General features: G+C 44.0%; 5 protein-coding genes across 10 annotated transcripts; 3 read left to right on the top strand and 2 right to left on the bottom strand.

The window, feature by feature from the left end:
• Nucleotides 1-30,968: 30,968 nt before the first annotated feature.
• Nucleotides 30,969-42,847, bottom strand: LOC117399336 (3-ketoacyl-CoA thiolase B, peroxisomal-like). Its single transcript, XM_059023382.1, has 12 exons — nt 42,453-42,847; nt 40,607-40,700; nt 40,307-40,364; nt 39,350-39,429; nt 37,807-37,849; nt 37,259-37,357; nt 36,583-36,663; nt 35,928-36,118; nt 33,585-33,764; nt 32,468-32,523; nt 31,694-31,839; nt 30,969-31,226 (listed from the first exon to the last, which is right to left on the bottom strand). The coding sequence occupies exons 1-12, from the start codon at nt 42,624-42,626 to the stop codon at nt 31,133-31,135; spliced, it is 1,296 nt and encodes a 431-aa protein (XP_058879365.1). The 5' UTR covers nt 42,627-42,847; the 3' UTR covers nt 30,969-31,132.
• Nucleotides 42,848-45,942: 3,095 nt separating this feature from the next.
• On the bottom strand, nt 45,943-97,505 carry LOC117400396 (mitogen-activated protein kinase kinase kinase 3-like). 5 transcript variants are annotated; one of them, XM_034000294.3, is made up of 17 exons: nt 97,028-97,505; nt 76,309-76,391; nt 72,653-72,762; nt 68,862-68,902; nt 66,717-66,816; nt 66,336-66,449; nt 64,590-64,707; nt 63,935-64,068; nt 61,273-61,334; nt 60,776-60,831; nt 58,204-58,278; nt 57,198-57,374; nt 55,838-55,986; nt 54,653-54,784; nt 53,879-54,008; nt 51,576-51,753; nt 45,943-50,545 (listed from the first exon to the last, which is right to left on the bottom strand). In XM_034000294.3, the coding sequence occupies exons 2-17, from the start codon at nt 76,325-76,327 to the stop codon at nt 50,317-50,319; spliced, it is 1,824 nt and encodes a 607-aa protein (XP_033856185.1). In that variant the 5' UTR covers nt 76,328-76,391; nt 97,028-97,505; the 3' UTR covers nt 45,943-50,316. The 5 variants fall into 5 exon arrangements, with proteins under 5 accessions (XP_033856185.1, XP_033856184.1, XP_058879364.1 ...); XM_034000293.3 differs by having other exon boundaries at nt 60,764-60,831; nt 68,862-68,899; XM_059023381.1 differs by having other exon boundaries at nt 60,764-60,831; nt 72,615-72,762; nt 97,028-97,504.
• Nucleotides 97,506-110,187: 12,682 nt separating this feature from the next.
• LOC117399595 (myeloid differentiation primary response protein MyD88-like) lies at nt 110,188-120,759 on the top strand. The gene is made up of 5 exons (XM_033998880.3): nt 110,188-111,092; nt 112,909-113,034; nt 116,804-116,984; nt 117,948-118,039; nt 120,043-120,759. The coding sequence occupies exons 1-5, from the start codon at nt 110,777-110,779 to the stop codon at nt 120,195-120,197; spliced, it is 870 nt and encodes a 289-aa protein (XP_033854771.3). The 5' UTR covers nt 110,188-110,776; the 3' UTR covers nt 120,198-120,759.
• An 11,616-nt stretch (nt 120,760-132,375) lies between these two features.
• On the top strand, nt 132,376-213,680 carry LOC117400393 (serine/threonine-protein kinase OSR1-like). Of its 2 annotated transcripts, none has more exons than XM_059023378.1 (18): nt 132,376-132,624; nt 150,033-150,145; nt 167,877-167,985; nt 174,283-174,424; nt 184,153-184,208; nt 188,285-188,394; nt 188,824-188,925; nt 190,515-190,648; nt 190,968-191,016; nt 193,499-193,564; nt 195,085-195,207; nt 207,736-207,771; nt 207,964-208,131; nt 210,286-210,362; nt 210,995-211,047; nt 211,217-211,285; nt 212,045-212,195; nt 212,839-213,680. In XM_059023378.1, exons 1-17 carry the CDS (start codon nt 132,555-132,557, stop codon nt 212,152-212,154), a joined length of 1,587 nt encoding a protein of 528 aa, XP_058879361.1. In that variant the 5' UTR covers nt 132,376-132,554; the 3' UTR covers nt 212,155-212,195; nt 212,839-213,680. The 2 variants fall into 2 exon arrangements, with proteins under 2 accessions (XP_058879361.1, XP_034769352.1); XM_034913461.2 differs by having other exon boundaries at nt 132,377-132,624; nt 212,045-212,109.
• Nucleotides 213,681-221,844: 8,164 nt separating this feature from the next.
• LOC117399901 (solute carrier family 22 member 13-like) lies at nt 221,845-240,973 on the top strand. Its single transcript, XM_059023377.1, has 10 exons — nt 221,845-222,434; nt 224,319-224,422; nt 226,847-227,001; nt 227,374-227,542; nt 227,953-228,073; nt 228,167-228,261; nt 235,637-235,851; nt 237,743-237,851; nt 238,094-238,303; nt 240,585-240,973. The coding sequence occupies exons 1-10, from the start codon at nt 222,060-222,062 to the stop codon at nt 240,673-240,675; spliced, it is 1,644 nt and encodes a 547-aa protein (XP_058879360.1). The 5' UTR covers nt 221,845-222,059; the 3' UTR covers nt 240,676-240,973.
• The last annotated feature ends 11,399 nt before the right edge of the window (nt 240,974-252,372 follow it).

The following is a 252,372-nucleotide window of genomic DNA, read 5'->3' as shown; positions in this document are numbered from 1 at the left end:
TACAGAAAAATGCATTTGGTTGACCTAGTTTAAAACTGGTTTTAAAGGTTTTCATTAAGCAGTGTGTACTGCAGCTACCCTAGCCTTACGCACTCTAACTGATCAACACTAATAAACACACTCACACTAATAAACACACTGTCACTAATAAACACACTCACACTAATAAACACACTGTCACTAATAAACACACTGTCACTAATAAACACACTCACACTAATAAACACACTGTCACTAATAAACACACTCGCACTAATAAACACACTGTCACTAATAAACACACTCACACTAATAAACACACTGTCACTAATAAACACACTCGCACTAATAAACACACTGTCACTAATAAACACACTCGCACTAATAAACACACTGTCACTAATAAACACACTGTCACTAATAAACACACTGTCACTAATAAACACACTCACACTAATAAACACACTGTCACTAATAAACACACTCACACTAATAAACACACTGTCACTAATAAACACACTGTCACTAATAAACACACTCACACTAATAAACACACTCGCACTAATAAACACACTGTCACTAATAAACACACTGTCACTAATAAACACACTGTCACTAATAAACACACACACTAATAAACACACTGTCACTAATAAACACACTCGCACTAATAAACACACTGTCACTAATAAACACACTGTCACTAATAAACACACTCACACTAGTCGGCGCGGGGAAGAAAGTAGGAGGAATTAGCATCTAAAATAAATGAATGACACACAGGACTGGAACTGACGACAGACTGAATCACACGTGCAGGACTGGAACCGACGACAGACTGAATCAGACACCCAGGACTGGAACTGATAACAGACTGAATCACACATGCAGGACTGGAACCGGCAACAGACTGAATCACACGTGCAGGACTGGAACCAACGACAGACTGAATCACATGCGCAGGACTGGAACTGATGACAGACTGAATGACACGTGCAGGACTGGAACCGGCAACAGGCTGAATCACACGTGCAGGACTGGAACCGACGACAGATTGAATCACATGCGCAGGACTGGAACCGACGACAGACTGAATCAGACACCCAGGACTGGAACTGATGACAGACTGAATCACACGTGCAGGACTGGAACTGATAACAGACTGAATCACACATGCAGGACTGGAACCGGCAACAGGCTGAATCACACGTGCAGGAATGGAACCGACGACAGACTGAATCACACGTGCAGGACTGGAACCAACGACAGACTGAATCACATGCGCAGGACTGGAACTGATGACAGACTGAATGACACGTGCAGGACTGGAACCGGCAACAGACTGAATCACACATGCAGAACTGGAACCGACGACAAACTGAATCACACGTGCAGAACTGGAACCGACGACAAACTGAATCACACGTGCAGGACTGGAACTGCAGACAGACTGAATCACATGCGCAGGACTGGAACTGATGACAGACTGAATGACACGTGCAGGACTGGAACCGGCAACAGACTGAATCACATGTGCAGGACTGGAACCGACGACAGATTGAATCACACGTGCAGGACTGGAACTGCAGACAGACTGAATCACATGCGCAGGACTGGAACCGACGACAGACTGAATCACACACGCAGGACTGGAACCGGAGACAGACTGAATCACACATGCAGGACTGGAACCGACGAAAGACTGAATCACACACGCAGGACTGGAAACGGTGACAGATTGAATCACACACGCAGGACTGGAACCGGCAACAGACTGAATCACACGTGCAGGACTGGAACCGACGACAGATTGAATCACACGTGCAGGACTGGAACTGCAGACAGACTGAATGACACGTGCAGGACTGGAACCGACGACAGATTGAATCACACGTGCAGGACTGGAACTGCAGACAGACTGAATCACACACGCAGGACTGGAACTGCAGACAGACTGAATCACATGCGCAGGACTGGAACCGACGACAGACTGAATCAGACACGCAGGACTGGAACCAACGACAGACTGAATCACACACGCAGGACTGGAACCAACGACAAACTGAATCACACGCGCAGGACTGGAACCGACGACATATTGAATCACACGTGCAGGACTGGAACCGGCTACAGACTGAATCACACAAGCAGGACTGGAACTGCAGACAGACTGAATCAGACACGCAAGACTGGAACCAACGACAGACTGAATCAGACACGCAGGACTGGAACCAACGACAAACTGAATCACACGCGCAGGACTGGAACCAACGACAGACTGAATCAGACACGCAGGACTGGAACCAACTACAGACTGAATCACACGCGCAGGACTGGAACCGACGACATACTGAATCACACACGCAAGACTGGAACCAACTACAGACTGAATCAGACACCCAGGACCGGAACCGACAACAGACTGAATCACACGCGCAGGACTGGAACCGACGATAGACTGAATCACACGCGAAGGACTGGAACTGGCGACAGACTGAATCACACGCGCAGGACTGGAACCGACGACAGACTGAATCACACGCGCAGAACTGGAACCGACGACAGATTGAATCACATGCGCAGGACTGGAACTGATGGCAGACTGAATGACACGTGCAGGACTGGAACCGGCAACAGACTGAATCACACGTGCAGGACTGGAACCGACGACAGATTGAATCACACGTGCAGGACTGGAACTGCAGACAGACTGAATCACACGCGCAGGACTGGAACTGCAGACAGACTGAATCACATGCGGAGGACTGGAACCGACGACAGACTGAATCACACGTGCAGGACTGGAACCAACGACAGATTGAATCACACACGCAGGACTGGAACCGACGACAGATTGAATCACACACGCAGGACTGGAACCGACGACAGACTGAATCAAACGTGCAGGACTGGAACCAACAACAGACTGAATCACACGTGCAGGACTGGAACTGCAGACAGACTGAATCACACGCGCAGGACTGGAACCGACGACAGATTGAATCACACACGCAGGACTGGAACCGACGACAGACTGAATCAAACGTGCAGGACTGGAACCAACAACAGACTGAATCACATGTGCAGGACTGGAACTGATGACAGACTGAATCACACACGCAGGACTGGAACCGACAACAGACTGAATCACACGTGCAGGACTGGAACCGACGACAGACTGAATCACACGTGCAGGACTGGAACCGACGACAGATTGAATCACACACGTGCAGGACTGGAACCGACGACAGACTGAATCACATGTGCAGGACTGGAACTGATGACAGACTGAATCACACACGCAGGACTGGAACCGACAACAGACTGAATCACACACGCAGGACTGGAACCGACGACAGACTGAATCACACGTGCAGGACTGGAACCGTCACCAGACTGAATCACACGCGCAGAACTGGAACTGATGACAGATTGAATCACAGAAGCAGGACTGGAACCGACAACAGACTAAATCACATGTGCAGGACTGGAACCGACAACAGACTGAATCACACACGCAGGACTGGAACCGACGACAGACTGAATCACACACGCAGGACTGGAACCGACGACAGACTGAATCACACACGCAGGACTGGAACCATCGACAAACTGAATCACACGCGCAGGACTGGAACCAACGACAAACTGAATCACACGCGCAGGACTGGAACCAACGACAAACTGAATCACACGCGCAGGACTGGAACCGACGACATATTGAATCACACGTGCAGGACTGGAACCGACGACAGACTGAATCACACGCGCAGGACTGGAACCAACGACAAACTGAATCACACGCGCAGGACTGGAACCAACGACAAACTGAATCACACACGCAGGACTGGAACCAACGACAAACTGAATCACACGCGCAGGACTGGAACCAACGACAAACTGAATCACACGCGCAGGACTGGAACCGACGACATATTGAATCACACGTGCAGGACTGGAACCGGCTACATACTGAATCACACAAGCAGGACTGGAACTGCAGACAGACTGAATCAGACACGCAGGACTGGAACCAACGACAGACTGAATCAGACACGCAGGACTGGAACCAACGACAGACTGAATCACACACGCAGGACTGGAACCAACGACAAACTGAATCACACGCGCAGGACTGGAACCAACGACAAACTGAATCACACGCGCAGGACTGGAACCAACGACAAACTGAATCACACACGCAGGACTGGAACCAACGACAAACTGAATCACACGCGCAGGACTGGAACCAACGACAAACTGAATCACACGCGCAGGACTGGAACCGACGACATATTGAATCACACGTGCAGGACTGGAACCGGCTACATACTGAATCACACAAGCAGGACTGGAACTGCAGACAGACTGAATCAGACACGCAGGACTGGAACCAACGACAGACTGAATCAGACACGCAGGACTGGAACCAACGACAGACTGAATCACACGCGCAGGACTGGAACCAACGACAAACTGAATCACACGCGCAGGACTGGAACCGACGACATACTGAATCACACACGCAAGACTGGAACCAACTACAGACTGAATCAGACACCCAGGACCGGAACCGACAACAGACTGAATCAAACAAGCAGGACTGGAACCGACGATAGACTGAATCACACGCGCAGGACTGGAACCGACGATAGACTGAATCACACGCGCAGGACTGGAACCGACGACAGACTGAATCACATGCGCAAGACTGGAACCAACGACAGACTGAATCACACAAGCAGGACTGGAATCGACGACAGACTGAATCAGACACGCAGGACTGGAACCAACGACAGACTGAATCAGAAACGCAGGACTGGAAGCAACGACAGACTGAATCACACGCGCAGGACTGGAACCAACGACAAACTGAATCACACGCGCAGGACTGGAACCGACGACATACTGAATCAGACACGCAAGACTGGAACCAACTACAGACTGAATCAGACACCCAGGACTGGAACCGACAACAGACTGAATCACACGCGAAGGACTGGAACCGACGATAGACTGAATCACACGCGCAGGACTGGAACTGGCGACAGACTGAATCACACGCGCAGGACTGGAACCGACGACAGACTGAATCACACGTGCAGGACTGGAACCAACGACAGACTGAATCACACGTGCAGGACTGGAACTGCAGACAGACTGAATCACACACGCAGGACTGGAACTGCAGACAGACTGAATCACACGCGCAGGACTGGAACCAACAACAGACTGAATCACACACGCAGGACTGGAACCGGCGACAGACTGAATCACACGTGCAGGTCTGGAACTGCAGACAGACTGAATCACACGCGCAGGACTGGAACCAACAACAGACTGAATCACACGCGCAGGACTGGAACTGCAGACAGACTGAATCACATGCGCAGGACTGGAACCGACGACAGACTGAATCACACATGCAGGACTGGAACCGACGACAGACTGAATCACACGTGCAGGACTGGAACTGCAGACAGACTGAATCACATGCGCAGGACTGGAACTGCAGACAGACTGAATCACACACGCAGGACTGGAACCGGCGACAGACTAAATCACACGCGCAGGACTGGAACCAACAACAGACCATCGCTCTATTTAAATACTGTCCTAGCGGACCTGGTTGTAGACAGGCAGACATATCATTATAAACAAAGTAATAGATTTATGCAAATCAAGCATAAAACAGGCCAATACACACACACACACAAAACAACCAATGTCAACTATTTACAAACAGGTTTTTTATCTTAGTTTTTCATCTGATTTGTTGGTTAAATTGTTGCTCCTCGAATCCTTTGTAATTCGTTTTCTCTGCAGAACCAGTTGCCCAACAAAAGAAAGTTTGTTCACTACTATGTTATTGAAAGCTGGCACACCTTTGTTAAAGGAGCATGTCTTTGAAAACGAACAGCCGGGTTCTTTTTCATCAGCATTGTTTTATAATAAATCTTCCAGATTTAAGAATTGCATCATACTGTATTTCTAAAAGAATGCAACTTTTTACATTATATACGGTATAAAATATATGTGTACTGGTACAGGTATATTAAATAACTAAATACATTTCTACAGATTTCTTAGGATCTTTCAGCCAATCGGAGCTCCAGTTCACTTAAATTTTTGTTCTGTAACCTCATGCAGTAAAAATATATAAATGCCATGACATTGAGAACCTGCATAAAGAATTGCCCAGGAGTAATTTTTGCAGGCAACGTGTAGTTTTGATCACTGGAATGAAAATCTGTGGAAGTCTGATGGAATTTCACGTATGAGCAGCTAATACATTAAAGGTAAAAGCATACAGTCCACAGGCAATTGAGTTTGTAAATCCCAATTTAAAAACCCTGTGATTCTTGTGATGTTTAAAATGTTTTTGTACATGCAGACATGCACCTTGTTGATAACCAGTAGGGTTTTACTCACGTCTACAAAGTGGGATCCTATTTAATGATAACCTGCTGACGTAAGATCAAACATATCTTAAGCTATAGGTCAACAATGCGATTTTTATAATTGGTATAAACAAAATACTGGTGGCGCCTTGCTAAAAGATAAAAAGTGCTTTGTGCCTGCCAGACATGTAAAATATAACATAATCAAGTTTGTTAAACCCAATTACAAATTTAAAAAGATAGTTATTTTAGATAAAAACTCCCAACAACAAAAATACAGATACTCTTTGGAAGACTCTAATCCTATCCCTAACCTCAACCCCAAACCTAACCCCAACCCTAATCCTATCCCTAACCTCAACCCCAACCCTAACCCCAACCCTAACCCCAACCCCAACCCCAACACTAACCCTCCTTTACCTTCACAGACTGAGCCCTTGCACACTACACTATCATCCGCATTGTGAATGTGTTTCATTTGAATTTCATATACCGAGCCCCCCACCAATAATCATAACAATAATAATAATGATAATAATAACAATGCAATGAAAAAGCATTTGTAATTCATTAAGGATGTTTTTACAGTATCACATAAATAAATAAAAGTTATTTTATTCATACTTTGCTAATACTGGTTGCACTTATAATTTATTTTTATTTTTATTTTATTATTGCGATTTGTTATTGATATTAATTGTATATCCATGTTCTCTAACCCTAGCAGTAGTTCTAATTGTTTAGTTTTTGCTTGCTTGTTGTTTACCAGTATGCATATTTATACTCTCGACACTATGGTAACAGTATACAAAGATGGCCGACTAAGAATTCACTTAACAAGTTTGTAAACTTGCAAAACGTTTAAATTAACGTCTATGTGAGTTTTTGTTTATTTACTGTGTTCTAGTGTGGTATTTACAGAAGCAAATGCATGAGTTAGTCGTGGTTTGATCTGTATTTTTCAGTGTGTGCTGTGTTTTTGTTGTCTGAGTTAATCAATGTACTGTGGTTTTAGTTTTGTTGTGAAGAATTGGCGTCATGCAGCGCGGGTCGTGAGTACGCAGTTCAGTGGCTGCGGAGCCATCGATGTACAGACACAGACCAGCTTCAGAGAAAACGCAGGTGTGCTGATTCACTGTTAGCCTTTTATTAAAACACGTTATACACTACAAAGGAATTGGAATTAGAATTTTAAAAAGAAACTGTAATTGAAAAACAGGTACTGAGGCCAAGCATGATTGCACAACACCAGTGTCTGCCTCTGTTAATAATAATAATAATAATAATAATAATAATAATAATAATAATAATAATAATAATAATGCAATACATTCAAAATCCTAAAAGGTATAGACAATGTCGACCCAAGGGACTTTTTTGACCTGAAAATAGAAACAAGGACCAGGGGTCACAAATGGAGATTAGATAAAGGGGCATTCAGAACAGAAAATAGGAGGCACTTTTTTACACAGAGAATTGTGAGGGTCTGGAACCAACTCCCCAGTAATGTTGTTGAAGCTGACACCCTGGGATCCTTCAAGAAGCTGCTTGATGAGATTCTGGGATCAATAAGCTACTAACAACCAAACGAGCAAGATGGACTGAATGGCCTCCTCTCGTTTGTAAACTTTCTTATGTTCTTGTGTAGATAATCTTTCGAAGACTTTAAACTCTGTCTCAGTGCAAACAACCATAATGGTAATGAAAACAAACTAGTCACAACTCACAGATGAAACACATATTTTGTTTCAAAGTGGAAGCCCTCGCCACAACGCTGAATTTCATCTTGCATAAGAAACATGAACAGCTGATTCCTTTCATTTCACAGCTGGACTTCCTGATTCATATTAACATTGTGTTCTAGATGCAGTCTTGGGGTATTATCACATTACCACATTATGGGATTGTGAATGAAAGAATCTTGAAAAACCTGTTTTGGTCATAAATCAAATGAGCGATACAGCTGAATGCTATTGTTGCATTATCTGTACATTTATCAGTTCACATGGTAATGCTTTGTCTTTTAATGTACAATAAAAAATACACAGTTTGTATGATACTGTATATATTAAAGGAAGTAAAGTACAGGGGTGGAAATAAGACTAATTGCATAGCAGTTTGATCCATTCCTGGTTTTAGTATGACTTTAATAAGACATACCTGAGCTTCTTACCATACACTGTGGCTAATGAAGCTCATAGTAAAACCAGGAATGAGTGAAACTGCTATGCAATAGGAGTCTTATTTCCATACCTGAACTGTATATTACCATACAATATTGCCTTTATCAAATATGCTAACCTAGAGAACGCACCAACACTAATTATTTAATCTAATAAGGATTGTATAGAACAACACTGGGGTGCTTTTGAAAATGTGGTCAAACTGGCCTCACACTAACAGTAAGCGAGTACATACATGAAGTTTTCTATACAGCGATTGTGACATGTTTCATGTTCTACTTTAAAATAATCCTGAGTTATTGATCCACCCAGTTGTTTGCAAGCATGTTTGGACTTGGTGAAAAACTACATCTGTAGCAACTTCTTAGTCAATCCATGTCTAATTTTTATTTTGTAATTTTTTGTGAAGAAAATAGTCATGTGATCAGAACTATTCTATTTTAAGCATGTTTTTCCTTTTGTTCTGACTCCCTGCTCCTTGTGCTAAGTTTGAAATCATGATTTAAAATACTGTACCACATGTTAACAGTTTGTGTATGTTTTAGCATGTTTGTCTTTAGTTTAACAAGCAAAGGGGATGTATCCTGTCCAGTGAGTACTCTGATCTTTGACACATGCAGTATAGGTCTGAAAAGATCAACAGAAACAAGCCCTAAAACAATCCTCAAACTCTCTTGCTAGGACATCTCTCACTTATTTGCCAGCATCTTCAAGGATCTGTACACCACTGATATTATAGGAAAGTACACTGTAGCCAACCTTGAGAAATCATGCAGGAGAGGCAATAGCTACCGTGACAAATACGTGGGGGAGCTTCAAAAGGTGTCTGTTTAGAGGGCTGGAGCTGGAACAGACTGCCCATCATGTAAGGACCCGTCCTGGGGGCTGCCTCATGGTTTTATTATTGCCCTCTCTTTTATTTTCATTATTTGCAATAAGAATAAAGTGGTTCAGGCTCTGGCTAGGTGTGATATCTTGACAAGTGAAACTTTAGTTCTTACTTGCAAGACTTTGGGCAGCAGTGTGGAGTAGTGGTTAGGGCTCTGGACTCTTGACCAGAGGGTTGTGGGTTCAATCCCCAGTAGGGGACACTGCTGTTGTACCCTTGAGCAAGGTACTTTACCTAGATTGCTCCAGTAAAACTGTATAAATGGGTAATTGTATGTGAAATAATGTATAATGTGATATCTTGTAACAATTGTAAGTTGCCCTGGATAAGGGCGTCTGCTAAGAAATAAATAATAATTTGTGATTACTACCTGGACCTTTTTTTTTTTTTATTTAAATAGGCTCAACAATAATGGTGCTCAACAAGCAAGCTGATGCCAGATCAGTACAGCTCAGCGCTGTACTCTATTAGACATTACAAATACTCATCTTAGTGTTTGTATATTTTAGAACGGCTGCCTGGTTTATCATTATCTGTTATACGATCCCCAATCAGGTTCTTTCGGAATACAGCAGGAGGATTGCAGAAGCTGGCATGCTGGAGCAACACATCATCCAGGCCTGAGCTCGAACCACAGCTCTGGAGGAGAGAGCTCTGAACAGGGCCATCGAGGAGGTGGGAGACGTCTACCACAGGCTGGGCCTGCCTCCCGGTACAGTATAACAGTCAGGACTGTCCTCAGCCTGGGTGAAGGGGCACAGCTCTGGAGGAGAGAGCTCTGAACAGGGCCATCGAGGAGGTGGGAGACGTCTACCACAGGCTGGGCCTGCCTCCCGGTACAGTATAACAGTCAGGACTGTCCTCAGCCTGGGTGAAGGGGCACAGCTCTGGAGGAGAGAGCTCTGAACAGGGCCATCGAGGAGGTGGGAGACGTCTACCACAGGCTGGGCCTGCCTCCCGGTACAGTATAACAGTCAGGACTGTCCTCAGCCTGGGTGAAGGGGCACAGCTCTGGAGGAGAGAGCTCTGAACAGGGCCATCGAGGAGGTGGGAGACGTCTACCACAGGCTGGGCCTGCCTCCCGGTACAGTATAACAGTCAGGACTGTCCTCAGCCTGGGTGAAGGGGCACAGCTCTGGAGGAGAGAGCTCTGAACAGGGCCATCGAGGAGGTGGGAGACGTCTACCACAGGCTGGGCCTGCCTCCCGGTACAGTATAACAGTCAGGACTGTCCTCAGCATGGGTGAAGGGGCACAGCTCTGACTTTCACAATATAAGCCTCTTGTCTCTGGAGGCCTGTTTTTAAAATGTGGCTCAGCAAAGTGAGTTTGATAGTATTGATAGTTCCACAGCTGGACACACGGAGCGTACCGTCACCATACAGAACCGGTTTAAGAAGTCTGATCAATGATTTCTCTTTACCTTAATAAGGCATCCCAATCCATGGTGCTGCCAGAACTACTGCGCTTTGATTAAAAGCCAGTATCAGCAGATCAGATGAAAATAGTCTCCTTTACTGTTGTCCCCGTAACAAGTATGCCATCAAAAAGGTGCCTTTCTTTTGTTTTTCAAATAGATAACATAGAGTGGAGGCAGATTTTGTACTGCTGGCCTTTCTGAAGGACAGTTCAATTTTGGTAGCGTGGTACATAAAAAGATTATTATTTCTAGAACAGTGTGCTGCTTTTTATTCTATTAGAGCAAGCAAGAGTAACTGTGTAACGACTTCTACTTGGATAGGTTGATCAATATATGGAGGCAGACCTCCTTGTCAGAAATGGGGAGTGGATCTCAATTGAGCCCATTGGAATCAAAATCATTATTGACAAAGGACAAGATTAATTAAACGTGTCCTGTGTATCTTTCCAATTGCAGTTGAATGGCCCTTCCGGTGGTGCGTGGATAATAAACTCCTGCAAAAACACAACTTGATCTGCCCAGAGGACTATTTTAAAGAGCAGCCACTGCTGACGACAGCTCCCAGAGGTAACTGGCTCACCTTTGACTGTTACTTATACCTTGAGGAAAAGCACAACCAGGAAAGAACTCTACATAATTCCATAATTAGCGCTAATCGCTGACATTCAGGAGTACAGATGATATATAACACTAACCCTACCATTCTTACTGTCATTGCATATCTTTAATCAGTTTAATATTCATTGCCAGTGCCTTGAAAAAGTATTTGCACCTGTCTGATTTTCTTCATTTTTGCACATTTTTCACATTGTATTTGGTCAGATTTTTTTGTGGGTTGTAGTAGTATATAGAGAGAGTCTGAGAGAAAAAATGACACCAAAGTTTGGTGCTTCTTTCATTGGTGTGCAAGGTAATCAAACATGCAATCTTCAGGTGTGAAAAAGTTATTGCCCCCCCCCCCCCCCCCCCAGTTAACTCAACCCAATTAAAGGGATAATTAGGGTCAGCTGTTTGAGTACTTTGGTTAACAGGCCCTTACCATCAGAGTGAAGTTGTCAGCATACAAGTTCTAGAGGCACATCATGCCACGAAATTCCTGAAGACCTCCGGAAAAAAGCCATTTCTAAGGCTCTGGGGCTCCACTGAACCACAGTCACAGCCATATTGTCCAAATGGAGAATGTTTGGGACAGTAGTGAATCTTCCCAGGAGTGGCCGTCCTGCCAAAATCTCTCCAAGAGCAAGGCGTAAAATCATCCAGGAAGTCACAAAGAACCCTAGAACAACATCCAGGGATCTGCAGGCCTCTCTCGCCTCGGCTAAGGTCAGTGTTCATGACTCCACCATCAGAAAGACACTGGGCAAAAATGGGATTCATGGCAGAGGAGCAAGGCGGAAACCATTGCTCACTAAGAAGAACATGAATGCTCGTCTCAAGTTTGCCAAAAAGAACCTGGATGATCCTCAAGAGTTCTGGAACAATGTTCTATGGACAGATGAGTCAAAAGTGGAACTTTTTGGCCGACATGGGCCCCGTTATGTCTGGCGAAAACCAAACACTGCATTCCACAGTAAGAACCTCACACCAACGGTCAAGCATGGTGGTGGTAGTGTCATGGTTTGGGGATTCTTTGCTGCATCAGGACCTGGACGCCTTGCCATCATTGAAGGATCCATGAATTCTGCTCTGTATCAGAGAATTCTACAGGAGAATGTCTGGCCATCCGTCCGTGAGCTGAAGCTGAAGCGCAGCTGGGTCATGCAGCAAGACAATGATCCGAAACACAAAAGCAAGACTACATCAGAATGGTTCAAGAACAAGAAATTTAAAGTTTTGGAATGGCCTAGTCAAAGTCCAGACCTAAACCCCATTGAAATGTTGTTGCAGGACCTGAAACGAGCAGTTCATGCTCGAAAACACACAAATGTCACTGAGTTGAAGCAGTTCTGCATGGAGGAGTGGGCCAAAATTCCTATACAGCGCTGTGAGAGACTAATCAATAACTACAGGAAGCGTTTGGTTGCAGTTATTGCTGCTAAAGGTGGCGTAACCAGTTATTGAGTCTAAGGGGGTGATTACTTTTTCACACAGGGGCATTGGGTGTTGCATAACTTTCTTTAATAAATAAATGAAATATGTATCAAATTTTTGTGTTATTTGTTCACTCAGGGTCCCTTTTATCTAATATTAGGTTTTGGTTGAAGATTTGATAACATTCATTGACAAAAATATGCAAAAATGCAGAAAATCAGACGGGGCAAATTCTTTTTCACGGCACTGTAAGTTAGGTTACCTGCTTTTCAGGTCTGATTGGTTGATCTATTGAAGACTTTTTTTAATGATAAATCTAAATATTGCAGCACTAAAATGCATAAATATGCTCTATCTTTGTCCATGTTGTTTCTATGTATTTAGCAGCATTAAATCACACATAAGTTGTCTAGAACAGCCCAGGCCTGCAGATGTTGGACCATACTTGAACACCCTGGAGTGTGTTATTGTGCTTCTAAAAAATGTTCTTGGTGATATTAATACCCACATTTTAAAAATTATAAATGGTTCACTTTCGTTCGGTATAGTTCCCTCAGCACTTAAGATAGCTGTGGTAAAGCCTATGCTTAAGAAACACATTTTGGACCCTAAAGTCCTCAATAACTGTAGGCTAATCTCCAACCTGCCATTCTTAGATAAGGTTCTAGAGAGAGTTGTTGCAATTCAATTACAAACATTTCTAACTCTTAATGGTATATTCAAGAAGTTTCAGTCTGGTTTTCGTGCTGCACACAGCACCGAGATGGCCCATGTCAGAGTTGTGAATGATCTGCTGATAGTTTCTGACTCAGGCTTTCCATCAGTATTAATTCTTCTAGATCTAAGTGCTGCCTTTGATACTGTAGATCATTCCATCCTACTGAATCATCTTGAAAGCACAGTAGAACTGTCTGGCCTTGTCCTATCGTGGTTCTAATCTTATCTTTCTGATATGTTTCAGTTCGTCTCTATTGGGGAGGTAAAATTGGCATTGTCGGAAGTTGTCTGTGGTGTTCCATAAGGCTCCATTCTAAGTCTCTTGCTATTTTCATTATATATGCCTCTGCTAGGTGACATTATCCGCAGACACAGAGTGAACTTCCATTGCTATGCTGATGATACCCAGTGATATTTGTCCCTAAAGCCAAGAATTTCTAGTGGGATCACAGAACCAACTAAAAGGAAATGTGGGATTACATGAGCTTGACCCTTGCAGTCTCTCATCAAAACTTAAACTAGAAATTAAGAGTCTGGGGGTCATCTTTGATCCTGTTCTATCATTTGATACTCATATTAGGGAAGTTACTAAAGTATCTTTTTACCATTTGAGAAATATAGCCAAACGTAGACCAGTTGCTTCTGTATCTGATGCCGGGATACATATGGTATCCCGCTTGCAGCTTGTTCAGAATACTTCTGCTAGAATTCTGAGGAAAACCAGGAAAAGTGAACATATTACTCCTATTTTGGCCTCTTTACACTGACTCCCTGTGCAGTATAGAATTGATTTTAAGATTTTGCTGTTAATTTACAAGGCCCTGAATGGATTAGCACCTAGTTATTTGCAGGAGTTACTGACCCTGTATCTTCCAAACCGCACTCTGAGATCACAGGATGCGGGGCTGCTGGTTATTCCTAGGGTGAACAAAAGCAACACGGGGGGTAGGGCTTTTTCTTGTAGAGCTCTTAAATTATGGAATGCTCTGCCTTTGTTTGTCAGGGAAGCTGGGACCGTTACAGTTTTCAAGTCAAGACTTAAAATGTACTTTTATAAAATGGCTTTCTTAGTGGGTTTTAATGTAATTTTAAAATGTCTGCTTTTGTATTATTATGTGTACACTGTTATTTAAATGGTCTGACTGTGGCAGTTGTATGTGTGACATGCTATGTACTGTACAGTGCTTTGTGATACTTTTGTATAAAAAACTCATTATAGAATGTAGAACTGCACTGGAACACCCTGGAGTGTGTTACTGTGCTTATAGAATGTAGAACTGCACTGGAACACCCTGGGGTGTATTACTGTGCTCATAGAATGTAGAACTGCACTGGAACACCCTGGAGTGTGTTACTGTGCTTATAGAATGTAGAACTGCACTGGAACACCCTGGGGTGTGTTACTGTGCTCATAGAATGTAGAACTGCACTGGAACACCCTGGGGTGTGTTACTGTGCTTATAGAATGTAGAACTGCACTGGAACACCCTGGAGTGTGTTACTGTGCTTATAGAATGTAGAACTGCACTGGAACACCCTGGGGTGTATTACTGTGCTCATAGAATGTAGAACTGCACTGGAACACCCTGGAGTGTGTTACTGTGCTTATAGAATGTAGAACTGCACTGGAACACCCTGGGGTGTGTTACTGTGCTCATAGAATGTAGAACTGCACTGGAACACCCTGGGGTGTGTTACTGTGCTTATAGAATGTAGAACTGCACTGGAACACCCTGGGGTGTGTTACTGTGCTCATAGAATGTAGAACTGCACTGGAACACCCTGGGGTGTGTTACTGTGCTCATATAATGTAGAACTGCACCCACTCCAAAATATATTGATAGTGAAGTGAATCAGGCAAAGAGGTTCCAAAAGTTGGCCAGTGAGATTGTTCCCTTTGTATTATAATATCACATAGACTTCCATGTTTCCAAAACAGGTGCTCAGCATACATGTATTTAAACTACTGTATTGTTTGTATCTAGTTTTCTAAACTAAAACACTTCTGAGAATCCAGGCCCTAGTGTCATCAGAGTGACGGAATTGCATGAAACTTTGCATTTGTTACATTGTTCCTATTAAAAGAAAAAAAGCAACTTTTCTCATGTTCTTTATTTAGGGAAATCAGCTGCAGGCTTTACCAACTTAACCTTGAGTTTCCAAAGGCACGTCTGCACTGTGCTTCCACCCCCTGAAGAAAGTGCAGAGAGATTGCTGGAGGGGTCAGACCTTTCTGTAACTCTGCCTCCATCTCCTGAACACATCGAGAGGACAAAGAAATCATCAAGCCAAGTAAGAGCAGTAGGATCCTCAACCAATGGGCTTGGACAAACTGCTATTGCAGTTCAAACACTATTTGTTAAAAATACTGTATGCAATTCAGTTTGTGCTTGTGTAAGTATAGTTCTAAATAGGTCATCAAATGATGATATGTTCCTTTTGTTGTGAGGTTATGGATGTGTTTAAAACTTCCATGTGCTTTCTCAGATTAAAGAAAGCGCCATGGATATCGGAGCCCAGTTATTACAGAACTCTGCACTGCGGCTGTGTTATCCAGCAGTCATCAAGTCTGTTACAGTTAACACTGGTCTTGCCTTGGGTTGAGGTTTGCTAAAAGTGACCCTGTGTACCTTTTCAGAAACAGAGTGTGGCCAAAAAGTCTTCGTGGAAGGATGAGATGAGTGAAAGTGACCGAGTTCAGGAGCGAGCAGACCTCGCTAACCTTGACAAGCACCACAACTTTATAAAGAACCCCCGCTTCCTACCTCCGCACATCCAGCGCAGTGGGAAATCCCTGATCGTCCCCCCAAGAAGGCTGGAGAGGATGGTGGCTGGCAGGAGAGTGGTGGTGGAGGAAAGGTCAGTGGCAAGCCACCTTCACTGTAACAAGTGCTGTTAGGTAGCCTGCAGGTCTGCAGATATTACAGGGTTACCAGCTGTTAGGTAGCCTGCAGGTCTGCAGATATTACAGGGTTACCAGCTGTTAGGTAGCCTGCAGGTCTGCAGATATTACAGGGTTACCAGCTGTTAGGTAGCCTGCAGGTCTGCAGATATTACAGGGTTACCAGCTGTTAGGTTGCTTGCAGGTCTGCAGATATTACAGGGTTACCAGCTGTTAGGTAGCCTGCAGGTCTGCAGATATTACAGGGTTACCAGCTGTTAGGTAGCCTGCAGGTCTGCAGATATTACAGGGTTACCAGCTGTTAGAATCAGCCTGAAGGAAGTTCCATTTAACACAGTATGATTTTTCAACATTTGACATTACATTAGTGGAACAACCTTTGCAGTACAAAAAACCCGAGTAAATCTAGATGTATATGTGGTTGCTATTACTGTGAATCTGAGCAGATATATTTCCACTGAACCAAACACAGTTTTATTTGTAAAACAAATCTAAGACATCATAGTCAGTCTTCCCCCAATCTGCTTCCAATAAAGACATTGGAACAGTGCAGCCTTCAAAGCTGACACTACATTTATTTTCTACAACTGCTGCATTCATACAGCCTCTTATTTGAGCAAACTATTGAGTCGGACAAATTTATGAGGTAGGGTTATAGTGAAGGCTCATTATTAATTCTTTCAGTCCTGGCTGGACTCCATTTTAGCACAGTATGTTACGTTAACACATTCCATTGGAACCGCACAGAACTCCTAGTTCCCATTCTGAGCTATGAAAAAATAATGTTGTCCTGTTCTCATCTATACTCAATAAAGGAGTTTATTCTTCAGCTCGACTAAAATAATTAAAGACTGCAAGGGTTAAACTGAAAGGAGAAATGTGGGACAGAGTAAAGTGATATGATACGTTAAATCACGATATCAGTCGGTATAAACTGTAGCCTTAGAAAGATTTACTCTGGTATTCAATAGTAAAAGAATAGCAAAGTATAATAAAGCAAGTAAATGAAGTACATTGTAACTATGCAAGATAGCATTGGAATAATGTTTACACATGTATTTACTATGTAACTACTATGTAAATACAAAGTAATCAGAGACACTTAATGTAAAGAAATAGTCAATTACAATACAATACTCTGTATCCTCAGTCTCTGTTCTCGACCAGTGTGGAACTGCGAAATCTGACCTCCAGCAGCCGCCCCCTCCGGGTCATCCCCTCCTCCACATGGGGGTATGGGCATTCTGCCTGTTAAATCTGCTCATGGATAGTTTGGTGGTTGTATATTCTGTATTATAGAATGTGCAAAGGAAGGCTAAACGATGAAAGAGAGACTTTTACTTTAAGTGCCCCTCCAGTAGGTTTACTACTGTCCATTCATTAACAGAAATGTTCTCAACATAGGAGAGTGACACAGTAAATGATCTCCACATGCATGTATAAAAGCATGGCATGCACTCACATCTGCTCCCCCCTGTCGGGCGATTTATAAACATTGAGTAATCAGGTAACTGGGATGCTAGCCTGCCCTCTTTAAACAGCACTTTGATCCTTTTCTAAAGCTGTAATATGTTTCAGAAATGTAGTACAGGAAGATTAGGCTTGGTACACATAATATCATTACGCTGGTGCTTGCTGATTGATATACTGCATAACAATCACCTTGTACATGTTTGAAAATCCTGAAAGCCAAGTTGGGACTTCATGCAAATAGCAAGCAAGATAAGAACCAATCTGAATGTGATGAAACCTGATTCTTTACCACTATCTGGAGCTATCAAGATGTCAGTGCGAATGTCACACTTGCATTTTTACATACTGGGCAGTAGTGTGCACAGTAGTGTGGCATTTATTGAGCTTTGAACACAAAAAAAGTATTACATTTACTCCAAAATATAGTTATTATTTTTTGTGAACTCACCTTACATTAAACTAATTCAAAACTAAAAGCACAGCTATGTCTGAAGGTGTCTTTAATGCTAATATTTAGTCTGGTCTTGGCATCTTTTTGGCATTGTGTCTGTGTACTTTCTCACAATCTCTAGACTAATTTGGTTCAATTTTTCTTGGAAGTTGTGATGAGGTTTGATTGGGATGTGTGTGAGGTGTTGTAATAGATTTGCACGTACCCACTTGTGATGAGATTTGGGTGGGACGCGTGAATGCCACGCCAGGTTGATCGCAGGGTCTCACTGCCAGTAGAACTTCACGCCTGTGAAAAAACAATACTGTGACTGTTCCAACACAACCACATTGTGAGGATGCCTGACACCCAGCGGTGAGGTCCTAAATCTGAGGGTCCCGGATCGCAACGGAAATATAGATTTTTCTTAAAGGAGAATTATTCTAGCAATTCTCATTTTAGTTCTATACCGAATTTCTAGTAAGACATATATAATATGTAATGCATTTATCTAATTTCTACATGTATTTTCACAAAGTGTCTTTGTCCATCTTGTCAGAATGCTTTTCTTTATTTATGTGTCGATACGCTGTTGCATCTTTGTCAGCATTGTTAGCTTCTTAAAGAAGTAGTCTGTAAGAAGTTCTTACTGCTCTTCTCATTGTATCAAGAGGACTGCTGACTGAAGCAGACAGTTGTGCGGGAGATGGGAGTCATGTGACTTAGCTTGCATTCCGGTGTGTTCCGGGTCGGCTACATCACTGCTGCCACTTTGACAGACTGAAAGTGTGAATCCTGTAGACTTGAATCAGCGATTACTGTAGATAAGAACATTAGTGGTGCGTGCGTGTGTGCAGAAGAGCGGCTTTACAACACTTGTATTATTCTGTGCGCTGCTATAAACCAAAGTGTCTTCTTCTAGGGAAGTTTCCAGGAGAAGGTGGCCTTGTTGCCCCTGGAATGAGCTGCCTGTACACAATCCGGTTTGCCCCTGACTCCCAGGCGGACTACACTACAAGGACTTCAGTTTAGTAGAGACACAGGCCCCTTACGAACTGCTGGTGCCCACTGAAGCCAGGTACCCTCCTCCTATATTAACACGTGAGTTTTGTACAATTTCTACATTGTGCAGTTCAGGACAGCCTCCACAAATCGTGGGAGAAATGTGCTGATTCGTCTTGCCTGGTCATTGGATGAGGGAATGGATTCGGAAATTGCTTTGAAAAACACCACTCTATCACATTCAGAGATTTTGTTGTCCATTATGTTATTAACTGTAATATTTTCCTTCCCAACCCAGTCCCCAGTGTGTTAGACTGTGGCTATTGCCTGGTCAGCGGTGTGAAGGTTGTGGAGTTTCTCTGCAGGAGTGAAGGGCTCATTGCTGGGAGGTTCTGCATCATGCCAAAGAACATGTGGCCAGCTACCCCTATCCTCTGCTGATTTTACACCACTTCTAGGAGCTACCAAAGTGCAGCATTCGCTGATCTCAAAGTGTGACTGTGAGCATCAGGTACCAGCATCAGCATTTGCTGATCTCAAGGTGTGACTCTGAGCATCAGGTACCAGCATCAGCATTCGCTGATCTCAAGGTGACGAGGAGCATCAGGTACCAGCATCAGCATTCGCTGATCTCAAGGTGTGACTCAAAGCATCAGGTACCAGCATCAGCATTCGCTGATCTCAAGGTGTGACTCTGAGCATCAGGTACCAGCATCAGCATTCGCTGATCTCAAGGTGTGACTCAAAGCATCAGGTACCAGCATCAGCATTCGCTGATCTCAAGGTGTGACTCAAAGCATCAGGTACCAGCATCAGCATTTGCTGATCTCAAGGTGTGACTCAAAGCATCAGGTACCAGCATCAGCATTCGCTGATCTCAAGGTGTGACTCAAAGCATCAGGTACCAGCATCAGCATTCGCTGATCTCAAGGTGTGACTCTGAGCATCAGGTACCAGCATCATCATTCGCTGATCTCAAGGTGTGACTCGGAGCATCAGGTACCAGCATCAGCATTCGCTGATCTCAAAGTGTGACTCTGAGCATCAGGTACCAGCATCAGCATTCGCTGATCTCAAGGTGTGACTAGGAGCATCAGGTACCAGCATCAGCATTCGCTGATCTCAAAGTGTGACTCTGAGCATCAGGTACCAGCATCAGCATTCGCTGATCTCAAGGTATGACTCGGAGCATCAGGTATCAGCATCTCCTGTAAATATAAAGGCTCAAAACCATGAAGGGCCTTATAAGTAGTAAGCAGCATTTTCAAACCAATCCTGAATGTAACAGGAAGCCAGTGCAGTGGTTTGAGAGCCGCAGTACGGCGTGTGCAAGGCAGCACTCTGGCTGCAGCATTTTGAACCAGTTTGAGCTGACCTAATATAGAATCAGAAAGGCCAGCAAACAAAGCATTACAGTAATCTAATCAAGACATAACCTATCATAGCATCACTGGTTATATCACTGAGTTGTCTGGTTTATTTTTTTGTCTTGGCAGCCTGTGGCCTCAGCTGGTTTTATTGAGCAGCTTCCCTATAATCAGACCGAATGTGTTTGAACTACACCCAGGCCAGGCTACAGTTATTGAGGTTTGTTTGTGCTTCTGTGGTTGTCTCCTTGTGTGTAATACACAGTACAGTGCAGCCGTGCTGCATGTGACTGCAGTAAATAATAGAACCCTATCTAACATGAAATGTAGAGCTCTTCATACACCCTCCATGCTCTATTCACGTGTGTGTATTGTGACCAAGCTGGCCATACCTTTGGGTTTGTGCCCCGTTAAAAACGAGACCCAGAGATAAAAAATTTCAAGTGCTTCTGCGCACTTTTATTCACAACACAAAACAAACAAACAAAAACCCTGCTCTCATTGAGCTCTCACTACACACATGCAGGTCCCTGTCTAACATGCAGGACAGCTGAGCTGTTTACACCAAAACAAAACACTTTAATACAACTGTTTGTAAAACCAAACGTAGGTTTTAAACAGGCCTTCACGACTTTCCATTGGGCTCTTCACTCAACAGCAACAGCCTCAAGCAGACTGACAGCTTCCCTTTTATACCTTGCACCTGGCTCGAATTTACAATAACTACCAGGTGCAGGTGATAATTAATAATTAAACAAAACAATAAATAATTAAATTAAACAAAAGTAATTACCTTGGCAGGGAGGCTTTAATTCTGTCCCTGCCATAAAACAAAACACTTTTATATTGCAGCCCCCCCGTCCTGCTGCATCCGTTCCAGTGTGTATTTGTCTTTTAGGTCTTGTTTCTCTCATCCTCATCTGATGTCTTTACGCAAACAATCACCATTGTATGTGACAACTGCCAAGTCAAAGATATTGCAGTCACAGGCAAAGTATGTTTGTTTTTAACAAATTGAATATCCCTCATTGTAGTCTGTGCAGAACCGGTAGGGCTTATATGAAAGCTTATTGTGAAAAAATCCAAGATCTGAACTCTATTTACAGAGGGGTCTTAAAATAATAATGAAAGTGAAATACAGTACAACCATCAACGATTACGTTTGTGCCATTCCTAATCAGCAAACTGTGATCTGGGCATTGATCTCTATGTGTGTTTCTGGCTTCATTCTTGATAGCATGTTAATCTGTTAACTAATAAACAGTGCATACCAATCATATGTTAGTTCCCAACCAGACCCACGCTGCTTCTGAGAGTTTTATTGCCTTTTCTTTTTTAAAAAATGGGGGTGAAATACAATTCCTATCGTTTTTTTAATGGGTAGATTGCTGTCTGTGCAATTATTATGACAGCCCCACAACAGTAGGGCAGTGTAAGTATATATATATATATATATATATATATATATATATATATATATATATATATATATACACTGTATGTTACTGTTACTGCCGCTAATGAGAAATTATAATAATTAAATTATTTTTCTGTGCGAGTATTCACCCCCTTGAGTCAATATTTGGCAGAGGTACCTTTGGCAGCAATTACAGCTATGAGTCTATTTGGATAAGTCTCTACCAGCTTTGCACATCTGGACACTGCAATTTTTGCCCATTCTTCTTTGCAAAATTGCTCAAGTTCCGTCAAGTTGATGGGGACCTTTGGTGAACAGCAATTTTCAACTCTTTCCACATATTCTCAATTGGATTGAGGTCCGGGCTTTAACTGCGCCGCTCCAGACATTGACCTTTTTGTTTTTAAGCCACTCCAGTGTGGCTTTGGCTGTATGTTTGGGGTCATTGTCCTGCTGGAAGATGAATCTTCTCCCAAGTCTCAGGTCTCTTGCAGACTTCAGCAGGTTTTCCTCCAGGATTTCTCTGTACTTTGCTGCATCCATTTTGCCCTCTATCTTCACAAACTTTCCAGGCCCTGACGCAGAGAAGCATCCCCATAGCATGATGCTGCCACCACCATGCTTCACGGTAGGGATGGTGTTCTCAGGATGATGTGCAGTGTTAGGCTTGCACCAAACATAGCGCTTAGCGTTGAGGCCAAAAAGCTCTATTTTGGTCTCATCAGACCATAGAATCTTCTTCCACTTGCTCTCAGAGTCTCCCACATCCTTTCTGGGAAACTCTAGCCGAGATCTGATGTGAGTTATTTCAACAATGGCATTCTTTTTGCCACTTTCCCATAAGGACCAGTTTTGTGAAGCACACGGGCTATTGTTGCCATATGTACAGTGTCTCCCACCTCAGCCGTGGAAGACTGTAACTCCTTTAGAATTGCCATAGGCCTCTTGGTAGCCCCCTGACTAGTGCCATTCTCGCCTGGATACCCAGTTTTTGAGGATGGCCTGTTTTAGACAGATTCACAGTTGTGCCATATTCTCTCCATTTCTTAATAATGGACTTTGCTGTGCTCCGGGGGATATTCAATGCCTTGGAAATGTTCTTATATCCTACCCCTGATTGGTGCTTTTGAAGAACCTTATGCCGGATTTGCTTTGAATGTTCCTTCGTCTTCATGATGTAGTTTTTGTTAGGAAATGTACTAACCAACTGTGGGACCTCCCAGAGACAGGTGTGTTTAACCTGAAATCATGTGAAACACCTTAATTGCACACAGGTGGACTCCATTCAACTAATTATGTGACTTCTAAAGACAATTGGTTGCACCAGAGCTTATTTAGGTGTGTCATAGCAAAGGGGGCGAATACTTATGCAATTAATTATTTTCTGTTTTATATTTGTAATTAATTTAGAACAATTTGTCGATTTTATTTTTCACTTTGACATTATGGACTTTTTTTGTGTTGATCAGTGGCAAAAACTCCTAATTAAATCCATTTTCATTCCATGTTGTAACACAATAAAATGTGGAAAAGTCCAAGGGGGGTGAATACTTTTGAGAGCCACTGTATAATCTCAAATTGTGTTATTGATAACAAATATTCTTAACAATGTTATTTAACAAAATTAGAAGTACACATAGGATTACCAAACGCAATCATTTTGATGTGTTTTTTTTATTTTTTATAAAAAATACAGTAAACGCAGGTAGATAGTACTGTCACCGCAGATGTAACGTCAGACAAAATACACAGACTGATTCTGAACTGCACACTCATAACAGACTGATTCTGAACTGCACACTCATAACAGACTGATTCTGAACTGCACACTCATAACAGACTGATTCTGAACTGCACACTCATAACAGACTGATTCTGAACTGCACACTCATAACAGACTGATTCTAAACTGCACACTCATAACAGACTGATTCTGAACTGCACACTCATAACAGACTGATTCTGAACTGCACACTCATAACAGACTGATTCTGAACTGCACACTCATAACAGACTGATTCTGAACTGCACACTCATAACAGACTGATTATGAACTGCACACTCATAACAGACTGATTCTAAACTGCACACTCATAACAGACTGATTCTGAACTGCACACTCATAACAGACTGATTCTAAACTGCACACTCATAACAGACTGATTCTGAACTGCACACTCATAACAGACTGATTCTGAACTGCATACTCATAACAGACTGATTCTAAACTGCACTGCTCATATGGGGTATTCTAATACATGTGCACACTGCTGAACTACAGAAGCAATGGGGTGTTCTAATACACGTGCACACTGCTGAACTACAGAAGCAATGGGGTGTTCTAATACATGTGCACACTGCTGAACTACAGAAGCAATGGGGTGTTCTAATACATGCGCACACTGCTGAACTACAGAAGCAATGGGGTGTTCTAATACATGTGCACACTGCTGAACTACAGAAGCAATGGGGTGTTCTAATACATGTGCACACTGCTGAACTACAGAAGCAATGGGGTGTTCTAATACATGTGCACACTGCTGAACTACAGAAGCAATGGGGTGTTCTAATACATGTGCACACTGCTGAACTACAGAAGCAATGGGGTGTTCTAATACATGTGCACACTGCTGAACTACAGAAGCAATGTAACATGTGGTGATTCTCACATGACTGCAGGGCAGAGCCTGGGGCAGTTTAGACACACACTTTATTGGATTATTTAATTCACCAGGATCTGATAAATGAACGAGATCAATACATTAGTTCATTTTTCATATCCTTACCTATTTGATCTTTAGGAATAGCAATATATTTAGTGAGTTAGATATCTGAGTGGGTTTAGAAATGGGTTTAGAAATGTTATGACATTATTTTCTTACCGTGGAAAACGGAGCAGGATGGCAAGAAACAGACTGGTGAGAATGTGACACCCATTAAAACTTACCACCTCTCAGTGTTGCACGCAATACCGGTTTGTAGTTAAAAGGTTGCATATTTCTTTCTCAGTCACCTAGCTGTTCAGGCTGACATCCAGAAGCCCCGGGTGTGCCTGCAAACCTGTGAGCTGGTGTTCAAAGAGATGTACATGGGCGTGCCAGTGTGGGGCACGGTGAATCTGCTGAACCAGACCATGCTGCCAGCCAAGTACTCCTGGGGAGAGGTGAAGCTCTGCAATCATAGAGGGTGCAGCCTTTTCTATTGCATGTGCCGCTGATGGTGTAAAAGATCATCATTGAGGTCACACCATTGCTATTTTTATAGTTCAAACTGGTTTTAATACCAAGTTTCATGACAAAACTAAAAGATATAAGAAAAAAGGGGAAGTGTAGCATACATCAGGGATGGGAATAAGACTCCTATTGCATAGCAGTTTCACCTATTCCAAGTTTTACTACAGGCTTGATAAGCCTCAATGTGTTTAGGTAACAAGCTCAGGGGCGTCTTATTAAACTCATTGCAAAACCAGGAATAGGAATAGATCAAACTGCTATGCAGTGGGAGTCTTCCATCCCTGCACAGAAGTAGGAATGTGGAGCCACCTCCACTGCATCCCCGTCGCAGGACATCCCCAACAGGGTAGAATTAAGATTCCTTTTTTCTGAAATAGATAAAAACACTCTTTTTAGGTTTGTGTGTGTCCTGTAAGAAAGCTATTAAAACTAAACCTGGTACAGCGCCCCGTCCTGTACATGACCTGTGATCACAGCATGCTTACAACACTGACTCCCGTCCTGTACATGAAATGTGATCACAGCATGCTTACAACACTGACTCCCGTCCTGTACATGACATGTGATCACAGCATGCTTACAACACTGACACCCGTCCTGTACATGACATGTGATCACAGCATGCTTACAACACTGACTCCCGTCCTGTACATGACATGTGATCACAGCATGCTTACAGCACTGACACCAGTCCTGTACATGACATGTGATCACAGCATGCTTACAACACTGACTCCCGTCCTGTACATGACATGTGATCACAGCATGCTTACAGCACTGACACCAGTCCTGTACATGACATGTGATCACAGCATGCTTACAACACTGACTCCCGTCCTGTACATGACATGTGATCACAGCATGCTTACAGCACTGACACCAGTCCTGTACATGACATGTGATCACAGCATGCTTACAACACTGACTCCCGTCCTGTACATGACATGTGATCACAGCATGCTTACAACACTGACTCCCGTCCTGTACATGACATGTGATCACAGCATGCTTACAACACTGACTCCCGTCCTGTACATGACATGTGATCACAGCATGCTTACAGCACTGACACCAGTCCTGTACATGACATGTGATCACAGCATGCTTACAACACTGACTCCCGTCCTGTACATGACATGTGATCACAGCATGCTTACAACACTGACACCCGTCCTGTACATGACATGTGATCACAGCATGCTTACAACACTGACTCCCGTCCTGTACATGACATGTGATCACAGCATGCTTACAACACTGACACCCGTCCTGTACATGACATGTGATCACAGCATGCTTACAACACTGACTCCCGTCCTGTACATGACATGTGATCACAGCATGCTTACAACACTGACACCCGTCCTGTACATTACATGTGATCACAGCATGCTTACAACACTGACACCCGTCCTGTACATGACATGTGATCACAGCATGCTTACAACACTGACTCCCGTCCTGTACATGACATGTGATCACAGCATGCTTACAACACTGACACCCGTCCTGTACATGACATGTGATCACAGCATGCTTACAACACTGACTCCCGTCCTGTACATGACATGTGATCACAGCATGCTTACAACACTGACTCCTGTCCTGTACATGACATGTGATCACAGCATGCTTACAGCACTGACACCAGTCCTGTACATTACATGTGATCACAGCATGCTTACAACACTGACACCCGTCCTGTACATGACATGTGATCACAGCATGCTTACAACACTGACACCCGTCCTGTACATGACATGTGATCACAGCATGCTTACAACACTGACACCCGTCCTGTACATGACATGTGATCACAGCATGCTTACAACACTGACACCCGTCCTGTACATGACATGTGATCACAGCATGCTTAGAACACTGACACGCCTGCCTTTCTTCTGCAGAATGAACTGACAGACACTGCTCTCTTGTGTTCAGTGACCAGCATGGAGATTTTTGCAAAAGCCAGCGGTCTCCACGTCACGTTCTCTGTACCATGTGACAGGTAACATTTGATTTGGATGTAGTGTGTATGATCAGAATTATCTTTCTGTACAGTATTTGTGTACACTGTCCTATCCACTTCAGATTTCAGTTCCATTCTCTAGCCCTAGTGTAACCTCCTGGGACAGAGTTCTGTAAATTCCATCGCATATTTAGATTTCCTATATACTTGTGTTTCATTGGCTTGAGGTCTCTTCTTGTAATTCTAAGAATGCACCTCTTCATTTTCCACGCATTACAAGGCTGTTCCCTGAAACAGTAATCTTTTCACTGTCTTTTAAAGGCCAGTCCACAACAGGTTTAAACAGGTCAAATGGAGTACTTAGGCACTCCAATTAAATAATACAGTACCTAGCTTTAACAAAGACATGGACTGGAAGAGACTGGCATAGTGTTTGTCAAGCCTAATAATTTTAAAGATATGGAGGAGTTATGGGTGAATAGATTAATAGAATTTTCTTTTTGCAGTTAGATTTTTTAATAAGGTTTTGATGTGTAATCTACATTAAAGTTATAATGCAAGTCCACTGATCCGATAAATAGTAAACAACAATTGTGCAAAGCAAGGCTTGCTCCTAAAGTATATATCTTTGCCAGTTGTATTGTACAGTACTGGTATATGGTACAGTGCAGTACATTGTGTGTAAAAACCTCTACTTTTACACAGCCCTGAACAGGAGTGGCAGGATCCTTCTAAACTGCTGTTAGATTTTGGAGCACAGCTGCTAACCAGCAAGGTGAAACGGCAGCTGATAATCACGAACCACACAGCGATCCCCGCCCCATTCTCAGTGGAGGCAGAGTATTTCTGAGGGCGCCTCCCCTCCCCTGCGGCAGACTCAGCCAGGAGCTCCCGCGCTGCACTCCGGTAAGATACTTGTACTGTAACTAGATAAGCCAGCCCACTGCCTCTCTGCTTGCAACACATTTATATCACTACCACTGTCAGAGCACAAGCCCTCGTCCTCTTTTATCAAAGCTGTTTACTCTGGGGTACAATCAGTAATGTTCCAACACCTGTAAGAAACCATTTAGGTGGACTTCATAAACCCTGCAGTGACCCTTCTGGGTGCTTTCTTAGTACTGTTGTAAGCAAGCACCTTTTATTTTGCTCTCCCAAAATAATGGAAAGCTTTTGGTAAATCTATGCCTGTGCAAAGCCCACTGCATTTCAACAAAGCAAGGCTCTACCACAAGTACCGGTCTGTTTCTATTGGTCTGTAATTGCAGTCCAGACCCGATTGTATGTTCAGAGTTTCATGTTTAGCAGACAGTGTTGGAGAACACTCAGATAAGCATGTACTGATCGTGTGTGCTACAATGAGTATTGATTATCTTCTCTGAACACTCAGATAAGCATGTACTGATCGTGTGAGCTACAATGAGTATTGATTATCTTCTCTGAACACTCAGATAAGCATGTACTGATCGTGTGAGCTACAATGAGTATTGATCATCTTCTCTGAACACTCATAAGAACATAAGAACATAAAGTTTACAAACGAGAGGAGGCCATTCAGCCCATCTTGCTCGTTTGGTTGTTAGTAGATTAATCCCAGAATCTCATCAAGCAGCGTCTTGAAGGATCCCAGGGTGTCAGCTTCAACAACATTACTGGGGAGTTGGTTCCAGACCCTCACAATTCTCTGTGTAAAAAAGTGCCTCATGTTTTCTGTTCTGAATGCCCCTTTATCTAATCTCCATTTGTGATCCCTGGTCCTTGTTTCTTTTTTCAGACCCTCACAATTCTCTGTGTAAAAAAGTGCCTCCTATTTTCTGTTCTGAATGCCCCTTTATCTAATCTCCATTTGTGACCCCTGGTCCTTGTTTCTTTTTTCAGGTCAAAGAAGTCCCCTGGGTCAACACTGTCTATACCTTTTAGGATTTTGAATGTTTGAATCAGATCGCCGCGTAGTCTTCTTTGTTGAAGACTGAATAGATTCAATTCTTTTAGTCTGTCTGCATACGACATGCCTTTTAAACCTGGTTAATTCTGGTTGCTCTTCTTTGCACTCTTTCTAGAGCAGCAATATCCTTTTTGTAACAAGGTGACCAGAACTGAACACAATATTCTAGATGAGGTCTTACTATTGCATTGTAAAGTTTTAACATTACTTCCCTTGATTTAAATTAAACACTTTTCACAATATATCCGAGCATCTTGTTGGTCTTTTTTATAGCTTCCCCACATTGTGTAGGTGAAGACATTTCTGAGTTAACATAAACGCCTAAGTCTTTTTCATAGATTCCTTCTTCAATTTCAGTATCTTCCATATGATATTTATAATGCACATTTTTATTGCCTGCATGCAGTACCTTACACTTTTCTGTATTAAATGTAATTTGCCATGTGTCTGCCCAGTTCTGAATGCTGTCTAGATCATTTTGAATGACCTTTGCTGCTGCAACAGTGTTTGCCACTCCTCCTATTTTTGTGTCGTCTGCAAATTTAACAAGTTTGCTTACTATACCAGAATCTAAATCATTAATGTAGATTAGGAATAGCAGAGGACCTAATACTGATCCCTGTGGTACACCACTGGTTACCTCGCTCCATTTTGAGGTTTCTCCTCTAATCAGTACTTTCTGTTTTCTACCTGTTAACCACTCCTTAATCCATGTGCATGCATTTCCTTGAATCCCTACTGCGTTCAGTTTGAGGATTAATCTTTTATGCGGAACTTTGTCAAAAGCTTTCTGGAAATCTAAATAGACCATGTCGTATGCTTTGCAATTATCCATTGTCAATGTTGCATCCTCAAAAAAAGTCAAGCAGGTTAGTTAGACACGATCTCCCTTTCCTAAAACCATGCTGACTGTCTCCCAGGATATTGTTACCATATAGGTAATTTTCCATTTTGGATCTTCTTATAGTTTCCATAAGTTTACATATAATAGAAGTCAGGCTTATTGGTCTGTAGTTACCTGGTTCGGTTTTGTCTCCCTTTTTGTGGATCGGTATTATGTTTGCTATTTTCCAGTCTGTCGGTACAACCCCTGTGTCAAGAGACTGTTGCATGATCTTGGTTAGCGGTTTGTAAATAACTTCTTTCATTTCTTTGAGTACTATTGGGAGGATCTCATCCAGCCCAGGGGATTTGTTTATTTTAAGAGCTCCTAGTCCCTCTAACACTTCTGTCTCTGTTATGCTAAAGTTATTTAAAATTACATAGGAACAGGTGGACATGTGGGGCATGTGTCCTCCTTTGTAATATAATGCTACAGAGAGGAATTCACCGCAGTTCAATTTCAATGGGACCCTAATTAATAACCACACCCCTGTGAATACCTGATTGAAGGTGCTATTTTAGTGACAGCTACAGTAGGTGCAATTCATTCTTCTCTCTGTCTGTTACTGTTACAATTGAAGAGTTTTTTAATTGAACATTTATACTTTACAATTCAGTTCTGTGACTTCTTTCTGATGAGTGATTCAAATATCCATTAAACTTTATTTGTACTTTATACATGGTGTTATTATTGTTTGCAGTTGCAAATGAAATTCAGTTGGCAGTAACTAAACAATCGCAACATCTCAAATTTATTATTCATTAGTACAGATATTGTTACAAAGGACAAACAATAACAATTCAATCAATTATACCAACCAACACCCGCTTCAAATCTCCATTGCTACAAAGTGCTATTGGTCCCGTTAGTTAGAAAGTGTTTGCACTCTGAACTATACTTTCTGAAGATTTGATTGGCCTGGGTATTCAAAGACTGCAGCGGCCCCCATTCCAGTTCCGATACACATGGACACAACACCATAGGCTCTGAAAAGAAAGACAAGTTACTTGTTTTTTCTGTGTTTCATTTTACTGCCTTCAATGAACTGAATCTCATCTGTCATGCAAGTATTGAGGAACAGAGAAAGAGAAGCAGCATTGCAGGAGGGAGAAAGATATGGCTACACTTCATGCATACGAGAGGAATTCTCCTTCTCCTAGCGAGTGCTCTTAAGTAAAAAAGTTCAAATGCATTCCACAGGTGATTTCTGATGCGTGAATTTAAAAAATCGAAACAAGAAGGATTTAAAAAAAATAAATAAATAAAACATTGCTGCGATATAAACAACTCCAGGATCCATCAAAGTTAAAGCAACACATTTCTCGTAAATACTGTTCTGTAGCATTTCAGATCAAGTTGTCAAAGTATAAATGATTGGAAAGGCGTTGCATTAACCTGCCCTGTATGTGCTCCTGTGATCGGAGTGCCTGTAATAGTACTCTTTTCACCTCACCTTCTGCCCCTGCGTTTGAGCTCATTGAGCAGCGTGACCACCTGTCGAGCCCCAGTGCAGCCCAGGGGGTGCCCCAGGGCAATGGCCCCTCCGCTGGGGTTCAGCTTGTCCAGAGGGATCCCCAGCTTCTCCACACAATACAGGGCCTGCAGCAGAGAATAGAGCTAGCGCCCTGCTATATCCCCTGCAGTCACTGCGTGTATCACTGTACCATCTTACATTTCATATTGATACATCTTTATTATTATTATTATTATTTATTTCTTAGCAGACGCCCTTATCCAGGGTGACTTACAATCGTAAGCGAATACATTTCAAGTGTTACAATACAAGTAATACAATAAGAGCAAGAAATACAATAACTTTTGTTCAAGTGTGACAAACCACAATTCAATAATACAGCAGATAATGCATCTCTTGTTTTTTTGGCAGGGCAACTTCTCAAACTCCATAGAGTTCACACAAACTGTTTTCAGATTTCTAAAAAATTTGAATTAGCGACAACCCCACAGAACGTCCTGTGAAACCTCCTGGTGTCGACTGGACTGACGCCGGGTAAAGAAATCCTGGAGCATGGTTCTGTGCAAGGCCTGAATGATCCTTCGCTTCTACTTTATTACCTGCTTGGAATGATGTGTTGTACATGTGGAGTATCAGTAAGGGGGAGCTGCTCGTCAGGGATTGCTCAAAGGCACTATAGAAGTTCCTGTCCTTTCCTGACTTCCAACACTTTAATGAGTGGGGTATGATGAATTTGTAAAGAACTGCACTCACCTGACTGGCAAAAGCCTCATTAATTTCAAATACATCAATATCATCCACTGTTAGACCTGAGGGAAACGGAGAGCTTTATGATTAACCAATCAAGAGTGCGCCAACCATATTTACTATCATCATAAGACAGCATGGCCTTGTCCAATAATACAGCCAAGTGAATATATGTACTGGAGAGATGCCCAGTGTGCATTGAGATGTATTGTAGAGATGACCAGTGTGCAATGAGATGTACTGGAGAGATGCCCAGTGTGCATTGAGATGTATTGTAGAGATGACCAGTGTGCACTGAGATGTATTTGAGAGATGACCAGTGTGCACTGAGATGTATTGGAGAGATGCCCAGTGTGCACTGAGATGTATTGTAGAGATGCCCAGTGTGCACTGAGATGTATTGGAGAGATGCCCAGTGTGCATTGAGATGTATTGTAGAGATGACCAGTGTGCACTGAGATGTATTGGAGAGATGCCCAGTGTGCACTGAGATGTATTGGAGAGATGCCCAGTGTGCACTGAGATGTATTGGAGAGATGCCCAGTGTGCACTGATATGTATTGTAGAGATGACCAGTGTGCACTGAGATGTATTGTAGAGATGCCCAGTGTGCACTGAGATGTATTGGAGAGATGCCCAGTGTGCATTGAGATGTATTGTAGAGATGACCAGTGTGCACTGATATGTATTGTAGAGATGACCAGTGTGCACTGAGATGTATTGTAGAGATGCCCAGTGTGCACTGAGATGTATTGGAGAGATGCCCAGTGTGCACTGATATGTATTGTAGAGATGACCAGTGTGCACTGAGATGTATTGTAGAGATGCCCAGTGTGCACTGAGATGTACTGGAGAGATGCCCAGTGTGCACTGAGATGTATTGTAGAGATGACCAGTGTGCACTGATATGTATTGTAGAGATGACCAGTGTGCACTGATATGTATTGGAGAGATGCCCAGTGTGCATTGAGATGTATTGCAGAGATGCTCTCCCTCCTGCATTTTATTGACTCTTATTTTGAGGGAGTTCTAAGAAGCTGTTTGAATTCCAACCCTGCCTCCTCCCCCCAGGGATCCTGAAGTCATTCTGCTCTGGATTCTGTGAAAGCTTGGCTGGACTCACCTGCTTGCTGCAGTGCGATGGGGATGGCGTAGGCTGGCCCGATTCCCATGACATCGGGGGGCACCCCCACAACAGCGCTGGCTCTCAGCACCCCCAGCACCGGCAGACCCAGCTGCTGAGCCGCGGAGCGCCTGGCCACCAGCACAGCCGCCGCGCCATCGCTCACCTGGCTGGCATTACCTGGAGGCAGAGACACAACACTACATAGCAGCATGCTCACACTGCACCCCTGTACCTGCAGTCTAGTCTGTGTAGTACATTGTGCTGTATGGACAGGAGCATGCCCACGCTGCACCCCTGTACCTGCAGTCTAGTCTGCGTAGTACATTGTGCTGTATGGACAGGAGCATGCCCACGCTGCACCCCTGTACCTGCAGTCTGGTCTGTGTAGTACATTGTGCTGTATGGACAGGAGCATGCCCACGCTGCACCCCTGTACCTGCAGTCTGGTCTGTGTAGTACATTGTGCTGTATGGACAGGAGCATGCCCACGCTGCATCCACGTACCTGCAGTCTGGTCTGTGTAGTACATTGTGCTGTATGGACAGGAGCATGCCCACGCTGCACCCCTGTACCTGCAGTCTAGTCTGTGTAGTACATTGTGCTATATGGACAGGAGCATGCCCACGCTGCACCCCTGTACCTGCAGTCTAGTCTGTGTAGTACATTGTGCTGTATGGACAGGAGCATGCCCACGCTGCATCCACGTACCTGCAGTCTAGTCTGTGTAGTACATTGTGCTGTATGGACAGGAGCATGCCCACCCTGCACCCCTGTACCTGCAGTCTAGTCTGTGTAGTACATTGTGCTGTATGGACAGGAGCATGCCCACGCTGCATCCACGTACCTGCAGTCTAGTCTGTGTAGTACATTGTGCTGTATGGACAGGAGCATGCCCACGCTGCACCCCTGTACCTGCAGTCTAGTCTGTGTAGTACATTGTGCTGTATGGACAGGAGCATGCCCACGCTGCACCCCTGTACCTGCAGTCTAGTCTGTGTAGTACATTGTGCTGTATGGACAGGAGCATGCCCACGCTGCATCCACGTACCTGCAGTCTAGTCTGTGTAGTACATTGTGCTGTATGGACAGGAGCATGCCCACGCTGCATCCACGTACCTGCAGTCTAGTCTGTGTAGTACATTGTGCTGTATGGACAGGAGCATGCCCACGCTGCACCCCTGTACCTGCAGTCTGGTCTGTGTAGTACATTGTGCTGTATGGACAGGAGCATGCCCACGCTGCACCCCTGTACCTGCAGTCTGGTCTGTGTAGTACATTGTGCTGTATGGACAGGAGCATGCCCACGCTGCACCCCTGTACCTGCAGTCTGGTCTGTGTAGTACATTGTGCTGTATGGACAGGAGCATGCCCACGCTGCACCCCTGTACCTGCAGTCTGGTCTGTGTAGTGCATTGTGCTGTATGGACAGGAGCATGCCCACGCTGCACCCCTGTACCTGCAGTCTAGTCTGTGTAGTACATTGTGCTGTATGGACAGGAGCATGCCCACGCTGCACCCCTGTACCTGCAGTCTGGTCTGTGTAGTACATTGTGCTGTATGGACAGGAGCATACCCACGCTGCACCCCTGTACCTGCAGTCTGGTCTGTGTAGTACATTGTGCTGTATGGACAGGAGCATGCCCACGCTGCACCCCTGTACCTGCAGTCTGGTCTGTGTAGTACATTGTGCTGTATGGACAGGAGCATACCCACGCTGCATCCACGTACCTGCAGTCTGGTCTGTGTAGTACATTGTGCTGTATGGACAGGAGCATGCCCACGCTGCACCCCTGTACCTGCAGTCTAGTCTGTGTAGTACATTGTGCTGTATGGACAGGAGCATACCCACGCTGCATCCACGTACCTGCAGTCTAGTCTGTGTAGTACATTGTGCTCTATGGACAGGAGCATGCCCACGCTGCACCCCTGTACCTGCAGTCTAGTCTGTGTAGTACATTGTGCTATATGGACAGGAGCATGCCCACGCTGCACCCCTGTACCTGCAGTCTAGTCTGTGTAGTACATTGTGCTATATGGACAGGAGCATGCCCACGCTGCATCCACGTACCTGCAGTCTAGTCTGTGTAGTACATTGTGCTGTATGGACAGGAGCATGCCCACGCTGCACCCCTGTACCTGCAGTCTGGTCTGTGTAGTACATTGTGCTGTATGGACAGGAGCATGCCCACGCTGCACCCCTGTACCTGCAGTCTGGTCTGTGTAGTACATTGTGCTGTATGGACAGGAGCATGCTCACACTGCACCCCTGTACCTGCAGTCTAGTCTGTGTAGTACATTGTGCTATATGGACAGGAGCATACCCACGCTGCATCCACGTACCTGCAGTCGTGCTGCCGTTCTCCTTGAAGGCAGGTCTGAGTTTGGCCAGTCCTTCAAGCGTTGTTCCTGCCCTGATCCCATCGTCCTGCGTCACTGTTATCCTCGTCTCGTTCCCTTCGCTGTCCACAAACTTGGTGCTCACCGGAACGATCTCCTGCGCGAACAGACCCAGCTTCTGAGCTTTCTCTGCTCTGCAACGCAGGGGTGGACAGAAGAAAATAAAGAACGCTTCCATTTTCTATATAAGGAGCAATCACATACCCAACTTAGTGGGATTTGTAGAGACATATTTGCCAGTCGTTCCGAGGAGAGTGCAGAGAAATATCATTACTTTCCCCGATATACATATTTTGCTACCACTAGGTGGCACTTCATCAAAATAGCATTTATAACACAGTATCGCAAGTTCATTGTCTCTGCAAGTATTTAAAAAAAAAAAAAACACAATCAACTGATTACTTTTTCATTTAAAAAAATGTTTGGTAAGCCATCCATGCAGACTTTAAGTAAAAATATTCTTTAAATAAGCTGTGAATTAGTGTTTAGCCACAGACTACATTCACTGGGTTTCAATACGGTGATTACTGAATTATGGTTTTCACTCAAAAGGCATCGACAGGGAGCACATTTCATAGCATTATAGATAATTGATTACTTCTGTTGAGAAGACACAGCGAAGGCATCCTGTTTCTGCCTGGAAACGCCAAACCTCTCTGCCACGTTCTCCGATGTGATTCTACAAGAGAAGAAAGTTTCAGCCCGAGATAGTAAACCTTTCTTTATTGAATTTGGCAGAGGCCTTTATCCAAACCTTGTAGCTTGAAGAGTGACACTGTTTAACCCAGGCAGATGTGACAGAGCAGCCCTCTGAAAGAATACCATCAAACAAAAGCAAAAGGCTAGCAGCTGTAATTTCTTTGGTACAAATTAATTTACTGTTGCGACTGCGTGTCTGTGCGAGTGTGTGTCGTGTGTGCGTCTCTCAGCGCGTCTGTGCGAGTGTGTCGTGTGTGCGACTCTCAGCGCGTCTGTGCGAGTGTGTGTCGTGTGTGTGTGTGTGTGTGTGTGTGTGTGTGTGAGACAAACCAGTAAGTCCATTACCCTTTATAATTGAGAGAGTAGTATTATACATTGGGAAAGCTCTCAAAGCCCTTTCCAGCTACATTGCAAACATGACCTCAGTAAGACATCCTGACCCTAATAAAACACCCCAACGGTGTGCCTCTCAGTGTGCCTCTCAGCGTGCTCATGTGTCCACCACACCAGGGGGCGTGCGGTCAACACAGCTTCGACTACTGCAGGTACCTCGTGCTGCATTAGGAAACTCTTACCCCATAGGAATGAGACAGTCCCGGGCCTTCTCGTTATCCATGAGTCTGGAGCTCACATCACCAGGGTTCCCCGGGGAACGCAGGGACATGCTCTCCACCCTGCAATTCACAACACGCTGCTATTAACGTGTGTAAAACTGTGCTCCCTGTCGGAGCTCATGGGAGTCACAGACACACAAACAGTATTATTATTATTACTACTGTATTATGATGATTATTAGCACATTCATTAAAACCTGTAATTGCAATCCTAATGGCTCACACAGACCAAAAAGGTTTGTGCTTTTACCCACAAAAATCCATACTGAAAACTGCTTCCCTCTGATGCCTAGAGCTCAGAACCGCATTCAAGTACGGAAATCTCCCTCTTAAATACAGCGCACAAAATGTACTCAAATAAAATCAAGGAATCACTGGAGTTAATAAAGAGAATAATTCAAAATAAAAATAAGGGAAAAAAAGTGACCCAGAACAGGGAGTAATGCCCTCAACTTCAGGCTGTCTGACAGTATATCATTGTTTTATAACAAAAATAGCTATTAACTTACCCACAGGCTAGGCCAATGTCATAAGAACCATTTCTGATGCTACCTGAAATTATAAAACACATTCTACTGGCAAATATACATACAGTACACCTACGAACATTAAATAATGTGCACAGACACATATACATACGGTACACATACAAACAGTTGAAATACTGTGCACAAAGACATATACAAATAAATGCTTTATGATGGTTTGCTGCTTTTTCATTAAATCTGTTTAAAAAAAAAAAAAATCTTTTAATAGTTGTATATATTTTGGACCAACAATTCCCATTTCTATAGCGCCTTTCATCACAAGGACCCCAAAGCGCTTCACAGCCACACAAGAACAATTCAACCATTACATTCCAAACAGGCCAATACAGAATTTGACAGAACAGAAATTAAAAAAGAGATACATAATCTGGTTTTAAAAAAGTTAGTTGAGCACAGCAATACTGACCTGCAGCCCTGAAGAGTACATTCTGTTCACAGTGTATATCGATGCACAGCAATACTGACCTGCAGCCCTGAAGAGTACATTCTGTTCACAGTGTATATCGATGCACAGCAATACTGACCTGCAACACTGAACAGAGCCTGCAGCCCTGAAGAGCACATTCTGTTCACAGTGTATATCTATGCACAGCAATACTGACCTGAAACATTGAACAGAGCCTGCAGCCCTGAAGAGTACATTCTGTTCACAGTGTATATCGATGCACAGCAATACTGACCTGAAACATTGAACAGAGCCTGCAGCCCTGAAGAGCACATTCTGTTCACAGTGTATATCTATGCACAGCAATACTGACCTGCAGCCCTGAAGAGCACATTCTGTTCACAGTGTATATCGATGCACAGCAATACTGACCTGCAACCCTGAAGAGCACATTCTGTTCACAGTGTATATCGATGCACAGCAATACTGACCTGCAGCCCTGAAGAGCACATTCTGTTCACAGTGTATATCGATGCACAGCAATACTGACCTGCAACATTGAACAGAGCCTGCAGCCCTGAAGAGCACATTCTGTTCACAGTGTATATCGATGCACAGCAATACTGACCTGCAGCCCTGAAGAGCACATTCTGTTCACAGTGTATATCGATGCACAGCAATACTGACCTGCAGCCCTGAAGAGCACATTCTGTTCACAGTGTATATCGATGCACAGCAATACTGAGCTGCAACACTGAACAGAGCCTGCAGCCCTGAAGAGCACATTCTGTTCACAGTGTATATCGATGCACAGCAATACTGACCTGCAGCCCTGAAGAGCACATTCTGTTCACAGTGTATATCGATGCACAACAATACTGAGCTGCAACACTGAAGAGCACATTCTGTTCACAGTGTATATCGATGCACAGCAATACTGACCTGCAGCCCTGAAGAGCACATTCTGTTCACAGTGTATATCGATGCACAGCAATACTGACCTGCAGCCCTGAAGAGCACATTCTGTTCACAGTGTATATCGATGCACAGCAATACTGACCTGCAGCCCTGAAGAGCACATTCTGTTCACAGTGTATATCGATGCACAGCAATACTGACCTGCAACATTGAACAGAGCCTGCAGCCCTGAAGAGCACATTCTGTTCACAGTGTATATCGGCACAGACTCGGGGATCCCACTGCAAGGCACATAAACTGCTGTTAACAAGGGACTGGCAGCCCAGTCTGCTTGTATGTTTGCTTCTACAGTGGGCTAGCTCATCAACTATCACCCTAAAGTCCCTTTCACACGGGCACGCCTACCCGGATCCGGAGCCAGGTCATGGCTAACCGGGTCACAGTCCTGCGTTGTGTGAAACCACGCACCTCAGGATGTGGGTTGACACGCTTTGACCCGGGTTGAGCTAGACGAAATGCTTGAACATTTATGTTTAGCCATATTTTTGTTGATTGAGACACACCATGAGCCAGATTGCAGCAGGGATGTGGAAACATTTGCTCTAATCAACATTTGGGCCGACGGTTCAATCCAGAGAAGCTTGGAAGGAAGCATCAGTAACAAGCTGCTTCCAGGGCACTGATACGCGCATTGTGTACTTGCGTCTGTCACCCAGGTGAACCCTGCTTTATCAAAAGCAGTGTGAAATCACGTATCCGACCTCCATGACACCGGGTCCTGCCCGGGTAGGTTCTAATCCGGGTAGATCATGCCAGTGTGAAAGGGGCTTAAGATTGTTATCAGTATCCCAACCACACATGATGGGGAAAATAAACTAAGCACATGAAACAAGACCTTTTATCACATGTGTTCACCAAGCAAAGGAATACTGTACATGAACCCCACCATGACAAAGAGTGAAATATTATGAATTGTAGGGTTAGTTATACACCCTGGTTTTGCGGTTAGTTTAGTAAGACACACCTGAGCTTGTTACCTATGCACTGTGGCTAATCAAGCCTGTATTAAAGGCTGGAATGGGCGACACTGCTCTGCAATAGGAGTCTAATTGCCATCTCTGCCTCAGTGTCACATTAATACACTGCAAAACAATTTACCTTAAAAACTGAGCCACTCGCACCATGAGGGCCCCAGCTCCAGGCTGCAGCACATTTCCTTCAGAAGCAAGACAAACAGATTAAAGACCCTTCAGCTAATGAAGCAGACAAGACGACTTCCCCTGAAACCCTGGAACCCTGTTCAAAGGAGAGCCAGCATTCTGGTTTGCAGCCAGTCACCCAATGAAAGGGAATGCTTTTGATTGATTGGACTGATTGTAGCTAGAACTATGTGGCTCGTCTTTTTGAATTAGAATTATTATTGCTACACTCCTGGTTTGTTTAAATGGGTTTCATTACCCACACAGATGTCTCCCAGTCTGGCTGGACTCAGGTTGACGTCGTTCAGGACAGCGGTCATCACAGCGCTCAGTAGCTCATCAGGTGTGGTGTCCTGAACACAACAGAGTGAAGTCAGTACCAGGGTCAATTCCAACTCCTTTTAAAATCCATTCCCATTCCCTTTAAATCAATTCCAGAATATCACTCATCAAAACTGCAATCAGCACTATTCTGTTTCAATGAGCTTTTCACACTGGCAACAAATTACTTACACTGAAGTCGCTGTTAGTCAGTTAAGCTGGCTTCAAAGGAAAGCAGTTGAACAATTATGATGTCTCTAAAATATCAATTCCAGTTCCAAGTCCTTCAAAGGAACTGGAATTGCAATTGGAATTGGAATTGATTTTAAAAAGGAATTGGGATTGATTTTAAAAATGAATGGGGAATTGAAAAACAGGATGGATCCCACCCTGCTTAAAGCACTCTTGTCAGAGTGGCTGAAATCTGTTAAGAGCCAAGGTTCAGGGCCCTTGTGCGCTTGGAGTTCATGGGGAATGGGTACAAGCTGCAGCCGGGGCCAGCACATTCCTACCCGGACAGGGCACCTTCATTAAAACACAATGACACAGGGCACATACCAGTCAAATACTCTAACTGACCCCCATAATTATCAAAAAGAATTACTCTTGAATCACCTATGGTTTTTTGTACTGTAATATAAAATAAATAAATAAATAAATTACATACATACATTTTAAAAACCTATATTAGCAGTTATTCAGCTTAAACACACACACACACACAGGACTACAGGGAGCAGCGATACTTTGGGGAAGCAGGTTTTAAGACGGCCTGGCTTGTTGTAGTGCCCCATCTAGACACTCCAGTCTTAGCATTTTTGTTAACTGAAAAAGTAATTATATAATTATATATATATATATATAAATTCAACGCTTCTCACAATATATCCGAGCATCTTGTTGGCCTTTTTTATAGCTTCCCCACATTGTCTAATATGAAGACATTTCTGAGTCAACATAAACTCCAAGGTCTTTTTCATAGATTCCTTCTTCAATTTCAGTATCTCCCATATGATATTTATAATGCACATTTTTATTGTCTTGGTCATTTACACAGTTCTGAGTTAATAGACTGCCCGTGTCAGAGGAATCAGAAGGACAAGTCATGAAACTAAAGAAATATAAAAATATTAACAAATAATAATAATAATAATAATAATAATAATAATAATAATTCAAGAAACCTCTCCTGTTTACCATGCCCATGTGCACTGCTTGCAGGGTGCAGTGTATCGCTGTTAACACGACAGCCCAGGGAACACGAAGCTATACTGTCTGGCTTGGCACACCAGGGAAGACTTGGGGCTTGATACAGCAAGGTTCCCTCAAACGAGGTCTCCCGGTGTCCTGGAACCAGGTTTCAAGCGCCTGGTCCTCAGGAAGTCGCTTCGTGTTCCCTTAGCATTCCAGTCTAGTTTGGAAGATGTGACCGAGTACCAGCGTAAGGAGTAACTTTATGGGGGTCGTTTTACTGCACAAATTCATTAACATAAATACATTACATTTCTCTCGTCGTATATAGGGACGCCTAGTCCACCACAAAACCACAAAGAGGAAATTCAACGAAAGTAAACAGACTGTGCCACAATACACCTGCAGTGTTACGGTCGGCTTGCCACCTCCCCGGTACAGTAACCGGGACCTCCGAATGACTAGTAGTGTGCCTACATTGCAGTAATTGTATCCTGCTTTACCAAACGTGCTCAATGTATGGCAGTGGCATTAGTGAAAACAGAGACAGGTGCAGCCCTATACCGCAGTTAGACACGCGTAACGATATGTACCTTAAATGCTCCTCTTTTCGCTTTCCCAATCGCGGTCCTCAGTCCGTGCACCACGACAATATCATCCGGACTCGCTCGGGGGAAAGACTTGCATTCAGCCCTCTGCACTGAATTCGGTCTGGCCGCTGCTGGACATTGAGTCAGGTGTCCAAAAACGATCTTAGCCCGGTGCATTCTACTATTTATATTAACCTATAGTAATTTACTGAAGACTGAATATACAGATCGGGGAAAAGGGGGTTAGAATTCTCTTTCAATAAAACACAGGCGTGCTCTGTTTGCGCTGTTTACTTTGCTTGAACTTGGGGTTGATGAACTTTGTTACAAATTGTGCCCCAGGTTTGTAGTCTTGCGTGGAACAGCTGATACGCTAATGGATACGGAAAGCACAAACAGACAATTTTGCTCAGTAGACTATTTGACTTGTCAGTTGTAAATGCTGTATTGTTTCGCAAGCGCCCTCTAGAGGAGACAAATATTATAACAGCTCAGTTCACATGACCTAGCACTGTTGTCATGTGGAAATTCAAATGATATTAAAATTACGCTAAATTGACAAGTGGAACTAGCAGTACTACTGTTGACCTTTTAGAACAGGTCAAATGCCGGTTGAGATACACGTACATGTTGGTTATTGTGCTAGCAATACGGCATTTATAACAACTCTATTACATTTCTGTTATAGCCTAGCATAATAAAAAGTCGAGTGTTGTAAAAATGTAAGTTGACTGCTGTAACTTGTTTGAATTACTGGTCTCTTTTTTGCCGTTGATTTTATAATGTTGCCTCTTGCTGCTGCCTTCTCCTGCCAGGATCCCCTTGTAAATGAGATGTATATCTCAAGGGTTTCATCCCATTCCTGGTTATATAAATACATTTTTAAAACAGTCACCAGAGTTTTCATTTCTCCAAACGAAACAAAGAAAATGTGTAAAAATATGGACAAGCGTGAAATAAAGCAGACAGAAACTGCAGACTGTGATAAACTCAAGCACCTGTTCCACAGTGTACGAGTTCACTAGATATATGTAGATGTGTGTGTGACACACATGCAGAGACTGCAGACTGTGATAAACTCAAGCACCTGTTCCACAGTGTACGAGTTCACTAGATATATGTAGATGTGAGTGTGACACACATGCAGAGACTGCAGATTGTGATAAACTCAAGCACCTGTTCCACAGTGTACGAGTTCACTAGATATATGTAGATGTGTGTGTGACACACATGCAGAGACTGCAGATTGTGATAAACTCAAGCACCTGTTCCACAGTGTACGAGTTCACTAGATATATGTAGATGTGTGTGTGACACACATGCAGAGACTGCAGACTGTGATAAACTCAAGCACCTGTTCCAGTGTACGAGTTCACTAGATATATGTAGATGTGAGTGTGACACACATGCAGAGACTGCAGACTGTGATAAACTCAAGCACCTGTTCCACAGTGTACGAGTTCACTAGATATATGTAGATGTGAGTGTGACACACATGCAGAGACTGCAGATTGTGATAAACTCAAGCACCTGTTCCACAGTGTACGAGTTCACTAGATATATGTAGATGTGTGTGTGACACACATGCAGAGACTGCAGATTGTGATAAACTCAAGCACCTGTTCCAGTGTACGAGTTCACTAGATATATGTAGATGTGAGTGTGACACACTGACAGAAGCCGGGCAGACAGACACTCTTATCCCTGGATTCTGATACTATCAATAAGCTTTGCTATCGTGATTCTCTGGATGTACTGTGTGTAAAAATGTAAGTTTGGCATATTAATAAACATGCAAATTCAGAGTCTAACCATGGGGCGACAGGGGACTGCACAAATACCTTGGTTAACTGTTACAGCGGGTTTCAGAACCAACACATCTCCTTCTAAAACTAGAGATATAAAACAAATTCAGAAGCACAAAACTGAATATTGGGTACTAGTATTAGAAAATGATTGACACTTTAATACATACATATATTTGTTATGACAAGTTTATTAACCTAGAACAATACTAGCCTCTTGGTGAAGGACAGCACTAGCAACAGCAAGACCCTGGAAAGCAAGGGAACAGCCTCGTATGGGTTATTCAGGGCTCTGGATCCCACTGGACTGTCACAAGGGAACAGCCTCGTATGGGTTATTCAGGGCTCTGGATCCCACTGGACTGTCACAAGGGAACGGCCTCGTATGAGTTATTCAGGGCTCTGGATCCCACTGGACTGTCACAAGGGAACAGCCTCGTATGGGTTATTCAGGGCTCTGGATCCCACTGGACTGTCACAAGGGAACGGCCTCGTATGGGTTATTCAGGGCTCTGGATCCCACTGGACTGTCACAAGGGAACGGCCTCGTATGGGTTATTCAGGGCTCTGGATCCCACTGGACTGTCACAAGGGAACGGCCTCGTATGGGTTATTCAGGGCTCTGGATCCCACTGGACTGTCACAAGGGAACGGCCTCGTATGGGTTATTCAGGGCTCTGGATCCCACTGGACTGTCACAAGGGAACGGCCTCGTATGGGTTATTCAGGGCTCTGGATCCCACTGGACTGTCACAAGGGAACGGCCTCGTATGGGTTATTCAGGGCTCTGGATCCCACTGGACTGTCACAAGGGAACGGCCTCGTATGGGTTATTCAGGGCTCTGGATCCCACTGGACTGTCACAAGGGAACGGCCTCGTATGGGTTATTCAGGGCTCTGGATCCCACTGGACTGTCACAAGGGAACGGCATTGTATGGGTTATTCAGGGCTCTGGATCCCACTGGACTGTCACAAGGGAACGGCCTCATATGGGTTATTCAGGGCTCTGGATCCCACTGGACTGTCACAAGGGAACGGCATTGTATGGGTTATTCAGGGCTCTGGATCCCACTGGACTGTCACAAGGGAACGGCCTCATATGGGTTATTCAGGGCTCTGGATCCCACTGGACTGTCACAAGGGAACGGCCTCGTATGGGTTATTCAGGGCTGGCCCTGCCCCTCCTGGTCTTTGTTCCAGCCCTGTTCTAAATGTTTTGACTGAACCAGTCACACCTCCATCCAGACCCTGAAGTAGTGAATGATCTCATTGTATCTGTGAAACCTGGAGTGGAACAGCCCTTCAGGACCGGGATGGACACCCCTGGTCTAGAACAATTCCATGAATATCAAGCTTTATTTATTTTATCAAACATCCTATAGAAGGGGTACACTCAAACACGGCCATTTTTACATTCACTGCTCACCCTTCTGTAAGGAGACATCTGTGTGTTTATGAGGACATCTTTTATAAAAGAGAGCTTCAAAATGGAATGCAGGGTTAATAAAATACAATCTGGGATGTACAGTATTTGCACAAATCATTTCAAATTTATATATATATATATATATATATATATATATATATATATATATATATATATTGTAATATAGCGGGTTGTGAGAGATGACAGGGAGGGGGTTAAAACCTCCCTGCAAAGAAAAAAAGAAAAAACATGTGAAAATGCACCTTTTTGTTTGATTTGTGTTGCTTTATTGTTTCATTTAATTTTCTAATTGATTTGTTAATTGCTTTATTGTTTAGTTCAATTGTTTTATTATTAATGATCATCCGCACCTGGGCGTTATTGCGGGGTTTAAAAGGAGAGCAGGCAGTCTGCTCGAGGCTGCTGAGTAGAAGGAGGCAGAAGAGGTGCTCTGTCTCCGAGTAGCCAGAGAGAAAAAAGTAAGTGCGGTGTCAAACCTGTGTGTTGAAGTTTGTGGTTTTGGGAAGGACGGGAAAACAGCGTAGCTGTCCCGCGTTAGTCAGGGTGTTCCTGAGAGTTGAGTTAGTGCTCCAAGAGGAGTTAGGTGTTTTGTGTATTTGTTTTATTTTGTGTTTATTAAAAATTAGCGCAAACGCGCAAGAAAATCAATTTCCGTGTCCTGGGTCGTAATTTTAAAGGGGCATGAACCCGTGTGAGGTGCAATCGTGTTACAATATATATATACACACACACAATACAATAAAATTGTCCTGGATTAATCATACAAGGCATATGCAAGTCCCTACCAGCCTCCTTCATAACATGCAGGCCTCACTGTACAGTTCAGTACAGCAAACAATCTACTTCTTGAGCAACTCTTGTCATCACCGCTTGAATGGAAGTCCTCCTTCTTTCTTTCTCTGATAGCATTATAATATCACTGTGTTTACTATTTCTCCTCACATGGAAGCACCAAAGGCTATATAGCATTATTGCAATTCAAATTAAATCGTGCAATTGAAATTGTAAATGTACAAACTTAGAACATGAGACTGCAGAGCACTTTCCCCTCAGGGTCACAATAACAGATTTGATTTGAAAGCACTCCGGAGTCCTTTGGCATGGTTTCCATGGACACACCATGATGTTTACTTTGATATAATGATTAAACAGAAAACATGAACAAACAGACAGCAGTAAATGAGTCCTTGTTATCTGTTAACCTGAGGGAACACAATGCCAGTTTGAGGAGAGGTGGACCTGTTCACACTTGCCATTGAGATGGTCCACGTTCAGGTTGCTTCTGTCACACAATACACGAGCTGCAGTGCATTCATGATCACGCTTAACTTGTCACAATTACCTTTTCTTCCTGTTATTTAGTAACTAAGCGATAAATATAAAATCTGCAGGATTGTGGATCTCAATAATGATCAATAATGCTGGCAACTTGGCATATTCAGCTACCACTGTTTATTTTGCATGCAACGATATACACAGCTACAGAAGTGTGCGTCTTTACATTAAAATGACAATCATTTCTTTAGCTGCTGTCTTTTACACACACATACAAGGCTGTTCTCATCCAAAAATATTAAGATCGTTGATGCACCGTGTGAGGATGAGACCCGCACTGTAATATTTCAATGGCTGTTACTGTGATTATTATTATTGCTGGCGACAGAGCCGTGGTTTATTATGTATTGTGCATGTTGTTGAGCAAAGTGTATTTGATATATGACAGTGTATTTCTGTATTTAGATAAGGAGGCTTCCCTCAATGAAGTGGTAATGTTTAGGGACTAGAGAATAATGACAATAATAACGAGTAAACAATAGAATAGTTTAACAATCATGTTTGTAAACAAAGAGACATGTGTCATGTATTTAATGCCGAGTCTTTCCTCAGGAGGGAGCAGTCGTACTAGTATTATCTGGTCAGTTGTGAGCTTGTCTTGTGAATGTCAGTCAATGATAGTCATTCGCAGTCTATGAAGTATCCGCTATGAAAATAAATATTTACACGTCAACACAAGCAAGTTGCTTGTTCCTGCTTTCTAAATACCTCCCTGGTCTTGAGAGAATAATGTGATTGTGGTTGGGGGTAAGCTCGGTCCGTCACCCTGTTACACACCATATCAAAGTCAAAATTGTCAATGTTTTTTTTTTTTTTTTTTTTTTTTTTTAATATATAAATTTGCTACTGTGCTGCATTAAAGCCCTGTAGCGTGAACTGGGGCTAGGTTTCAGGTCACTGCGCAGCACACCAGGGGAGGCTTGGGGTTTGATACAGCAAAGCTGCCTCAAACTAGGTCTGCCGGTTTGAAGCAGCTGTTTCTGAAGTGGCGGCTTTGTGTTTCCTCAGCTTTACAGTTCCAGTAATCCATTTGAACCCTTTTATAAATACGGTGCTTCCCCCACTTCATTCACACCAGCTCAGAAGATAAGCAAAGACTATGACCATCAGGTTGGGCAGCATTTCAATAGAATATATTTTTTACATTTGTTAAAATTGGATGATTTTTTTTATTCATAAAATATAAACAAATATACACAGACATCAGGCTGCAATAACTACATATAAACTCAAATACTGTTGTATTGCCAAGCCGTCATATATTCCACACTAAGCCTTCCTATTTCTCTGAGCAGTGAACATGCATTCATAACACTGCATGCCGCACTGCGAGACACCCTCCCCAGTCCTTTTAAGAGGCGCTGGGACTTTTCCAGAGACAGGGAAATACTCACAGCCGTTCTGTTCCTATTTTTCCATTTGTTGATAAGGTTATGCTATTTAAAAGTGCACTGCTCGGATGCACATTCCTGCAGGAAACACTTGTTACAGCAAACATGTATTGCATTTCCTTTAAAACAAAAATAAAAAATAACTGCCTGGTTTGATAACGAAGGTTCTACTGGATTTCAAAAGCTATAACCTCTAACTTCTGAAAGACTGCAGCACTGCGGCTGGGCTCATGGTGCAGCATGATTAACTGTCTGAATCACAAAGGAATCAGAAGCTCCAGATCAATAGTTAGCTTGAATCCAGGGCTGGAGTGTACACGGCCCACCCTACATAACATGAGGTACATAACATGAGGAACAGAAAACCTTTATGAAGCACACTGTGAACATGAAACTCAACATCCGAACACAACACAGGTGTGTATATGGTCATAGAAATCTATACAAAAATACTTCTATTTATTTCTTGTATTTAAAAATAGGTTTTATTTTAACATTTTATTTTTTATTATAACAATTATAAGTCACAATCAGGAAGGTTTTATTCTCTCTCGGTATTAACAGACACTGATGACCAAGGTGACACAAGGTGACCAGGACTAAAGCCTGTGCATGCTTGGATTGCACAGGGGATTCAAATTTCTCAAAGCATTTCTGCTTGGAGGATCTTTGTTGTTTTTTAAATGATGCTAAGTTTAAAACACTGATGTTTTACTTTTACAGAATACACTGCTGGAAGATCCATATTAAACCAGCTGATGTTTGCATCGTTTGCAACTTTTGATTGCTAATAATAATAATAATAATAATAATAATAATAATAATAATAAAATAAAAATAATAGTATGCTTGTTGTTCTAACAGATTCAGGGCCACTGGAGCCTTTGGCATTTCATTATTTAATTTCCATAACTGGCCACGAGGCTTAGCTGAACATATCCTATCATCCATCCTGCCACGTCTACCGAGAGGCGTTCATCTGGACAAAGAGGAAAAACATCCTGCAGGACACTTCAAGTGCAATTGAGAATGCTTTGAGACAAAGAAGGCTTTAGACCTCCTTCAGCATTCCCTTACCCATACAGTACAGTACAGGAGGAAAACCTGCCCTCTGCTGGGATTCCAGGGCAGTGCATGCAGCCGCTGCGTTGTGTGCGCTGCAGTGCCTCTGCTGGGATTCCAGGGCAGTGCATGCAGCCGCTGCGTTGTGTGCGCTGCAGTGCCTCTGCTGGGATTCCAGGGCAGTGCGTGAAGCAGCTGCGTTGTGTGCGCTGCAGTGCCTCTGCTGGGATTCCAGGGCAGTGCGTGAAGCCGCTGCGTTGTGTGCGCTGCAGTGCCTCTGCTGGGATTCCAGGGCAGTGCGTGAAGCAGCTGCGTTGTGTGCGCTGCAGTGCCTCTGCTGGGATTCCAGGGCAGTGCGTGAAGCCGCTGCGTTGTGTGCGCTGCAGTGCCTCTGCTGGGATTCCAGGGCAGTGCGCGCAGCCGCTGCGTTGTGTGCGCTGCAGTGCCTCTGCTGGGATTCCAGGGCAGTGCGTGAAGCCGCTGCGTTGTGTGCGCTGCAGTGCCTCTGCTGGGATTCCAGGGCAGTGCGCGAAGCAGCTGCGTTGTGTGCAGCTGGTAAGATTCTGCACAAGAGGCTTTCCATCTACGAGTAGGAGAATAAATGCAGCCCCTTAGCACGCTTGCTTAGAGCACTACCCGGTAATCAAAATACACAAGATACAATATGAGGAGGGGCTGTTTACTTTTCGTATGTCCATTTTTTACCCCTCTTTGGGTTGCCCCAGCAAAAACAAAAACGGCAGGGAAAACAAAAAAACTACAAGAAGCCATTTCGGAAAGAGCCCACGCGGTTTGCTTGCTTGCTTGATCCCTCCCTCCTTGGCTGCTAGAGGCTGCTCTGGAAGAAGCTGTGCCCCAGGAGCTCCTCTGCAGTGGGCCGCCGCTTCTCCTCCACAAAGATCCGCATGAGGAAGTCCCTGCAGGAGTCGGACACGCCATCCGGCAGCCTGGGCTTGGTCGGCTGGGTGGCGATTTTGAAGATGGCAGCCATGGCTTCGTACTCCGCCCAGGGGGGCTTCTCCGTCAGCATCTCCACCACTGTGCAGCCCACGCTCCTGAAACACATGGAGAGCAACATGAAAAACAGCTCTCTGCAGTGAAATTATCTATCTATCTATCTATCTATATATAAAAACACACGTACACACTGTGCAGCCCACACTCCTGAAACACACAGAGAGCAACATGAAAAACAGCTCTGCAGTGAAATTATCTATCTATCTATCTATCTATATATAAAAACACACGTACACACTGTGCAGCCCACACTCCTGAAACACACAGAGAGCAACATGAAAAACAGCTCTCTGCAGTGAAATTATCTATCTATCTATCTATCTATCTATCTATCTATCTATCTATCTATCTACAGTGCCTTGCAAAAGTATTCAGACCCCTGACCAATTCTCTCATATTACTGAATTACAAATGGTGCATTGAAATTTCGTTCTGTTTGATATTTTATTTTAAAACACTGAAACTCAAAATCAATTATTGTAAGGTGACATTGGTTTTATGTTGGGAAATATTTTTAAGAAAAATAAAAAAAGTACCAAAAGACGGAGCACAAGGAGGTTAAGTGACTTGCTCAGGGTCACACAATGAGTCAGTGGCTGAGGTGGGACTTGAACCGAGGACCTCCTGGTTACAAGCCCTTTTCTTTAACCACTGGACTGCAAGTTGGGCCCATGTTTGAAAAGCGTGAAGCGCACCTCCACCTGTATCCCGATTCTGACTCGCTTACCAAATCTGAAGCTGCACTTTGTTGATCCTGTTTTTTTTTTATTGTTAATCCCCACTGTCCCACACGTCACTTGCCATTTTAGAAAATGTCATGCAAATTCTGGCAATGCAGTGAATCAGTGCAAGGCAAAACATGTTATGATAATTATTTCTAATATTTATCAACTAGGTATTTTTGGAGAACACTGATGTGGCTTTTTGTCTTCAAATTCATGTGCAGTAATGTATTTTTCTTCTTGCGCACGGACAGACAAACCAAACTCGCATTAAAAACACAAAGGCTGCTTGTTAAACGGGTACATGCCATGCAGTTCCTATTCAATCTGCACTGAGCCTCCTTACCAGATGTCTGCTTTCCTGCCATATCCTTCTCCACTGATCACCTCGGGGCTCATCCAGTACGGAGTGCCGGTCACAGACTTCATCCCACTGCCTGACATGCAGATGGTCTGGATGCGCTTGCTGGCGCCAAAATCACCCAGCTTCACATTGCCCGAGGAGTCTCTCAAAATGTTGGCTCCTTTTTTGAGGACAAAACAGAAAACAAAGTCAATATCACCTGTTGTATATTCAAAATAAAAGAAAGAAAGAAAGAAAGAAAGAAAGAAAGAAGGAAAGGTGGTCAACAATGAACAGCATCTGAATGAAAGCATTTTGAAGAAGCAACACCCTTTTACTTTTTCCTTTCAATTTCCGACCTAGAAACACACACACACACATACTGTATGAATGCCCTTAATTGGTGTGCTGGCAAAATACAAAAGCCCTGTCTGATGCGTAGAGACAATTGTGTGATCTCCAATTCAATTATTCATACAGATGCAAAAGGTCATCAGACTGGAATGTGAACCCTTCTCCTCTGCGGTGGCTCTGCATATAAAACAGCTCTAGCTGTACGATTCTTATTGAGCTTGACTGATCCAAGCTCCCGTCTCCACCCCACCACACTATTTGTTTTTCCCTAGACAAGTTCTATTTCAGCTCTTTGGTTATTTGATGAGTAATTCGTCCCAACCACACCCCTGGGGAAAAAAAAACGAAACCTTATGCCACCAAAAATATAGAATCGGAATATTATATTTAATCTGTGCAAGTCAATGGGAAGGTAAACATTATTAAAGGACCTGGTGCTGGACTGCACTACCCCTATTCTTTTGTACAGATGTATAATGAAGAGATTCACATAAAGCCGAGGGGACACTAGAAGGAAATGTGTTGCTTCTACAATACTTTCATGGAACATCCTGCTACTTCATTCTACAACTTCTAGAAACTGGAGAATTGTGAAGTGTTTTGTTTTGAAACTTATCCCGAATGATCACTGGTGTATGCTGTAGACTGGTGTCCCCTCGGCTTTATGCAAAGATTGTTGTACATCTGGTTCACGCTTAATCAGCAGCATGTAGACATCAAAGAGCAGAATAAATAAGCAAGGTATCAACATGTTTATGTGGACTAGAGGAGAAGCATTGGCAGGAGGTTCTAAGCAATTCCCAAATCACCAGAGAAGGAAAGAATATCAAATTCCATCTTCATACTATGATGGAAACAGTTCCACGTCTTTGGGAGAGGATACATGTTCGAACTCTTGGAACAGCCACATTAACAGAGTCCTGAGAGCGTCAGTTATAACCAATGCTACAACACTGGAGCCTATGCAACACTGGTATCTGTCCCCACTCCACATCCACATCAGCACGAGGAGGCCTTTTCAGAAGTCATTTATGTTTCAGCAGTTAACCCCTTAAGGTACACAAGTAATTGAGAGGTTATTCAAAGGGGTTCTTCTTAAAACACATTTGAGAATGACTCAAGTATCTTGAGGAGGAAACTGACCATTTGGAATGACCAGGTCCAACCTGTCAGTAAAGTGTAAACCCTGTTCTGTGCACCTCATTGCAAAAATAAGAAAAAGTTTGCATTATTTTATTTGCGGGATAGATAAAATGTAGCTTAACCCTTTGCGGTCCTATGTCGGACCTGGTCCGACATTGCAATTATTCCTATCCGGTCCAATGTTGGACCCTGTCCGACATCATCAAAAAGACGCAAAAAACGGGTTTCTAGTCGTTTTTTCTCCGGAAAAAGCTGAGAAAACCATTCAATGGCCGAGTGGGAGCGACAGGAGCCGAGACAAGCCGAAAAAAATAAAATAAAAATAAAAGGGGCGTATCTCATGAACAGTCATACTTGCCCCTGGCATCTGATAATGGAGGCCATAAGGAAACAAGCTGGCTGTGACTGCATCAGCGCTCAGAGAATATCACAGACATTTGCAGAGCTTTTTTTGTTATAGTAATAAAATAATGACTTGGATCACATTATTGAGGCGTTTGGTGATAAAACGAGTGATCAGGAGATGATTGATCGGTATGTACGACTATTATTATTATTATTATTTATTTTTTAGCATATGTGAAAGCTATAGCAAACAAAAGGGTGGGGCGGGGCTGGAGATGCCTAGTGAGTGCTTTGTTGATATGCAGGGCCTTTTAAACCCGTTTGACTGTGGAAAAAAAATACTTTTAAACAGCGCATCTAAAATCAACTGCGCGTGTGAAAATTAATTGGACCTGACACGACTGCAAAGGGTTAAAAGGTTGAATGGAGTGCAGTATTTATTGCCCTGACCCTGCTCAAGTTACCTTTGATGTCTCGATGCACAATCATGTTGCTGTGGAGGTAGAAGACTCCCTGCAGGATCTGCCTGGTGTACCTCCTCGTCACATTCTCAGTGAGAGCGCCATAGGCTTTCAACTGGTCCTTTATCGAGCCCTGTCAAACACAGACACATTCTCAGTGAGAGCACCATAGGCTTTCAACTGGTCCTTTATCGAGCCCTGTCAAACACAGACACATTCTCAGTGAGAGTGCCATAGGCTTTCAACTAGTCCTTTATCAAACACAGAGACACAACCTCTCACTTTCAACTGCTCCTTTATTAAACAGACACAACATCTCACTTTCAACTGCTCCTTTATCAAACACAGACACAGTCACCTCTCACTTTCAACTGCTCCTTTATCAAACACAAACACAACCTCTCACTTTCAACTGCTCCTTTATCAAACACAGTCACCTCTCACTTTTAACTGCTCCAGTGTGTTCATTCATTTACCAGAAGCAAACTAAACCGGCTGCCAGGTTCCTAATGCAGCGTAACAGGGAGTGCGTCAATAAGGTAAACATTTGCTGTATTTCATTTTAAGTGATTCATATTTACACCATTCTTTCAGAAATGGGAATTTTCACAGGGAACTGCATGTTACACAATGGGTAAACTTCACAGGGGTCATGAAATCAGTGATAACCGTGAAATAAAGACAGCCCCAATGATGAGAGCAGCAGCAGACTGAGATGAAACCGGCTGGAGCTGGACACAGACAGCTGGTGGAAGGTACCATGATCCTACCACTCACCCCTGGCATGAACTCCACAAAGATGGAGAGCTTCTTCTCCTCAGGGTCCCGCAAGCATCCGTAGTACTGCACGATCCTTTCATGGTGAAGGTTCTTCAGCAGCTGAATCTCGCACTCCAAGGAGTTCACCTCCTGAGGAAGAGAGGGCACATGATCAGGGCTGGAATGTTTCTGTGACGATGGTACAATCTACCCGTAAAATCGGCTTGAGCGGAAAGCGTAGCGGCACTAAAGAAAGCAATACCTCGTTTCCATGAGCACGGAGTGAACGCCAGTCCGCGCTGATCCGGGTTCTCTCAACTTCCTCCTGAACCCCCACTGATAAATCTACCCGTCGAGTGAAAAGACTCTGTTTCTAAGCAATGCAAGTTTTCAACAGATGCTGGCGGTTCTTTCCCATATATACAAGAATGTTAAAGCATGGAGAAACCTGCTCACCCCGGATGTGGATTAAATGTTTTATGCCCACTCGTCACTTGATTGGTCAGTGTTGTGACGTACACACCCACTCGTCACTTGATTGGTCAGTGTTGTGACGTACACACCCACTCGTCACTTGATTGGTCAGTGTTGTGACGTACTTCCACCCATCCCCGCATTGGGAAAGGGTCAGAAAAAACATTAAGTCACAGCTGTATTTGAACTTGTACTGTGATCTACTGTTGTGAATCTCTTGTTTTTAAATATATACATACTAAATAGTTCCTATGATTGTTGGTATCAGCTTCTCAAGCTTCCCAAAAGCAAATTCAAAATAAGACTAAAGCAGCAATAGATAAACCACTGCAGCTCCAGCCAAACGTTTTGCATCACCTACAATTTCAGGATTGAGACGTCATTTAAAAAAAAAAACAACTATATGAACAGCATTTAGATATTATAATTTACATCATTTAAACAAACTACAAAATGATACTGAAAAAGTCTACCAGAAGCCATAATAGTAGTACAGCGTTTGATTTCGAAATGTCACATTTTTTAATTTGTCAGTTTTTCGTTAAAGTATATGGAAAACTACACAGCAGTACGTAATTTAACATGTCAACGTAAACATCAATCGGCAGGTTTCATTCCACTTTAAGAAGCAAAACGTGTTAATTCTATACGGTGATGCTAAATTTTGGCCGTAACTTGCACACAGTGTCCTCCAGGTGTCCTCAGTGAACACCCGGGCCTGCTGCTCACCTTGCTGGTTTCGTGACTCTCAGGGTCAAAGGGCACCTGTTTCACTGCCAGCTCCCTTCCCGTGTCGGCGTCGTAGCAGAGGTACACCTCCCCGAACGCCCCGCGTCCCAGCAGCTTCCCTAACCTCCAGTTCACGGGCGCCTGAGGGGCTGCACAGAGGAGACAGCAGTGAGGGGGGGTGGGGAGTGGGCTTCACAAGAACTACGTCCTTGATCCTTGGGTACAACACACTCAGGAACACTGCCAACTGAGCTTTAAATGATTACGTCGGGTTATCTGACTGCAAAGGAGTGTACAGAAGTGCAGTGGTGAGTCAGTGGGAAGCCCCGCGATGGTGGTATTGCAGATGTGCCATCTGAAACAGCTGCCTGTTCAGCAGAATCCGAGAGTGACATTTAACAAAGCGAGTCAAAGCCCAGGGTTGTAGAGCCAGACAAAGAGTCGTGGATGTGACCTCCACCCCTGTGAACTGCAATGATCTCCTTCTCAAGACATTCAAAACAAAGAGCCGTGTATTCAGGGTTACACTCGACCCTACACTCAATGCAGGCTCCCCTGAGTAATAACATTGACATGACCTTTGCATGAAGGGGAACCTTCCTGGAAATTCCTGCAAGATTACTTTTCTTAATAAATCTATTCTTCATGTTGTTTAGATATCATTTTCTGTTTCAGACATTATATACATGATGTGACTTTTTAAAACTGAGAAGTTTAAAAAACCTTGTGGCCAGGGTCCCTGAATAGCTCGCATGGTGAAAGCACTGCTGTGCGGCGTGCAGGTGAGTCATACAACCAGAGATCGCAAGTTCGAATCCTGGTTACGCGAGGCAGCCGGTCCTCGCTGGGGATTCCGTGGGGGTGCCGCGCTGGCTTTGGCCCTCCCAGGGTTGGGGAGGAGGGATCCGGCTTTCTTCTCTATACCGCTCTGCAGCGACCCCTACAGGCCAGGCGCTTAGTGAGCTTGGGGGAGGAGATTTGCTGGGCTGGTCTTTGTCCTCCAGAGCCCGGTAGTCTGCAGACATTCGCTCTCGAGTTCCTGGGTGTAAAAAGACACCGATTGGGCCGTGGGATCGGAAGACACCCACTGAGCCTCGGGCCCCTGAGCTGTGTGGGGAAGCGCCGCGGTGAAGGAGAATAATAATAATAATAATAATAATAATAATAATAATAATAATAATAATAATTGGAGTTTCTAAATTAAAACAAAACAACAAATAAAATCCCTTGTGGTCTCAACAGAGCTCTCAGAATCATGTCTAACCTTGCAGTACATCTGGTACAGCAGAGTGGAACTGTAAACCTGTCCTGGCCCTAGTGGATGTAAGAATCCAGCTTCAGTAAGGCTCTGCAGACTCACACTTGCAGGGCACAGTCAGGGCGCCGGTCTCCTCTGGGTCCCAGCGCATGTTTCTGAGGTCACTGTACTGGATGCTGGGGGACGTGCTGTCCCCGTTGTAACTGTGTGTCCTGTTGGAGGGGACGAGCTGGAAGAGGTTCTCCTGAGGCATGAAGCTGCGTGGGAATGTCCTTCTCCCTGGGGAGGAGAAACCAGGGAGAGACTCAATGGACACGTTACCAAATCCCATTCCCAGAAATGATAGCTCAGTTCTGAAAGCACCTGAGTCAAGAGATTCCGCTTTTAGAAGTGGCTGAAAAGGGAGGTTTTACAGTGTTGCTCTTCTGTGTTAACCATAAACAAACAGTGTAGCTGCCTTGTATAGGACTCTGGGTGATAGGATTCCTTGTGTGCTAGACAGACTCACCGTCGCTGTAGTCCTTACGATGATAGGAGAGGTGGAACTGTCTTGTGAAGGTTGTATAGGACTGTTCAACTGTGATTCACTGTGTGCTAGATAGACTCACCGTTGCTGTAGTCCTTACGATGATAGGAGAGGTGGAACTGTCTTGTGAAGGTTGTATAGGACTGTTCAACTGTGATTCACTGTGTGCTAGATAGACTCACCGTCGCTGTAGTCCTTACGATGATGGGAGAGGTGGAACTGTCTTGTGAAGGTTGTATAGGACTGTTCAACTGTGATTCACTGTGTGCTAGATAGACTCACCGTCGCTGTAGTCCTTACGATGATGGGAGAGGTGGAACTGTCTTGTGAAGGTTGTATAGGACTGTTCAACTGTGATTCACTGTGTGCTAGATAGACTCACCGTCGCTGTAGTCCTTACGATGATGGGAGAGGTGGAACTGTCTTGTGAAGGTTGTATAGGACTGTTCAACTGTGATTCACTGTGTGCTAGATAGACTCACCGTCGCTGTAGTCCTTACGATGATGGGAGAGGTGGAACTGTCTTGTGAAGGTTGTATAGGACTGTTCAACTGTGATTCACTGTGTGCTAGATAGACTCACCGTCGCTGTAGTCCTTACGATGATGGGAGAGGTGGAACTGTCTTGGAAAGGTCCCGCCTTTGCCATATCGACAGCCTGGAAACAGATGAGAAGTGAGTCAAAGCACATCTCTAACAAGCAGGTCAGTGATGATAACGAGAAGCAGAGTCAAAGCACATCTCTAACAAGCAGGTCAGTGATGATAACGAGAAGCAGAGTCAAAGCACATCTCTAACAAGCAGGTCAGTGATGATAACGAGAAGCAGAGTCAAAGCACATCTATAACAAGCAGGTCAGTGATGGTAACAACAGAGCTATGAGTAGCATGAAAACGTAAATCATGACCTACACTTCCCATATGCACAGACACTCTCAGGAACTTGTGTTAACCCCTTCAGGCACACAAGGGATTGTGCCATTGATCAAATGGTTTCTTCTTAAAATACATTTGAGAGTGACTCAGGTATCACGAGGAGGAAATGTGACAGTTTGGACGACCAGATCCAACCTGTCAGTACATTTTAAACCCTGTTTCGTGCATCTCAGTGCAAAAATAAGAAAATTAGCAGAATTCTTTTTGGGACACAGATGTCTGTTGTATCTTAAAGGATACAGAATATACAAAAAAAGTGTGCACTAAGCCTGTTTAGACCACTATGTTAACATGCATGTATGTTTGCTCTTCGTCTACAACTATGGACAAAAGTGTTGCATCACCCTATAGAATTAACTCATTTTGCTTCATAAAGTCGAATGAACCCTGCTGAATAATGTTACTTTAACATATTGAATTACACACTGCTTTGTACTTTCCCATGTACTTAACAAAAAAATAATGTATAATGTGATATCTTGTAACAATTGTAAGTCGCCCTGGATAAGGGCGTCTGCTAAGAAATAAATAATAATAATAATAATAATAATACTATTATGGCTTCCGGTAGACTTTTGCGATACCATTTTGGAGTTTCTAAGATCTAAATTATGTTCATATGGTTTTGTTTTTTTTAATTATGTCTCAATCCTAAAATCTTCCCATCGCTGTCCAGCCTTTACTGTAAAGAAGCCAGCAGGATGACGCAAGCGGCAGCATGAATGGTCAGGGGGCCCGCTGAGACTGGAAGCAGCTGCTCTGTACGACGGGAGGCCTCATTCTGATGAAGTCGTTTCCAAGGGAGATTGAGTTATTTACTTTTATTTAGAAGAAAATTGAAATAAACCCTAGAATTTTCATGAAGTGTAGAGAGAAAGCTGTTAACATCTGCTGTCCTGGGGAGAACTCAAACAAGCATCACCTCTCTGAAACAGAACAGGGAATGCGGTTTTGTTTGAATTAGTGATAATTATCATCCATTCATTGAAAATGGAAAATCTGAAAACAAATCAAATCGTAAAGAAAAAAAATCAGATCAAAACTGTACAGAATACAGTGCTTTGTTGTTCTAAAATCAAAGCGAAATAAAACACTTCAATGAATAAAGTGTGTGCAATAGAGCAGAGTGCACATGTATCCGAACACCTCAAGACATGTCACTGATCTCCTTTATACACCTGCCCGCATGAAAACCTCAGGGTGAGAAGTTACATTTCCTAAAACTTCTACAAAGTCTCATTATTTTACCATTTGTGGCTATGTATTTTTTTTCTCTTACTATTTTAAATGAATTGCATGTGTGGCCTATTAAATTCATCAATTAAATTAAACAGTCACTAATTTGCCTATTTTGACAATTTTCCAATTTTCATTTCCACTGGTTTGATTTCATATGCACAACAACAGAAGCAATGGGGTGTTCTAATACATGCGCACACTGCTGAACTACAGAAGCAATGGGGTGTTCTAATACATGTGCACACTGCTGAACTACAGAAGCAATGGGGTGTTCTAATACATGCGCACACTGCTGAACTACAGAAGCAATGGGGTGTTCTAATACATGTGCACACTGCTGAACTACAGAAGCAATGGGGTGTTCTAATACATGTGCACACTGCTGAACTACAGAAGCAATGGGGTGTTCTAATACATGCGCACACTGCTGAACTACAGAAGCAATGGGGTGTTCTAATACATGCGCACACTGCTGAACTACAGAAACAACGGGGTGTTCTAATACATGCGCACACTGCTGAACTACAGAAGCAATGGGGTGTTCTAATACATGCGCACACTGCTGAACTACAGAAGCAATGGGGTGTTCTAATACATGCGCACACTGCTGAACTACAGAAGCAATGGGGTGTTCTAATACATGCGCACACTGCTGAACTACAGAAGCAATGGGGTGTTCTAATACATGTGCACACTGCTGAACTACAGAAGCAATGGGGTGTTCTAATACATGAGCACACTGCTGAACTACAGAAACAACGGGGTGTTCTAATACATGTGCTCACTGCTGAACTACAGAAACAACGGGGTGTTCTAAGAGTACTGTATATGTTAAAGTGCTTCATTTATTTATATAATTTTTTAAAAACTACATTTTTGTTTTATTACACATGTAATAATCCCACAGTATGAATCTATCCGCTGCCTTTGTACACCACACTACCACATGGCACACTAAGAATACCCCACCTGTGTACTCACGGCTCTGATTCACACAGTTCCAGTCCCTGTTGGTCTCAGATTGTGAGAATGGAGGGCTGCAGTGAGAAGGCACACAGTCAGTGACACACACAATTAATGCTCACAGATTGTCCAGTATAGAGACAGCACTGTTTCACTCATATTCATTCACTTTCAGGTCTGGTCTGTTGGCTCAGCTTTATTGCACCCCACAGTGTTTCTTAAATCGCTTTATTCACTGAAACTTAAAGACGGGCTTTCAAATGCATTTGTAGAGACTGTTTGGAAATACAAACACACTCCAAACCCTACAAAACGAATAAGGAATATTGTGTAAATAATCTCTACAGGTTTTTAAAGTCTAATCATAAAATATCAAGTAACAGTATATAGGGGCATGCATAAAAACAAATAGAAATGTATATGCTCTTGTTTTTGCTGATATTATCCAGGTAGGAAACATATTTTGTGGAATGAACACAGCCAAGGCTCTAGTAAGCTGTGCTGCAGAGGCTCACCTGTCCAGGGAATGGCAGCTATCTGAGAGGGAGTTGTCAGCCCTGCCAAAGGGATCCAGTATCTGTTGTGGGAATGAAACACAGGGAGCCATGAGCCCCTTACCGAGAAAGAGCCACAGGGAGCCATGAGCCCCTCACCGAGAATGAGCCACAGGGAGCCATGAGCCCCTCACTGAGAATGAGCCACAGGGAGCCATGAGCCACTCACCGAGAATGAGCCACAGGGAGCCATGAGCCACTCACCGAGAATGAGCCACAGGGAGCCATGAGCCACTCGCCGAGAATGAGCCATCTCACCGAGAATGAGCCACAGGGAGCCATGAGCCACTCACCGAGAATGAACCACAGGGAGCCATGAGCCACTCGCCGAGAATGAGCCACAGGGAGCCATGAGCCCCTCACCGAGAATGAGCCACAGGGAGCCATGAGCCACTCACCGAGAATGAGCCACAGGGAGCCATGAGCCACTCACCGAGAATGAGCCACAGGGAGCCATGAGCCACTCACCGAGAATGAGCCACAGGCAGCCATGAGCCACTCACCGAGAATGAGCCACAGGGAGCCATGAGCCACTCACCGAGAATGAGCCACAGGGAGCCATGAGCCACTCACCGAGAATGAACCACAGGGAGCCATGAGCCACTCACCGAGAATGAGCCACAGGGAGCCATGAGCCCCTCACCGAGAATGAGCCACAGGGAGCCATGAGCCCCTCACCGAGAATGAGCCACCTCACCGAGAATGAGCCACAGGGAGCCATGAGCCCCTCACCGAGAATGAGCCACAGGGAGCCATGAGCCACTCACCGAGAATGAGCCACAGGGAGCCATGAGCCACTCACCGAGAATGAGCCACAGGGAGCCATGAGCCACTCACCGAGAATGAGCCACAGGGAGCCATGAGCCCCTCACCGAGAATGAGCCACAGGGAGCCATGAGCCCCTCACCGAGAATGAGCCACAGGGAGCCATGAGCCACTCACCGAGAATGAGCCACAGGGAGCCATGAGCCACTCACCGAGAATGAGCCACAGGGAGCCATGAGCCACTCACCGAGAATGAGCCACAGGCAGCCATGAGCCACTCACCGAGAATGAGCCACAGGGAGCCATGAGCCACTCACCGAGAATGAGCCACAGGGAGCCATGAGCCACTCACCGAGAATGAACCACAGGGAGCCATGAGCCACTCACCGAGAATGAGCCACAGGGAGCCATGAGCCCCTCACCGAGAATGAGCCACAGGGAGCCATGAGCCACTCACCGAGAATGAGCCACAGGGAGCCATGAGCCCCTCACCGAGAATGAGCCACAGGGAGCCATGAGCCCCTCACCGAGAATGAGCCACAGGGAGCCATGAGCCACTCACCGAGAATGAGCCACAGGGAGCCATGAGCCACTCACCGAGAATGAGCCACAGGGAGCCATGAGCCACTCACCGAGAATGAGCCACAGGGAGCCATGAGCCCCTCACTGAGAATGGCAGTGTTTCCCTGGAGCAGATAGCTGTACATGCCCTTTCATTACGTCCTTCCATTTATTTTACCCAGCAGGTCCGGGTCACTTCCTGTTCTTCAATTCCATTTCCTTTTTTAAAATCCATTCCCATTCCCTTTTAATCAACCCCCACACTGATCAACATTGCAATGAGCAGCATTCTGTTACAATGAGCTTCTGACAGTGGCAACACCTTCCTGAAATTGAGGTCACTGTTAGTCAGTTAAACTGGCTCCAATGAAAGCATGTGAACAATCATGACAATTATTAATGTCTCTAAAATCTCAATTCCAATTCCAGAAAAGGAATTGACCCCAACCCTGACTGATGCAAATCATTCTATTAATCTACAATATCCCTCACTGTCTCCAACTGCCTTTTCAATTCATTTAGTTAGGAATTTATTAGGAATTTAGTAATTCCTAATACCCAATGACTTCGGTTTCCTCCTTTCAGAAAGTCACACAAGTCTAGTACAGAACTGGTGACATCACATCGCAGCCCAATAAAAAAATTGATTTAAAAAAGGAATCTTTTGGGCTCCCGAGTGGCGCATCCAGTAAAAGCACTCGCGTAGAGTGCTGGATGCGCTCTATAGTCTGGACGTCGCTGGTTCGAGTCCAGGCTATCCCTTTACCGACCGAAGACGGCAGCTCCCAGGGGGCAGTGCTCAATTGGCCGAGCGCCGCCCAGGGGGAGAGAGGGTTCGGTCGGCCAGGGTGTCCTCGGCTCACCACTCACCAGCAACCCCTGTGGTCTGGCTGGGTGCCTGCGGGGTTGCCGGTAAGCTGCCCAGAGCTGCGTTGTCCTCCAACGCTGTAGCTCTGGGTGGCTGCATGGTGAGTCTGCAGTGTGTAAAAAAGCGGGCTGCTGACGGCACACGCTTCAAAGGACAGCTGTGTTCGTCGTCACCCCTCCTGAGTCAACGCAGGGGTGGTAGCGGTGAGCTGAGCTCAAAAAAAATAAAATAATAATAATAATAATAATAATAATAATAATAATAACAACAATTGGACACTACTAAATTGGGGAGAAAATAACAAAAAAAAAAAACAACTAATTGGCGACTACTAAATTAAAAAAAAAAAGGAATCTTTTAAATCTATTTTTTTTAATAGCAGTGCTGGTGCTCAGTTACTCTGAGCTGTGGTGCGAGTAGTTTTCTTACGTTCTGGTCCAGGGTCTCGGGAATAAACTCGCCCTCGCTGTGGATGCTGGTGTAGGACCCCTGCCGTGCAATCTGCTGCTGCTCCTCCGGGACACTGCCGGGAGGAGGGGAACTGCGACCTGTGTGCAGAGAACCTGAGCGGCACAGAGCAGAGAGAAGATCAGGAAAGTGCTGAGACCAACTAACACAGAGAGAGAGGGGATCAGGAGAGTGCTGAGACCAACTAACACAGAGAGAGAGGGGATCAGGAGAGTGCTGAGACCAACTAACACAGAGAGAGAGGGGATCAGGAGAGTGCTGAGACCAACTAACACAGAGAGAAGGGATCAGGAGAGTGCTGAGACCAATTAACACAGAGAGAGAGGGGATCAGGAGAGTGCTGAGACCAACTAACACAGAGAGAGAGGGGATCAGGAGAGTGCTGAGACCAACTAACACAGAGAGAGAGGGGATCAGGAGAGTGCCGAGACCAACTAACACAGAGAGAAGGGATCAGGAGAGTGCTGAGACCAATTAACACAGAGAGAGAGGGGATCAGGAAAGTGCAGAGAGCAACTAACACAGAGAGAAGGGATCAGGAGAGTGCCGAGACTGGAGAGAAAAGCAGGGTAATAATAATGGGTCACTGTAAATGTGCCTGGCAGGCCTCCCTCACCTGTGGAGTGTTTGCGGATCCTCTCAGTGCTTTTAAACGGGGAGCCCTTCAGGTCTCCCATGGACTTAGACATCCTCATTTCAGGTGGTTTATCAGCTCGGCTGTTTACCTGTAAATACTAAAGCACAGGGAAGACACACAGGATTGAAACAAGAGCCATGCACAGCACAGAAACAGAGTTGAGACATTACAGGTAACAGCAGATTTTGTTTTGTTTGTTTCTGTTTTGTTTCAATTCTCATTCAAACAATAACATCACTGCAAGTGTTCTTTGTGCGTCAAAGCGCATCACTGGACTTTGTTGTTTTCACCTGTGTTCATCACACACCTGTTTCTACTGCCTCCGATTAAGGATTGCTATGGATTCATCTTCCCTGCCGGTGTGAGCGGCAGCGTGTGTGGCGATCGTGTAAGGACATCGGGAAAGGACACTGGCTGATCTGGGGCTGCTCTGGGATGTTTCGGTGTTGTTATGCATTGTGTTATTTTATTAGTTAATTAGTTGTGTACTTTAAATATTTATAATTTTTAATTTGCTTTTACATGTCTGCTACGTCTTTCCATCTGCCATGTCTCTCCCTATCTGTTTTTTTTTCTATTTTCTTTTTCAATTTAAGAATGTAATTTATATATTGTTATATTTTGTTTCACTTCTGTAAGTCACTTTGGAAACAATAATAATAATAATAATAATAATAATAATAATAATAATAATAATAATAATAATAATAATAATAATGTCAGTTATAGACTCTGTACAGTATACAGCTATGGCTAAAAGTATTGCATCAAACCTCAATATCCCAGTGTACAGCAGCTATTGGACTAAAACCATAAAATACTTCATTTTTATACTTGGAACCCTAAACTGCTCCTGCAGTGCCACTGTCTCCAGCAGTCTCTGTGTGTCATGCAGTATGCTGTACATATTAGTCCTGTTAGTGTGGAGGAGGGGGAAGAGCAGGACTGCAGGACTGTGGGTTTGTGGTGCACTGACTCACAAACAAGAAGGTCCTGGGGAACCAAGAATACCATGGTTTAAAGACAGCATTACCAAGAAGTATCTAACTGGATTATTTCTGAGAAAATACTGTAGAATCTTACAAGGAATTATTAGTTGTGGAGCCCAGCTGAGTCATATCTTACAGCAGTTTCGTATGTATTCACAGCTATTGTCTTTTGAGACAGCACAGTGGAAATAAGGGTAGGGTAAGTGTTTTTCTGGTTGAACTGCTGTGCATCATTGGTTACTTTCCTGTTCCCTTCCGAAACTAAAAGAAAACAGCTCAACTAAGAGAGTGTAAGGGATGCCCTGCAGACAGCTATACCAGGACTCCCAGTGTCTGTAGCAGTCAGTGCTGACACAGCTGTGGAGGGCCCCTCCCTGCAGGCAGCTACACTAGGACTCCCTGTGTCTGTAGCAGTCAATGCTGACGCTCAGCTGTGGAGAGCCCCTCCCTGCAGGCAGCTATACCAGGACTCCCAGTGTCTGTAGCAGTCAATGCTGACGCTCAGCTGTGGAGAGCCCCTCCCTGCAGGCAGCTATACCAGGACTCCCAGTGTCTGTAGCAGTTAGTGCTGGTGCTCAGCTGTGGAGAGCCCCTCCCTGCAGGCAGCTATACCAGGACTCCCAGTGTCTGTAGCAGTTAGTGCTGATGCTCAGCTGTGGAGACCCCTCCCTGCAGGCAGCTATACCAGGACTCTCAGTGTCTGTAGCAGTCAGTGGTTGTTGTCTGGAGGACTCACATGGTTGTTTTTGGGAGTCTTGACTAACACCCTCAGACTCTTCATGGACGGGTGGAGGTCCAAGTACAGCACGGCTTTCTCCAAATCCTCCTGGCAGCGCAAGGGAACGAGGAGCTGGAACACATGCACAAGAGGAGGATTCAGCAAGCAGAGACCAGTACAAAAAACAAAGGGATACATTTTAATAGCTGGCTTTGTTTGTTTTTGTAAAGGATATCCTAATTTAATGTTACAAAATAATAATAATAAGATATTAGAGTAAGAGCCAGTAACCTCCCCTCCATGTCACTCCTATCACAGTCTGCCCCATTGCATCAGGGTGGACCCCAGGACAGAACCCTGCAGTTTCTCTCATGCGTAGCTCAGAATCTCAAACGCTACCTCATTGTTCGGGTAATACAAGTCCATCTGCTCTCCAAAGGCATCAGTCACCTTCTTAAGTAACTCTTTGAATTTCAGTGGCCTTCGAAACTGAATGATCCTGGGGAGAAAACAACAACAAACTATAAAAGTGAAAACACATGTTCAGATAATCAGATCATATGTAATGTTGTAATGTTTTTGCAAAGGGTCGAGATTTGAGTTGTGATACAATACGGCCAATAGAATAATGATGATTTCTCCCAGAATCAGACACACAGTAAGAGCAGGGTATTTACAGTAAGAGCAGGGTAGCAGGGTATTTACAGAAAGAGCAGGGTATTTGCAGGAAGAGCAGGGTATTTGCAGGAAGAGCAGGGCAGCAGGGTATTTACAGTAAGAGCAGGATATTTACAGGAAGAGCAAGGTAGCAGGGTATTTACAGAAAGAGCAGGGTATTTATAGTAAGAGCAGGGTATTTACAGGAAGAGCAGGGTAGCAGGGTATTTACAGTAAGGGCAGGGTATTTACAGTAAGAGCAGGGTATTTACAGGAAGAGCAGGGTATTTACAGTAAGGGCAGGGTAGCAGGGTATTTACAGTAAGAGCAGGGTAGCAGGGTATTTACAGTAAGGGCAGGGTATTTACAGGAAGAGCAGGGTATTTACAGGAAGGGCAGGGTATTTACAGCAAAAGCAGGGTAGCAATTTACAGTAAGAGCAGGGTATTTACAGTAAGAGCAGGGTAGCAGGGTATTTACAGTAAGGGCAGGGTATTTACAGTAAGGGCAGGGTATTTACAGTAAGAGCAGGGTATTTACAGTAAGAGCAGGGTATTAGCAGGGTAATTACAGTAAGGGCAGGGTATTTACAGTAAGGGCAGGGTACAGTAAGAGCAGGGTATTTACAGTAAGAGCAGGGTATTTACAGTAAGAGCAGGGTATTTACAGTAAGGGCAGCAGGGTATTTACAGGAAGAGCAGGGTATTTACAGGAAGAGGGGGGATTCTGTGTAGGTCCTGTGCAGGACAAGGGCAATGCTGTGGACACTGGGCTTTTTAAAACAGGTCCCTGGAGATAACATGAGACAATTTCATGAAAGTAAACTAATATTAGGTGTATTCGTTTGGTGCATATAAAACCCCAGGGGTCTGTTCTAATGGTCTAAAGAGTTGAAACAGTGTCATTTGAAAGTGTCAGTGTGCCTATATTTATAATGACATGTAACTTTGCTCCATTCACTTTCACCTGATTTGTATTGTTTTCAGTTAATAAGGTGGATCAATGAATCCCCCTGGTGGATATCTGATTGAAATGTGATTAGTAATATTGGATTTGGTTGAGATTCATTTATTTTGCACAGGAAAGGGGAAAAAAAGTCCCCACCTCTGCACAGATTTTTGGCACACGTGTGCTGTGGGATTTTAAAGGATGTTTTCAAATGCTAGGAGTTTCCTTCCTCACCCAGCCTGACTGCAATAATGAGGTGGCTCTCTTTTTAAAATGCCAGCGATATCATCTGAGGTTTAGTAAAGTGAACCAATGTAGCCTTGCACATGAATCAGATTGCCTGATGACAAATCACAGATCCATATCATGATATACAGCGAAATCCAGTTTGATTTTAAAAACCTGAATGCACTAAAACAAAAACCCTAAATGAAACTCCATAACTCTGTATCTGAGAATGTCTTCTCCTCTGAATAGGTATAAAAATGTACTGAAAAATAATATTGAAAACTGGTCATTTTAAACAGACCGAATACAATTACTTTGCTTTATCATTTTTACTATGTAAATCAGAAGATTTGAGAACAGTCTTAGTAATATTTGTTAGTTATTTTCCTAATATTAGTAAGAACATCAATACATTCTCACACTCAGAGATGCCAGCTGAGCCCAAGCTGCTCCAGCTTCAGGAAGGACCAACTTGTGACTAGAAAGGGGGGGCAGGTTTGGCAGAAAAGAGCAGGCGATATACTTTTGGCACTAAGTGGTTTTCTTCCCTGTTTTATCTTCTTTTTTTATGACAAACAATAACTCAGCTTAGTGCTCCCTTATCTGACACTTTAAACAAGGAAATCCTCCCCTGATTGACCAGCTGAAACTGAAGTGTACAGCCCTCAATGCCCAGCTCCCATCATGCAGAGCTAATGTCATGTGGCTCACCTTTTCTCCCCCTCGTGCTCCAGTTTGATTCGGACATCCTGCTGAAAAGGGAGATTGAAGCGTACATGCTGAGTAATGCTGCCATGGCTGGTGTGATTACTGTGTCTATGAAATATTGAAAACTAAAAGGAGGCTGTACAGTTCATAAAACATTAACAAAAAAACAAACAACAAAAAAATGGATTTCCAGGAAGCAGTTTGTGGACCTTACACTTCCACAGGAGGTGTTAAATCATGAAGGGGCACATCATAGCTGACGTTTGAGTCTTTCGTTTGGGGAGGCTATTCCACACTTTCCCCCCTGCATTTATTGAACCCAACGATGTACACACACACACTGTATATATATATATATATATATATATATATATATATATATATAAGACTTGAACCTGTTCTGCAGACCTACAGTACCAACACCAATTTGGAACACCATGTCCATCACTTCACACCAATTAAAATCAATTATTAATACTGTCTATTAAGCTTCTAAACAACAGCTTCGTACTTATAATCAAGGGGCATTCAACGTACTTCATAAGGTATATTTGAAAAAAAAAAAAAAAATAACTGCACTCTTACTGTAAACTTTTGAATATCTATATGGGGCTCAGATCAGTGGAAAGAATGGACGTTAAACCAGCCAAGCATTGTCTCCTCGAATGACACTGGACCTTGGTGATACTGCAACAGGACCGTCACAGCCTTGTTTACCCGTGCATCCGAAAACTGTCTTTGGTAAGCAAAACCATTCATTTTCATCAGAATATTAAAATATGTTTTCATATTTAGAGTACAGTAAGCAGGCAGATGCGGTTTTCTGCTTTCCTTGCAGACACTTTTTCAGAAGTTCAGAAGACCCCGCTTTCACTGAAAATGAAGTGAAGGACTGGAAAAATCTAAAGAAAAAACTTCAGAAACATTCATAACCTGGCACCACAAACAGTGTTCTGAAAGGTGGCATTTCTTCAAACAGTGGAAGGAAGTATGCTGCCCTAGCGGTCTGACGGTTGCGAGTAGGAAAACGAGAAATATGTTTGTTAGACCTGCTTTGCACGCTTATGGGGAAAAAAAAAAAAAAAAAATCGATCTTATTCTCTCACAAATATTTCTTGTGAAGGTTTGGGCAAGTTATTTTAGGGAGGCTTAGCCTCCCCAAGCCTCTTTTATATGCCGCCTATGGGGCACACATTCACTGTATAAATAAACCACCTGATTTATCAAATATCCTCAGTAATATCAACAGGTTAGAATGCACACACACATTTGGAATGACTTTCAACAGACTTTCTTCTTGAGGTGATTCACAAACACACATAGCATGCAAACAACCCCATACATGAATAAATACATATATACTGTACTGCACAATAACATACAGCAGTGTGCGCATGTATTAGAACACCCCATTGCTTCTGTAGTTCAGCAGTGTGCACATGTATTAGAACACCCCATTGCTTCTGTAGTTCAGCAGTGTGCGCATGTATTAGAACACCCCATTGCTTCTGTAGTTCAGCAGTGTGCGCATGTATTAGAACACCCCATTGCTTCTGTAGTTCAGCAGTGTGCACATGTATTAGAACACCCCATTGCTTCTGTAGTTCAGCAGTGTGCACATGTATTAGAACACCCCATTGCTTCTGTAGTTCAGCAGTGTGCACATGTATTAGAACACCCCATTGCTTCTGTAGTTTTGATTTGTTGTGCATATGAAATCAAACCACTGGAACTGAAAATCTTGGAAAATTGTCAAACTAGGCAAATTAGTGATTGTTTAATTTAACTGATGAATTTAATAGGCCATGCATGCAATTCATTTAAAATAGTAAGAGAAAAAGAATACATAGCCACCAATGGTAAAATAATGAGACTTTTTAGAAGTTGTTTAAGATGCCTAATTAAAGCACAAAGTGGTCTAGCATTTTCACACATCAGTACCTACTGTTTCTGTATCATGGATTACTGAGCAAAAGTGTAAATTCTCACCCCCAGAGGTTTTCATGCAGGTGGTATATAAAGGATATAAAGGATAATCCTCAGGTGTTCTAATAAATATGCACACTCCTGCATGCCTGTAGCACTGCACACAGACAATCCCACACCAACACACACACACACTGTACATTCATGCAGACGTGACTTGAGCACTTCATAGCCACACATATTCATCTTTCAACTGAAGCGCACCTAACTGCATTTCCTCTGAATGCCCTGGTAAACCGAGGCATTCGAGAAATTCCCCTCACAATTAGCATTCCATTGTATCCTACAGGGTACAATAAATGGACTGGAGAAATATTTGTACCGTAGCCTAATGATGGGAGTATTTAGGCAGCAGCTGACAGAGAGACCTTGAACTTGAGGCGGGTCCTTCACACTCGTCCAATCAAATACCTTCATATGTCACATGACTGGTGCTATAACAATTCTGTCTGCACTTAGACTCAGAAATGTCAAATATATTGGACACTGGGCAGCAAAGGGTTAATAAAAATAAGACCAAACCCAACCACTGAATATTTAACACATCACGCTGAAACTGTAATTCATGCAGCAGTCACTGATCGTGCCCATAAGCCTAAAAAACCAAGAGCCTCGGCTCAGAACAGAAAACGCATCAGCATTTATTAAAACTCAATTCTGTTCTGTTAAGTGCTCAGGAATGTCAGGAGGCAGTGAACAAGGAAACAAAGCAACCTAAAGAAACGAAAGAAAGTAGCAGCCCAGCTCCTCCAGAGTCAAAGACATGGCTTCCCACACACAGCCCCAATCTATCAGGTGTGAGTCACAACCAGCCCAGCCCTAAAGCGGTCTGCTCTGACAGCTCCACACACCCTGCCCGTTCTTTACAAACAGGTAACAATACAATTTGAGTTACACCCCAGCTATGCATAGCATGTCTGTTAAGACTATAAATAACTAAAATAAATTGCCATTTGGATAAGCGTTTTTACTCTAAATTGTGACATGCATGCGGACGTGGGAATTTCACACATTCGCGGTACGCAAGACAGGCATGTTTCTGTTTCTTATTACGAATATCTGCTCTGGGCATGAGCTGGTCTTCACGCAGCAGACAGGTTAGGCTGGGTTTGGCTCTGTAATTATCAATGCGTTTGTTGATTTACTGTTCTTACAATAATGTGCTGCTTGCTCTGCAGTCTGCAGGAGATGCAGCAGTTGAAAGGAGGAATGAATATTGCAGAGCACCATGTAAGGGAACTTGTGCAAACAACACGCAGGTGAGGCTGAGCAGATACAATCAGGGGCTTTGTCATCCTTACAACAGAACAGACATCAGAGCTCAGAAAGCGGGGAGGTTAGAGAGGCGGTAGGAATGAGCTGCTGATTTCCAGTCAGGGCCACTCCACGTTACAGCACCACCCACAATGCTCAGCGGGTCTCACGGGAGGGGTCTCATCTTGGTTCAATTCTCATTGTTTTTCCTATATATATATTAAATTTCCATGGCTATGTTCAGGGATGGAAAGAAGACTCCCACTGCATAGCAGTTTGATGCATTCCTGATTTTACTATCAGTTTAATAAGACACACCTGAGCTTGTTATCTATACACACCGTGGCTTATCAAGCTTGTCGTAAAACCTGGAATGGGTGAAACTGTTATATTTCCATTCCTGATGTTGATTATAAATTTCAGATGGGGTGGTTTTAGCTGTACCAACCAACGTACCAACATCCCAATCTCAGCTCACCTGCTTGACGGATAGGTAGGTATTCAATCTCAGCTCACCTGCTTGATGGGTAGGTAGGTATTCAATCTCAGCTCACCTGCTTGATGGGTAGGTAGGTATTTCTTTGTTTACTGCCATCCAGCAGTCCCCCAAAGCGGCCCAGGGCAGCCAGATCTTTCATAATGGAATTGAGCGCTGCATCATCGTCTGTAAACAGAATCGAGGTCACAGGAGGTCAGACTCAGCTCTGCAATCACTGCTTCACAGTTTACTGAGGGAAGCAACAATATCACCTTCAATACTGTGATAATAAGCTACACTATGAGATTCAAAGGCAAGGTGACAGGTCTGGAATGTGAATTATGGGACAGTTCTGTGCTGAAACAGTCATTGTACATGGCCTGAAGACACTGTGGCAACGGACACGTCAGCATTCCATTTCATCTACGGCATGAAGTTAAAGTGGTTACATCAAACAAAATACTTTCCTGAATCTTAACACTTTTATTGCAGTTGAAGAAGCAACACATGATTTTGCAAACATGTATTTTCATTTTGAAACAGCTGGCACTACACAACTGAGTAAACCTTTTGAGCCAATGTGCGCAAGTTATTCACATCATTGCCAAGGAGATTCCACACCAGAGTATGCCGGCCGGTTGGAAGCAGTGTGATCACATGACTGTTATAAAGTGCTGCACCTCAGGACTTCATTAGTAACACAATGTTCTGCAGTCACTGTAGCTTCAGGCAGAGGGACGTGAGTTTTGACGTGGTAAAATAATCCCCATCCAGGGCCCTTCTGTCTTCCTAATGCAAGCACTTTTACAATCCATAGCTCAACTCATAATGTCATTTGCAACCAAACATCTGACCGTGATCATCAGATAAGAAATACACTTAGCAGTAGGCTGTGAGTCAGACAAGCAAGACTCAAGAGCTAGCTTTTATTTTCAGCATATTTGTCATATATGGTCTGTATGGTTCATCCACTTCAAATCCATAGCTTTACAATACAGAGTATATGTAAAGACTGAAGCAGCACAGATGCAAATTCTAGTTTAGCACACAGCACAGACGAGGGACTGGATTCTACAGATTGCAGAACTAAAGCAGCGCTACCCTTATTATTTCCTGGTGTGTGTGCTTCACATGCATCACATTGGAAGGTTACATGACTGGGAAGAGGGTTTATTTGCATGTCTTGTAAGAATCTGGCAGCACACTGTACATGACATGATCACTCTGTTGAGCTGATCCACAGCAGCAATGTGTTTCTTTGTACTCAGTCCCTGTAGGACTGTTATCATGAACAGAGATTAGGAGAGAGAGGGAGGAGGAGCAGGAAATGTATCATATACACACTACAGTTCACCTCTCATTGAAATACAGGCGATCTCATCTTCACTATCCTCGGCTCTATTGGCATTGCAATTAACTCTTTGGCTACAAGAGACATACCTTTAGTATGACTAGGGATTTCTTAAAGGGAAATTGTTTCACACCCGTACCAAGGTGCTCCTAAGAAGCGAACACATGGTATTCTTAATTTGCATTCCAAGGGCCTAGAAATACAATAATGTGCTTAAGAACAAGTGGGGGACCCACTGGTAATAAAACCCATACAAACATGATCCTGCAATCTATACTGATAATAAAACCCATACAAACATGATCATGCAATCTATACTGATAATAAAACCCATACAAACATGATCCTGCAATCTATACTGATAATAAAACCCATACAAACATGATCCTGCAATCTATACTGATAATAAAACTCATACAAACATGATCCTGCAATCTATACTGATAATAAAACCCATACAAACATGACCATGCAATCTATACTGATAATAAAACCCATACAAACATGATCCTGCAATCTATACTGATAATAAAACCCATACAAACATGATCCTGCAATCTATACTGATAATAAAACCCATACAAACATGATCCTGCAATCTATACTGATAATAAAACCCATACAAACATGATCCTGAAATCTATACTGATAATAAAACCCATACAAACATGATCCTGCAATCTATACTGATAATAAAACTCATACAAACATGATCCTGCAATCTATACTGATAATAAAACTCATACAAACATGATCCTGCAATCTATACTGATAATAAAACCCATACAAACATGATCCTGCAATCTATACTGATAATAAAACCCATACAAACATGATCCTGCAATCTATACTGATAATAAAACTCATACAAACATGATCCTGCAATCTATACTGATAATAAAACCCATACAAACATGATCCTGAAATCTCTCTGTACTGGTAACAAAACTCACACAAATATGATCACCTTTTTATTATTTTATTTAAAGCTTTAAATCACTTTTATCATCCAAAGCATACATCTACTTAGCTTCTGCATTTCAACTCAAAGCAGCGTGATGTCACGCAAAGCGATAGTATGTTTCAGTAAAGATGTGCAAGGTGTCTGCCAAATAAATAAATACATAATACTAAATAAATACATAATAATAAATAAATACATAATAAATAAATAAATAAATAAATAAATAAATAAATAAATGTGATTTACATTCTTTTTACATTTTAGAATGCTACCAACAGAGAGAGGCATAGCATTAGTTTCCAAACTTTGAAAATACTACATGCCCCCCCATAAAAAAAGGGTTTGTCTTTCTGCTGTGGCGGAGTTTCTTGAGTGTGGCAGCCTGGTTCTCCACAAACCCTGCCTGGCAGCGAGCCTGCTGTCCTGGATACAAAACAAACACAAGAGGCCCTGCGTGGGAGAAACGTGGAGCCGCTGTGACACGCCATTGTTGAATAAAGACATTACATCATACTGCTGCCACATCAGGAATAACAAACCTCAAATCATTCTACAACAATTCATTTAGAAGACTAAACGAAAAGAAGAGTTTTTATTATTAATTCAGTCTGAGTTTCTATCCAGGGTTTTATCGGAAACCAGCACAACTGCATTTTGTTTTGACAAGTTCTTTCTTTCATTCCCTTGGATTTAAAAAAGGAATTGGAATTGAAAAAGAGGAATGGCCCAGCCCTGCTAACAACTTCGAACAGATCCTCAGAGAGATATAATGGGCCACTACATCAAAAGCAGCCTGTACAGTACTACAGTTACACACAGTACTTGGTAATTGGTATTAAAGTATCCTCTCCAGCGCTACTGTAATTGGTATGAAAGTATCCTCTCCAGCGCTACTGTAACTGGTATGAAAGTATCCTCTCCAGCTCTACTGTAACTGGTATGAAAGTATCCTCTCCAGCTCTACTGTAACTGGTATGAAAGTATCCTCTCCAGCGCTACTGTAACTGGTATGAAAGTATCCTCCCCAGCTCTACTGTAACTGGTATGAAAGTATCCTCTCCAGCGCTACTGTAATTGGTATGAAAGTATCCTCTCCAGCTCTACTGTAATTGGTATGAAAGTATCCTCTCCAGCGCTACTGTAACTGGTATGAAAGTATCCTCCCCATCTCTACTGTAATTGGTATGAAAGTATCCTCTCCAGCGCTACTGTAACTGGTATGAAAGTATCCTCTCCAGCTCTACTGTAATTGGTATGAAAGTATCCTCTCCAGTGCTACTGTAACTGGTATGAAAGTATCCTCTCCAGCGCTACTGTAATTGGTATGAAAGTATGCGCTCCCTCTATAGAATCAGTATCCCGACAGCCAGGCCAAGCACAGAGAAACCAGAAAGGTAAGAGGAAATCTGTGTCTTACCCATATTTACGGTCATCATCAGGACCTGTAGCCTCCTTACTTTACAACAGCCAGCGCTTCTCTCCTTCGATTACTTGTTCACCCTGGGAAAGAAAGCAAATGTTTGCTCTTTTACTGTGGTATTTACTTAAGACAACAAGAATGCTGCAAGACATTCATTCATAACTCTACAACACTCAATGGTGTTATACTCACAGACACTTAAACAGAAATTATATGACTGACAGTTTCACGCATTTATGTGTCACCATTAAACCAAGACTAGTGGTCCCCTTGAGTGTCACTATGATCTACATTCACTGAACGTGGAACCAGGACTTACACCCAGGGGGTGTAACGATTCATCACAAATCGATGGGAAACTTTCTTTACATGACGTATCATATCATAATAAAGGGAACTATCGTTTGTATCGGGATAAAAGCCCAAAAGCACAACAACAGACCTCACTACAGTTCTAAAGCTGAATACTCATTGAACTAACACAATAGTCAAGTGTAAAATGAGTGTTTGATTTTATTATGCATCACACAAGTAACTAATCTGGACATCACGTGCATTGTGGTATATCATATCGCGACCTGCGTATCATATCGTCACAAGAGTATATTGTTAGACCCAAATGTCCTTGCAAATATTAATTACATTTGGAATCATGGTTTTAAAGGTATAGCATTAACTCTTTGCTGTCCAGTGTCCAATATATTTGACATTGAGAAAATAGGCATTAAATAGGTATGGGAACATACCCAGGGTAGTAAAGGGTTAATTTACCCAACCAATCAAATGCCAGCGCTTGAATGCAGAAAGGAGCTTGTGAAGAACGTCCATACCAAGATCAAGTTGGATAAGCGGTTCTGCAGTGTTACTTAAAAGTGTGACAGAAGTACATACAGCTCCTGCTGTATATTCACATAAGAACATAAGAAAGTTTACAAACAAGAGGAGTCCATTTGGCCCATCTTGCTCGTTTGGTTGTTTGTAGCTTATTGATCCCAGAATCTCATCAAGCAGCTGCTTGAAGGATCCCAGGGTGTCAGCTTCAACAACATTACTGGGGAGTTGGTTCCAGACCCTCACAATTCTCTGTGTAAAAAAGTGCCTCCTATTTTCTGTTCTGAATGCCCCTTTATCTAATCTCCATTTGTGACCCCTGGTCCTTGTTTCTTTTTTCAGGTCAAAAAAGTCCCCTGGGTTGACATTGTCAATACCTTTTAGAATTTGGAATGCTTGAATCAGAATCAGCCGCATGGTCTTCTTGGTTCAAGACTGAACAGATTAAAATTCTTTAAGCCTGTCTGCATATGACATGCCTTTTAAACCAGGAATAATTCTGGTCGCTCTTCTTTGCACTCTTTCTACAGCAGCAAAATCCTTTTTGTAGTGAGGTGACCAGAACTGAACACAATATTGTAGATGAGGTCTTACTAATGCATTGTACAGTTTTAACATTACTTCCCTTGATTTAAATTCAACACTTTTCACTATATATACAAGCATCTTGTTGGCCTTTTTTATAGCTTCCCCACATTGTCTAGATGAAGACATTTCTGAGTCAACATAAATGCCTAGTTCTTTTTCAAAGATTCCTTCTTCAATTTCATATGGTATTTATAATGCACATTGCTATTGCCTGCGTGCAGTACCTTACACTTTTTTCTACCAAATGTCATTTGCCATGTGTCTGCCCAAGGGATGACTGTCACAAACAGTTCCTGCTGTATATTCCCATGCTCTGGGATGATTGTCACAAACAGCTCCTGCTGTATATTCACATGCTCTGGGATGATTGTCACAAACAGTTCCTGCTGTATATTCACATGCTCTGGGATGATTGTCACAAACAGCTCCTGCTGTATATTCACATGCTCTGGGATGACTGTCACAAACAGCTCCTGCTGTATATTCACATGCTCTGGGATGATTGTCACAAACAGCTCCTGCTGTATATTCACATGCTCTGGGATGATTGTCACAAACAGCTCCTGCTGTATATTCACATGCTCTGGGATGACTGTCACAAACAGCTCCTGCTGTATATTCACATGCTCTGGGATGATTGTCACAAACAGCTCCTGCTGTATATTCACATGCTCTGGGATGATTGTCACAAACAGCTCCTGCTGTATATTCACATGCTCTGGGATGACTGTCACAAACAGCTCCTGCTGTATATTCACATGCTTTGGGATGATTGTCACAAACAGCTCCTGCTGTATATTCACATGCTCTGGGATGATTGTCACAAACAGCTCCTGCTGTATATTCACATGCTCTGGGATGATTGTCACAAACAGCTCCTGCTGTATATTCACATGCTCTGGGATGATTGTCACAAACAGTTCCTGCTGTATATTCACATGCTCTGGGATGATTGTCACAAACAGTTCCTGCTGTATATTCACATGCTCTGGGATGACTGTCACAAACAGCTCCTGCTGTATATTCACATGCTCTGGGATGATTGTCACAAACAGTTCCTGCTGTATATTCACATGCTCTGGGATGACTCTCAATGTGGAACATCCACACCTGCTAGATTTGGAAAAGGGCTTCGGCAATCGGCTTTCCCCAATGGTGAAATATATCAGGTCTGTGGGTTTCTGCAACCTATAGTCAAGAGGAAAAAATGTCTCCACATGCAGCCACAAAGACCCGCAGAGTGTTTCCAGAGCTTGAGCCAAAAGCCTTGTTATTCTTAACAACAACTATTAAAATAGCAGCTGGAAGAATGAGGCACGACATTGATTTTCCACTGCTTAGAGAATGGTTGGCACTGTTACCACTAGGGTCATTGCAACAAAACGTCAGTATCTCCTTCATGCCAATAATACAAAACAGACCCAAAAACGAAAGCCATTCCCTTCATTCCAGAAGCGTGCGGATAGCAGTTCTTTGATAGAGCTGCAATGGGGGCATATGTTTGAACACACTGTACATGTACACATAGGAGTAGTGAACTGATAAAGTCGTCCTCTGTACACACAATTAAAAATGGAAGCTTGCAAAAAATACTATATTACAGTAGATCTTGTGCTAAAGAATGTCAAAACAAGCTTTACGTATGGGCAATAGAGTGGCAGAAGCCAAAACATCCAAGCTCTCTATTTATGAATAGGTTCACCCACCTATGAAGTTGACTTTGGCCAAAAAGTCAAAATGAATGATTCTCCCAGCAATCAAAGTGAATGACTGTCCAGCATTCAAAGTGAATGACTCTCCCAGCATTCAAAGTGAATGACTCTCCCAGACAAAGACAATGACTCTCAAGCAATCAAGTGACCCCAAAACCTCCCCTCCCTTGTACAAGACACTTGTACCCTTTCCACTATGTAACACAATTTTTGTTCCTGGGTAGTAAGTGTTATTTCCTAATTGCTTATGCCTCAAAAGTATAGAAAATGGCTATTATTCCTCACAAACTTTGCTTTTGTGACCAGGACAGTGATATTTTGAAATTTACCTATTTCCAATGAGAAAACGGGCGAATTTGTGTCTTTTCGTTCACATAAAGTCAGAAAAAAACAACATATGAATCCAAATTGACATGTATTTATACTAAAGTAATACAACAATGACTACAAAAGATTTAGAAGTGGGTAGTTTTTCGAGATTTACGATTATACTGTAAATCACTTTCACGAATCAGCCCCCAAATGTAGTCTCCCATCATGTTCTCGTTATACTGTCCTTGGTAGCGGCGTTCAAAGTCCAGTATATCCTGGTGGAAGCGCTCACTTTGCTCCTCCGAGTATGCTCCCATGTTCTCCTTGAATTTATCAAGATGAGCATCAAGGATATGGACTTTGAGGGACATCCTACAGCCCATTGTGCCGTAGTTCTTCACTAGAGTCTCAACCAGCTCCACATAGTTTTCGGCCTTGTGATTGCCCAGGAAGCCCCGAACCACTGCAACAAAGCTGTTCCAAGCCGCTTTCTCCTTACTAGTGAGCTTCTTGGGGAATTCATTGCACTCCAGGATCTTCTTTATCTGTGGTCCGACGAAGACACCGGCTTTGACCTTTGCCTCAGACAGCTTAGGGAAGAAGTCTTGAAAGTACTTGAAGGCTGCCGACTCCTTATCTAGAGCTCTGACAAATTGTTTCATAAGGCCCAATTTGATGTGCAGTGGTGGCATCAGCACCTTCTGGGGGTCCACCAGTGGCTCCCACTTGACGTTGTTCCTCCCCACAGAGAACTCGGTCCGCTGTGGCCAGTCCCGCCTTTGGTAGTGCGCCTTGGTGTCCCTGCTGTCCCAAAGGCAAAGATAGCAGGGAAACTTGGTAAAACCGCCTTGGAGACCCATCAGGAATGCCACCATTTTGAAGTCTCCTATGACCTTGATGCCATCTCAGAAAAATGCAGATATGTATCCATTTAGGCAGCTGGAACTAAACTGAACTGGTGGGCTTAAGGCCCCTGTATTTATACTACTATTTATATTACTGGAAAGTTCTAGAAGTTACTCCAAGTTTACTCAGCACTGAATCTATCTGGAATGTTCTGGAAAATAGGTAAATTTCAAAATATCACTGTCCTGGTCAAAAGCAAAGTTTGTGGGGAATAATAGCCATTTTCTATACTTTTGAGGCATAAGCAATTAGAAAATAACACTTACTACCCAGGAACCAACAAAAAAAAAAAAAATTGTTACACGGTGTTGGCAGGTGTATGCGGCAGAGATATATGGCTTCATTTCTTTGAGGGTTCCCCACTGAAGATGGAGATGAGAATGCAAACATGGCTGCCTGGCTAACAAGGTTTAAGCTGTTTGCAGATATCAAGCTGTGACAAAGAGAGAAAGAATTTGAGCTGTAAATCTCCATCCTGACCAGAAAGGGTGCTGTGTAAGGTTGGTGGTATGCTTTCCCCTAGACGGGCTGCCCGGATGGTCAGCAGAAACCGGAAGTCAGCCATCTTGAGGAAAGTGTGTAGCTGCAAGGGCTCTAAACACCTCCACTGTGATCCGCTGCGGGTCAGGCAGCGATTGGATAAACCATGCTGCCAGGCTGACTGCAGGGAGGAGTTGGGTGGGGTTCAGGCAGCGATTGGATAAAGCATGCTGCCAGGCTGACTGCAGGGAGGAGTTGGGTGGGGTTCAGGCAGCGATTGGATAAACCATGGTGCCAGGCTGACTGCAGGGAGGAGTTGGGTGGGGTTCAGGCAGCGATTAGATAAACCATGGTGCTGGGCTGATTGCAAGGAGGAGTTGGGTGGTACAAAGGGGACGCAGCTATGCGAGTACAGCCCCTTATACTGAACATGAAATAACCGCACTTAAAAGACATGGACCTCTTCTTCTTCTTATTATTATTATTTATTTCTTAGCAGACGCCCTTATCCAGGGCGACTTACAATTGTTACAAGATATCACATCATACATTATTTCACATTATACAGATATCACATTATTTTTACATACAATTACCCATTTATACAGTTGGGTTTTTACTGGAGCAATCTAGGTAAAGTACCTTGCTCAAGGGTACAACAGCAGTGTCCCCCACTGGGGATTGAATCCACAACCCTCTGGTCCAGAGTCCAGAGCCCTAACCACTACTCCACACTGCTGCCCTTATCTGCAAGTTCCTGGTGCAGAAGCCTGTGTTAGCCTAGAAATTAGACCATTTAGCAAAACTGTGACCTAATTTAATAAACTTAAAAATGTGCTCACAGTCAAAAGTTTCCTATCAGTTAAAAGTAACTCGAGCCAAAAAGCAGCTCGAGCCAAAAAGCAGGGCCCTTTGAATTGGACTTCTTATCTGTAAGTTGCCAGGAACTGCTAGGAAAGGGATTTTAGTCAAGGTCAAGTTCACCGAGAAGTCTAGCTACTTTAAATCAAGAGACAAGTTGCTGTTTATTGTAAGCTAAAGAGAATGAAATATATTTTAGACCGAGGCCAGACTAATTGATAAGAACAGGTGCTTTAAATCAGGGGTCCTTGTCTTTATAAACTCTTATCTTAAACAAGCAATGAGACATTTGTAGTACAGTAAAATACATTGTTCCTTTCAGAAATTCTCTCACATATATAGGGATTAGAAAAATAAGGAAGAGTGAGATCATATAATATTAATTTTAAAAGGAGTAACCAGAGAAGTATAAAATATATTAATTTTAGCGATAAGGGCCATCTAAAAAGCCAGATTTTATAAGTTTAATTAAGCCTTATGACGCATGAAGCAGGGAAAAATGTAGGGATGAATCTGCAGTTTAGCATCGGTTGAAAGTTTGCTAACACAGACTTGGAGAGCAGTCTTGTGAGTCTGACTGACTGAGGCGTTGAAACTTAGAAACCTCAACTTATTCTGGGGTAAGCATAACTTTTTGCTTTTGTGTCTCTTGTGTACAAGTGTGCAACCAGGTATAAGGATTTTATATTATGTTTAGTTATAGACAGCTGGCATATTGGCTGCTTTAGGAATCAGCTGTGGGTGTTTTAGGCTAAAGTACTTATTTGTAACCATTTTGCTATATAATTGTGTCAAAGTGGTTAACAGTGTGCAGGTGCAGGAATGCAGCAGTGATCAATGAACAGACAGACAACGGTAATCCAGGTGCAATGATATTTATTTCTATAATGACAAACAGCAGTAAACAATAACAATGAGAAACAGGCAATACAGCGGCGTGTATGTATTGTTTTAATCCAAGGGTTGGTCCCGAAAGAATAGTCCCGTTCCTAAACACCCACAAGTAACACAAAACACAAACAGAAGTCCACAGTGAATGCTAAAGTGCTCGTGGTGCAAATACAGTTATTCGTGAAACAAAGTGCAGTGTAGTCTGGGTTTGTGCTGGCCTCTGACGACCACTCCGGATCGTGTTAGTCATCTAAATAACAACAAACAGTATATTTAAGAATGACAAAACAAACAAAACACACAAGAATAACACAAGTCTTTCCTTCCAGTTCAGCTTAACCATAACAAGGAACAGATCACTTTGTTACACCCCCGTTTGTACCGTCAATCATGACCCCTTGGTTAACTAGTGCAACCGCTCCTCCAATCTGCGGCTTCCAAGTCGTTTCCCTTCCGGGTCGATGATTTAGTGTATTGTAGCTCCGCCCCTTTTTAGATGACCGCCTTCCTTCTAACCCTGGGAATGAATTGTCTGACCCTCCAGTCCAGGGCACTCTGTTCCCTTTACACAGCACCCTCATAGGTCGGAAGAGAGATTTATCACCAAGAATCATTCCGTCTCCGTCACAATAATATTGATGCTGTTAGTTTGTGAAGACACCGGATCACCCAGACTGTCTATCAGCTAGGATCTGACGTGACCTGTAGCCACTCAATCCATTATTAACCATTTAATAAACAAAAGGAATACATATACATATACATATACATACAAATACAGTATATATACAGTATACACACACACACACACACACACACACACACACAGCGGTGGAATTGGGCCGGAACGCACCTGAACGCCGCGGTAGGAGTGACAATCAGACCCGGACGGCGTTCTAGAAATAATCGTAGACATGCGCTGTGCACAATTATAGTTTTAACCCGTGTTTTTACTGTCATTCTCAATCAAAAAATCAAATCCGTTGCAAATGTGTACATATAGATTCGTCGGGTACCTTTCCGCTTAGTAAAGACGTTCTAAGAAAATAGTCCTGAACATTTTTTAAATAAAAAACAAGGATGACACACATATAAAGGAGGAAAACAATTAGTTTTTAATTAGTAAATTGATTATGTTTTATTACCTTTTTACGGTTTTAAACCCCTGTTTATAATCTGGACATTGCCTGAGAAATGAACGCAGCAATTACTGAAGAGTCTGTGTACGATGGAGTCTGAAAACTGCTTGTTACTGGAGCGTCATTTGAGCGGACAGGGAGTGGATTGGCTGGTACAGCAGTGACAGGAACAAGATTCACTACTTGATTGGTTGGTTTTTAGTCTTGTTTGGAGGATCCCGCCGAGGATAGTATTGTAGACCAATTGTGTTTTTGCTGAGCATTTGCTGTCAAATAGATGCAAATTGAACTTTCAATACGATGCCCAGTTACATTACAGATATGATTTCTCTTGTCTCCAGACCAGCGTCAGTTTCAAATTCAGTATCAAAATACTTTTCAGCTTACCAATTCTTAAAAACACATACTGACCATTTGGTTTGTTGTCTTGTTCTTAGTTCATTTCTTTGCAGTTCTAAGTTTTCAAGCTCATTCTCTGATATGTTTATGTGCCTTTCTTTCTGTATTATTACTTGTAGTACTAGGGTTTTGTAGCAGGTTTTCAACAGCAGTAGCTGGATCGGGTGTTGTAGGCGAGGATGGGAAACGTACCCACTCCGGTATTGATACGTGCACAAGTAAGTGAGTTGGCTGAACTGTCAGTGAAACTCCAGGAAGACTCCATCACGCTCCCTGAGGCTCATACACTGGTGTGTCACAAGATCAAAGTTTTTGAAGCACTGGGCAGTGGAAGAGAAGCAGAATTCACAAGATTTGCTACAGAAGCAGTAAAAAAAATTGGAATTTCAGGGTGTTGCTCTTCACAAAGGAAGAAAAGCAGATGTGGAAATCAATTTTCTAAAATTGGCAATCTCACTGAAGAGCAGACCAATGACAACATCCTCATCTCATGTTTCATCAGTCACTTGGATGCGTTTCTGAATATGAGGAGCTGCTTGAAGCTTGCAAGACTGTATACCCCCAATACTGGCCAGATGACCTTGACATTCTGTACAGTGAAAGTGAGGTGATCTCACTAGGCAGGACATTTCATCTGCCAGAAAAACAGATTGTTGGAGGATTCAGAGGGTACAAGGGTAATGGAGGAAAGATGGTCCCAGCAGACATGGTAGGACTCTTCAAACACTAGAGACTGTAGCAGCTAAGTGTGAGAGAGGCTTCATCTCAATGGATAAGTCTCACACCAATTAGGAACTCTCTTAGTATCCCAAGAGTGAGTCATCTTCTCTTCCTGAATCATAATGGTCCACCATTAACTCAGTTTCAGGCACCGAGTTCTGTCAGAGCTTGGTTGTTACAGCGAACAAGGAGTGCAGAACACAAAGCATGCAGGAGAGGGAGCAGAAAGAGGAGCTTCACACCAAGGGTGTCTAACACACACTGCCTGGCACTTACATTTGTTTTAATTATTCATTTGTATGATTTAAATGTTAAAAAGAACAACTTGGGATTCAAGTCACACCTTCATACGAGACTGTAATCTGAAAATGGTATTTTAGACTGCCTTGTTTAACAAGGGAAAAATGTTAAGCATTTCGATCAGCTGTATTTGTATAAAGAAAACTGATTTTTTTCTATATTAAAAGTAGAAATTTAAAAATTATTATTTTACATTTTTCTTAATTGACATATTTACTACATTGCCTTTAAATTTTTCATTGCTTTGTATTAAAGGGACGTTATAAAAAAGTGCCTCTGAATCTTGGAGAGAGACAAATGATCCTGAATTTTGATTTTTTATTTTGAGCATGTGGTAGAGCGGCCGGGTGTCTATGACGTTCAAGAGGCAGAAAGGAGACTCAGGACTGAAGAGCTGCCAAGCTTATTTTTCTTAAATCAAAACTATAAACAGAAACACAGCTCATGAAGCCAAAATAAAAAAGGTTAAACAAAACAAGTCGTGAACACAAAATGAAACAGAAACCCCCTCACCCAAGTCTTGCACTATCACAGTGAGTTTTGAAATAAAAATACAAGAACTGTAGCAGCAAACCTCTCTGTTCCCAGCTCCCCGACAGTCTCCCCAATGGAGCGCTGGGCTCTCTTTTTATAGGATGTGACACTTCCCAATTATAACACCAATTAGTCCTCTATTGCTCTGCCACAATAATATTATATATATATATATATATAATATACTTTAATTCGTTAAACACTGAACAAACCAAGTCTGTGAGATTATTCTTGATTGATTATTGGTTGTCTGGATATGTTAATATCTGTAAGCCAGTAAACGAACTATCCACTTACAGGAGTTTAAAACACCTTTATGTCCCTCCTAAACATCTCCCCTTATGGGTTTCTGAGTATATTAAAAAAGCAGTCAAAGTGAATGACTCTCCCAGCATTCAAAGTGAATGACTCTCCCAGCATTCAAAGTGAATGACTCTCCCAGCAGACAAAGTGAATGACTCTCCCAGCAGTCAAAGTGAATGACTCTCCCAGCAGTCAAAGTGAATGACTCTCCCAGCAGTCAAAGTGAATGACTCTCCCAGCATTCAAAGTGAATGACTCTCCCAGCATTCAAAGTGAATGACTCTCCCAGCATTCAAAGTGAATGAATCTCCCAGCAGTCAAAGTGAATGACTCTCCCAGCATTCAAAGTGAATGACTCTCCCAGCATTCAAAGTGAATGACTCTCCCAGCAGTCAAAGTGAATGACTCTCCCAGCATTCAAAGTGAATGACTCTCCCAGCATTCAAAGTGAATGACTCTCCCAGCAGTCAAAGTGAATGACTCTCCCAGCAGACAAAGTGAATGACTCTCCCAGCATTCAAAGTGAATGAATCTCCCAGCAGTCAAAGTGAATGACTCTCCCAGCATTCAAAGTGAATGACTCTCCCAGCAGTCAAAGTGAATGACTCTCCCAGCATTCAAAGTGAATGACTCTCCCAGCATTCAAAGTGAATGACTCTCCCAGCAGTCAAAGTGAATGACTCTCCCAGCATTCAAAGTGAATGACTCTCCCAGCAGACAAAGTGAATGACTCTCCCAGCATTCAAAGTGAATGACTCTCCCAGCATTCAAAGTGAATGACTCTCCCAGCAGTCAAAGTGAATGACTCTCCCAGCAGACAAAGTGAATGACTCTCCCAGCAGTCAAAGTGAATGACTCTCCCAGCATTCAAAGTGAATGACTCTCCCAGCATTCAAAGTGAATGACTCTCCCAGCAGTCAAAGTGAATGACTCTCCCAGCAGTCAAAGTGAATGACTCTCCCAGCAGTCAAAGTGAATGACTCTCCCAGCAGTCAAAGTGAATGACTCTCCCAGCAGTCAAAGTGAATGACTCTCCCAGCAGTCAAAGTGAATGACTCTCCCAGCATTCAAAGTGAATGACTCTCCCAGCAGTCAAAGTGAATGACTCTCCCGTGACATCCCTGTGCCAAGCAATAATAACTTCACAGATCAGCCCTATTCTCTTCAAAGATTGTATTATTGCAGATGCCACTCTCTGAGAGACTCCAGACATTAACTACAGCCAAGAAAGCAATGCTGGAATTCCCCCACAGTTTCTGAGAACACAATGATGTCATCCTGGTCTCTGTGAAGCAACCCAACCCCCCAGCATGCCTTGCCCAGCCAGGACTTCAAGCTGCATTAGAAGTGCGGTTTTCAGTGACTTGCACACAAGGTATGTGTACTGCACATGTGTACATGTCTCCCTCCAAGTCCAGTATAAACACATTCCACTGCCCACAGTAATCATGCATGAACTGACATCCACGGCCTGTTAAACTGGATTCAAGAACACATGCAGATGTACAGGGATGGAAACAAGACTCTCATTGCATAGCAGTTTGCTCTATTCCTGCTTTTACTAAGTTTAATAAGAGCTTGTTACCTATGCTCTGTGGCTAATCCAGCTTCTATTTCAACCTGGAATGGGTGAATCTGCTATGCAACAGGAGTCCTAGTTCCTTCCCTGGTACGAGAAGCTCCTTCAGGAAATGCTTTCACTGTGTAAAGTTGAAAAGTGCTATTTCTTAATCCATAGCACCTGCAAAGAACCTGCCTATGTTTTAAAAGCATGCAGACTTTACTGTACATCAGACTATGAAGTGGAAGTAATGCAGAGTATTGGTAGGGTTGCTTGTGTGTTTTTAACAGTATTCATTTCCACCATAGAACAGATTTCAGTACAACCACAGCCCTCCATATCTAACCCTGTAAACTTATCTGTTTAGTTTATGAACATATAGAAAATCAATAAACTATAAACCACCATTAAGCAGCTGACAGTCTGTATCGGTAAGCTCAGTGTTTTTGTGTACTGGTCCTCTTGAATACTAAATGGGATTCCAGTTCATTATGAACCCTAGACTGGCTGTAGAGGTAAACAGAAGGGATTTTTCTTAACATGCTTACATGCCAGCAAAGGAATACAGTACACTCCTGTTAAGTCTACAATAATAAATATTACAAAAAGCTTTCTTACTGATTACTGAGTACAAGCTGGGAGAGTATCAGAAACATGAACAGAGACTAGACGAGGTATATTTAGTATGGCACAGATTGCGATGAGTAATCAGTGCTCCCAACACTTACTGTAACGGGATTTCCCAAAGGAAAACGACAGGGAGGTACCAGAACTCTGCACAGTAACTATCTCCTGAAAGCACACTGACTACACGTGATGCTATTCATTTTCTTATCAAGACCTTGATACAGTACTTGTGTACGCTGCACAGGAATTTCACTTGCACTAAGGAGCAGCCGGAAAATCAGCTCATTTTAGGTGGTGCAGATTTTTCAGACAATGCCAGCTAAAACTGTTCTGTTTCATGTAAAACACACATGCTTGTAAGACTAAAGAAAAGCTGACAAGGACTAATACTGTAAACCGTGACATGAGCTTGACAACTATCTGTCAGACCTAAAATTGAGATGAAAACGAATTTCTACTTGAGATTCGAGGCAAAACTTAGCATTTAAGAGAGATACCTGGAGACTGCAGAAACCTTCCATTCCAAATATATGTATCTCACAAGAACGTCTATAAAAAAAAAAACAGGAAAAGGAGACAGTGATGATGAAGCTAGTACTAATAAGAGGTATGCAAATTAATTTAACCCTTTGTTCGGACTTCCTATTGTGTATGTTTGCAATGACTTCAGCCATAGTAATAAATAATAAGACATGCAAATATGTTTCTGAAACTCAAGTAGAGTACATTAATAAACAGTGGAGAATACAAACGAGAGGTGATTATTCTTTGAGGGCATAGGTAACCCAATAACAGATAAGCCAGCAGGGAGTGTGGACTGTACACCCACAGCAGCTGTAACAGTAGTGCGTTACAAGGTCTGTGCTTAGGCATGCATGGCATTCCTCAGGTACATTACAAGCACTGATTGCCTGGGATTCAGTCCCAGTGTTTGAGTGCCTGTCCAAGGTACACCAGCTGATCACAAGCACAGCAACAAAGACACGCAACGGAATGCAACAGATTGGATTAGGCATTGGTGCAAATCCACCTTGCAGTGCATCACTGTGGTGGAGCCAGCTTCTTTAATACCTACGCTCTATACACAGCAGCGCATCACTGTGGTGGAGCTAGCTTCTTTAATACCTGCACTCTGCACACAGCAGCGCATCACTGTGGTGGAGCCAGCTTCTTTAATACCTGCACTCTGCACACAGCAGCGCATCACTGTGGTGGAGCCAGCTTCTTTAATACCTGCACTCTGCACACAACAGCACATCACTGTGGTGGAGCCAGCTTCTGTAATACCTGCACTCTGTACACAGCAGCGCATCACTGTGGTGGAGCCAGCTTCTTTAATACCTGCACTCTGTACACAGCAGCGCATCACTGTGGTGGAGCCAGCTTCTTTAATACCTGCACTCTGTACACAGCAGCGCATCACTGTGGTGGAGCCAGCTTCTTTAATACCTGCACTCTGTACACAGCAGCGCATCACTGTGGTGGAGCCAGCTTCTTTAATACCTGCACTCTGCACACAGCAGCGCATCACTGTGGTGGAGCTAGCTTCTTTAATACCTGCACTCTGCACACAGCAGCGCATCACTGTAGTGGAGCCAGCTTCTTTAATACCTGCACTCTGTACACAGCAGCGCATCACTGTGGTGGAGCCAGCTTCTTTAATACCTGCACTCTGTACACAGCAGCGCATCACTGTGGTGGAGCCAGCTTCTTTAATACCTGCACTCTGTACACAGCAGCGCATCACTGTGGTGGAGCCAGCTTCTTTAATACCTGCACTCTGTACACAGCAGCGCATCACTGTGGTGGAGCCAGCTTCTTTAATACCTGCACTCTGTACACAGCAGCGCATCACTGTGGTGGAGCCAGCTTCTTTAATACCTACACTCTGCACACAGCAGCGCATCGCTGTGGTGGAGCCAGCTTCTTTAATACCTGCACTCTGTACACAGCAGAGCATCACTGTGGTGGAGCCAGCTTCTTTAATACCTGCACTCTGCACACAGCAGCGCATCACTGTGGTGGAGCCAGCTTCTTTAATACCTACACTCTGCACACAGCAGCGCATCGCTGTGGTGGAGCCAGCTTCTTTAATACCTGCACTCTGTACACAGCAGAGCATCACTGTGGTGGAGCCAGCTTCTTTAATACCTACACTCTGCACACAGCAGCGCATCGCTGTGGTGGAGCCAGCTTCTTTAATACCTGCACTCTGTACACAGCAGAGCATCACTGTGGTGGAGCCAGCTTCTTTAATACCTGCACTCTGTACACAGCAGCGCATCACTGTAGTGGAGCCAGCTTCTTTAATACCTGCACTCTGCACACAGCAGCGCATCACTGTGGTGGAGCCAGCTTCTTTAATACCTGCACTCTGCACACAGCAGAGCATCACTGTGGTGGAGCCAGCTTCTTTAATACCTGCACTCTGCACACAGCAGCGCATCACTGTGGTGGAGCCAGCTTCTTTAATACCTACGCTCTGTACACAGCAGCGCATCACTGTGGTGGAGCCAGCTTCTTTAATACCTGCACTCTGTACACAGCAGCGCATCACTGTGGTGGAGCCAGCTTCTTTAATACCTGCACTCTGTACACAGCAGCGCATCACTGTGGTGGAGCCAGCTTCTTTAATACCTACACTCTGTACACAGCAGCGCATCACTGTGGTGGAGCCAGCTTCTTTAATACCTGCACTCTGCACACAGCAGCGCATCACTGTGGTGGAGCCAGCTTCTTTAATACCTGCACTCTGCACACAGCAGCGCATCACTGTGGTGGAGCCAGCTTCTTTAATACCTACACTCTGCACACAGCAGCGCATCACTGTGGTGGAGCCAGCTTCTTTAATACCTGCACTCTGTACACAGCAGCGCATCACTGTGGTGGAGCCAGCTTCTTTAATACCTGCACTCTGTACACAGCAGCGCATCACTGTGGTGGAGCCAGCTTCTTTAATACCTGCACTCTGCACACAGCAGCGCATCACTGTGGTGGAGCTAGCTTCTTTAATACCTGCACTCTGCACACAGCAGCGCATCACTGTGGTGGAGCCAGCTTCTTTAATACCTGCACTCTGTACACAGCAGCGCATCACTGTGGTGGAGCCAGCTTCTTTAATACCTACACTCTGCACACAGCAGCGCATCACTGTGGTGGAGCCAGCTTCTTTAATACCTGCATTCTGTACACAGCAGCGCATCACTGTGGTGGAGCCAGCTTCTTTAATACCTGCACTCTGTACACAGCAGCGCATCACTGTGGTGGAGCCAGCTTCTTTAATACCTGCACTCTGTACACAGCAGCGCATCACTGTGGTGGAGCCAGCTTCTTTAATACCTGCACTCTGTACACAGCAGCGCATCACTGTGGTGGAGCCAGCTTCTTTAATACCTACACTCTGCACACAGCAGCGCATCACTGTGGTGGAGCCAGCTTCTTTAATACCTGCACTCTGCACACAGCAGCGCATCACTGTGGTGGAGCCAGCTTCTTTAATACCTGCACTCTGCACACAGCAGCGCATCACTGTGGTGGAGCCAGCTTCTTTAATACCTACACTCTGCACACAGCAGCGCATCACTCTGGTGGAGCCAGCTTCATTAATACCTGCACTCTGCACACAGCAGCGCATCACTGTGGTGGAGCCAGCTTCTTTAATACCTACACTCTGCACACAGCAGCGCATCACTGTGGTGGAGCCAGCTTCTTTAATACCTGCACTCTGCACACAGCAGCGCATCACTGTGGTGGAGCCAGCTTCTTTAATACCTGCACTCTGTACACAGCAGCGCATCACTGTGGTGGAGCCAGCTTCTTTAATACCTGCACTCTGTACACAGCAGCGCATCGCTGTGGTGGAGCCAGCTTCTTTAATACCTGCACTCTGTACACAGCAGCGCATCACTGTGGTGGAGCCAGCTTCTTTAATACCTGCACTCTGTACACAGCAGCGCATCACTGTGGTGGAGCCAGCTTCTTTAATACCTGCACTCTGCACACAGCAGCGCATCACTGTGGTGGAGCCAGCTTCTTTAATACCTGCACTCTGCACACAGCAACACATCACTGTGGTGGAGCCAGCTTCTTTAATACCTGCACTCTGCACACAGCAGCTGGGTCATTGACTTCATTTAGACGTCACAATCCACTGCTGATCCCCCGCTCTCCCCCAGCCGTAAGCCAGCGAGTGAGTCAGAATTACTGGTACTGAGGCTTCAATCTAAAGCCTACTGATTTATCATCCTCTATCAGTCAAGCTGGATTGCTCAAATTCACAGAATTATCGCAGCTACAAAGAATTGAACTTATATATAATATATATATATATATATATATATACATAAAATGTAGTACAGACAGTACATTTTCATCATTTTTCTAAATCTTTTCACTAAGAGAGACTAGAAAGCGCACAGCTTTGGCATCACAGCGTACTGCAGGCTAGCCTTCTTCCTGTCCTGGAGTTCTTTGTATCGCATGGTTAAGAGTAATACTTACAGTGCCTTGCGAAAGTATTCGGCCCCCTTGAACTTTGCGATCTTTTGCCACATTTCAGGCTTCAAACATAAAGATATGAAACTGTAATTTTTTGTGAAGAATCAACAACAAGTGGGACACAATCATGAAGTGGAACGAAATTTATTGGATATTTCAAACTTTTTTAACAAATAAAAAACTGAAAAATTGGGCGTGCAAAATTATTCAGCCCCCTTAAGTTAATACTTTGTAGCGCCACCTTTTGCTGCGATTACAGCTGTAACTCACTTGGGGTATGTCTCTATCAGTTTTGCACATCGAGAGACTGAAATTTTTGCCCATTCCTCCTTGCAAAACAGCTCGAGCTCAGTGAGGTTGGATGGAGAGCATTTGTGAACAGCAGTTTTCAGTTCTTTCCACAGATTCTCGATTGGATTCAGGTCTGGACTTTGACTTGGCCATTCTAACACCTGGATATGTTTATTTGTGAACCATTCCATTGTAGATTTTGCTTTATGTTTTGGATCATTGTCTTGTTGGAAGACAAATCTCCGTCCCAGTCTCAGGTCTTTTGCAGACTCCATCAGGTTTTCTTCCAGAATGGTCCTGTATTTGGCTCCATCCATCTTCCCATCAATTTTAACCATCTTCCCTGTCCCTACTGAAGAAAAGCAGGCCCAAACCATGATGCTGCCACCACCATGTTTGACAGTGGGGATGGTGTGTTCAGGGTGATGAGCTGTGTTGCTTTTACGCCAAACATAACGTTTTGCATTGTTGCCAAAAAGTTCGATTTTGGTTTCATCTGACCAGAGCACCTTCTTCCACATGTTTGGTGTGTCTCCCAGGTGGCTTGTGGCAAACTGTATACGATACTTTTTATGGATATCTTTAAGAAATGGCTTTCTTCTTGCCACTCTTCCATAAAGGCCAGATTTGTGCAGTATACGACTGATTGTTGTCCTATGGACAGAGTCTCCCACCTCAGCTGTAGATCTCTGCAGTTCATCCAGAGTGATCATGGGCCTCTTGGCTGCATCTCTGATCAGTCTTCTCCTTGTATGAGCTGAAAGTTTAGAGGGACGGCCAGGTCTTGGTAGATTTGCAGTGGTCTGATACTCCTTCCATTTCAATATTATCGCTTGCACAGTGCTCCTTGGGATGTTTAAAGCTTGGGAAATCTTTTTGTATCCAAATCCGGCTTTAAACTTCTCCACAACAGTATCTCGGACCTGCCTGGTGTGTTCCTTGTTCTTCATGATGCTCTCTGCGCTTTAAACGGACCTCTGAGACTATCACAGTGCAGGTGCATTTATACGGAGACTTGATTACACACAGGTGGAGTCTATTTATCATCATTAGTCATTTAGGTCAACATTGGATCATTCAGAGATCCTCACTGAACTTCTGGAGAGAGTTTGCTGCACTGAAAGTAAAGGGGCTGAATAATTTTGCACGCCCAATTTTTCAGTTTTTTATTTGTTAAAAAAGTTTGAAATATCCAATAAATTTCGTTCCACTTCATGATTGTGTCCCACTTGTTGTTGATTCTTCACAAAAAATTACAGTTTCATATCTTTATGTTTGAAGCCTGAAATGTGGCAAAAGGTCGCAAAGTTCAAGGGGGCCGAATACTTTCGCAAGGCACTGTATGCCTGACAGTTAATATTTAGTGCATGAATGATGCTGCAGAGAGAATGATAAACGGCTGCCATAGCACTGGACACTGGGGCACCATGGGCTGCCGCCCCGGACTCCACTTGTGTTTGCAAGGTGTGGCAATAATGTAGCCAAAAGCAGACGCGAGAACAACATGGAAACAGGATTTAAGATAGCAGTAACCACAGGTACAAAGACAGAAACCTGGGCTCACCAAAAGTGGGGCAAAATACAAGAATAATGATTATATGACAAACTGATGAGTAACTGATCTGTAATCAGTCAATGATATGGTAGAATTGCTCACAAGTGTAACTGACATGTGATCGATCAATGATATGGCAGAATTGCTCACAAGTGTAACTGATCTGTGATCGATCAATGATACGGTAGAATTATTATTATTATTATTATTATTATTATTATTATTATTATTATTATTTATTTCTTAGCAGATGCCCTTATCCAGGGCGACTTACAATTGTAAGCAAATACATTTCAAGTATTACAGTACAAGTAATAATACAATTTAGAGCAAGAGCAAGAATTGCTCACTTAACTGTAATTAACCTCAGGTCTGCTGTGACAGAGATAGATCAGGCTATTAAGATAACCCTCAAGCCTCCTCACAAGCAGAAAGAAAACAAAACAAACAAGAACATGTCAATGAAGAACACTGCAATGCTACAATAGGAGCAACGCATGTGGACTGAGCACAGACTACACATGTTTTAAAAGGGTGCTAGAAAGACTGGACTGAGCACAGACTAAACATGATTTAAAAGGGCGCTAGAAAGACTGGACTGAATACAGACTAAACATGATTTAAAAGGGTGCTCTTGTTATCTCTAGAAAGACTGGACTGAGCACAGACTACACATGATTTAAAAGGGTGCTAGAAAGACTGGACTGAGCACAGACTACATGTTTTAAAAGCCTGCTCTGGTTGTCACTAGAAAGACACACATTCACTTGGTTTTTAACAGAAGTATTCCCCCAAACTCAAGCAGCTGTTCTGAGTAACTTCACAGGTACTGTACATGAGGCAGTTTCAAAAGCAGTCTGGTTTTCAATCTTTGCCACAACTACATCAATAAGAATGAATTTAGATACCACACCATGACTTCTACTTTCCATTACACTCCAATGATAAGAAAGGACACATTCCTTTAGCAAGGTCACAAACGCTGTAGTTAAAAGCGATTGCACATTCTCCTTCTACTCTTAAAACTACATGCATGTATACAGAGCCTGTCCACACATTGCATGTCCCTCATGCAGCCCCATGTGCATCCCCACAATGGCAAGCCCATTACTGCCTTGTGTTAACTGTATCAAGAAAACTTTACCACACTTGTTTAAACCAAATAGGTTGAGAAATGTACACCGTCCTTGCATGGTGTGCTGTTCACCAGATTTAGTGCAGAAACTGCAGTAAAAATAAATCAATATATTCCATGAGCATGTATAATAATATGTAGAGCTGACCCTGTGGTTCTTGTATTTCGATTGACTCCTATCCTGGTGAGGTTCAGAGATGATGCATGTCTACTGTACACCCTACAGTATATAAAAACTCAAACCCTTTATTGGCAGAATTGCAGTGTCATTTCAAATGTTTTTTTAACACGGCTGTAATTGTTGAATAGTCTTTGTTACAGATGAGCTGATTGCAAATAGGAAGCTGTGAGTAGGCGTGAATAAATCGTTGTTGTTATGGTGCTTCCTCCGTGGTGTAGTGCAGAGGTACGCAGTTCATTCTGACCCACACTTACAGTACCTGGTTTCTCAAGACATATTTTAAATATTTAAACACTGTCCTCTTCTGCGTACAGTATACAGTGAAGTTTGATATTATAGTCAACGTACATAGATAGACTGGTAAACTGTATTTTTTTTTCATAAAACCAAACTGTGTTTTAAAACAAACAGTGGAGATACTTATAGGTTTCTGGTCTATACCTTCAAATAACTTACAAGGCAGGGCTTTGTGAACACGTTCCAGTACAGCAAAACTCACCAACTCCTGTGTTCCATCTGTGCAGTAGGCTCAAGACAACTATTCAATTTGCAGTGAAAACGATATAATTATAGGATGCACAGTATATACACGGAGGAGCAAAGAGGACGTTATTTACAATTGTGGGTCAAACCTAATCTCACAAACAGTATTCCAAATATTAAAAAAGAGCCAACGAAATCACCTGCACAGACTGCTGGAGCTGTGCTTTCACAGAAAGAAGTTCAGCACTCGAGTCGGACTAGACAATGTGCTCACGGCCGTTATGTTTTGACACAAACTTGCACTGAAACATAATGACAACATAATAATTGCATACAGCCTGTTTACATTTTCGACAGGTAACGGCAGTATTTTAAAAACACACGTTTCATTTGTTTTGTTTTTTACTCACCTGTTTCCACTGACACTCGTTCTCCAAGCAACAACCAGGGATAAATTTATAAAATAAATAAAACTATATAATCTGTTCTGCTGTTTCCCTAGTTGTACTAGTCTGGTTATTTCTTTCGTACAAAATCCGGAAATTGCCGGACTACACACAGCACTGACGATATTATACTCAGACGCTGAACTTCAACTAAATGCAATGAGATCAGGAACTACACAAACGTGTCTAGATTGACATGTCATTGCGCGGCGCGTCTGAACTCAAAAGACAGTTCTTTATATAACTGTCCGGTCCAATGCAGGTTTCGATAAAAGTTTATTTTCTCTATTTTTCGCTGCCCTCTCTCTCTCTCTCTCTCTCTCTCTCTCTCTCTCGCTCGCTCTGGCAGTCAAAGATGTGTGATGTCACCAGTCGTACGTGTGCTCCAGGAAACGGTGTACAGAGCTAGCTCATTGTGGAAGTTGGACGACTGCCCCCTGCTGGAATTAGATCACTTTGCAATAAGTCATTCAGGTGCGCTCTAAACGTGCCTGCAAATGGTCTGGAAGAGTGACAGAAGTACCCGACTCCTGCGTAACTTAACAGCAGGGACAACCAAGCCGTGTTTACCACCAGCTTACAGTATTTACATCCACACATGCTGTTTCAGATGCAAGTTATATGACAAAAATAAAGTGTGCGTTTATTTGAGGTAAAACCCTTCCTATACTATAGGCACGTTGAAATAATGTATAGTGAATTGACACAATGATAACTTCAGAGCAGTGCTCATGAGGTGCTTGCTTCAGTTCTTCCCCTCAACCCTGACCTCAGCACCCCCTCCCTGCCTTTCTCTATATTAAACGGGTGCATTTATTAGCACTAGAAAGTCTACACCCCCTTTCAAAATTTTCACCTTTTCTTGCCTTACAGCCTGGAATTAAAATGCATTATAATAGTTTTTTTTTCATTTATCTACACATCCTACCCCACAACTTCCAAGTGAAAAAAATATTCTTGTAACAGCAATCCTAAATTAGCTCAGGTGTAACCAATTGCCTTCAAAATCACACACCAAGTTAAGTGGCCTCCACCTGTGTTAAATTATAGTGATTCACATGATTTCAGGATAAATTCAGCAGTTCCTGTAGGTTCCCTCTGCTGGGTAGTGCATTTCAAAGCAAAGACTCAACCATGAGCACCAAGGCGCTTTCAAAAGAACTCCGGGACAAAGTTGTTGAAATGCACAGATCAGGGGATGGGTATAAAAAACATCAAAGGCCTTGAATATCCCTTGGAGCACGGTCAAGACGATTATTAAGAAGTGGAAGGCGTATGGCACCACCAAGACCCTGCCTAGATCAGACCGTCCCTCCAAACTGGATGACCGAGCAAGAAGGAGACAGATCAGACAGGCTACCAAGAGTCCAATGGCAACTTTGCAAGAGCTACAGGCTTTTATGGCCAAGGCTGGTCAAAGTGTGCATGTGACAACAATATCCCAAGCACTCCACAAATCTGGCCTGTATGGTAGGGTGGCAAGAAGGAAGCCATTACTCAAGAAAGCCCACCTTGAATCCCTTTTGAAGTATGCAAAAAAACACTCAGGAGATTCTGTAGCCATGTGGCAAAATGTTTTGTGGTCTGATGAAACTAAAATGGAACCTTTTGGCCTAAATACAAAGCGTTATGTTTGGCACAAACCCAACACAGCGCATCACCCAAAGAACACCATCCCTACTGTGAAGCACGGTGGTGGCAGCATCATGTTATGGGGAGGTTTCTCATCGGCAGGGACTGGGGCACTTGTCAGGATAGAAGAGAAAATGAATGGAGCAAAGTACAGAGAAGTCCTTGAGGAAAACCTGCTGCCCTCTGCAAGAAAGCTGAAACTGGGACGGAAGTTCACCTTTCAGCATGACAATGACCCAAAGCACACAGCCAGAGCTACACTGGAGTGGCTAAGGAACAAAAAGGTAAATGTCCTTGAGTGGCCCAGTCAGAGCCCCAACCTAAATCCAATCGAAAATTTGTGGCATGACTTGAAGATTGCTGTCCATCAACGCTCCCCAAAGACCTTGACAGAGCTTGAACAGTTTTGTAAAGAAGAATGGTCAAATATTGCCAAATCTAGGTGTGCAAAGTTGGTAGAGACCTATCCCAACAGATTCACAAGTGTAATTGCTGCCAAAGGTGCTTCCACCAAGTATTAACTCAGGAGGGTGGGACTTATCCAATTATGATCTTTCAGTTTTGTATTTTTAATATATAATTTTTTTCTCAATAAAAACCTTTTTCCCCTTAACAGTGTGGAGTATGGTGCGTAGATAAGTGGGAAAAAATCATCATTTAAATGCATGAAACTCTGAGGCACTGAACACAACAAAATGTGAAAAAAGTTCAAGGGGGTGTAGACTTTCTATAGGCACTGTAAGTACAGAACTATGATTCCGAATGCAGCTCTGCAAAGCATGCTGTTATTGGACTGCTATCAGGGAAAGAATTTTTTATTGGCTGAGAAAGTGTCAAATAAACTGCCCTCCTCTGAGGTGGTTCAGGTAACAGTTATCTGGTCAAGACATTGCTGACACACAGAGATAAGCCAGCAATTAGCTTTGTATGCAAAGGTATTGTATAAAGAGCAGCCATTTGAGAAGCACCATATATCTGCTTAAATCATTGTGCGTGCTCCTTCACATACATACACAAATAATTTAGTTTGCTTACAACATGATATATGTTGATACCACTGCAGGTGCTCCTTAAAATCATATCTATTGCATATGTAGTGGATTTGTTCTCCACTATCCAAAGAGACTCAGGATTCAGGTTGATTATCAGCTCTAGGTATTTTAATCAATGTACTGTATACAGAGGAAGAATCTAGAAAAGACTGTTAGCACAAATGGAGTTACAGTAGATATGTATACAGGATTTTTACAAGCTTGAAGATAGGGTGTGTCTGGTGCATTTCAAAGCTGTGCTACCAGAAAGTTCAGTAGAACAATAAGATAGGGTAGAGCCCAAGATAAGATCAAAACAGCCATTGTTATCAGAGGTGATGCATAAGGGTGGGTGTAATGTTATTCAGAAGCTTGAGGGTTAACTGTTATCCTTAGCTGATGTAATCACTGTCTGTTATAGACTGAAAGGCATTTCGTATTCAGTTAAATATATATCGTCAGAATTCAATAATTATTTTTCTCTTCAGATATATATACAAAGAGTGGACGATTATCCATTGAGAGATGCCAAGGTATTGAGTAAGCATCTTAAAATCATATCTATTGTATATATATATATATGAAGAGTGGACGATTATCCATTGAGAGATGCCAAGGTATTGAGTAAGTGTCAAGTGACTGGTCTGAGTGAGGAGCACATGATAATGTTTTCAAATCCATTTTGCTTTTCACTGCTTGCCTGATTGTCATCACACTGCAGTTTTGTTGCTGATGTCTTTTATGAGGTGAAGTAACCAAACTGTCCACTGTTCTCTCACCAGGTCTTCAAGGAAAGTCTGTTCCCTGGACACTGTTTGATGCTTGGAAAGGTAAGCCTGCAGGGGTTATGTATGGTACTGTTTATGTATGGTACTGTTTATCCAAGGCGACTTACAGAGACTAGGGTGTGAGAACTATGCATCAGCTGCAGAGTCACTTACAACTATGTCTCACCCGAAAGACGGAGCACAAGGAGGTTAAGTGACATGCTCAGGGTCAGACAATGAGTCAGTGGCTGAGGTGGGATTTGAGCCGGGGACCTCCTGGTTACAAGCCCGTTTCTTTAACCACTGGACCACACAGTCTCCTATACTATGAATTTATCATGCTTTACACTTGCTATCCAGGACTAGCTTTACCATTGCCATGCTTTATCACAGCACTATATTTTGTTAGTTTTCTACCCTTTACAGTATGAACCCACCCCCCACCCCCCCTCCCCTTATTGGTTCCATATTGGTTTGCTTGACAGGGAAAGGCCCATACCAGTAGCGGGCAGTGCTGTGTGATACACTGTCATTGTGGATTCTGTTTGATAGAGGTGTAACGGGCAGTGCTGTGTGATACACTGTCATTGTGGATGCTGTTTGATAGAGGTGTAGCGGGCAGTGCTGTGTGATACACTGTCATTGTGGATTCTGTTTGATAGATATGTAGCGTGCAATGCTGTGTGATACACTGTCATTGTGGATTCTGTTTGATAGAGGTGTAGCGGGCAGTGCTGTGTGATACACTGTCATTGTGGATTCTGTTTGATAGAGGTGTAGCGGGCAGTGCTGTGTGATACACTGTCATTGTGGATTCTGTTTGATAGAGGTGTAGCGGGCAGTGCTGTGTGATACACTGTCATTGTGGATTCTGTTTGATAGAGGTGTAGCGGGCAGTGTTGTGTGATACACTGTCATTGCGGATTCTGTTTGATAGAGGTGTAGCGGGCAGTGTTGTGTGATACACTGTCATTGTGGATTCTGTTTGATAGAGGTGTAGCGGGCAGTGCTGTGTGATACACTGTCCTTGTGGATTCTGTTTGATAGCGGTGTAGCGGGCAGTGCTGTGTGATACACTGTCATTGTGGATTCTGTTTGATAGAGGTGTAGCGGGCAGTGCTGTGTGATACACTGTCCTTGTGGATTCTGTTTGATAGAGGTGTAGCGGGCAGTGCTGTGTGATACACTGTCATTGTGGATTCTGTTTGATAGAGGTGTAGCGGGCAGTGCTGTGTGATACACTGTCATTGTGGATTCTGTTTGATAGAGGTGTAGCGGGCAGTGCTGTGTGATACACTGTCATTGTGGATTCTGTTTGATAGAGGTGTAGCGGGCAGTGCTGAGTGATACACTGTCATTGTGGATTCTGTTTGATAGAGGTGTAGCGGGCAGTGCTGTGTGATACACTGTCATTGTGGATTCTGTTTTATAGAGGTGTAGCGGGCAGTTCTGTGTGATACACTGTCATTGTGGATTCTGTTTGATAGAGGTGTAACAGGCAGTGCTGTGTGATACACTGTCATTGTGGATTCTGTTTGATAGAGGTGTAGCGGACAGTGCTGTGTGATACACTGTCATTGTGGATTCTGTTTGATAGAGGTGTAACAGGCAGTGCTGTGTGATACACTGTCATTGTGGATTCTGTTTGATAGAGGTGTAGCGGGCAGTGCTGTGTGATACACTGTCATTGTGGATTCTGTTTGATAGATATGTAGCGTGCAATGCTGTGTGATACACTGTCATTGTGGATTCTGTTTGATAGAGGTGTAGCGGGCAGTGCTGTGTGATACACTGTCATTGTGGATTCTGTTTGATAGAGGTGTAGCGGGCAGTGCTGTGTGATACACTGTCATTGTGGATTCTGTTTGATAGAGGTGTAGCGGGCAGTGCTGTGTGATACACTGTCATTGTGGATTCTGTTTGATAGAGGTGTAGCGGGCAGTGTTGTGTGATACACTGTCATTGCGGATTCTGTTTGATAGAGGTGTAGCGGGCAGTGTTGTGTGATACACTGTCATTGTGGATTCTGTTTGATAGAGGTGTAGCGGGCAGTGCTGTGTGATACACTGTCCTTGTGGATTCTGTTTGATAGCGGTGTAGCGGGCAGTGCTGTGTGATACACTGTCATTGTGGATTCTGTTTGATAGAGGTGTAGCGGGCAGTGCTGTGTGATACACTGTCCTTGTGGATTCTGTTTGATAGAGGTGTAGCGGGCAGTGCTGTGTGATACACTGTCATTGTGGATTCTGTTTGATAGAGGTGTAGCGGGCAGTGCTGTGTGATACACTGTCATTGTGGATTCTGTTTGATAGAGGTGTAGCGGGCAGTGCTGTGTGATACACTGTCATTGTGGATTCTGTTTGATAGAGGTGTAGCGGGCAGTGCTGAGTGATACACTGTCATTGTGGATTCTGTTTGATAGAGGTGTAGCGGGCAGTGCTGTGTGATACACTGTCATTGTGGATTCTGTTTGATAGAGGTGTAGCGGGCAGTGCTGTGTGATACACTGTCATTGTGGATTCTGTTTGATAGAGGTGTAACAGGCAGTGCTGTGTGATACACTGTCATTGTGGATTCTGTTTGATAGAGGTGTAGCGGACAGTGCTGTGTGATACACTGTCATTGTGGATTCTGTTTGATAGAGGTGTAACAGGCAGTGCTGTGTGATACACTGTCATTGTGGATTCTGTTTGATAGAGGTGTAGCGGGCAGTGCTGTGTGATACACTGTCATTGTGGATTCTGTTTGATAGAGGTGTAGCGGGCAGTGCTGTGTGATACACTGTCATTGTGGATTCTGTTTGATAGAGGTGTAGCGGGCAGTGCTGTGTGATACACTGTCATTGTGGATTCTGTTTGATAGAGGTGTAGCGGGCAGTGCTGTGTGATACACTGTCATTGTGGATTCTGTTTGATAGAGGTGCAGCGGGCAGTGCTGTGTGATACACTGTCATTGTGGATTCTGTTTGATAGAGGTGTAACGGGCAGTGCTGTGTGATACACTGTCATTGTGGATTCTGTTTGATAGAGGTGTAGCGGGCAGTGCTGTGTGATACACTGTCATTGTGGATTCTGTTTGATAGAGGTGTAGCGGGCAGTGCTGTGTGATACACTGTCATTGTGGATTCTGTTTGATAGAGGTGTAGCGGGCAGTGCTGTGTGATACACTGTCATTGTGGATTCTGTTTGATAGAGGTGTAGCGGGCAGTGCTGTGTGATACACTGTCATTGTGGATTCTGTTTGATAGCGGTGTAGCGGGCAGTGCTGTGTGATACACTGTCATTGTGGATTCTGTTTGATAGAGGTGCAGCGGGCAGTGCTGTGTGATACACTGTCATTGTGGATTCTGTTTGATAGAGGTGTAGCGGGCAGTGCTGTGTGATACACTGTCATTGTGGATTCTGTTTGATAGAGGTGTAGCGGGCAGTGCTGTGTGATACACTGTCATTGTGGATTCTGTTTGATAGAGGTGTAGCGGGCAGTGCTGTGTGATACACTGTCATTGTGGATTCTGTTTGATAGAGGTGTAACAGGCAGTGCTGTGTGATACACTGTCATTGTGGATTCTGTTTGATAGCGGTGTAGCAGGCAGTGCTGTGTGATACACTGTCATTGTGGATTCTGTTTGATAGAGGTGTAGCGGGCAGTGCTGTGTGATACACTGTCATTGTGGATTCTGTTTGATAGAGGTGTAACGGGCAGTGCTGTGTGATACACTGTCATTGTGGATTCTGTTTGATAGAGGTGTAGCGGGCAGTGCTGTGTGATACACTGTCATTGTGGATTCTGTTTGATAGAGGTGTAGCGGACAGTGCTGTGTGATACACTGTCATTGTGGATTCTGTTTGATAGAGGTGTAGCGGGCAGTGCTGTGTGATACGCTGTCATTGTGGATTCTGTTTGATAGAGGTGTAGCGGGCAGTGCTGTGTGATACACTGTCATTGTGGATTCTGTTTGATAGAGGTGTAACAGGCAGTGCTGTGTGATACACTGTCATTGTGGATTCTGTTTGATAGCGGTGTAGCGGGCAGTGCTGTGTGATACACTGTCATTGTGGATTCTGTTTGATAGAGGTGTAGCGGGCAGTGCTGTGTGATACACTGTCATTGTGGATTCTGTTTGATAGAGGTGTAACAGGCAGTGCTGTGTGATACACTGTCATTGTGGATTCTGTTTGATAGAGGTGTAACAGGCAGTGCTGTGTGATACACTGTCATTGTGGATTCTGTTTGATAGCGGTGTAGCGGGCAGTGCTGTGTGATACACTGTCATTGTGGATTCTGTTTGATAGAGGTGTAACGGGCAGTGCTGTGTGATACACTGTCATTGTGGATACGGGCAGTGTTTTCTGATATACACTGGCGTTACAGATTCTGTCCAGTCCCCTGTAATGCAATGCTAAACTAATTTCCTAAAGATTATACTGTGTGTGTTTTCAGTTAAGGCACTAACACATGCTTAAAGGAGAGTTTGTCATTGTAAAACCCTTACCTCTTTACATTGCTAACACACGTACACTAGTACTGTATGTGGGATTTATATTCAGTGTAAAATGTTAGTAACGGACAATGAATACCTCATAATGAGAAACACTTTACACTTAACTTCCAAAATCAACCCACGCAATGTTATTATTATTATTATTATTATTATTATTATTATTATTATTATTATTATTATTATTATTATTATTATTATTATTATTATTATTATTATTATTATTATTATTATTATAATCAGCAGTGTTGAGTAGTGGTTAGGGCTCTGGACTCTTGACCGGAGGGTTGTGGGTTCAATCCCCGGTGGGGACACTGCTGTTGTACCCTTGAGCAAGGTACTTTACCTAGATTGCTCCAGTAAAAACCCAACTGTATAAATGGGTAATAGTATGTAAAAATAATGCAATATCTTGTAACAATTGTAAGTCGCCCTGGATAAGGGCGTCTGCTAAGAAATAAATAATTATTATTATTATTATTATTGGTCATTCAAGCGAGATGCTTTCTGTATTTTAAATAATATGAACTGTGAATGAATGTGTGTGTTGAATGGTCATTTTAGACAGATGCATGGTTTCCAAGCTTAAAAACAACGGGTGCCAGAGTCGGATTTTGGTAACATGGGCCCCTGGACAAGGAACCAGACGAGCCTCTCCCCCACCCCTCCGACTGACACCAGATTGAAATAACCACTCCATTGTTTTAAAGTGAATACCAGACGTGCAATACATTCACGAAACAATGAGCTAGAAAGACTTGACATTACACAGCGCCATCGAGTGACTTCAATACACAACGTTTAATAACTGGATAGATATGGAAAGAACATTTAAAAGACAATGCTAGGAATATTCAAATGTTAGTAAGTGCTCAATACCACAATCTATCTTAAAACTAAACCGCATGTTACTTAAATTTTCCTAATCATCTCTGTTCTAAGTAAACCTTACATCGCAGCGTAATTAAATCAGAGTTAACTTAAATTAACCTTCTCGATTTCATCTGTGCAAAGTCTTCAATAATGTCAGTAACATGCAGTTTTCTGAGTAACATGCAGTTTTCTGAGTATATCACATTCCGTGGACATGATGGCAAGGCTGTTTAGGCGATCCTGGTTCATGGTGGCTCTCGGTTCATTCTTAATGAGGGGATGGGGTAAAAGCCGGAACGAGACGGAACGGCCCGGAACGGTACTTTAATGAATTCAATTGCTTTAAAAAAACAGCATAAAAAGTTACAGACACATGAGGAGAATATATTAACAACCAGAACCGATTAATAACGCGCTGTCATTAACCCGTTCCGGCCCAGAACCCTCTTTTTATCACCAAAAAGCTCCCGGAACACTGGGTTCCAAAGGTGCAAAGACGACGGAAATTATACCCATAATACAACTAAGTGAAAACAACATAACACTGCTGAAAAAACCCACCGAACCGACCTTTAACTGCCCATTCTGTGCAATAAACAGCTGTATAGACAAAACCGCCCGCCCGAAGCTGGACAGAGTATGAAAATAATACACATAATATAGTGAGGCCTTCTTTCTACTTTGCAGGGCAGGAGGTGATAAAATAACAGTATTTACACAAGTAGAACCATTGCAAAGGTCTAGGATTGCTGGCAGCCCCTAACTGTGACAGTTATATGTGATTAATAAATAATAACACGTATATAGAGCTGCAACAGTAAAACAACATTAATTTTTTGCACAACTTTTTTGTTCTTATACTTACAATGATAAAATGTCTTTAAATGTATTTAACATATTCATATATGCACATATATTTGATACAAAATGGATACAATGCAACTACAGTGCAAAGACAAGCAAACACACTACCTTACAATTATGTAAGGAAAAACGAGCAAACAAAGCAAAACAGTTTAGATTTTAATATTACGCAGGGTGACTTCAAATACAGAAACCGTGATGCATTTCCCATTTTCTTCTTCAAAAAAATGAATTCGTTTTTACATTGTGTCTCATATGCATAAACAAATAAATAAAATAAACAGAATAAACAAACAAACAAACAAACAAACAGTTTCGTTTTTATGTCTGTGTTTAATTTGGGAACCTCCTGTCTAGTGCTGTGTGTGTCTGAATACGAGAGAGAAATGAAACAATGTATTCTTGCTCTAAATGAGTTGCTGCTATATTAAACTATGTAACAGTGTAATGCCTGAGAAAGAACAGACTGAACCCTTGAAACAATGTATCGAATTGAAGTATTTGGCTGAAACGCTGTTTTAGGGTTTCTTATTAATCCTTCGAGATTTCAACGTTTATTTCTGGTTGTTTAGCCTGCTGTTTAAAAAGGTTCTTTGTTATTTGGAACCCCTGAAATACGGTTTCTTATATGTTTTAGAATATTCCCGGAAGGTATTAGTAATAAATCAGACACTTAACGCAAGTGTAGCCCATCAATCAACAAAACCTTTATTATTTAACTTGCAGTACCAAACAATATTAAGCCATAGCAGTCAAAACGAATGGTTATTACCCGTTCTCAATGGGAAGTTGGGCGCGGTCTGGAGTCTCTGAGTCAAGCAGTTTTGTCTCTTAATTATTCATTATTATTTAATCATTTTAGCAGACGCTTCTATTAAAAGCAACTTCCAGAGACTAGTGGTGAACTATGCATCACAGTCACCTCCAATAGGACCTCGGTTTTACATCTCAAGGACGGAGCACAAGGAGATTAAGTGATTTGCTCTGGGTCACACACAGTGTGAGTTGGGATTTGAACCGGGAACCACCTGGTATGAAGCCTTTGTCTTTAATCACTGGGCCACCTTACCCAAGCTTCATCAAATACCTAGCTAATTCACCTTTTTAACTCTCGACTCTCGCTCTTTTCTTAGTCATTCTTAGCCGAGTGCATGACATTTTGTCTAATAATTACACTGTAGCCTATAATATTCTGTGCACAGAGGGGCACAATTACTAATGTAACAGGAGGAGGGAGGAGGAGGCGTTTTGGGCAGGGGTGTGTTGGGGGCTATTGTTGGTTCTTCGGCGAGGGAGGGAGGGAGCTATTACTGAATGGCTGGATATTGTGAGCACGGGTGTGGAGTGTGACTGTGGGGTTATCTGGGGGGGTTATTATTGGGCTTTCTAGTGGCCGCTGGGGTTTACAGATAACTTTAGTCTTTTATTTGCTCCGAGTTCCCGTTACCTTTTTCTTATTAATTTAATAAACACTGGCTTGAGATGTGTTGTAAAAAAAAAAAATCTGACATGCTCCGCCTCATTCGTACCCACAGCGGTTGTATCTTACATTTAAGGCTAATGAAACCCCAATCTCATCATGCCCAACAGATACCACGTTAAAAATGAGATCCAGTTTAACAATCCGACCTACATCTCACTCGTTTTACATTGCAATCTCAATATCACACATTTACTGCCGCTTTTGCATCTCACTCTAAAAACAGTCTCATCAACAACACTAGCTTGTTAAAGTGAACAATCAACAATTTCTATGTGGTTACACAGTCAACATCTTAAAAGTACACACACGTTTCTTATATTATGACTCTTAAAATATGTACATCTAGTAATATGGACGAATTCTCTCTCTATTAGTGATGCATGGACCAAGAAGAAGCGCGTGGGAACCCAGGAGCAAGCTGATGTTCTCTAACCCCTATATTCTCATCAAGCAGGCACTTTTCACTAGCTTGCTTTTCCTTTTGTTTTTTTCGTGTCGCTGCACTGTTAGTTTTTCTGTTGATTCTGTATTATTCTCTCTTTCTATCTCTCACTCTCTCCGTGCTCCGGCGTGCGCGTGACCAGTAACAGATGCAAGTGTTTAGCTAGCGCGATCACAGGGCAAGTGGATTGGATTTTAAACTGTAAAATAGCTATTTTCATTTTATTTTAACCAGGCTGCGGGCCCCTTCAGCAGCCCAGGGCCCTGGACAAATGTCCCGGTTGCACCCCCCCCCCCCCCCCTCTTAAATCTGGCCCTGATGGGTGTGTTTATTTTCAGATCCACGCTCCGTGTTAGGGCAATGTGTATCGTGTATGTGTTTTTGCTTATGGTGTGTAACTATTTTAAGGTTGTTGGAACAACAAGGAATTGCTTATTTTAAACGTGTATTTTACCGCGATTGTATCACTACTGTGCATTGGTTGGTTGCACCATGATGATGTTTTGCTGTGAGATCAGGTTGTTTATTCTGATAACAGAGAGTTTGTTAATGCGAGAGCCTGACCAGTCGAAAGTACCAGTTGCTTGGTGGTAGTTAATGAATTATTTTTAGTATTAGTGCACTTTATAATTTTGGATTGTGAGATTTATTTGTGTGTGAATACATAGCTGAGATTTGGTTGCTGTTTTATTTGTGTGTTGTTTTTTCTTTATTTTCACTGATAATTGATTTGTGTTTGTTTCACATTTGCTGCTACATTGAAATCATTTGCTGATACATTGAAACGATTGCTGCTACATTGTAGTCATTGCTGTTAAATGGAGTAGCTGCCCTTTGTGCTAATACCCTTTGTAAGCTTTTGATTGGTCTGTTGGTCATGTGATTGGGAGTGGCGCTGGTAATGTTAGAAGTCCTTCACAATAAAAAAGAACCTTTAATGAGGATTTTCCTCTTCGCACTATTACAAAAGAACACAAGAACATAAGAACTTAAGAACATAAAGTTTACAAACGAGAGGAGGCCATTCAGCCCATCTTGCTCGTTTGGTTGTTAGTAGCTTATTGATCCCAGAATCACATCAAGCAGCTTCTTGAAGGATCCCAGGGTGTCAGCTTCAACAACATTACTGGGGAGTTGGTTCCAGACTCTCACAATTCCCTGTGTAAAAAAGTGCCTCCTATTTTCTCTTCTGAATGCCCCTTTTCAGGTCAAAAAAGTCCCCTGGGTCGACATTGTCTATACCTTTTATAGATCTTGGGAGTGGCGTAGCGGATACAAAGAAGTAATTAATAGGTGTTAAAACCTGTTACATACACAACCAGAATTATTAAACAAATAATCCATATAACTGAGTATATATTCTGAATGGCGCAAACACTGCCTAATAGATGACTCTGCTGTTAAGTTGCTGAGCACACCGATACAGTGCTGTACTTAAAAAAAAAAAAAAAAAATACTGTTTCCGAAAGTGAAAACTGGAATGCCTGGTGACCCTAACACGTTTGTACAAACGGCACACCTCTCCGACAAGCCCGTTTCTACAGTGGCCAGCCAGGTATCTCATCTGACAACACTCCGAGTCAGAAGATCGTGCTTTCCAGGTTAACCTGACAGCACGCTCGGCCGAGTCTGTGACGTAGCTTCCTTACCTAGTTCCTCTTTCTTTGGTTGTGGGAGCAGTTTCCAGTAAATGAGATTGGTGAGCGTCATACGAGGAAATAATACAGCCTCGGATTGTTTTTACTGTTTTTCTTTATTTTATATAGTGTTCAGTACGTGACCGGCATCATCTGGGCTTTTTTCTAAAAGTCATTTTTCACTTTCCCAGAACTTGTTTTTTGCAGACCGTAGCAAATCACAATAGCGGGATCAATTTATGCGCAGGAAACGCGAAGATAAATGAAGAAAGAAAATAAAGGGAAACTGAAGTGCAGACAATACTGACGTCTGATGCACACGGGGAACCTTTAATACGTGTTGTTATCGTGATAGGTGGGGGTGGGGGGGAGTGTGTGGACAACCAAGTTTCGGGATTCCGTGTAGTACGACGTTTTGATTCTGTTTACATTGCATTTTTTTTTTTACTGTTTGATCTAATAATAGCCGTGGTTTTGTTACACACAATGGCTGTGTCGTGTTGCAGCTCAGCTATCGACTTTGACAGCATTCCTTTGACAGCGCTGACTGGCACGGTTAGAAAGAAGCTCGCACTTTATTTAAACCCGAAGCAGGTGTCCGCAGCGGACTGGACTGCCCTGGCAGAGGCAATGGGATTTGAATACCTGGAAATCAAAAACTACGAACAGTACCCGAATCCCACAAAAATGATACTGGAGAACTGGGAACGAACGAGCACGCAGGCCACCGTGGGGAAGTTGCTGGAGATGCTCACAGCAGTGGAACGAGTCGATGTTATCTCTGACCTACAGGGGCCTATTGGTAAGTACTTTTCAATCCTTTCACTAAAATACACCTCTGAACTACATATAAATCCTATATAAACACTGATAATATTACGACTATAGAACTGACAACCGATTAATATTGTGCATCTATTGCAATAATATTGTATCCAGATTTATATAACTTGTGCTCAGTATATGGTTATGGCGTTTAGTGACGCTCCCGGGAAAACAGGGACCGGTGGCAACTATACTCTCAACAGAAAGTATTCCTCAGTTTCCTTGCCTCTGGTCCAGGGATGGCAGTAAGACTCCTATTTCATAATATACTGCCATGAAGAGGAGGATGTCGTCACTTCGTGATAGAAACCTCCACTAGCCCTGCAGCCAGTCCTGGCTTTCAGAACTCCCATTCTCAGGTGTTTTATTGAAATGAGCCGATGCCAGGAGGTTCCACAGTCAGACCCTTCCTAAGTGTGCTCTCAATGAACTGGCCTGTGTCTACAGCTTGACTGTTAGGAGCTGTTCATTCAGCTAGGAGGGAATTGACAATATGTTTAATGGGTTGCTGAAACTCCTGGCTACTGATCATTTCAATAATATGCTGGGTGCAGCAGGGCTAGTGTGAGGGTCAGCCGGTCAGCCTGGGTTTGATTGCAGCGTCCAGCTCGGGGCAGTTACAATTACAGCAGCATTGTGTACTGAAATTACAACTCCAATTACAATGCTATTGTTCAATTCTAATGATGCTACAGTGTTTGCAGTTATAATTACAATCACACTAAAAAGTAGCTCCACTCATTAACATGTTTATTCTAGCAAGCAGTAATCACAGGTACAAATACACAAACATACTACAGTATAGAACGTTTCTCAAACAAAGGAGGTCACTAAAAGGATTTAAATAGAAAAATGTTCTCTCAGTGTAAAACACAGTGAATGATTAAGCTTGGAAAGGTGCGCAATTGAACTGTAACTGATCAATTGCCATGTTTCATTACACAGCTGTGCCATGCTTCAATTACACAGGTGTGCCATGCTTGAATTACACAGCTGTGCCATGCTTCAATTACAATACAATTACACAGGTGTGCCATGCTTCAATTACACAGGTGTGCCATGCTTCAATTACACAGGTGTGCCATGCTTCAATTACACAGGTGTGCCATGCTTCAATTACACAGGTGCCATGCGTCAACTACAATTTGAATTGCAATTAATTAGGAGTTCCACAATGCCATTGTAATTGAGCCCCGGTCTGGCGTCCAGTAGGGGTTGCAGTAATGTGGTGAGGTGAACTACCCTGAACACACACAGTGTACCTCACTCCCTGTGAGCTCCGAGTCAAGATCAGCAACAATTACCCACCCTGCGCTCCACACAGCAGTGCTTTACTGGGTGAGCCTCTGGGACTCTGAACAATAAATTTAACAGAAGGAAAAACAATACAGTACTGTAGGAGCAGTGTCTTCAGTGAAATGTGTGCGGCTGTACTGTAGGAGCAGTGTCTGCAGTGGAATGTGTGCGGCTGTACTGTAGGAGCAGTGTCTCAGTGAAATGTGTGCGGCTGTACTGTAGGAGCAGTGTCTGCAGTGAAATGTGTGCGGCTGTACTGTAGGAGCAGTGTCTCAGTGAAATGTGTGCGGCTGTACTGTAGGAGCAGTGTCTGCAGTGAAATGTGTGCGGCTGTACTGTAGGAGCAGTGTCTGCAGTGAAATGTGTGCGGCTGTACTGTAGGAGCAGTGTCTCAGTGAAATGTGTGCGGCTGTACTGTAGGAGCAGTGTCTGCAGTGAAATGTGTGCGGCTGTACTGTAGGAGCAGTGTCTGCAGTGAAATGCTCTCCTCTTTGCAGAGGAAGACTGCAAGAAGTATCTCAAGAAGCAGCTTCAAGAACAGCCTGTGCAGGTCCCTAAGGTGGACAGCTGTGTGCCAAAGACCCTGGAAATGAACGGGATCACTATCAACGACGACCCCTCGGGTAAGTGTTCAGAGCCAGCTGTCTGTGCCAAAGACCCTGGAAATGAACGGGATCACTAGCGATGACAAGCCCTCGGGTAAGTGTTCAGAGCCAGCTGTCTGTGCCTGGCACCCTGGAAATGAACGGGATCACTAGCGATGACGAGCCCTCGGGTAAGTGTTCAGAGCCAGCTGTCTGTGCCAAAGACCCTGGAAATGAACGGGATCACTAGCGATGACGACCCCTCGGGTAAGTGTTCAGAGCCAGCTGTCTGTGCCAAAGACCCTGGAAATGAACGGGATCACTAGCGATGACGACCCCTCGGGTAAGTGTTCAGAGCCAGCTGTCTGTGCCAAAGACCCTGGAAATGAACGGGATCACTAGCGATGACGAGCCCTCGGGTAAGTGTTCAGAGCCAGCTGCCTGTGCCTGGCACCCTGGAAATGAACGGGATCACTAGCGATGACGAGCCCTCGGGTAAGTGTTCAGAGCCAGCTGTCTGTGCCAAAGACCCTGGAAATGAACGGGATCACTAGCGATGACGAGCCCTCGGGTAAGTGTTCAGAGCCAGCTGTCTGTGCCTGGCACCCTGGAAATGAATGGGATCACTAGCGATGACAAGCCCTCGGGTAAGTGTTCAGAGCCAGCTGTCTGTGCCAAAGACCCTGGAAATGAACGGGATCACTAGCGATGACGAGCCCTCGGGTAAGTGTTCAGAGCCAGCTGTCTGTGCCTGGCACCCTGGAAATGAATGGGATCACTAGCGATGACAAGCCCTCGGGTAAGTGTTCAGAGCCAGCTGTCTGTGCCTGGCACCCTGGAAATGAACGGGATCACTAGCGACGACGAGCCCTCGGGTAAGTGTTCAGAGCCAGCTGTCTGTGCCTGGCACCCTGGAAATGAACGGGATCACTAGCGATGACGAGCCCTCGGGTAAGTGTTCAGAGCCAGCTGTCTGTGCCTGGCACCCTGGAAATGAATGGGATCACTAGCGATGACAAGCCCTCGGGTAAGTGTTCAGAGCCAGCTGTCTGTGCCAAAGACCCTGGAAATGAACGGGATCACTAGCGATGACGAGCCCTCGGGTAAGTGTTCAGAGCCAGCTGTCTGTGCCTGGCACCCTGGAAATGAATGGGATCACTAGCGATGACAAGCCCTCGGGTAAGTGTTCAGAGCCAGCTGTCTGTGCCTGGCACCCTGGAAATGAACGGGATCACTAGCGACGACGAGCCCTCGGGTAAGTGTTCAGAGCCAGCTGTCTGTGCCTGGCACCCTGGAAATGAACGGGATCACTAGCGATGACGAGCCCTCGGGTAAGTGTTCAGAGCCAGCTGTCTGTGCCTGGCACCCTGGAAATGAACGGGATCACTAGCGATGACGAGCCCTCGGGTAAGTGTTCAGAGCCAGCTGTCTGTGCCTGGCAGTGGGGGGAAGAAGCTGGTCTGAAAGTAGTATGAGCTGGATTTGTACTGGGTGCACGTGTGTGCATGGGAGAAGGGAGAGAGGCTTTTTCTTCTATACAGAATATACAGTACTCACAAATATAGCATATTATCACCTGCTTCAGTTTAGGCCACTAAATGTACTTGAACTGAAAGCTTAAATTATGTTGCACATTGTTGGGAGAACAATTATAATATATATATAATGAATATGTGCCCCATTTTGCACATCCAAGCTGTGTTTCTGTGTGGTAAGCAGAAGGGTTCAGCGCACCTTCAGTTCACTGTGTATGTGCCCTAACATTTTCCACTGACTCTTAAGTGTGTAGTGACTAGTAATTACGCTTTACCTATCAAAAAAACAGGATCTACTCAGGCAGTTACAGACTGTTTCTCTGGAGGTGTTTGGTATCTTTTGATGGTTTTATGATACATAAACCACATGTCTAATAGTAGTAAGCCTTTCTAAACATGTGGGACAAGTAACATTAGTTTCAAGCTTTCCAATTAATTAATTATATATATATATATATATATATATATATATATACAGACGTGCTCAAATTTGTTGGTACCCTTACAGCTCATTGAAATAATGCTGCATTCCTCCTGAAAAGTGATGAAATTAAAAGTTATTTTATCATGTATACTTGCATGCCTTTGGTATGTCATAGAATAAAGCAAAGAAGCTGTGAAAAGAGATGAATTATTGCTTATTCTACAAAGATATTCTAAAATGGCCTGGACACATTTGTTGGTACCCCTTAGAAAAGATAATACATAATTGGATTATAGTGATATTTCAAACTAATTAGTTTCTTTAATTAGTATCACACATGTCTCCAATCTTGTAATCAGTCATTCAGCCTATTTAAATGGAGAAAAGTAGTCACTGTGCTGTTTGGTATCATTGTGTGCACCACACTGAACATGGACCAGAGAAAGCAAAGGAGAGAGTTGTCTGAGGAGATCAGAAAGAAAATAATAGACAAGCATGGTAAAGGTAAAGGCTACAAGACCATCTCCAAGCAGCTTGATGTTCCTGTGACAACAGTTGCAAATATTATTAAGAAGTTTAAGGTCCATGGAACTGTAGCCAACCTCCCTGGGCGCGGCCGCAAGAGGAAAATCGACCCCAGATTGAACAGAAGGATAGTGCGAATGGTAGAAAAAGAACCAAGGATAACTGCCAAAGAGATACAAGCTGAACTCCAAGGTGAAGGTACGTCAGTTTCTGATCGCACCACCCGTCGCTTTTTGAGCGAAAGTGGGCTCCATGGAAGAAGACCCAGGAGGACTCCACTTTTGAAAGAAAAACATAAAAAAGCCAGACTGGAATTTGCTAAAATGCATATTTACAAGCCACAATCCTTCTGGGAGAATGTCCTTTGGACAGATGAGTCAAAACTGGAGCGTTTTGGCAAGTCACATCAGCTCTATGTTCACAGATGAAAAAATGAAGCTTTCAAAGAAAAGAACACCATACCTACAGTGAAACATGGAGGAGGCTCGGTTATGTTTTGGGGCTGCTTTGCTGCGCCTGGCACAGGGTGCCTTGAATCTGTGCAGGGCACAATGAAATCTCAAGACTATCAAGGCATTCTGGAGCGAAACGTACTGCCCAGTGTCAGAAAGCTCTGTCTCAGTCGCAGGTCATGGGTCCTCCAACAGGATAATGACTCAAAACACACAGCTAAAAGCACCCAAGAATGGATAGGAACAAAACATTGGACTATTCTGAAGTGGCCTTCTATGAGTCCTGATCTGAATCCTATCGAACATCTATGGAAAGAGCTGAAACTTGCAGTCTGGAGAAGGCACCCATCAAACCTGAGACAGCTGGAGCAGTTTGCTCAGGAAGAGTGGGCCAAACTACCTGTTAACAGGTGCAGAAGTCTCATTGAGAGCTACAGAAAACGTTTGATTGCAGTGATTGCCTCTAAAGGTTGTGCAACAAAATATTAGGTTAGCGGTCCCATCATTTTTGTCCATGCCATTTTCATTTGTTTTCTTATTTACAATATTATGTTGAATAAAAAATCAAAAGCAAAGTCTGATTTCTATTAAATATGGAATAAACAATGGTGGATGCCAATTACTTTGGTCAGTTTCAAGTTATTTCAGAGAAAATTGTGCATTCTTCGTTTTTTGTGGAGGGGTACCAACAAATTTGAGCACGTCTGTATATATACATATTAGTACATAATATGTATGTAGTTACAGGCTTTTGATGCCATGGTAACTACACCCACTCATTCTATTCATGTGATTGTGATGTCATTTACTAGATTGTCAATGATGTCCTGATCTCCTATTCCTTTCTAACACTGATACCCATGTGTCCCCAGGTCACATGCCTGAGCTGTTTGATGCTTTCATCTGCTACTGCCACAGGGATATCGACTTCGTCCACGAGATGATCAGACAGCTGGAGCAGACAGAGCGCAAGCTCAAGCTCTGTGTGTTCGACAGAGACGTGCTCCCTGGGACCTGCGTGTGGAGCATCACCAGCGAACTCATAGAAAAGAGGTGAGCGCTCCTCTCTTTCACGGAGCTCTATAAAGGGAGCTATCCTCTTTCACAGCTCTATAAAGGTGAACTCTCCTCTTTCATGGAGCTCTAAAGGTGAGCTCTCCTCTTTCATGGAGCTCTATAAAGGAGAGCTCTCCTCTTTCACATAGCTCTATAAAGGAGAGCTCTCCTCTTTTACATAGCTCTATAAAGGTGAACTCTCTCTTTCACAGCTTTATAAAAGAGAGCTATCTCTCCTGTCTCACTGAGCACTATAAAGGTGAGCTCTCTCCTCTCAGAGCTTCATAAGTAAGCTCTCCTGTCTCACGGAGCTCTATAAAGGTGAGCTCCCTCCTCTCTTTCACAGAGCTCTATAAAGGTGAGCTCTCCTCTTTCACAGAGCTCTATAAAGATGAGCTCTCTTTCACAGAGCTTTATAAAAGAGTTCTCTCCTGTCTTTCACGGAGCTCTATAAAGGTGAGCTCTCCTCTTTCACAGAGCTCTATAAAGATGAGCTCTCTTTCACAGAGCTTTATAAAAGAGTTCTCTCCTGTCTTTCACGGAGCTCTATAAAGGTGAGCTCTCCTCTTTCATGCAGCTCTACAAAGGGGATCTTTCTCTTTCACGGAGCTCTATAAAGGGAAGCTCTTTTTCATGGAGCTCTCTGGGACAGTGTGAATTGAAGGACGGAGGCTAATCTGTCCGTCTTGTGTACATGCTGAGTGAGTCCAGCCAGAGAGGATGGCGATGCTACGAAGACTCAGCACTGAACTTCATTGGCAAATCTGGGGTGTTCACTGTTGAAATGCCTTTATATGTAAGTTTCTGAAAAAATCTAAACTCTGTAACATCATGTCTAAAATAGTTTTTTAGTTCCTTCGATAGATGTATGTCGCTGATCTGTTTTATATGTCCGATGCAGTATAACAACCAATCACTGGCCAGTTCAAAGTCAACCAGGATTATGTTTCTGTCTTGCAGGTGTAAGCGGATGGTGGTGATCATTTCAGACGATTACCTTGACAGTGATGCATGTGATTTCCAGACCAAATTTGCCCTGAGCCTCTGCCCAGGTGAGACATTATGAGCCAGACCAAGAAACAGAAAAAGCTTTTAAGCAGTTAGGCCTGAAACCCTGGTTTTAAACAGCTTTCTCAGTTCTGGTGCCCACGTGTTATTATAAGGGGGTGCTTATACTTGTACTCATAATTGCCTTTAAGAAGTATTTATCGGCAAATAATAAACAAATCAATTCATTAATGTTTTTCATTTCAAAACAAAAGTTGTCCTCCCCTCACCTTTACAATGTTGTACCAATCAATGGCAATTAACTTCCGCACAGTGTTTTAAAAGCCGATTGGAAGCAAATTGTATCCGGGGCGCTGACGTTTTAACTGCCGCACTGTCTTACCGAAGTCTTGCTTAATTGCCATTGATTGGTACTCGATTGTAAAGGTGAGGGAAGGACCGCTTTTTAATTCCTGCCGATTTTTAAATACTTCTTAGGCAATCACGAGTATCAACATGCCCCTTGTCATTAAGCACTTGATCGTCCTGTAGTACAGGTAATGTAATAGAGACTGATCATATAAAAAGTGCTATAGTGAAGAAAGTGACCTTTAATTCTGCCCCATTGCAACTGTAACAGAGGGGACAGAAACGACTCATTTTGAGCAGTTTAACCATTTTGTATTCACTGTGGCTGGATAAGTTCATTTATTAAACATGCGAACAGTGGATATATACTGTATATTGTACACATATCTAAGGCCTTGTACACACACACAGTTCAGTTGCTCGACAACCGTATTTCCAAATGGCACTCGCTGTGGTTGTGTGTTGTACATACACACACACACCTTTCATTACTGAAGCGAGCGATTCCCCGTTTAAACAAACCGCTGAACTCGGCTCATCATTACACTCATCAAGTTATACAGATGTGGAAATCGATTAGAAACAGCCCAAAAACTCGGTTACACAAGGGCATCTGGCATACTTTAATAAAGGCAATGTATGCAGTTGCGGTTGAAGCGAGGTGGCTGTGCTGGATCGTTTTAGTACTAATTTAACTTGCAGACAGGAATACTTTTTGTCTGCGCTGACATTCCAGTTTGGTTTCTGAAAGCTGTTTATTTTAAGTTCTGTTCAGCAGCCTCTCTAGTAGCTTTTTGTTTAATGTGTGATTCTGAAGCTAAATAGTGACCGATCGTATTTTCTCCAAAGAGACATTAAGATATGCAAAACAATTACCTCAGTCTGCATGTGCAGTTTCTTTGGAAAATATCTTGAAACGATCATCAGCCGAAATATACTTTGCTTTTTTTGTCGTCCATTTCTACTATTTTCCCTCCAATGCTGAAAACTAGATTTTAGCAACTTAAATCAAAACAATGCAGCACTGACTTTGTCCCACCCCCTCCTGCACAGTACAGGTCACATAAAAGCAGTAAAGACGCACTGATAGGCTGATTAAAACTTTGTCATTTGAATAATAAACAAGAAAGTTAACCGCTTTGGAGAATTTGTTTGTGTAAATGTTATTTGTGGACGTTTTTTGTTTGTTTGTTTTTTGCTTAAGTGCAATGCACACGGGACGGTGAAGGAATAAAAAAGGGCTCTCTACAGAAGGAAGACGTGTAGTTTGCGTCGCTTGCGTTGTGCAGTAGTTCATTTAAACAAGTTTTTTTTTGTTTTTCCTCTCCGTACTTGTTTGTATGCATTGGCCTCTAAAAGAGGTGCATTTCGCGGTGACCCTGCAATTTCATGATTTCTGCGAAATCACGATTTAGGTAGACCCCTAGTAATACACACACACAGTTAGTGCGCATTAACAAACCAAACTGAATGAATAACTGCACTCGATACTTGTTCTGAACAGGATTAACTAGTGCGGTTGTCGCTGCCCTTTGTAACCGAACTGTGTGTGTATGCAAACCATATTAAGAGCAAAAGGTGAACTCACAACAGCATTTAGCCTGTGTGTACGTAGCCTTTCAGTGCTTGTCTCCTCATACAGTGGTTATTTCCATCATACTGTACATGTTATAACAGTTTGTATTCTGTGTCCTGACAGGTGCCCGCTCGAAACGCCTGATCCCAGTCAAGTACAAGCCCATGAAAAAGCAGTTCCCCAGCATCCTGCGGTTCCTGACGCTCTGCGACTACACCAACCCCTGCACCACGTCCTGGTTCTGGGGCCGGCTGGCCAAGGCGCTCTCTCTCCCATAGATACCGGGCCGCTGCCTGTCCATTCGGAGCAGCCAGGCCACTGAGGACAGCATAGCCATGGACATGAAGGGAAAGCCAGCCTTTGTCTGCTTGCGTATTGGCAGACTGTTCTTAAAACTCTGCTTCGATACAGGGCTCGTACTGTAGATGAAGTGTACTGTTGCTGGAGTGTGGTCTAGAGCAGTGGTTCTCAATCTGTGCTCTGCCGGCTCCCTTCAGGTGGTCTGTGGAAAGGTTATGTAATTACAGTTTATAGATCCCATTGCAAACCCAAAACTTGAGACCTTAAAAACTCAGCTAAAGAAGCAGGAAGAACATGCATGAGGATATTTCCAAGTTAGAAAAACGTCTGCACTCTCCGTCATGTATACTTGTGGAGCGTCTAAAGTGTGTTCTTTACCAGAGCCTGTTCATGTATTGTGCTCACGTGCACTCACACAGCAGCTTGTAAAGATAACATCCGGAAAAAAGAAACTGTATTATATTTACTTCTGCTTTGGAGAAAAAATAATCCTTCAAACAAGATTATATTTGTTGTAAACATTAAACTGGAAGATTGTAACATTTCCATTTATTGTAATTAATTGAAACGAATGAATTGCTCCCAGCACAGCCACCTTTACCAAGAGGGAGTGCACCTCTCCTACCCCAGGGTCCTAAAGCCTCCCAACTCCAGTTAGGAATGTACACTCATCACTATATATATATATATATATATATATATATATATACACACACACACTTACACAGGCTAACTTCACTATAACAAACCCCCCTGGGACCTGGAGAAATGTTATATCAGGGTGTTCACTATAATAGGGTTTGGCATTTTTCTGTATCAGAATAATGACAAAAAGGCAATTTGAATTGAACATCAATATATAGTACTTCTATGAAGATTCCTTCACATTGATCAACATTTAAACTGTATTGTGATAAGGTACTCATGTCACATGTGTGGGTAACCGCATTGCAAGACAGAGAGACATGGGAGTTGGAGCTGAAACGCCGGCACAGGCATGCAGGATGTATTAAACACAAAACAGAAAGTAAACAAACAGGTCATGAGACGCTACCAACGATGGTAACACACAGAGGACACACACAGAAGACAGGCAGGCAGCAAGTCTCAATCAAGCGCCCGTCTGTAAGCAATCATTTAATTAAACACAACAAAGGTTTCTATATATAAATTACACCAGCACTAATTTCCCCTGTGCAGGGCAATCTCCATGCTACAGGTGTGTTTAAAAGAAAACAGTAAAGAAATGAAAAAGGAAAGAATGGACACTTACATGCTGAACACAGTAATTACATGTCCTTTCTCTTGAAAATAAACTATCCAGCGTAGATTGCTCCTCACGGCTGTTGCCTGGTTGCAGTTTGTGTGAAGATGACGGACAGGCAACGATTGCATTCGTCATGCATGATTCGTACTACAATAGGTCATCTTTGAATTAGTGTTATCTTTGAATTAGTCAACCATGGTGTTTGTTTTCACTGAGAGAATAACACTTGACACTGGAGAAAGTTCAGTGTTAGTCAATACTGAGATTGTTGTATCCGGGTCGAGCCTGTACGTGATCGTTCTAGTAAGGCTAATTTGCATTGAAAAAATCGGTTCTTGCTGTTGGGATCGTTAAAAACGGGTGTTTGTTATAAAAAGGGTTCGTTATAGTGAAGTTAGCCTGTATATATAAAATAAATGTGTGGTACTTTTGCGTTCCTGTCTATCATATGAGGATTCCAGTACCATAGCGAGGCATAAATGTATCATCACAATCAGCAAGTACTGTACTTCGGAATAGATATTGTAAAACAATTAATCTTCTGCTTACTCGCAAGAGCTGCAAGCCCTACGAGAGAGGAGATTGTTTCAGTTCTATTACATTTTCACGCATGATTTTTAAAAGTTTTTTTTTTTTTTTTTTTACATTGGCAGTGTTTCTTATATAAAATGAATGTACAGTATAACACTTTGATTTGAATAACCGATAAATAAATGTCTCAAAATGGAATTGTGCAGGACAGTGTTGGGCGTGGATGTAAATGACTGGAATGCTGGTCCAGACTATTTGCTGGGAGGGGAGCCCATCTGCGAATAGTGCACTGTAGTGGATATTTACTTCATTCACTTATCTAGGGAATTCATCCCAAATACTCATTTTGTTTTAACTTGTATTCTAAGTATTGCCCCCAAATGGAAATAATCGCAATAATTACTCCAGCTGTAAATCACTCTCAATTTCGCATGCAGCTTAGTAGCCAATTTCAAAATGCGGGATACAACAGATTTTGAGATGCCAAACTTTTCTGCTGCCCGTACTTGTTTAGCACCGGGTTCACGTAGTGCCTCCAGAATCTATAGAAAGGTCTACACGTTTTGAAGCCATGATGGCAGAGGACAATCAGACTCAATAAATGCACAGCTGTGTTATGAAAGCTGATACACAAATAGACGCTGCGATGCGTGCGCGCGATGTATTCATGTGGGTGCCGTAGCCATAGAAACTGTAAAAAAAAAGTTGTCATTAAACATAAGAACATAAGAAAGTTTACAGAGGAGAGAGAGGAGGCCATTCAACCCATCTTGCTCGTTTGGTTGTTAGTAACTTATTAACAACCAGCAGTCTTCTTGAAGGATCCCAGGGTGTCAGCTTCAACAACATTACTGGGGAGTTGGTTCCAGACCCTCACAATTCTCTGTGTAAAAAAGTGCCTCCTATTTTCTGTTCTGAATGCCCCTTTATCTAATCTCCATTTGTGACCCCTGGTCCTTGCTTTTTTTTCTGGTCAAAAAAGTCCCCTGGGTGGACTTTGTCAGTACCTTTTAGGATTTTGAATGTTTGAATCAGATCACCACGTAGTCGTCTTTGTTCAAGACTGAAAAGATTCAATTCTTTTAACCTGTCTGCATACAACATGCCTTTTAAACCCGGGATAATTCTGGTTGCTCTTCTTTGCACTCTTTCTAGAGCAGCAATATACTTTTTGTAACGAGGTGACCAGAACTGAACACAATGTTCTAGATGAGGTCTTACTAATGCATTGTAAAGTTTTAACATTACTTCCCTTGATTTAAATTCAGCACATTTCGATATATATCTGAGCATTTTGTTGGCCTTTTTTTGTATAGGTTCCCCACATTGTCTGGATGAAGATGTAACGAGTATTAATACTCGTTTATATGTATTTCACCCAAATCCTTCTGTTAGTTTTTTTATTTTTTACGTATCCGTGGAGAGTATCGATTGCTCTGTGGTGTATTGCTCTGGCCTGCGGGACAATCCAGTCAGCAGCGCGCGGTTTTTACTCCTCAGTCTGTCTTTGGCTCTACTGAGGAGAGGTATGTGTTTGCGTATGCGCCAATGTACATATAATATAAACGTTTAGAACAAGTGAAACTTTATGTAAATATGTTAGAATGTATTCCAGCATTGTTGTGTTGCTAACGAATTGATTGTGATGAAATAGTAATTTGTTAAGAGTTTTCTTTAGCGAGTGTTGCAATGTTAGGCTAGCTAGTTTCAGTACATGCTAGCAGGGTGTATGTAGCTTCCCACGTGTAAGCACTCGCTCACTTTACTTTTCCTCATGTCAGGTGTGCACTGCGTGCAACATAGAGAAGCTCATCACCATTCATTCCATTGTATTCACTGCATTTATTTCATCTAATTCAGGTATGTTAATCTACAGTTGTATTGTTGTATATTGCATTTATTTGGCTGAGTTGCCATTATTTACAATATAGCCGGTGGTCTTTTAATGTAATGTGTTTGATACAAAAATGTATTTATTTTTATAATCTAGTACTTTTATCTGAACGATTTATTTTATTTATAAATATATTATTATTTCTTATTGATTTATTAGGGGCAATTCCTTTTGTCATAGTTTCCTTTTAAAATGTTAAATCTTTGCAGCAGGAATATATATTTTTCTATACACTGTAAGAATGTTATTAGTTTTAAGTAATGGTCAATGAAGTAGCTGTATTATTGTATTATCAATTAAATCCAGCTCAGTCTGTCTTTGGCTCTACTGAGGAGAGGTGTGCACTGCGTGCAACATAGAGAAGCTCATCACCATTCATTCCATTGTATTCACTGCATTTATTTCATCTAATTCAGAATAAAAGACCAGAAACCGGCAACCAGTGTCCAGAGTCCTGTTCATTATCCATACACCAGAACACAACGCAGAATCGTAGTCAGACGGGCTACAAAGACATCCTTGAGTCAACATAAACTCCTAGATCTTTTTCATAGATCAATTTCAGTGTCTCCCATATGATATTTATAATGCACATTTTTATTGCCTGCATGCAGTATCTTACACTTTTCTGTATTAAATGTAATTTGCCATGTGTCTGCCCAGTTCTGAATGCTGTCTAGATCATTTTGAATGACCTTTGTTGCTGCAACGATGTTTGCCACTCCTCCTATTTTTGTGTCTGCAAATTTAACAAGTTTGCTTACTATACCAGAATCTAAATCATTAATGTAGATTAGGAATAGCAGAGGACCTAATAGGAGGCTGTGTGGTCCAGTGGTTAAAGAAAGGGGCTTGTAACCAGGAGGTCCCCGGTTCAAATCCCACCTCAGCCACTGACTCATTGTGTGACCCTGAGCAAGTCACTTAACCTCCTTGTGCTCCGTCTTTCGGGTGAGATGTAATTGTAAGTGACTCTGCAGCTGATGCATAGTTCACACACCCTAGTCTCTGTAAGTCGCCTTGGATAAAGGCGTCTGCTAAATAAACTAATAATAATAATAATGATCCCTGTGGTACACCACTGGTTACCTCGCTCCATTTTGAGGTTTCTCCTCTAATCAGTACTTTCTGTTTTCTACATGTTAACCACTCCCTAATCCATGTGCATGCATTTTTTTGAATCCCTACTGCGTTCAGTTTGAGAATTAATCTTTTATGTGGGACTTTGTCAAAAGCTTTCTGGAAATCTAAATAAACCATGTCATATGCTTTGCAGTTATCCATTGTCAATGTTGCATCCTCAAAAAAATCAAGCAGGTTAGTTAGACACGATCTCCCTTTCCTAAAACCATGCTGACTGTCTCCCAGGATATTGTTACCATATAGGTAATTTTCCATTTTAGATCTTATTATAGTTTCCATAAGTTTACATATAATAGAAGTCAGGCTTATTGGTCTGTAGTTACCTGGTTTGGTTTTGTCTCCCTTTTTGTGGATCGGTATTACGTGTGCTATTTTCTAGTCTGTCGGTACAACCCCTGTGTCAAGAGACTGCTGCATGATCTTGGTAAATAATTTCTTTGAGTACTATTGGGAGGATCTCATCCGGCCCAGGGGATTTGTTTATTTTAAGAGCTCCTAGTCTCTTTAACACTTCTGCCTCTGTTATGCTAAAGTCATTTAAAATTGGATAGGAACAGGTCGACATGTGGGGCATGTTGTCCGTGTCCTCCTTTGTAAAAACCTGTGAAAAATAATCATTTAATATATTTACTATTTTTTTTCTTCATCTATGATTTTGCCATTTGTGTCTCTTAGACATTTAACAGTTGCTAATATTCGCAATCCATTAACATTAAAGTCTATGGGATGGGATTGGTTCCAGTGAAAATGTTGTTAATAAGCCAAAGTTTATTATCAGTCTTTTATCAGAGTTGCTAATAACCGGCATCTACTGTAATATGAAAAGTAGAGTTTGTACTTAATAATTACGCGACAAGGTTCCCAGTGCTGCAGTCAGCTGAGATCCGAGCTCATTAGTCAGTTGCAGCGGGTTGTCTTGTGGTGACGTCAGCAGCGGGAAGTTCAAACAAAAGCACAGTCTTGCAAGCAGGAACAGGAAGCTTTAGTTGATGCACAGTCATTGGCAGATACAAGACCACGAGTACACAATTCTATGGATCTTGGAAGCTGCACTCAAGTTTCTAGAACAAAGTACTTGACATCGCTCACACTCCTTTTGGAGAGGCACAGCTTCAATGGTGGCGACGAGCAGGCAGGCATGCAGACAGGTATCAGATGGTTTCCACAGCAACGGGTACTTCACAGGCTGTGACGTAGCCTTGTTCTTAGGATGTTGGCAGCGGGTACCTTTGATGAAGGGAGAGCACGTTCCTCGAAGTGATCACGTCTTGGATGGATGAGAGAGAGAACGTCCTGGGTGAGTGATAGAGCACCCTTAGATGGAAGAGAGCATGTAGACAATAGGACAAGCAGAAGCTTAAATGCATGTCAGAGAAGCTCTTGGCAACCTCTTAGGATGGATTAATTTGATAAAGAGGACGAATGTACCTCCATCGGACTCTGTGTTAGGCGAATTTCAAATAAGATGGTATTTAACATATCATAAAACCACACCTCACTTAGCATTCTTACAAGCACTGAGGAAAGCGTGTTTAAAAACCAAACCTATCATAGTAAGATAACTATGGCCGAGTATCTTGTAATTAACTACGGGTTATAGTTTCATCGTCGCCATGAAATACGCATTTGGCGCATACTAAACATTTGAGTGTTTGCCGTGAAATAACTGTATAAAACATGATTTACATGACTGCTATCCAATATCTACACCCATTGTTATGGTTTTACATACAAGATCATTTCATGCCTATGTACATCGTATTAGATTTAATACAAAATAACTATCTATCTATCTATATATATATAGACATCAAATTTCTCATCTCTGTCCATGGACTATTACCAAAGTGTACTGTCCGTTTTATTCACTAGGTGTCGCTATTTCCCATTAACCTTTAAAATGCCAGTCCTTTCAAATTCCTGGCTCCAGGAAGTCTCTTTCCAGTATAATTAATTAATCAAGTCCCTTTGAAGCTTGGAGAGGGTGACATCTTCTTGTGGTCTGGCAGATAAGAGGTTAGATATGTCTCTTTCTTTATATAGCAAATGCAAGTTAAGTGTTTAAGGGGGAGGGAAGATTTTGGACTGTAAAACACAGATGGCTTTCTAGTATTATGTTTCATTAAGCTCAATTCCCAATTAAATATAAAGCTCCCAAATATCTTTACAGTACATACAATCATAAGCTGATAAAGACAAACTTCAGTTTTTTACATCACCCAAACATAGGTGTCCATTCCCGGTCCTGGAGGGCTATTCCGCTCCAGGTTTAACAGGTCAAATGAGATCATGAACTACTTCAGGGTCCTGGATGGAGGGTTTCAATTGGTTCAATTAAACAATCTGGAACAGGGTTGGAACAAAGACCAGGAGTGGAACTGGGAGGGTCAACCTTGGCCACCCATGGGGTAGGTGTACAGTAGTTGCTACTAAAAAGTTCTAATGGGAGCTTGACTTATAATTTACAATCACAATGTGAATGTGGTTAGCATAAAGAATTCACAGCATTGTGTGTGAGCCAATCACTCGACAGGATGTGTACAGGTCATTGAACACTGCATGAATGTGATTGGTGGAGAGTGTAAGCCATATTTCAAGTCTGTGTTACCCTATTCACACTACCTAAGCATTGCATATTGCACGCTCAGTGTGTTCCAGCACTCTGCTGTATCAGGTGCCATATTGCTTCCAAATCCAAAGTAGGCAGCTTATCAGCAATCGTCTTTGTTTGCTAACAGCATTACTGGCAGCTGTTAATAGCATTGATTAGCTTAGAGTAATACTAGCCAGCCCTTTATAATCCATGCATTATATCTTATAACAATTAGCCTTGTTTTCACTGGCAACATTATGTTTATGATGAAGATCTACAATAACTTCTATTTATTATTTATCTCAGGTTATTCTGGTAAAATCTAATTTATTCAGCCAGCACATTGTTTTTTTTGGTTTGTAGGGTGACTAGATCTCCAGCTCCTAGAAAGTTGCAGAATTCAAGTTACTTATAAAATGTTATAGCTAACTTGAAATCTGCAACTGTTTGGAGCTGAAAACAATTAAAAAGGTTTAATTAAGCAAATGATCAGTTCTATTAAGGGTCTAGTTAAGTAACTGAAAGCTCAGCTGGAATGAAAACCAGCAGACACGGGGCTCCCCAGGACCGGGGTTGAAAACAAGCAGACACGGGGCTCCCCAGGACCAGGGTTGAAAACCAGCAGACACAGGGCTCCCCGGGACCGGGGTTGAAAACCAGCAGACACGGGGCTCCCCAGGACCGGGGTTGAAAACAAGCAGACACGGGGCTCCCCAGGACCAGGATTGAAAACCAGCAGACACAGGGCTCCCCAGGACCAGGACTGAAAACCAGCAGACACAAGGCTCCCCAGGACCAGGATTGAAAACCAGCAGACACAGGGCTCCCCAGGACCGGGGTTGAAAACCAGCAGACACGGGGCTCCCCAGGACCAGGATTGAAAACCAGCAGACACAGGGCTCCCCAGGACGAGGATTGAAAACAAGCAGACACGGGGCTCCCCAGGACCAGGGTTGAAAACCAGCAGACACAGGGCTCCCCAGGACCAGGACTGAAAACCAGCAGACACAGGGCTCCCCAGGACCAGGATTGAAAACCAGCAGACACGGGGCTCCCCAGGACCAGGATTGAAAACCAGCAGACACAGGGCTCCCCAGGACCAGGATTGAAAACAAGCAGACACAGGGCTCCCCAGGACCAGGATTGAAAACCAACAGACACAGGGCTCCCCAGGACCAGGGTTGAAAACCAGCAGACACAGGGCTCCCCAGGACCGGGGTTGAAAACCAGCAGGACACAGGGCTCCCCAGGACCAGGATTGAAAACCAGCAGACACAGGGCTCCCCAGGACCGGGGTTGAAAACAAGCAGACACGGGGCTCCCCAGGACCAGGGTTGAAAACCAGCAGACACAGGGCTCCCCAGGACCAGGGTTGAAAACCAGCAGACACAGGGCTCCCCAGGACCAGGATTGAAAACCAGCAGACACAGGGCTCCCCAGGACCGGGGTTGAAAACAAGCAGACACGGGGCTCCCCAGGACCAGGGTTGAAAACCAGCAGACACAGGGCTCCCCAGGACCAGGGTTGAAAACCAGCAGACACAGGGCTCCCCAGGACCAGGATTGAAAACCAACAGACACAGGGCTCCCCAGGACCGGGGTTGAAAACCAGCAGACCCAGGACACAGGGCTCCCCAGGACCAGGGTTGAAAACCAGCAGATACAGGGCTCCCCAGGACCAGGGTTGAAAACCAGCAGACACAGGGCTCCCCAGGACCGGGGTTGAAAACCAGCAGACACACCCTTTCCTTACCGTGACACATTGTCTCAGCGCATGTTTTAAATTCCATACTGTGCCATGCCTTGTCAGCACTACACCTTGTGGGCATCCTGGCACATCTCACACTGGCACGACGGTCGATAATGGATAATTGCAAAGCATATGACAAAGTTTTTAGAAAGCTTTTGACAAAGTCCCACATAAAAGATTAATTCTCAAACTGAATGCAGTTGGGATTCAAGGTAATGCATGCACATGGATTAGGAGTGGTTAACATGTAGAAAACAGAAAGTACTGCTTAGAGGAGAAACCTCAAAATGGAGCGAGGTAACCAGTGGTGTACCACAGGGATCAGTATTAGGTCCTCTGCTATTCCTAATCTACATTAATGACTTAGATTCTGGTATAGTAAGCAAATTTGTTAAATTTGCAGATGACACAAAAATAGGAGGAGTGGTAAACACTGTTGCAGCAGCAAAGGTCATTCAAAATGATCTAGACAGCATTCAGAACTGGGCAGACACATGGCAAATGACATTTAATAGAGAGAAATGTAAAGTATTGCATGCAGGCAATACAAATGTGCATTATAAATATCATATGGGAGATACTGAAATTGAAGAAGGAAACTATGAAAAAGACCTAGGAGTTTATATTGACTCAGAAATGTTTTCATCTAGACAATGTGGTGAAGCTATAAAAAAGGCCAACAAAATGCTCGGATATATTGTGAGAAGTGTTGAATTTAAATCAAGGAAAGTAATGTTAAAACTTTACAATGCATTAGAAAGACCTCACCTAGAATATTGTGTTCAGTTCTGGTCACCTCGTTACAAAAAGGATATTGCTGCTCTAGAAGAGTGCAAAAAAGAGCAACCAGAATTATCCCAGGGTTTAAAAGGCATGTCAGAAGTCTTGAACAAAGAAGACTACGTGGTGATCTGATTCAAGCATTCAAACACAATAACACAGCCCTGCACAATGCAAACACAATAACACAGCCCTGCACAATGCAAACACAATAACACAGCTCTGCACAATGCAAACACAATAACACAGCCCTGCACAATGCAAACACAATAACACAGCTCTGCACAATGCAAACACAATAACACAGCCCTGCACAATGCAAACACAATAACACAGCCCTGCACAATGCAAACACAATAACACAGCCCTGCACAATGCAAACACAACAACACAGCTCTGCACAATGCAAACACAATAACACAGCCCTGCACAATGCAAACACAACAACACAGCCCTGCACAATGCAAACACAATAACACAGCCCTGCACAATGCAAACACAACAACACAGCCCTGCACAATGCAAACACAATAACACAGCCCTGCACAATGCAAACACAATAACACAGCCCTGCACAATGCAAACACAACAACACAGCCCTGCACAATGCAAACACAATAACACAGCCCTGCACAATGCAAACACAACAACACAGCCCTGCACAATGCAAACACAATAACACAGCTCTGCACAATGCAAACACAATAACACAGCTCTGCACAATGCAAACACAATAACACAGCCCTGCACAATGCAAACACAATAACACAGCCCTGCACAATGCAAACACAATAACACAGCCCTGCACAATGCAAACACAATAACACAGCTCTGCACAATGCAAACACAATAACACATCCCTGCACAATGCAAACACAATAACACAGCTCTGCACAATGCAAACACAGTAACACAGCTCTGCACAATGCAAACACAATAACACAGCCCTGCACAATGCAAACACAATAACACATCCCTGCAGAATGCAAACAGAATAATAATACAGTCCCGTCGCCAGCCCCTTTTTACTACTGTGTGTGTGTGTGTGTGTGTGTGTGTGTGTGTGTGTGTGTGTGTGTATATATATATATATATATATATATATATATATATATATATATATATACACACACACACACACTCCTATTCCAAAATACAGTGAGTTGTACCTATACCCGACTAGCTGGTCCACGTCATTTTCTTTTCTTTCAGCACGGTGTACGGTGGAAGTAAGGCAGTAAACAATGAGCCGTGCCCAAGGACACTGAGGGCAAGTCACTGCAGAGTAATCGTGTTTCATATCAAAACCCCAGCTCTGTCTTTTGCATAGGGAGTTATATATATATATGAGTCATATCCTTTATTTCCCTGTTCTTTGCTTATCATAACAGCTAAGATATCAAGTCCTTGCAAGAGCAGCCTGTGCAAAACCACAATGCATACCTGAACTGACTGTCACCATGCCAACATTAGGAAACGAGCAATACCGATGCATTCATATTTTATCACAGACACGGGTCATTTGTTTTGCACAACATAACTCTCTCTATATATATTTTCTCTGTTTAAAATCTACCACTGTATGTTTTAGTGACTAGTGTGCTTTCAAAAGACACACAGCATCCGTCTAGTCTCAGTGGCAAAAGACTGACGTGCGCTCTCTTTTTTTAAAAAGCGATCTGGTGAAGGCGGAAGTTTAGAAATTGCAGGCGCGCTCGTGAGATCATTGTTTGATTGACAATCACAAGCACCAATAGCTTGCGGGGGTACATGAACACGGCCAATCTGAAGCTGATAGGAGCGCAGGCGCATTGAATTTATTTCGAGGGCTGGATCTTTTGCCATTTACAGTGTGGACAAACTAGACAACATCCATCTATACAGACCATTGCTCAGCCTTTACGCTTTCAACTCCGATTCAACATCTGAAATGACCGTTGGCAAGCATATTAAATAATTTGTTATATAAATAACTACAATATGAATCCATTAAAAAAAGAAGTTTGAATAAGCCAGTCATTTTTGATGTACAGCTTTACATACAGCAGCACCCACACGACTGCAGTATATTTATTTTAAATATTCAACATACCATTATATATATATATATATATAGTTAGCCTCGAGTATGCCACACTCAACATGGCCGAACTTGGCCTCCACTTCCCGGTGATGTCACCGAGGAGGTGGGCGGGGAGTCTCCAGCTAGTGGCAAAGTTTGGGAATGGTAGTTGGTGGTTGGTTCTGTGAAAGACTGTGAGGGGAAGTGCTGCTTCTGCTCGGCCGAGGGGACTATTGTTTTAATTTCCAGTGAAACAAAACATCACGGCTCGAGGGTTAACATTTACACAGAAGCGTTTTCAATCTGAACGACAGTAATGACGGAGGACGTGAGCGCTCTGCCTTGGTCCATTAGCAAGGATGACTACGAGCTGGTGGAGGTGATCGGTGAGTGTGATTGTGCACACATTGTGTGTGTGTGTGTGTGTGTGTGTGTGTGTGTGTGTGTGTGTTATGTACATGGTGTTCGTTCTGGATAGAGAGGCGCAGACATGTATCCTCGCCCGTGTTATTATATGGGCTGTTTATTCTGAAAGATGACGTTCACGGGCTTTCTAAACAGTGAACGTCTAGATTAACATAAGGTGTTTGAATGTAAAGACATTCATTTAAACACAGTGCTCCCTGTGCACGGTCCAGACAATACACCACACCAGTGCTGCCGGAACTGAACTGTAGATATGAGCTTGCCCTGGCATAACTTCAGAGTAAGATAATAATGCTAACATGAGAATGGATGATAATAGCAATACATGTTCTGTTGTTAAATGTTTTGAATGCAACGGATTCGTCAGGTTGTCATTTGTGTTTTTTCAGTCCAGGCACACAGTACGACTGCCTCATCTGCACTGTACACAAGAGTGGGCGGGGCTCTGTCTGTTGCAATGTCGGAGCCACAGGCCTTCGCCTCGGCTTAACTTTTTTTTGTCTTCTTTCTAACAAATACATTAAAGTTATGTGTTTTTTTTCTGCATGTCAATATATTTCTTCACGATGTTAGACGACCCTTTACGTAATTAGATTATTCTTAAAAGTCTGCGTTAAATAAAACAAATACAAAAGCACAACGTATTCAGTAAGTGTTTCTAGAGCTGCACTGCTGTACATGAAGGAAGTAGATCCCAAACTCAGACTTGATCCTTGACTGACAGAGTTGGTTGTTTGGAATCTCTGAAGGAACAATGTGTTTGAGGGCTGACAGCTTTGTGTTTTGTGTTGTGGTTATACAATGTGTTTGAGGGCTGACAGCTTTGTGTTTTGTGTTGTGGTTATACAATGTGTTTGAGGGCTGACAGCTTTGTGTTTTGTGTTGTGATTATACAATGTGTTTGAGGGCTGACAGCTTTGTGTTGTGATTATACAATGTGTTTGAGGGCTGACAGCTTTGTGTTTTGTGTTGTGGTTATACAATGTGTTTGAGGGCTGACAGCTTTGTGTTTTGTGTTGTGATTATACAATGTGTTTGAGGGCTGACAGCTTTGTGTTGTGATTATACAATGTGTTTGAGGGCTGACAGCTTTGTGTTTTGTGTTGTGGTTATACAATGTGTTTGAGGGCTGACAGCTTTGTGTTGTGATTATACAATGTGTTTGAGGGCTGACAGCTTTGTGTTTTGTGTTGTGATTATACAATGTGTTTGAGGGCTGACAGCTTTGTGTTTTGTGTTGTGGTTATACAATGTGTTTGAGGGCTGACAGCTTTGTGTTTTGTGTTGTGATTATACAATGTGTTTGAGGGCTGACAGCTTTGTGTTGTGATTATACAATGTGTTTGAGGGCTGACAGCTTTGTGTTGTGATTATACAATGTGTTTGAGGGCTGACAGCTTTGTGTTTTGTGTTGTGATTATACAATGTGTTTGAGGGCTGACAGCTTTGTGTTTTGTGTTGTGATTATACAATGTGTTTGAGGGCTGACAGCTTTGTGTTTTGTGTTGTGATTATACAATGTGTTTGAGGGCTGACAGCTTTGTGTTGTGATTATACAATGTGTTTGAGGGCTGACAGCTTTGTGTTTTGTGTTGTGATTATACAATGTGTTTGAGGGCTGACAGCTTTGTGTTTTGTGTTGTGATTATACAATGTGTTTGAGGGCTGACAGCTTTGTGTTTTGTGTTGTGATTATACAATGTGTTTGAGGGCTGACAGCTTTGTGTTGTGATTATACAATGTGTTTGAGGGCTGACAGCTTTGTGTTGTGGTTATACAATGTGTTTGAGGGCTGACAGCTTTGTGTTTTGTGTTGTGGTTATACAATGTGTTTGAGGGCTGACAGCTTTGTGTTTTGTGTTGTGGTTATACAATGTGTTTGAGGGCTGACAGCTTTGTGTTGTGATTATACAATGTGTTTGAGGGCTGACAGCTTTGTGTTGTGATTATACAATGTGTTTGAGGGCTGACAGCTTTGTGTTGTGATTATACAATGTGTTTGAAGGCTGACAGCTTTGTGTTGTGGTTATACAATGTGTTTGAGGGCTGACAGCTTTGTGTTTTGTGTTGTGATTATACAATGTGTTTGAAGGCTGACAGCTTTGTGTTGTGGTTATACAATGTGTTTGAGGGCTGACAGCTTTGTGTTTTGTGTTGTGGTTATACAATGTGTTTGAGGGCTGACAGCTTTGTGTTGTGGTTATACAATGTGTTTGAGGGCTGACAGCTTTGTGTTGTGATTATACAATGTGTTTGAGGGCTGACAGCTTTGTGTTTTGTGTTGTGATTATACAATGTGTTTGAGGGCTGACAGCTTTGTGTTTTGTGTTGTGATTATACAATGTGTTTGAGGGCTGACAGCTTTGTGTTTTGTGTTGTGGTTATACAATGTGTTTGGGGGCTGACAGCTTTGTGTTGTGATTATACAATGTGTTTGAGGGCTGACAGCTTTGTGTTTTGTGTTGTGATTATACAATGTGTTTGAGGGCTGACAGCTTTGTGTTTTGTGTTGTGGTTATACAATGTGTTTGAGGGCTGACAGCTTTGTGTTTTGTGTTGTGATTATACAATGTGTTTGAGGGCTGACAGCTTTGTGTTGTGATTATACAATGTGTTTGAGGGCTGACAGCTTTGTGTTTTGTGTTGTGGTTATACAATGTGTTTGAGGGCTGACAGCTTTGTGTTGTGATTATACAATGTGTTTGAGGGCTGACAGCTTTGTGTTTTGTGTTGTGATTATACAATGTGTTTGAGGGCTGACAGCTTTGTGTTTTGTGTTGTGGTTATACAATGTGTTTGAGGGCTGACAGCTTTGTGTTTTGTGTTGTGATTATACAATGTGTTTGAGGGCTGACAGCTTTGTGTTGTGATTATACAATGTGTTTGAGGGCTGACAGCTTTGTGTTGTGGTTATACAATGTGTTTGAGGGCTGACAGCTTTGTGTTGTGATTATACAATGTGTTTGAGGGCTGACAGCTTTGTGTTTTGTGTTGTGATTATACAATGTGTTTGAGGGCTGACAGCTTTGTGTTGTGATTATACAATGTGTTTGAGGGCTGACAGCTTTGTGTTGTGATTATACAATGTGTTTGAGGGCTGACAGCTTTGTGTTGTGATTATTTATTTAGGTTTGTTTTCTGAAGTAGTGCTATAGATTTGGGTATGTTTGTTGCTGTGTATCTCTATAGATACAAGTTACTCTACCAGGCCAGCGTGTTGCTTTAGCCGCTTAGAATGTCTACTGATGTCTGAATGGCCCTTTTTTGTATCACATTATGATTACGAGCTGCATAACATCCCTCGGACACCACACAGGAGCTGTTTTGTTGTGATACTGTCCTGTTCACAATACAACACAAAAGACACTGTGTAACCTTGCCAGTATTGCAAAATATATGGTTTGAATTATTAACTGGCCAGGCCTGTCAGCGGAGCTTATCTGATGGAGTGATCCACAAGCACAGTTGGACATATTATTGTGGTAACTGTGCAGAGATTGCTAACTGTCTCACCTGAATGAGCTGTGTATGTTACTCAGGAAGCTGAAGACCAGCACTGGTAATGTAACTGTGCAGAGATTGCTAACTGTCTCACCTGAATGAGCTGTGTATGTTACTCAGGAAGCTGAAGACCAGCACTGGTAATGTAACTGTGCAGAGATTGCTAACTGTCTCACCTGAATGAGCTGTGTATGTTACTCAGGAAGCTGAAGACCAGCACTGGTAATGTAACTGTGCAGAGATTGCTACCATTCTGAAAATAACAGTATTTGTACAACAAGCAACACAAGAAGCAACACCCAAACCTTGAGGAACTGTACACTGTGTGACCCCCTCCCGTTCATCACTGCATCCTGTGAGAGCAGTGGATTGGAGGTGCACATACCCTGTGAGAGCAGTGGATTGGAGGTGCACATACCCTGTGAGAGCAGTAGATTGGAGGTGCAGATCCCCTGTGAGAGCAGTAGATTGGAGGTGCAGGTCCCCTGTGAGAGCAGTAGATTGGAGGTGCACATACCCTGTGAGAGCAGTAGATTGGAGGTGCACATACCCTGTGAGAGCAGTAGATTGGAGGTGCACATACCCTGTGAGAGCAGCAGATTGGAGGTGCAGGTCCCCTGTGAGAGCAGTAGATTGGAGGTGCAGGTCCCCTGTGAGAGCAGTAGATTGGAGGTGCACATACCCTGTGAGAGCAGTAGATTGGAGGTGCACATACCCTGTGAGAGCAGTAGATTGGAGGTGCAGGTCCCCTGTGAGAGCAGTAGATTGGAGGTGCACATACCCTGTGAGAGCAGCAGATTGGAGGTGCAGGTCCCCTGTGAGAGCAGTAGATTGGAGATGCAGGTCCCCTGTGAGAGCAGCAGATTGGAGGTGCAGGTCCCCTGTGAGAGCAGTAGATTGGAGGTGCACATACCCTGTGAGAGCAGTAGATTGGAGGTGCAGGTCCCCTGTGAGAGCAGTAGATTGGAGGTGCAGGTCCCCTGTGAGAGCAGTAGATTGGAGGTGCAGGTCCCCTGTGAGAGCAGTAGATTGGAGGTGCAGATCCCCTGTGAGAGCAGTAGATTGGAGATGCAGATCCCCTGTGAGAGCAGCAGATTGGAGGTGCAGGTCCCCTGTGAGAGCAGTAGATTGGAGGTGCACATACCCTGTGAGAGCAGCAGATTGGAGGTGCAGGTCCCCTGTGAGAGCAGTAGATTGGAGGTGCAGATCCCCTGTGAGAGCAGTAGATTGGAGGTGCAGGTCCCCTGTGAGAGCAGTAGATTGGAGGTGCAGGTCCCCTGTGAGAGCAGTAGATTGGAGGTGCACATACCCTGTGAGAGCAGTGGATTGGAGGTGCAGGTCCCCTGTGAGAGCAGTAGATTGGAGGTGCAGGTCCCCTGTGAGAGCAGTGGATTGGAGGTGCAGGTCCCCCGTGAGAGCAGTAGATTGGAGGTGCAGGTCCCCTGTGAGAGCAGTGGATTGGAGGTGCACATACCCTGTGAGAGCAGTGGATTGGAGGTGCAGGTCCCCTGGGAGAGCAGTGGATTGGAGGTGCACATACCCTGTGAGAGCAGTAGATTGGAGGTGCACATACCCTGTGAGAGCAGTAGATTGGAGGTGCACATACCCTGTGAGAGCAGCAGATTGGAGGTGCAGGTCCCCTGTGAGAGCAGTAGATTGGAGGTGCAGGTCCCCTGTGAGAGCAGTAGATTGGAGGTGCAGGTCCCCTGTGAGAGCAGTGGATTGGAGGTGCACATACCCTGTGAGAGCAGTGGATTGGAGGTGCAGGTCCCCTGGGAGAGCAGTGGATTGGAGGTGCACATACCCTGTGAGAGCAGTAGATTGGAGGTGCACATACCCTGTGAGAGCAGTAGATTGGAGGTGCACATACCCTGTGAGAGCAGCAGATTGGAGGTGCAGGTCCCCTGTGAGAGCAGTGGATTGGAGGTGCACATACCCTGTGAGAGCAGTGGATTGGAGGTGCACATACCCTGTGAGAGCAGTAGATTGGAGGTGCAGGTCCCCTGTGAGAGCAGTAGATTGGAGGTGCAGGTCCCCTGTGAGAGCAGTGGATTGGAGGTGCAGGTCCCCCGTGAGAGCAGTAGATTGGAGGTGCACATACCCTGTGAGAGCAGTAGATTGGAGGTGCAGGTCCCCTGTGAGAGCAGTAGATTGGAGGTGCAGGTCCCCTGTGAGAGCAGTAGATTGGAGGTGCAGGTCCCCTGTGAGAGCAGTAGATTGGAGGTGCAGGTCCCCTGTGAGAGCAGTAGATTGGAGGTGCAGGTCCCCTGTGAGAGCAGTAGATTGGAGGTGCACATACCCTGTGAGAGCAGCAGATTGGAGGTGCAGGTCCCCTGTGAGAGCAGTAGATTGGAGATGCAGGTCCCCTGTGAGAGCAGCAGATTGGAGATGCAGGTCCCCTGTGAGAGCAGCAGATTGGAGGTGCAGGTCCCCTGTGAGAGCAGTAGATTGGAGGTGCACATACCCTGTGAGAGCAGTAGATTGGAGGTGCAGGTCCCCTGTGAGAGCAGTAGATTGGAGGTGCAGGTCCCCTGTGAGAGCAGTGGATTGGAGGTGCAGGTCCCCCGTGAGAGCAGTAGATTGGAGGTGCACATACCCTGTGAGAGCAGCAGATTGGAGGTGCAGGTCCCCTGTGAGAGCAGTAGATTGGAGGTGCAGGTCCCCTGTGAGAGCAGTAGATTGGAGGTGCACATACCCTGTGAGAGCAGTAGATTGGAGGTGCACATACCCTGTGAGAGCAGTAGATTGGAGGTGCAGGTCCCCTGTGAGAGCAGTAGATTGGAGGTGCACATACCCTGTGAGAGCAGCAGATTGGAGGTGCAGGTCCCCTGTGAGAGCAGTAGATTGGAGATGCAGGTCCCCTGTGAGAGCAGCAGATTGGAGGTGCAGGTCCCCTGTGAGAGCAGTAGATTGGAGGTGCACATACCCTGTGAGAGCAGTAGATTGGAGGTGCAGGTCCCCTGTGAGAGCAGTAGATTGGAGGTGCAGGTCCCCTGTGAGAGCAGTAGATTGGAGGTGCAGGTCCCCTGTGAGAGCAGTAGATTGGAGGTGCAGATCCCCTGTGAGAGCAGTAGATTGGAGATGCAGATCCCCTGTGAGAGCAGCAGATTGGAGGTGCAGGTCCCCTGTGAGAGCAGTAGATTGGAGGTGCACATACCCTGTGAGAGCAGTGGATTGGAGGTGCAGGTCCCCTGTGAGAGCAGTAGATTGGAGGTGCAGGTCCCCTGTGAGAGCAGTGGATTGGAGGTGCAGGTCCCCCGTGAGAGCAGTAGATTGGAGGTGCAGGTCCCCTGTGAGAGCAGTGGATTGGAGGTGCACATACCCTGTGAGAGCAGTGGATTGGAGGTGCAGGTCCCCTGGGAGAGCAGTGGATTGGAGGTGCACATACCCTGTGAGAGCAGTAGATTGGAGGTGCACATACCCTGTGAGAGCAGTAGATTGGAGGTGCACATACCCTGTGAGAGCAGCAGATTGGAGGTGCAGGTCCCCTGTGAGAGCAGTAGATTGGAGGTGCAGGTCCCCTGTGAGAGCAGTAGATTGGAGGTGCAGGTCCCCTGTGAGAGCAGTGGATTGGAGGTGCACATACCCTGTGAGAGCAGTGGATTGGAGGTGCAGGTCCCCTGGGAGAGCAGTGGATTGGAGGTGCACATACCCTGTGAGAGCAGTAGATTGGAGGTGCACATACCCTGTGAGAGCAGTAGATTGGAGGTGCACATACCCTGTGAGAGCAGCAGATTGGAGGTGCAGGTCCCCTGTGAGAGCAGTGGATTGGAGGTGCACATACCCTGTGAGAGCAGTGGATTGGAGGTGCACATACCCTGTGAGAGCAGTAGATTGGAGGTGCAGGTCCCCTGTGAGAGCAGTAGATTGGAGGTGCAGGTCCCCTGTGAGAGCAGTGGATTGGAGGTGCAGGTCCCCCGTGAGAGCAGTAGATTGGAGGTGCACATACCCTGTGAGAGCAGTAGATTGGAGGTGCAGGTCCCCTGTGAGAGCAGTAGATTGGAGGTGCAGGTCCCCTGTGAGAGCAGTAGATTGGAGGTGCAGGTCCCCTGTGAGAGCAGTAGATTGGAGGTGCAGGTCCCCTGTGAGAGCAGTAGATTGGAGGTGCAGGTCCCCTGTGAGAGCAGTAGATTGGAGGTGCACATACCCTGTGAGAGCAGCAGATTGGAGGTGCAGGTCCCCTGTGAGAGCAGTAGATTGGAGATGCAGGTCCCCTGTGAGAGCAGCAGATTGGAGATGCAGGTCCCCTGTGAGAGCAGCAGATTGGAGGTGCAGGTCCCCTGTGAGAGCAGTAGATTGGAGGTGCACATACCCTGTGAGAGCAGTAGATTGGAGGTGCAGGTCCCCTGTGAGAGCAGTAGATTGGAGGTGCAGGTCCCCTGTGAGAGCAGTGGATTGGAGGTGCAGGTCCCCCGTGAGAGCAGTAGATTGGAGGTGCACATACCCTGTGAGAGCAGCAGATTGGAGGTGCACATACCCTGTGAGAGCAGTAGATTGGAGGTGCAGGTCCCCTGTGAGAGCAGTAGATTGGAGGTGCAGGTCCCCTGTGAGAGCAGTAGATTGGAGGTGCACATACCCTGTGAGAGCAGCAGATTGGAGGTGCACATACCCTGTGAGAGCAGTAGATTGGAGGTGCACATACCCTGTGAGAGCAGTAGATTGGAGGTGCAGGTCCCCTGTGAGAGCAGTAGATTGGAGGTGCAGGTCCCCTGTGAGAGCAGTAGATTGGAGGTGCAGGTCCCCTGTGAGAGCAGTAGATTGGAGGTGCACATACCCTGTGAGAGCAGCAGATTGGAGGTGCAGGTCCCCTGTGAGAGCAGTAGATTGGAGGTGCACATACCCTGTGAGAGCAGCAGATTGGAGGTGCAGGTCCCCTGTGAGAGCAGTAGATTGGAGGTGCACATACCCTGTGAGAGCAGTAGATTGGAGGTGCAGGTCCCCTGTGAGAGCAGTAGATTGGAGGTGCAGGTCCCCTGTGAGAGCAGTAGATTGGAGGTGCAGGTCCCCTGTGAGAGCAGTAGATTGGAGGTGCAGATCCCCTGTGAGAGCAGTAGATTGGAGATGCAGATCCCCTGTGAGAGCAGCAGATTGGAGGTGCAGGTCCCCTGTGAGAGCAGTAGATTGGAGGTGCAGGTCCCCTGTGAGAGCAGCAGATTGGAGGTGGGAGTGGTGGGGGTGGGGTGGGGTGGGGTGGTGGGTGCTGTGTATCTGTGGAGCTGCTCCCTGAGTCCCTGCAGCTCCCTGGTGATGGTCTTACTTCTGCGCTGCATCTCCTCCTTGGTGCTGGTCAGCTGGGTCCTCTCTGGCGACCACAGTTGGACTCGGCACTCGTGCCTCATCATAAAACAGTACCATGACTGGAACATGCTGAAGTTTAGAAGACGTGTTCTGTGTATTATCTGTGCAAGCTCAAGAAATCCTCAGCAAAACTGGAAGCTCTGGAAGGTTTTTTGTGAATTTACTAAAGTTTGAAAGGGACAATTGCACAGGCTACAGCGAGATCTTTACCTTCATCACAGCGCTGTACAAAAACACCCTGTTTTAAATCCTGTGTAAACACTCCAGAAACTCCCCACATGTTAATCCCTTGCACCAAACACTTCTCAGTTGGAATTAACACTGCTCTATTGACTGCTTTATTTACTGTACAGTATTAATAAAGTGTGACTGAACCCGTTTTCAGTAGTACACAGTTGAACTAAGGGCCTTTAAATTATTATTAGTTTATTTAGCAGAGGCCTTTATCCAAGGCGACTTACAGAGACTCGGGTGTGTGAACTATGCATCAGCTGCAGAGTGACTTACAATTACGTCTCACCCGGAAGACGGAGCACAAGGAGGTTAAGTGACTTGCTCAGGGTCACACAATGAGTCAGTGGCTGAGCTGGGATTTGAACCGGGGACCTTCTGGTTACAAGCCCTTTTCTTTAACCACTGGACCACACAGCCTCCTAAATGCCCAGATACACTGATGAAAGGCCTCAGCAGAGTAGCAACGTAACCAGCAACGTTGTAAGGCATTTGACAGTGTTATTTCCCTAGAGCTGCTGTAGAGCTTTCAGTGTGCCCTGCTTGTATTACTACAGCCACACCGATGGCTGCAGGGAGATGAGTGGAAGCATTGATTACATTGCATTCCACACATTCTTGGCTCCCTGAAAGAGCGATCTGCACAGAAAAGCTGTGGTGATGGTTATTCATGTGTACAGTAGTATGACCCGCCTCCTCTCGACTGCAGCAAGTTTGTAAGTTTATATAGACAGCAGCAGATTTCTTGGACTTCTTCCTCATGTGGACCCCTCCTAGTTTCAGCTCATAAAGGGCTGGTAGCGAGCCCATTCAAATCATGAGCAGAAATCATTAAGGGAAGCGATGTACAGCCCATTCAAATCATGAGCAGAAATCATTAAGGGAAGCGATGTACAGCGCATTCAAATCCTGAGCAGAAATCATTAAGGGAAGCGATGTACAGCCCATTCAAATCCTGAGCAGAAATCATTAAGGGAAGCGATGTACAGCCCATTCAAATCCTGAGCAGAAATCATTAAGGGAAGCGATGTGCAGCCCATTCAAATCCTGAGCAGAAATCATTAAGGGAAGCGATGTACAGCCCATTTAAATCCTGAGCAGAAATCATTAAGGGAAGCGATGTACAGCCCATTCAAATCCTGAGAAGAAATCATTAAGGGAAGCGATGTGCAGCCCATTCAAATCCTGAGCAGAAATCATTAAGGGAAGCGATGTACAGCCCATTTAAATCCTGAGCAGAAATCATTAAGGGAAGCGATGTACAGCCCATTCAAATCCTGAGAAGAAATCATTAAGGGAAGCGATGTGCAGCCCATTCAAATCCTGAGCAGAAATCATTAAGGGAAGCGATGTACAGCCCATTTAAATCCTGAGCAGAAATCATTAAGGGAAGCGATGTACAGCCCATTCAAATCCTGAGCAGAAATCATTAAGGGAAGCGATGTACAGCCCATTCAAATCCTGAGCAGAAATCATTAAGGGAAGCGATGTACAGCCCATTCAAATCCTGAGCAGAAATCATTAAGGGAAGCGATGTACAGCCCATTTAAATCCTGAGCAGAAATCATTAAGGGAAGCGATGTACAGCCCATTCAAATCCTGAGAAGAAATCATTAAGGGAAGCGATGTGCAGCCCATTCAAATCCTGAGCAGAAATCATTAAGGGAAGTGATGTACAGCCCATTCAAATCCTGAGCAGAAATCATTAAGGGAAGCGATGTGCAGCCCATTCAAATCCTGAGCAGAAATCATTAAGGGAAGCGATGTACAGCCCATTTAAATCCTGAGCAGAAATCATTAAGGGAAGCGATGTACAGCCCATTCAAATCCTGAGCAGAAATCATTAAGGGAAGCGATGTGCAGCCCATTCAAATCCTGAGCAGAAATCATTAAGGGAAGCAATGTACAGCCCATTCAAATCCTGAGCAGAAATCATTAAGGGAAGCGATGTGCAGCCCATTCAAATCCTGAGCAGAAATTATTAAGGGAAGCGATGTGCAGCCCATTCAAATCCTGAGCAGAAATCATTAAGGGAAGCGATGTACAGCCCATTCAAATCCTGAGCAGAAATCATTAAGGGAAGCGATGTACAGCCCATTCAAATCCTGAGCAGAAATCATTAAGGGAAGCGATGTACAGCCCATTTAAATCCTGAGCAGAAATCATTAAGGGAAGCGATGTACAGCCCATTCAAATCCTGAGCAGAAATCATTAAGGGAAGCGATGTGCAGCCCATTTAAATCCTGAGCAGAAATCATTAAGGGAAGCGATGTACAGCCCATTTAAATCCTGAGCAGAAATCATTAAGGGAAGCGATGTACAGCCCATTTAAATCCTGAGCAGAAATCATTAAGGGAAGCGATGTACAGCCCATTCAAATCCTGAGCAGAAATCATTAAGGGAAGCTCTCTGGCACACCCCGCTGGAAGAACGTATTGGTTTTACCTGTCAGGCTGCATCGCATGAGAAATGCGGTGTACTGTGCCGTGGCTTGAGGGGAGTTTTTCACGGAACCCATTGTACTGTAGCAGTTGCTCCTCAGCATAAGGACCTACCAGTCCAGTACTAGAGCGATTATGAAAGCTACTTAGTGTTGTAGTGTAGCAAATATGAAGATGAACATCTCGGTTTGTACTTGAAACAGAAGCGCCCTCCTTATTGTGATCAGCCAGATCACATGCTGTAAAATACAAAGCAGCATTTACATTACACATGGAATTATTATTTGATTTTTTCAGAAAATATACGGAATGTCTGGGTGTTTCCCACCTCGAGTATAAACTTGTAACAATGATGGTTTTTCCCGCCGAACCCCCCCCCCCCCGCCCCCCCCCCCCCCCACACACACATTTGTGTCTAATTTTGTAATGTGTTTTTGTTCGGTCGCCATGGCAGCTTCCTGTCTGCTAATGACCTTGGTAAGGGGTAGTCGAGAAAATTGTTTTCATTCATACTGCCCTTGTACCATTATTATTATTATTATTATTATTATTAATTTCTTAGCCGACGCCCTTATCCAGGGCGACTTACAATTGTTTCAAGATATCGCATTATTTTTTACATACAATTACCCATTTATACAGTTGGGTTTTTAGTGGAGCAATCTAGGTAAAGTTCCTTGCTCAAGGGTACAGCAGCAGTGTCCCCCACCTGGGATTGAACCCCACGACCCTCCAGTCAAGAGTCCAGAGCCCTAACCACTACTCCACACTGCTGCCGTGTATGTTTGAGTGTGTGTACTGTATATGTACATGTGTTTGTGTGTATGCACTGTGTATGTATGTGTATGCTTGTGTGTGTACTGTATATGTACATGTGTTTGTGTGTGTGCACTGTGTGCACTGTGTATGTATGTGTATGCTTGTGTATGTACATGTGTTTGTGTGTGCATGTTTGTGGAAAACTGGTTGAAAAAGCTAATAGTGTTTCTTGATTCTCGGCAGTGCCAGGCTGCAGCTGGTTGCTTTCGGTAAACTCAAATATTCAAAACTTAAAAATGTTTCCCAAAGGAAATCACTCTGTGTTTTTTATTCCCTGCTGTTACATGATCCCTTTAGATCACACTTGTTTGTAACTCATCCAGAGGCTCTTGTTATCAGTGTCTCCTTTCACTCCGATATGTTTTATGAAAGGAAACTTGGATCTCCCCAGCAGTTTGCATGGTTTACTGCCCCCCTGAGCGTCCTGCATTACCCCTTTGGGGACGGCTGGATAGAGCAAACAATATTCAGCACTGGCCCTGAACATACCACACAGAGGTGCTGCCAGAAGTACTACAGAGAAAGAGCAGATACCATTGAGAAGCACCAAAATAAAACTGGAACAAACAAATAGATACAGAAATACAAATGCCATAATGGGTCTTTGACTTTCCCATTTGATCTTTTTCAATATGGTCCAGGCTGCTGTGCGTGGTTTGAGTTTTGATTCTCCATTGAAATTATTATTATTATTATTATTATTATTATTATTATTATTATTCCTCTGTTTCTGCTGTCAAGCCAGTCATCTCTTTTCAACCATGAAAGCAAAGAATGGAGGCGCGGGCCCAGTCTGTGCTAAATGAATGTGTAAAGACCAGCCACGCTTCTGACTGGCAACTGCTAAGAGATTTGATGATCAGAAGGCAAGGCAAGCAGTCTCACTGGAGCAGTGGGCATGCCGTTCTTCACTAGCCCTGGCCTGTGCCTGCTGCATGTTCATACATTATGGGATTTCTTCCGTGGCTGGCTTCTGAATATTCTGTATACATTGTAGACCAAAGGAAAGGAATTCACACTTACTGACTGTTTCATTTCTTTATTTTGGTGGGAAATAGAAAACAACCCGACTTGTTTTTACATGTCTGAGCAGCTTCTTCCCTTATTACAGTACCTGGGGAGAGTTTAAAGTGAAGCCTGAGCCACTCTGAAGAGCAGGCTTCACTGCAGATTCTAACACAATTGTGATGGAATCCCAGGCTGGGGTGTTCTCACTGTCTGTGAAGAGACCCTGCACCTTATTGAGGGTACAGTGGTAATGGCACGCTGCTGTTATCTGCAAGCCGCCATGCTGCCTGCTCTATTGCTAGGATGGAAGGCATTTTAATTAAAACAAAGAGTTCTTACAGTACGTCCGTCAGGAAGAATGAAGAACAATGGGCACCCTGTGGTGTCACAGGAAGCTAAATAACATTGGCAGGGTCTGAATAGATATTTGATTCTGTTTCAGTCAAATGACCACAAGTAGGAAGAAACACAGTTGGGTTGTTTGCTGAGAGGAGTGTGTCTGAGGGGAAGTTTGTGTATCAGGATCAAATGATATGAGATTGTGCATTTGGTTTGTTTTTTCACCCTGCTGTACGTGTGCGAGTCTTTCAGTGTGAAATGCTTTATGACCTACCGTACTGCACAGGGGACCTGCTGCTGCGTGTACTGCACAGGGGACCTGCTGCTGCGTGTACTGCACAGGGAACCTGCTGCTGCGTGTACTGCACAGGGGACCTGCTGCTGCGTGTACTGCACAGGGAACCTGCTGCTGCGTGTACTGCACAGGGGACCTGCTGCTGCGTGTACTGCACAGGGGACCTGCTGCTGCTGCGTGTACTGCACAGGGGACCTGCTGCTGCTGCGTGTACTGCACAGGGGACCTGCTGCTGCTGCGTGTACTGCACAGGGGACCTGCTGCTGCGTGTACTGCACAGGGGACCTGCTGCTGCGTGTACTGCACAGGGGACCTGCTGCTGCGTGTACTGCACAGGGGACCTGCTGCTGCGTGTACTGCACAGGGAACCTGCTGCTGCGTGTACTGCACAGGGGACCTGCTGCTGCGTGTACTGCACAGGGGACCTGCTGCTGCTGCGTGTACTGCACAGGGGACCTGCTGCTGCTGCGTGTACTGCACAGGGGACCTGCTGCTGCTGCGTGTACTGCACAGGGGACCTGCTGCTGCGTGTACTGCACAGGGGACCTGCTGCTGCGTGTACTGCACAGGGGACCTGCTGCTGCGTGTACTGCACAGGGGGCCTGCTGCTGCGTGTACTGCACAGGGGACCTGCTGCTGCGTGTACTGCACAGGGGACCTGCTGCTGCGTGTACTGCACAGGGAACCTGCTGCTGCGTGTACTGCACAGGGGACCTGCTGCTGCGTGTACTGCACAGGGGACCTGCTGCTGCGTGTACTGCACAGGGGACCTGCTGCTGCGTGTACTGCACAGGGGACCTGTTGCTGCGTGTACTGCACAGGGGACCTGCTGCTGCGTGTACTGCACAGGGGACCTGCTGCTGCGTGTACTGCACAGGGGAAGGAGCAGGAGCAGTGTGCCTGCAGCCCAAATTACTTTCAGAGTGTGCAGTGCCAACAAACTGGAGAGACAACAAAGTCTGGTATCGAATGATGCACAGCTATGGCCAAACGCTTTGCATCAACTACATGAACAGAATTTAGATATTTTATTTAACATCATGTAATCAAAGAAACTACCAATTGATATTGCAAAAAAAGTCTACCGGAAGCCATAATAGTAGTACAGATTTTGAAATGTCACATTTTTCAAATTGTAGCTCTCCATATGTTTAACGAAAAACTGATAAAGCAGAATGTAATTCCATATTTTAACTTAACATTCTTCAGCAGGTTTCATTCAACTTTATGAAGCGAAATGAGTTAATTCTACAGGGGGAAGCAAAACCTTGGCCATAGTTATACAGTAGAGGAGCAGGGGGCATAGTAAGTGATTGAAATGGTGGTATAACATTGCCTGTTTGAGGGAATCATCCAGACTACTGTAGCAATCCTTTAGTTATTATTATTATTATTATTATTATTATTATTATTATTATTATTATTATTATTACCTACTGTATCAATCCTGTAATTATTATTATTATTAGCTACTGTATCAATCCTTTAGTTATTATTACCGTATTTATTATTACTATCGACTATATTGTACGTGTATGAAATATCGGTAATCAGACCAAAAAATCACATTGGTTTTATCTCATTTTGTGTTTCAGTAATAACATCCTGGGTGACTGTTTGTTTAAAGCACCCCTGTGGCACAGTTAACGTGTTCCCCTGTGATACCCCTCATCACCAGAGTGGCACAGTTAACGTGTTCCCCTGCGATACCCCTCATCACCAGAGTGGCACAGTTAACGTGTTCCCCTGTGATACCCCTCATCACCAGAGTGGCACAGTTAATGTGTTCCCCTGTGATACCCCTCATCACCAGAGTGGCACAGTTAACGTGTTCCCCTGCGATACCCCTCATCACCAGAGTGGCACAGTTAACGTGTTCCCCTGTGATACCCCTCATCACCAGAGTGGCACAGTTAACGTGTTCCCCTGTGATACCCCTCATCACCAGAGTGGCACAGTTAACGTGTTCCCCTGCGATACCCCTCATCACCAGAGTGACACAGTTAACGTGTTCCCCTGCGATACCCCTCATCACCAGAGTGGCACAGTTAACTTGTTTCCCTGCGATACCCCTCATCACCAGAGTGACACAGTTAACGTGTTCCCCTGTGATACCCCTCATCACCAGAGTGACACAGTTAACTTGTTTCCCTGCGATACCCCTCATCACCAGAGTGACACAGTTAACGTGTTCCCCTGTGATACCCCTCATCACCAGAGTGGCACAGTTAACGTGTTCCCCTGTGATACCCCTCATCACCAGAGTGGCACAGTTAACGTGTTCCCCTGTGATACCCCTCATCACCAGAGTGGCACAGTTAACGTGTTCCCCTGCGATACCCCTCAACACCAGAGTGGCACAGTTAACGTGTTCCCCTGTGATACCCCTCATCACCAGAGTGACACAGTTAACGTGTTCCCCTGTGATACCCCTCATCACCAGAGTGGCACAGTTAACGTGTTCCCCTGCGATACCCCTCATCACCAGAGTGGCACAGTTAACGTGTTCCCCTGCGATACCCCTCATCACCAGAGTGGCACAGTTAACGTGTTCCCCTGTGATACCCCTCATCACCAGAGTGGCACAGTTAACGTGTTCCCCTGTGATACCCCTCATCACCAGAGTGGCACAGTTAACGTGTTCCCCTGCGATACCCCTCATCACCAGAGTGGCACAGTTAACGTGTTCCCCTGCGATACCCCTCATCACCAGAGTGGCACAGTTAATGTGTTCCCCTGTGATACCCCTCATCACCAGAGTGGCACAGTTAACGTGTTCCCCTGTGATACCCCTCATCACCAGAGTGGCACAGTTAATGTGTTCCCCTGTGATACCCCTCATCACCAGAGTGGCACAGTTAATGTGTTCCCCTGTGATACCCCTCATCACCAGAGTGGCACAGTTAACGTGTTCCCCTGTGATACCCCTCATCACCAGAGTGGCACAGTTAACGTGTTCCCCTGCGATACCCCTCATCACCAGAGTGGCACAGTTAACGTGTTCCCCTGCGATACCCCTCATCACCAGAGTGGCACAGTTAACTTGTTTCCCTGCGATACCCCTCATCACCAGAGTGGCACAGTTAACGTGTTCCCCTGCGATACCCCTCATTTATTTGAGAGGATATTTTGATATTTGCTTTTAAACTTTAAAAAAAAAAAAAAGTGCAGTGAAAAAAAAGAAACGGAGATTCTAGGCCGAAACAGAAAAATAACACATGAGAAAAGAGAGAAACGTCTTCTCAACTACAGCTTTTAAACGTTACTTTTTTTGTTATCTTTCTAAACTGACGTCTGCCGTTTTCGAGCTTCAGAAAGTTAGTTCTTCTGTGTTGGTTTTTTATGTGCTGTGGTAGATTTCTTTTAAACTCTTGCCATGTGACAGCTGTTTCTGTGTTTTCGAGCAGTCATTCTGAAGTCTGTGTTTGTGTTTCAGGGAGCGGAGCGACGGCGGTGGTGCAGGCAGCGCTCTGTGCTCCCAGGAAGGAGAAAGTAGCGATCAAACGCATCAACCTGGAGAAATGCCAGACCAGCATGGACGAGCTCCTGGTAATGTACTGCGTTCTTTAGTAAAGCACAGGATGGCTTTTTGAGAGGAACAGACTGACTCAAAACACTTTACTATTACATCAGCAAAACAGCACAATTCTAACCTGAAAGCCATTAATAGGGATACTTGTGTGTAAAGAAGTTTTGATCTAGGTGTAGAAATGATGGCAAAAAAGCTCTCTTCTGTAAAGGGCAGTGTTGTGTGATAACTGCCATTACGGTTTCTGTCCTGTCCCCTGTCCTGTCCCTCTTTTGCACTGTGATTAAGAAGCTCGCTTGCGGTGTGCGGGGTCACCCGGTCGCGCCCAGCCTGTGTCCTGTTACACTTGGAATGGATTATATTTTTGTACAGTACTGCCATTTTAACAGTCTGTGTTCGTTCTGAATGACAGTGGCTCAGGTTTGGGGCACCTTTGTGCTGAGTTGTAGATAGTGGGGCTGCCAGTCCCCCAGGATGATCAAGCTCTGAATGGTACCTGGTGTGAAATCCAGGAACTCAAAGGCAGTTGATAGAAAGATGCTGGATCCACAGACCATCCAGTCTGCGAGTTAGCCTTCGAAGGTGCCAATTTCTACTGGATGATTTGTCGATCAAATGTGAATCAGACTGCATTAAGAAAGTGGCTACATATGCAACATTGTGTACTGTAACTAGTATTCGAGACTGTCAGTACTTCCCCTATGTGGGAACTTGGTCAAGTAGGTTGTGGGTACAGTCTTTGCTTTGTGTTTGATAGTAGGTTGTGGGTACAGTCTTTGCTTTGTGTTTGATAGTAGTTTGTGGGTACAGTCTTTGCTTTGTGTTTGATAGTAGGTTGTGGGTACAGTCTTTGCTTTGTGTTTGATAGTAGGTTGTGGGTACAGTCTTTGCTTTGTGTTTGATAGTAGGTTGTGGGTACAGTCTTTGCTTTGTGTTTGATAGTAGGTTGTGGGTACAGTCTTTGCTTTGTGTTTGATAGTAGTTTGTGGGTACAGTCTTTGCTTTGTGTTTGATAGTAGGTTGTGGGTACAGTCTTTGCTTTGTGTTTGATAGTAGGTTGTGGGTACAGTCTTTGCTTTGTGTTTGATAGTAGGTTGTGGGTACAGTCTTTGCTTTGTGTTTGATAGTAGGTTGTGGGTACAGTCTTTGCTTTGTGTTTGATAGTAGGTTGTGGGTACAGTCTTTGCTTTGTGTTTGATAGTAGGTTGTGGGTACAGTCTTTGCTTTGTGTTTGATAGTAGTTTGTGGGTACAGTCTTTGCTTTGTGTTTGATAGTAGTTTGTGGGTACAGTCTTTGCTTTGTGTTTGATAGTAGTTTGTGGGTACAGTCTTTGCTTTGTGTTTGATAGTAGTTTTGTGGTTTAAAAGAAGTTAGAACTGTTTGTGAAAATAACTCAAGATGATATCTCTCTACAGCATATTCATTTATTTTATGCCAACAAGTGAAAATCGAACTCACCAAAACTTTATTGCAGGCTAGCATAACCTTTACTGAAAGCTTGCATTTTGCCTGATGTACATTCCAATTGTATCATTTAACCTACTGTACAGCATAGAGACCAGTGTTCTGCTGTACAGCATAGAGACCAGTGTTCTGCTGTACAGCATAGAGACCAGTGTTCTGCTGTACAGCATAGAGACCAGTGTTCTGCTGTACAGCATAGAGACCAGTGTTCTGCTGTACAGCATAGAGACCAGTGTTCTGCTGTACAGCATAGAGACCAGTGTTCTGCTGTACAGCATAGAGACCAGTGTTCTGCTGTACAGCATAGAGACCAGTGTTCTGCTGTACAGCATAGAGACCAGTGTTCTGCTGTACAGCATACAGAAGCTCATTCAGGAGAAATCCTCTCTTACCTCTTGCCTCCTCTTCTAGATCTCTGGCTGTCTATAGTATGTAGCCACGTGCCTGTGTGCTGTATTGGCTTTTGAAAAAAAACAAACAAATTATAAACCTCATTAATTTGACTAACTTGGCTGTGAAAAAGCACCTGACCTTGTTTTCACTAGTAAACACCAGTTAATCAATAATATACAGTATAGTACATGGCACAATGAAAATAGTGCAGCGGTGATTGATTCCTTATCGGTGTAGAGGTAGGAAAGTTAACTGCACTCAGAGCAGCACTGAGTGGGCTGAGTGGAACGATCCTGAGCACACGCATGTCGGATATCGACCACATGTTGCAAAGCCTCATGTTTCAATGCAGAATCCCAAATGGCTAAAGCAAATGTGTTCCTCCAAGAGCGAGTCTTTTACTGTATCACAGTGTTGTGTGGTTGTAATAAAAGTAAATGCACACCTTAATAATGGCGATGCATCCTGAACTATTTACACTGGACACATGTATGAGCAGCACCGTGCACAATACAGAGTGTGCAGCCCAAACAATGTACAAAGTCGATGAATGTGAAAATAATATTTGGTGACTTTGCGAGACGTAAAATAAGCCCTGATGATGAGCTTTGGGTTTCTTCTCACCATACTGTGAATGCACTGCAGGCCATCGTTTCCTTATCCTTCACAGTGCTGACCCCGCTTCAGAGTTATTGAAGGCCATCGTTTCCTCATCCTTCACAGTGCTGACCCCGCTTCACAGAGTTATTGAAGGTCATCGTTTCCTCATCCTTCACAGTGCTGACCCCGCTTCAGAGTTATTGAAGGCCATCGTTTCCTCATCCTTCACAGTGCTGACCCCGCTTCAGAGTTATTGAAGGCCATCGTTTCCTTATCCTTCACAGTGCTGACCCCGCTTCAGAGTTATTGAAGGCCATCATTTCCTCATCCTTCACAGTGCTGACCCCCGCTTCAGAGTTATTGAAGGACATCGTTTCCTCATCCTTCACAGTGCTGACCCCGCTTCAGAGTTATTGAAGGCCATCGTTTCCTCATCCTTCACAGTGCTGACCCCCGCTTCACAGAGTTATTGAAGGCCATCGTTTCATCATCCTTCACAATGCTGACCCCGCTTCAGAGTTATTGAAGGCCATCGTTTCCTCATCCTTCACAGTGCTGACCCCGCTTCAGAGTTATTGAAGGCCATCGTTTCCTTATCCTTCACAGTGCTGACCCCGCTTCAGAGTTATTGAAGGCCATCGTTTCCTCATCCTTCACAGTGCTGACCCCGCTTCACAGAGTTATTGAAGGTCATCGTTTCCTTATCCTTCACAATGCTGACCCCCGCTTCAGAGTAATTGAAGGACATCGTTTCCTCATCCTTCACAGTGCTGACCCCGCTTCAGAGTTATTGAAGGCCATCGTTTCCTCATCCTTCACAGTGCTGACCCCGCTTCAGAGTTATTGAAGGCCATCGTTTCCTCATCCTTCACAGTGCTGACCCCGCTTCAGAGTTATTGAAGGCCATCGTTTCCTCATCCTTCACAGTGCTGACCCCGCTTCAGAGTTATTGAAGGCCATCGTTTCCTCATAATTCACAGTGCTGACCCCGCTTCAGAGTTATTGAAGGCCATCGTTTCCTCATCCTTCACAGTGCTGACCCCGCTTCAGAGTTATTGAAGGCCATCGTTTCCTCATCCTTCACAGTGCTGACCCCCGCTTCACAGAGTTATTGAAGGCCATCGTTTCCTCATCCTTCACAGTGCTGACCCCGCTTCAGAGTTATTGAAGGCCATCGTTTCCTCATCCTTCACAGTGCTGACCCCCGCTTCAGAGTTATTGAAGGCCATCGTTTCCTCATCCTTCACAGTGCTGACCCCGCTTCAGAGTTATTGAAGGCCATCGTTTCCTTATCCTTCACAGTGCTGATCCCCGCTTCACAGAGTTATTGAAGGCCATCGTTTCCTCATCCTTCACAGTGCTGACCCCCGCCTCACAGAGTTATTGAAGCTAGCCTTTTGTGAACCAGGCTATTAGGGTTGGACAAAAAGTCATTGATGTTCTAGCTGATAAAAATGCCAATGCATTCTCTACATACTGTGGGCTTTCTGTGTGGTCAAAGCTTCTGAAGCGTCCCCTTTAACCGGGACAGAATGCCTGGAATGGAAGCGGAAGAGTGGGGTGCAGCAATAGATTGGAATGTTACAGCAGAATGTGACCCAGTTGGAACTTTACTCATTTAAACTGCTGCCAGCTGAGCCCATGAATCATAACTGGGAAGAAAGTTAACATGAGTCAGAGCAGGACCCACTCTCTCTAGAAAGCAAGGGAGTTTCCTGTATTACAGTACAGCAGCACCCACACCTTTCACAGCCACTCCAAGAGCAGGCTTCAAGAGTGTTGGAGCTGTGATCCAAGGACAGTAAACATATTGCCTGTTTTTTTTTTTTTTTTTTTTAAGGTAGCCTTCAAGGATCATAAATCTATAACAGTCTTTGACTTCATTTTCCAGACTGTGCTGTAGCATGTCATAGTTGAGTTGACTCCTGCTATTAATAGCAGTAATTAAAGTTTAAAATAACCTACTGCTTCATTTACTAAGCCACTGGATGTGCCTTACAGTTTCATGATGGAGCCCATTTTTGAGAAAGCTAGCCTCCATTGCTTCTGGTTTTGCAAGAAGGCAGGGACAACGACTGTATTTGTGTGTAATAGGATCTTACTGGGAACTCCTTTGATAGGAGTGAATGCACAGAGTACTTGAAAGTGTGTTGAGGCTGTGTATTTCGTTTTGGTGGTAGAGGGGGAGTTGCAGTGACTATCCTGCTGCTCCTCTTGTTCTAGAGCTGCACTGATACTATGGGTTCAAAGTCTGGCATTGTAGGTCTCTTCAGAACATTCACGTCATTTAAACCAGGGGGTCCAATCCCGGTCCTGGAGGGCCATTCCGCTCCCGGTTTAGCAGGTAAAATGAGATCATGAACTACTTCGGGGTCTGAATGCAGGTTTAATTGGGTCAATGAAATCATTTAGAACAGAGTTGAAACAAAGACCAGGACTGGAATGGCCAACTTTAACCACCCCGCCTCCCCCCCTGCCCCCTGCCCCGCACTAAATGATACGTGCTATCAAACAGTACCTGCTCTGATCATAAGGAAAGAGGGTCATCATAACTGCTGGGACAAACATCGTTTTATTATGTTCAAAATGATCTTGCAAAATTTGACTGAATATTCAGATAATCCTTAATTGTAATTTGTACCATATTGAAGTAAAATAATCTCTTAGTAAAATAACCTGGTATCCTGAATTACCAGTGTATCAGGGTGGAGACTGGGCGCGAGCTTGAGACCCACACACCGTGAACGAGCGTCTTAACCACGATGGGAAAGAGCTGGGCTCGTCTGCATTTGTGGTTCTTGAGCTTTCAAGCTCATCTCGTCACTGACGAGACAGAATCTGTAACAGCAGTGTATCACACAGCACTGCCCGCTACACCTCTATCAAACAGAATCCACAATGACAGTGTATCACACAGCACTGTCCGCTACACCTCTATCAAACAGAATCCACAATGACAGTGTATCACACAGCTCTGCCCGCTACACCTCTATCAAACAGAATCCACAATGACAGTGTATCACACAGCACTGCCCGCTACACCTCTATCAAACAGAATCCACAATGACAGTGTATCACACAGCACTGTCCGCTACACCTCTATCAAACAGAATCCACAATGACAGTGTATCACACAGCTCTGCCCGCTACACCTCTATCAAACAGAATCCACAATGACAGTGTATCACACAGCACTGCCCGCTACACCTCTATCAAACAGAATCCACAATGACAGTGTATCACACAGCACTGCCCGCTACACCTCTATCAAACAGAATCCACAATGACAGTGTATCACACAGCACTGCCCGCTACACCTTTATCAAATAGAATCCACAATGACAGTGTATCACACAGCACTGCCCGCTACACCTCTATCAAACAGAATCCACAATGACAGTGTATCACACAGCACTGCCCGCTGCACCTCTATCAAACAGAATCCACAATGACAGTGTATCACACAGCACTGCCCGCTACACCTCTATCAAACAGAATCCACAATGACAGTGTATCACACAGCACTGCCCGCTACACCTCTATCAAACAGAATCCACAATGACAGTGTATCACACAGCACTGCCCGCTACACCTCTATCAAACAGAATCCACAATGACAGTGTATCACACAGCACTGCCCGCTACACCTCTATCAAACAGAATCCACAATGACAGTGTATCACACAGCACTGCCCGCTACACCTCTATCAAACAGAATCCACAATGACAGTGTATCACACAACACTGCCCGCTACACCTCTATCAAACAGAATCCACAATGACAGTGTATCACACAGCACTGCCCGCTACACCTCTATCAAACAGAATCCACAATGACAGTGTATCACACAACACTGCCTGCTGCACTCTTCCCCCTTGTAACCTTGTGTTGGAAAACATGGAAAGATGAATTAATGCAATATAAGATGCAAGTATTTACAGTTTTGTACACTATTAGTTTTGCAGAAAAAAGTGGCAGAGAAGGTATGAGAAACTGATAAGTGCAAGATTGCATAAAATAGTACTGACGGCAGAAATTGGCCGAACCCACAAGTCTGTGCATAGTGCCAACAGAGGCAGTTTAGCAGCTGAAGCAACCACAATCACCCAATGCTGGAGGGACCAATATGCCTAAGATAGCATAGTTTAGGCATAGTGTGAGAACACAAAAGAACAAAAGGACAAGTACAAAACATAAACACAGTCAAGCTAGAACCAGTTTACTTTCTGCAATAGCAACCTTTAGGTCCCTTTAGCACACAGCACGTCATTCTCTTTGTACATGCAACCCTTCGCAGGTGTTGTCCTGTGGTGATTGGGCCTACAAAGAAACATGGGAGGGTAAAAACCCGGGTGCAAATGGGTATTAAAGAGCTTTTTTAGTCTGCATGAATGATTCTCTGCATATATTGAATAAACAAAACTAATATCTGAAGAAAAGGACACTGTGCATTTCTTTGCATCTAGGTCACATCAAGAAACAACTACTCACTACTTTCGAGAACTAACTTCTAACTTCTAACTTCAACTTCACTCAGCGATCGGCTGCAGCCAATTTCTGAGACCCGAGCCACGGCACCAGTGTGACAGGGCGTAGGCTGGGTGAGAACCGCAATGGAAAAGAGCTTGCTGTCTGTGCACGGGGTCACAGGTTCAGTGTGACAGGGCGTAGGCTGGGTGAGAACCGCAATGGAAAAGAGCTTGCTGTCGGTTCACGGGGTCACAGGTTCAGTGTGACAGGGCGTAGGCTGGGTGAGAACCGCAATGGAAAAGAGCTTGCTGTCTGTGCACAGGGTCACAGGTTCAGTGTGACAGGGCGTAGGCTGGGTGAGAACCGCAATGGAAAAGAGCTTGCTGTCGGTTCACGGGGTCACAGGTTCAGTGTGACAGGGCGTAGGCTGGGTGAGAACCGCAATGGAAAAGAGCTTGCTGTCGGTTCACGGGGTCACCGGTTTGAGCCCAACCTCCGCCCTGTTGCACCTATTATAAAAGAAGGAGAGAAACACTACAGTACAATGTGCGTTTTGTATTTAAAATGTCATTTATGCATCGGTTTTCTTTGCATAGTTATCTTTTTGATACATTCATTTATAAACTCAGTTTGATGAACAAATACGAACATGGCCATTTTTAACACTGCATACTTTTTCAAGCATTAGCAGTGATGTTTTATCAGTGACTGAATACAACTCCTACAAAAAATACTTTAGATTAGATTGCCATTACTCTTACTCTTCTTAGGTTTAAATGTTGCATTTACAATTAGTGTACCCATTATGGGATAAGTCTCCTGAAGCCCTGTCACATTGTCAGTGCCTCTTCTTGAAGTCACCAGGCTAGAAGTGTGAGGTGTTCTGTGGGTTGGGCCGCTGTAGCGTGTCTGTTGCTTGTCACAGTATGTTTCACACACATCTGTGGGCTCGATCTGTAATGACCTGCATGATTTTCAGACTGGGGGATTTTCACTTTTTACTTGCTGGATGTTACATTTTTTGGGGGTAGCGATACATTTTTCTGGGTATGCAAACAGGTAACCAGTCTTGCAGGGAAAGCTGTTTTGTTGCACCTGGGTTTAACGTGTGCGTGCGCCTGCCCAGTGACGGCAGTGCAGGGGGTTGTTTGAGGCAGCCCAGCATGTTTCAAGGAGAGAGAATGTACATTCTTCTTGGTATGTCGGCTTCACTCTTCAGCTTGCAGCCATTCAAACTGAAATGCTTGATTTGGATCTCAATTAATTTAAGCTTGGAAGCAGAAGTTGGCGAGGGAACAAAGGCTGCAAAAAGCAGCAGCTGAAGGTCTGGAAAAGAAAGACTGGCTTAGTGGTTACAGATGAGCACAAGGAGTTAGGAAATCTTCAAAATCTGTGCAACCACTTGCTTGTTTTGTGACCCGAAAAGCATTTTGCGTCGCTATGCGCCCTCGCAAATGATATGTGCAGTACAGGAACCCTCCAGAAAAGGACATCTAATGAGGCTGTGAACTTGTTGTAACCTTTGCCTTCTGTGTCTTAGCTGTTAATGCTTATTTTGCTTCACAGCACAGTAGCTTCTTTGGATGATTCACTTTAGAATTACTTTCTTGTGTCCCTGGGGAGGCCAACATTCCTTCAGTAGATGGATAAGCAATACAAGTTTGCTTGTGTTCAATATCTAACGGGGGGGGGGTATGGCTGTGGTACAGTGGTTAAAGAAAAGGGCTTGTAACCAGGAGGTCCCCGGTTCAAATCCCGGCTCACTCACTGACTCCCTGTGTGACCCTGAGCAAGTCACTTAACCTCCTTGTGCTCCGTCTTTCAGGTGAGACATTGCTGTAAGTGACTCCGCAGCTGATGCATAGTTCACACACCCTAGTCTCTGTAAGTTGCCTTGGATAAAGCGTCTGATAAATAAACTACTACTACTACTACTACTAATGGTGGAGATTCATTTGCTTGAATTTGTTTTTTGATGAAACTTGGACAAAGTTTTTGAGAGTTCTGGCTTGCAGTTGCTTGGGCAATGTAGAACTATATCTATAAGCAGTTCTTCGAGTCATGCTAGATCTGTAGCAAGCAAACAAAGCTGTCTGAATTGACTTTGCTACTGTACTGTCTTTGCAGACTCGGAGGGGCCGTCAGGGATGCCAAAGTGGGGACCACAGTGTTGGATGAATGTGCATGGAGTCCCTTCATGTATTATTTATGTTGCATAGCACAAGGGTAGCTCTTTCTTCTAGTAACACTTATTACCCTGAATAAGCAGATTACCACAGCCTTGTTTCTTTAACACTTAAACAAACGTGGCCATGCAAACACTTCCATGCTGCTTTCTCTCGCAGTTTAAATCGGCATGGAGCAGTATTCGCTTCTCACAATGGCATCAGTTATTTTAATTCTAGAACAGTGAGGATTATATATATATAAAAATGAACGGATAAAATAAATGTTGGTGTGCATAATTGCAGATGAGCAATTCATATTGCAATGGAGTGGAAACTCCTCTGGGAAACCTGATGACCTTTGATTAGTGACCACCATATTGTGGTCAGTTATCTTTTTGCTTTTCCGATGATAAAGACCTAGCAGCTTTAAGGTATTGCTTTGTAATCCGTAAATACTGTAGCAGTGTTCTTGGAAGTTTGGAACCACTGTAGTGGAAAGCAAATGCTCTATTACCTCTTTTTAAAATGTTTTTATTTTGGGCTCCCGAGTGGCGCATCCAGTAAAGGCGCTCCGCGCGGAGTGCAGGATGTGCCCTATAGCCTGGAGATCGCAGGTTCGAATCCAGGCTATGTCACAGCCGACCGTGACCGGGAGTTCCTGGGGGGCGGCGCACAATTGGCTGAGCGCTGCTCGGGTAGGGAGGGCTTAGGTCGGCAGGGGAATCCACGGCTCACCGCGCATCAGCGACCCCTGTGGCCAATAGGGCGCCTGTGGTTCTGCAGTGGAGCTGCCAGATCTGTGTTGTCCTCCGGCTCTATAGGTCTGGTGGCATTGCTGTGGATCTGCAGTGCGAAAAATGACGGCTTGGCAGGAGCACGTTTCGGAGGACGCGTGTTCCAGCCTCCGTTTCCCGAGTCGGTGGGGGGGTTGTGAGCGGTGAGCCGGGGATACAGATAATAATTGGACATGCTAAATTGGGGTGAAAACCGGGGTAAAATAATTGGCGACGACTAAATTAAAAAAAATAAATAAATAAATAAAAAATAAAATGTTTTTATTTTTAAGAACTACCCAACACTTGTGACACTTACTTGGCTGTAGCTGCTGCTGGCAATTCAAAACACAGTATGGGGCAAAGAATCCACTTAAACACTGAACAAAGAAACACTGTGCTGAAGACAACATGCCTGTTTGACTGTGATACAATCCAATTACTGTGCTGAAGACTATATGCCTGTTTGACTGTAATACAATCCAATTACTGTGCTGAAGACTATATGCCTGTTTGACTGTAATACAATCCAATTACTGTGCTGAAGACTATATGCCTGTTTGACTGTAATACAATCCAATTACTGTGCTGAAGACAACATGCCTGTTTGACTGATACAAATCCAATTACACAAATCATTATTTTTTGAACTCGAGAGTCTGTGGTGAAAAATAATCTGAGTGGCCAGCTGAGGATCTCATCTGCTTATGATGCTGTGGATCCTGGAGCAAGCTGAGGCTTGAGCTACTGCACAGCAGTGTTTATAATGCACTGCACAAGCTGTGATCTGAGCTACTGCACAGCAGTGTTTATAATGCACTGCACAAGCTGAGACCTGAGCTACTGCACAGCAGTGTTTATAATGCACTGCACAAGCTGAGACCTGAGCTACTGCACAGCAGTGTTTATAATGCACTGCACAAGCTGAGACCTGAGCTACTGCACAGCAGTGTTTATAATGCACTGCACAAGCTGAGACCTGAGCTACTGCACAGCAGTGTTTATAATGCACTGCACAAGCTGAGAGCTGAGCTACTGCACAGCAGTGTTTATAATGCACTGCACAAGCTGAGACCTGAGCTACTGCACAGCAGTGTTTATAATGCACTGCACAAGCTGAGAGCTGAGCTACTGCACAGCAGTGTTTATAATGCACTGCACAAGCTGAGACCTGAGCTACTGCACACCAGTGTTTATAATGCACTGCACAAGCTGAGAGCTGAGCTACTGCACAGCAGTGTTTATAATGCACTGCACAAGCTGAGACCTGAGCTACTGCACAGCAGTGTTTATAATGCACTGCACAAGCTGAGAGCTGAGCTACTGCACAGCAGTGTTTATAATGCACTGCACAAGCTGAGAGCTGAGCTACTGCACAGCAGTGTTTATAATGCACTGCACAAGCTGAGACCTGAGCTACTGCACAGCAGTGTTTATAATGCACTGCACAAGCTGAGACCTGAGCTACTGCACAGCAGTGTTTATAATGCACTGCACAAGCTGAGACCTGAGCTACTGCACAGCAGTGTTTATAATGCACTGCACAAGCTGAGAGCTGAGCTACTGCACAGCAGTGTTTATAATGCACTGCACAAGCTGAGAGCTGAGCTACTGCACAGCAGTGTTTATAATGCACTGCACAAGCTGAGACCTGAGCTACTGCACAGCAGTGTTTATAATGCACTGCACAAGCTGAGACCTGAGCTACTGCACAGCAGTGTTTATAATGCACTGCACAAGCTGAGACCTGAGCTACTGCACAGCAGTGTTTATAATGCACTGCACAAGCTGAGAGCTGAGCTACTGCACAGCAGTGTTTATAATGCACTGCACAAGCTGAGACCTGAGCTACTGCACAGCAGTGTTTATAATGCACTGCACAAGCTGAGACCTGAGCTACTGCACAGCAGTGTTTATAATGCACTGCACAAGCTGAGACCTGAGCTACTGCACAGCAGTGTTTATAATGCACTGCACAAGCTGCTTGAACTGTATTGGGTGCAATTAACAGTGATATTTTGTATGATCTACATTTACCGACTGTTTTGTTTTTCATAACCGCAATACAGATACACTAACTATGCATCTGCAATATTTGTAGTTCTGTATGATTCTTTATTGTTTGTTCTTACGTCGCTATGAAATCAGGTCAGGAATAATAATAGATTGCACTTTGAACTGAAACCCATGCAGGTGGTGAAACATTCTGACCAATAAGAGCTCAGTTCAATTAGTCACGTTACTCTCCTGTGCCTAACTGTTTTGTGGCAGCTAGGCTTGTGTCACACTTATTCCACATAAATCACACACGTTTAAATGTCTTCACATTATAGCACAAATATCACCGTTAATTTTAGAATACTTTGCCTCTGTCCTGTCAAATATATTCATTGTTTTATTCTGTTGTCCGAGCAACAATCCCAACTTCCTGTTGCTGTTGTCTGTGCCTGTTTGACATGAGCTTCTCAGAGTGGCATTAAATTACTTACATTGAAGTCACTCTTTGTTAGTTAATTAAATTGGCTTCAAATAAAATCGGCTGAACAATCACAGCAATTGTGATTATGCGAATTGGAATTGGAATTGGAATTGGAATTGGAATAGAAAAGCAGGAATTGACGAGACCCTTCATAACAGGAATGGCAGCTGTTCAATAGAGTTTGATCACAGTAGCTTCTCTCCCTGTCTAGTACATTTACAGGATCAATGGCTCTACGCTCCTCTACTTTCCAGATGGTTGTACAGAAAGACATTGCGGTTGCACAGCATTTCATTTACACTGTATTGTCTGCCTGGGCCCAGTTAAACAGAATAATAAAGATATGCAAATGCAAGCTGAACAGTATCCTTGAAACCCCCCATTGTTTCCTCATCTCGCTACACCCTCCTGAATAGACACAGGGTGACCTGCCTTGTCCACAATTTGAATGCAAAACCACACACATTACATTAACCCCCGGCATTGTTCTACAAAAAAAAAAAAAGGTTTGTCTGTTTTCCATGCTAGAACACGAGTCCCGCTGAAATGACAGATCCATCAGACTGGAAAAGAACTGCATCTATTAATTATTAATACCTCGTGGCACCCCAGCGGTAAGGGACCGGCCCACCTGTGGGTGTGATGTCTGTCAAACAGCTGTGCTTTCGTTCTTAATGCTCTGGTCAGGGGAGAGCTCTCTGTTAAAGCAGGACAGCCCTTGTATCATGATTTCAAAGGGTCTGTGTGTGAAATGCTAGTAAAGCATGCATGCCTGTAAGCATTCCCTAATTGTGCAGTGCATTGCAGTTACTGTACTGAGCACATATCAAAGAGTGTTTACTCGAGACCACTTCAATAAAAGCATGGAAACTAATAAGCAGCTATTGTAATATTTCAAATAACAACAAACTCTTTAAAGGTGTTTAAAAACATGATGATTTTCTTTGGGATTGTAAATCCGATCCTCCTGCGATTTAAAAAGACACAGTACAGTTTTAATAAATAAAGGTCACAAAGAGTTTGTTGGCAGCCTAGTGTAGCCAGTAGCCTGTCATCAAGCCCCTGGATGACTGATTTGGTTAGAGTCCCAATCGGAAGCATCATTTAATGAATTAAAAACCATGACCTTTAAACAGAGGAATGCAAAGCACTTGTCATGTATTAAGAGAAGGCAGTCAGTGTGCCCCCCGTGCAGACTGTATCCTCCATCACTCAACAGACTGTTCATCTCCTTGTGCGTGTGTTTCTTTCACAAGCTGTGTGTAAATTCCTTCCTGGCCCAGGCATGCACTACCCCTCAGGTATTCCGATCCCTTTGACAGCTTCCCAGCAGTTCAATCTCCAGGACTCTGTTACACCGAGCTACTATGCAGGTCTATTTAATTGCTTGACTGTTCAGTAATGAGTAATCATGACTTTCTAATGTGACTGTAAAGGTAGTTTTCTTCAAATATCCTGCATTTGTTATTCTGATCCATGAGTTGCAACAATCGCCCTCACATGCAATTAATACCGTACCCAATAAACCAAGAGCACAGTAATTGATAACAGTAACAATTACAGCAGCAGAAGAGCCATGGTCTGCAGTATGGCAGTCTACCTTGTGAGACGAGTGAAATGAGTCTGTCGATGGCCGTTCTCATCACATGAGAGCCCCAGGATTTGAGTCTGCTCAGCAGAGTGGCCACGCAGTCGGGGTTGAAAAGCCTTCTTTAATGAAAACCAGACTGACGTGTTTGTTTCATTACCTCACCTCACCTATCTTTAATAAAGCATTCCATTCAGAAGCACGTTCAGTAAAAGAAAATGAAACCTGTCATTTCAAGATAGTGATGCCGTGGCTTTCCAGTCATTGAAGACGAAAGTCAAATCCAATTATGAACTTTACTCCAGGTAGTCATCAGTATAATATATATGCCCAGCGTTTCGGTATGTTTAGCATACCTGTGTCCAGGGAAAGTGTGTTTGAAAACAAACATTGGAGGTATTTATAGGTTTATGATGCCATGGTAACCACACATTTATTTCTCATATATATGAACCACTGTATTTTGTTCCCCTCATGGCAATACAATCAAGACTGAAACAGTTTTTGGAGAAGCAATAAGGAAAACCCTAAATCACTGTGTGTACAGCTGTTGTATTGTTGGCTCGCTGTACAGAAGCGGTCTCTTCAATAGTAATATTCTTTTTTTTCTGAACAATTCTATTTAAAGCTGTAAGGTAACTGTGAACATTGTTAAAGACTGATCACATATTGAAAAGGTCTGCTGGAATATGTTATCATTGGCTTCTTAGCTGCTTTTTCACTTGTTGGCTTGTTAAAATACAGCTGTATCGCTCTTCTCGCTCGCATTGGGGGTGGGGGTGGGAGTGCTGAATTAAATGAATTCTCCGATGCCCAGTTTAAAACACTGACACCTGACTCCTCCCCAGCATCTCTTTATGGACAAATTGGATGTGTTCAGAGAGACTGAGTAATAAAACACTGACTGTACTGCTGGAACACCACTTCATATCATTATCCATACGAAAATGTTCAGTAAAATAAATAACGAAGACTAAACAAATACCTGATACTATCACACTAATCAGCTGGTGTTCCAACCCCAGGAAGTCATGTCTGTGCCATGTGTGTTTCAGTCGAGGAGCCTTTCCTTACAGCTCATCCTGAATGCAAACAAGATCTGCCTCCTGATAAAGGCACACAGTGCACTGCACAGAACACTAGCCGTGGATGAATGCAAACTGAAATCAAGGAGTCGTGCTTCAGTGTAAAATGATCCACGATTTGGGGGCACCTTGACTTCTTAATTCCATATACCTGCCAGCATGAATTGGTGGCGAGAGTGGTTCCAGGAATAGTTTTATTGTGATGGCAGCCTGGACTCTAGGCATGCAGTACAGTACATATACATTCTCCAGCCTGGACTCTAGGCATGCAGTACAGTACATATACATTCTCCAGCCTGGACTCTAGGCATGCAGTACAGTACATATACATTCTCCAGGCTGGACTCTAGACATGCAGTACAGTACATATACATTCTCCAGCCTGGACTCTAGGCATGCAGTACAGTACATATACATTCTCCAGACTGGACTCTAGACATGCAGTACAGTACATATACATTCTCCAGCCATCCCCGGGGATGACAATAGTGTCATCAGTAATGCTGAGTCTATGAGGCGTCTATTCGACAGGAAAAGAAGCTTGTAAATTAGGCTATTCCTCTGACAAACTTTCCAGGTCCGCTTTGCTTCCTGTATGTTGTTTGAGGCCACGTTGCACACTAACATGGTTCATGTTGAAACTTGTATCGGCATCGGGTGTGGTCATCTGTGTGAAATACAAGAATGCACTGGGACTGTACAGCTCACCCTCTTAATAACTGACCTCCACTACCCCTGCAAACCACAAAGATCAAAAGAAGACTTTTTCTTTTCAGCAGAGTGCACATGTATTAGAACATCCCATTGCTTCTGTAGTTCAGCAGTGTGCACATGTATTAGAACATCCCATTGCTTCTGTAGTTCAGCAGTGTGCACATGTATTAGAACACCCCATTGCTTCTGTAGTTCTGATTTGTTGTGCAGAACTGAAACTCTTGGAAATTGTCAAAATAGGCAAATTAGTGATGGTCTCATTTAAATAATGGATTTAATAGGCCACACATGCAATTTATTTAAAATAGTAAGAGAAAAGGAACACACAGCCACAAATGGTAAAGTGCATGAGACTTTTCAGAATTTGTTTAAGATGCCTAATTAAAGCACAAAGTGGTCTAACATTTTCACACAAGTGCCTATAGTTTCTATATCGCTGATTACTGAGCGGAAATGTAAACTCTCACACCCTGAGGTTTTCAGCAGGGATTATTGTTCCTGTTAGATTATTGTTCATGTTCGTGGTGTGCTCTCAATCCTTTCAGCAGGGATTATTGTTCATGTTCGTGGTGTGCTCTCTACCCTTTCAGCAGGGATTATTGTTCCTGTTAGATTATTGTTCATGTTCGTGGTGTGCTCTCTACCCTTTCAGCAGGGATTATTGTTCCTGTTAGATTATTGTTCATGTTCGTGGTGTGCTCTCAATCCTTTCAGCAGGGATTATTGTTCATGTTCGTGGTGTGCTCTCAATCCTTTCAGCAGGGATTATTGTTCATGTTCGTGGTGTGCTCTCTACCCTTTCAGCAGGGATTATTGTTCCTGTTAGATTATTGTTCATGTTCGTGGTGTGCTCTCAATCCTTTCAGCAGGGATTATTGTTCCTGTTAGATTATTGTTCATGTTCGTGGTGTGCTCTCAATCCTTTCAGCAGGGATTATTGTTCCTGTTAGATTATTGTTCATGTTCGTGGTGTGCTCTCTACCCTTTCAGCAGGGATTATTGTTCATGTTCGTGGTGTGCTCTCAATCCTTTCAGCAGGGATTATTGTTCCTGTTAGATTATTGTTCATGTTCGTGGTGTGCTCTCTACCCTTTCAGCAGGGATTATTGTTCCTGTTAGATTATTGTTCATGTTCGTGGTGTGCTCTCTACCCTTTCAGCAGGGATTATTGTTCATGTTCGTGGTGTGCTCTCTACCCTTTCAGCAGGGATTATTGTTCATGTTCGTGGTGTGCTCTCTACCCTTTCAGCAGGGATTATTGTTCATGTTCGTGGTGTGCTCTCTACCCTTTCAGCAGGGATTATTGTTCATGTTCGTGGTGTGCTCTCAATCCTTTCAGCAGGGATTATTGTTCATGTTCGTGGTGTGCTCTCTACCCTTTCAGCAGGGATTATTGTTCATGTTCGTGGTGTGCTCTCTACCCTTTTAGCAGGGATTATTGTTCATGTTTGTGTTGTGCTCTCTACCCTTTCCGTGCCCAGGGGCCTTGAAACCGGTGCACTGGTACTTTTGCTATGAATAACAGTTCTTTCTCTTTACAAAAAAAAAAAATCAATTGCAGTAAAGAAAGATTTGAGATTTGAGATTGGCAGCTGGCACTACAGTGCATGTCCTGCATTTTTTTTTTTTTAATGAATGTGCTTTTGTGAGTCGAGGGATGAATTTAAATATTGTAGATTCTCCCTGACCTTTTCAGGCAGTACTTGATAGGCTGTTATTTATCTAAATGCTAGACATTTCTGTTAGTCAGGCTGTCCGTTACCCCAAAGAATTTAAATTGTATTATTATTATTATTATTATTATTATTATTATTATTATTATTATTATTATTATTATTATTATATAGTTTTGTATAAATCATCTGACGACTTGTTCTTTTTTCCAGGTTTTCCTGTGTTTTAGTGTTATTAGTTACACCTAAGACTATAAACACTGATGGGTTGTCTGGCGTTGTGTGTGTGTTATCTTTAAAATGCTGACCTAGCTCTCTCTCTCTCTCTCTCTCTCTCTACAGAAAGAAATCCAGGCTATGAGTCAGTGCCACCACCCCAACATCGTGTCCTACTACACCTCGTTTGTGGTGAAGGATGAGCTGTGGCTTGTGATGAAATTGCTCAGCGGAGGTAAGTTGATAGCCCTTCTATTTCAGTTACTGCTCAGGCTCTCCCTAATCAGTCAGGACTCCAGAAAACCTTTTTATTATCTGTGTGTGTGTGTGTGTATGTATGTACAGTGCCTTGCGAAAGTATTCGGCCCCCTTGAACTTTGCGACCTTTTGCCACATTTCAGGCTTCAAACATAAAGATATGAAACTGTAATTTTTTGTGAAGAATCAACAACAAGTGGGACACAATCATGAAGTGGAACGAAATTTATTGGATATTTCAAACTTTTTTAACAAATAAAAAACTGAAAAATTGGGCGTGCAAAATTATTCAGCCCCTTTACTTTCAGTGCAGCAAACTCTCTCCAGAAGTTCAGTGAGGATCTCTGAATGATCCAATGTTGACCTAAATGACTAATGATGATAAATAGAATCCACCTGTGTGTAATCAAGTCTCCGTATAAATGCACCTGCACTGTGATAGTCTCAGAGGTCCGTTTAAAGTGCAGAGAGCATCATGAAGAACAAGGAACACACCAGGCAGGTCCGAGATACTGTTGTGGAGAAGTTTAAAGCCGGATTTGGATACAAAAAGATTTCCCAAGCTTTAAACATCCCAAGGAGCACTGTGCAAGCGATAATATTGAAATGGAAGGAGTATCAGACCACTGCAAATCTACCAAGACCTGGCCGTCCCTCTAAACTTTCAGCTCATACAAGGAGAAGACTGATCAGAGATGCAGCCAAGAGGCCCATGATCACTCTGGATGAACTGCAGAGATCTACAGCTGAGGTGGGAGACTCTGTCCATAGGACAACAATCAGTCGTATACTGCACAAATCTGGCCTTTATGGAAGAGTGGCAAGAAGAAAGCCATTTCTTAAAGATATCCATAAAAAGTGTCGTTTACAGTTTGCCACAAGCCACCTGGGAGACACACCAAACATGTGGAAGAAGGTGCTCTGGTCAGATGAAACCAAAATCGAACTTTTTGGCAACAATGCAAAACGTTATGTTTGGCGTAAAAGCAACACAGCTCATCACCCTGAACACACCATCCCCACTGTCAAACATGGTGGTGGCAGCATCATGGTTTGAGCCAAATACAGGACCATTCTGGAAGAAAACCTGATGGAGTCTGCAAAAGACCTGAGACTGGGACGGAGATTTGTCTTCCAACAAGACAATGATCCAAAACATAAAGCAAAATCTACAATGGAATGGTTCACAAATAAACATATCCAGGTGTTAGAATGGCCAAGTCAAAGTCCAGACCTGAATCCAATCGAGAATCTGTGGAAAGAACTGAAAACTGCTGTTCACAAATGCTCTCCATCCAACCTCACTGAGCTCGAGCTGTTTTGCAAGGAGGAATGGGCAAAAATTTCAGTCTCTCGATGTGCAAAACTGATAGAGACATACCCCAAGCGATTTACAGCTGTAATCGCAGCAAAAGGTGGCGCTACAAAGTATTAACTTAAGGGGGCTGAATAATTTTGCACGCCCAATTTTTCAGTTTTTTATTTGTTAAAAAAGTTTGAAATATCCAATAAATTTCGTTCCACTTCATGATTGTGTCCCACTTGTTGTTGATTCTTCACAAAAAATTACAGTTTCATATTTTTATGTTTGAAGCCTGAAATGTGGCAAAAGGTCGCAAAGTTCAAGGGGGCCGAATACTTTCGCAAGGCACTGTATATATATCTCTAGCTCCTGCTTCTGTTGATATGGATTCCTGCACTGGTGCCAGTCTCAACCTCAGACTCACTGGTCCAGTATAGTGTGGGGGTTCCCAAACTGGCTGGGGACTGGCTGGGGGCTGGGGACCCTGGGGGTGCTGTGAGATGGGTTCAGGGGGGCCGAAGCACCTGCAAAAATTCTCTCTCCCCAAACGACCCTGAAAAAGCCATGTATCCCTAGACTGGAGAATCAATTCATTTATATGAACGACCCTGAAAAAGCAATGCATCTCTAGACTGGAGGATCAATTCATTTATATGAACGACCCTGAAAAAGCAATGCATCCCTAGACTGGAGGATCAATTCATTTATATGAACGACCCTGACAAAGCAATGCATCCCTAGACTGGAGGATCAATTCATTTATGTGAACGACCCTGACAAAGCAATGCATCCCTAGACTGGAGGATCAATTCATTTATATGAACGACCCTGACAAAGCAATGCATCCCTAGACTGGAGGATCAATTCATTTATATGAACGACCCTGACAAAGCAATGCATCCCTAGACTGGAGTATCAATTCATTTATGTGAACGACCCTGACAAAGCAATGCATCCCTAGACTGGAGGATCAATTCATTTATATGAACGACCCTGACAAAGCAATGCATCCCTAGACTGGAGAATCAATTCATTTATATGAACGACCCTGACAAAGCAATGCATCCCTAGACTGGAGTATCAATTCATTTATGTGAACGACCCTGACAAAGCAATGCATCCCTAGACTGGAGGATCAATTCATTTATATGAACGACCCTGACAAAGCAATGCATCCCTAGACTGGAGAATCAATTCATTTATATGAACGACCCTGACAAAGCAATGCATCCCTAGACTGGAGGATCAATTCATTTATATGAACGACCCTGACAAAGCAATGCATCCCTAGACTGGAGTATCAATTCATTTATATGAACGACCCTGACAAAGCAATGCATCCCCAGACTGGAGGATCAATTCATTTATATGAACGACCCTGACAAAGCAATGCATCCCCAGACTGGAGGATCTTTCGAATGTAACTTTGATTCAGCTTTTACCCACGCTAACAGTATGTACCATTATACCCTTACCTTTGGCTTGGGATACCTAACTGTGAACCACAGTCAATTACAGTATGTTCTCATAAACCGACCCTCCTGCTCACCCATCTGACTCAACACCTTTCCATTTAAACCCTGAGCCTGGAAGTTTTCTCTCATGTCTTTTTTTTGTTTGCGAGTATAGAATTAAAATGGATTGCGGTTTCCAGCTGGGGAGCAGGCTTGTCCAGTCTTGCTGAGAATGTGCTGTTCAGCACAGTCGTTTCACACACTGAACAGTTACTTACTGGCACTCTGCTGCAGGGCCTGAGGGGACACCCCAATGTGATGCCCCTATGGCATTTCTGGCACTGGTTCAGTTCCAGCTCAGACTTAACAATTAAAAAATGGGAAGAAGAGAAGTATGCAGATTTTGCAGCTCCCGCGGAATTCCACAGTCAACAGATTCTGCAGATACATTGTCATCGTAATTATCAGAAGAAGACTGCTGAAGTGACATGAAATATATAACTTAGTTGTCTGGTTCTAGTTTTGTTAAACACACTTGACATGTATTATCTGCAGCCACGCAATGTGAGTTTCAGTATTACTAGAGCCTGTCCCAAGCACTTGGTATGCACACAACAGCACATCTGCATAAAGGGTCCAGCCATATCCCTTCAGCCCCCGTGTGTAGAATTGTACCATGTTAAGCTTCCTATCTATGCGTCTGTTCTATAATGCACAGTGTTTGTTTCAAAGTTATGGCAGGGCAAGTTCTAGAACTCTTTAGAGTTCAAACAAACTGTTTGAAAATGTCAACAAATATAAATAAAAAATCGTGACCGACAGGGATCTACAGTATCAACAAATATAAATAAATACAAATAACAGCGTGGCAATGAACATGAACTGTTTCAGAGTCTCCTTGTGTTTGTAAGCCCTGGATATATCAATGAACATGAACTGTTTCAGAGTCTCCTTGTGTTTGTAAGCCCTGGATATATCAATGAACATGAACTGTTTCAGAGTCTCCTTGTGTTTGTAAGCCCTGGATATATCAATGAACATGAACTGTTTCAGAGTCTCCTTGTGTTTGTAAGCCCTGGATATATCAATGAACATGAACTGTTTTTAAACATTTCAATCAAGAACATGTTCCTCGCTTTCTAACTTAAAAAATGTGTTCCACCAGGTTTTTAGAAGTGGGTGTGGGTGTGGGTGTGGTGCGTGCGTGCGTGTGTGCGTGTGTGCGTGCGTGCGCGCGCGCTCCACACTGTAACACACCCATAACATGGAATGGGCCAGAAATGCTCTGGAGTTTTTTGGATGAGAAACTTTGAATTCCTGCTACACCTAATCCGGGCAGTACAGTAAGCTTGCTGAATTTAGTCTGCAGCAGTAGGTTTGACATGTTTTAATACTTTTTTTCCTAAGCAAAGAGAGAATTTGCATTGAGCCAGATTAACAGGCCTAATGAAATGTGGGTTCCTGGCTGTGGTGCCGGCCTCCTTTACTCCCTGCAAGCTGCTGCATACAGTGTGACCTTCATCAGTCAGCCAAGTCCTGACAGAGTTCAGTATTATCTGCTGCTTCATCATCCCTTTGAATTGACAGAGCCCTGAATGCAGAGGTCCTGTCTGTCCTGTCAGCTTCATTTCTAAACACACTTCTTGTGTTGTCTTGATTTCTTCTTTTTGTTACCAGAAGCATTACAGTGTCTGTCTGGCTGATTCAGTTGTCCTTGTCTCTTCAACCTGAAGCTTGTATACCTGTTGTGCTGTGGCAGCACCTGACACCATTGTATTTATATATTAATGTGAGAGAGAGAGAGAGAGAGCGAGAGTTATTTACAAGTGATACACTTGGCAAGAAACCCTCATCATCATCATCATCGTCAGTATGTATGTGCAGTGCTGTATACAGCTCTTAGTTATTGGAGTCTGTCAGTATGTATGTGCAGTGCTGTATACAGCTCTTAGTTATTGGAGTCTGTCAGTATGTATGTGCAGTGCTGTATACAGCTCTTAGTTATTGGAGTCTGTCAGTATGTATGTGCAGTGCTGTATACAGCTCTTAGTTATTGGAGTCTGTCAGTATGTATGTGCAGTGCTGTATACAGCTCTTAGTTATTGGAGTCTGTCAGTATGTATGTGCAGTGCTGTATACAGCTCTTAGTTATTGGAGTCTGTCAGTATGTATGTGCAGTGCTGTATACAGCTCTTAGTTATTGGAGTCTGTCAGTATGTATGTGCAGTGCTGTATACAGCTCTTAGTTATTGGAGTCTGTCAGTATGTATGTGCAGTGCTGTATACAGCTCTTAGTTATTGGAGTCTGTCAGTATGTATGTGCAGTGCTGTATACAGCTCTTAGTTATTGGAGTCTGTCAGTATGTATGTGCAGTGCTGTATACAGCTCTTAGTTATTGGAGTCTGTCAGTATGTATGTGCAGTGCTGTATACAGCTCTTAGTTATTGGAGTCTGTCAGTATGTATGTGCAGTGCTCTATACAGCTCTTAGTTATTGGAGTCTTAATACACCCTCCAGGTGGCTTTCCAGCATGTCAGATTAGTTGGTACTGCTGGAAATTGCAGGGCTGAGTTAAAGTAAACAAGCACAGATAAATCAAAACAAAATTATAAACAGGAAAACAACTGTGATTTTTTTAAAACCTAAATTGGTGTGGAAAAAAACGTGTGCATCAAACAGTAGAAATATGTGCATCAAACAGCAGAAACGTGTGCATCAAACAGCAGAAACGTGTGCATCAAACAGCAGAAACGTGTGCATCAAACAGCAGAAACGTGTGCATCAAACAGCAGAAACGTGTGCATCAAACAGCAGAAACGTGTGCATCAAACAGCAGAAACGTGTGCATCAAACAGCAGAAACGTGTGCATCAAACAGCAGAAACGTGTGCATCAAACAGCAGAAACGTGTGCATCAAACAGCAGAAACGTGTGCATCAAACAGCAGAAACGTGTGCATCAAACAGCAGAAACGTGTGCATCAAACAGCAGAAACGTGTGCATCAAACAGTAAAAACGTGTGCATGCAACTCCTTTGTGAACAAGGTTACTGTATATTCCTCCATTCAAACAGTAAGGGCTTGCCCAGTATTGTGTGTGACATTCTGACCTGGCAGAACTGCCTTTTTATTTTGCCAATTTTCACAACTTTTGTCATACCCTCCTAGCCTATTTGGGATGTTGTGGGCTGCGTTTGGTTGTAGCCCAGTCAACTCTTGATTTTGTAACAGCTGAATGTTTCCGGTGCTGTGGGACTGTTTTGTGATAATGAGGACCCCACTGTATGTGCGTGCACTGCTTTGATTCTGTGATCCACCAGGTTAGGCTGGACTCTCTTCACTAGGGTATACAGTGAACTCTGGGGTAGCTTTCTAAAACCCAATGGCACACTTCTGCTAGAACAGCTGATGAAGCTAAAGAACATGTGGAGTTCACCCCGTCTTCAACCACTGCGGAACAAAACCATTACCCCGTCTGTTGAAATTAACCAGTGTCTTGTATCTTCTCTCCTGTCCAGGATCAGTGCTGGACATTATAAAGCACATCATTTCCAGGGGAGAACACAGAAATGGAGTTCTGGACGAGCCCAGTATAGCTACTATTCTGAAGGAGGTTCTGGAGGGTCTTGAATACCTGCATAAAAACGGGCAGATTCACAGGTAAAGTACAGGCTAGACTAGAGGCCTATTCCCTGTATGTTCAAACATGTGTTTTAAATTTAAAAAAATCTCTGGTAGCACAGTTAAAGAACTCTCTGTTTGAATGCTTTACTTCCAGGTAGTTCTGCACTAGATACTGGTCCTTTCAGCTGCACTTTCCTGTCATTACCCAGCCAGCTCCCCTTCTGGCTCTGAAGTATTAGTCACCCATGCTCTGTCTCGCAAGGAGAAAGCTGCCTGAGAGAGAAAGAAGGGGGCTTCATTCAGCAGACAGACGTGTCACCAGATTGCTTTAATGTCTAGTTTTTTTTCTGATTGAAAATGTGATATAATTTGAAATACAGCCGAGCAAGTCAAGCATCAGAAAGCCTTTCTCCTGTTCATTCTCTTTAAGCTGGTAAATCCTAAGTAGGCCTAAATCTCGTGTTTTTTCCCTAGCGTTTGCTTTATTAACCCCTTAAGGTACAAAAGGAATTGAGCGGTTGTTCAAACAGTTTATTTTAAAAGACATTTGAGAGTTACTTGAGTATCACAAGGAGGAAACTGACAATTTGGATGACCAGATCCAACCTGTCAGTACATTTGAAACCCTGTTTCGTGCACCTCATTGCAACAGCATCGTTGTTTTGTGGGACACGTATGTCCCGTGTACCTTAAAGGGTTAAAAGCAGTTTTTTTATATATATATATTAAATGTAATAGCATGTTTTTTTGCAATCTGCATCTTAGTCAGCATTCTGGCCCTCAATTATTATTTTTTTGTACAAGACGTGCTGATGTGAGCAGTTGCACAATTAAATAGCTTTCACAGCAATACACTGACATGAGGAGAACTGAGTTTCAGGGTGGATAGGGAGGATCACTATATCGTCTGGTCTGAGCGGCATCAATAAACTGCTTCTTTGTGATGGACTCCTCATGCACCGTGGCACTGATGTTCTGTTTGTGATAGACTCCTCATGCCCTTGGCAGTGACGTTCTGTTTGTGATTGACTCCTCATGCCCGTGGCACTGATGTTCTGTTTGTGATAGACTCCTCATGCCCGTGGCACTGACGTTCTGTTTGTGATAGACTCCTCATGCCCGTGGCACTGACGTTCTGTTTATGATGGACTCCTCATGCCCTGTGGCAGTGACGTTCTGTTTGTGATAGACTCCTCATGCACCGTGGCACTAATGTTCTGTTTGTGATAGACTCCTCATGCACCGTGGCACTGATGTTCTGTTTGTGATAGACTCCTCATGCCCGTGGCACTGACGTTCTGTTTATGATGGACTCCTCATGCCCTGTGGCAGTGACGTTCTGTTTGTGATAGACTCCTCATGCACCGTGGCACTAATGTTCTGTTTGTGATAGACTCCTCATGCACCGTGGCACTGATGTTCTGTTTGTGATAGACTCCTCATGCCCTGTGGCAGTGACGTTCTGTTTGTGATAGACTCCTCATGCACCGTGGCACTGATGTTCTGTTTGTGATAGACTCCTCATGCCCTGTGGCACTGACGTTCTGTTTGTGATAGACTCCTCATGCCCGAGGCACTGATGTTCTGTTTGTGATAGACTCCTCATGCCCTGTGGCAGTGATGTTCTGTTTGTGATGGACTCCTCATGCCTGTGGCACTGACGTTCTGTTTGTGATTGACGCCTCATGCCCTGTGGCACTGACGTTCTGTTTGTGATAGACTCCTCATGCCCTGTGGCACTGACGTTCTGTTTGTGATAGACTCCTCATGCCCTGTGGCAGTGATGTTCTGTTTGTGATAGACTCCTCATGCCCGAGGCACTGACGTTCTGTTTGTGATTGACGCCTCATGCCCTGTGGCACTGACGTTCTGTTTGTGATAGACTCCTCATGCCCGAGGCACTGATGTTCTGTTTGTGATAGACTCCTCATGCCCTGTGGCAGTGATGTTCTGTTTGTGATGGACTCCTCATGCCTGTGGCACTGACGTTCTGTTTGTGATGGACTCCTCATGCCTGTGGCACTGACGTTCTGTTTGTGATTGACGCCTCATGCCCTGTGGCACTGACGTTCTGTTTGTGATAGACTCCTCATGCCCTGTGGCACTGACGTTCTGTTTGTGACAGACTCCTCATGCCCTGTGGCAGTGATGTTCTGTTTGTGATAGACTCCTCATGCCCGAGGCACTGACGTTCTGTTTGTGATTGACGCCTCATGCCCTGTGGCACTGACGTTCTGTTTGTGATAGACTCCTCATGCACCGTGGCACTGATGTTCTGTTTGTGATAGACTCCTCATGCCCTGTGGCAGTGACGTTCTGTTTGTGAAAGACTCTTCATGCCCGTGGCACTGATGTTCTGTTTGTGATTGACTCCTCATGCCCGTGGCACTGATGTTCTGTTTGTGATAGACTCCTCATGCCCTGTGGCAGTGACGTTCTGTTTGTGAAAGACTCTTCATGCCCGTGGCACTGATGTTCTGTTTGTGATGGACTCCTCATGCCCTTGGCAGTGACGTTCTGTTTGTGATAGACTCCTCATGCCCTGTGGCACTGACGTTCTGTTTGTGATAGACTCCTCATGCCCGTGGCACTGATGTTCTGTTTGTGATAGACTCCTCATGCCCGAGGCACTGACGTTCTGTTTGTGATTGACGCCTCATGCCCTGTGGCACTGACGTTCTGTTTGTGATAGACTCCTCATGCACCGTGGCACTGATGTTCTGTTTGTGATAGACTCCTCATGCCCTGTGGCACTGACGTTCTGTTTGTGACAGACTCCTCATGCCCTGTGGCAGTGATGTTCTGTTTGTGATAGACTCCTCATGCCCGAGGCACTGACGTTCTGTTTGTGATTGACGCCTCATGCCCTGTGGCACTGACGTTCTGTTTGTGATAGACTCCTCATGCACCGTGGCACTGATGTTCTGTTTGTGATAGACTCCTCATGCCCTGTGGCAGTGACGTTCTGTTTGTGAAAGACTCTTCATGCCCGTGGCACTGATGTTCTGTTTGTGATTGACTCCTCATGCCCGTGGCACTGATGTTCTGTTTGTGATAGACTCCTCATGCCCTGTGGCAGTGACGTTCTGTTTGTGAAAGACTCTTCATGCCCGTGGCACTGATGTTCTGTTTGTGATGGACTCCTCATGCCCTTGGCAGTGACGTTCTGTTTGTGATAGACTCCTCATGCACCGTGGCACTGATGTTCTGTTTGTGATAGACTCCTCATGCCCGTGGCACTGATGTTCTGTTTGTGATAGACTCCTCATGCCCTGTGGCAGTGATGTTCTGTTTGTGATAAACTCCTCATGCCCTGTGGCAGTGACGTTCTGTTTGTGATAGACTCCTCATGCCCTGTGGCAGTGATGTTCTGTGCCAGTGGAGAAGCACCCGTACCGTACCAAGCCCTCGCGCGTCAGATGTGCCAGTGGAGAAGCACCCGTACCCGTACAAGCCCTCAGAGGTCGGATGTGCCAGTGGAGAAGCACCCGTACCGTACCGAGCCCTCACGGGTCGGATGTGCCAGTGGAGAAGCACCCGTACCGTACCGAGCCCTCACGGGTCGGATGTGCCAGTGGAGAAGCACCCGTACCCGTACGAGCCCTCACGGTGAGAAGGGGTATTAGTGACTGTCTGAATCCTCACACCCTTATTACTGTATACCGGGACAGCAGTTTTCAAAGGGTTCTTGACATTGCTTGAGTTTTTGAACGATAGCTCAATCATACAGTAGAAATTGCTCTTGTATCATTGTTTAACTCCTTTCTCAAAAGCAAACTGTTAGCAATCCACCCAGAGCAGGTTGAAAGCGGTCACATTTAGGTCCCTGGTAGCTTACCTAGTAAAAGCACTAATGATAGTTAATCCTGACTTGATGCCACTGGGACCGCTGCAATGGCCTGTGCTCTCCTGCTCGGGACTGTTCACTGCACTACAACGACCCCTATTGGCCAGGCACCTGTAAGTGCAGGCTTGGATGAGCCAGACTAGGCCTCACCTCCAGGGTTGAGTAGTTTGATTATCTGTAGCGTAGGTTTACTGTAGCAGCTGAATTGAGACTATTGGCTTGATCTTTAGTCCTTCGAAATCTGTAAGTGAATTGAGACTATTGGCTTGATCTTCAGTCCTTCAAAATCTGCAAGTGGGTTTTAGTGATGAGGTGACATTCAGATTGGTCATTTTAAATTGAGGCTACAGGGGTCAAATAATCACACGAATCAAAGGCAGTTAATGCTCTTAACCCTTTAAACTATGAGAGAGGTGTGTCCCACAAATAAAAATGATGCTAACTTAAAGGAAACGTTGTGGTTCTTTCTGCATGGTCAGGCTGCATGCACAGTGCAGTGCACTGCATGGAAACAGGAATTTCATTTCCAGGGAAGATAAACCAGCACAATATACATGTGTGGTAAATTACAAGAATAAACGACCAACATGCTAATTGCAGCTTCCAGCTAACGTGAACAACAAATATACCTTGAAGGAAGATCTACTGTGAATTCAAGGTTTTTAAATACAGTAAAGCTCCCAACGCCATCAGCCACTTCAATATTCTCCAGTGCTAGTGCTTCTGCTTCACCTGGGGACAGTAATTTGGCTCTGGATAGTTTATTGTGCCCTGAAATTACAGTGACAGAGCGTGAAGCTCTAATGAGGGAGATAAGAAGCTGTTCTGTTGTGCGTCATTTGAAGTGCTAAATTTACAACAGCAAGTGAAAAAGATAAATGAATAAATAATGAACCTTTTATAAGGTTCTGTAACAAAGCTTTTTACAAGAAATATCTCTTGGCTCATTAGCATAAAACATTTCCCTGCATTGCTTCACTGTTAGTCTTTTGTTCTGCAGAGTTTATTTGTGTGTGTTTATTTTTTAGGAAAGGTAATGTCATTTTAAACAGTGGATTATTCCTCTCCCTGCTCGTTTTCACTCAGCGGACCCCCTTTGCATTGTAAAGCATGCACACATTCACTGCTGTTGCTGTGATGCATGCCTTGCTAGAAGACCTCAGGAGGCTGTTCTGTGTGCTATTATTCCTTTGAGAAATGAATGAAGACTGAACTGTGCAACACAGCACGCACACTGTATTAAACCTCCACTTTCCTGCTCGCGCTATTTATTGCCACAGTGCCCACTACTGGCTGAGTGTGGAACTGTCCCAGAACCTGGGTCTTCTGTTTAGCTTACCATTTTCACTGATCCAATTATTTTGTAAAACATATTTGTATTCAGTCTTTAAATAATATACATGCAATCCTATAATATAAAACGTTAACATTCATACATGTATCAATCTAAACCCACACCCCACCCCCATGCCTTCAGTGAGAATTAGTACATCATAGGAATAGGATGATAACACACGTTACAACATTGAACACTGTAGTGAGCCGACGGAAATATGATCATCCACCAGCTTAAAACAGCCTGAGAATGAGCGGCACTCTCCACACACTGAGCTGTAATGTGCTGCTGTGCTGAGCAGTGCATTTCATACTGAGAATGAGCGGCACTCTCCACACACTGAGCTGTAATGTGCTGCTGTGCTGAGCAGTGCATTTCATACTGAGAATGAGCGGCACGCTCCACACACTGAGCTGTAATGTGCTGCTGTGCTGTAGCTGTGCTGAGCAGTGCATTTCATACTGAGAATGAGCAGCACGCTCCACACACTGAGCTGTAATGTGCTGCTGTGCTGAGCAGTGCATTTCATACTGAGAATGAGCAGCACGCTCCACACACTGAGCTGTAATGTGCTACTGTGCTGAGCAGTGCATTTCATACTGAGAATGAGCGGCACTCTCCACACACTGAGCTGTAGTGTGCTGCTGTGCTGAGCAGTGCATTTCATACTGAGAATGAGCAGCACGCTCCACACACTGAGCTGTAATGTGCTGCTGTGCTGAGCAGTGCATTTCATACTGAGAATGAGCAGCACGCTCCACACACTGAGCTGTAATGTGCTGCTGTGCTGTAGCTGTGCTGAGCAGTGCATTTCATTCTGAGAATGAGCGGCACGCTCCACACACTGAGCTGTAATGTGCTGCTGTGCTGAGCAGTGCATTTCATACTGAGAATGAGCGGCATGCTCCACACACTGAGCTGTAATGTGCTGCTGTGCTGAGCAGTGCATTTCATACTGAGAATGAGCGGCACACTCCACACACTGAGCTGTAATGTGCTGTAGCTGTGCTGAGAAGTGCATTTCATACTGAGAATGAGCGGCATGCTCCACACACTGAGCTGTAATGTGCTGCTGAGCAGTGCATTTCATACTGAGAATGAGCAGCACGCTCCACACACTGAGCTGTAATGTGCTGCTGTGCTGAGAAGTGCATTTCATACTGAGAATGAGCGGCACACTCCACACACTGAGCTGTAATGTGCTGTAGCTGTGCTGAGAAGTGCATTTCATACTGAGAATGAGCGGCATGCTCCACACACTGAGCTGTAATGTGCTGCTGAGCAGTGCATTTCATACTGAGAATGAGCGGCACGCTCCACACACTGAGCTGTAATGTGCTGCTGTGCTGTAGCTGTGCTGAGCAGTGCATTTCATTCTGAGAATGAGCGGCACGCTCCACACACTGAGCTGTAATGTGCTGCTGTGCTGTAGCTGTGCTGAGCAGTGCATTTCATACTGAGAATGAGCAGCACGCTCCACACACTGAGCTGTAATGTGCTGTAGCTGTGCTGAGAAGTGCATTTCATACTGAGAATGAGCAGCACGCTCCACACACTGAGCTGTAATGTGCTGTAGCTGTGCTGAGCAGTGCATTTCATACTGAGAATGAGCGGCACGCTCCACACACTGAGCTGTAATGTGCTGCTGTGCTGTAGCTGTGCTGAGCAGTGCATTTCATTCTGAGAATGAGCGGCACGCTCCACACACTGAGCTGTAATGTGCTGCTGTGCTGTAGCTGTGCTGAGCAGTGCATTTCATACTGGGAATGAGCAGCACGCTCCACACACTGAGCTGTAATGTGCTGTAGCTGTGCTGAGCAGTGCATTTCATACTGAGAATGAGCGGCACGCTCCACACACTGAGCTGTAATGTGCTGCTGTGCTGTAGCTGTGCTGAGCAGTGCATTTCATTCTGAGAATGAGCGGCACGCTCCACACACTGAGCTGTAATGTGCTGCTGTGCTGTAGCTGTGCTGAGCAGTGCATTTCATACTGAGAATGAGCAGCACGCTCCACACACTGAGCTGTAATGTGCTGTAGCTGTGCTGAGAAGTGCATTTCATACTGAGAATGAGCGGCACGCTCCACACACTGAGCTGTAATGTGCTGTAGCTGTGCTGAGAAGTGCATTTCATACTGAGAATGAGCGACACGCTCCACACACTGAGCTGTAATGTGCTTCTGAGCAGTGCATTTCATACTGAGAATGAGCGGCACGCTCCACACACTGAGCTGTAATGTGCTTCTGTGCTGTAGCTGTGCTGAGCAGTGCATTTCATACTGAGAGCTGCTGGGGGGGAAGGGTTTTGCATTTACTTTGAGTACTGTACTGTACTGTAGTGTCATATTACTGTACATGTTCTTACTTTATTGCTATTTTATTGTATTATTTTATTGGATTTTTATTCTAATCACTTCTCCAAATCTGTCTCCACCTGGCTGAGCTGCTTTGAGCTGCTTTGATCTTGTCTGGGGATATGACGTGTTGGGCGTGAACAGCCTTCCTCATGCCATTCAATCATGTGACAGTGTGACCTCTCAACTGTGCCACCCCTGTGTACATAAAGAGAGTAGGCAGGGCTGGCAGAGATAACAGGTCATGTAGTGTATTATACGAACTGGAATTGGCTATTCCTTTCTATATGTGCCAGTATTGAAATGCATGTGTTCTATTGGTTAATGGCTAAATCACCTTGTTGCTGATTGGACAGCACCTTAGTATACAATCGATTGTAAAGTACAGTAACTATTCCATAATACTAAAAAGAATATCCACCGCTTAATACTGAAGCAACAACATGAGCTTGAAGGAAAACGCAGATCTCAGTTCAGTTACTGTTTGGAAGCAGTTTAGCTCGTTTCCACAATCCCAGTGTAAACACAAAGCTCATTAGGAGGAGTAGCTCCCACTGGACTGTATCTCTGGGGTGTTTCAGATAACTGATAATCCCTGTGAAGCTCAATGACTTGTATCTCTGGGGTGTTTCAGATAACTGATAATCCCTATGAAACTCAATGACTTGTATCTCTGGGGTGTTTCAGATAACTGATAATCCATGTGAAACTCAATGACTTGTATCTCTGGGGTGTTTCAGATAACTGATAATCCATGTGAAGCTCAATGACTTGTATCTCTGGGGTGTTTCAGGTTTTAATTGATAATCCCAGTGAAGCTCAATGACTTGTATCTCTGGGGTGTTTCAGGTTTTAACTGATAATCCATGTGAAGATCAATGACTTGTATCTCTGGGGTGTTTCAGGTTTTAACTGATAATCCCAGTGAAGCTCAATGACTTGTATCTCTGGGGTGTTTCAGGTAATTGATAATCCATGTGAAGCTCAATGACATGTATCTCTGGGGTGTTTCAGGTAATTGATAATCCCAGTGAAGCTCAATGACTTGTATCTCTGGGGTGTTTCAGGTAACTGATAATCCCTGTGAAACTCAATGACTTGTATCTCTGGGGTGTTTCAGATAACTGATAATCCCTGTGAAGATCAATGACTTGTATCTCTGGGGTGTTTCAGATAACTGATAATCCATGTGAAACTCAATGACTTGTATCTCTGGGGTGTTTCAGGTAATTGATAATCCATGTGAAGCTCAATGACTTGTATCTCTGGGGTGTTTCAGGTTTTAATTGGTAATCCCTGTGAAGATCAATGACTTGTATCTCTGGGGTGTTTCAGGTTTTAACTGATAATCCCCATGAAGCTCAATGACTTGTATCTCTGGGGTGTTTCAGGTTTTAACTCATAATCCCTGTGAAGCTCAATGACTTGTATCTCTGGGGTGTTTCAGGTTTTAATTGGTAATCCCTGTGAAGATCAATGACTTGTATCTCTGGGGTGTTTCAGGTTTTAATTGGTAATCCCTGTGAAGATCAATGACTTGTATCTCTGGGGTGTTTCAGGTTTTAATTGGTAATCCCTGTGAAGCTCAATGACTTGTATCTCTGGGGTGTTTCAGGTTTTAATTGGTAATCCCTGTGAAGATCAATGACTTGTATCTCTGGGGTGTTTCAGGTTTTAATTGGTAATCCCTGTGAAGATCAATGACTTGTATCTCTGGGGTGTTTCAGGTTTTAATTGGTAATCCCTGTGAAGATCAATGACTTGTATCTCTGGGGTGTTTCAGGTAATTGATAATCCCTGTGAAGATCAATGACTTGTATCTCTGGGGTGTTTCAGGTTTTAATTGGTAATCCCTGTGAAGATCAATGACTTGTATCTCTGGGGTGTTTCAGGTTTTAATTGGTAATCCCTGTGAAGATCAATGACTTGTATCTCTGGGGTGTTTCAGGTTTTAATTGGTAATCCCTGTGAAGATCAATGACTTGTATCTCTGGGGTGTTTCAGGTTTTAATTGGTAATCCCTGTGAAGATCAATGACTTGTATCTCTGGGGTGTTTCAGGTTTTAACTGATAATCCATGTGAAGCTCAATGACTTGTATCTCTGGGGTGTTTCAGGTTTTAACTGATAATCCCTGTGAAGCTCAATGACTTGTATCTCTGGGGTGTTTCAGGTTTTAACTCATAATCCCTGTGAAGCTCAATGACTTGTTTTTTTTTCCTTGCAGGGATGTGAAGGCAGGTAATATTCTTCTTGGAGAAGACGGCTCTGTGCAAATTGCAGGTAATGTACAAGGACCTTCTTTTTTTGTTTCTGTGTGAAGGTGAGGCAGTTTTCCTGTTCCGTGTGGTGGATCACTGAACTACACATTTTATGTTTGACTATCTAAAAGCAGGAAATCTTATTGCTTTACCTATCAAAGTTGTGCTGTACATTTCTGCGTTAAATGTGTTCACATTAAATCTGTTTAGTCCAAGGTAGAGAAGGTGTCAGTCCGCTTTGAGCTTTACAATAGAATTTGGGTTATATATATATGTAAGCGGGACGGGTACAGCATTATATGAATACAGCGTCACCTACCCAACATAAGAATTAAACAAGTAAATGAACAGAACATGAAGGACCTAAAATGTGTAGTTTTAGAAGAAATACAATTGGATAACGTACAATGTTGTAGAATAAAGGAAATGTTGTAGAATAGTGGGGCAGCAGTGTGGAGTAGTGGTTAGGGCTCTGGACTCTTGACTGGAGGGTCGTGGGTTCAATCCCAGGTGGGGGGACACTGCTGCTGTACCCTTGAGCAAGGTACTTTACCTAGATTGCTCCAGTAAAAACCCAACTGTATAAATGGGTACTTGTATGTAAAAATAATGTGTAAGAAAAATAATGTAATTGTATGTAAAAATAATGTGATTTCTTGTAACAATTGTAAGTTGCCCTGGATAAGGGGAGTCTGCTAAGAAATAATAATAATAATAATAATAATAATAATAATAATAATAATAATAATAATAATAATAATAATAAATGACATCACAAGCACATTAATAGATTTAAATAGAAATAAACAAGTGTAGTTACCATGGCATCAGAAGCCTACAAGTTCTCCACTGTTTGGTTTCAAACACACTGTCCCTTGACGTCACATATCTTTCATAACAGATGTTTTGTTTTGTTTTATTTTATACCAATTTGAGTAGCCATTGTGAGGAAGTACCCGGTTTGCTTAAGTCATTCAATTATGCTTTTAAATCAGATATACCATGGGCTCCGCTACATCACTGATCGACCCCCGAGACCCAATTCACCAGTCTGTTCTGATTCCATTCATGAGCTGTATATTTGAGATATACCATGAGCTCCGCTACATCACTGATCGACCCCCGAGACTCAATTCACCAGTCCGTTCTGATTCCATTCTCAATACGCTTCTTAAAGCTAAAAGGACTGCAGTTCTTTTCATGTCAACTACTGTGCTTCTTAACTCATCATTTATTCTGTATGGTGTTAATTCATAATCCTCTGAAATAATTCGATTAGTTTAGTATTCACTAAATCTTGTCAAATTTCAATGCAGTACAGTTCCAACAATGTCAGCATCCACCTTCTAAAACCCTGCAGTACAGAAGAGACCCAGGGCATGCTGCTTCACTTCCTCTGGGATCAAGTGTTTCCGTAGTTACAGGCAGCGATTAAACTACTTTGAAGATCCTGAATCTTAGAGCTGTAAAGGCTTTAGGAATCGAGAAGGTTTTGATGAAATAACTTCACAAAGTAGGAGTTCATAGGGAGACGGGCACAACAAAACAAAACAGCCTTAGATACTCTTACTGAATATTACCTTGTGATACTAGACTGGGCTGACCTAATCCTGAACCCAATCCTGTGTGTTTGTCTAATAGACCTTTAGAACTGCATCATTTCTTTCCTTGGATTGAAGCCACGCTTGCTTTTATTAATTGCACTCTCTGAATATCTCTTGCTCCCTCTCTCGCTCTGCAGGAATAGATATAGTACTGCAAATAGCTTAGCTGAATAATGTGTTTACCTGAATACTTTGCTCCTGCTCCAATCCCATGTATGCACTATGTAGTATTTCAATTCCCTCTTAGTGTTACTTGCAAACAGTTGAGTGACTAATGAGTTGATCAAATTTCTGTGATCCGACAAGTTCACGGCTGTGATGAACTGATGAAGGGTTTTTAAAGAGTGGAGACACAAGACCTCAAACCACAGAACAGATACAGCATGGCTATCAGCATACACAGTACTGGTATCTCACATACAGCTATGCACTCACTCACTCACTCACACTTGGAAAGGATATATAGCCTTACCCTCCTTCTGAGGTTAAGTTTGTAAAGCATTCTATGCTCAGACAGAGCGACTCACAATATGAAAAGATGGCATGGTCACGACTGGGGATGTAGCATCATAACCTTGCACTTCATTTCCCCTTTTCAGCACTGGGTTAGGAACAAAGAACTGGACTTAGATTCTGTGATAGGAACACAGAACTGGACTTAGATTCTATGATAGGAACACAGAACTGGACTTAGATTCTATGATAGGAACACAGAACTGGACTTAGATTATGTGATAGCAACACAGAACTAGACTTAGATTCTGTGATAGGAACAAAGAACCGGGCTTAGATTATTATTATTATTTATTTCTTAGCAGACGCCCTTATCCAGAGCGACTTACAATTGTTACAAGATATCACATTATTTTTACATACAATTACCCATTTATACAGTTGGGTTTTTACTGGAGCAATCTAGGTAAAGTACCTTGCTCAAGGGTACAGCAGCAGTGTCCCCCACCGGGGATTGAACCCACGACCCTCCGGTCAAGAGTCCAGAGCCCTAACCACTACTCCACACTGCTGCCCTCTATAGATTCTAATAGAATGCGATACTCACTGGCTCACCAAAGAGCCTTCTAATGAAGACTGCCAGCCTGGGCTCCAATTTGAATGACACATGGAATGTGAACTCTTCAAATCTTACCTGTCAATCAAAACTGATCCTGGAATTGTGAAGCTGTATTGTTTCTCCTTCTCATCCTGCATTATGCAGCTCTGTCTGTGCTTATTGTGGTCAGCGTGGTTACAGGGGAAGCTGACATTTAATTAAAATGATGAGAAACTGAACATTTGTGAAAGTGTGTCTGATTGTAATGTATTTTAATTGCCCAGTGGGCACTCAGTTGGGGCTCCAGCTTTATCTTCACACAAAGAGGCATCTTTTATTTTCCATGCCCTCAATGAAGCGTCAGGTGGCAGGGAACAGAATGGAAATGCTGTGATGATTATTGTGTTTTTGAATTGTGCTGTTTAATAATGAAAGCTGTAAGACTGGGTTCAGTGTTTAACATGCTCTCTCCTCTTCATACATTCTGCCTTTGTTCTTCATTATCACAGTGACAGTAATTACTCTGAGCCTTAACCAGTCCTGAAGAATGCAAGATTAATTTATATACACAGGTTCAAAAAGGAGCTCCTTTATTGAGTGTACATGAGAACAGGACACTATATATTCTACATGTTTTGGTAAATGCACTTTAAAGTCCCTTCAGAGCTTTAAGAACTCTAAACAGATAAGACGAGACCTCCCGCCAGGACTGAAAGGGTTAAGTAAAAGATCATTGTGCAGCTGCCGATTTGAACAGTTGTCTTGAAAGTTCAGTACTCTATATTATCTAAGCGTTAGTAGCTCTACGTTGTCTATTAACTTTGTATGATGTTTGCAATTTACTGTGATTGGTTCGAATGGCATTCACTCAAATGCTGTGCTTTTCAGTCTTTGTTGATGTGCTCTGACTGTGCTTAGAGTTAAGAGACATCTAGTGATCTGCCACTTTGGAAACCTTTCTTTATTGTGCCTGCAATATACTAGCTGTGCACTAGATGGCTCTATACCTATGGCAAGTATTTAGGCTGGAAGAGCAGTTAAACTCTTTGTCAAAGCACCGTAACACAGGCTTGCATGTTAATGTTGTATTTTGCCACCACTTTTACTGTGTGCATAACTGCCTCACAAATATCCCCCCCCCCCCAGCACATCACCACAGTAAACTTGTATTTGCACAGCTGGAGTTTAATAACACCACTTTATCCTCATCATACATTTAGGTTGTTCAGTTTCAGATTTCTTGAGTTTCACGAGCACATCGTCGTGCTTTGACATCTGATGGGATTGAAACCCTGACGCTTGGTGCAGTTAAAAAGGACATGTGTTCAGTTTATGCACTTTGTGCCTGCAGGGCCAGCACAGGAACATTTCAACGGTGCAAAGCACAAATACATTACAGACGTTACAACTCAACCATATTTGCGTTTTACCTCCCTGCTCCAGACTTTGGTGTAAGTGCCTTCCTCGCAACAGGCGGGGACATGACCAGGAATAAAGTGAGGAAAACCTTTGTAGGAACCCCTTGCTGGATGGCTCCGGAGGTGATGGAACAGGTAGAGTTATTGAGATGTGTTTCATTGCTTTCAGAGAGCAGCGGTGATGCGTTGAGTTACATTCATCTCTGCTTAACTCAGTGTATTTGTAATGTGATCGATAATGCCTGATGCTCCAGGCAATATCACTCCGGGTAATATCGCCACGGATTTATATCCCACTCTGGAGATAAAAGCGAACCATGTGACATACAGAACGCTGGCTTTCCCTTGTCTTTCATTGCAGTTGCAATGTGATCGACATGCACTGTGTAAATGGAAAAGCATTATTGAATTTGCATTCAGTGCAATGCTTAGTACAATACGGTCCAGATTATTTTGTATCCACACTCCTGTGTTTTAAGGCTTGTTTTTCCATTGACGTGCTGGGAATGGTTTGGCCGTTTCCTATGCCTGCAGCTAATCCAGTGCTTTTCTGCTGTATTTCAGGTCAGAGGTTATGACTTCAAAGCTGATATCTGGAGTTTTGGAATCACCGCTATTGAACTGGCAACAGGAGCCGCTCCTTACCACAAATACCCACCCATGAAGGTAGAAAACATTGAATATACAGCCTGTCCCTCATCAGAAGGGTTTACTGTGAGACCTGGGCATCACGAGTAACAACAGCGAGGTCATTTCTCCCAAATCTTATGTAGAATTGAGTAGGCTCAGCACCGAAACCCTGTGAACAGCTTCAAGCTGCTCTTCTCTACTAGGCGAGTGCCATAGACCTACAGCATGCAACACAGGCTAGATCAGCCAGAGTGCCTTCATAGTACTGCACAGCTACAGTATGTGTTTCCATCGATACAGAATAAGACTGGATCCTTCTCACATGCTCTCTAGATGGCGCCGGCTCTTACTTCTCTAAATAAAGACGCAGTTGCTGATCTAGCCTGTGTTGCACATGGCTGTGGCAGCAATGAGCAGGTCCTGAAGTCAGGCAGCTTAACAAGAACATATCAAAACCTATCTAACATTTGAATGATTGCAAACATCCTAAAAAGCATAAGGGGACCGGTGAATAACGTGTCTCTTTACAGAACACGGTGCTGTATGAGCGCAGAGTTCATTAAATACAGGCTGTTGAGCCCGTGCTCCACTTCCATTCTTGGGCAGTGCAACCCCTGGAGAGATTCATGCAGATTCGAATGAAGGTCTTGTAGTGGAACTTCCAATAAGGTTCTGAACATGACAAGATTTAAAGGCTGCATCACTGTAATGGGCCTGAGATCATCAGTGATCAGGGAATGCTGCTGAAGTCCATTGTGATGTTCTCTGTCATGTTGAATAACACTCACTTCTGTGTAAAGTCCCGAATCCCCCACACCATGTTGTTGTAGCTCAGTTTCAGGTATTCTCCAAATCCAGTACAAACCGGGAGGGTTTAATCACTATGGTAGCATTCTGACCAGCTTTAAAACAAAAGAAACCATACCAAAGCAATCACAAATACTCAGTCAGGAAGGGGTCATACGTAGGGTTTTCATTTCTTAAGGAATTATTTGAGCTGATACAGTGTAATAACTAGGGCTGTAGTTTTTTTCACTGTAATTTCACAGCATTTCACAGTCTAAAAATAAGGTATTTCAAGAGAGTTCTCAATTAAACATAATATTTATTAAAGCAGAAAAAATAGTGTGGTCAGATTCAAAATTGAGAATTCTCTCTCGAGTTATTATACAGCAAGTGTTCCTAAATATTTATATTTACATATTACACAACAATGGATACATTTCATGGAAATCGTGAAATCTGTGAACAAAATACAGCCTTAATAATGGCCTTTTGGCTACTGTGTTTTTTTTTCCGTTTTTATTCTAATTTGATTGGTACAGGGAAAGTAATTAACCAATGAGAATATCAAAACAGCCGCAGTCATGTTGAGAACTATAATTGAGGAATATGCACAACAGCGATAGTAACAGGGGTGTGCATGTTAATGAGCTTCAGTCAGACATGTACAGTATAACCAGGGCCAGGTCAGCTCCTACTTTTCAATTCAGATTCCTCTTTAAAAAGCAATTGCATTTAGCAGCTAGTTTATCATGACGGCCGCAGTAATACAAAGAGACTTTGAGAAGTGAGCAGGACATGATTTCAGAGCAGCTCAGCACTAACTGCTTGCGTTCCTGCAGGTTCTAATGCTTACCCTGCAGAACGACCCGCCAGGCTTGGAGACAGGCATCCAGGATAAAGACATAGTGAAGAAATACGGCAAGTCTTTCAGGAAGATGATCTCCCTGTGTCTTCAGAAAGACCCAGAAAAGAGGTCAGATGCTTTTCGGGTTCTTTTTCTTTACTTTTGTTTTTTGTTTTAGTTTTTTTGGACACTTGCCGAACAACTGTACTGAAACTCGGTTGTTACTACCCCCAAGAACCACGCGAAGCAGGCTTTTTATAAGACCACCCTCAGAATCATCTCATAGGGACTGAGTGTATTCAGTAGGAACCCAGTGAATAACACACATCATGGGTTTCTGTAGCTTAAATCTTAAATGCTGCTGCCGACCCATTTCATTAGACTGTTTGCCCACAGCACACGCACGTATTCCATGCTCTGTTGCTGACTGTTTTTCTTTTTCTTTTAGGCCAACGTCGGCAGAGCTTTTAAAGCACAAATTCTTCCAGAAAGCAAAGGTAAGAGGCATCCTCCTAGTGGTTGTAATAAGCACTGAACTGGCCGATGTTATTGTCTGCTGTGCTGTTGTGATGCAGTGTCAGAGTTGTTTCAGCAGTCAGAACTCCTGATCTGAATGTACTGTGTGTTTAGCTAGGCAGAGGCCTGGCCAACTTGCATTATTCTGCGGAAGCTGCATCTGATTGGTCTGTTACTTTAACAAAGGCGAGATTAACACCCCACAAGCAATCCTCTCCCTGTCTGATGCAGTACATGCCTGAACTACTGGAAACCCCACAAGCAATCCTCTCCCTGTCTGATGCAGTACATGCCTGAACTACTGGAAACCCCACAAGCAGTGCTCTCCCTGTCTGATGCAGTACATGCCTGAACTACTGGAAACCCCACAAGCAATCCTCTCCCTGTCTGATGCAGTACATGCCTGAACTACTGGAAACCCCACAAGCAATCCTCTCCCTGTCTGATGCAGTACATGCCTGAACTACTGGAAACCCCACAAGCAGTGCTCTCCCTGTCTGATGCAGTACATGCCTGAACTACTGGAAACCCCACAAGCAATCCTCTCCCTGTCTGATGCAGTACATGCCTGAACTACTGGAAACCCCACAAGCAATCCTCTCCCTGTCTGATGCAGTACATGCCTGAACTACTGGAAACCCCACAAGCAATCCTCTCCCTGTCTGATGCAGTACATGCCTGAACTACTGGAAACCCCACAAGCAATCCTCTCCCTGTCTGATGCAGTACATGCCTGAACTACTGGAAACCCCACAAGCAGTGCTCTCCCTGTCTGATGCAGTACATGCCTGAACTACTGGAAACCCCACAAGCAGTGCTCTCCCTGTCTGATGCAGTACATGCCTGAACTACTGGAAACCCCACAAGCAGTGCTCTCCCTGTCTGATGCAGTACATGCCTGAACTACTGGAATGCTGTGCAAGCAGTTTCAACATCTGGGCGGCCCTTATTTATTTCACATGCATCATTGTATTCAGAAATCACGATGCATTTGTTTTACACATGCATTATATGTCAATGTATTGCCACATGTTAGGCACAGTACTACTTTATATAATGCATGTGTAGTTGGATTTGGCTGTAAAGTGATGTTTGGTTCCTGCCACAAAGTGTTATGGAACCAAACAAGGCTCTTTCATCTGGGATAAAATGGCCAAAAGAAAGAAGGGCAAAAAGAGTTTTAGCTAAAAGCAGAGCAGAGTAGTGACTCCAGGCAAGAAAACACCTCTACTTTGCTTTGCTTTTATGAGAGCACACTTTTTAAATTGCAGTGCACTTGGGAACAGTTTAGCATAGATCACACAGGTAAGCTAGGTATTGGGTTGTTTCTGAAGTTACATTGAGGATGCTGTGTAACTGCAGTATGCTGTGTATAATAGAGATGAAACTTGGTGCCGACTTTCTGCAAAGCAGCTGCTGTTTCTATTTATTTGGTGGTCTAGACAGTCTGCAAGGATGGAAATAAGACTCATGGCACAGCAGTTTCACCCATTCCAGCTTGATCAGCCGCGGTGTATAGGTAACAAGCACAGGTGTGTGTCTTACTAAACTCATAGTAAAACTAGGAATGGATTAAACTGCTCTGCAATGGGAGTCTTATTTCCATCCCTGGCTTGATATTTTTCAGTAGTTATCTGTTTTTTGGTTTAAAAGACTGTACTTTAGTTACCAGGGGAACTCAGAATTAATTTAAACTAGATTCAAGTGCCAGTGTGGTTGATTCTCAAGCAGATAACAACTCAAGGGATTCTAATCTAAAAAACTCAGGGCAAAAATCAGGGCAGATCTGAATTTTTTTTTCACTTTTAATATGGTTTTGTTCCATCACATGGTTTTCATAACTGAAAGAAGTGATGCTGGCACTTTACATTCCGGGGGCTACATTCAGTAGCCATGGTAACAACATGGTAATTACTAGCTAACTACCAATGATTTCTGCTCTTACATGGTAACTAGCCTGTCCCATGGTAGTACCATACAATAACACATGGTAGTACCATACATTAGTACCATTACACCAGATAACACGACGGTGCTGACCAGACCCTTCCCACCTATTTACAAAGTATTGCCCTGTAGGAGAAGGTCTCAATGGGAATGCAATTTCATGGTAATTCATGGCCTGCAGTCGAGTGATCGAAGTGATTAGAAATGCAGTGCGTTATTATTATTATTATTATTATTATTATTATATATTGATTGATGATTTGGTGCGTTTTAGTGAATGTTATTTTGCTAAATTGTATTCTGTTTATTATTAGCCACAGTACTGTAACTAACAATTGTAAGTCACCCTGGATAAGGGCGTCGGCTAAGAAATAAATAATAATAATAATAATAACTACATTTTTATATTGATTATCATAATGAAATTATATCAGTATTATAACAAAAAAGCTTGCTTTATGTCTGTCACTGTAAATGCCTGCTTGTTTGTTTATTTTATTATTTTTTAAATTTTAGAACAAAGAATTTTTACAAGAAAGGCTGCTGCAACGGGCGCCCACGATAATAGAAAGATCTAAAAAGGTAAAACCCTTTTTTATTATTCTCTGGAAGTCTGAACTCTGGTTGGCTTGTACCTCCATGCCCTGTGCAGCTCACCTTTCATACATTTAATACATCTATTGCTTAAACTGCCAGTAAAACACAAACTGGAAATGAGATTCCTAGAATCTGTGTTTTCCTAATTTAACCCCCTTAACCCAGTCAGGTACACAAGGAATTGAATTCTTCAAACGGGCTCATGTAATAGAATTGAGTGCTTCTTCAAACAGGCTCATGTAATAGAATTGAGCTCTTCTTCAAACAGGCTCATGTAATAGAATTGAGCTCTTCTTCAAACGGGCTCATGTAATAGAATTGAGCACTTTTTCAAACGGGTTCATGTTATAGAATTGAGCGCTTCTTCAAACAGGCTCGTGTAATAGAATTGAGCGCTTCTTCAAACGGGTTCATGTTATTGAATTGAGCTCTTCTTCAAACGGGTTCATGTTATAGAATTAAGCGCTTCATCAAACAGGCTCATGTAATAGAATTGAGCGCTTCTTCAAACAGGCTCATCTAATAGAATTGAGCTCTTCTCCAAACGGGCTCATGTAATAGAATTGAGCTCTTCTTCAAACGGGTTCATGTTATAGAATTGAGCTCTTCTTCAAACGGGTTCATGTTATAGAATTGAGCTCTTCTTCAAATGGGTTCATGTTATAGAATTGAGCTCTTCTTCAAACAGGCTCATCTAATAGAATTGAGCTCTTCTCCAAACGGGCTCATGTAATAGAATTGAGCGCTTCTTCAAACAGGCTCATCTAATAGAATTGAGCTCTTCTCCAAACGGGCTCATGTAATAGAATTGAGCTCTTCTTCAAACGGGCTCATGTTATAGAATTGAGCTCTTCTTCAAACGGGTTCATGTTATAGAATTGAGCGCTTCATCAAACAGGCTCATGTAATAGAATTGAGCTCTTCTTCAAACGGGTTCATGTTATAGAATTGGGCTCTTCTTCAAACGGGCTCATGTAATAGAATTGAGCACTTCTTCAAACGGGCTCATGTAATAGAATTGAGCTCTTCTTCAAACAGGTTCATGTTATAGAATTGAGCTCTTCTTCAAACGGGCTCATGTAATAGAATTGAGCGCTTCATCAAACAGGCTCATGTAATAGAATTGAGCTCTTCTTCAAACGGGCTCATGTAATAGAATTGAGAGTGACTCAGGTATCACGTGGAGGAATTTGACAATTTGGATGACCAGATCCAACCTGGCAGTACGTTTTAAACCCAGATTCAATGCAAAAATATGTGTATTTGTGAGACACTTATGTGCTTTGTACCTTTAAAGAGTTAAAGCAGAAAAGAACATAATAGAAGGTTTGGTATGTATTGGACTTCTTTACTATTACCATTAGCAACAACTGATGGCATTGCACATTTTATTTGTGCTTTGGTCCAAGCCAATGGGAGCACTTGGTGATTCGTGGGCAGATTCAGATATATTTCCAGGGGATCACACCCTTCTGTATTTCATTCCCGTCATTTCCCTTGCGAAGGTGCGGAGGGTGCCAGGCTCCAGCGGGCGGCTTCACAAGACGGAGGACGGGGAGTGGGAGTGGAGCGATGACGAGCTGGACGAGGAGAGCGAGGAGGGGAAAGCTGCCGTCGCACAGTTAAGGGTGAGTGTGGAGAAAGCATGTCCAGTATCCAGCGCTCCACAGTGCATCCACAGAGACATTGTGAATCTGTGTGTGTGGAGAAAGCATGTCCAGTATCCAGCGCTCCACAGTGCATCCACAGAGACATTGTGAATCTGTGTGTGTGGAGAAAGCATGTCCAGTATCCAGCGCTCCACAGTGCATCCACAGAGACATTGTGAATCTGTGTGTGTGGAGAAAGCATGTCCAGTATCCAGCGCTCCACAGAGCATCCACAGAGACATTGTGAATCTGTGTGTGTGGAGAAAGCATGTCCAGTATCCAGCGCTCCACAGTGCATCCACAGAGACATTGTGAATCTGTGTGTGTGGAGAAAGCATGTCCAGTATCCAGCGCTCCACAGTGCATCCACAGAGACATTGTGAATCTGTGTGTGTGGAGAAAGCATGTCCAGTATCCAGCGCTCCACAGTGCATCCACAGAGACATTGTGAATCTGTGTGTGTGGAGAAAGCATGTCCAGTATCCAGCGCTCCACAGAGCATCCACAGAGACATTGTGAATCTGTGTGTGTGGAGAAAGCATGTCCAGTATCCAGCGCTCCACAGTGCATCCACAGAGACATTGTGAATCTGTGTGTGTGGAGAAAGCATGTCCAGTATCCAGCGCTCCACAGAGCATCCACAGAGACATTGTGAATCTGTGTGTGTGGAGAAAGCATGTCCAGTATCCAGCGCTCCACAGAGCATCCACAGAGACATTGTGATTCTGTGTGTGTGGAGAAAGCATGTCCAGTATCCAGCGCTCCACAGAGCATCCACAGAGACATTGTGATTCTGTGTGTGTGGAGAAAGCATGTCCAGTATCCAGCGCTCCACAGAGCATCCACAGAGACATTGTGATTCTGTGTGTGTGGAGAAAGCATGTCCAGTATCCAGCGCTCCACAGAGCATCCACAGAGACATTGTGAATCTGTGTGTGTGGAGAAAGCATGTCCAGTATCCAGCGCTCCACAGAGCATCCACATAGACATTGTGAATCTGTGTGTGTGGAGAAAGCATGTCCAGTATCCAGCGCTCCACAGTGCATCCACAGAGACATTGTGAATCTGTGTGTGTGGAGAAAGCATGTCCAGTATCCAGCGCTCCACAGAGCATCCACAGAGACATTGTGAATCTGTGTGTGTGGAGAAAGCATGTCCAGTATCCAGCGCTCCACAGTGCATCCACAGAGACATTGTGAATCTGTGTGTGTGGAGAAAGCATGTCCAGTATCCAGCGCTCCACAGAGCATCCACAGAGACATTGTGAATCTGTGTGTGTGGAGAAAGCATGTCCAGTATCCAGCGCTCCACAGTGCATCCACAGAGACATTGTGAATCTGTGTGTGTGGAGAAAGCATGTCCAGTATCCAGCGCTCCACAGAGCATCCACAGAGACATTGTGAATCTGTGTGTGTGGAGAAAGCATGTCCAGTATCCAGCGCTCCACAGTGCATCCACAGAGACATTGTGAATCTGTGTGTGTGGAGAAAGCATGTCCAGTATCCAGCGCTCCACAGAGCATCCACAGAGACATTGTGAATCTGTGTGTGTGGAGAAAGCATGTCCAGTATCCAGCGCTCCACAGAGCATCCACAGAGACATTGTGAATCTGTGTGTGTGGAGAAAGCATGTCCAGTATCCAGCGCTCCACAGTGCATCCACAGAGACATTGTGAATCTGTGTGTGTGGAGAAAGCATGTCCAGTATCCAGCGCTCCACAGAGCATCCACAGAGACATTGTGAATCTGTGTGTGTGGAGAAAGCATGTCCAGTATCCAGCGCTCCACAGGGCATCCACAGAGACATTGTGAATCTGTGTGTGTGGAGAAAGCATGTCCAGTATCCAGCGCTCCACAGTGCATCCACAGAGACATTGTGATTCTGTGTGTGTGGAGAAAGCATGTCCAGTATCCAGCGCTCCACAGGGCATCCACAGAGACATTGTGAATCTGTGTGTGTGGAGAAAGCATGTCCAGTATCCAGCGCTCCACAGTGCATCCACAGAGACATTGTGAATCTGTGTGTGTGGAGAAAGCATGTCCAGTATCCAGCGCTCCACAGAGCATCCACAGAGACATTGTGAATCTGTGTGTGTGGAGAAAGCATGTCCAGTATCCAGCGCTCCACAGGGCATCCACAGAGACATTGTGAATCTGTGTGTGTGGAGAAAGCATGTCCAGTATCCAGCGCTCCACAGTGCATCCACAGAGACATTGTGATTCTGTGTGTGTGGAGAAAGCATGTCCAGTATCCAGCGCTCCACAGTGCATCCACAGAGACATTGTGAGTCTCAGTGTGTGGAGAAAGCATGTCCAGTATCCAGCGCTCCACAGTGCATCCACAGAGACATTGTGAGTCTCAGTGTGTGGAGAAAGCATGTCCAGTATCCAGCGCTCCACAAAGCATCCACATAGAAGGCTGGTTTGAGGCATTGTGAGTCTCAGGAGCTAGACCATCCTGAGGAGGCTGGATTTCAAGTTATCCTTCTGATAAGGAAACGCCTTAGTTTGCAATATATGCAAATTCACACTGTCATGTGACATGTCATGCAATCCAGTAGATCCCTATAGAAGCTGTGTGAGTGGTGTGCAACTACTCAGGAACAACCATGGGAAAGCAGAACCATATTGGTGACCACACAGGGAGCATAATAGTGTGAGCCCAGTGGCATGTTCAATGCGCTGTGAAAAGCACAGCGATGACCAAGATCAAAGTCCTTCACCACGGGCCAGTTTCTGGAAATATGCACTGTCCAAAATGTCCTTTACAAACAGTAGGTTTTGGTGTTGAATACTATGTGCTGAAGAGCATGCTGGAAGTCAACTTGAAGCCAAGAAGCAGTGCAGAGTGCTGGTTCTGAAATCTCTTCCTCTTATATTTAATCATTTGTGTGATTGTCTCTAACAGGCCTTTGAGCTATAATCACTGCTGGCTATGGGGATTGTACAGTAAATGAGACTGGGCTATGTGGATTGTACAGTAAATGAGACTGGGCTATGTGGATTGTACAGTAAATGAGACTGGGCTATGTGGATTGTACAGTAAATGAGACTGGGCTATGTGGATTGTACAGTAAATGAGACTGGGCTATGGGGATTGTACAGTAAATGAGACTGGGCTATGGGGATTGTACAGTAAATGAGACTGGGCTATGGGGATTGTACAGTAAATGAGACTGGGCTATGGGGATTGTACAGTAAATGAGACTGGGCTATGGGGATTGTACAGTAAATGAGACTGGGCTATGTGGATTGTACAGTAAATTAGACTGGGCTATGGGGATTGTACAGTAAATGAGACTGGGCTATGGGGATTGTACAGTAACTGAGACTGGGCTATGTGGATTGTACAGTAAATGAGACTGGGCTATGGGGATTGTACAGTAAATGAGACTGGGCTATGTGGATTGTACAGTAAATGAGACTGGGCTATGTGGATTGTACAGTAAATGAGACTGGGCTATGTGGATTGTACAGTAAATGAGACTGGGCTATGTGGATTGTACAGTAAATGAGACTGGGCTATGGGGATTGTACAGTAAATGAGACTGGGCTATGGGGATTGTACAGTAAATGAGACTGGGCTATGGGGATTGTACAGTAAATGAGACTGGGCTATGGGGATTGTACAGTAAATGAGACTGGGCTATGTGGATTGTACAGTAAATTAGACTGGGCTATGGGGATTGTACAGTAAATGAGACTGGGCTATGGGGATTGTACAGTAACTGAGACTGGGCTATGTGGATTGTACAGTAAATGAGACTGGGCTATGGGGATTGTACAGTAAATGAGACTGGGCTATGGGGATTGTACAGTAAATGAGACTGGGCTATGGGGATTGTACAGTAAATGAGACTGGGCTATGTGGATTGTACAGTAAATGAGACTGGGCTATGTGGATTGTACAGTAAATGAGACTGGGCTATGTGGATTGTACAGTAAATGAGACTGGGCTATGTGGATTGTACAGTAAATGAGACTGGGCTATGGGGATTGTACAGTAAATGAGACTGGGCTATGGGGATTGTACAGTAAATGAGACTGGGCTATGTGGATTGTACAGTAAATGAGACTGGGCTATGGGGATTGTACAGTAAATGAGACTGGGCTATGTGGATTGTACAGTAAATGAGACTGGGCTATGGGGATTGTACAGTAAATGAGACTGGGCTATGGGGATTGTACAGTAAATGAGACTGGGCTATGGGGATTGTACAGTAAATGACTCCCTCCAGTAGATGAGGTCTCTCATGAATGAGACTGGGCTATGTGGATTGTACAGTAAATGACTCCCTCCAGTAGATGAGGTCTCTCATGAATGAGACTGGGCTATGTGGATTGTACAGTAAATGAGACTGGGCTATGGGGATTGTACAGTAAATGAGACTGGGCTATGTGGATTGTACAGTAAATGACTCCCTCCAGTAGATGAGGTCTCTCATTAATGAGACTGGGCTATGTGGATTGTACAGTAAATGACTCCCTCCAGTAGATGAGGTCTCTCATTAATGAGACTGGGCTATGTGGATTGTACAGTAAATGAGACTGGGCTATGTGGATTGTACAGTAAATGAGACTGGGCTATGTGGATTGTACAGTAAATGAGACTGGGCTATGGGGATTGTACAGTAAATGAGACTGGGCTATGTGGATTGTACAGTAAATGACTCCCTCCAGTAGATGAGGTCTCTCATGAATGAGACTGGGCTATGTGGATTGTACAGTAAATGAGACTGGGCTATGGGGATTGTACAGTAAATGAGACTGGGCTATGTGGATTGTACAGTAAATGACTCCCTCCAGTAGATGAGGTCTCTCATTAATGAGACTGGGCTATGTGGATTGTACAGTAAATGACTCCCTCCAGTAGATGAGGTCTCTCATGAATGAGACTGGGCTATGTGGATTGTACAGTAAATGACTCCCTCCAGTAGATGAGGTCTCTCATGAATGAGACTGGGCTATGTGGATTGTACAGTAAATGACTCCCTCCAGTAGATGAGGTCTCTCATGAATGAGACTGGGCTATGTGGATTGTACAGTAAATGACTCCCTCCAGTAGATGAGGTCTCTCATGAATGAGACTGGGCTATGTGGATTGTACAGTAAATGACTCCCTCCAGTAGATGAGGTCTCTCATGAATGAGACTGGGCTATGTGGATTGTACAGTAAATGACTCCCTCCAGTAGATGAGGTCTCTCATTAATGAGACTGGGCTATGTGGATTGTACAGTAACTGACTCCCTCCAGTAGATGAGGTCTCTCATGAATGAGACTGGGCTATGTGGATTGTACAGTAAATGACTCCCTCCAGTAGATGAGGTCTCTCATGAATGAGACTGGGCTATGTGGATTGTACAGTAAATGACTCCCTCCAGTAGATGAGGTCTCTCATTAATGAGACTGGGCTATGTGGATTGTACAGTAAATGACTCCCTCCAGTAGATGAGGTCTCTCATGAATGAGACTGGGCTATGTGGATTGTACAGTAAATGACTCCCTCCAGTAGATGAGGTCTCTCATGAATGAGACTGGGCTATGTGGATTGTACAGTAAATGACTCCCTCCAGTAGATGAGGTCTCTCATTAATGAGACTGGGCTATGTGGATTGTACAGTAAATGACTCCCTCCAGTAGATGAGGTCTCTCATGAATGAGACTGGGCTATGTGGATTGTACAGTAAATGACTCCCTCCAGTAGATGAGGTCTCTCATGAATGAGACTGGGCTATGTGGATTGTACAGTAAATGACTCCCTCCAGTAGATGAGGTCTCTCATTAATGAGACTGGGCTATGTGGATTGTACAGTAAATGACTCCCTCCAGTAGATGAGGTCTCTCATTAATGAGACTGGGCTATGTGGATTGTACAGTAAATGACTCCCTCCAGTAGATGAGGTCTCTCATGAATGAGACTGGGCTATGTGGATTGTACAGTAACTGACTCCCTCCAGTAGATGAGGTCTCTCATTAATGAGACTGGGCTATGTGGATTGTACAGTAAATGAGACTGGGCTATGTGGATTGTACAGTAAATGACTCCCTCCAGTAGATGAGGTCTCTCATGAATGAGACTGGGCTATGTGGATTGTACAGTAAATGAGACTGGGCTATGTGGATTGTACAGTAAATGACTCCCTCCAGTAGATGAGGTCTCTCATTAATGAGACTGGGATATGTGGATTGTACAGTAAATGAGACTGGGCTATGTGGATTGTACAGTAAATGACTCCCTCCAGTAGATGAGGTCTCTCATTAATGAGACTGGGCTATGTGGATTGTACAGTAAATGACTCCCTCCAGTAGATGAGGTCTCTCATGAATGAGACTGGGCTATGTGGATTGTACAGTAAATGACTCCCTCCAGTAGATGAGGTCTCTCATGAATGAGACTGGGCTATGTGGATTGTACAGTAAATGACTCCCTCCAGTAGATGAGGTCTCTCATTAATGAGACTGGGCTATGTGGATTGTACAGTAAATGACTCCCTCCAGTAGATGAGGTCTCTCATGAATGAGACTGGGCTATGTGGATTGTACAGTAAATGACTCCCTCCAGTAGATGAGGTCTCTCATTAATGAGACTGGGCTATGTGGATTGTACAGTAAATGACTCCCTCCAGTAGATGAGGTCTCTCATTAATGAGACTGGGCTATGTGGATTGTACAGTAAATGACTCCCTCCAGTAGATGAGGTCTCTCATTAATGAGACTGGGCTATGTGGATTGTACAGTAAATGACTCCCTCCAGTAGATGAGGTCTCTCATTAATGAGACTGGGCTATGTGGATTGTACAGTAAATGACTCCCTCCAGTAGATGAGGTCTCTCATTAATGAGACTGGGCTATGTGGATTGTACAGTAAATGACTCCCTCCAGTAGATGAGGTCTCTCATTAATGAGACTGGGCTATGGGGATTGTACAGTAAATGACTCCCTCCAGTAGATGAGGTCTCTCATTAATGAGACTGGGCTATGTGGATTGTACAGTAAATGACTCCCTCCAGTAGATGAGGTCTCTCATGAATGAGACTGGGCTATGTGGATTGTACAGTAAATAACTCCCTCCAGTAGATGAGGTCTCTCATTAATGAGACTGGGCTATGTGGATTGTACAGTAAATGACTCCCTCCAGTAGATGAGGTCTCTCATGAATGAGACTGGGCTATGTGGATTGTACAGTAACTGACTCCCTCCAGTAGATGAGGTCTCTCATTAATGAGACTGGGCTATGTGGATTGTACAGTAAATGACTCCCTCCAGTAGATGAGGTCTCTCATGAATGAGACTGGGCTATGTGGATTGTACAGTAAATGAGACTGGGCTATGTGGATTGTACAGTAAATGACTCCCTCCAGTAGATGAGGTCTCTCATTAATGAGACTGGGCTATGTGGATTGTACAGTAAATGAGACTGGGCTATGTGGATTGTACAGTAAATGACTCCCTCCAGTAGATGAGGTCTCTCATTAATGAGACTGGGCTATGTGGATTGTACAGTAAATGAGACTGGGCTATGTGGATTGTACAGTAAATGACTCCCTCCAGTAGATGAGGTCTCTCATTATTGAGACTGGGCTATGTGGATTGTACAGTAAATGACTCCCTCCAGTAGATGAGGTCTCTCATTAATGAGACTGGGCTATGTGGATTGTACAGTAAATGACTCCCTCCAGTAGATGAGGTCTCTCATTAATGAGACTGGGCTATGTGGATTGTACAGTAAATGACTCCCTCCAGTAGATGAGGTCTCTCATTAATGAGACTGGGCTATGTGGATTGTACAGTAACTGACTCCCTCCAGTAGATGAGGTCTCTCATGAATGAGACTGGGCTATGTGGATTGTACAGTAAATGACTCCCTCCAGTAGATGAGGTCTCTCATTAATGAGACTGGGCTATGTGGATTGTACAGTAAATGAGACTGGGCTATGTGGATTGTACAGTAAATGACTCCCTCCAGTAGATGAGGTCTCTCATTAATGAGACTGGGCTATGTGGATTGTACAGTAAATGACTCCCTCCAGTAGATGAGGTCTCTCATTAATGAGACTGGGCTATGTGGATTGTACAGTAAATGACTCCCTCCAGTAGATGAGGTCTCTCATTAATGAGACTGGGCTATGTGGATTGTACAGTAAATGACTCCCTCCAGTAGATGAGGTCTCTCATTAATGAGACTGGGCTATGTGGATTGTACAGTAACTGACTCCCTCCAGTAGATGAGGTCTCTCATGAATGAGACTGGGCTATGTGGATTGTACAGTAAATGACTCCCTCCAGTAGATGAGGTCTCTCATTAATGAGACTGGGCTATGTGGATTGTACAGTAAATGACTCCCTCCAGTAGATGAGGTCTCTCATGAATGAGACTGGGCTATGTGGATTGTACAGTAAATGACTCCCTCCAGTAGATGAGGTCTCTCATGAATGAGACTGGGCTATGTGGATTGTACAGTAAATGACTCCCTCCAGTAGATGAGGTCTCTCATGAATGAGACTGGGCTATGTGGATTGTACAGTAAATGACTCCCTCCAGTAGATGAGGTCTCTCATGAATGAGACTGGGCTATGTGGATTGTACAGTAAATGACTCCCTCCAGTAGATGAGGTCTCTCATTAATGAGACTGGGCTATGTGGATTGTACAGTAAATGACTCCCTCCAGTAGATGAGGTCTCTCATTAATGAGACTGGGCTGCAATTAGCAGTCCCCAATCTGCAGTGAATATAACTCAAAAGCGAATATTGGGACAGATGATTTAAATTTCAGTGCTGGAGAAGTCGTCGGAGTGCTGGACTCTTGTATTATACAGAGGTCATTAATTATAAAGATATTTACTCTTTAACAAGGGGTAACTCTCCGGGGAAGCTCACAGACTTTACCATGACTTCCAAATGATCATACACCAACAAAACAAAAGAGAAAAAGAAATGCAGTAGAAACTGTACCAAATATGGATTCATATTTTGTGAAATGTTATTGAGCAAATGCTCTCTGCTACAGATTGTTTTAAAGTCTTGTATCTAACCCCCCCCCCCCCTTCTTTTAAAGGACCAGCAGGCAAAGGCAGTAAGCGGCACTAAGCGCCAAGTCCGGTTTTCACTGCCCCTCGAGCAGCCTCCACGAAGGGTCGTTGTGTTTTACAAATACAGATGGCATTCCCTTAACAAGGAACGGGCAAAGGGGGGTGCAGCCAGAAGGGGGTATCTGGGCAAGGGGTTAATGAACATTTCAATCTCTCTTAAAAAGGAAAATAAATGGAGTTTGAAGTAGCTGAGCAGATGTTTCATCTCCGCACCTTGTTGTTTAGATTAGGAGGGTCACTATTGTACTGGAATGGTGTGACTCGGAGGATTGTTAGAAATGAGCTTTTCCAAAGAACGTACAAGGACCAGATGTTTAACTTCATCCCTCCAGCAACAAAAAGAGACTGTCCTGTTTTATATTCGTTACATTTACAGGACCCCAGGATAAGTCTACAAGAGACACATTTATGTCACCATTTGACATCTACACAGTATCTATACTGCTAAATAGAATATTGTGTTTTTCATTACTAAATAACATTATTATGCATAACATAAGTTTCCATTCATAAAAGCTGAGGTTAAACTGGAATCTCAAGGTTAGGAAAACTGGAAAAAAGCTACCGTACTGCACAGTAAAAAAACAAATGTAGATTACCATTTTGGAGCTTACCACTTAACTCATAGACATGTATGCTTACAGTATATGCTTAATATTATTTATTATTAAAAACATTTCTTTTTTTCATTCAGTTGTTTCATAGTAATGTGTAAATTTTAATTTCGGTGAATGTTCTACAGCACAAAACGAGCGATGCTGTTCACTTGCTTAGCTTTCCCCAGTGTGAGGACACTGGTTTCATTATGCTAGCTGAAGAGTAGCCACCACTTCAAGTATGATTCTGTTACTAAATACAAACCTGTCTGTGTGAAGTACAGTGAAAACCAAACCAGCTTGTGATGAAAGCTCACTCGCTCCCTGAAGCATAAACCCATTTAAAGTGTTGAGCGGGGGCGTTCCTGGAAGCCATCTGTATTTACTATCATTGTGTATTTGTGTATGCACTCTACTGCCAGGGATTCACTAACTGCCTGTCTGAGCCTAGCAAGTAATTCAGGAGAATGTAACCTGGGCATCTGCTGCTATTTATAAGTCCTTAACATCACTTTTCACTACAAATGATGCCCAACAGGAAATGAATATGCATAACCCGCATTGTTCAACAGTCCCATGGAACGTGCTCCACTGTTTCAAGTAGAATTGGCTCACATAGTGTACCATGTCTATGTCAGTATGTGGTTGCCAGGCATGCAGCTGTAAATATGACTTCAGTGTATTGTTTTAAACAAGGTGCTATACAGTACAGGGTTGGACAAACAATGTGAAACATCTGCCATAAAGCTGAGGGAACACTAAGCCACGTCACAAGAATAGTGGCTTGAAACCTAGTTTGAGACATCTTTACTGTATCAAATCCCACGTCTCCCCTGGTGTGCCATGCAGTGGCCTGAAACCTAGCCTCCTGAAATCAAGTTCTAAGCCACACAGTGGCTTTGTGTTTCCTCAGGGTGCAGCCAGGGCAGCAGTGACTCGGCTTCAGAAGTCTGCAAGGTGATCACAGTTTTATAGACTCGGATCCAAGACCATTATTCAGTTATTGCTAATACTGTTCAGTAATCAGATTCTTCAGGGAAGGGCTGGAAATCTGCAGCAAAATCTCTTCTCCCAGAAATGCACATGGTCATCCTTTTTGAGAAACACCTGAAAATGATCTGCATCCCTGGGATGCTACTGTGTTACAGAAGACTAGGTGATGCTGGAAGTGCCATGTGCAGAACAAATGAATCGGTCATGTAATACAGGGGGGCAACCCTGGTCCTGGAGAGCCACAGTCTTGCAGGTCTCTTTAAATCATCAGTGGCTAAAGACCTGGAAAAAAAGTCTGCGTTGAACTTAGGTGGAGTGTAAACCAGAAGACCCTGCGGCTCTCCAGGACCAGGGTCAGCCACCCCGGTAATACAGTCCCAAGTTTGTGCTGCATAACAGCATTGTTTCCAATTATTTGTCCAAGCCCTGTAGCTCTTTTAAATCTTTAAAATGTTCAGGATATTAATTCTGCAAAAGTTACAAACGTGGTTGATCAATGAACGCACTTTAGCAAAGATACAAGCGCACATATAGCGCACATACTTAATGTTCTGTTTTACGTTGAAACGCACTGTACTGTGAAAGCCCTGTAAATGTCCCATACAGGTTGATGAATTAGGCTAATGATTCTTTATAACAGCTGGCATTACCTTTCAGCATCTCCAGTTTAAAATAAGCTTCAATGAAGTGTCTCCTCTTTCCTTTACCCTTTTATAGTCATTGACTGTGAGATGATTGTAGCGCTGCATTAGGCACAAGCACTCCTTACAGACATCCCCTTACTTGAACAGATGAAGATGACTTGCCCTCATCTGCAGAACAAATACCAAGTCCATTCCTTTGGATCTCTGTCCCCTTACATCCTCTGTGGTTTAACAGGCTCTCAGGCCAGGGGGCTCATGCTGAGGGGCTTGGGACTGTAATGTTTACACAGAACATTTCTTAGACATTGAGTAACACTGTATACAACAGCCATCTTTGCTGGCATCTCAGACCAGTTTTACTAAATGTGTTTCTATCGTCTGCGGAAGGCAAATATTCCCAGCCATGCAGCCCAGTCCTCTACATGCCCAACCCAACCCAGTCAATGCTTCACCCTCAGCCCAGGCTGCAGCCCCCATAACAGGCTAGTGAACAGCTCACCCACATTGGCTAGAATTGTACAGGGCATTTATGACACACATGTTGAATTCACGTCATGCATTTGATACTGACCTACCTTTTGGATTATTTTCTTGACTGAGATATGTATATTAGAAACACACCTTGTAAAGGAAGAACACACAATCTCTTGTGCATTGTTTTAACATTATTGGAACCAAGCTTCTCTAGCTGTAGGAACCCTGTGCAGTTCAACACTAATCCAAGCCTGTAGGAATCCTGTGCAGTTCAACACTAATCCAAGCCTGTAGGAACCCTGTGCAGTTCAACACTAATCCAAGCCTGTAGGAACCCTGTGCAGTTCAACACTAATCCAAGCCTGTAGGAACCCTGTGCAGTTCAACACTAATCCAAGCCTCTCTAGCTGTAGGAACCCTGTGCAGTTCAACACTAATCCAAGCCTCTCTAGCTGTAGGAACCCTGTGCAGTTCAACACTAATCCAAGCCTGTAGGAACCCTGTGCAGTTCAACACTAATCCAAGCCTGTAGGAACCCTGTGCAGTTCAACACTAATCCAAGCCTGTAGGAACCCTGTACAGTTCAACACTAATCCAAGCCTGTAGGAACCCTGTACAGTTCAACACTAATTTACTTCTCTGTAAACCACCACAGCAGAGTTTCAGATGGAATAATAACACTTTTTTTCTTTTTCTTCCTATTTTTCAGTCACCCAGAGTGAAAGAGGGTTCACAAAACTCAGTGGTGAGTCTGAAAAATAATTTACATTAAACATACTGTATTTCTTTGTATAAGATGTTACAGTTGCTGTATTGTTCTTCCTAAAAAAATGTCTGAATTTGACTGTTTCCTAGTACAGATGGTTTGTAGACCAATATCCAGTAAAATGGCATGCGTCTCCTTGCATCATTTTTTTGTTTGTTTGTTTGTTTCTAGGACTTTCCACCAACAGAGCCTACAAGTAGTCATCTTCAGCCTTCAGGGCAAGGGCCAGCACAACTACCTCAGCCTTCAGTCCAGGCCGCTATACAGGCCCTCCCAGCCAACGCTCCACCCGCTGCCCAGGCTGCAGCCCCCATACCAGGCCAGGCAGCTGCTCCTCAGGTACAGTTTCCTGTTCGTTTAGCTCACTGCGGCTGCCAGGTGGCTGCGTGAGGGCACCCAGGACACATCAACACTTTGTCGTTTTATTACCTAAAATCTAGGAATGTCAAGCTAAAAATAGACCTACCGTACTGCATAGAGACTGTTAGTCAAAAAGAATCTTTCCATTGTGTGGAGGGTCTGAATGCTAAAGGTGGGCTTTAATGAGTATGCTGCCAAACTGCTCAGCAAGACGCTGCTTAAAGATGTTTATTGCTGCATAAGACCCCAGACCTTTACACAAGTCAGTTTAGTTGTAAGAAGGGATGTGATACAACAGGTAACTTCGCTAACATGGAGTTGAATTGGAAGCGAGTCCATGTGCTCCTGTAACCCTGGCAATCCATGTGCTCCCGTAACCCTGACAATCCATGTGCTCCTTTAATCCTGACAATCCACGTACTCCCGTAACCCTGACAATCCACGTGCTCCCGTAACCCTGACAATCCACGTGCTCCCGTAACCCTGACAATCCACGTGCTCCCGTAACCCTGACAATCCATGTGCTCCCGTAACCCTGACAATCCACGTACTCCCGTAACCCTGACAATCCACATGCTCCCGTAACCCTGGCAATCCACGTGCTCCCGTAACCCTGACAATCCACGTGCTCCCGTAACCCTGACAATCCACGTGCTCCCGTAACCCTGACAATCCATGTGCTCCCGTAACCCTGACAATCCACGTGCTCCCGTAACCCTGACAATCCACGTGCTCCCGTAACCCTGACAATCCACGTGCTCCCGTAACCCTGACAATCCACGTACTCCCGTAACCCTGACAATCCACGTGCTCCCGTAAGTGGTGACAATGAGAGGCGGGCTGTGGAGGAAGAGTAACCCAGCAAGGAGCAGTTCGATTGGAGAAATAAAAAGGCATGTCTTGTATTAGGCAGTAAAAAACAAACAAGCAAGCAAGCAAGATTTTAAAAGTTAAAAGTAAAAAAGAGACCACCGCCAAGGTTTCCAAATCATGTCTTATTACTGCTTAAACTTGCAGTTAATGAAGCCCAGCTGAAGGTACACGGTTATGCAGCGCTCCAGATAAGATGTGTACTGGGTATTTTACGCATTGAAACAATATGAATTATTATTATTTGTTTATTTAGCAGACACCTTTATCCAAGGCGACTTACAGAGACTAGGGTGTGTGAACTATGCAGGAGGTTAAGTGACTTGCTCTGGGTCACTCAGTGAGTGAGCCGGGATTTGAACCGGGGACCTCCTGGTTACAAGCCCTTTTCTTTAACCATGCATGATATTTAAATGGAATGCATAAAGAACACGCACAGCAATTCTGCAGCACAGCTTGCGCCCACATGGTATCAAGCTTCTTGTACTTCGCTGGTTCCCGGCGTCCCAGTGGTCAGTTGTGAATGTACTGCATGCGGGAGCTAGAGAATGGATCATAGGAATGCTGGGATAGCTCATTGTAGCCGACCTGGGAATTGCCACAAACACATGACCAGTAAGTCCAGGTTTTCAAGACGGTGTTTTTTTGTTTGTTTTTTTTAAAGCGTATGGTTTAATCCACTCACTTGCAATGCGTGTTTGTGGTTGATTGGTGAATACGCGTCTGGATTCTACATTTTGGATTCTGGATTTCTCGGCGTCATCTTAGCCCCCTCAACCTAAGCTACCAATTTACATATCTGTCAACCGAATTTTTGGAAGGTAAATCTATATAATAAATATAGCTTTCTGTGTTTAGAGAGTCAGGATGCTTCATATTGCTATAGCAAGGCAAGCGATAGGGAATACAGTATTATTGTTTCTTTATAAATATCTAGTACGTGCATGCAGGCCTTTTGTTAAGTATATTCCAGCTGCAGCATTCTGTTTCTGTGTGGAGTTGCTTCTCAGCCATGGTGCTTGTGTTAATAAAGCAAATGAAATGCAAGGCTGTAGTTCATGCATAGCCTGTAAGTTAGCATTGAAGTATGTACCGTATTGAAAGCACTCATGACTGCAAGGGGGTGTGCATTTCACTCACATAGTGTCTGAATTGGAGAGTAAATTACTCAATGACCCAAAACTGTTTTGGAGCGCTGGTTATAGAAACAAATAAAGCTGCTTTCCTCGATGGCTTTTTTCATCAAGTCTTTTCCCTTCACAGGTGCCCCCTGCTGCTCCCTCTGCTGCTCCAGCATACGATGCTACGCAGTCACCCATCAGTCTGGTATTGAGGTTAAGGTAAGTTTCAAATGGGCTTGCATTACATTTCCCGTACAGCGCAGTGTTTGGTGTATTGGCCACCACTGATCTAGATGGAATGTCACGGTTTGACAGGTTATACTTTGGTTTACCACCAGAGGGCAGCAATAGCACATTTTGTTTCGGACCATAATATAACATAAGTGTATTGACTCAAAGAAACTGCAAAATGATATCGCAAACATCTACCAGACACCATAATAGTAATACAGTATTTCCTGTATGTAATTCAATATGTTAATGTAACATTATTCAGCACGTTTCATTCAATAATCATTGCAACTTTATGAAGCAAAATAGCACTGGTGTCTGGAGGGACTCTGTAAGTCTTACTGCTACAAGCTGATTGGCAGGGCACCTCACCTCATCACAGAGCAGCACTCTCACCTGTCTCTCTCACTGGCAGTGCACCTCATCACAGAGCAGCACTCTCACCTGTCTCTCTCCTTGGCAGTGCACCTCATCACAGAGCAGCACTCTCACCTGTCTCTCTCACTGGCAGTGCACCTCATCACAGAGCAGCACTCTCACCTGTCTCTCTCACTGGCAATGTGTCTCCTCTCTAAGCAGAGCAGTACTGAACTCACTTGTTTCTCTTTCATCTCTTACAGGAATTTAAAGAAGGAGCTGAATGACATTCGATTTGAATTCATGCCTGGGAGAGGTAACTTCAATTCAGTTCATTTTATAAAGTGCCTGTCATGCCACCGTGGCATTCAAAGCGCTTTACATGTCGCTTCAAACAGAAAGAAGAATGCAATCGCAAGACTAGTCAAAATTACAAAGTAATAAGAACAATAAATAATAATGAAAATGATTGTGATTCTCTTCAGATACCGCTGATGGAGTTTCCCAAGAGCTGGTTTCTGCCGGGCTGGTTGATGGAAGAGATGTAGTAATAGGTGGGTGAACTCAGTCGATGCACAATGTGTACCTGGACAAAGATATCACAGCAGCAGCTCTGCGTCACTAGCTGTACATCGTGGGGCTTGAATTACCAAACCGTATTGCTTACTTAATGTTTTGCAAATCAACAGTTTGTTGTTCAATGTAGAAATACAGGCTGACAGAGCAGAAGCTCAGGAGAAGCTGAGTGGCTCTGAGCTATTGTGTTTGAGGGGTACAGGGGTGTTCTTTACCGCACTTGGGTATTCAGAGATTATTAGGTGTTTCTGATAAAAAGGGTTTATTGACTGCTATTTGTCTGTGCTTCCCTTATTCTTGAATGTAATGTATTACAAAAGAATTACATTTCTTCTTCAGATTATCCCCGATTGCACACTCATGCTGTAAGGTCTTAAGCTGAGGGAACACAGAGCCACGTCTTCAGGAACGGTGGCTTGAAACCTGGTTCCAGGAGACCTAGTTTGAGACAACATTGTTTCATCAAACCCCAAGTCTCCCCCGGTGGGCCATGCAGTGGCCTGAAACCTAGTCTCCTGAAACCAAGTTCCAAGCCACAAAGTGGCTGTGTGTTCCCTCAGCTTTAGGGTGGTGTCTTCAGACAACACCCTACAGAATAATGTTGTTGGGGCAAGTTTGGTAACCGTTATAGTTTGTTTAACTTGAATGAAAACAATTCAAATTAAGCATTGATCATTTGAAGACCTGTAGTCATTTTAGTGAATATTGGATCAAGCTAACATTCTCTTTCATTTCAGTTGCTGCTAATTTGCAGAAAATTGTTGATGACCCACAGACAACCCGATCAGTCACTTTTAAACTGGTAAGTGGACAAAACGGACACGTGTTCCTTCAACCCCAAGACTGACTGGAGAAATAAACATCCCATTAAGAGGGCTCATACACTGTGTAGGTTTCTTCATTTTTGGTGTTTTGTTTTGAAGAGCAAACCAAATCTTGTGACTCATGCACTGCTGGAGTACATTATTTATTTTGGTCTTCACTGTTCCTGGGGTAGTGTTAGTGTATCTGTTTTTGTGTGCCTGTAGAAGCACAAATGTTCCGTGTCAAATCAGTACAAAGGGTTCCCCGAGTGGCTCCCCTGGAAAAGGCATGGCTGTGTGGTGTGCAGGGTGAGTAATACATTCAGGGGAGTGCAGGGGTCCCTTAGAGTCTCCCCTGGTAAAGGCACGGCCGTGTGATGTGCAGTTAGAGTAAGAGAGAGTGTCACATTGGCTCTGCCACTCCTGTGGGTTAGGAGCTGCCGAGTGAGCTCAGGCGGACACCTGCAGGGCTGGCCTTTGTCCTCCAGAGGGCGGTAGCTCTCTGACATCCGCTCTCGAGTTCCTGGCTTGGTCGTGGGATCGGAGGACTCCCACTGAACCTTCAGTTCTCCTCAGCTGTGTGGGGAATTGTGAGGTGAAAAATAATTGAGCATTTAAATTGGGGAGAAAATCTGGGGTAAAATAATTGGGCACTCGAAATAAAAATAAAAAAATTACAACAAAATCAGTACTAAGCACCTTTTTGTTTTTTTCTCTTGTATCCATAGGCCTCTGGAGTTGAAGTCTCTGAAATTCCAGATGATGTCAAACTTATGGGATTTGCACATCTCAGCATTAGTTAAACTACTCTTCCAGGGACGTGACTTGCCTAAAAAAAAAAGAGGCACTCCTGTGCTAATTCCTCACTTTTATTGGCCTAATGAAAACCACTATTGCCAAAGAAAATTCTGAAAACGCTGCCACCCCCATAGGATTCGAAACGTCGCTTTGTAACTAAGATGATGTGTTTCTAATGCAACTAATAGGAATCACACTAAAATGTTTACAGTGTATGTATGTTTGGAATGAAGCAATCATCAGCATCCACCCCACCCAGAGCTTTTCTGCTTTCATTTAAGACATGCAATCTCGACCTGCAAGTCCTGCTAATGTAAACATGCCTTCTGTTAAACAGTGCTACTGAATACACAGCTGGGACCCCACTGCAGTACTGAACCCTAACTGTACAAAGGGTGTGCTTTCAGTTACTAACTTTAAGCTGTCCTTTAGGAAACCCAATCAATGCACACCTTGTAATAGGGACACCTCACATCTTCCTATGTATTCGTTCTGCGATGCACACATTAAGAAGTGTGCATTAACTAGCTGTGTAGCTAGGGCTGTTCCATTAGCAAGCACCATTGAGTTCAAACTCATCCAAACTCATCAGAAAGGAGACCCGTTTAGAGGACTTGCAGGCAACACACTTGTGATAAGGACATTGCATACAGTGGATCTTTGCAGTTAGTTTCATTTTTATTTTGGCTCTGGTAGTTTTGGGTCTTTTGATTATAGGAGGGTCTATATGTTTGTTTCCTTTTAAGAATAAACGTGGATCTGGTGAGATATATGAAGTGCCCTTTATACTGTACACTTACCTTGCTGATTCATATATACCAGTATATTTCTCAATACCAAAGAATTTTAGGAAAAATCTTTTGTAGGAAAAGTTTTGCTTTTGTGGATGAGGAAAAAAAAAGTTACAAGAAATAGATGTCTACAATTTATTTATTTCTGCAATTTTTTTTTTTTTGCAAAACTCAAAAAATGCTAATTCAAAAGTATTCATACCCTGACAAGGAAAATGAAATTAATAGCTAGTTGAGGCACCTTTAGCAATAATAACCTCTTTTAAACGATTAGGATATTTGTCAATGAGCTTTTGGCATGATTCTTTAGTGATCTTTGAGCATTCTTCAACACAAAATTGTTCCAGTTCATTCAAATTCCAAGGACTTCTCTTGTGCATAGCCTTCTTCAACTCACAGCAAAGATTTAGATCGGAACTTTGAACAGGCCATTCCAGAACCTTGATTTTATTCCTCTTTAATCATTCTGAAGTAGATTTCGATGTGTGGTTTTGCTACAAAAGATTTTCCCTATAATTCTTTGTTTTCGAGAAATTTCTAGAAATTATAAATTTCCATTGGGGTTTGTAAACGTGTGACTAAAGCTGCATATATATATATATATATATATATATATATATATATATATATATATATATATATATATATATATATATATACACACATATACAGTGCCTATAGAAAGTCTACACCCCCTTTCAAAATTTCCACCTTTTGTTGCCTTATAGCCTGGAATTAAAATGCATTAAAATAGTTTTTTTTTTTTCATTTATCTGCACATCCTACCCCACAACTTACAAGTGAAAAAGATATTCTAGAAAATTGTAGAAAATTAATTAAAAATAAAAACTGAAATAGCTTGGTTGGATAAGTGTCCACCCCCCTAATAGCAATCCTAAATTAGCTCAGGTGTAACCAATCGCCTTCAAAATCACACACCAAGTGACCTCCACCTGTGTTAAATTGTAGTGATTCACATGATTTCAGAATAAATTAAGCAGTTCCTGTAGGTTCCCTCTGCTGGGTAGTGCATTTCAAAGCAAAGACTCAACCATGAGCACCAAGGAGCTTTCAAAAGAACTCCGGGACAAAGTTGTTGAAAGGCACAGATCAGGGGATGGGTATACAAAAATATCAAAGACCTTGAATATCCCTTGGAGCACGGTCAAGATGATTATTAAGAAATGGAAGGTGTATGGCACCACCAAGACCCTGCCTAGATCAAGCCGTCCCTCCAAACTGGATGACCGAGCAAAAAGGAGACAGATCAGAGAGGCTACCAAGAGGCCAATGGCAACTTTGCAAGAGCTACAGGCTTTTATGGCCAAGGCTGGTCAAAGTGTGCATGTGACAACAATATCCCAAGCACTCCACAAATCTGGCCTGTATGGTAGGGTGGCAAGAAGGAAGCCTTTACTCAAGAAAGCCCACCTTGAATCCCTTTTGAAGTATGCAAAAAAAAAACACTGGTGGTCTGACAAAACAAAAATGGAACTTTTTGGCCTAAATGCAAAGCGTTATGTTTGGTGCAAACCCAACACGGCGCATCGCCCAAAGAACACCATCCCTACTGTGAAGCACGGTGGTGGCAGCATCATGTTATGGGGATGTTTCTCATTGGCAGGGACTGGGGCACTTGTCAGGATAGAAGGGAAAATGAATGGAGCAAAGTACAGAGAAGTCCTTGAGGAAAACCTGCTGCCCTCTGCAAGAAAGCTGAAACTGGGACGGAAGTTCACCTTTCAGCATGACAACGACCCAAAGCACACAGCCAAAGCTACACTGGAGTGGCTAGGGAACAAAAAGGTAAATGTCCTTGAGTGGCCCAGTCAGATCCAATCGAAAATTTGTGGCATGACTTGAAGATTGCTGTCCATCAACCCTCCCCAAGGAACTTGACAAGAGCTTGAACAGTTTTGTAAAGAAGAATGGTCAAATATTGCCAAATCTAGGTGTGCAAAGTTGGTAGAGACCTATCCCAACAGACTCACAGCTGTAATTACTGCCAAAGGTGCTTCCACCAAGTATTAACTCGGGGGGGTGGAGACTTATCCAATTATGATCTTTCAGTTTTGTATTTAATATATAATTTTTTTCTCAATAAAACCTTTTTTCCCCTTAACAGTGTGGAGTATGGTGTGTAGATAAGTGGGAAAAAATCCTCATTTAAATGCATGAAACTCTGAGGCACTGACACAACAAAATGTGAAAAAAGTCCAAGGGGGTGTAGACTTTCTATATATATATATATATATATATATATATATATATATATATATATATATATATATATATATAGTGGTAACTGGTGCGACCCTTTCAATCCCCATGACTGTGGTATACATGTCAGTGGTATACTGTAATTGAAGCACTGGTAGGGAAAAAAGTGCCCATTTACTTTTTATTTAGACTGTTACCAAAAGCCCAGTATGTGTGCCTTTAAGTATTTTGAAGATGACTTTACGGTCCGGCTCACTGTGTGGTATTCACTGGTAAAGTATGCATCTAAAACCCTTTCACACTGGAATGATCTACCCGGGCAGGACCCAGTGTCATGTGGGTCGGATACGTGATTTCACACTGCTTTTGATAAAGCAGGGTTCACCTGGGTGACAGACGCAAGTACACATGCGTGTATCAATGCCCTGGAAGCAGCTTGTTACTGACGCTTCCATCCAAGCTTCTCTGGATTGAACCGTCAGCCCAAATGTTGATTAGAGCAAATGTTTCTTCATCCCTGCTGCAATCTGGCTCATGCTGTGTCTCAATCAACACAAATACGGCTAAACAGAATAAACGGAAACGTTCCTTGCGGAAGTGAAGCCTTCACGCAGGTGTGGCTGTTTGTTATTGTGTCAGCTCATGAACGGCCGTCAAGCATTTTGTCTCCCACATCCTGAGGTGGGTCGCTGGGACCCGGGTTAACTGACCCAGGTGTGTGGTTTCACACTAGGCAGGATTGTGACCCGGTTAGGCAGGACTCGGGTCTGTACCCGGGTAGGAGTGCCAGTGTGAAAGGGGTTATATTCTACTGTATACCCTGATCATATTCAAGCAGCGCAAAACCTTAGAGGACTCCATTCGAGCTAGCAAGGAAACAAAGTCCTGCACACACTATAGTGTCAAAATAAAGCTATCATTAGGCAAAGCTTTTTCATTTGTAATTGTTTTAGTTTTCTTAGACTAGTGGGGCCTGCCATTGAGATCACTCAGCACTTCTGTGATCATTAATAATCCTGTGCACCAGGACAGTAATTAAAGCATGCATCATAGAGCCTCTGGAATATAATGACAAACCAGGCTTTTATTTATGTAGTGTTTCTTTTTAATCTCCTGGCAGCAATAGAAACCCCATCAGACCGCACTGGGATACAAATGCCACATGATCCATCATCGCCCCCTCGTCCGCGTGTTAGTTTATGGAATGCAGTCGTGTCTTATCAGGAGGATTCATAAGAACTTCACTACTTTTAGTATGTAAATAATTTAATTTGGTGTTGATTGTTTTTATACTGGGTGTTTCACATTTGGCCTTTGTATCTTATTTTTTTTTTCTCCAAAAATAAGGTAAAGCTGGAGCAGGCATTCAATAACACTGCAGCAGCAACTATTACTCCTAGCAGAGCATTTCTGTGAAACACATCGCGGTACCTGATGACATTACCATGGTAACACTGTGGCTACAGACATGCCCAGCAATTACACACTAATCCACCAATCACTAGCAGGTAAAAGCAGAAGCTATTATCCACGGTTACGTAATGGCCTGTAATGTAAAGTGTAAGGAAACAGGAAATGATATATTAAAAACAAAACAAACAAAAAAATGTAAGAGCTTTTGGTTTGTCTTCCTCAGCAGGTACAGGTGTGATCTAGAATCTAGAAGTTGTAACTCTTTTTAAAGTACATATTTTGTTGAGCCACCCATTTAAGCCATGTGCATTATGGTTTTAATGCCAGGATGTGTTACACTGAATTTAAAGTCAAAGCTGTTTTATGTTAAATTTCTATAATCTGTAATGTAATAGCTGAGTGGAAGAGAGGCAGTGCTGCACTTTTCAAACTCTCCCCCATGCCCACTGCACACAGACCCAGGTGTTTGTTTTTGTGCTGTTAAAAGCGAGTGTAATTTTGCTTCACATGTTGTGTTTTCAATCTGGAAGGACAAACGCACGGCACGCTTTAATGCGTGTTGTTTTCTGAAGTTTTGTTCAACATATTCTAAAGAATTTTATAATGAAGTCTTCGGTTTTAGCTCCCTCAATATGACAGACAAAGCATTTGAACACAAGAGTGATTGAGAGAAAGTGTCTTCAAAGAGCGAAAATGCTTTGATTTGTGAGGAATTCCGGGCAGAATCCTCAACTGACACGGCCCATTGTCCTCAGCCAAGGGTTGAAATGAAGCGACCGATTCAGATATTGTGTCAACTGGACTGACTAATCCAGTTTCTGCATTATAAATAACTAGGCCCCTCTTAGCCAGTCAGAGAACTCTAGATTCACAGACAGCACTAATTGATATTTTACAGTAAGCAGTTCTCTTGCACCAAAATAATTACCAGATCAAAATTCTGTAACAGGCCTGTATCAATTGTCAAAAAGAATGACACTTAAAATTGGTATCAAAATATGTATATTCCTCTATTCTTTCAACTAAAGGAGTGATTAGACGTTAGGAGGACAACCTTTATCTTGACGAGCATTAAAACCCAGTCACTCGGCATTAAACATGTTGGTTGGATGACAGAAACACTCACCCAGGTGTTGGGAGAGTCATTTAAAATGAATGTTCTTATCTCTCTTATCGAGCTGGAATCAGACATCTCATCTCCGTTTCATTCTGTCTGGATTTCTAGTATGTCAGAGCCATAATAACAGTGCTGTCATTCAGTTCATAATACAGTGCTTGCGATTGGTGTATCTGACTTGAATTAGAGATCACGATCCAAGGGTGGTGGTGTCATATCCAAGAATAATGAAACATCTGTGGCACAGCATTGAAATGAGACGCCAGTGCTTTAAATACAAGCACATTGCAGATTGCACACTGATTCCCTGTATTTTCCCTGATCTCATTATAGGGTCTTGGAATCTGTCAGCTTCATTCTGTGAACCCTTTCCATTTTAGAAGAGCTACAGCAGCTCTAACTACATTCTGGGGATGTGTTCATGAAGCAGGTTTATCTCTTAGTTCTGGTATGAGAAAGAAATAACATATTCAGCATACCTGCAAGTTCACAATTTCACAGTTACTGTACAGACCAGCACGCACACTCTGGATTGCACCTTGCAAAAATCAGCTGCATGGTATTATGTATGTATGTATGTATGTATGTATGCATGTATGTATGTATGTATGTATATTATTATTATTATTATTATTATTATTATTATTATTACATTTTAAAATCCAATTCCCCCCTTACTCTAACCAGTATAATTTCCACAGTACAGCCCCCCTATTGGTAAGTTGAACTTGTACATGTTCAAATATACAATGGTACAGAGAAACCTTCTCCTCCACGCTGGTCTGTATGAACTGGAGCCCCCTCCCCCATGCTCTCCTCCACGCTGGTCTGTATGAACTGGAGCCCCCTCCCCCATGCTCTCCTCCACGCTGGTCTGTATGAACTGGAGCCCCCTCCCCCATGCTCTCCTCCACGCTGGTCTGTATGAACTGGAGCCCCCTCCCCTCCCCCATGCTCTCCTCCACGCTGGTCTGTATGAACTGGAGCCCCCTCCCCCATGCTCTCCTCCACGCTGGTCTGTATGATCTGGAGCACCCTCCCCTCCCCCATGCTCTCCTCCACGCTGGTCTGTATGAACTGGAGCCCCCTCCCCCATGCTCTCCTCCACGCTGGTCTGTATGAACTGGAGCCCCCTCCCCTCCCCCATGCTCTCCTCCACGCTGGTCTGTATGAACTGGAGCCCCCTCCCCCATGCTCTCCTCCACGCTGGTCTGTATGAACTGGAGCCCCCTCCCCTCCCCCATGCTCTCCTCCACGCTGGTCTGTATGAACTGGAGCCCCCTCCCCCATGCTCTCCTCCACGCTGGTCTGTATGATCTGGAGCACCCTCCCCTCCCATGCTCTCCTCCACGCTGGTCTGTATGAACTGGAGCCCCCTCCCCCATGCTCTCCTCCACGCTGGTCTGTATGAACTGGAGCCCCCTCCCCCATGCTCTCCTCCACGCTGGTCTGTATGAACTGGAGCCCCCTCCCCTCCCATGCTCTCCTCCACGCTGGTCTATATGAACTGGAGCCCCCTCCCCCATGCTCTCCTCCACGCTGGTCTGTATGAACTGGAGCCCCCTCCCCCATGCTCTCCTCCACGCTGGTCTGTATGAACTGGAGCCCCCTCCCCCATGCTCTCCTCCACGCTGGTCTGTATGAACTGGAGCCCCCTCCCCCATGCTCTCCTCCATGCTGGTCTGTATGAACTGGAGCCCCCTCCCCCATGCTCTCCTCCACGCTGGTCTATATGAACTGGAGCCCCCTCCCCCATGCTCTCCTCAACGCTGGTCTGTATGAACTGGAGCCCCCTCCCCTCCCATGCTCTCCTCCACGCTGGTCTGTATGAACTGGAGCCCCCTCCCCTCCCATGCTCTCCTCCACGCTGGTCTGTATGAACTGGAGCCCCCTCCCCCATGCTCTCCTCCACGCTGGTCTGTATGAACTGGAGCCCCCCCATGCTCCAGTGCAGGTTGGCATGCAGTACCATGTGATTTAAACTGGAGAGGGACTCTTTCTATCTAGCAAAGACAGTGTGGAGGACCAGACTTGAGAGGCGGCTTCTCTCTAGGGCTGTAGCTTCAAATACTGAAACAAATGTACAATTTCAACAGCACAGTCAGGGACATTGTAAACATGGTACCGAGGCGAATGAAGAGTAGGTTTTAAAGCCTTAGATACGACACTCAACTGTAATCAATGATCTGTCCCTAACAGTGAAGGAGCAATGGGACAAGGTACACACATAACTGTGTGTGTAGTAGATTCAGCACAAAGGAGTACAATATTCTAGGTGTGTTTTTCTTTTTTTTGTCCTTTGGTTTTGGATTGAAATGCATGTTTCTCTAATTAGTTTTAATCAATAAAGAATAAGATTATCAATTGAGTCTGTGGCTGTTTGTCATTTGGACGAGGACTATCCGAACAAGGTCATTTTGTTCAGTGTTGGAATGTGCTTGAAAAAAACTTGAACTGTAAGAATCACAAAAATGCACATTTATACAAAGTGCATGCAGAAGCAATGGAAAGAGATTGGCGTTGCTGACTCATTCCTGGTTACTTTGAAGTAAATGAAAATCTTGTACATATACACCAGTATTAGAATCCTTTCAAAATCAGAATTGAGCTCAAAAACATGTTTGTTCTGCCAATGAGTGTTCTAAACTAAGCTTAATTTGCAGTATAAGTCTAGAAAATAGTTAACTAATCCTATTAATTCAGCAGTATTAAAGGTTGCTTTTTGGACTTTACCTTTGTTGTGAAACTCCAAAGGAGTCCAGGAGATTCCCCAGGGAAGCAAGCCACTCTGTGTCGTGCTAAAACCTGATTTATTCTTTTTTTTATTTTTGTTGCCAGTATCACATAGAAACAATTTTGTGCTCTGCAGTACATTACACGGCAATAGACTGTGGAATTGAAGCCTTGAACAAACTGACAGTTTATTGCCCACATTAACACAATAAAACATCCCTTTGCATGAAGAAGAGTACACTTCACGGTAAATTAGACCATCTATAGAGAAATGTAACCTGTATCATAAGCCAACATGCTCCTGCCGTTCCTGATATGTTACAATAATGCGAGATGCTTTTCTGTACTAACAGATGGTTAGCAGGGCTGGCTCATGTAATGTACAATCTTGGTCATTTACTTGCACATGCTGTGGTGCAGCTAGAGGTCTGGATTAGGTACTTGTGCTTTACTCACACATGCTGTGGTGCAGCCATGGGGAACACTACAACACTGTTGAAGGCCAAACACATTGATCATTAACTATGAGTGTTAGCATCAGCAAGGGACAGAATGCTGAATGGTGTCAAACACACAGCTTCTTTAACTGCTAATAGTTAAGTCACCATGTGAGGTCTAAAGTACCTTCTCCAGTTTGACAAAATGTGAAGTGCAAAGTATGTCAAAAAGATGGTTTGATCTGTTAAATTAAAATGATAGAAATAACCATGTAAAAGAAAAGAAGCTGTTGTCAAGCTGTTTAGATATCTGATCCATGAACAGATGAAGCGCACCTTGATCGATCAGCGTCAGGACTTAAAGTGCAGCAGCTGTTTAATCATTCATTACTGTGTGGTTAAAAGGCTGTGCAGGATTTGTGTTCTTCTGGCAGCTCAACATGAGTTACTTTGGGGAGATCCTCACAGCTGTCGGTGAATTCGGAGCATTTCAGAAGCGCCTGCTGGTGGCAACATGCATTCCCAATATCTGCATGGCCTTCCACGTGTTTGGACAGGTGTTCACAGGAATAAGCGTGGCGCACCACTGTAGCACTGACTGGATCCTGAAGCTGAGCCCCAACCTAACGAGACAAGAGCAGTGGAATCTAACACTGCCCAAGGAGAAGGACGGCTCCTTTAAGAAATGTGAGATGTACACTCCGGTTGACTGGGATATTGAGGCCATCAAGGCGTACGGACTGAACTCCACTGTGCAGTGTCAGGATGGGTGGGTCTATGACACATCGCAGTACACGTCAACGTTAGTGACCGAGGTGAGTGACGGCACTTTCTTAATTGCTGGGGGGAGTTTTGTTTACTGGGGCTCATGAGTACGTATGTCACACAGATTTAAATTATTAAAAAAAATAAAAAATAAATCTGGCTCAGGTTACAAATGAGTCTGGTGCACTCAACTACCCAGAGTGAATAGCAATCTTTTTTACAGACACTAAAACAGGCAATTTAGACAATAAAGTACCTGACATAACCCCAGTCAGGTAGTCTAATTCGCTTTCTTCCCAGTTTGAAATGCCCAACAGGAATATCACTTCACCACTGCAACCCTGTGAATAAATACGTACATACAGTGAAAACTCTATTATTCAAAGTAACTGGGATCAGGGCAATTGTTTAGATAATTCTTTATATGACTCCCAATCAAGAAAGTTCCTAAAAAGATAAGATACCACCGCTGTACTGTAAAAATCATAACACACAGTACTGAACTGCACTGCTCTGTGAATACCAGCTTTGGCATTTAGTTTGACAGCAAGGCAGCAGAGCACAGAATACAAGAAGCCAGGTTAACAAGGAGCTGTTCGGAGAGTCGAAGTCTGGATAATCACCTGGTTTCTTTTATATCCAGAGAATCAGACAGCAGCGGCGGTGAAGGCTGCTTTGATTCCTGCGATTATTGGAATCCAGTCCTTGATGACCTGCTCCCTTATGAGCTCTGGCTTCAAGTTAGACTAATGAAGAAACTATTTAACAAACACTGAATTACAGGCTGCTTTCACAGAGTCTGGTAATCCACTGAATTGGGATCTCCTTACTAAGGTAACATTAGTGCAGTGGTGACCAGTCACAGTCCTGGTGGGCATTCCGCTCCAGGTTTAACAGGTCAAATGAGACAATTAACTACTTCAGGGTCTGGGTGGAGGTTTTATTGGTTAATTTAAACAATTCAGAACAGGTTTGGATCAATTATTTTACAACCGATTTTCTCCCCAGTTTAGAATGTCCAAACCCCCCACTCCCCCCTAATGATGCCCCACACAGCTCAGGACAACTGAAGGTTCAGTGTGCATCCTCCAATCCCACGACAAAGCCAGGAACTCGAGAGCCGATGTCAGTGAGCTACCGGCCTCTGGAGGACAAAGGCAGCCCTGCAGGTGTCCATCTGAGCTCACTAGATGCCTGGCCGGTAGGGTCTGCTGTAGCACGATGAGGAGAAACAGTCCCTGCCCATTCTGCCTTCCTAACATGCGGGAACACCAGAACCAATGCAACGCTCCATCCAGAATCCCCGGCAAAGACCAGCAATTTTGCACAGCCGGGACATGAACCTCCACTCCCCTGACTGTGTGACTCACTCTGCACACCACGCAGCCGTGCTTTTAGCAGGGGAGACCCACTGGGACCCCTGCACTCCCCTGACTGTATGACTCACTCTGCACACCACGCAGCCGTGCTTTTAGCAGGGGAGACCCTCTGGGACCCCTGCACTCCCCTGACTGTATGACTCACCCTGCACACCACACAACCGTGCTTTTAGCAGGGGAGACCCTCTGGGACCCCTGGACTCCCCTGACTGTATGACTCACCCTGCACACCACACAACCATGCTTTTAGCAGGGGAGACCCTCTGGGACCCCTGCACTCCCCTGACTGTATGACGCACCCTGCACTCGACACAGCTGTGCTTTTACCAAGTGTGCCAACCGGGGATCCCCTCCTGTTAAAAAAAAAAAGGAATGCATTTCCATTTTTGTCTGCCATTTGGTAGCAAAAATAATGAAGCTCAGCTCAAAGCTTGGGGAGCTGACCATGATAGCAAGTTGCACTATAAAAAGTTTATAGAGAAATAAAAGTTAACCGATGATGATGATGATGATGATGATGATGATGATGATGATGATTCCACGGTGTTTCCTCAGTTTAATCTGGTTTGTGATAACAGTGGATTCAATGAGCTGTCCCAGTCTATCTTCATGGCTGGTCTCCTTATTGGAGCCCTGGTGTTTGGCCCACTAGCTGACAGGTAAGACCATTCCCATATCGTCCATTATTATAAATGTGAACCAATAGTTTACATGAAGTGTCTCTAATTACTAATTTCTATAGTAGTTACTTAGTAAATGTGTACTGACATACAATGTTATTATGCATAGTTACAATGTACTTAACATTTAAATCTTGTTGCACCTTAACCCATCCCTAACCCTGATCCTAACTGTACCAGGATAGCGTCAATAATGAGACTCAGAGACAAGAAGGCTGCAGGCTGCTGGTGCGCACGGTTATTAACAAAATAAAAACATGAACAAATGAGAAGGTACAAGGGCCAAAATAAACAGTTAAACAAAAAAAAAAGCTGCTACTGGCAAATGCTGACAGGTGTGCGGGGCACTCCAGCAGTGGAAATGCTGACAGCTGTGTGGGGCACTCCGGCAGTGCAAATGCTGACAGCTGTGTGGGGCACTCCGGCAGTGCAAATGCTGACAGCTGTGTGGGGCACTCCGGCAGTGCAAATGCTGACAGCTGTGTGGGGCACTCCGGCAGTGCAAATGCTGACAGCTGTGTGGGGCACTCCGGCAGTGCAAATGCTGACAGCTGTGTGGGGCACTCCGGCAGTGCAAATGCTGACAGCTGTGTGGGGCACTCCGGCAGTGCAAATGCTGACAGCTGTGTGGGGCACTCCATCAGTGGAAATGCTGACAACTGTGTGGGGCACTCCGGCAGTGGAAATGTAAGATGTTCTTATGTGATGATTTGTAGAGTGTGTTAGAGATGGTAAGATGTTCTTATGTGATGATTTGTAGAGTGTGTTAGAGATGGTAAGATGTTCTTATGTGATGATTTGTAGAGTGTGTTAGAGATGGTAAGATGTTCTTATGTGATGATTTGTAGAGTGTGTTAGAGATGGTAAGATGTTCTTATGTGATGATTTGTGTAGTGTGTTAGAGATGGTAAGATGTTCTTATGTGATGATTTGTAGAGTGTGTTAGAGATGGTAAGATGTTCTTATGTGATGATTTGTAGAGTGTGTTAGAGATGGTAAGATGTTCTTATGTGATGATTTGTAGAGTGTGTTAGAGATGGTAAGATGTTCTTATGTGATGATTTGTAGAGTGTGTTAGAGATGGTAAGATGTTCTTATGTGATGATTTGTGTAGTGTGTTAGAGATGGTAAGATGTTCTTATGTGATGATTTGTAGAGAGTGTTAGAGATGGTAAGATGTTCTTATGTGATGATTTGTAGAGTGTGTTAGAGATGGTAAGATGTTCTTATGTGATGATTTGTAGAGTGTGTTAGAGATGGTAAGATGTTCTTATGTGATGATTTGTAGAGTGTGTTAGAGATGGTAAGATGTTCTTATGTGATGATTTGTGTAGTGTGTTAGAGATGGTAAGATGTTCTTATGTGATGATTTGTAGAGTGTGTTAGAGATGGTAAGATGTTCTTATGTGATGATTTGTGTAGTGTGTTAGAGATGGTAAGATGTTCTTATGTGATGATTTGTAGAGTGTGTTAGAGATGGTAAGATGTTCTTATGTGATGATTTGTAGAGTGTGTTAGAGATGGTAAGATGTTCTTATGTGATGATTTGTAGAGTGTGTTAGAGATGGTAAGATGTTCTTATGTGATGATTTGTAGAGTGTGTTAGAGATGGTAAGATGTTCTTCTGTGATGATTTGTAGAGTGTGTTAGAGATGGTAAGATGTTCTTATGTGATGATTTGTAGAGTGTGTTAGAGATGGTAAGATGTTCTTATGTGATGATTTGTAGAGTGTGTTAGAGATGGTAAGATGTTCTTATGTGATGATTTGTAGAGTGTGTTAGAGATGGTAAGATGTTCTTATGTGATGATTTGTGTAGTGTGTTAGAGATGGTAAGATGTTCTTATGTGATGATTTGTAGAGTGTGTTAGAGATGGTAAGATGTTCTTATGTGATGATTTGTAGAGTGTGTTAGAGATGGTAAGATGTTCTTATGTGATGATTTGTGTAGTGTGTTAGAGATGGTAAGATGTTCTTATGTGATGATTTGTAGAGAGTGTTAGAGATGGTAAGATGTTCTTATGTGATGATTTGTAGAGTGTGTTAGAGATGGTAAGATGTTCTTATGTGATGATTTGTAGAGTGTGTTAGAGATGGTAAGATGTTCTTATGTGATGATTTGTAGAGTGTGTTAGAGATGGTAAGATGTTCTTATGTGATGATTTGTGTAGTGTGTTAGAGATGGTAAGATGTTCTTATGTGATGATTTGTAGAGTGTGTTAGAGATGGTAAGATGTTCTTATGTGATGATTTGTAGAGTGTGTTAGAGATGGTAAGATGTTATTTTCTAAAGGCGTCTTTGCTTCATACCTGTGCTGCAACCACAAGCCTTCAAATCAATTCCCTAAAGACAGCTCAGCTGAGTGATTGCAGTGTGCTAATGAAGTTTTCTTCTTGCTCACAGAATTGGTCGCCGGCCTGTCATCCTCCTTTCAATATGTCTGCAGTTTGCATCTGGGATTGCTGCTGCATTTTCACCAAATATTTACGTCTACATCTCCCTTCGTTTTGTTGTGGGCACCACCATATCCGGGCTGATGATCAATGTTTTTGTGTTGGGTAAAGTGGGTTTTATTTTCTTTAAACACTGATGTGTTTGACAAAAAACAAAGACAACATTGTGTAATCCAGCTCCCTGTATAATCCAGCAACCTGTATAATCCAGCACTTTGTATAATCCAGCACCCTGTATAATCCAGCACCTTGTATAATCCAGCACCCTGTATAATCCAGCACCTTGTATAATCCAGCACCCTGTATAATCCGGCACCTTGTATAATCCAGCACCCTGTATAATCCAGCACCCTGTATAATCCAGCACCCTGTATAATCCAGCACCTTGTATAATCTAGCACTTTGTATAATCCAGCACCTTGTATAATCCAGCACCCTGTACACATTGTGAGCTGCTTGTTCTTCATTTATTTGTAGGCACTGAGTGGTATGGAATCTCCAAGCGTTCCTTTTCCATCATCCTCACCCATGCTGCCTTTTCAGTGGGCATGATGGTTCTGGCTGGTATGGCATACGTTGTTCGAGAGTGGAGGGCACTGCAGCTTGGGCTGTCTGTTCCGTTAGCACTCACTGGCATTTTCTTCTGGTAAGAAGGCTCTAGGTAATGATGTACTGGGAATGATGGAGAACACAAGCTTGTATTTGCACGTTCTTAGTTATGTATTTACCTGGGAGATTTACCCATTGAGACAAGCCTAATTTACAAGGGGGTCCTGGAAAACAATACAAAACAATTGCAATGTACAGACAACACAGTAAAAACATGTGTGATTCAAACTTCATCAGCAGCACACCGAGATCTAAGACTAAAATAACAAAGTCATATCTATGTTGTAAGCAATTCTCTGAGGATAGATTATCAGATCCCACGTCTTCAGGAGTTGACATGTGAAAGATAATTCTCCCGTATGTGTTATAGAACCCTTGGAACAGCCAGATTTAATAGAATGTACCAGATTCTACAAGAGCAATCAAATAAGGAGTTATATTCAACAGCATTCTTCCGGAATCAGCCCGCTGGCTTCTGACCCAAGGAAAGCAGGAGGAAGCGAAGAAGCTGATCCTAAAAGCTGCGATTGTGAATAAACGCACAGTGCCAGAGACCCTGCTTCACGAGGTGACTTGTTATTTTGGTCTAATTTTAGAATTGGTTTCTTTATACACAACTGATTGTGTTATTAAACTGATTCATTGTTTTTGTTTTCTTAAGATGGAAGGTGAGAAGTCAAGCAAGACTGGAAGTGTATTGGATCTGTTCAGAATACCCCGTCTGAGGAGAATCACACTAATCATGTCCTATATCTGGTATGAGCTAACTTACTATATACCACAGAACTGCACACCAGTAACTTAATGTCTATCAATGAACTGCAGATCAATAACTTACTGTCTATCACAGAACTGCAGGTCAATAATTTACTGTCTATCAATGAACAGCAAATCAATAAATTAATGTCGATCAGTGAATAGCAGATCAATATCCTACTGTCTATCAGTGAATAGCAGATCAATAACTTACTGTATACCACAGAACTGCAGATCAATAACTTTTTGTGTGCCAGGTACCAGTCTTGTTTTCTGACCCCTCTTTTTTGTGTGTCAGGTTCATGACCAGTCTTGTGTTCTGACCCCTCTTTTTTGTGTGTCAGGTTCATGACCAGTCTTGTTTTCTGACCCCTCTTTTTTGTGTGTCAGGTTCATGACCAGTCTTGTGTTCTGATGCATCTTTTTTGTGTGTCAGGTTCATGACCAGTCTTGTGTTCTGACCCCTCTTTTTTGTGTGCCAGGTTCATGACCAGTCTTGTGTTCTGACCCCTCTTTTTTGTGTGCCAGGTTTGTGACCAGTCTTGTGTTCTGATGCATCTTTTTTGTGTGTCAGGTTCATGACCAGTCTTGTGTTCTGACCCCTCTTTTTTGTGTGTCAGGTTCATGACCAGTCTTGTGTTCTGACCCCTCTTTTTTGTGTGTCAGGTTCATGACCAGTCTTGTGTTCTGACCCCTCTTTTTTGTGTGCCAGGTTCATGACCAGTCTTGTGTTCTGACCCCTCTTTTTTGTGTGTCAGGTTCATGACCAGTCTTGTGTTCTGATGCATCTTTTTTGTGTGCCAGGTTCATGACCAGTCTTGTGTTCTGACCCCTCTTTTTTGTGTGTCAGGTTCATGACCAGTCTTGTGTTCTGATGCATCTTTTTTGTGTGTCAGGTTTGTGACCAGTCTTGTGTTCTGACCCCTCTTTTTTGTGTGTCAGGTTCATGACCAGTCTTGTGTTCTGACCCCTCTTTTTTGTGTGTCAGGTTCATGACCAGTCTTGTGTTCTGATGCATCTTTTTTGTGTGCCAGGTTCATGACCAGTCTTGTGTTCTGATGCATCTTTTTTGTGTGTCAGGTTCGTGACCAGTCTTGTGTTCTGATGCATCTTTTTTGTGTGTCAGGTTCATGACCAGTCTTGTGTTCTGACCCCTCTTTTTTGTGTGTCAGGTTCATGACCAGTCTTGTGTTCTGATGCATCTTTTTTGTGTGCCAGGTTCATGACCAGTCTTGTGTTCTGACCCCTCTTTTTTCTGTGTCAGGTTTGTGACCAGTCTTGTGTTCTGACCCCTCTTTTTTGTGTGTCAGGTTCATGACCAGTCTTGTGTTCTGACCCCTCTTTTTTGTGTGTCAGGTTCATGACCAGTCTTGTGTTCTGACCCCTCTTTTTTGTGTGTCAGGTTCGTGACCAGTCTTGTGTTCTGACCCCTCTTTTTTGTGTGTCAGGTTCGTGACCAGTCTTGTGTTCTGACCCCTCTTTTTTGTGTGTCAGGTTCGTGACCAGTCTTGTGTTCTGACCCCTCTTTTTTGTGTGTCAGGTTCATGATCAGTCTTGTGTTCTGACCCCTCTTTTTTGTGTGTCAGGTTCATGACCAGTCTTGTGTTCTGACCCCTCTTTTTTGTGTGTCAGGTTCATGACCAGTCTTGTGTTCTGACCCCTCTTTTTTGTGTGTCAGGTTCATGACCAGTCTTGTGTTCTGACCCCTCTTTTTTGTGTGTCAGGTTCGTGACCAGTCTTGTGTTCTGACCCCTCTTTTCTGTGTGTCAGGTTCATGACCAGTCTTGTGTTCTGACCCCTCTTTTTTGTGTGTCAGGTTCATGACCAGTCTTGTGTTCTGACCCCTCTTTTTTGTGTGTCAGGTTCATGACCAGTCTTGTGTTCTGACCCCTCTTTTTTGTGTGTCAGGTTCGTGACCAGTCTTGTGTTCTGACCCCTCTTTTTTGTGTGTCAGGTTCGTGACCAGTCTTGTGTTCTGACCCCTCTTTTTTGTGTGTCAGGTTCATGACCAGTCTTGTGTTCTGATGTATCTTTTTTGTGTGTCAGGTTCATGACCAGTTTTGTGTTCTGACCCCTCTTTTTTGTGTGTCAGGTTCGTGACCAGTCTTGTGTTCTGACCCCTCTTTTTTGTGTGCCAGGTTCATGACCAGTCTTGTGTTCTGATGTATCTTTTTTGTGTGTCAGGTTCATGACCAGTCTTGTGTTCTGACCCCTCATTTTTGTGTGTCAGGTTCATGACCAGTCTTGTGTTCTGACCCCTCTTTTTTGTGTGTCAGGTTCATGACCAGTCTTGTGTTCTGACCCCTCTTTTTTGTGTGCCAGGTTCATGACCAGTCTTGTGTTCTGATGCATCTTTTTTGTGTGCCAGGTTCATGACCAGTCTTCTGTTCTGACCCCTCTTTTTTGTGTGTCAGGTTCATGACCAGTCTTGTGTTCTGACCCCTCTTTTTTGTGTGTCAGGTTCATGACCAGTCTTGTGTTCTGACCCCTCTTTTTTCTGTGTCAGGTTTGTGACCAGTCTTGTGTTCTGACCCCTCTTTTTTGTGTGTCAGGTTCATGACCAGTCTTGTGTTCTGACCCCTCTTTTTTGTGTGTCAGGTTCGTGACCAGTCTTGTGTTCTGACCCCTCTTTTTTGTGTGTCAGGTTCGTGACCAGTCTTGTGTTCTGACCCCTCTTTTTTGTGTGTCAGATTCATGACCAGTCTTGTGTTCTGACCCCTCTTTTTTGTGTGTCAGGTTCATGACCAGTCTTGTGTTCTGACCCCTCTTTTTTGTGTGTCAGGTTCGTGACCAGTCTTGTGTTCTGACCCCTCTTTTCTGTGTGTCAGGTTCATGACCAGTCTTGTGTTCTGACCCCTCTTTTTTGTGTGTCAGGTTCATGACCAGTCTTGTGTTCTGACCCCTCTTTTTTGTGTGTCAGGTTCGTGACCAGTCTTGTGTTCTGACCCCTCTTTTTTGTGTGTCAGGTTCGTGACCAGTCTTGTGTTCTGACCCCTCTTTTTTGTGTGTCAGGTTCATGACCAGTCTTGTGTTCTGATGTATCTTTTTTGTGTGTCAGGTTCATGACCAGTTTTGTGTTCTGACCCCTCTTTTTTGTGTGTCAGGTTCATGACCAGTCTTGTGTTCTGACCCCTCTTTTTTGTGTGCCAGGTTCATGACCAGTCTTGTGTTCTGACCCCTCTTTTTTGTGTGTCAGGTTCGTGACCAGTCTTGTGTTCTGACCCCTCTTTTTTGTGTGTAAGGTTCATGACCAGTCTTGTGTTCTGATGTATCTTTTTTGTGTCAGATTCATGACCAGTCTTGTGTTCTGATGCATCTTTTTTGTGTGTCAGGTTCATGACCAGTCTTGTGTTCTGACCCCTCTTTTTTGTGTGTCAGGTTCATGACCAGTCTTGTGTTCTGACCCCTCTTTTCTGTGTGCCAGGTTCATGACCAGTCTTGTGTTCTGACCCCTCTTTTTTGTGTGTCAGGTTCATGACCAGTCTTGTGTTCTGACCCCTCTTTTTTGTGTGTCAGGTTCATGACCAGTCTTGTGTTCTGACCCCTCTTTTTTGTGTGTCAGGTTCATGACCAGTCTTGTGTTCTGACCCCTCTTTTTTGTGTGTCAGGTTCATCACCAGTCTTGTGTTCTGACCCCTCTTTTTTGTGTGTCAGGTTCATCACCAGTCTTGTGTTCTGACCCCTCTTTTTTGTGTGTCAGGTTCATGACCAGTCTTGTGTTCTGACCCCTCTTTTCTGTGTGTCAGGTTCATGACCAGTCTTGCGTTCTGACCCCTCTTTTTTGTGTGTCAGGTTCATGACCAGTCTTGTGTTCTGACCCCTCTTTATTGTGTGTCAGGTTCATGACCAGTCTTGTGTTCTGACCCCTCTTTTTTGTGTGTCAGGTTCATGACCAGTCTTGTGTTCTGACCCCTCTTTTTTGTGTGCCAGGTTCGTGACCAGTCTTGTGTTCTGACCCCTCTTTTTTGTGTGTCAGGTTCATGACCAGTCTTGTGTTCTGACCCCTCTTTTTTGTGTGTCAGGTTCATGACCAGTCTTGTGTTCTGACCCCTCTTTTTTGTGTGTCAGGTTCATGACCAGTCTTGTGTTCTGACCCCTCTTTTTTGTGTGTCAGGTTCATGACCAGTCTTGTGTTCTGACCCCTCTTTTTTGTGTGTCAGGTTCATGACCAGTCTTGTGTTCTGACCCCTCTTTTTTGTGTGTCAGGTTCGTGACCAGTCTTGTGTTCTGACCCCTCTTTTTTGTGTGTCAGGTTCATGACCAGTCTTGTGTTCTGACCCCTCTTTTTTGTGTGTCAGGTTCATCACCAGTCTTGTGTTCTGACCCCTCTTTTTTGTGTGCCAGGTTCGTGACCAGTCTTGTGTTCTGACCCCTCTTTTTTGTGTGTCAGGTTCATGACCAGTCTTGTGTTCTGACCCCTCTTTTTTGTGTGTCAGGTTCATGACCAGTTTTGTGTTCTGACCCCTCTTTTTTGTGTGCCAGGTTCATGACCAGTCTTGTGTTCTGACCCCTCTTTTTTGTGTGTCAGGTTCATCACCAGTCTTGTGTTCTGACCCCTCTTTTTTGTGTGTCAGGTTCATGACCCCTCTTTTCTGTGTGTCAGGTTCATGACCAGTCTTGTGTTCTGACCCCTCTTTTTTGTGTGTCAGGTTCGTGACCAGTCTTGTGTTCTGACCCCTCTTTTCTGTGTGTCAGGTTCATGACCAGTCTTGTGTTCTGACCCCTCTTTTCTGTGTGCCAGGTTCATGACCAGTCTTGTGTTCTGACCCCTCTTTTCTGTGTGCCAGGTTCGTGATCAGTCTTGTGTTCTGACCCCTCTTTTCTGTGTGCCAGGTTCATGACCAGTCTTGTGTTCTGACCCCTCTTTTCTGTGTGCCAGGTTCATGACCAGTCTTGTGTTCTGACCCCTCTTTTTTGTGTGTCAGATTCATGACCAGTCTTGTGTTCTGATGCATCTTTTTTGTGTGTCAGGTTCATGACCAGTCTTGTGTTCTGACCCCTCTTTTTTGTGTGTCAGGTTCATGACCAGTCTTGTGTTCTGACCCCTCTTTTCTGTGTGCCAGGTTCATGACCAGTCTTGTGTTCTGACCCCTCTTTTTTGTGTGTCAGGTTCATGACCAGTCTTGTGTTCTGACCCCTCTTTTTTGTGTGTCAGGTTCATGACCAGTCTTGTGTTCTGACCCCTCTTTTTTGTGTGTCAGGTTCATGACCAGTCTTGTGTTCTGACCCCTCTTTTTTGTGTGTCAGGTTCATCACCAGTCTTGTGTTCTGACCCCTCTTTTTTGTGTGTCAGGTTCATCACCAGTCTTGTGTTCTGACCCCTCTTTTTTGTGTGTCAGGTTCATGACCAGTCTTGTGTTCTGACCCCTCTTTTCTGTGTGTCAGGTTCATGACCAGTCTTGCGTTCTGACCCCTCTTTTTTGTGTGTCAGGTTCATGACCAGTCTTGTGTTCTGACCCCTCTTTATTGTGTGTCAGGTTCATGACCAGTCTTGTGTTCTGACCCCTCTTTTTTGTGTGTCAGGTTCATGGCCAGTCTTGTGTTCTGACCCCTCTTTTTTGTGTGCCAGGTTCGTGACCAGTCTTGTGTTCTGACCCCTCTTTTTTGTGTGTCAGGTTCATGACCAGTCTTGTGTTCTGACCCCTCTTTTTTGTGTGTCAGGTTCAAGACTAGTCTTGTGTTCTGACCCCTCTTTTTTGTGTGTCAGGTTCATGACCAGTCTTGTGTTCTGACCCCTCTTTTTTGTGTGTCAGGTTCATGACCAGTCTTGTGTTCTGACCCCTCTTTTTTGTGTGTCAGGTTCATGACCAGTCTTGTGTTCTGACCCCTCTTTTTTGTGTGTCAGGTTCGTGACCAGTCTTGTGTTCTGACCCCTCTTTTTTGTGTGTCAGGTTCATGACCAGTCTTGTGTTCTGACCCCTCTTTTTTGTGTGTCAGGTTCATGACCAGTCTTGTGTTCTGACCCCTCTTTTTTGTGTGTCAGGTTCATCACCAGTCTTGTGTTCTGACCCCTCTTTTTTGTGTGCCAGGTTCGTGACCAGTCTTGTGTTCTGACCCCTCTTTTTTGTGTGTCAGGTTCATGACCAGTCTTGTGTTCTGACCCCTCTTTTTTGTGTGTCAGGTTCATGACCAGTTTTGTGTTCTGACCCCTCTTTTTTGTGTGCCAGGTTCATGACCAGTCTTGTGTTCTGACCCCTCTTTTTTGTGTGTCAGGTTCATCACCAGTCTTGTGTTCTGACCCCTCTTTTTTGTGTGTCAGGTTCATGACCCCTCTTTTCTGTGTGTCAGGTTCATGACCAGTCTTGTGTTCTGACCCCTCTTTTTTGTGTGTCAGGTTCGTGACCAGTCTTGTGTTCTGACCCCTCTTTTCTGTGTGTCAGGTTCATGACCAGTCTTGTGTTCTGACCCCTCTTTTCTGTGTGCCAGGTTCATGACCAGTCTTGTGTTCTGACCCCTCTTTTCTGTGTGCCAGGTTCGTGATCAGTCTTGTGTTCTGACCCCTCTTTTCTGTGTGCCAGGTTCATGACCAGTCTTGTGTTCTGACCCCTCTTTTTTGTGTGTCAGGTTCATGACCAGTCTTGTGTTCTGACCCCTCTTTTTTGTGTGTCAGGTTTGTGACCAGTCTTGTGTTCTGATGCATCTTTTTTGTGTGCCAGGTTCATGACCAGTCTTGTGTTCTGACCCCTCTTTTTTGTGTGTCAGGTTCATGACCAGTCTTGTGTTCTGACCCCTCTTTTTTGTGTGTCAGGTTCATGACCAGTCTTGTGTTCTGACCCCTCTTTTTTGTGTGTCAGGTTTGTGACCAGTCTTGTGTTCTGATGCATCTTTTTTGTGTGCCAGGTTCATGACCAGTCTTGTGTTCTGACCCCTCTTTTTTGTGTGTCAGGTTCATGACCAGTCTTGTGTTCTGACCCCTCTTTTTTGTGTGTCAGGTTCATGACCAGTCTTGTGTTCTGACCCCTCTTTTTTGTGTGTCAGGTTCATGACCCCTCTTTTTTGTGTGTCAGGTTCATGACCAGTCTTGTGTTCTGACCCCTCTTTTTTGTGTGCCAGGTTCATGACCAGTCTTGTGTTCTGACCCCTCTTTTTTGTGTGTCAGGTTCATGACCAGTCTTGTGTTCTGACCCCTCTTTTTTGTGTGTCAGGTTCATGACCAGTCTTGTGTTCTGACCCCTCTTTTTTGTGTGCCAGGTTCATGACCAGTCTTGTGTTCTGACCCCTCTTTTTTGTGTGTCAGGTTCGTGACCAGTCTTGTGTTCTGACCCCTCTTTTCTGTGTGCCAGGTTCATGACCAGTCTTGTGTTCTGACCCCTCTTTTCTGTGTGCCAGGTTCGTGATCAGTCTTGTGTTCTGACCCCTCTTTTCTGTGTGCCAGGTTCGTGACCAGTCTTGTGTACTATGGACTGGGCCTCAATGTCGGTAATTTTGGGCTGGATATTTATTTGACCCAGTTTATTTTTGGCTTGGTGGAGATACCTGCACGCATTGGATCAGTCCCTCTCCTGGAGAACTTTGGCAGGAAGAAATGTCAGGGTGCTGTCCTGCTCTTGGGCGGGACAGCTTGTCTTCTCATTATAGCCATTCCTGAAGGTAATTAACGATACCCATCTATTTACAATTGAAGTGCTGTATAAAAGTGGTGCGTCCCTTTGACCTCGTCACTAAAGCAAAAGGTTTGCTTTCGTGTAATTTTCAAAGAATTCTATTAGCTCACATTATCATTATTCAATCCCAGTTAAAGCACTTGAGGTAATATAAGTTGTTTTGCGATGCCTCCTGTAAGGATGCTAATTTGATGTCTGTAAACGAGTGCACACAATACCAATTTGCAATGTTAGTAAGTTTCCATGTACTGATTCCAATATTCTAAAGTGACACGCATGTAGCTTAAACATTATCATTAGACACAACATTGTAGCACAGAGTTATGAACAGAAATCAGATAATGATCAGCTACCTGATGTTCTGGGAGGTAGCTCAGGTAAGGGGATGGTGTGTCATCAGGAGAGGATTCGGGAAGCTTTTCTCACTCTCACTCTCAAGTGCCTGTCTGTCACAAAGACGGCCAGAGTGGGTGGCGTCAGACCAGACAGGAATACACAGACAGAGACGGTGGTGATGATGAGCTGAGTGCAATGGCTGCACTCAGCGTTTATTAACAAATAAAAAGGTTTTAAACGGTACACAAAACAGGACACGGCACTTGCGCCAAAATAAACAGACATACAAAACGGACTAACACTAAACAAACGGTGCACGGACAGACAAACAAACACGGTGAGAACAAACACTTATATTTACTATCTTTCTATTTACTTTACTTTTACTCCTCTCTCTCTCACCCGTTCTCCTCTTCCGAACACCCAACCCTGACTGAATGAAACGTGCATCTATATATACTGTTGTGCTGGGATTCAATTACTAATTAATTATTCACTTGAATCCCAGCACGTGAATTAATTCTGTGCAACCCCGTGCTCGCATATTATATTTTAAATGCACGTGCGTGATGTGCAGTCCCGTGCCTAAATACAAATATACAATTTAAACACACGTGAAACACAGACCTGTTTATATCCCGTGTACCAATCTATACACCAACATTAACATACGCACGCATACATACAACATAGAACACACAAATGCACACAGGGGCGGGGCACTTTGCCACACTGTCTTATATATCTTGCCTAACTGTGTGTGTGTGAAGCTGAACTTTGTGAACTCTGCTTACTCTCTGTTTTCCTAACAATATCTAAAACACTATCAATTTATTAGCATGAGTTACAATGTTGCTCCAGACTCAGAATACACATCTCTTCAACACAAGGTCCAATGTACCCCTTCTTTATCAATTCCTTGTTCCTCTGTGTCCTGGGTTGGCTGAGATTGAAAACACCCTCTCACCTTGCAGCTGAGCTGGAGCACAGTGTTCTCAAGTGTGCTCAATATGTGTTTAACCTTCACTGACCCCTACACTCCCACATCTACAGCTTGTTGCACATACAGTGCCTCGGGTATCAGTAGCGCCTAGTATGTTCAGTGCTGTGATTGCTTTATCGTCTGTCATCTTTGCCAAGATCCAAACATGGCCAGTGGTTAAAGATTGGTGAGTACAGACCAAATTGATGACGAAAAACCATCTTAAACGAAACAAGAGACTTATATACGTCCCCATGTGTCATCTTACTCCAAGTCACTCAAGCAATTAATACAGAAAAGCCATTGCAAAGATCATCGAAGCTGTCTATCTTCTTCTCTGATGGGTTACTAACTCTGTTCAATGCTAAGGATGCCAAAGTCACTTTCCTACAATTCCCTTCAATGCACAGATTTGACATTTATCTTAAAATCTGCTTCAAGGATGAAGACTGTAAGATCAAACGTTTGTCAGCTTGACCTAGTTTCTTTGGTTAGTTGAGTGTGTGAAGTTATAGTGTTTCTTATATATGTTTTATACAACGTCCTCCTTGTATTACAGATGTATCTGTTGCAGTGACTGTGCTGGCTGTACTAGGGAAGTTTGCCATTGCTTCTTCCTTTTCCATTTGCTATGTGTACAGTGCTGAGCTGTTCCCAACAGTTGTAAGGTATTTAAGTTTATGTTTTTACAGGATTTCTGTCAAGAGTTACGCATTATGTACATTGTAGCTATGCATAATAATATTGTAATGATGCGTAAGTACACATGCTTTTACTAAATAACTACTATGTCAATGCACAGTAATTTGAGACACTCAGTGTGTAAAGTGCTGCTGATTTTTCTGGAATGATTTTGCAGTCGGTATTTTAAACCCATTGCATTTGGTTTGGTTTGGTTTGTGTTTTCCAGGCAGACCGGTGTTGGCCTGGTGTCCATGTCGGCCCGTGTTGGTGGCATCATCGCCCCGCTGATCAGACTCCTGGAGGTGTATCACAGCTCCATTCCTCTGGTTATATACGGGGTGACCCCGTTGATTGGGAGTGTCCTTTGCATTCTACTGCCAGAAACACTGAACACTGAGCTGCCAGACCACACCTATCAAACTGATAGGAGTCACCAGTGAGTCGCTCAGGGTTACTTTATTAGAGTTGAAAGAGATATCCATCAAACTGATAGGAGTCACCAGTGAGTCACTCAGGGTTACTTTATTAGAGTTGAAAGAGACATCCATCAAACTGATAGGAGTCACCAGTGAGTCACTCAGGGTTACTTTATTAGAGTTGAAAGAGACATCCATCAAACTGATAGGAGTCACCAGTGAGTCGCTCAGGGTTACTTTATTAGAGTTGAAAGAGACACCTATCAAACTGATAGGAGTCACCAGTGAGTCACTCAGGGTTACTTTATTAGAGTTGAAAGAGACATCCATCAAAGTGATAGGAGTCACCAGTGAGTCACTCAGGGTTACTTTATTAGAGTTGAAAAAGGGTACACTGTTTGCTGTATGAGTTATTCATATAGCTGTCAAACATGAGACGCAGCCTTACTGTCTCTTAAGAAATGTTTACCCCCTTCACATTTCTTATTTTAACATATAGCTGTCAAACATGAGACGCAGCCTTACTGTCTCTTAAGAAATGTTTACCCCTTCACATTTCTTATTTTAACATATAGCTGTCAAACATGAGACGCAGCCTTACTGTTTCTTAAGAAATGTTTACCCCCTTCACAGTTCTTATTTTTTTGCAGTGGCTTTTTGTTTTTTACTATCTGAGCAGAACCAGTTCTCTTTTGTCTCATCAGTAATAAATGTGTTCTGCGGATAGGTTGCAGACTTATTAACATGCTTTATGGCAAATTCAAAGTGTGTTGGCTTGTCTTCAGCGAGATACACAGCTTGGTAGCATGATACTCGTCCTTGAACTGTACAGCTCCCTTCTCACAGTCACCGCCACACACCTGCTATGCTTGTGTTCTTCAGTTTTTTGCTTATTGCAATTTACTCCCCAGAATGTAGTACATGTGACAAAAGTGAATGGATATTAAATAGAGGGTTAAGGTTAAAAATTGCCATCACAATTCAGAATATACACAACAGTGTACCAAACTCACCATTACCAAAAATCTATAACGTACCATATTTTGACAGTACACAGGTTTAAAACTGACTTCAGTAGCTTTATAAATATAGTTATGTAATAATAATACAGTACAGTTAGTTTATAAGAATCACTGATATAAGACTCCACCGCATAGAGTGATCAAAACCACTGGGACCAAATCATTCCTATACCAACCAATGTAAAATAATCTGCTTGTAAGAATCAAGCAATCCTCTTATAAGAATCATTTTGGGGTAAGCTGAATGCATGTAATACGGTACTTGATCAGGTGCAGTGATGTGCACAGCCAATAAAAGCTGTTTTTGAATTTGAATTTGATCAGATCTCGTGTGATTAGGCACGTACGCAGCGTGGATGGTGCAGTGATGCTGGAAACACTGCACTCTTTGTAATCAAACATGACTGCACCACTGCATTGTGCAGGTAGTTAAACTAGGCACCCTCATGAGACGATCGCTTCCCAAGTATACTGTAGTAAAATAGGATTCTGCAGCCTTGAGTAAACATAATCGTGATCGTATAACAAGGTGCTTACCCACGAGGACTTGTTTTGTATTGTAGTGATTGAGCACCATTGACACCTGTATACTGTATTTAAAGTGCTGACGCACGGAGGCACTTTTGCTAATTGTAATGTGACTTGGCCGAGGGCAGTGTAAATGATCAGGCTAGAGTCTTGATTCACAGTTTTATTATTATTATTATTATTTATTTCGTAGCAGACGCCCTTATCCAGGGCGACTTACAATTGTTACAAGATATCACATTATTTTTTACATACAATTACATTCTTTTTTGCATACAATTCCCCATTTATACAGTTGGGTTTTTACTGGAGCAATCTAGGTAAAGTACCTTGCTCAAGGGAACAGCAGCAGTGTCCCCCACCTGGGATTGAACCCACAACCCTCCCGTCAAGAGTCCAGAGCCCTAACCGCTACTCCACACTGCTTAAACCGGTGCTGGTTTTATTTTTCTTACAGTGCGGTGGGGAAACAACCGCTAATAAAACAAACAAACAAACAAAATAAACCTTGCTTTCAGTTAGAGCATTAACTAAACAATACTGCGTGTGGTCCCTGTGCATACATGCAGGAACTCATGCCATCTAGTGGTCAACTCGTTACACTGCAGGGAAAAAAGCTTCATTCTCAAACTAACATAAGCACTTCACCACAGTAATCATATCGGTCAAATCATCCAGGATGGACGTGATCCTCATAAACGGAGTGCACTGTAATAATAATAGTAACAATTATATTTTGCTTTTTTTCCAGGTCTAAAGAAATGAAGTGTGACTCTGTTGAGAATGGACGTGTTCACCCACAGGAAGACAGAGCGATTTTTGTAAAAAGCACTCCGCTATAAGTGTAAAGAGGAGTCTGCTTGGGAAGACTGACCATCTTTGTAATCCTACAATTAAAAACCACAGGTTTAGTAACGTGGACTGAGATTGTTTGACAATGGGGAACGTTGCACAACATGAACCATGTGATCACATGGATTGACTCTCCTTACACTGTGACTTTCTCTCATGTGATCTTTAATAGGAATGTATATCGTATGATTGAGTGTTGAAAGTTGTGGAAGGGTTTGTATTTTGAATAATAAAATGACATTGTGTGTCAGGTTGATTTATATTATAATTACTGTTAACAATAAACAAGTGTCTTGTCATGCTTTCAATCCCCATGCTGAGAAGCCCAAGTGAGCTTGTGAACCCTGCAGGTACACCTGGGACACCACAGTGTAACCATGAACTTATTCACCTGCAAAGCTCTGTCTCTGGGGGACAGTTTAACCCATTCAGTCCTGAATAATCTTTGTCAAGCTGAAGAAAATCTCCTTTATTGATCATAGATGAGAACACGACACATTATGTTTTCATGTATTTCTGCACAAGCTCAGACTGGGACCCGTGTTACCCGTCCCCACGTACCTGTCATGTTTCTTTTCATTGTGAACATCCTGGCAACTTTGTACACTTAGAACTTCTAAGGTCTGTTTCAAAGCTCTTTTCAAAATGTCCGCTCTAGTGCACTGATAGTGTAAGGATTATTGCCCACATTTTTTTTAAATCTCTCTTCCTGCAGTGATTTGGAGGGCAGATCTCAAACCCCAGTGCACTAGAGCAGCCATTATGAAAAGATCTTGGTGTGTGACTTATTGATCATGGTGTGTGACTTATTTACAGTTTATGAGTTACAGTGCTGTTTTATTACAGAACTCGATGCAAAGTTTACCTGTGCTGTGCCCTGTATTGCGGTGTTATATTTTTAAACATATTGCCGACTCTTTTGAAATGTTTGGGTCATGGCCCAGGGTCATAAATCCACTGGGCAATACAATTCTCAACATTTACTCAGGAGCGTTCGCCAAGAGATAAAGTCTTTTAAGGATCGCAGTGTATCCAGATCACGCTCCCTCCTGCAACAATGCTGTTTTTTTGTTCCCACAATACAGCACTCATTTCAATCAGAGCGGCAGCATTGTTGCAGGAGGGAGCATGATCTGGATACACTGCGATTTTAGAGGAAAAAATCTCTCTCCCGAGTAAAAATTGAAAACAAAAACTACTTGCTTATATAACTTGGACACAAAGAAGCAAAGGCTAGATGAAGCGTATCTGCTGGATGTTGATCCATACAAGGTAACTGCAGTAATTGTGGTCTCTTGTAACTGGATCGTCACATTTTCAAAAGGCGTATGCTAATATTAATAACAATAGGACGAGATTCCCAGATTTATACTCTAACCTCTTACTGACACCTTTTCTTTCGGTCAGGCTTTATTTTAAGGTGCACTTTGTGATTCACTGTGAAGCTGCATCCACACTGGATGCGAGCGAATAATTTAGGTCTTTACATACGCATAAAGTGAAGTTTTGTGGAGATTCACCAAACAAACAGAAATATTATCGAGGTCCTACTATTCTATACAATGTAAAACAAAGCCAGCAACACGTTTGTATTCTGTGTAACGCATCCCGACATTACCAAGCTCATACATAGTGCTGAGGATTATGAGCCATATTTCCTCACACACGACAGCAAACATGCAAAACACTTACCCTACCCCTACCCCCCCATGTCAAACACCCCCTCACACACGACAGCCAACCTGCAAAACACTAACCCTACCCCCCCCATGTCAAACACCCCCTCACACACGACAGCCAACCTGCAAAACACTAACCCTACCCCCCATGTCAAACACCCCCTCACACACGACAGCCAACCTGCAAAACACTAACCCTACCCCCCATGTCAAACACCCCCTCACACACGACAGCCAACCTGCAAAACACTAACCCTACCCCCCCATGTCAAACACCCCCTCACACACGACAGCCAACCTGCAAAACACTAACCCTACCCCCCCATGTCAAACACCCCCTCACACACGACAGCCAACCTGCAAAACACTAACCCTACCCCCCATGTCAAACACCCCCTCACACACGACAGCCAACCTGCAAAACACTAACCCTACCCCCCCATGTCAAACACCCCCTCACACACGACAGCCAACCTGCAAAACACTAACCCTACCCCCCATGTCAAACACCCCCTCACACACGACAGCCAACCTGCAAAACACTAACCCTACCCCCCCATGTCAAACACCCCCTCACACACGACAGCCAACCTGCAAAACACTAACCCTACCCCCCCATGTCAAACACCCCCTCACACACGACAGCCAACCTGCAAAACACTAACCCTACCCCCCCATGTCAAACACCCCCTCACACACGACAGCCAACCTGCAAAACACTAACCCTACCCCTACCCCCCCATGTCAAACACCCCCTCACACACGACAGCCAACATGCAAAACACTAACCCTACCCCTACCCCCCCATGTCAAACACCCCCTCACACACGACAGCCAACCTGCAAAACACTAACCCTACCCCTACCCCCCCATGTCAAACACCCCCTCACACACGACAGCCAACCTGCAAAACACTAACCCTACCCCTACCCCCCCATGTCAAACACCCCCTCACACACGACAGCCAACATGCAAAACACTAACCCTACCCCCCATGTCAAACACCCCCTCACACACGACAGCCAACCTGCAAAACACTAACCCTACCCCCCCATGTCAAACACCCCCTCACACACGACAGCCAACCTGCAAAACACTAACCCTACCCCCCATGTCAAACACCCCCTCACACACGACAGCCAACCTGCAAAACACTAACCCTACCCCCCATGTCAAACACCCCCTCACACACGACAGCCAACCTGCAAAACACTAACCCTACCCCCCCATGTCAAACACCCCCTCACACACGACAGCCAACCTGCAAAACACTAACCCTACCCCCCCATGTCAAACACCCCCTCACACACGACAGCCAACCTGCAAAACACTAACCCTACCCCCCATGTCAAACACCCCCTCACACACGACAGCCAACCTGCAAAACACTAACCCTACCCCCCCATGTCAAACACCCCCTCACACACGACAGCCAACCTGCAAAACACTAACCCTACCCCCCATGTCAAACACCCCCTCACACACGACAGCCAACCTGCAAAACACTAACCCTACCCCCCCATGTCAAACACCCCCTCACACACGACAGCCAACCTGCAAAACACTAACCCTACCCCCCCATGTCAAACACCCCCTCACACACGACAACCAACCTGCAAAACACTAACCCTACCCCCCCATGTCAAACACCCCCTCACACACGACAGCCAACCTGCAAAACACTAACCCTACCCCTACCCCCCCATGTCAAACACCCCCTCACACACGACAGCCAACATGCAAAACACTAACCCTACCCCTACCCCCCCATGTCAAACACCCCCTCACACACGACAGCCAACCTGCAAAACACTAACCCTACCCCTACCCCCCCATGTCAAACACCCCCTCACACACGACAGCCAACCTGCAAAACACTAACCCTGCCCCTACCCCCCCATGTCAAACACCCCCTCACACACGACAGCCAACATGCAAAACACTAACCCTACCCCCCCATGTCAAACACCCCCTCACACACGACAACCAACCTGCAAAACACTAACCCTACCCCCCCATGTCAAACACCCCCTCACACACGACAGCCAACCTGCAAAACACTAACCCTACCCCTACCCCCCCATGTCAAACACCCCCTCACACACGACAGCCAACATGCAAAACACTACCCCTACCCCCCCATGTCAAACACCCCCTCACACACGACAGCCAACCTGCAAAACACTAACCCTACCCCTACCCCCCCATGTCAAACACCCCCTCACACACGACAGCCAACCTGCAAAACACTAACCCTACCCCTACCCCCCATGTCAAACAAACCCTCACACACGACAGCCAACATGCAAAACACTGACCCTACCCCTACCCCCCCATGTCAAACACCCCCTCACACACGACAGCCAACATGCAAAACACTAACCCTACCCCTACCCCCCATGTCAAACACCCCCTCACACACGACAGCCAACATGCAAAACACTAACCCTACCCCTACCCCCCCATGTCAAACACCCCCTCACACACGACAACCAACCTGCAAAACACTAACCCTACCCCTACCCCCCCCATGTCAAACACCCCCTCACACACAACAGCCAACATGCAAAACACTAACCCTACCCCTACCCCCCCATGTCAAACACCCCCTCACACACGACAGCCAACCTGCAAAACACTAACCCTACCCCTACCCCCCCATGTCAAACACCCCCTCACACACGACAGCCAACCTGCAAAACACTAACCCTACCCCCCCATGTCAAACACCCCCTCACACACGACAGCCAACCTGCAAAACACTAACCCTACCCCCCCATGTCAAACACCCCCTCACACACGACAGCCAACCTGCAAAACACTAACCCTACCCCCCATGTCAAACACCCCCTCACACACGACAGCCAACCTGCAAAACACTAACCCTACCCCCCCATGTCAAACACCCCCTCACACACGACAGCCAACCTGCAAAACACTAACCCTACCCCCCCCATGTCAAACACCCCCTCACACACGACAGCCAACCTGCAAAACACTAACCCTACCCCCCCATGTCAAACCCCCCCTCACACACGACAGCCAACCTGCAAAACACTAACCCTACCCCTACCCCCCATGTCAAACACCCCCTCACACACGACAGCCAACCTGCAAAACACTAACCCTACCCCCCATGTCAAACACCCCCTCACACACGACAACCAACCTGCAAAACACTAACCCTACCCCCCATGTCAAACACCCCCTCACACACGACAGCCAACCTGCAAAACACTAACCCTACCCCCCATGTCAAACACCCCCTCACACACGACAGCCAACCTGCAAAACACTAACCCTACCCCTACCCCCCATGTCAAACACCCCCTCACACACGACAGCCAACCTGCAAAACACTAACCCTACCCCTAACCCCCATGTCAAACACCCCCTCACACACGACAGCCAACCTGCAAAACACTAACCCTACCCCCCCCATGTCAAACACCCCCTCACACACGACAGCCAACCTGCAAAACACTAACCCTACCCCCCCATGTCAAACACCCCCTCACACACGACAGCCAACCTGCAAAACACTAACCCTACCCCCCATGTCAAACACCCCCTCACACACGACAGCCAACATGCAAAACACAAACCCTACCCCCCATGTCAAACACCCCCTCACACACGACAACCAACCTGCAAAACACTAACCCTACCCCCCCATGTCAAACACCTCCTCACACACGACAGCCAACCTGCAAAACACTAACCCTACCCCCCCATGTCAAACACCCCCTCACACACGACAACCAACCTGCAAAACACTAACCCTACCCCTACCCCCCCATGTCAAACACCCCCTCACACACGACAGCCAACATGCAAAACACTAACCCTACCCCTACCCCCCCATGTCAAACACCCCCTCACACACGACAGCCAACCTGCAAAACACTAACCCTACCCCTACCCCCCCATGTCAAACACCCCCTCACACACGACAGCCAACCTGCAAAACACTAACCCTACCCCTACCCCCCCATGTCAAACTCCCCCTCACACACGACAGCCAACCTGCAAAACACTAACCCTACCCCCCCATGTCAAACACCCCCTCACACACGACAGCCAACCTGCAAAACACTAACCCTACCCCCCCCATGTCAAACACCCCCTCACACACGACAGCCAACCTGCAAAACACTAACCCTACCCCTACCCCCCCATGTCAAACACCCCCTCACACACGACAGCCAACCTGCAAAACACTAACCCTACCCCCCCATGTCAAACACCCCCTCACACACGACAGCCAACCTGCAAAACACTAACCCTACCCCCCCATGTCAAACACCCCCTCACACACGACAGCCAACCTGCAAAACACTAACCCTACCCCCCATGTCAAACACCCCCTCACACACGACAGCCAACCTGCAAAACACTAACCCTACCCCCCCATGTCAAACACCCCCTCACACACGACAGCCAACCTGCAAAACACTAACCCTACCCCCCATGTCAAACACCCCCTCACACACGACAGCCAACCTGCAAAACACTACCCCTACCCCCCCATGTCAAACACCCCCCCACACACGACAGCCAACCTGCAAAACACTAACCCTACCCCCCCATGTCAAACACCCCCTCACACACGACAGCCAACCTGCAAAACACTAACCCTACCCCTACCCCCCCATGTCAAACACCCCCTCACACACGACAGCCAACCTGCAAAACACTAACCCTACCCCTACCCCCCCATGTCAAACACCCCCTCACACACGACAGCCAACCTGCAAAACACTAACCCTACCCCCCCCATGTCAAACACCCCCTCACACACGACAGCCAACCTGCAAAACACTAACCCTACCCCTACCCCCCATGTCAAACACCCCCTCACACACGACAGCCAACCTGCAAAACACTAACCCTACCCCCCCATGTCAAACACCCCCTCACACACGACAACCAACCTGCAAAACACTAACCCTACCCCCCCATGTCAAACACCCCCTCACACACGACAGCCAACCTGCAAAACACTAACCCTACCCCTACCCCCCCATGTCAAACACCCCCTCACACACGACAGCCAACATGCAAAACACTAACCCTACCCCCCCATGTCAAACACCCCCTCACACACGACAGCCAACCTGCAAAACACTAACCCTACCCCCCCCATGTCAAACACCCCCTCACACACGACAGCCAACCTGCAAAACACTAACCCTACCCCCCCCATGTCAAACACCCCCTCACACACGACAGCCAACCTGCAAAACACTAACCCTACCCCCCATGTCAAACACCCCCTCACACACGACAACCAACCTGCAAAACACTAACCCTACCCCCCCATGTCAAACACCCCCTCACACACGACAGCCAACCTGCAAAACACTAACCCTACCCCCCATGTCACTGTGTGCAGTCTGATCTATTGAGTGAAGACATGTCACTGTGTGCAGTCTGATCTATTGAGTGATGGCATGTCACTGTGTGCAGTCTGATCTATTGAGTGATGGTATGTCACTGTGTGCAGTCTGATCTATGGTGTGATGGCATGTCACTGTGTGCAGTCTGATCTATGGAGTGATGGCATGTCACTGTGCAGTCTGATCTATTGAGTGATGGCATGTCACTGTGTGTAGTCTGATCTATTGAGTGATGGCATGTCAGTGTGCAGTCTGATCTATTGAATGATGACATGTCACTGTGTGCAGTCTGATCTATGGAGTGATGGCATGTCACTGTGTGCAGTCTGATCTATTGAGTGATGGTATGTCACTGTGTGCAGTCTGATCTATGGTGTGATGGCATGTCACTGTGTGCAGTCTGATCTATGGAGTGATGGCATGTCACTGTGTGCAGTCTGATCTATGGAGTGATGGCATGTCACTGTGTGCAGTCTGATCTATGGAGTGATGGCATGTCATTGTGTGCAGTCTGATCTATTGAGTGATGGTATGTCACTGTGTGCAGTCTGATCTATTGAATGATGACATGTCACTGTGTGCAGTCTGATCTATTGAGTGATGGCATGTCACTGTGTGCAGTCTGATCTGTTGGGTGATGGCATGTCACTGTGTGCAATCTGATCTATGGAGTGATGGTATGTCACTGTGTGCAGTCTGATCTATTGAATGATGGCATGTCACTGTGTGCAGTCTGATCTATGGAGTGATGGTATGTCACTGTGTGCAGTCTGATCTATTGAATGATGACATGTCACTGTGTGCAGTCTGATCTGTTGAGTGATGACATGTCACTGTGTGCAGTCTGATCTATTGAGTGATGGCACGTCACTGTGTGCAGTTTGATCTGTTGGGTGATGGCATGTCACTGTGTGCAGTCTGATCTATGGAGTGATGGCATGTCACTGTGTGCAGTCTGATCTATTGAATGATGACATGTCACTGTGTGCAGTCTGATCTATGGAGTGATGGTATGTCACTGTGTGCAGTCTGATCTATTGAATGATGACATGTCACTGTGTGCAGTCTGATCTGTTGAGTGATGACATGTCACTGTGTGCAGTCTGATCTATTGAGTGATGGCACGTCACTGTGTGCAGTTTGATCTGTTGGGTGATGGCATGTCACTGTGTGCAGTCTGATCTATGGAGTGATGGCATGTCACTGTGTGCAGTCTGATCTATTGAATGATGACATGTCACTGTGTGCAGTCTGATCTATGGAGTGATGGTATGTCACTGTGTGCAGTCTGATCTATGGAGTGATGGCATGTCACTGTGTGCAGTCTGATCTATTGAATGATGACATGTCACTGTGTGCAGTCTGATCTATTGAGTGATGGCACGTCACTGTGTGCAGTCTGATCTATTGAATGATGACATGTCACTGTGTGCAGTCTGATCTATTGAGTGATGGTATGCTCCTCCAACCCCTCTAACCTAATTTCTCTGCCTCTTCCCCCCTCCCGCACACTCTCTGGTGCACTCTGGAACTGTCACTCTTCTGCTAACAAAGCTGATTTCATCTCTGCCTTTGCCTCCCACCTCTCGCTCGATTTCCTTGCTCTCACTGAAACCTGGCTGTCCCCTGATAACACTGTTACTCCTGCTGACCTGTCCTCTCTCTACGTCCTGTCCCATACCCCGCGTCTCACTGGACGGGGAGGTGGGACGGGTCTTCTCCTCTCTCCCTCCTTACTCTTTTCGGTCCCCTCCGATCTCATCTCACTCTCTGTCAGTACCTTTGAATTTCATGCAGTCCAACTAACCTTTCCCTGTCAACTCCTGCTCATTGTTCTGTACCGCCCCCCTGGGCCTCTCACTCACTTTCTGGATGAACTCGACTATCTACTCTCCTCCCTCCCCTCCCTGTCTACCCCGACTGTCCTGTTGGGTGACTTCAACATCCATCTCTCCAACCCCAGCCACTCTGCTGGATTCCTCCCTCTCCTGCACTCCTTCGACTTCTGTCTCTCTCCGTCCCCTCCTACCCACAAAGCTGGCCGTCAACTGGACCTCACCTTCTCCAGGGCCTGCTGCCCCTCCACCCTCTCTGTCACCCCCCTGGACCTCTCTGATCACTATTTCATCTCTTTTTCTCTGTCTCTCCCCCCTCTCCCTGCTCCTCCTACCCCTACTGTCACCTCTCGCTGTAACCTCCGCTCTCTCTCCCCCTCTGTCCTTGCCTCCACTGCTCTCTCTCACCTCCCTCCTATCGACTCCTTCTCACAACTCTCCGTAGACTCTGCTACTTCCACCCTCTTCTCCTCACTCACCTCCTCCCTCGACTCCCTCTGTCCCCTCACCTCCCGCCCTGCTCGCCCCTCCCCTCCCGCCCTGCTCGCCCCTCCCCTCCCCATCCCTGGCTCTCCTCTGCGCTCCGCTCGGCAAGAATCGCACTGCGATCTGCTGAAAAGAAATGGAAGAGAACCAAACTCCCTGCTGCCCTAGACCTTTACCGCACTCTCCTCTCCTCCTTCTCCTCTACTCTCTCCTCTGCTAAATGTGCTTATTTCCAATCTGTAATCCAAGCCTCCACTAACAACCCACGTAAACTATTCTCTACCTTCTCCTCCCTCCTAAACCCTCCCCCCCTCCTCCTCCCTCCTCTATCTCCCCTGATGACTTTGCCTCCTTCTTCTCTTCTAAAATTTCAGATATCCGCAAAATCTTTAACACCTCTCCCTCCCCCGCACCCCCTCCCGCTCCAACTCCTACACCCACTGCAACCCCTACTAACCCCTCTCAGACTCTGACCTCTCCTCCCTGCTCCAGGGTCACAAACCCACCACGTGTGCCTTGGACCCCCTCCCCACTCACCTCTTTCAAGCTGCTACTCCTGCTCTACTCCCCTTCATCTCCTCCCTCCTCAACACCTCTCTACTTTCTGGTATCTTCCCCTCTGCCTTCAAAAAAGCCTCTATCACTCCCCTCCTCAAAAAACCTACCCTCGACCCCACCTCCCTCCAGAGCTACCGTCCTGTCTCCCTCCTACCCTTCCTCTCCAAAACCCTCGAGCGGACTGTACACCGCTAGCTCTCTGCTTTCCTGTCCAACCACTCTCTGCTTGACCCTCTCCAATCTGGCTTCCGCTCTGCTCACTCTACTGAAACCGCCCTCCTGTCTGTCACCAACTCACTTAAATGTGCCCGAGCTGCCTCTCTCTCCTCTGTCCTAATCCTCCTCGACCTCTCTGCTGCCTTTGACACTGTTGATCACTCTATTCTACTATCATCTCTTGCTGACCTGGGGATCTCTGGCACTGCTCTGGCCTGGTTCTCCTCCTACCTCTCCAACCGCACTTACCAGGTAACCTGGCATGGAGCAACCTCCACACCTCACCCTCTCTTAACTGGAGTCCCCCAAGGGTCAGTCTTGGGTCCTCTCCTGTTCTCTCTCTACACCCGCTCCCTGGGCCCCCTCATCGCATCCTATGGTTTCTCATACCATTTCTATGCTGATGATGCTCAGATTTTCCTCTCCTTCCCCACCTCTGACTCCACCATCTCCTCCCGTATCTCTACCTGTCTGTCTGCTATTTCCTCCTGGATGCACTCGCATCACCTCAAACTCAACCTCTCTAAATCTGACCTCCTTTTCTTTCCCTCCTCCTCCCCCTCCTCTGATCTCTCCATCTCTGTTCCTCTGGAATCTACCAAACTCTCTCCCTCTTCCTCAGCTAAGAACCTTGGAGTCACCCTGGACCCCTGCCTCTCTTATTCCCAGCACATCTCCACTCTGGCACGCACTTGCCGATTCTTCCTGAGCAACATCCGAAGAATCCGACCCTTCCTCACCAACTATGCTACCCAGCTCCTGGTCCAGGCCCTGGTACTCTCCCGCCTAGACTACTGCAACTCCCTCCTGGCTGGCCTCCCTGCGTCCGCCACCCGTCCGCTCCAGCTCATCCAGAACTCTGCTGCCCGCCTGGTGTTCTCTCTGCCTTGCTTCGCCCACGCTACTCCACTACTCCGCTCGCTCCACTGGCTCCCGATCACCGCTCGCATCCAGTTCAAGACTCTTGTACTAGCCTACAGATGCCTTGACCAGTCTGCACCCAGCTACCTCCAGACCCTCATCTCTCCCTACACCCCCACTCGACCTCTCCGCTCCGCCTGCACTAGAAGACTAGCTCTACCACCGCTACGCTCCCCTGCCTCCAAAGCCCGCTCCTTCTCCACCCTTGCTCCGCAGTGGTGGAATGACCTTCCTACAGATGTCAGGACTGCCCAGTCCCTGACCACATTCCGGCGCCTCCTTAAGACTCACCTCTTCAAAGAGCACCTGTAGAACTCCTCTGTTTGTATCCTGGGACACTATCACCCTTCATGTAAATGTGCTTTATTTTGCTCTTATCAGCCCCTATTTTACTGCATTTAATCCTGTACTTCAGAATACTGTAATCTGCCAAGTTTTTAACCTGTAGTACTTTGTATTTACTCACATCCTGATGTAACTATCACTATTTAATCATATCCTGATGTAACTATCACTATTACCTGCTGTATTATTGAATTGTGGTTTGTCAAACTTGTACTTTACTTGAACAAAAGTTATTGTATTTCTTGCTC

This window comes from Acipenser ruthenus, chromosome 4 (assembly GCF_902713425.1).
Source record: "Acipenser ruthenus chromosome 4, fAciRut3.2 maternal haplotype, whole genome shotgun sequence".
NCBI classification, from domain to species: domain Eukaryota; kingdom Metazoa; phylum Chordata; class Actinopteri; order Acipenseriformes; family Acipenseridae; genus Acipenser; species Acipenser ruthenus.
The sequence above is the reverse complement of the archived record's forward strand: the minus strand, read 5'-3'. Positions and strand labels throughout refer to the sequence as shown.

Coding starts and splice junctions, on each gene's coding strand:
- LOC117399336 (XM_059023382.1), bottom strand. CDS start 42,626: ATGCACCGGGCTAAGATCGTTTTTGGACACCTGACTCAATGTCCAGCA. Junction 37,850..39,349: donor GGCTCTGTTCAATGTTGCAG/GTCAGTATTGCT, acceptor TTATAATTTCAG/GTAGCATCAGAAATGGTTCT. Junction 36,119..36,582: donor GCTGTGTCTTCTCAACAGAA/GTAATCAATTAT, acceptor CCTGCGTTGCAG/AGCAGAGAAAGCTCAGAAGC.
- LOC117400396 (XM_034000292.3), bottom strand. Junction 51,754..53,878: donor TGTGCATCGAGACATCAAAG/GTAACTTGAGCA, acceptor TCCTCAAAAAAG/GAGCCAACATTTTGAGAGAC. Junction 50,546..51,575: donor GGCAGGAAAGCAGACATCTG/GTAAGGAGGCTC, acceptor CATGTGTTTCAG/GAGCGTGGGCTGCACAGTGG.
- LOC117399595 (XM_033998880.3), top strand. CDS start 110,777: ATGGCTGTGTCGTGTTGCAGCTCAGCTATCGACTTTGACAGCATTCCT. Junction 113,035..116,803: donor TATCAACGACGACCCCTCGG/GTAAGTGTTCAG, acceptor ATGTGTCCCCAG/GTCACATGCCTGAGCTGTTT. Junction 118,040..120,042: donor TGCCCTGAGCCTCTGCCCAG/GTGAGACATTAT, acceptor GTGTCCTGACAG/GTGCCCGCTCGAAACGCCTG.
- LOC117400393 (XM_034913461.2), top strand. CDS start 132,555: ATGACGGAGGACGTGAGCGCTCTGCCTTGGTCCATTAGCAAGGATGAC. Junction 188,395..188,823: donor CTCCGGAGGTGATGGAACAG/GTAGAGTTATTG, acceptor GCTGTATTTCAG/GTCAGAGGTTATGACTTCAA. Junction 211,048..211,216: donor TGAATTCATGCCTGGGAGAG/GTAACTTCAATT, acceptor GATTCTCTTCAG/ATACCGCTGATGGAGTTTCC.
- LOC117399901 (XM_059023377.1), top strand. CDS start 222,060: ATGAGTTACTTTGGGGAGATCCTCACAGCTGTCGGTGAATTCGGAGCA. Junction 228,262..235,636: donor CTAATCATGTCCTATATCTG/GTATGAGCTAAC, acceptor TCTGTGTGCCAG/GTTCGTGACCAGTCTTGTGT. Junction 235,852..237,742: donor CATTATAGCCATTCCTGAAG/GTAATTAACGAT, acceptor CTTGTATTACAG/ATGTATCTGTTGCAGTGACT.